This window comes from Lampetra planeri, chromosome 16 (genome assembly GCF_965212315.1).
Source record: "Lampetra planeri chromosome 16, kcLamPlan1.2.h2, whole genome shotgun sequence".
Taxonomy (NCBI): Eukaryota; Metazoa; Chordata; class Hyperoartia; order Petromyzontiformes; family Petromyzontidae; genus Lampetra; species Lampetra planeri.
This window is the reverse complement of record NC_136122.1, coordinates 12,597,789-12,886,146: the sequence shown is the minus strand read 5'-3', so window position 1 is coordinate 12,886,146 and position 288,358 is coordinate 12,597,789. Positions and strand designations below refer to the sequence as shown.

Below are 288,358 nucleotides of genomic sequence, written 5' to 3'. Positions count from 1 at the left end.
GTGTAGGGAGGAGTGGCGCAGTGGTTAGAGCACGCCGCGCTATCAGTCCGAACGTTTACAGTTCGATTCCCGGCCACGGCTTGCGGCAGTGTCACGAGCGATATAAAGCAGCAGCAGGAACAGCGGCAGCAGCGCTTGGGAAAACAAAGGCGGACGGGCGTGGTTTTGGCCGCCCCAATCGTTTGTTTGCCGTGCTGGCCTTAATAGGTGCTCGCTAACAGTACTCCACCCATCCCCCCCCCCCGGCCAATAGTCTGCCCAAGGCTATGCAGGGAGTTGTCTGCCTGTGTATATCCATGCATGGATATACCTCCGGTTAGCACGGTTGGCTACGTATGGTGCGAAAGAAGTTCCACCTGCTTACATAAGTGTGTGTGGACTTGCATGCGTATGTCTGAGCGCGCGCGCGAGAATATACCCTTGCATGGGTATGTGTCACTTGACCCCAAAGCCTGTTAAGTCTATAACGGGGGATCTTTGTCGTTACGTACGTGTGAGCGTTTGCGTGCGTGTATGTGAACGTCCGCGTGCATAACTGTGCGCTTTGGACCTCCATGTGCGTATGTACGTAGCGGTAGTGTAGCGGTTAGCGCTGCGCTGCGCTGCGAACCCGGCAACCCGAGTTCGATTCCCGCTCACGGTCAACACCAGTGGCGATTATCTGAACCAGTCCTGGGCCGCCCCTAGGTCGACTCAACCTCAAATGAGTACTGGTGTGGTGTAAAAAACATCGCCACTGGGGAGCCAAAGGCGGCCGGGCGTGGTGCTGGCCACACCCACCCCATTGTGTGTCGTGCCGGCCTTCATAGGTGCTACTCGATAACAGCACTTGCCCCAACAGGCTATACGGGAGATCTTTGTCTTTGTGTACACATCTCCAATACCCAGCCGCTATTTAGCGACAATGACATTTCATACGCGTAACTTCATACAATAACGATCAGCCGTCTTGCAAGGCGAGTGGTGCAGAGACAAAGAAAAACCGGGGGGGAAAAAATTACAGAAATAACAGGGGGTGAAGTGCACGTTTCTTTTTTCTCTCTATCTCCCAGCCTCTGTAGCTGAAAGTGCCCCCTTGTTGAGAAAGGTAATGCCGTAGAATGTCTGTCATAATTTTCTGAAGCACTCTTGAGAACGCACAGCCTATTTGCTGGCGTGTCCTAGCCCACGTACTGACTTCCCACCGCCGCATCTTGGTCGGACAAATCTGTTTTGTTAAATCATTGGATCACGCCCCCTTTCCATCTCCCCCGCCACCACCACCCCACTACCGTCTTCCCCATTCACCGCCACTTTCTCTCCTCACTCCTTGACCACCGACACTTCCATCCCCTCCATCCGCCGCCACCACCACCACCAACAACATCAGCCTCCTCCCCCCTCGGTAATCCACAGCCACCACCACTTTCCCAACTCCATGACCATTATCACCCCCGCGGTACTGCGAAACCCTGTCGGTTATCTTCGCACATTTTCGAATGATGTCTCTTCTCTCTATCTTGTGTGTGGGGGGGTGGTTTTGCGCCTGAAAGCGTGTAATTTTTTGCCAAGCCTCTCGCTGTCCGCGTGTGATGTCCCCTTTCATCAGAGCCACTCTCTGACTCTTCTCGGCTCTTCACGAGGCAGGCGCTGGGGCTGGATGGTGGCGCGTGACATCTCCTCCCTTCGCCGCGCGTCCCGTCCGTTTTCAGATCTTTACGTTGTGGGGGGAATAAATAAATGAGCGGATGAATGAATGAATGATTGAATTCACAAAGAGATATATCCTGCTTTGGTTTCCTTGGCGGGTACAGGGCTTTGTAGTGTACCGTCACGAAATGCAGACGGCCCTATGTTGACTATAACTCAAAGCATCATTTGATCTTTATACTTGTGCCATTATTTCTCGACGAAAAAAAATATATAAATCTGTCCCTATTATCATTACGCACGCAAATGCATGATGCGGTTAGGAATTAAGTGAAAAGTTGCGTGCGCCAACATCAAATGATTGCGATGATGAATTATGAATATGGAGGACAAAATCTCGGAGAAAGGAATAACAACACGCAAAAACGCAAAGGTGTATTCTTGCGATGTAAAGCTTTCGTGACTGCAGGGATTCATCTTCTTGGTTCTTTCGGTAAAGTCACGTAGAAGGGAAATAATAAAATAATAAAAAGAAAACATAATAAAATACATAATAAAATACAATAAAATACAATTGTATTTTACTATGTGTTTTATTTTTATTATTTTATTATTTCCCTTCTACGTGACTTTACCGAAAGAACCAAGAAGGTGTATTTTTTCGTTTCATATTGCGCGGGACGCAGCCGCTACCACTTCTCGCGTTCCGGCAGCTTTTTGTTGATGCAAACTCTCGTCGCAAAATGGGTGAATCTTAACGATGACAAAACATCGCTCAGGAGAAATAAACAGAGGCTCCTCTGTTGGACCGTCTCGGCGCGTTTGCTCAGTCTCTGCTACATTTACGTTTCACTCAAGGGTCAAGGTGCGTGGCGAGGAATCGGTTTCAGCAGCGGAGGTATAACAGAGCGAATGCCATCTTCACAGCCCACGTTTGTGCGTTGAACTTCTTTCGCACCGTACGTAGCCAACCGTGTTGATCGGAGGTGCCGGAGAAAGGACGAAAAAAGTGTCACGTCCCACTGGCCGCTTGGAGCTCGCACCGCCGCGATATGCGGAGAGTGCGCACGACACACTGCGCGACACACCGCGTGACACACCACGTGACACACCGCGCGACACACCACGTGACACACCGCGCGACTCACCGCATCATAGAAACATTTCACGGTAATCTTCTCGTCCGTTTTGCGCAATAACATCGCATGTCGTGGTTCACGTTGATAAAAAATATTATTTATGACATTTAATTTCCCGACACAATGTATGAAACAACTGGTACGTTGACGTTCGCAATAATAATTATAATGAAAGTAAAATATATTTATATAGCCACGACCCATTAGACGGTTGTTTGGTTCAACTCTTTCCGGACTAATGTGTAGCCCGCTGGATTTTGCGTCCTCCAAGTTACGGATCGCAGAGTCGCAGCAGCGGCCGCGGAGAGTGTCGCACGCGAGAGCTGCCGCTGGGGGGGGGAGGCTGAGGTGCCGCCAGCGCTTTTGAGCGGAGCGCGATTCGCACTCCAAGTGCATTCAATGCGCAACGACGCGTCGAACGATGTGTAAAATGCAAGAGCAAAGTTAAGGGGAAACTGACATCGCGATCATCGCCGTCTCGTAGATATGTTATATCGTATCTTACCGGTAAACTTATACTGCGGCAACGCTAGTTTAAAACAACAAATTAAGTTGACAGTCTAAGTAACACTTTTTACTCCTTTTAATTTTTCCGTGGCGCGATCATGGGTCTCTCTCTCCTCGTGTCTCTCTCTCCTCGTGTTTCTCTCTCCTCGTGTATCTCTCTCCTCGTGTATCTCTCTCCTCGTGTCTCTCTCTCCTCGGGTCTCTTTTTTTCCTCTTTTCAGTGGAAACAAGAAGATGCTCGGTGTATTCGGCACTTTGCTTCGTTCATCATTTAGTATTTTTTTTTTACATTTTTAAACTTAGCTTTATGTAAAACCCCACCTCTCGCTCACTCTCTCGCTCACTCTCTCGCTCTCTCTCGTTCTGCACGAAGCCCTTCTCGCAGTCCGACGGCCTCCGACTCTCTCTCTCCTCGTGTCTCTCTCTCTCTCCTCGTGGATCTCTCGGCTCGTGTCTCTCTCTCCCCGCCGGGCCAGGCCGTTCGTGAAACGCGCATCGACACCGCGGATCTCACTCTGCACACATTCGGTTGTTTTGAGGGTGAGACATTTTAATTGTTTCTGCAAAAATTGTGATTTATTTTTCTCCGTGAGGTTGTTTATTCGGAATAAAAAAAAGCCTGTTATCTGCGAGTCGGTGATTAATTAATGTTTTCCGTAACCCCTGATCTTTTTGATTTGATGTCAAAACACACGCTAAGCGTTTTATTTATCTCTCTCTCGCTCGCTCCCATGAATGCACTCATTTGTTTCGTTAGCTTTATTCATTTATTACCGTCCACGTGTATGTATTCATACTGTCATCGTACGAGAGTTTTCTGATAAATTAGCTCCTTCCTTAGCCACGCGTACCGCCGTGTTCACCAGGCCCGTGTTCACGTGGTCTAACGTACGGCTCTGACTGCTGTTGCTTGTCGGGAACGGTTAAGACGCTGTATGTACGTTGAACTTCTTTCGCACCGTACGTAGCCAATCAAATTTGTGGGGGAAGAACAACAAACTAAGCACAAAAAACAGTTCGAAGCCATTGAGTTTTGATGAGACACCGCGGTTCGGATCAAACCCTGCCCCCCACGCCCAACCTCGCTTCCTAGCTTGGTAATTGCTTCGCTTCGCTTGATAACGATGACACGGAATCATCGTCAGCGGTCGGTGCGGACAATAAATAAATAACGCTGCTAAATAAACCACACGAACAGTTAAAGGGAGAAGATCGCCCGGGGGTCGATGCGCCGCGAAGATGGAGCGATGAAATCGGCTTCGCGTGCCGGAGTCGAAGGCATCGTTTCATAGCGAGCGCGTCCGTGTGACAGATGGGGGGGGGGGGGTGGGCTTCATCCAGCAGTGGATAGTTCATGCCTGATAATGATGACAAACATTACGAGGTTTAATTATTTTAAATGACAAAAGAAAGCCTCGAGCTGCGCTCCAAAAACTATAGAGGCCACAGTCGGATCGCGTACAGATGATGCTGATGTCACCAAGCCCCACCCGTCACCTCCCGTCCAGCGGCACACGTGGTAACAGAGGCGCATTATTATTATTTTTTCAAAACTTGCTTCGTCACGGTATTACCCGTTTCTGTGCAAGCGATGGGAACGATGCTCGGTAGTAGAGTCATCGACGGCGGTAGGCTGGCTCACGTCGCCAAAGGCAGGAACAATAAGCGAGCAGGCAGCCTCTTGCAACCTGCTTGCTGTACTGCTTCTGTTCCGCGGTGGGGGGGGGGGGCTGGGGGAGGGCGACACTGACTCGGCAGAGCGCTCGGCGCCGCTCAGTCGACTGCCCCAGAGCTTCTTCTCTGTGCGCCAGTCATCAGTAAGGAAACACACCCAGAGCCGGCAATGGATGACTTTCCTCTGTAGAGCCTTGGGGGGGAGGGAGCGGGGAGGGAGCTGCTTGTGTCGCGGGCTAATGAGAGATGCAAGCAGCCCGACTCATTCCGAGCAAACTTTTTTGACAGCCGCACAGACAAATACGCATTTTATTATTTAGGCCACCAACTCCTGCGACACGCGCGCGCGCGCCCGTGTGTGTGTCTGTGTGTGGGTTTTGTTGGGTGGTGTGGTGGCGGAGGAAGGGAGGGAGGTGGTGGTGGTGCAATGCTCTGTGAAGATCTCCGCGCGAGCGTGCGTCTGTGTTTGCAAAGCGCATGTTTAACGTTGTCAATTTTCGTGCGATAAGAAGTGAGCCCTCCGCATTACCGCGTGAATAATGCACCGCTTTCAAATAGGAGCCTCTCACTAGCGCGCGCTCGCACGTGCATGCATGCATGTGTGGCGCACATTCGCGCTCACGCAAAGACCCACGGATGCCGTATTATTCCCTGAATACAAATCGCAGGCGCAGGTACTGTTAGCGAGCACCTATTAAGGCCAGTGCGGCGCACGAGGGGTGGATGTCGCGCTGTCCACCGCCCTTCGTCTCCGCGGTGCTGATGTCCCCCGCCGCACCAAAGTGCTCATCTCGGAGCTGAGTTTACACTCGTATTTTTTGGGGGGGGGGGGGGTATTGATGTATTCAAATACACAACCTGAACGATCGCTTGCGAGGGATCACCTCGTCCGCGAGGACTTCCGGGGGGTAGGAGACGTCGAAACGTCGCGGATGCAGGAGACAAATCGTTGGTGTTGAAATAAAATATTTTAAAATAGTTTTTATTTAAACACGCTTTAATGAAATGTGCCGTACTCGTAATGGCAGAACTCCACGACTCCAGGAAGTGGCCCCGCAGCTTGCGTTGGGGCCCGTGGTGACTTACAGGCAACGTGAGTTGAGCGTGGACAATTAGACCCGTAAAAAATATCGTTTAAAAATTATTATTTGTATTTTTTTATGATATAATATAGTATTGTCATCAGTATGACATACCTATACCAAGTTTGCAGTTTATACCACATTGGGAAGACGGTTGAAATAGAGTTACAAGATTTGAGGATACGACAACAGACAGCGTGAGTTAAATAAAAGCGTGTAAAATGTTAAAAGATACATATATTTTATGATAGAATATAGCCTTGTCATCAGTATGACATAAGTATACCAAGTTTGCAGTCGATAGCACATTGGGAAGTGGGTAAAAATTGAGTTACAAGATGTTTTTTAAGGATACGAAAACAGACGGAGTGAGTTAAACAAAAGCGTGTAATAAAAATAGAACGCGCTCACGGCGGAGCGGTGTCAACATACATTGGTGGCGAGTCTAAGAAAGGGAGAACGAGACGAAGAGAGAGAGAACGATACGGCCGGCGCCGTGCGCGTGAACATCGCTCCGCACAGGCTCGAGTTGACTTTGTTCGGCCAGGTGAGATCTCACGAGTCCAGGGTGGGTCTCGTTTTGCAAGAGCGTGACCGGATTGGGTCACCGAAGCGACAAAAAAATAACCGATAATGTATACGCAGAGGACACCAATGAACCAAATAGCGATCAGAGCAAAAACTACGTTACGGAATCAATCACCAACAGAGCACACACGCACGGTGAACTCATCAATAAGTGGTGCACATCTTCGGTTCATAGGCAATGTTCTGGAACAGTTCCAGGTGATGTGCAAGGGTGTTTAAAGTTAACCTAGGGGAGGCTACGAGTTGCCACTAATGCTGAACATGGCCAGAAACTCAAATTCAGGTTTCCAGGAGAAAAACAGAGTGCGTTGATCACTTGACCATCAATCACACACACACACACACAAAGACCAAGGTCCCCCGTGTAGCCTTTAACAGACTGTTAGGGAAATTACTGTCAGCGAGAACCTATGAAGGCCGGAGCCCTACACGAGACCGTGCCGGTGATCAAACACCTCGCCAGGTTCTCGTTGACGGCGGAGTCGATGCCGGGAAGTCCCCGAACCGGTTCAGATATTCGTCACTGGTGTTGGCCGTGAGCGGGAATCGAACTCTGGTGGCCGGGTTGGTAGCGCGCCCATTTCAAATGCACACACTTTGACAAAGACAAAGATCCCCCGTATATTCTCAACAGACTTTTGGGGGCAAGTGCCGTTAGTGAACACAAAGACAAAGATCCCCCGTATAGCCTTAACAGACTGTAGGGGCAAGTGCCGTTAGCGAGCACCTATGAAGGCCGGAACGGCACACGAGGGAGTGGGTGGCCAGCACCACGCCCGACCGCCTTTGTCTCCCCAGTGGCGATGTTTACACACCGCACCAGGTATTAATTTGAGGCTGAGTCGACCTAGGGGAGGCCCAGGACCGGTTCGGATAATCGTCACTGGTGTTGGCCGTGAGCAGGAATCGAACCCGGGTCGCCGGGTTCATAGCGCAGCGTAGCGCTAACCGCTACACCACCGCTCCCCACTGTGAGCACACAGACTGACAGAGACGCGCATGCATTGCGTACACGGAGAGGAGGGAGGGGGAGTCGTTGGGAGAGGGTGGTAGGCGCGATTAGACCTTGTCTGCGTGTTGACTCTGCTATACAGAGGTCGCCTTTGGTGAACGCAGCTGGGCGTCATTTCCAATGAACGCGTAACAGGTGAACGATAACCTCCGCTGGCTGGCACGCCCGTCCAGAGGACTGATGTGCCCAAACTGACAGCTCGCACCCAAAGACTCAATTAATTATCGGGGTTTAACGCTTCAGTTCCCGATTTCATTGTCTCGCCGTGCACATGTAAATGATAAACAATGATTGAGTCTGCAGAAACACTACGCATCTCGTGCAGTGAAGAGGTACACTCTTGCACTGAGCTTTCTGGATTACCATGAGATGTAGCGAAGAAAATCCGATTCGCATGGTTGGCTATGTACGGTGCAACATGAGTTCAACACACATACATAGGTGCTATATATATTTAGTTTTTTTTATTTTACCAGGTAAGGCCCCGCTGAGCCATATAGCTCGTTCTTCAGAAGCTACCTGGTTATCACAACTTATAGCTCAGCGAAGTGGCGTATTGTCACGTGGACATTTATAGCAGCCAAATACTCTCAACGCACGTTTCTAAATGTGGAGGGGAAAAGCCGGAGGATCCCGAGAAAATCCACGCGACCACGGGGAGAGAGACGCAAACTCCAAATATAAAGCAGCAGATGTCAGGGTCTGAATCGAACTCACGACCTCCTGTATACCAGGCGAGGTAGTTAACATCTCCTAGCCACCGTAATGATGATGAGAGAGAGACACACACATACTCCAAATATACAGCAGCAGGTGTCAGCGTCGGGATCGAACCCACGACCTCCTGTATACCAGGCGAGGTAGTTAACATCTCCTAGCCACCGTGATGATGATGAGAGAGAGACACACACATACTCCAAATATACAGCAGCAGGTGTCAGCGTCGGGATCGAACCCACGACCTCCTGTATACCAGGCGAGGTAGTTAACATCTAGCCACCGTGATGATGATGAGAGAGAGACACACACATACTCCAAATATACAGCAGCAGGTGTCAGCGTCGGGATCGAACCCACGACCTCCTGTATACCAGGCGAGGGAGTTAACATCTCCTAGCCACCGTGATGATGATGAGAGAGAGACACACACATACTCCAAATATACAGCAGCAGGTGTCAGCGTCGGGATCGAACCCACGACCTCCTGTATACCAGGCGAGGGAGTTAACATATCATAGCCACCGTGGTGTCCCTTGCACCGTGCGTGTGCGACTCTTATTTTTCCGATCCACCTGCACTGTGCCGGGTGGGACTGTGTGACCATACTTCACCACGCTGGTCAGTGCGGTATTGGTGAAAGCGTGGGTGCTTAGACGTGGAAGCATAGAAGTAGAGTAGAGTGTTGCTGCACTGCCATCTGCTGCACACGCCACGTGACCTCGCAACCCACAGCAACATCGGCGTGCAAAGTGGTCACCCATCCAATCGCTATCCAGGCTCGGACTTGCTTAGCCTCCGAGCTCTCACGTTCTGGGTGATTTGGCCACGAAACGTTGAGTGCAAGACTTTTCGCTCGACAGCCAGCCCCGTCCGTCACGTCCCCATTGTGTGCGGTCTAATGTGCTGGGCTGCCTGTGCAGGTGAGTTTCAGGCCCTACGAGTGATCATGAAGGTACGCGTCTCGCAGCTTAGCAGGAGGAGCAGGAGAGGGACAGCTTCACTTGGAGCTGGTGCCGGTTTCCTGCGACTGTTGGGGTGAAAGAAGCTGCGTTCACGTGCTGTGCTGGTGGCCAGTGTTTCGTGCGAATGGTTTGTTGTGCGCGAAGATGCGTGGGGGGCCGGTTGGAAGGATGCATATATTGTTTTGGAAGCAGAAACAAATTTAAAACCCCCGCAACGCGCCGAGCGGCTGTGAGTCTTCGTCATCGTCGTCGTCATCGTCATCGTCGTCATCATCATCGTCATCTCGCTACGTCACACCTCATCGTTGTCCTCATCAGGACAGTTCCACGTATTAGGCGACACTCGCCGTCAAAATGTCATCACCATTCGAACGATACGCACGGTCGCACGGGGCATAATTTTAGTTTCGCGGGCGACGACATCTGTGGTGTGTTTTTGTAAAACGTGGCTTGTTAATGGGATTATACGTCAATGGGTTTTGTTGTACGTTTGTTGAACTTCTTTTGCCCCGTACGTAGCGAACCGCGCTAATCGGAGGTGCGGGGAAGGACAACAAACTGAACACATGAAGCAGCTCTAAAGAAATTCGTTTGTCAACCTAGATGATGTGAAAGTGCGTAGCTCCAGTGGCTTCCTAAAGTCGGAAGGAAGAGAGCGTTCCAGACGGCCGCGGAAGCGCATCTGAAAGCGCCGCGCGATGCTGTGACCGCCGCCTTTGTTCGATGACAGCGAAAAGCCGCAGCTGCCGCTGGCGAGGATGACGACCGGATGAGTTGGCGTGATGATGGTTTAGAGCTTCTTGACGAGGGTTCGACGCGCGCATGAAGCTGAACGGCTCCGTCTCCCGCCGTGTGTCAGCCCCAGCGTGCGTGGAAGGTCACTTTTATCTCAGCGCTCTGGGGGTCTCGTGAGCGTGTCTTGATCAACGAGAAAGGTGGGCCACGTGGAGGAATTGTTTTTGTTACTATCATTATCTGAAAGCGAGTGCTGATCGGTAGAGGTAACTCTTCCCAATTTCACGATTAAACTAATGATCACAGCTTTTCTTTAAAAGTGTCCGACGTGTAAGTACAAGATTGTGGAACTGCTACTGCGTTGGGCTTCGTGGCAGTCCTGCAGAGCCCTCCGACGCGTAGTTGTTGTTGTTCGGTCACGATGTCCGACGTTTCGCCCCACGTGCCGGGAGCTTCTTGAGGACGCACCACTTAATCGGGAGTCCGGTGCAGTTTCCGACGAAAGCTCGCAGCGCGTGGCGGCGAAACGTCGGACATGATGTCTCGAACGACAGAAGAAGAATATGAGGAAGAGCTGTCTCGCAACTTGCCCGTCAGCAGCCAAAAGACGCGGCGGCGGCATCCCGAGAGGCGGCAGCGTGGGGCCCATTCCACCTCGTTAAAGGCGCGATCCCGTGCGACGCGAGCCCCAGGGGAGTGCTTCAATGATGCGTCGTCGCGTCCATCTCGTCATCTCGTCCGCGTCGTCGTCTCGTTCGCCTGCGCTGAGCGCGCCACAGCGCCCGGCTAATCAACGCGATCCGCTCCGATCTACGCGGTGATCACGGGGGGGCGGGGGCGTGCGTTTAGGTTCAGATGCCGCGTTAATTTCCAGTACATTTCATCAATGAATGCGCGCGGCTCTGAAAAGTTGTTTATTTATTTATAATTGATCGGGCGTATTTATTTATTGTATTTGTTGCATTGCCATGGCCTATGGAGTCTCCGCGTACATTTTAAACGGCCCATCGCTCGCTCGCCCGCTCGCGCGCTGAATCCATTCGCTCGATGTTCGGAGAGGATTCCGTGGTGGAGACGGAGATTCACTTCGCTTCTTCTACTAAACGGTGGTCATTTATCTGCGGCGCGTGGGGCTGCGGGCCAAATGGAGAATGCATTGTTTAATCTCCGGCTCTTTAAAAAAAACTCTTCCATAATCATCCAAATGTGCTTCGCTTGTGCAAGCAAGCAAGCAGCAAGAGCGGGGAGGGAAATAACAACACTTTGGAACTATGTGCAGACACAGCTTCTTAATGAGCTCCAGGTCAGCGGTTATTTACTCGTAAAATGAAGGAAGTAATGGGGGAGGGAGAGAAGGGAGAATTGGAAAAGGCAGAAGACGTGAATGCCGCTGTTTGTGAGGAGACGCATCGATGCTAGACATCGATGCTAGACAAAAAAAGCATTCCCATTGTGTTGCGGCGGTGACAAGAGAGGAGGCTGGGCACCCTCGGGGTTGTCTCTCTGTCGTTGTTGCGGCCCCAAACGCCACCACAGGTTTAACGACGCCTCGAGGTCAAGAGGTCATCGCGGCCGAAGGAGTTGATGCTGAGCGTGGGCCACGGTGGCTAGGGGGTGTTAACCACCTCGCCTGGTCTACAGAAGGCCGTGGGTTCGATCCCGACCCTGACGCGTGTCTTTCGCTCCCCGTGGTCGCGTGGGATTTTTTCTTCCATGTCCTTTGGTTTTCCTCCACGTGTAGAATCAACATCACGCGCTCAGAGTATTGCGTGTGGCCGCTGTACATTTCCACACGATGGTAGAAGCCACTTCGTTGAGCTATCATTTTCAGACCCTTCTGCAAAAGACCTACGTAGCTCACTGGGGCCTTACCTGGTAAAATAACAAAACATTACTCTAGGTTTGAAAACATTACTCCTTTCAGTTTAGTTTCATGCCGGAACCACGCCTCGCTACCACCGCTCCTGCCGATCTTCCGGATCGCTTCAGCTGTTGCGCCATTTGACGCACAGCGAGCTTTGTGATCTGCTCCGACAGTCTCCGGCCCTTGTGTTTTCACCTTGGGTCGCGGGGCTCGTGACACGTGCAGGTTGGTCGACGTCGCCCGTGCAGTGGCCGCCGCTGAAGGGCAACGACGACTTTTAGTTTTTTCAAACGGCTCGTTCGTTAGTTTCTGAGTCCGCTTGTCCTGTTGAGGGTCGCGGTGGCAGCAGCGTGTTGAGTAGTGGCGGTCCAGACCTCCCTTTCCCTGGCGACAGACTCCAGCTCTTCCTGGGGACATAGTCTCGTCGGCAGCGTGTCCTAGGCCGGCCCCGGGGTGTTCGCCCAAACGGTGAGAGACTCAAAGTGTGTTGAACACTAACGGGGCCATAGCAGAGATTCAGAGATGCATAGATATGTCAAGGTATTTCTGCCATTCGGGCAGAGTGATCGGTCGCTCACTAGAACATTGAGGCGGGATGGTCGTCTCTCGTTTACAGGCTTGAGCCAGTGGTGGACATTCCACATTCCTATGGCAGGGTCGAGTAACGCCATAGAGGAATCCAGTAACCTGCCACGTGGCTCCGTGAGCGGACCCACTCGCAGCTGACTTCACGTAGTTTGGGACAAAGCCATTGATTGAGGTTATTACGCACCAACTAGTGCAGACACACATCACATGCACACACAAACAAATTCAAAGATCCCCCGTATAGCCTGTAACAGACTGTTGGGTCAAGTGCTGCTAGCGAGCCCCTATGAAGTCCGGCACGGTACGCAAGGGGGTGGGTGGCCAGCACCACGCACGGTCGCCCTAGTAACGATCTTTACACACAGCATCAGGTACTAATTTGAGGCTGAGTCGAGCTAGGCGAGGCCCGGGACCGGTTCAGATAATCGTCACTGGTGTTGGCCGTGAGCGGGAATCGAACTCGGGTGGCCTGGGTCGTAGGGCAGCGCGCTAGCGCAACACAACCGCTCCCCGTATGTACGCACACACACATACACACACAAAGGGGCAGACACACAGAAACAAAACACAGCCTCACGTAGACACAAGCGCACGCCAGTCAATATTCACAGTGCCCGTCTCCTCTCGCTCTGTTAACAAACTCTCAAGTCATAACCAGCTCACGTCAGCCTCGATCAAGCCGAGTTTGTTTGACGAGTCAGAAAGCGGAGTGTGTCGCATGTGTTCTCATCACAGCCCTGTGTGTGTGTGTGATATATCTGTTGTTTTATTTCCATCATTATTACTTCTCTCGATAGGACAGAGGTGGTGCAGATGAGATTACATAAACCTCTGCACCCGTGGCACCGCACCACAGGAAGGGGAGTCGAGTCCTGGTACGCAAAAGGGTAGCAGTCGGGGGGGTGGAGGGGGGGGGGCATGGTTGGGGGGGGTAAGGGGGGGGGGTGCAAGCTGAGTGGGAACGGGCAGCTATGGGGACGCAAGTGCCAGAGACGGGCAAAGATGAGGACAGGACTCGAGATGAGCAGCAGGGAGAGAGGAAGAGCGCAGGGCAGGAAGAGGAGTAGGAAGAGGGGGAAATGATGTCGGGGATGGTGAGAGTGTGGTGAAGATGAGAGGGGAGGGAAGAGAGAAGGAAGGGGCGATCCGAAGTGAGCTGCACGGAGGAACAGCGTCTGTTTTCGCAGTGGGCGGGGGTTCATAGTGGGCGTGGTCACAAACAAGTCACGTGCTTCACGGGAGGCTTGACCTGATTTAGAGATAGTTGGTACAAAGGCAGTCGCTCACACCTTTATCCTTCCTGTATCCTTCAAACCCTTTGCCTCCGGAGGGTTTTATATTTCTCGTGTTCTCTGCGTGACGTTAATGCACCCGTTCGAGAGTTATGTGCTGTAAAGCGAGAGGTTCAGCGGGGTAGTGGCGGGGGTGGTGGTGGTGCGTGTTGTTGTTGTTCTTTGCTTCGGGAGCAGTAAATGGTAGCAGATGGTTGCTGCTTTTTTATTCTTCTCACAGCCGCCGTTCCCGCTGAGACCACCGCGGTAATTAAAGACAATGAAAGATGGACCGCGGGTGGATCGATAAATCAATGGTTGCATCGGGAAGTAGACCTCTCCCAAGAAGATGGCGATGGTGATGATCAGTTCCGCACCGCGCTCGCGCGCGCTGTACGCGTGGATGGCGAGCGAAGCGTCGTCCCGTGCGCATCGCTCCGTTTCAGGGGTTAAAACAGTCTCTGGAGGCCGGTCTCAAGTAAGCCAGAATTCTGGGAGAGCCGGAATAATTCATGCCGTATTCCGACCTATTCGAGTTGTCCATTCATGCGTATTGAAGTTGCGGCTTTTCGGGTTGGGCTACGTGGCGTTTGTTGTGGTGGTTGTTGTTGTTGTTGTTGTTCATTTATTCCGTCCAACTTTCGCCGCCGACGACTGCGGGGCAACTTCGGCAGTGGCATCGTTTGAACTCTCGGACAAGCCGCACTCGGATGGCAATCGTCGTGTGAAGAAAGCTCACGCCTTCATGCAATGACGACGCGCTAATGAGATTACTACGTTTCAATTCAGTGTGTGAGGTTATAATTCCGTGCGAATGCAAAGCGTGGCGGTAGCTTGCAGTGGATCGATCACGGCTGCCGATGAACTGTGTGCGGTTTAATTATTTGCAGTAATCAGAGCGGCTCTTACGCCAATTAGTGTGGCTTCAGAGATGTTTACTGTTTGTGTATAGTTTGGCGTTCAAAATATAAAATTAAATAGCCCAGCATTCGTCTCTCCAGATGATAATTCAAATTTTTTAAAACTTTTGCCAATAAACTGTTTGCCCTGGAGAGCCTCATTGAGCCTCAATTAGGACTCTTCTTCAGGAGGGAGGGCCCTGCTGCATTGGGGTGTTTTCGCCAAATTCAAGAAACGAGAGTTTGTCTTTGTGGTGTGGGAGAAAGGCAGAGAACCCCGCAGGAAAGCGACGTCGCGTACAAGGGCATCACACTCAGAGGGACAAGGCCATCGCTCTCCTGCCATCGAATCCCACAACACCTGGTGGCCTCTTCTCAGCCAGTCTCCCATCCATTTGCCGAACCAGGATCAACTCCTCTGCTTCCCTTCCGAGACCGGACGAGCTCTGCGACACGCGCTGGGTTTGCGCCCCGTGTATTTGTTGGTGTTGTTCGGCACGATGTCCGACGTTTCGCTGCACAGTGCCAGAAGAAGCAGCTTGCGCGTGGACGAAAATTCCCGCAGGTCACCGTGCTGACCAACAAGCGGTTGAATCTGAACACGCATCGGTGAGGGTGGGGGGGGAGGGGTGTGTGGGGGTTAGGGGGGAGGTGAGGATGAGGGGGAGGGGTGTGTGGGGGTTAGGGTGGAGGTGAGGGTGAGGGGGAGGGGTGTGTGGGGGTTAGGGTGGAGGTGAGGGTGGGGAGGTGTGTGGGGGTTAGGGTGGAGGTGAGAGTAGGGGCTGTGTTCTGCGAGGACATCAAACGCTGTGCACCCGCCCGAGGGGGCTGCTGTAGACACCGCGGGCACAAACAGCGGCAGCAGCGGCAGCAGCGGCGTTCACACTTTCAAGTTATCCTGCCCCCGTGACAAGTCCCTGTCTAATTTGCCGCTCCGTTCGAGGGCAGCTGCTCACGCTTTCTCCCTCCCAGCGGAGCGACGGGCGGATGATTTCGGGGGGGGGGCGGGGTGGATGGAGTACGTGGGGGGGGGGGGGAGAAGTAAAATAAACGCGGCGCGACACGCGGACGGTGCCGACCAGCGCCGTGTGGCATCGCCAGAACCTTCGGCCCCGACCAGCCCCCTGGGCCGCAGCCCGCAGGCTGATGAGCAGCCCCACCCCCCCCCCCCTCGTTGCCGGGGGGAGGGGGCGGGGGGGTAGCCGATGGCTCCGTAACCGTAGCCAGTCGCCACTTACGAGACCGGCCAAGGCGTCTACGGTGGAGCCGGCAAATGAGATGAGCCCCACTCCTCCCCCCGCCCGCTGACCCCACCAATGTTTGGCCTCTGGTTTGACTTGAAAGTTCGAGATCTCAGAGATGCCATCGAAAAAATGTACCGGGATAATACAAATGTCTTGTTACGGCGCAAATCAAGTCGGAGTCGTGTTGAAATGAGATTGAATGTCCTCGCTGGGTGAAGCCGAGCACAGGACGAATCTCTTACTCGCCGCTCTCGGGAGATCGAGCTCCTTGCTCCGGCATGAGAACACAACAAAAAAGAAAAAGAAAAAAAACGACGACTCGCTCGCTCGCTCGCCCGACCGCAGGAGCAGCACAAACAAATCAGTCTCCAGCAGCCGCGCAATTATCTATGCCTCGTAACAAGGAGCCATTTCCGCGAATTCGGGGCCCTTGTCGTTGCCTCCGCTTCACCTGGCCCGCGCTCGGCCGCTGAACTACGGACGCGGGGAAACTTGATTGAATTTCGGCACCGTCGTAGTTTTGCTGAAAGCGGAATGAAGAAGAGAGAGAGAAAGACGCACGTCGCGAAGAAGCGGGTTTAATGAAGCCGCGGGGAATATCGGGCGTCGCGACCCCTTCTGAATCGAAGCGCATGGCGACCCGCGCAATTGTCTCCTCGACAATTCCAAAAAACGTTTTTTGTCAGGGTCTCGCATTGTCCCCTCGCATCGATCTCCGGGGCGGAGAATCCGTAACCATTGCGCGACTCCGTAAATTAGACTCCGCTGCGCGATAATTCGAAGTATTTCTCCGCCTATTGTTCTGCCACCGCCAAACGCTGCGAGACGGGTATCGATCTCACGTCGAGGATGAACGTCGGGACGGCTGCCGATGGCCTCGCGCGCGCCCGCGGGACCGGGGAAGGTTTCACGCCCAATTGGAAAGGGCAGCACCCGCGCGTCCTGATCTCGAGGAGCAAAAATGACCTCTGGACTTCTGGCAAAGTAGCCGCGGCTACAATTCCCGCAAGTCTCAGTTGATGATCTCGGATGAGGTAGAGTAGAGGTCAAAGAGTTTTTTTTTTTTTGCAAAGGAGGACATCTGCTGCTGCTGCTGCTAACGCGACACAGAGGGCTCGGCTAATGACCCGCAAGCACAGAGCACAAGTGCTCGCTATGCCCAATTGCTCTCAGAGCGTGAATTATGGCCGTGCTGTGAACATCAACACTGGAAAGCGGTCAATGCACCTGAGGTGGGGGTTAGCGGTTGGATTAGGCCCAGCGGTGCAGTGCCGCGTGAACCCTGTCGCCTGAGTTCGATTCCAGGCTACGCCCATCCATGCACTCTCCTGCCTCTCATCTCACTCTACTCCCCTCCACGCACTCTCCTGCCTCTCATCTCACTCTACTCCCCTCCACGCACTCTCCTGTCTCTCATCTCACTCTACTCCCCTCCACGCACTCTCCTGCCTCTCATTTCACTCTACTCCCCTCCACGCACTCTCCTGTCTCTCATCTCACTCTACTCCCCTCCACGCACTTTCCTGCCTCTCATCTCACTTTACTCCCCTCCACGCACTCTCCTGCCTCTCCCCTCTCATCTCACTCTACTCCCCTCCACGCACTCTACTGCCTCTCCCCTCTCATCTCACTCTACTCCCCTCCACGCACTCTCCTGCCTCTCCCCTCTCATCTCACTCTACTCCCCTCCACGCACTCTACTGCCTCTCCCCTCTCATCTCACTCTACTCCCCTCCACGCACTCTCCTGCCTCTCCCCTCTCATCTCACTCTACTCCCCTCCACGCACTCTACTGCCTCTCCCCTCTCATCTCACTCTACTCCCCTCCACGCACTCTACTGCCTCTCCCCTCTCATCTCACTCTACTCCCCTCCACACACTCTCCTGCCTCTCCCCTCTCATCTCACTCTACTCCCCTCCACGCACTCTCCTGCCTCTCCCCTCTCATCTCACTCTACTCCCCTCCACGCACTCTCCTGCCTCTCCCCTCTCATCTCACTCTACTCCCCTCCACGCACTCTACTGCCTCTCCCCTCTCATCTCACTCTACTCCCCTCCACGCACTCTCCTGCCTCTCCCCTCTCATCTCACTCTACTCCCCTCCACGCACTCTACTGCCTCTCCCCTCTCATCTCACTCTACTCCCCTCCACGCACTCTACTGCCTCTCCCCTCTCATCTCACTCTACTCCCCTCCACACACTCTCCTGCCTCTCCCCTCTCATCTCACTCTACTCCCCTCCACGCACTCTCCTACCTCTCCCCTCTCATCTCACTCTACTCCCCTCCACGCACTCTCCTGCCTCTCCCCTCTCATCTCACTCTACTCCCCTCCACGCACTCTCCTACCTCTCCCCTCTCATCTCACTCTACTCCCCTCCACGCACTCTCCCATCTCTCATCTCACTCTACTCCCCTCCACGCACTCTCCTGCCTCTCCCCTCTCATCTCACTCTACTCCCCTCCACGCACGCTCCTACCTCTCCCCTCTCATCTCACTCTACTCCCCTCCACGCACTCTCATACCTCTCCCCTCTCATCTCACTCTACTCCCCTCCACGCACTCTCCTGCCTCTCATTTCACTCTACTCCCCTCCACGCACTCTCCTGTCTCTCATCTCACTCTACTCCCCTCCACGCACTTTCCTGCCTCTCATCTCACTTTACTCCCCTCCACGCACTCTCCTGCCTCTCCCCTCTCATCTCACTCTACTCCCCTCCACGCACTCTACTGCCTCTCCCCTCTCATCTCACTCTACTCCCCTCCACGCACTCTCCTGCCTCTCCCCTCTCATCTCACTCTACTCCCCTCCACGCACTCTACTGCCTCTCCCCTCTCATCTCACTCTACTCCCCTCCACGCACTCTCCTGCCTCTCCCCTCTCATCTCACTCTACTCCCCTCCACGCACTCTACTGCCTCTCCCCACTCATCTCACTCTACTCCCCTCCACGCACTCTACTGCCTCTCCCCTCTCATCTCACTCTACTCCCCTCCACACACTCTCCTGCCTCTCCCCTCTCATCTCACTCTACTCCCCTCCACGCACTCTCCTGCCTCTCCCCTCTCATCTCACTCTACTCCCCTCCACGCACTCTCCTGCCTCTCCCCTCTCATCTCACTCTACTCCCCTCCACGCACTCTACTGCCTCTCCCCTCTCATCTCACTCTACTCCCCTCCACGCACTCTCCTGCCTCTCCCCTCTCATCTCACTCTACTCCCCTCCACGCACTCTACTGCCTCTCCCCTCTCATCTCACTCTACTCCCCTCCACGCACTCTACTGCCTCTCCCCTCTCATCTCACTCTACTCCCCTCCACACACTCTCCTGCCTCTCCCCTCTCATCTCACTCTACTCCCCTCCACGCACTCTCCTACCTCTCTCATCTCACTCTACTCCCCTCCACGCACTCTCCTGCCTCTCCCCTCTCATATCACTCTACTCCCCTCCACGCACTCTCCTACCTCTCCCCTCTCATCTCACTCTACTCCCCTCCACGCACTCTCCCATCTCTCATCTCACTCTACTCCCCTCCACGCACTCTCCTGCCTCTCCCCTCTCATCTCACTCTACTCCCCTCCACGCACGCTCCTACCTCTCCCCTCTCATCTCACTCTACTCCCCTCCACGCACTCTCATACCTCTCCCCTCTCATCTCACTCTACTCCCCTCCACGCACTCTCATACCTCTCCCCACAGCAGCTTCTGGCTCGCCATCCAACAAAGACGGCCACTGCATCGCGCGCTTTCAGATGCGCTTCTGCGGCCGTCTGGAACGCTCTTACTTCCGATATTAGGAAGCCACTGGAGCTATGCAGTTTGAAACCATCTAGATTGATAACTAATTTCTATAGAACTGCGTTTTGTGTGGTTAGTTTGTTGTCCTTCGCCCGCACCTCCGATTAGCACGGTTGGTTACGTGCGGTGCAAAACAAGGTCAACACAAATTTCGATTTAAAGCTTTCGTGACTGCAGGGATTCATCTTCTTGGTTCTTTCGGTAAAGTCACGTAGAAGGGAAATAATAAAATAATAAAAATAAAACATTATAAAATACAATTCTCAATTCTGAGAATAAAATGCAATTCGCAATTCTGAGAATTGTATTTTATTATGTAAAATTTTTACTATTTTATAATTTCCCTTCTACGTGACTTTACCGAAAGAACCAAGAAAAAGGTCAAATCACTTGCGTTTGTGTCCAGATGCTGTATAAATCCACGTTGCATTGCTTCGCATCGCGTGTGGGTGTGCGCGTTTGAATGGAAATGGGGGAGTGGCGGCGCAGTGGTTAGCGCACGACGCTACAAAACCCGGCAACCCCAGTTAGATTCCCGCTCGCGGCCAAAATCGGGGACGATTATCTGAACTGGTCCTCCCCTATGTTGACTCAGCTTGTAATAAGTACCCAGTGCGGTTTGCGTAAACATCAGCACTGGGGAGACAAAGGCGGCCGGGCTTGGAGTTTGCCACCCACCCAATCGTGCGCCGTGTTTGGCCTTCATAGGTGCTGCTCGCTAACAACACTTGCCCCAATTGTGTATTGAGGCTATGGGGGGTTTCTTTGTCTTTGGTGAGTGCAAAGAAGTGCGGGCGTAATCATCCCAGCCTCTGGTGGGGCGACTGCATTTGCAAAATGGGGGTGGGCACAAGAAGTAAGTATTCTTAATAAATAAATAAACGTTGCGCTCTCTATATATAACGCGGTCCCGGTACCTTTGCAATTTAGAGTCGAATTATTCCTGCCGATTTTCTTTTTTGTAAAGGCAAGCGTTAAAGGTTAGGTGTCTCATTAAACGCGAGTTTTAAGCAAAACGCTATGCACACAGGCACGCACGGACACACACGCACACACACGGACAGACGCACACACGCACACCCCACCACCTACAGCGCCGCCCGTAATGCAGCCTGCATCCCCTGTGCCTCGTCAACCCCCCAACCCACCCCCCACCGCCCTCTTTAAACGCCTTAGACTGTTGGGGCGCAAGCGCTGTGTGTGGGCCATCCATTAGGGCCGGCCCGTCACACAACCGGGTGGGTGGCCAGCACCACGCCCGGCCGCCTTCGTCTCGCGAGTGGCGGTGTTTACTTCACCGCCCCAGGCACTCATCGGAGGCTGAGTCGATCTCGGGGGAGGCCCAAGACCGGTTCAGATAATCCCCACCGGTGTTAGCCGTGAGCGGGAATCGAACTCGGGTTCGCCGGGGGTTCGAAGAGCAGCGCGCTAACCGCTGCACCACCGCTCGCCACACTCGCACACACTGTCGCACGCGTGCGCTCCGACGTGCACACGGGTGCACGCGGGTGCACGCGCACACGCGGGTGCACGCGCACACACGGGTACACGCGCACACGCGGGTGCACGCGCACACGCACTCTAGCACTGTGCGTGGCGCGCACCGCTCTGTGATATTCGGTACATGAGGTCAGTGCTAGTTGACACGACCTGCTGCGCTCCCACTATGACTCGCAATGCCAGACAAATCCTTCATTAATTCTTTTTTTTCCAGGGGAATTTCGTTTTCTCGTCCGCGGCCCGGTGTCCAGGGGTTGTCCGCGTTATGTCGTTACGGGTTTCGCCCGGTAAACGATTCAAAGCGGGGATGGGGAGGACGTATTAGCCGATCGTTAAAGGGGGTTGATCTCTGTCAAATACGGCACGAAATAGTATTACAACTTTCTGCAGGAACATGCGTGCGCATCGCTTGCTTGTGAATAATTGTTTTGATAACTATCAGCAGTGAATTTCACCCGTGACCAAATCTCCATTAATAATGCGCATCTCTAGAGAAGGAGGAGGGTTGAGAGTCTGGTTGGTACTTTTATGGGTGACCACCACGACCACCGGTAGGGCTTGCCAGGTGTTGGGGCTTGCGAGAAGTGACCAGGAGATGACGGTGCTGAGTCTCTTCCCCTCGTCGACAGAAGCCGTGAAATGCCTCGGCGCACGACGCTTCAATTGTCCCTGCCGCTGATTCAGAGCGCTCGCTCCTCCCCAGAGTGGCAGTTGGCAAGAGAAGGTGGTGCCGTTGCGGAGTTTGTTTATAGATATTATAATTATTATTATTTCATAATATTGATAATAACTAGCATTTATAGTAATGTAACTAATTATCACTATGTAACACGATTTTTGTTCCTGGGTAGTAAGTGTTATTTTTTAATTGCTTATGCCTAAAAATTACAGAAAATGGCTATTATTCCCCACAAACTTTGCTTTTGTGACCAGAAATTTCCGTGAAGGAATGATACAAATGCACACCGCGTTTCCGCATTTAAAATATATATATTTCAAACTATCACTGTCCTGGTCACAAAAGCAAAATTTGTGGGCAATAATAGCCATTTTCTGTAATTTGAAGGCATCAGCAATTAGAAAATAACACTTACTACCCAGGAACAAAAAAACAGTTTTTGTTACACAGTTATTAATCATATTACTGTTTAGTTATTATATCCTTATTTATTAATCCAGGTAAGGACTCTCGGACTCAAATCTGTGTTTTTTTCCCGTGAATAGCTGAATTTAGATGTACAGCAGTGTTTGAGCGAGTGTGTGACTTGTGTTTACTCGAATGTAGATTGTGTGTGTGGACGTGGAGTGGAGTGGTGGTCGTGTCGTGGTTGGCGCTACGCTTCGCTACGAACCCGGCCACCCGAGTTCGATTCCCGCTCACGGCCCACACCAGTTATGATTATCTGGGGCTCCCCGAGGTGGTGTGTAAACACCCCCACTGGAGAGACAAAGGCGGCCGGGTGTGGTGCTGTCCACCCACCCCATCGTGTGCCGTTACGCCATTCATAGGGGCTGGCTAACAGCGCTTGCCTCAACAGTCTGTTGAGGCTATACGGGGGATCTGTGTCTTTGTTTGTGTGACTGAGCGAATGAGTGAAGACAGGTCAAGCTGCCACTATTAGCCTCCCTCCCGCCAGAATCAAATTTATAAAGAGCATCTCCACAGCAACCTACACATACGCGTGTGTACGTGGGTGTGAATGTGTGCGCGTGTGCGCGTGTGTACGTGTACGTGAGTGTATGTACGTGGGTGTGCGTGTGTGTACGTGGGTGTGAGTGTGTGTACGTGTGTGTAGGTGTGTACGTGTGTGAGTGTGTGTACGACGTGTGTGAGTGTGTGTACGTGTGTGTACGTGGATGTGAGTGTGTGTACGTGTGTGTGGGTGTGTGTACGTGTGTGTGGGTGTGTGTGCGTGTGTGTACGTGGGTGTACGTGGGTGTGAGTGTGTGTACGTGTGTAGGTGTGTACGTGTGTGAGTGTGTGTACGTGTGTGTACGTGGATGTGAGTGTGTGTACGTGGGTGTGGGTGTGTGTGCGTGTGTGTACGTGGGTGTACGTGGGTGTGAGTATGTGTACATGTGTGGGTGTGTGTGCGTGTATTGTACACGACCCGAGTTTGATTCCCGCTCACGGATATTTCAAGCGGTCTTGGGCCTCCCCTAGGTCGGCTCAGCCTTAAACACGAGTACCTGGTGCGTTGTTTAAACCAAAGCATCGGGTAGACTAAGAAAGTGGGACGTGGTGTTGGACAGCCTTCATAGGTGCTACTCGCTAACAGCACTTGCCCGAACATTCTGGTAAAGGCGATACGGGGAATCGCTGTGTGTGCATGTGTGTATGTATGTGTGTGTACGTGCGTGCGAGTGTATGTGCGTGTGTGTGTATGTAGGCCGTGTCAGTTCAGACGCAAGGCCACGTTTTCCACCGTGACCACCGCGCAAGATGATTATAATATTGCGCTTGCTAACCCAGGAAAGTCTCACTGAGTCTCAAGGCTCCTTTCCAGGAGAGTCCTGCGGGGCAATGTTTCTCCTGCCGTGTGTGATCCCAATTGAGTAATACGTTGCGGGTATTTTGGAATATTGTGGCCAAAACCAGTGAGATTGTGTGGAGTTTGTTATTGTTGTTGTTCTCCATCCATGGGAGGAAATCAGAGAAGCCAGGAGGAAGCCACACAAAAAGACGCCCGACTCGGGAATCGAACCCAGGCTGTTCTTGCTGCGAGGCAGACGTTGCACGACTGTGCCACCCTGCCGCTACCCAACCAAAACTTATTAAGTCAATGCTGACGCAGAGCCTTTCCCTTATTGCTTTGGCCGGCTTATGGCTCTTTAAATGCAATGCCCAAGCGCCGGGCACAGCGGGTCGCACGCCTCCGCCACATTCTGCCAGGCAGCAGCGACGCCGCCGGCGTGATCGTTGGTCATAGCGAGCGGGCACTCCTATAGAACGCGGCGTCAAAATCTTACGAGGCTGATCTTGGCTGCAAACGAAGGTTACTTGGAGGAAGGCAACGAACAACCAACGCTGCTCCACGTGCGACGAGCTGGCTGAAAATGCACGGCAACCTGCCGGCGGGTTCCTAAAGGAAAGTCGAATAACCTCGACTCTAAACGTCGATCGTTAATCATCATCGGCAGTAGTAGTAGCAGAATCAGCAGTCACCACGCTCAATCCACTTCTGGACGATGAAGGCCTCTCCCCAAGCCGCCACCACCACCACCATCGCCTCTCACGATGCTGCGATGTTACAATCCGCCCAGCAAGTGCGCATGATGTCACCATCGCTCCATTCTCTGGGACGCAGAATTCCATTCCCTGGCTGCCACGTGATTGTTTATCGTCGACGATGTGCGGCACGTGGTGTCCCGAACTCGCTTCCTTCCCTTTAACGATGTCATTCACCTCCTGCGTGCGTTCTCTAATCCACGTGCCCTCCGTCTCTCAAAGTAATTTCGATTCGTTGCCGCTCGTCATCGGCAACGATTATTCAGCGGTACCACAATGGAGAGAATCAAAATATTACGTCTCTTTACCATGCAAGGCATTCTATTCTACGTTTGGTGATTCCAACTGCCTGTCGGATAAATGTACGTGTGTTATAACCAGGATTCACCCCAGCAACAGTTGGACACTGATCGTGCTGTCTGCGGCTCAATTCTGTACCCGCACGCTCCTGAATTTCCCTGCCGGGCGCATTAAATTTGCTCGTAACGAAAAAAATAAAATCAACACTGCCGTAAAGGAAGAAGAGAAAAAAAAACTCACCATAATTCTTTCGCCATGGGTTGATATTAAAAATGCGAGCGGAATATCTTTTCATTCGACACATTTAGCACTTAATCGCTAAAAGATTTTAATGGAATGTCACTAGCAGTGCCAGGCTGAGGATGATACAATAAACGCTCAATGGAACGGTAAGGGCAAATTAGCCGCTGAGGTACAGCCAATTTTATGGCCGTCCCCATAATGACTTCACTTCCATGGCCGGTAATTACAATTGAGCTAGGTAAACGGAGGTGTTGGGCCAGAGACAGCCTGCTGGATCCTGCCTATGCCTCCTTGAAACCATATCGTGTGTGCGGTGACTGGCGCAGAGCTGGGATATCCAATTACTTAACGGAATCTATTCACGATCAAACAGATTATTTGGCGATGCTGCTGCTGCTGCTGCTAGTGGTGCTAGAACACAAACCGACAAACCCAACACGTTTGTCTCTAACAATGTGTGGCCTTAAAATAAAATGTGTGGCATTTCGAGCAATGGTCCTTCCCCATTATCGCGCAAAATACGTTGACTTTTCTTTTTTGTATATCCGAGATCGACATGAAGACAACATCACCAGTAGCGGAACAAGCCTAGGTTTCCACCCCCGTTGGTGGTCAATGCTACGCGTTGGGGCACCCCTCTGACGAGCACCACGAGATTTGTTTTCATCAACAGTGTCAAACAACGACGACTTGTGTGATGATGTGATTAGGCAGGAGGAGCTGTGATATGTAGTTAGAGACACCACTGATAATGTAGGTACTACGCCACTGATAGTGTAGTTACGATGCCACTGATGATGTAGTTACTACACCACTGATAATGTAGTTACTACGCCACTGATAATGTAGTTATTACGCCACTGATAATGTAGTTACTACACCACTGATAATGTAGTTACTACACCACTGATAATGTAGTTACTACACCACTGATAATGTAGTTACTACGCCACTGATAATGTAGTTACTACACCAGTGATAATGTAGTTACTACGCCACTGATAATGTAGTTACTACGCCACTGATAATGTAGTTACTACGCCACTGATAATGTAGTTACTACACCACTGATAATATAGTTACTACACCACTGATAATGTAGTTACTACGCCACTGATAATGTATAACAGTGCGGAGTGGCTCCCACTCCGTCTGCGAGGCGGATTTCTCCAGGTCCTCCGATTTTACTCCATCATGCCGACAACTCATTTCGGGTGAACAAAAACTCAGGTTTTCGTCGCCAGTATTATGAGCCAATATTTGTTTTTTGTTGAAATTTAGGCCACGTGATGGTAGTAGTGTTAATGCAGTCATGAACTCTCCACCATCCTGACAGACTGGTCGCGGTTACACGGATGTTGTTGTTATTCCTATTTGTGCGATGGTGCCGATGCATCGAAAGAGCTCCGAGTACATTTCAGCCGTGAAAATTCCTGACCCGCCGGTGATGTTTATTGGTCGGAGTTTCGCTCGATCCACCGACAAGTGCGCAACTGTTGTATCTTCGTAAAACTCCCCTCCGATTCTGCACTGTTGGCTACGTACGGTGCGAAGGAAGTTCAACGTACGTACAGACAACCTCGTCGAATTGGCGGAGGACGAACCACATGAATGTTGGCGTCAAACTCGCGCACATTTTTTGACCAAGCATCCGAATGCAGGAGCCTCCCGGAAAGTAGAAAATAAAGTTTTACTTGAGTAAATCAGGGGCATGATTAAACGCATAGTTACTTTGCTGAGCGAAGGCAATAGCGCCACAGGTGGAGACGCATAGCTCTCCAACATGGCACGATTCAAAACTGGACTATCCATGAAGTCACATTTGCATAATTATGGGATGGCAATGACTCCAACCTTCATCTTTGACTAATTTTGCCTTCTAACTCTACCATCGCGGCCTTGCCACGACGATGAACGAGTGTCTGTCCAGAGCTCTCGGCTCGCTGAAAGAGATATCACAGAAGCACGTCTGAGATCCCTTCAAGTGGCATCTTATCCACATGGTTAGGAGGTGCTGCTCCCTCCCGTATACCGATAATCGTCGCACGGCAATCACTTTGTCTATTCTAAAAGCCAAATTGAGTGCAAATTCCAGTTTAAAAGGATCGGGGGAAGGTGGGGAGTGTTGCGTGCGCGGGCATTGTTAAGATCATCAACCCACTGCACAAAAAAACTAACATGAATTACCAGCGGCTGAAACCCGGATTTGAACCGAGGATGTCAACAGTGTGGGCTGAGTAACCCGACTAGTGACCCACCTCACTCGTCCTCTTCCCATTCCTCACCACGACTTCTCACCAGGGCCGAATTACATCCATGTCTGTCTGAGTCGGGTAACCCAGAACGTATTTACCTTCCCGGCACACCACACCCAGTATACAAACTCGCTGTGGCCACCACTCGTCGTCAAGTGCCACCGTCTCGAGTCTGTCCAGCAAACATTTGATGTGGAAATGTTAAGCCGGGGCCTGGAACCACAACTTGCACCGCGGCCAGAATCCCACGCAAGTCAGATTTCCCATACATCTCACCCCAGTTTTACTTTTTGTTATTTCACCCCTCCTCGTCACGCTGTGTTGTTGATTGTGCCGCGCGTGCGGTGCCCGCGTGTGACATCCCCGTGCCAGGTGTTGACCAGAGAGTCACCGCTGCCAACTCGGCGGATTTCTCTCTCCGATGGCCCCACGTGGTGGTGCCCAATGGGCGGCTCAGCGCCCGCTTGAAAGGCTCGCTAAACTATGCAACTATTACCCTTCATTACTTTACCAGATAAGGCCCACTGAGCTATGTAGCTCTTTTTCAGAAGAGACCTGGCATACAAATGATAGCTCAACGAAGTGGCTTCTCGTCACGTGGAAATGTAGAGCAGGCACATTCTCTAACCGCGTGTTGTTCATTCTGAATGTGGAGGGAACAACACGAGGACCCGGAGAAAACCCCACGCGACCACGGGGAGAGAGACACGTGCAAACTCAAAACATACAGCAGGCGTCGGAGTCTGGCTCGAACCCACCACCACCTGTAGACCAGGCGAGGTAGTTAACATCTCGCCACCGTGTCTACAACGGAGGCAGCTCTTTACAGAAGAGGCAGAAGCTCCCCAAAACAAATCAACAAACGGCTCCTATCGTCTCGATCCACACGTTGGCTTCGTGTGTTCTGGGCTGATCGGCAAGAGTTTGAAGCTGTGTTAAAGGCACGTACACAGGGCTTCATGCAGCCCAGGCAATGTCTCCTCTGACCTCCTTGAGAACAATGTTCCTGCCCCGTGTCTTATATCCACTACACAGAGCCAGCGCCTTGTAGTTACTGGGAGAGCGATAGAGCGAGGGCGATCTTGTGAATGTCTTCGTGTGATTGTGTTCATGTCTGTGGCTGCGCTACGAACCCGGCGACCCGAGTTCGATTCCCGCTCATGGCCCGCATCGGTAACGAGTATCTAAACCGGTCCTGGGTGACCTCCCCTGGGTCAACTCAGCCTTAAATGAGTACCTGCTGCGGTGTGCGTATAAAACATCAGCACCGAGGAGACAAAGGCGGCCGGGGGCGTGGCACTGTCCACCTACCCACCACGTGGTGCACAATATAGACATTCATAGGTGCTCGCTAACATCACTCACACGAACAGCCTTTGAGGACGAAAGGGGCTGATCCTTTGTCGTTTGTATTCTTGCACGCGCTGCTATCGAGCACCGATCGTGAAGGTCAGCGCGGCGCATTTGCCCACAGCAGTCCGGTAACGTCTCTGAGCGAAATCTGTGTCCGTGTTGTGTCTGGCGTGTGACGGTGCAGTAGCAGCAGCAGTAGCAGCAGCTGCGAGCTCAGAGCGTCCACCGACACCTCGGGGAGCATCACTCGCCAGCGACATGACGTCCTCCTTCAAGCTGGACTTCTTGTCGGACGGGATGTCCGGCCACGGCTCGGCTGAGCCCCTCTTGTGAGTAGCCCCCCCCCAACACCATCGCCCCCCCCCCCCGTGCCCCCCCTCCCGTGCACCACCCCTCCCCCCGTGCCCCCCTCCGTGCCCCACCCTCCCCCCCCCGTGCCCCACGCCGCCGTCTCTGTCCACCCGGCATTGTAAATCAACAAAAAACAATTAATTGTATTTTTCCAGGTGAGGCCCACTGCGATATATAGCTCTCTTTTTTTCAAAAGCCAGCTGGCCACAAATGATTGCTCAACGAGGTCGAAGGCTTATCGTCATCACGTGGACATTTCCAGCAGCCACATACTCTAAACGCTTGATGCTGATTGTAGATGTGGAGGAAACACCCCGAAGAATCCAGCGAAAATTCTATGCGACCACCGAGACAGAGAGACAAATCCATGGGCGGCGTTAGTATCGGGATCGAAACCCCACGACCTCTTGCACACCAGGCGAGGCACTTAACATTTCGACACCGTGGCGTTCACCGCAGCGAGTTGATCAGGCCGGGATGCCGCGTGCGGTGGGGTAAAGCGTGGGCACTCCCTCCTGGTCCCCCAAGACGTCTGGCCGGCGTGGCAGCCGAGGCCAAATTACTCCGAAGAGTTTCCCCTTAACCTCCACCCCCACCCCTCCTAGTGGAGGCCTTTCCGCCAGCACAGGTGACAAGCGCAAGAGGCAATTGCAGGGCTGCGCCTTTGCCTCTCCCGATTTCGTTTTGACGAGAGTCGAGGGGGTGGGGGGGGTGAATGTTGGCTCTTTATTTGATGGCGAATGGTTTCGGGGGCTACCTCCCCAGCCCTTGACGTTGCCATGCCCTTGACCTCCCCTGACCCGACCCCCACCCATATCCCCGTTCATAGAGCCCTTTATAAAAAAACGAGGGGCCGTGGCTCGCTGTCGGCGAGGCTTTTGCGTGAGAAGCGACCTCGCGAGCATTTGTTTTGTTTTTCTCTCAATGCCGCGACCCGCGCGCTTTATTACTGCGATGAGAAATACGACGGCACGGAATGCCGCGGCGATGCCCTTAATGCGAGGCGGGCCCTGGTGAATGGCGCTCGCTTGAACAATAATAATGATCATCTTCATTATTATTAACATTTGTAAGGCGCGTTTTATCCGTGGATCCCACCAATGCGCCCCGTGTTAGGAAAGCAGGAAATAAACACAACCTTCCGGGTATGCGGCCAGAATTAGACGGGGGAGTGAAGGCCACGTTAAATGTGTGAGTATTCACGACAGGACTTGAATAGCTCGAACAACTCTGTCTTTCGAACAAAGGCAAAAACACATTGTCCTGCGGAGGGAGCTGGTAGGAACGTTGGGTTGCTAGGTCAATGGCCAGGGTCAACGGCGGCGTGGTGTATTCCGCAAATATGCCCGACTGTGAGGGCGGGCACAAGCCGGCGTGAGTAGGTTAAACGTTGAGTTTTATAAGGGCACCACGGGGTGACCAGCCCCAGCCCTCCCACCCCCCACCCAGCCCCTCCCCATCCAGCCCCTCCCCACCCTCCCCACCCAGCCCCTCCCCACCCCACCCTCCCCTCCCCACCCAGCCCCATCTTCCCTCCCCTCCCACCCAGCCCACCCTCCCCACCCTCCACTCCCCTCCCCACCCCACCCCACCCAGCCCCTCCCTCTCCACCCAGCCCCTCCCCATCCTCCCCACCCAGCCCCTCCCCACCCTCCCCTACCCCACCCAGCCCCTCCCTGCACGACGGACGGACGGACACAATAATCGCATGTGGGCTTGTGTATCCAGGAGGTTCCTACCAGGTCAATTTTCGCTCCACAGCTTGGGAGATGCGCAGTGGCCAAAGCCCCGTGACCGTCGGAGTCCTTAGAAGAAGCGCGGTCCGAAGTTCTTGGGGACACCTTTGGGAGTATAAATAAGTAATATTAAAAAAATAACTTTTTTTTTAAAACGGCCAACACCGGTGACGATTATCTGAACCGATCCCGGGCCTCCCCTAGGTCGACTCAGCCTCAAATGAGTATCTGGTGCGGTGTGTAAACATGCCACTAGGGAGACAAAGGCGGCCGGGCGTGGTGCTGGCCACCCACCCCTTCGTGTACCGTTCCGGCCTTCATAGGTGCTCGCTAACAGCACTTGCCCCTACAGTATGTAAAGGCTATACGGGGGATCTTTGTCTTTGTATCTGTGTGTGTGTGTCTGTGCACGCCACCATCCACCGCCTGTGCGTGACGAGCGGGACGCGCGTGGTTCATGGGGTGCGGGTTTTTTCGTCTTCCGCTTCGTTTTATTGGATTGGAGCGCGGCACTTGACAGATGTTGTAAACTTGTTTTGTTTACGAACAACAACAACAACAAAAGAGAGAGAGGGGAGCAGTAAACCCCCATTGGGTTGGGGGAAAGGGAAAAACGTCACCTTTCTGTTGGGCGCGTCGAGGTGTTTGTTTGTCCTCTTGTTTTGTTGGTTTTTAATTAGGTGTAATATTTAAAGAGCAGTCGCAACCTTTACTGGGGTTTAGTGCGGCTGTAGCATTGAGGGCGGAAGGCGGCATGGATCATCATTTGGGTTTTTGTGCGCGAGTGTGGGCGTGAGTTTGTGTGTGGGAGCGAGTGTGTGTGGGCGAGTGTGTGCGGGCGAGTGTGTGTGTGCGTGTGTATGCGTGTGTGTATGTATGTGTGGGCGTGAGTGTGCGTGCGAGTGTAGGGGAGCGGTAGTGTAGCAGTTAGCACGCTACGCTATGAAGCTGGCGGCCCAAGTTCGATTCCCGCTCACGGCCAACACCAATAACGATTATTAGAACCGGTCCTGGGCTTCCCTTAGGTCGACTCAGCCTCAAATTAGTACCTGGTGCGATGTGTACAAGGGAGACAAAGGCGGCCGAGCGTGGTGTTGGCCATCCACTCCCTCGTGTGCCGTGCCAACCTTCATAGGTGCTCGCAAACAGCACTTGCCCCAACAGTATGTTAAGGCTATACGGGGGATCTTTGTCTTGTGTGTGCGAGTGTGATGAGTGTGATGAGTGTGATGAGTGTGACTGCGTGCATGTGCGGGGATTTCCGTCAAACCCACAATGAATGACACGGCATGGGGTGGCCGTCATCCAGCAGTGAATTTGACAAACGGCTGCAAATTATCCCCGTGCCATCATCATTATCATCATGACAATACACAAAAACACGCGCGTGCAATTGCCCCCCCCCCCCCGCTTTCTCACAAGCACAAGCATCCCCCGGGTAATTTCCGCATCTCCTTTGAGAAGGTTGTGCCGGCGTGCGGAAGCGCTGACGTCTCTCAAATCGTACCACTTTGAAGCCGCGTCGAGCGACGTGAAACATCCCAGCCGAGTGCGCGTGCACCTCGAGAGGAAGATGCGTCACTGTGGTCGCGAGGCTCGCTCGCGGGATTTCGCCGACAGACGTAGAGCGCGGATTTAGAGAAGAGAACGCCGGCCGATTCCATCGCGTTGCCCGTTGTGTTCGGTGAAGCGAGTGGCTGGTTGCTTCGGGGGTTCGCTGGAGGGGCCGAGGGGGGGGGCAAGGACGCGACGCTGCGGGGGAGGATGACACCCCGATAGTTGAAAATATCAACGTAGCGGGCACCAAAAGTGCAGCCGTCGCCACCGAGCGAAAGTATCGCCTCGTTCCGGGGGAGGGTGCGGGTTGTCCCGGGGGCTCAACAATGCGAGAGGCATTATCCTGCTACGACGGCGGGGCTTTGCGCAGATTTGGTGGTGGTGGTGGTGGTGGGGGGTGCTGACTGATAACTCACCAGAGCGGCAGGAGTAATGAAGTCGAGCGACTCGCGCCGCCAGATGTTGGTGCTTGGAGAAGCAATTATCGCGCCGCTGTCACGGCGACAACCGCGGTGCTTTTTGCAGCCTTCTAACTTTTTTGTTTTGACTGAGCACGTGGGCCACAAAGGCCCAACACGTGAATCGGTCAGCAACAACATAAACATGATCAAAGTTGTTACATCGTCATCACGATCGTCACCATCGTCATCACGATCCGTGGGGCAGATATCCAGTGGGCGTCCACTTCACATTTCGGCAGAAAGTTGTTGCAGGTCAAGGGTCAACGCCGCGCGTTCCATCGCGAGTTGCTCGCCCGGCTGTGGACGTGTCGATGGTTCCGCACGCCACGAGGTCGCGATGGGACATCGGCCAGTGGAGAAGTTGCAGGGTTCATATTCTTGGTTCTTTCGGTAAAGTCACGTAGAAGGGAAATAATAAAATAATAATAATAAAACGTTATAAAATACAATTCTCACGACGTTTCGGCCACAACGCAAGCAGCCGTCCTCAGGTGAATTTACCCAAAGAACCAAGAAGATGAATCCCTGCAGTCACGACAGTTTTAAATCGAAATAAATTAATCTCATAAATCCACTAGAAATCAGGGCAATATGCGGCCTACATGTGGTAAGAGAACCATCGCACACGCACTAAAATATATCGAACAGCTTGACGACCGGTTGATCGAGAGGGAGCAGTCGTGGTACACAAATGCTCCCGGGTTCGTGAGCGCTGTGAGCGAGTGGCGCGTGCTGTGGGTGCCCTGGGAGTTGGCCCTCGCCAGCAAAGGCAGCTTTCTCCGACTTAGGCTCGTAGGAATGTTTTTATTTTTCGTGGAGGAATTAGCGAAACGCGCCGTCTGCCGTACAAAAACTGCCGCGGCCGTACTAAAAACTTAGCGTACGCAGTCAATAACTTTGTGTGTGTCCACAAGTGTGTATGGTAGTGTGGGGAGCGGTAGTGTAGCGGTTAGCGCGCTGCGCTACGAACCTGGCGACCCCGCTCACGGCCAGCATCAGTTACGATTATCTGAACCGGTCCCGGGCCTCCCCTAGGTCGGCTCAGCCTCAAATCAGTACCTGGCGCGATGTGTAAACATCGCCACTAGGGAGACAAAGGCGGCCGGGCGTGGTGTTGGCCCACCCACCCCCTCGTGTGCCGTGCCGGCCTTCATAGGTGCTCGCTAACAGCACTTGCCCCTACAGTCTGTTAAGGCTACACGGGGGATCTTTGTCTTGTGTGTGTGCGAGTGCTGTATCGGCTCTTAATATGCGCTCGCTATCAGCAGCTACCAGCACTTGCCCGAGCAGCCCACGTAGGCTGCATGGGGTAACCCGTGGTCTTTGTGCGTGACATCAGCTCGGGTACAACCTCACAAACACCCCCCACACGATAGGCATCTCGGCACGGTGGTAGCTACACCATCACCTCCTGATGCGACACGTCAGTCTCGATGTGCACTCAGTAACAGCACTTGCGGTCTGCGTGGACGTCTCTCTTGGGGTGTTGTTTCGTTTTGCATGTGCAGCGTTTCATCGCCGATGTGCACACTTGCACTACGATCCTGCCAAAACCTGGGCTCGATTCTCGGTGATTTGTATCCGAACCTCTGTTGGGCCTGCCTGTAGGTCCACTCGGCATGAATCGACCAAGGCGGCCGGGTCGCTGTGGCCAGTGGCCGCAACTCGGTGCACCGTGGCGACCCGCAGCTCTCGAGTCCTTGCCGTGTCATCTCCTTGCCGCGTCATCTCTGGCCGTGTCATCTCTGGCTGTGTCATCTACTGGCCGTGTCATCTCCTTGCCGCGTCATCTCTGGCCGTGTCATCTTTGGCTGTGTCATCTCTGGCCGTGTCATCTCTGGCTGTGTCATCTCTGGCCGTGTCATCTCATGCCGTGGCATCTACTTGCCGTGTCATCTACTTGCCGCGTCATCTCTGGCTGTGTCATCTCTGGCCGTGTCATCTCTGGCCGTGTCATCTACTTACCGTGTCATCTACTTGCCGTGTCATCTCTGGCTGTGTCATCTCTGGCCGTGTCATCTCTGGCCGTGTCATCTCTGGCCGTGTCATCTACTTGCCGTGTCATCTACTTGCCGTGTCATCTACTTGCCGTGTCATCTCTGGCTGTGTCATCTCTGGCTGTGTCATCTACTTGCCGTGTCATCTACTTGCCGTGTCATCTCTGGCCGTGTCATCTCTGGCCGTGTCATCTCTGGCCGTGTCATCTACTTGCCGTGTCATCTCTGGCCGTGTCATCTACTTGCCGTGTCATCTACTTGCCGTGTCATCTCTGGCCGTGTCATCTCTGGCTGTGTCATCTCTGGCCGTGTCATCTCTGGCCGTGTCATCTCTGGCCGTGTCATCTACTTGCCGTGTCATCTACTTGCCGCGTCATCTCTGGCTGTGTCATCTCTGGCTGTGTCATCTACTTGCCGTGTCATCTCTGGCCGTGTCATCTCTGGCCGTGTCATCTACTTGCCGTGTCATCTCTGGCCGTGTCATCTCTGGCCGTGTCATCTACTTGCCGTGTCATCTCTGGCCGTGTCATCTACTTGCCGTGTCATCTACTTGCCGTGTCATCTCTGGCCGTGTCATCTCTGGCTGTGTCATCTCTGGCCGTGTCATCTCTGGCCGTGTCATCTCTGGCCGTGTCATCTACTTGCCGTGTCATCTACTTGCCGCGTCATCTCTGGCTGTGTCATCTCTGGCTGTGTCATCTACTTGCCGTGTCATCTACTTGCCGTGTCATCTCTGGCCGTGTCATCTACTTGCCGTGTCATCTACTTGCCGTGTCATCTCTGGCCGTGTCATCTCTGGCTGTGTCATCTCTGGCCGTGTCATCTACTTGCCGCGTCATCTCTGGCTGTGTCATCTCTGGCTGTGTCATCTCTGGCTGTGTCATCTACTTGCCGCGTCATCTCTGGCTGTGTCTTTTGTCTTCGTGCGCGTAGTGGGAGGGGTGGGGAGGGGCGGGGCGGGGGGTAAGTGGGAGTGGACGCAGAACGACGCCTTCATCGTTTTATTAGCCGACATATCAGAGACGAACGACGCGATGTTTCATCATTTTTTTACAGCTCAATTTTGTTGTTGTTGTTGTTAGGGCCAAGTGGTGGTGGTGGCCGTGTAACGCGATGTGAGGGGGTTGGGTTGGCGACGGTCACGCGGCTCGCGCAATGAGTGCTGCCGGATGATCCACGACCGATCACCGCATCGCTCCCCATCTCTCCCTGTCCCCCGGGGACGATGAGGACCCTCCTGCTGCTGCTGTTGCTGCTCCTGCTGCTGCTGCTCCTGCTGCTGCTGCAGTGGAATCTGAGAATTGTTCGGAGTTGCGTTGGCTCGTAGCTTCATACGTTGGGCGCGTGGCTCGAGCGAGCGGAGTCTTAGCCCCGGTTGTAAAGCCTCTTCCAGCAGCTTGCAATCACCCCACACCAACCCCAACGCACCTCTCGAAGGCAGACTTGGCAAGGCGGGGGGGAGGGGGTTCAAGGTTGTGACGAGCAGAGCGAGTGGGAAAGATCACCACCACCACCCACACAATCGGTGAATCCGTGCAATTGAAGTCGCTTCGACGATTTGTGTGCAAACGTGAGAGAGGTCGCAAGGTCACCACTGGCAGGGCACGTGTCAGGCCGACGCGATGGGCGAACCTCGCAGTCTGCCACCGTCCCACATTCGGGAGCATTGGGGTTGGATGTGGCCGGAGGCAAATGCATTCGATGCAACCGGCCACTGCTCGGCATCTTCCCAACCACGATCACGTGCAGGTGGGCGTGTCTGTTTGGACTCCCCCCCCCTTCAGTGACGTACGAGCGTCGGGGCGTGGCCGCAAACGCCTCTCTTGGGTGCACTCTGCAAAACAGCGCCGCGTCGGCATCTTCGGTGTTATTTATTGGGTACACGGTGCAAACGTTCCCCGTGGGGGGGGTGATCGCGGTGGATAGCGCCGCTCGTGCTGTAGCGCGCTCGTTAACGGGAACTCTTTGCTCGGCGTGGCTTGCCGGCAGTCTGACGGCACGCCAAGGAGGAGGGGGGGTAGACTCGTAACAAAGTGCTCGCTCGCTCCCTTGGATCCCTTCCCAAAGACGCAGCCGCTCGTCCGAGCGGCCGTGGTTGTGCGCACGCTCGCAAATCTGCGTCGCGCGCGCACGCCTGTAGGAGGGAGGGAGGGAGCGGTCGGGTGGAGGACGTTCCGTGGTGCGATGCGTAAACGTGGCCGCTGGGGGAGACAAAGGCGGCCGCGCGTGGTGCTGGGGCCACCCACCCCCCCCCCTCGTGTGCCGTGGCCGGCCTTCATAGGTGCTCGCGAACAGCAGGTAGTCATTTGAGGCTGAGTCGACCTAGGGGGGAGGCCCATGACCGGTTCAGATAATCGTCACTGGTGTTGGCCGTGAGCGGGAATCGAACCCGGGTCGCCTGGTTCGTAGCGCAGCGTGGCGCTAACCACTGCACCACCGCTCCCCACAAATATATAGACAACAACAACAACAACAACCGCCATTCGCCACTAAGTGGCGGTGACGTCACCACGACGCTTGTGCCAGGCCATGTGCACCTTGAGGCCACGTGAAGTGTCGAACGCCCGCTGGCAGGAGGTCACGGGGCAGACCCAGGTGCCACGGGTCGACTGACCGAGATGACCGAGATGACTGGCTGATGCACCACCTGTGCCCCCTACTGTACCAACTTGCTGTGCTTTAGCCACCCGGCGCTCCGCTCGTTGTTGTGAGCGTTGCTCCTCCGCCCTCCGTTGTTGTTGGAGGGCGACTGCCTCCAACTGCCCAGTAGCGTCCTTCACGAGCCTCCTCCACTGAGGCCGATCTTGACACCGCTGGTACCAGTCATCGGCAAGTCCACTCAGCTCCACATCCTCCTGTACCACATCACTCCATCTCTTCTCTAGCCCGTGCCGCGGCCGTTTAGCCTTCTCGATCCGGCCGAACAAAAGCTGTTTAGGCATGCGGTGGCTGGGCATGCGGGCTACATGACCCAGCCAACGCAGCCTTGCCTGCCGGAGGAGCTCACTGATGGGACTTTGCCCAGATCTTTCAAGGACTTGTGAGCTCCTCACACAATCCAGCCTGGTTAAACCCAGGATGGATCGTAGGCAGGCCAGCCTAAATGTTTCCAACCGGCGAAGATGCTCCACTAGGGGGGTCCACGTTTCGCAAGCGTAGAGAAGGGAGGGAATGACCGTGGCCGAGAAGACCTGAAGCTTCGTGCGGAGCGACAGACCAGGTAGCTTCCACACAGCGTTAAGCAACCGATGAAAAGATATTGCCGCTCGACTGATTCGGAGTGAGACCTCTGACACACACAGAGACACACACACACAGAGACACACATAGACAAAGATACACACACAGACAACGGTTGCTGCACAAGAACACAAAATTCCACCATCCCTCCTACCGACCCCCCCCCCCCCCAAAAAAAACCACGGCAAACAAAAAGCAACAGCAGCAGTTGCAGGTGCAGCAGGAAAGAGCGAATACGCGCGCGAGTGCGGCTCCCTCGCACGCGCCAGCACAGCAGAGGGGGGGGGGGGTGCTCGGCAAACACAACGACAACAACAACAACAAGAAGAGAGAGAAAATAAATTCGAATTCGGTGAAGAAAAAAAACCTCGATATTCTAAGAGCCGCGAAGCACTCGGTGGTGAATCCGAGACGGCGCCGTGGTTCTTAGTGAATGACGCCACGAAGCCCGTCCAGGAAGAGCCACTCCGGCCGGCATGAGAGGCGCGGTTTGTCGACCCCTCCACCACACCGCCCTCTCCCCTCCACCGTGAGCCGCTACATCTCTCTCAGCCAGATGGGTGGGGTGGGTGGGCCAACTTTCATTTACGAAGCCCAAGCAATTTTAGAAACAACACACACACACAAAACACCCCACGTCTCCCCCCGCCCCCCATCTCTTCCTCCTCCACAGGGCTGGAAAACTGCTGACGATTTCATTGCACGACGGTGGTTTGAGGCTCGTCGAGCCAACTTAGGAAAGAACGAGAGCCGTTTCTAGATTTGAAGCTTTCGTGACTGCAAGGATTCAAACTCTTAGGTTTTTTTTCGTCACTGGAAAATATATATACAAGGTCAGGGTCTCTTGGGATTCCTCTTTACTTGATACAGCTATCGTGCTGTGACGGTTCCACCTGAAGACGGAAGCTGGTGTTGCCTCCGAAACGTCGTGATTTATTGTTTTATTTTTATTATGTCTCTTTTATAATTTATTTATTTACCTACGTAAATTTACCAAAAAACCTAAGAGTATGAGAGCCGTTTCCTTTTGCCTCTCAACTCGTCACCCGCCTCCTATCTGGGGTGTGTTGTTGTTGTCGTTGATGATGCGGCGAGAGACTGCAGGCCCCCTCCCCGCTAAGCTACGATCGAGGGACCTTTCATTTCTCTCTCCGAGATTTGTATCGCTTCGTGGAAGATTAAACACAAAATAGAGGTTTTACATGTTTGGAACTGACCAAACGCACGGGACTAACAGACGGATTGCTCCGACTCTCGGATTTGGTGTCCATGCTATCGGCAGTTCTGTTGACGCGTAGGGCCGTTTAGAGTAAAAGCTAAAAAATGTAATGAAAACAATTTATCAAGTTGGAGAGATTCAACGTGGACGTTGAGATCGTGCCATACACATTTAGATGACTCTGTCTCTCGGTGATTCATAGCAAGCGATGCCAAGAATGGCTGTTATTCATTTGTGTTGGTGATGTCCTCTCAGCCAACGCCAAATCGCCCTGGAATGCGCCCGAGCGGGCTTCAGCTATCAAGCGTAACAGGTGTTATAGGCTGTGGCGAGCAGCATCCACTATTGCACTTTACTTGTGTACTCCCACTGCTCATAACCTTTGACGAGGGCAAAGAATATGGACTTTAAAACAGGGACGAAAAAAAATTACAGCCCTTTGTCAATCCACTGCTGGATGAATGCCTCCCACGCCGTGTCACCACACTGATCAGTACTTGTTGAAGAGGAAAGGCAAAGACACCACTCGCCACTGATGTTGGCTGTCTCCAGGTTTATATTTCTTTAAAAATTCCGCGAGGGAGGTTTGTGGTGGTCCCTAAATGGCGAGCTTTTTGTGCGCTGCATTCAATAGATATGTAATAAACGACTGGACCACGATGTCTGTCCCAGTGTCCTTTATTATTCGGTTCGTGCTGTACACCCACACGGCTGTCTTTACTCTGTAGCTTCTCCACGGTGCTGACTCCAATGTCGGCCCGATCCCCAACAGCAGCTCCGCTGCTGTTTCTCTCACACAGCCCCCCTTGGCTGTACTCTCTGCTGCTCTTCTCCCTCCGCAGCTCTCACAGCTTCTTGCTCTCTCTCTCTCTGCAGCTCCTCCTGGCAGCCACACCGCTGCCTCTAACAAGCAGCCCCCTCTCTCTCTCTCTCCGCAGCTCCTCCTGGCAGCCACACCGCTGCCTCTAACACGCAGCCCTCCTGGCTGTCTCCTCCCCAGCTGCACACCACTCCGCAGCTTCCTCTTATCTTCGGGGTTGGCTCCCGATCGCCGTCGGCGCCCCCCCTCTCCACACTTGCCCGCGTGGCCTCACTCTTTTCCGCTCACACCCCGACTCCCTTCCCCTTCCGGTTTACCCGCTTAAAGCCCCGAACCTTACCCCCACGTCACATGACTCCACCCCCCGTGACGTCACCTCCGGAAGGTCGCTTACGCCCGCATTACACCACCCTCCCCCGTAGAAAAATCCCAGCCGACCTCGGCTGACCAATAGCAAATCGTAATGCGGCGAACCGAGCTTCCCCCCCTAAAGGACACTAAGCATATAATGTAACAACAAGAACAACAACAACGCAATGAACATCAACGATCGTACAAAAGCATGCAATAAATACAACTGTAAGAAAAAAATAACAAGACAGCAACAATCAACGAAACGTAAGCGATTTGGAACGTGTGCGGGTCGCCGGCCCGTCCCGGACGGTCGGCGGCCCACTCGCAGAACGGGAACGCGATGAAAGTCGAGGAATGACAGGGGGTAATCCCCCTGTCGCAGCTGGAAGTCCACCGACGTCCCGTGTCCCTAAAGAGTTAGTCTTGGGCTTGTCCTGTGACCGTGCCCGCAGCTGGGTCGGAAGGGCTGCAGGGCTCGAAGGTCCCGCAGACCTGGCAGGCGTCCTCCGAGCAGGGCCCCTCGTCCCCCGCAATGTCACGGCCGGCCTGTCTGTTTCGGAGGATCTTTAGCCGACTTGACCGGTGCCGAGGCCTCCTGCTGCGGCGGAGCCGGGAAGCGGGCCCAGCAGTCTCTGGCGTAGTGGCCCCTACGCCCGCAGCGGAAACATTCGGCCTCGTTGCGCCGAAGCGCAGGCCTCGCCTCCTGACGGCCCCGTTCTGGTAGCACCGCGCGCGGTCTCGGCCCGCCGCGTCCCGTCCATGGAGCGGAGGCGGCCGTCAGTTGTTGAGGGCCCCGGTCATCCGGAACATAGACGGCCTGCGCAGGGTTCCACCCCAGCGCCTCCTCTTCTTTGACGGGCTCCCCCGTCCACGCCGTCACTTGTTTCCAGCGACGGAGGTTGAATTGCGCATCGAGACACTTAGCAGCCATCCGGGAAGTTAGCTTCTCATGCCCACACACAGGCATGGGGATCCCTAGATCCCGAGACAGCTCCAACATTTTCCCTAATATGAGAGGCTCCAGCAGGTCCTGTGGCGTCTCAGGATAAGCTGCCATGGCCAGCTCCAGCACCGCACCCCTGAACGCCACGGGCGACTCCTCTGGTGCTCGTTGTCGTTGAGCGAATCGCCGATGCGCATCATCTGGTGGCTCATAAGCATCGGCCATTTCTTGAAAAACACCACATAAAGTTGCCTTCTTATCGGTCGCTATGGAACGGAAGAATCGGACAGATTCGTCGTCCAGGAGAGTCGGCAACACCTCCAAAGCCTCCGCATCGGTCCATCTTGCTGTGCGTACCGCCGCCAAGAAGCGGCAGGCGAACGCGCTCCAGTCCCCACCGACGGAAAATTCTTTAACTGTTGTAAGGTGGCGACTCCGACTCCTCTTCCCGCCGTCTTCCAATGGTGGTGGTTGTGATGGCAAATTCAAAATGGCGTCGGCCCGCGGCGTGGCCAAGATGGCGGTTTGGCGCCACGGAGCGCGCAAAATGGCGGCCTCTTGCCGCGTGGGCAATGGCGGCGGCAGGACAGGCAACGTGGCGGCCCGCGGAGCACCACTTGCATCATCCATCGTCCCTGGCGCGACGAGATGGCATAGATGCGCCAGGACGTCCTTAAGTGCCTCCAGTTGTACCGCCATCGCTTGCCATCGTTGATCCGCGTCTGATGATGTCGACGGACCCGCCACCGCGCCAACATCCTCCACTCCCGTTCCCGTGGTCTCCTCAGCCGGGCTCTCCTCCACCACCCCAACAGGATCCGCGGTTGGAGGGAGTTCGTCGTCGTCGGACGAAGAAGCCGATGCAGGCGCCGGATTAACTTTCTTCCTCACTTGTTTCGACATGCCGTTGCACTTCCGACACCAGTGTAATAAACGACTGGACCACGATGTCTGTCCCAGTGTCCTTTATTATTCGGTTCGTGCTGTACACCCACACGGCTGTCTTTACTCTGTAGCTTCTCCACGGTGCTGACTCCAATGTCGGCCCGATCCCCAACAGCAGCTCCGCTGCTGTTTCTCTCACACAGCCCCCCTTGGCTGTACTCTCTGCTGCTCTTCTCCCTCCGCAGCTCTCACAGCTTCTTGCTCTCTCTCTCTCTGCAGCTCCTCCTGGCAGCCACACCGCTGCCTCTAACAAGCAGCCCCCTCTCTCTCTCTCTCCGCAGCTCCTCCTGGCAGCCACACCGCTGCCTCTAACACGCAGCCCTCCTGGCTGTCTCCTCCCCAGCTGCACACCACTCCGCAGCTTCCTCTTATCTTCGGGGTTGGCTCCCGATCGCCGTCGGCGCCCCCCCTCTCCACACTTGCCCGCGTGGCCTCACTCTTTTCCGCTCACACCCCGACTCCCTTCCCCTTCCGGTTTACCCGCTTAAAGCCCCGAACCTTACCCCCACGTCACATGACTCCACCCCCCGTGACGTCACCTCCGGAAGGTCGCTTACGCCCGCATTACAGATATATGAAATTATTGAATGTATTTTCTGGTAGATATCAATGAAATAAAAAAAATTCGAAGTCTCGAGGAAGGCGGTACTGCGGGGGAATCGCCTCCACCCCCCTCCATCACCCCCCCCCTCCCACTCAGTCGCCCTCCGTGTGGACCTGCCACTTGCTGCCCCAGGTCACCGTGTTGATGGCTCACTGCGCTATCCACTATGCCACCCGCTGACCCCAGCAGTGCGTCGTCGATTAATACATCGGCGAGGCTGCTGCTGCTGCTGTTGCATTGGCAGTGGAACCAGCGGCAGCCCTGAACCGGTACCGGGCCCCAAACTTCACAAATCTCACACCGGTTATTATAATAATAATTAACTAATATCGCTTTCACTGAGCAAATGCAGAGAGATCGGTCCAAACTTTTTGGACGCTCAAACGATTTGCCGCGATCTCCTTCCCCGAGCCCTCCCTGCGGCAACTCATCACTGTCTTTTTTTTTTAACCAATAAAATGATCTCTCTGGGCCAATTTGCTACAAGGCAATATTTGTCTTAAGAATTATAATGAAGATGATGATGGTGGCGGTGGTGATGACGATGATGGTGAAAGAAATGGATTTCATTGATGCGTCAATTTACTTAACGAGTCTTTGCTGTCCAGACATTTGGGTAAGCCACTCTGCACACATCTGTCCGTCCAAACTTTCACTCTGTTAAAATTGGTTCTTTGATTTCGCTCAAATTTGATCTCTATTTACAAACCCTCGCTGTGACAACACACATCTGCTCTTTCCAGCTGATAAACAGCACAAGCCTTTGTCCAAATAATCCAGAAATCGCCCAGTCCCGTCAGAAATCGGAAGCTAAGGTGGGTTTGAGCCTAGATTTTGCGTGGCTGGGAGCGACCATCATGCATAACAGGCGCTCTCGGGTCCTTGAGGGGCTCTGTGGCTTGACGGCACCGCCCTGACCGGCGCGATGAAGTCCAAATGACCCCCACGACCCGCACGGCGTGGGCAGGCCCCTCGCCCGGAAATGGATTGGCATGAACCAGGTGCACCAAGAGAGTTCATCCCTCGGGGTCAATTTGCCGACAAGGCAATAACTTGACTTACGCGGGATGATCGTGGTGGCGATGTTGATCATGACGATGATGAATTAAAATAATTGGACTTCACTTTCTTTCGCGAGCCTCAGAGCCCGATTCTCTCAGTCAAAATCCCACCACGTCCCCGGATCAAGGCGGCTTTCTCCCCCACACCCATCTAACCCCACTTTACCAAACAGCCCACGAGTCCCCAGGGACGAATAGGCTCCGGGGTTAATTGCGGGAGCTGTTTGTAATATCTGTCCCGTGATTGCGCTGGTGCCTGATGACATTTTACGAGAATTTCTTGCGATCTGCGGTAAAACATCACCCCCAAGGAAACGCACTCACTCACACGGGCACACACGCACACACACGGTCACGCACACGGTCACGCACACACAAGCACACACAAGCACACACGCCCACACATACGGGCATACACACGCACGTACACATCACACGTATAGCCTTCACAGGAATGTTGGGGCAAGTTCTGTCACCTATGAAGGCCGGCACGGCACACGAGAGGGTGGGTGACCGGCACCACGCCCGGCCGCCTTTGTCTCCCTAGTGGCGATGTTTACACATCGTAATCAGGTACTCATCTGAGGCTAAGTCGACCTAGGGGAGGCCCATGACCGTTTCAGGTAATTATCCGCGGTGTTGATTGCCGCGAACGGGAATCGAACTCGGTTCGCCGGGTTCGTAGCGCAACGCGCTGATCGCTGCGCCACTGCTCCGCACACCGCACCCCCTACACAGCACGCGCACACAGAATCACACGCAGAATCACAGAATCACACACAGTATCACACACAGAATTACACAGAATCACACGCAGAATCACACGCAGAATCACACGCAGAATAACACGCAGAATCACACACAGAATCACACAAAATCACACACAGTATCACACGTAGAATCACACGCAGAATCACACACAGTATCACACGCAGAATCGCACGCAGAATCAGCGCGATTTCTTTGTTTCGGGAGTGGGTGGCGGCGGGCACGGGGTTGCTGCTCCGCTCATCCCTGTGGTGCCGTGACGCGGCATTGCCCCTCCTCCTCGTCCGCGGCCTGCGGACCGCGCGGCCAGGCGGAATGGTGGAGGAGCGTGCGGGCGCGTCACGGCGAATTCGGTTCGCGTGGACATTGATTCTTCACGGAGGTGGCGACGCGGGGACGACTCGACATCTGAGACGCGTTCGAGTCTGCTGCTGCTGCTGCTGCTGCTCTCTCTGTTTCTTTATTGGGTCGGGGCTGCGTCGACGAAGTCGTCTTGCTGTTGCTTGACGCGCGACTCACGAGCACGAGACACACGAAGGGCGGCGCTATCGCCTCTGGGTGTGCGAAGACGCGCCCTGACACGCGTAACGATGCCGCTTTTCCTAAGATGCCGACAACAAAAATTGCCATCTTTCATCCGCACCGAGAGAGCGATAGCCCGGTTTGTGTGCGTGTCAGAACACCGATTTATTCCATTAATAAGCCACGGTTTCGAAAATTGCAAATGTTGCCTTCCCTGGGCAATGTCCGGTCCAGCCGGGTTCGCATTCGCCTTCTCCACTCCCGAGTTGATCACCACAGATAACTTACCTTCACAAGAGCAAGAATTGATAACAATACGTGCCTACTTTTAACGCTGCTCACCGTCCCCAGCAACACATTCACCGGTGTGATGAGTTGAATATTTGTTTGACCCCGTGAAGTCGCCACATTTATGGGACCGCCACTTTTCCACCGTGGGTTAATACGGGACGGGACTAAGCAATCTCCCCCCTCCTCTACCCGCTCGCTCTACTCCCTGACTTAAGTCCTTCCACCCTCATCTTCGCCTTCCCCACAGACAAGTACAAAAATCCTCGCTCGCGATCCCCATTCGAATTGGGCAGTGAACCCAATCCCCTCCCCCCCCACCTGAACCCCCTCTCCTCTCAACCCAAGAGCACAGAGTTCTGGGTCTTACATCCGCAGAGTTTATCTTACCCGACTGTCCCTGCGTAGCGGTTCGTGCTCTGAACCGGGCTCTTAATGAAATACACCATTTTTTTTCAACTTCCATATAAATACAAACACAAAGGAATCGCCTCGCCACGTCGGCCGATACCGCACGGGCCCGGCTCGACAGGGCCCGGATCGGAATTTCCCCCAAACAAAGGCGGCATCATCTTCTTGGTTCTTTCGGTAAAGTCACGTAGAAGGGAAGTAATAAAATAATAAAAAATAAAACATAATAAAACAATTCTCACGACGTTTCGGCCACAACGCAAGTAGCCGTCCTCAGGTGAAAACCAGGTCTGTCGAGGCGACAGCGTCTGAAAGAACCAAGAAGATGAATCCCTGCAGTCACGAAAGCTTTAAATCGAAAGGCGGCATCGTCGTCGTCGTCGTCGGCTCAGTGGGACCCTGAGAGGCGACTTGGGGCGGACGTCACGCGGCCACTTAAGCGGCGCCTCCGCAACGGGGACCTCCTCCGCGACGAGCGGGCGGCTGTCGCGGGGAATTTGCGATAACGTCCAGCACGCGCGCGCGAGAGAGAGATAGAGGAGAGGAGGGTGGCGATATGGAAGAGAAAATCCAGTGACGTTGCGTTAAAAATGCCGAGTGGCTGTGGCGCGCGTGCGGTCTTAGTGGCTCGGCTCGAAGGGGAGCCGCGGAGGCGAGATGCGCATTTAACTGCAGTCACTTTAAGATGTTTTCTTGTTCATGTTTTTGTTTTGTTGCGGTTGCACCCCGAGTCAAGAGCCGCATGGCTCACAGGGTTATACCTAATAAATGAGACTGAAACTCGAACGGGGGACGGCTTCCGCTGTGATGTGTCGCGTCGAGAACTGAACAAACGGCTGTATAATGCTCGTGGAATAATCTAATGTGCATTGTGATTGCAACGGTCCCTCTCGCTAAATCTAAGTGTGTCTTCTTTCCAATCTCTTTGTGATCCTTCTCAGTCTCTCCGCACCCGATTCTTCTCTCACTCTCTCGTTTGTTCGCTCGGCTTGTTCGCGTTTCCCTCATCGCCAGCCCTACCGCACGTACACAGACAAAGATCCCCCGTATAGCCTTTAATAGACTTGTGGGGCAAGTGCTGTTTGCGAGCAACTCAGGAAGGCCGGCACGGCTGACGAGGGGGTGGGTGGCCAGCGACACGCCCCAATATCTTCGCCTTCCGAACGCTGATGTTGTATACACACTACACCAGGTACTCATTTGAGTTCGAGTCGACCTGGGGAAGCCCAGGACCGGTTAGGTAATTGTCACCGGTGTTGGCTGCGAGTGGGAATCTAACTCGGGTCGCCGGGTTCGTAGCGCAGCGCCCTAACCGTGGCGCCACCGCTCCCTACACTCCCTACACACACACCGACGTGCAAACACTGACTCGTCACCCCCCTCTCTTCTGAACTCACCTGCTCCTCTCCCTTTGCCCTCTCCTCTCTCCTCCTCCGCCGCTGCCGAGAGCAGCATGGGCCAGGACGGCGGGGGCAGCATGAACGGCTCGCTGGAACACGGCGGTCCGGCGGGGCAGCCCGACCTGGACGCCATCAAGATGTTCGTGGGGCAGATCCCGCGCTCGTGGAGCGAGAAGGAGCTCAGGGATTTGTTCGAGCAGTTCGGCCCGGTCTACGAGATCAACATCGTGCGGGACCGCACGCAGAAGCCTCCGCAGAGCCGCGGTGAGTGGTCGTGCGGGCGGGATTTGGTGAATTATCGGGCGAACGTGCAGACGTTGGGCCGACGTTGGGGCGACGTTGGACCGACGTTGAGTCGACGTTGGGTCGTCGTTGTGGCAACGATGGACCGACGTTGAGTCGACGTTGGGTCGACGTTGTGGCAACGATGGACCGACGTTGGGTCGACGTTGGGTCGACGTTGGGTCGACGTAAGCATTTTGACGGTGTACGCTCACAATAACAAGCGGTAGCATGGACCCAAAAAAAAAACGCATAAATAATAACCAGAGTAAATGTAACGACATCACGGCTTCACACAGTCATCGCTCAACGCGAGCAAGCTCAAGTAATGCACGGTTCAGTTATAATTTAATAAGGGTTAGCGGAGTGATTATTCGACGTGTGAACATGTCGCTGTCTGGGAGAATTCTCAGAGCTGGGGATTTAAGCGTGAATTGTGAACGCGCGGGACGTTGCTTCCCTCTCCCCCTCCCCGTTGAACAGTGAGCATCTCTCTGACTGATTACCAGAGGCGTAGACACCCGTGTGCTACTGCGGGCACACCTGCCTGTGTGGGTGTCCATCTGCCGCAGAGCGCGTGGGATTGGCGACTGCGTTGCAACATCGACAATGCGCACAGGATACACGGAAGACACTGGGACGTGGGGGGGGGGGGTAGCGCGGGCGGGTTAGCGCAACCGCGCTTTGAAACCGGCGACACGAGTTCGATTCCTGGCCGCGGCTAACATCTGTGTCGAGTGATATCTGAACTGTCAACTACCTCACCTGGTATACAGGAGGTCGTCGGTTCGACCAAGACCCGGACGCATGTATAATTGTAGTTTGCGTGTCTCTCTCTCTCCCCGTGGTCGTTTGGATTTTTCTCCGGGTCCTCCGGATTTTTCCTCCACATCCAGCAACATGCGTTTATAGTAGTTGGCTGTTATCAATTGCCACACGATAAGCCGCTTCATTATTTGTGGCCACGTCGGTTCTGAAGATAACAAGCCAGACGGCTCAGTTGGGGCCTTACCTGATAAAATACAAATTGATTCGAAAAGAGATTAAATTAATTTCCAACCGGCAATGAAGTACGGTCAAACGGCCTCTCGCGATCGGCAGGGTGTGGCGGAGGCATTTAATCCTGCAGTGGAGTGACAAAGGGGCTGGCAGGTGGAGCGCTGTCACCGTGGCGAGCGCATTGCACTCCGAACACCGGCCACGGCCGAGTTACATCACCAGCGACGTTTCGCATCGGCGGCGAGCGGCATCCAAACCGGCCCTGGGCTCGCCCCATTCCCCAAACCTTCACTGGACCACCTTAAGCGGGGAGGGAGGGGGGTCAAGTACGGTCACAAATCTCTCCACGAAGGACGCAGCATCGGGCAGCAGAGACGTGAGCGCTGTAAACGATTTGGGAATCGCGCATTCAGTGACCACGCGCACGGCGGGTTTGCTGGCCGCCACATCTCGGCCTGCCTCGGCGTTTGGCTCGTCGGGCCCTCGCGCGCAACTGGTGGGGGTTGAGTCGGGGTCGACCCATGTGGTCGCGTTGTCTTCAGCGCTTTTTTTTGGCCCAGTCCGTGTGAAGTTCAACGTCTCGATCCCCACTGCAGCTGCCTTTGTCTTCTGCCGAAGATCCGAGAGTGGGGGGGGGGCGGGGGAAGTCGCAGCTGGGGTTCGTCATCGCGTTTGCCTTGCGTGGTGGCGCAAATCCCAAATATTAAAATTGCTTTCGCGGATATCCCGCTGCAGTCGCGACCGCCGCCTTTATTGCATAGGCGGTGATTGCCGCGGGCCCATGGGGAGGCGAATCACGACATGCGATGTTGAGCCCCTCCTCCACTTTCGATGTATACACTCGCCGTGAGATGACGGAAGAGATATTGTCGTAGGCACGCTTGTTCAGAGATGCAGCGGTAGAAGAGAGACGCAGATGAGAAAATGTCTGTGGTGAGATGAGAGGTATGTCGACTCTAAAATTAAAACTCATTTATTTAGAACTAATTTTTGTGTTTAGTTTGTTGTCCTTCCCCCGCACCTCCGATTAGCACGGTTGTATACGTACGGTGCGAAAGAAGTCCAACATACATACTGGACATACAGGACAAACATGTAATGAGATGATAGAAGAGAGAGATACAGGCAAAGACGGAGATGAGAGCGATTCATTAGCGCTATTTTTCCTCGACCTTTTAATCGTTTGTAAGAATCTGAACTCGAGCTTGGCATTTGGTGCCTCCGTGTCCGTGTGGATTCCCCGTGGAATCCCCCCGCCCGCCCGCCCGCCCCACCTTGAACTCCACGGGGCTCCACGCCTCTTCCCACGCGCGCTTTCGTGTGACGCCCAGCCCATAGCCACCATCACCACCAGCCACCACCACCAGCAGCCACCACCACCAACAGCAGCCACCACCACCACCACTACTACCACCACCACCAGCCACCACCACCAGCCACCACCACCATCACCAGCCACCACCACCATCACCAGCCACCACCACCACCAGCCACCACCACCACCAGCAGCAGCCACCACCACCAGCCACCACCACCACCAGCCACCACCAGCCACCACCACCAGCCACCACCAGCCACCACCACCACCACCAGCCACCACCACCACCAGCAGCAGCCACCACCACCAGCCACCACCACCACCAGCCACCACCACCACCAGCCACCACCACCAGCCACCACCAGCCACCACCACCACCAGCAGCCACCACCACCACCAGCACCACCACCAGCCATCACCACCACCACCACCAGCAGCCACCACCTCCAGCAGCCACCACCACCACCACCACCAGCCACCACCAGCCACCACCACCAGCCACCACCACCAGCAGCCACCACCAGCAGCCACCACCACCAGCACCACCAGCCACCACCAGCCACCACCACCACTACCACCACCACCAGCACCACCAGCAGCAGCAGCAGCGCATTGCCACGGCGCCATCTCACGAGGGGGCCACAGTGATCCTCGGCGGGCCTCTCGGCCCATGAAATGAATGGCCCCCCGGTGATTGATCGCGAGATGAAATGTCGCGATGGCCAGCGGCGGCGGCGGTCTGCGCGCCGCCGCCGCCTTGGTTGGGTTTGTCGGTGGCTGGAGCGACGCGCGAGGATCGAGGCTTTCTGCTCGCGAATGAACTGATGGATCCCCCCCTCCCACACCCCTCCGCCGGGTCTAATGCAACCTGTCTGGCAAGATGACATGAGTGTGTGTGCGCACGGGGAGCGGTGGCGCATCGGTTAGCGAGCTGCGCTACGAACCCGACGACCCGAGTTCGATTCGCGCTCACGGCAAACACCGGTGACGATTATTTGAACCGGTCATGGGCCTCCCCTATGTCGACTCAGCCTCAAATGAGTACCTGGTGCGGTGTGTAAACATCATCCACTAGGGAGACAATGGCGGCCGAGCGTGGTGCTGGCCACCCAACCCCTCGTGTGCCGTGCCGGCCTTCATAGTTTCTCGCTAACAGCACTTGCCCCAACAGTCTGTTAAGGCTATACGGGGGGTCTTTGTATGTTGTGTGATAGCCGTAAATGGCGAGCGGTAGCGCACCGGTTAGGACAACGCTGCGCTACGAACCGGGAATCCCGAGTTCGATTCCCGCTCATGGTCACCGATACCGGTGACGATTATCTGAATCGGTTCAGGGCCTACCCTAGTTCGTCGACTCATCTTCAAATGAGTACCTGGTGCGGTGTGTAAACATCGGCACTGGCGAGACAAAGGCGGCCGAGCGTGGTGCTGGCCACCCATCCCTTCGCGCGCGTGTCGACCACCATTGGTGCCGCTCGCTAACAGCACTTGCCCCCAACATCCCGTGCAGTCTATACGGAGGGCCTTTGTCTTTTCTGTGCGCGCGCGTGTGCGTTCATCTACGTAAATTATCGGAATCATTCTCAACTCGACAGGCAGTGGCGGCAGCGGTGCAACGTAGAGTGGATGGCAGGCGGCTCGGTGCGGGAGGCAGGGAGGGAGGCGAAAGGGAATTGTATCAAAGTGCTGATTTCCTCTTGGGTGTAATTGCTTGTTCGGAGAGAGAAGCTCAAGCGGCGCTGGGGCCGTCTTTACAATTGCGGTCGCTTTCTCTCTCTCTCGGCGTTGGCGTGGAGATGCCTCTGCTGCCACGTCCCATGATTCATCACCGCCAGCAGCAGCAGCAGCAGCGGCAGTGGTAGCGGCTTCAGCCGTCTCTCCTCCTTTTCGCACAGAGGTCCCATTGCCGCCGTGCGGTGGGGGGGGGGGGGTCCGCGGTTGCTCTGCACGGCTCCCGCGTGCGCACTCAGCTCGTGGACGCGTCGAGTCCGCAGCGATGAGCGATGTTTGTTTGCTCCGCGTGCTGCGAGAGCTTCTTTCGGGGGGACCGACACGCGGCTCTCTTTCTCCCACGGGGTCGAGCCGTGACGGAGACAATCGTGGTGCCGCACGAGACGTCACGCGGCACGAACGAACCCAGCACGGGTTCCACGTCGTCACGAGGGGCGCTCGGCTGCTCGGGTATTCTCGCACCGTGAGCTTCTGCTCCGTACCTCGTCTGTAGTCGGGTCCGCTGTCCTTACGCAGAGGTCCGTAGACTTACATCGAGACCCATAGCGTCACATCGTCTTCGAACACAGACGTCCCTCACCATTGCTTAGGGGTCAGCTGTTCAGATTTCCTTTCTCCCATGAACTTCTACGCTGTACCTCTTCTCTCGTCGCGTACGTACGTAGAACTTCTTTCGCACCGTACATAGCCAACCGCGCTCATCGGAGGTGCAGGGGAAGGAAGAAAAAACTAAAACAACGTCCTCGTATCGCACCGCACCAAACACTCCCATCAACTAATTGTAGATTTAAAGTTTTTGTGACTGCAAGGGTCCATACTCTTTGGTTTTTTCGGTCAAAAATAAAATTAAAATAAATTAAATCACGACGTTTCGGAGGCAACACAAGATTCCGTCTTGCTGTGACGGTGCAACCTGAAGACGGATTTAATTTATTTTTATTTTTTACCTACGTGACTTTACCGAAAAAACCAAAGAGTCTTCTCCCATCCCCGCCCCCCCATCGAGCTCACTCCACCTCTATCCGTCATGCACCGGGGGCATCTCCACCCAGCCATTCTCACGACATCTTCTCCGTCTCTTCTCAGCACGTGCCCGAAACTATCTCCGTCTCGCATTCCCGGACCTTTCTCGCGTCTCTGATTGACCCCTTGTGGCTCTAACTTCTTCATTCCACCTCCGTTCCATGAGGGCTCAGCAGCAGCCCGAACGGGGTCACCCCTCACATGACGTGACACCCAATGGCAGTGCCGGGCACGGTGGGGTGAGTTCCAGTTTGCTCGTTTTCTGTGTACGGTGATCATCGCAATCAGAATCTTTATTTCGACTGGAGCAGTGGCGTGGTAACGACATTGTCAGCTCAGGGGCCGTCCATAAATGACGTCACGCGATTTTGGACGATTTTTTACCCCCCCCCCCGCCTCGTCACACGGCGTCACAAAAAGTCAGACCCCCCCCCTCAAATATGACGTTACAAAGCTCAGCCCCCCCCCTCCAAAAATAAAACATGCTTCAAATCGCTTTAAACTATTGTCATTGTAGTGCGTATTTAATGTGACGCTGCACTCTGATGTTGTCGGAGAAAACATTTTTTTAAAGTAAATTTAATTAAGTAGAACGTGTTGTCTATATTTATTTAAAGTTACGCATTTTGATGTGATGTCACATTTCTCAAACAGCCCCCTCCCTCGTCACACATCGTCACAAATGTCTGACCACCCCGCCCCCCCTAGGTGCGTGACGTCATTTATGGACGGCCCCTCAGGGGGTGCGCCAATTGGTCAGTTGGTGCCCCAATATTGAATTAGTCTCGCACGGCCGCTAAGTGTGAGAGCTTCAATGAAGTTAAAGTAAAGCGTGCAACGTAATTGAAAGCATTTTCATCAAAATAAATTTAAATGCGTTTTTGTTTTTTGTTACGCTTTAAAAAACAAATCTCGTGGTGGTTGTCAAGGGGGTCCCATCTCGTAGTTTTGGCCACGAGAGGGGGGTTAGGGGCAAGCACCCCCTGCCCCCACGCTCGTTACGCTACTGGACTGGATTAATCCGATGAGCAATGAAGCTCTTTTTCGACCTATATCCGGTCGTAATAACAACAAAGCCCTTTGTCCGTAACGACTCACCCAGCCTTAAGACTCCTTTACGGGAGGGTCCTGCTACTTTGGGGTATTTTTTGGTCCAAGTTATATTTAGCTTCGTGCGGGAGGAAAATAAAGTCCTGTACCTGGAGAAGCCCCATGCACGCGCACAAAGGGATAACGCACAGAGCTGTGCACAGATGGATTCAATAATCTATTTTTCGCCTGCAAGATGCCCCCCCCCCCCCACCTTACAACCCAAGACTGAAATCCATGGTATTGCCAGCATCCTAGCAACAATCTAAACAGGCTCCGTACTGCTTGGCTTTCGACATCATTCAGGCTATGGTCATGTGGCCTGGATGGATTTGAAATCTGATCATCTCTTTTTTTTGGATCGAGGGTTCTTTACTTAGTAGATTAAACCCCGTATTGAGAATCCTCACCTCGCATGATGCATGTTCTTTATTCAAGCATGTGAACGCACATTGAGATTAATTATCAGCTAACATCGACATCCTATATTTAAGCAATTGAAGAGCCCATTAAAATTGATTATATTTCGTGAAGAAAAATACGTACTTTACACGCACGTTGAGAGACCTATTTGCTCTCCTGTCATTTAAGTAATTTAACTACGTGGAGGCACATTGGTAGCAATTAACCCCTTATCATTTGTCCTTTATTTTTCCACGTAAGAGCTCCTTGAGTGTTATTATCTCCCGCAATTGGCCCCCTTCACTTACTAGGCTGAGAGCTCATTGACCGACGACTTTCGTTTTGCAACGCAGACCGTGCAAGGGTTGACATTAGCGATGTGCAGGGTGCTCGGGGTTTATGCCGTCTTAGAATTCCAGTTGCACCGCGGGGAACGTCCCGATGTGACATATCGCAACGTTTTGACGACACGTCCTGCCACAGGAGGGATACTCCATTTCAACTGGACCCAACGAGTGCCCAAAGTAGAAGCAGGAAACAGGTTGCACACAGAAGAAGACGCCCCGATGATGATGATGCAGGCAGTGATGAGAAGGACACTGGCACGGTTTTGGACACACATGTAGAAAGATGGACAACAACAGAAAAATGAAACGTGGTTTTTTTTTTCGGAAAAATGTAAGGAACCGGAGAGAGAGAGAAATACCTAACTGAGAATGGCTTACCGACGACAACACAAGAGATTGGTGCCAGAAAGATGTGGCCACGACTTGATGGTATTGGCACAAGGGAGAGGAAAGTTGAAACCAATTACGAAATGTGCAGTGGACACCTACTACAGGCCATTTGCCCATGGCCCGTGTTGATGATGATGAAACCACAAAGTGGTACTAATTTTATTGAACCCAGATGAATAACGGGCTGAGTCAACCCCCGTACCAGGCTATGAATTCGCGACTCTCCAATCGTGAGCCGCTCGCTCTACCGCTGAGCGAGCAGGCCAGCTAAACTAATTATGATTTCCATAATGCAGGTTTTATGGGTTAGATCGCATAAATATAAATGTGTCGTGAAACCCGCCACTACCCACCACAGCCAATTAGTAAGGTTTGTCAGGTAATACTAATTGGCTGTGTCGGATGATGTTGGATGATACTGTATTATGCATAATATTGGTCGCGAAAGCCTACGTGTTAAACCAACATTTTTATTATTACAATAATATGCCGAATTGCGTCTCTCGCTTTGACGTCGTTTCGCAAATACGTCGTCACGTGATGGAAACCGCCACCCGGTTTGCGTCGCCTCAAGCCCACAACTCAAATCGCTGATCGCATCCCCCGCTCCCTTCTCATTATCCGTCGTCTCTCAGTCCTCCACCACCACCACCACCTCCACCACCACCACCACCACCTCCACCACCTCCACCACCACCACCACCACCACTTACCACCACCACCACCTCCACCACCACCACCACCTCCACCACCACCACCTCCACCTCCACCACCTCCACCTCCACCACCACCACCTCCACCACCTCCACCTCCACACCACCTACACCACCACCTCCACCACCACCTCCACCACCCCCACCACTACCACCACCACCCCCACCACCACCACCCCCACCACCACCACCACCACCCCCACCACCACCTCCACCACCACCTCCACCACCACAACCACCACCACCACCTCCACCACCACCACCACCTCCACCACCACCACCACCTCCACCACCTCCACCACCACCACCACCTCCACCACCACCACCTCCACCACCACCTCCACCACCACCTCCACCACCACCTCCACCACCACCACCACCACCACCACCTCCACCTACCACTGTCGGTCGCTCTGATTAGCGTCGTTTCGATATTCGTCGTCGTCGCATCTTTCAAGAACGCATCCCCGACGCAAATCGAGGTGTACTATGATAAAAAAAATAAAAAAAATCATAATGAACAGGCATGAATAGCCAGAGCCCGGGGGTTCACACGCAGGCCTAGCTTATTTGTGTTCGTGCCCGTTTCATTTGAAGCGAAAGGGGCACTTAAGATAACATTGTGAACGATGGGAGTGGATTGCAGTGGTGGTGCGGGTCAGTGAGCTTCCCGCTGTGCGTCGTGGATTTTTTTTTTTACGTCGGGCACGTGGCAAGGAACGAGATGAATTACGGTGGAAATTGCGTTCGCCCGATTTTTACACCACCACCAACAACAACATCATCATCATCATCACCGACATCGTCATTTCGCAACGTGAATGCCGAAATGCGCCGTGGGATATTTGTGGCGGTTGTGGACAAAGCGGCTGAGATGGGAAGGGAATTGCGCACCGCGGCGTTCGGGCTACAATAATGTCACGTGCTGGATGCACACGCAGCGACACCACTCGCCTGACAAAGACAAAGGTCCCCTCCCCGCCGTATAGCCTTAACAGACTGATGGGTGAAGTGCTGGATACGGCGAGCACCTGTGAAGGACCGGCACGCCCGAACGCCTTTGTCTCCCCGGTGCTGATATTTAGACAGCAACACCAGGTACTCATTTAAGGCTGTGTCGATCTAGAGGAGGCCCAGGACCGGTTCAGATAATCGTCGCTAGCGTTGACCGTGAGCGGGAATAGAACTCTGGTCGACGGGTTTGTAGTGCAGCGCAGCTAACCACCGCGCCACCGCTCTTTGTGCCGACCTATAAACACAACAACAACAACAACAACCGCCATTCGCCACTAAGTGGCGGCGACGTCACCATGGCGCTCGTGCCAGGCTACGTGCACGTCAAGGAGGTCGTACACTCGCACTGCTGCGCTGCGCAAACACAGCGCCGTAGCTAGCGAGAGTGCCGGCGGTGTAACAGCACCGGGGGTCAAAGGTCGGAGGGTCCCGGCCCGGGGCGCAGGGCTACGAAGCGTTTGGGAGGGGGTGTGAGTGGACGAGGGGGCCGGGGGGGCCAGTGGGGGGGGGGGGGGGGGGGGGCAGAGGGGGGGGCATCTCATTCCCTGTGCCAGTGCCAAAGCCATCCACACACCACGCCGCTGCTGGCACAACGCGTGCAGCAACGCGAGCAGCCGCCGTCTGATAGCGCCGCTTGATTGTTGCTTGACACTGAGCATGCACACCACAAACAACAACAACAATAAACATTTACTCACCACCGTGAAGGAGCCCCTCCCCCCTCCACCCGTGTACACCACGTGTTCAATCCGCGCCGCCACCGCGTCCCATTAATGGACATCCACGCGGTTTTTATTTTTATATTTTTAAACGAAGAAAAAAAAACCCACTCCCAATTCGCCCGTTATGTTTTATTTAATTGGTAAATCGCATAAGACATCCGCGCTGGGGAAGAATAGAGAGCTGGTAAACTCATTACCGGCGAGGCGCTGCCGAGTAGCAGGCGATTCCTCCCGTGAGATCGCACAAGGTAAATGTCAGGGCTGCTCAAAGCGCTCTTGACACAGCGAGACGAGGCGAGCGAGCGAGCCGCTAATCCGGCCAGCAGCGTTCGCCATCGCCGCCGCCGCCATCGCCACCGCCAGTGATATTTGTACGTACACATACATCTAGAAAACACTAAAGTTTCGTCGTCTTATTATTTTGATTGTCGTTTAGCAATGGGGGGTGGGGGGGGGGTAGGAGCGGGCATGCAGGGTGGGCCTCGCACAAGAGAGGGCACCAGAACGGACCGTGTGGGATTTTTTTGTTGTTCGCTGAACACCCAGGTCAAGTGGCTCAGCGAGCGCCTCGCCATCGGGATGGTCCGCGGAGTTCAAGTCCGTGGTGGCGATGTGTTAACTCCATCGCCTGGTATACAGGATGGTGTGGGTTCGATCCCGACCCTGACGACAGTATATTTGGAGTTTGCGTGTCTCTCCGTGGTCGCGTGGATTTTTTTCTCCAGCTTCTCCGGGTTTTCCCTCCACACAGAAACATCCGTTCAGAGTATTTGGCTGCTATAATTGTTCACGTGATAAGCCACTTCACTGAGCTACTATTTGTGGCCAGGTCGCTTCTGACAACGCGCTATATAGCTCAGTGGGCTTCACCTGATAAAATAAAAAAAATTATATAGTTTGTAAAAAATTACAGTTTAAATCCGGTTTGCGGGATTGACTAAACTAATTTTCTCTGCGGGTTCGATAAAATGGATTACACTTTGTGAGAGAGGTAACTACCATTTGTCCTCTGGATATGCCTGTCCCCTGCCATAGGAATGACGAATTTCCACCGGTGGATGAGGTGCTGTGAACGGGCCTTCAGGGACGTCTTGGCGGTGCTGGTTGTAGCGGCAGCTGAATTGGCAAAATTATCATCATTATTGGGACACTGGTCTCCTAGCCAGTACCATTGCCAGCGTCACTGATATTCCCAGATATCAATATTTTTTTAGTTGTCTTTTTTAGAAATGTTCAGGAAAAAAAATCCCATCAACATCATGTGCAGCAATATGAGTGAAATCGTCATGAGCATAATCATCAGCAGAAGCAATAGTAGCGGCATCATGTGCAGCTGAGGAATCAGTCGTGTCGTATTCTCTGCAGCAGAAGTTAATTAAATCATCATCAGGCACAGCAGCTGCTGCAGTAGTCAGCAGTAGCAACAGCAGCAGCAGAAAAAAATCATCGCCGTCAAGACAGCGCGCACACGCGATGCACATTAAATCGGAGTGCATCCAATGACCAGTCTTACCCACCACCCTCCACCGATACGGTGTTTGTAGATAATAAGCCACCCTGTCAGACGCACACCACCATCATCAGCAACAGCAGTGACAGCACACGTGCAACGAAATCGTCGTCCGTTTAATTGACAGCCACATCGTAAGTGGCAGCAGTTGCATCGAATCGAACCATCGGCAGCATCGTCGTAATAATAATGGGTGGCTGTAGCATAATGCATCGTGACTGCATCAGCATCATCATGAGCAGCATAAGGAGCAGCTGGTGAATCGTCAGCATCAGCAGCAGCATCAGCAGCAGCATCGGCAGCAGCATCGGCAGCAGCATCGGCAGCAGCATCGGCAGCAGCATCAGCAGCAGCAGCATCAGCAGCAGCAGCAGCATCAGCAGCAGCATCAGCAGCAGCAGCATCAGCAGCAGCAGCAGCATCAGCAGCAGCAGCAGCATCAGCAGCAGCATCAGCAGCCATTCTAACCGCACTGGCGAATGAGGGCATTTCTCGTAACGATCAAAATAACGGCAGCGATGTGTAACCAATAACAAAAGCAAACTCAAAATAACAGCACGACTGGCCACTACGCACTTGCCACACGCGAACTTTCGCAGTGCACGCTCCTGCGAAGGCCCCAAAAAGAGTAGAAACACGTGACGAGAAGATGCGCCGTGCACCGTGGAAAGCATTAATACAAAATGGGAAATAAATGCATGAGACTGAAATCTAAGTAATTGTTTTTGTCTTCTCCTGGCAGTGCCTAATGAAGTGTCCCAGCATCTGCCCGACGGAGTAAAGGCCTGTGACATGTTTATTATTTATTTATTCACAATCCTTGTCAGCACTCCAATTTGCGTGGCCTAAATTGAAGTTATCTGGCTACACGGCTCGTAGAGATTGGCGCGATGGGGGGGCAGAGAGGGGGTGGAGGGAGGGAGGAGGGAGGAAGGGGGGGGGGGTGCTAGTGGAGAGGAGCAGAGAATCGCATCTTGGTTTTACCCACCGCGCTTTATCAATTGCGCTCTTTCCCATGCAGACGTGACCACGCGAACTGCACCGCATGTCCCGTATCAGGAGATTGCCAATAAGACCGCGTGATCACCGAGCCTCAGTTACCGTCTGGCTGGGAGCGTCGGCGCGATTTTGCCACCCGGAGAGTTTGCTCATGCCGCTGGCGTGTGAATTTGAGGCCGGTGACGGAGCGTGTCACCTTGTCGCTATCAATGCACGCGCTGAACTTCTTTCGCACCTTACATAGGCAAACGTGCTCATCGGACGTGCGGGAGAAGGACAGCAGAATCAACGCAAAGAGCAGTGCTCAAGAAATGAGTTTTCAATCTAGAAAAATGTGTAGCTCCAGTGGATTCCTAATAGCGAGTAAAATGCGTCGTGGCATCTTCACGTGTCATTGTATAGCAGCAGCAGCATCATCGTCGTCATCAGCAGCTATGGCGACTGCAGCAGAAACCATCAGCAGCAGCAGCACGGTCGTTGCCATCACTATTATCACCATCATCATCATCTTTATCAATAACATTATTAATAGCAATAACATAAATATCATACTACTCATCAGCAGCAGCATAAGGATCACAATTCCATCATCATCAGCGGTAGCAGAAGCATCATGTGGATGATCAGCAGCAGCAATTGGCATTACCAGCAGCAGGCTGAACATTGTAACGTGTTTTTCTTTTCAAATTGTTACTTTTGCTTGGCGAACTCAAACATATATTTTTCTCAAAAAACATATAATCATCTTCATCATCATCAGCCATTATCAAACCACTGCTGTATGCAGGTCTCCCCAATCCATCGCCACCTCTCGCGGACCTGTGATGGAATCTTGATTTGAAGCTTTCGTGACTGCAGGAATCCATACTCTTTGGTTCTTTCGGTAAAGTCACGTAGGTAGAAAAATAATAGATCACGACGTTTCGATCGCAACACAAGCAATCGTCATCAGTTGGGACAACCACAGCAAGAAAAAAACTGCTGAAGTAGGCGAGGAATGTTGACGACAGTCCCCTGCACAAGCGCTGACCCCATCGCTCCATCTTCGCGTTTTCCTCCTTTGGCTGCCACTCCACCGCTAGTCTCGACCACTCGACTCCATCCCTTCAAGCCCGCTTGTACTTTTCTCAACAGTCCATACGGTGTCGATAACGACGTCCATGTGTTCTCTTATCCAAACAATAAAAAAACAATGACAATTATTATTATTATAGGAGAGCCTCCAGGACCAATATTTTTTTAGGAGGTCCCTGCATTTGGATGTCTGGCCGATCCTATTCGTGAGTGTCTGGCTCTGTGTGGGGATGGGGGCCGGAGAACGCGGAGAAGACCCGGGACGTGGGGAACCCTCCCGGCCAGACGCGCTGCACTTCAAGCGCTGCAGAATCCGCCGCTCGGGAACGCGGCCACGCGGGCTAGCGCCGTCGCTCAACTCGTTGCAGGGGCTCGCGGTTCGACTTCTAGCGGCCGCCCTGATTAATACTGCGGTGTGCGACGAGCCCTAGACGTACGACGTGCCATCTGCTCCCTCGCTCATTAGCGAGTCTCAGAGCAGGCGGCGTTAAAGATTCCGTCACGTCGTTCGCAAGAGTCGGCCGTTTTGTTCTTGCGTCACGGTCCGCATTTGCCAAATTTACATCGCAGATCGCCCAATAGAGATTAAACAGTACGGTACACAATACAGTACACAGTCATCATCGCCCCCTCTTGCGAAAATCTGGCGGGACCCCTCCTGAAAAGTCATCGGACTCGGCGAGGCTTTCCCGTGTAAACAAGTGGAATACGAAGAGGCTACAACTATTTTTATTTTATTTTACCAGGCGAGGCCCACTTTTTTTTGTACCTACGTGACTTTACCGAAAAACAAACAAACCTAAGAGAATGAATCCTTGCAGTCACGAAAGCTTCAAATCTAGAATTACTCACGTCGCTCTTTTTCAGAAGCGACCCGGCTGCCACAAATGATAGCCCAACGAAGTGGCCTGGGGATGTATAGCGGTGGTTAAATGAAGACGACTACGGCTCAGCCACACGAGTTCCTCTCTCATTACAGATTCTCATAAGCAGGCTTTGTGCCATTGTCAAAGGGAGGCTTTGTACCATTCGCAAAGCAGCCTTGACAGCGGAGTTAAACATTCCCAGCTCTCAACGCTTCCCAACGTTGGGCCCAACTTTTCTCTATTCCCTCTACAAGTTTCCTCACTCTCGAGTTTCCACTCCTTCCTCGGGCGTTCTGCTGGGGTTAATTTTTTATTTTGGCACCGTGACCGCAAAGGCTCTTTTGAAAGAAAAAAAAACACAGTTAAGATGTCTTTATCCAATTCTTCTAAAATATCTTAAGGAAGAACCCCCCCCCACCACCACCCACCCCGCTCAATTCCGCACTGTCCCGCGAATGATCTCTCTCCCCGCGGCCGTACGCATTCGCCACCTTAAAGACGGCTTCATTAAGGCCGGTACTTAATGGTCGTCTTTCCATCTCCCCTCCACGTATTACTTTAAGTTATTCTAATCTATCTATTTTCCGGACTTAATAACTGTAAAGCCAACGTTGACGCTAGTTACGCGGCTCGCTGCCTTCTTACACACACACACGTGCCACGGGTCCGTCGCCATTACCACGTGGAAAATAATTGGGTCGTTAAAAATAGCAGGTGCGGTATTTCACTGGCACTGAGATGGTGGGGTAGGGAGATCTTCACGCTCGGGGCTGGCTGGAGAAGAAGAAAGCCCAGACGGGCTAAGAGACCACGGTCGCATTTCCTGTCACTGACACAATATACACGTTTTGAATCGGTGATTGTTAATTAATCCGCCGTTACCGTGTGGGTGGCGGTGGGGCAGCGGTTAGCGCATTCCCCTAGATCAAGAGTCGGCGACTTGCAGCTGGGAGCCGCATGCGGCTCTTCAAGGACCGCTTCGTGATGTTCTTTATTAAGGACCCCCCCCCCTCCCCCCACCGTCTCGTGTTCGCCACGAGCATCGCGGCTCGTGGGATATTGGAGTTCATCGCCGAATTCGAACAAAAAAATGTCTCTTCTCATTATTATTATTATCGGTCGCCGACGCCTGCGCTACGCACACGGAACACATGAGTGCGATACCGGCCAGCGTGGGGAGGTATGGTCAGTCAGTCCCGGTGAGCCACACACCGCACGGGGAAGGCCTTCGTCTAGCAGACCATTGACGAAGGGCTGGCTATTGTAGTACTCTTACTAAATGGACAACAACAACAATGTTTATCTCGCTGTGCATTATGTCAAAGAGAGGCCATTTGACTGAAACCTCTCAATTTTGTGACTGAATTTGCTCGTTTATGCCACGGCTGGCGGAAGGGCCTCCACGAGCTGGAGCTCGAGACAGCCCCATCTCAAGGGTATTTGGCCTACTCTTCCACGCTGTCTCGGTGTCTTTGAAGAGGTGGGAGTAGCCAGACTTTACCCCACCACGCTTAACCAGTCGATCGACTAACTGTGGTTATACCCGTTTAATGCCGCCGGGTGGACAGAGACGTGGGGTGGTGGTAATTCCACATTGCTATGGCGGGGGGGGTGGGGGCGAGTCTATCCATAGAACAACCACCGTTGACGTCTCCGCAAAGCGGTACCCATTTTATACCGACCCCAGAGGGACGATGATGGACTGAGTCATCCCCCAACCAGGAGTGGAACTCGCAACATTTTTATTGCGAGTCTATACATACTGTACTATATATATATCCCGTAGAGCAATATATAAAAAGCATTAACTACTGAGAGGCGTCGTGCTAATGTGTCGCATAGCGGTCCCATGTAACCGTGTTCGGAAATTGCTGTGTTTAATGTGCGTGCCGAATATTCCTCCGTTATTACCTCGCTGCATCTGGTGGGCACGACGAGATGGAGACCACAACTTTGGCACACATTCGCCTCGCTCGCTCTCTCTCTCTCTGCTCCCCGCCGTAACACCCCCCAATTCCCATTCACGGCCAATAAATCCCGAAGACAAAGATCCCGTCCCCGCCGCCGCCGTCCCCGCGAAGCCTGCGGTGTGGCAATTTGCTGTTCGCGAGCACCTATTAAGGTCGCCAGGGTGCACGAGGAGGGGTGAAGATGGGCGTGGTGTGGCCAGAACCGCTCCCGGCCGCCTTTGTCTCGCCGTCGCCGATGTTTTTGCGCATTGTGCCAGGAAATAGGTCCAGGACTGCTTCGTGTGATTTGTAAATCTACCGTGGGACGAGGACCTCCGATCGCCGTGTGGGTGGTGGCAGCTACTTCACCATACTTAGCCACGCAGAGCACTTCGCAGGGAGCACTCGGCACACGGCACAGTAGCCATTTAAGGTCGAGTCAACCTTTAGGGGCGATATAATTCGCCACTGATGTTAGCTGTGGGCAGGAATCGAACTCGGGTTACCGGCTTCGGAGGGCTGCTCCATGGTCCACTCCGCCACCAATTCATCAAAAAACGTATCAACGCATACACCATCGCCCCCCCCTCCCCCCTCCCTGCGTCGTTCTCTCTTCTCCCCTCCCCACCCTCTCGACTCACATCCGTCGCCCACCCGTGCACGATGCAATTGCGTCAAGAGAGGAATAAACACGCAGAGTGCACTAACGTGCGCGCTAAATGACGCGTATGATCACCCACAGTGGCTGGCCGACCGTGATTGACGTGAGAGTTCGTGCGTGTGGCCGCGTGTGTGTGTGATGTGTGTGTGTGTGCTGTGTGTGTGTGCTGTGTGTGTGCTGTGTGTGTGTGGATCTGTGACTGTGTGTGTGCTGTGTGTGTGTGGATCTGTGACTGTGTGTGGCTGTGTGTGTGTGTGCTGTGTGTGTGTATGCTGTGTGTGTGTGTGGATCTGTGACTGTGTGTGTGGCTGTGTGTGTTTGGATCTGTGACTGTGTGTGTGGCTGTGTGTGTGTGGATCTGTGACTGTGTGTGTGCTGTGTGTGTGTGTGGATCTGTGACTGTGTGTGTGGCTGTGTGTGTGTGGATCTGTGACTGTGTGTGTGGCTGTGTGTGTGTGGATCTGTGACTGTGTGTGTGGCTGTGTGACTGTGTGTGTGTGTCTGTGTGTGTGTGGATCTGTGACCGTGTGCATGTCCTGTGTGTGTAGATCTGTGACTGTGTGTGTGACTGTGTGACTGTGTGTGGATTTGTGACTGTGTATGTGCTGTGTGTATGTGGATCTGTGACTGTGTGTGTGGCTGTGTGTGTGTGGATCTGTGACTGTGTGTGTGGCTGTGTGACTGTGTGTGTGTGTCTGTGTGTGTGTGGATCTGTGACCGTGTGCATGTGCTGTGTGTGTGGATCTGTGACTGTGTGTGTGACTGTGTGACTGTGTGTGGATTTGTGACTGTGTATGTGCTGTGTGTGTGTGGATCTGTGACTGTGTGTGTGGCTGTGTGTGTGTGGATCTGTGACTGTGTGTGTGGCTGTGTGACTGTGTGTGTGTGTCTGTGTGTGTGTGGATCTGTGACCGTGTGCATGTGCTGTGTGTGTGGATCTGTGACTGTGTGTGTGACTGTGTGTGGATTTGTGATTGTGTATGTGCTGTGTGTGTGTGGACCTGTGACCGCGTGTGTGTGCTGTGTGTGTGGCTGTGTGACTGTGTGTGTCTGTGTGTGTGTGGATCTGTGACTGTGTGTGTGCTGTGTGTGTGTGGATCTGTGACTGTGTGTGGCTGTGTGTGTGTGTGCTGTGTGTGTGTATGCTGTGTGTGTGTGTGGATCTGTGACTGTGTGTGTGGCTGTGTGTGTTTGGATCTGTGACTGTGTGTGTGGCTGTGTATGTGTGGATCTGTGACTGTGTGTGTGCTGTGTGTGTGTGGATCTGTGACTGTGTGTGTGGCTGTGTGTGTGTGGATCTGTGACTGTGTGTGTGGCTGTGTGTGTGTGGATCTGTGACTGTGTGTGTGGCTGTGTGACTGTGTGTGTGTGGCTGTGTGACTGTGTGTGTGTGTCTGTGTGTGTGTGGATCTGTGACCGTGTGCATGTGCTGTGTGTGTGGATCTGTGACTGTGTGTGTGACTGTGTGACTGTGTGTGGATTTGTGACTGTGTATGTGCTGTGTGTATGTGGATCTGTGACTGTGTGTGTGGCTGTGTGTGTGTGGATCTGTGACTGTGTGTGTGGCTGTGTGACTGTGTGTGTGTGTCTGTGTGTGTGTGGATCTGTGACCGTGTGCATGTGCTGTGTGTGTGGATCTGTGACTGTGTGTGTGACTGTGTGACTGTGTGTGGATTTGTGACTGTGTATGTGCTGTGTGTGTGTGGATTTGTGACTGTGTATGTGCTGTGTGTGTGTGGATTTGTGACTGTGTATGTGCTGTGTGTGTGTGGACCTGTGACCGCGTGTGTGTGCTGTGTGTGTGGATCTGTGACTGTGTGTGTGGCTGTGTGTGTGTGGATCTGTGACTGTGTGTGTGACTGTGTGACTGTGTGTGGCTGTGTGACTGTGTGTGTGTGTCTGTGTGTGTGTGGATCTGTGACCGCGCGGCCTCAAATGAGTACCTGGTGCGATGTGTAAACATTGCCACGAGGGAGACAAAGGCGGCCGGGCGTGGTGCTGGCCACCCACCTCTACGTGTGCAATGCTGCCCTTTAAAGGTGCTCGCTTCCAGCACTTGCCCCCAAAAGTCTGTTAAGCCTATACGGGGGATCTTTGTGTTTGTGTGTGCGTGCAGGCTGCTGCTTTGTGACGTTCTACACGCGCAAGGCGGCTCTGGAAGCACAGAATGCGCTGCACAACATCAAGACCCTTCCCGGGGTGAGTGGATGATCGCCACGTGCGTTTCCTAAGCACCGTGCCACTGTATTTAGCACTTCTATTGCATTGGTGTTTCTCGTGTGTTCTGCTCAACTTGCGCTATGAATGAATGCGTCCTACAAGTGAATTCCAACAGCAGTTCGCCCAGCGTGAGCCTTGCCCCCGCGGGTCGACCCCATCGCTCCCGTTCACGACGATCAACAATTCGCGCGTGCGGTCCATCGCGCGCTAATTAGTGACGTCACTAAATTAATGACAACAATTATGACGTCATGCAATTGCCATGCTCGTTCAATTGCTTTTTACAAAATACTTTAACGCAATCGTGCTGATTACTTAAGACATATTTGGTCGTTAAAAACACATTTCATTAAGAAATACAACCGCTATAGTTGAGCGAATTGTACGATGCAATGATCGTGGATCTTATATCGCGTGATGGATTGTAGTATCGCCCTCGGAGGGATTATAGTACTGGTAGGAACCACCTGGTTCCACCAGCCCACAGGGGATTATTGTGTCCGTCCGTCCGTCGTGCATCCAAAAATGGGAGGGGTGGGGCTGGGTGGAGAGGGGAGGGTGGGGATGGGCTGGGTGGGGAGGGTGGGAAGGGGCTGGGTTGGGCTGGGTGGGAGGGGTGGGGCTGGGTGGGGAGGAGCTGGTCACCCCGTGGTGCCCTTATAAAACTCAACGTTTAACCTACTCACGCCGGCTTGTGCCCGCCCTCACACTCGGGCATATTTGCGGAATACACCACGCCGCCGTTGACCCTGGCCATTGACCGAGCAACCCAACGTTCCTACCAGCTCCCTCCGCAGGACAATGTGTTTAATTTGCACGGATGTTTGTGTGCGTGTGGAGCGGCGTAAGTGTTGATTGGTCAGCGCACTGCGCTACGAACCCGGCCACACGAGTTCAAGACCCCCTCGCGGATCACGTCGGCGACGATGTTAAACCGGTCCTGATTCAATTATTGAATGAATACCGAATACACAGTGCGATGGGAAAACGTCAGTATTGGGGAGACAAAGGCGGACGGGCGTGGTGCTAGCCACCCATTCCCTCGTGTGCCGTGTCTGCCCTTAATAGGTGCTCGCAGACGACAATTGCCCCAACAGTCTGTAAACGTCTCTACATGTACTATACATACTCTTTGGTTCTTTCGGTAAAGTCACGTGGGTATAAAAATAAAATAAATCACGACGTTTCGTGCTTTCCCACCTGATGACGAAACGTCGTGATTCATTTATCTTTTTCTACCTTCGTGACTTTACCGAAAGAACCAAAGAGTATGGATTCCTGCAGTCACGAAAGCGTCAAATCAAGATTGTACTCGATATGTCTTGCGTGTGCACGTGTGTGTGTATAGACTGCGTGTGCGTGTGCACGTGTGTGTGTGCACGCGTGTGTGTGCACGCGTGTGTGTGTGCACGTGTGTGTGTGTATAGACTGCGTGTGTGTGCCCGCACACACAAAGATCCCCCGTATAGCCTTAACAGACTGTAGGGGCAAGTGCTGTTAGCGAGCACCTATAAAGGCCAGAACGGCACACGAGGGGGTGGGCGGGCCAGCACCACGCCCGACCGCCTTTGTCTCCCCAGTGGCGATGTTTACTCACCGCAACCAGGTACACAATTCAGGCTGAGTCGACCTAGAGGAAGGCCCAGGACCGGTTCAGATAATCGAACCCGGATCGCCGGGTTCATAGCGCAGCGCGCTAACCGCTACACCACCGCTCCCCACACACACAGCTACACACGCACACACGCACACACACGCACACACGAACACGCACACACACACGCACACACACACGCACGAACACACACGCACACACACGCACGAACACACACACACACTCACACACACACGCACACACACACGCACACACACGCACACACACGCAGACACACTCACACACACGTGCACACACACACACGCACACACACGCACACACGCACACGCACACACACGCACACACACGCACACACGCACACACACACGCATACACACACACACACGCACACACGCACACACGCACACACACGCACACACACACGAACACACGCACACACACACACACACACGCACACACACACGCACACACACACACGCACACACACGCACACACACACACACACGCACACACACGCACACACACGCACACACGCACACACACACACGCACACACACGCACACACACGCACACACACACACGCACACACACACACACACGAACACACGCACACACACACACGCACACACACACACACGCACACACACACACACGCACACACACGCACACACACACACGCACACACACACACGCACACACACACGCACACGCACACACACGCGCACACACACGCACACACACACACACACGCACACACACACGCACACACACGCACACACGCACACACACGCGTGCTTCATTACTACAGGCAGGTCACACAGCTGCAGCCCCCAGCTCTGTAGAGCAGCGGACAGACCCAGTCACATCTGCTGCATGACACCAGTTCCCCAGACACCCGGAGCTGAGAGATACACACACACAGACAAAGGTTCCCCGTATAGCCTTGAACTGCAGCCAATTCCTATGAAGGCCGGCACAGCACACGAGGGGCTATGTTGGGAACACCACGCCCGGCCGCCTTTGTCTCTCCATTGCTGATGTTTCCACATCGCACTCGTGACTCATTCAGTACTCAGTGTTGTGCTGCTGCTGTGACACTCTGAGTTTACATTATGAGACCTCCTTTACCAGTGGCAAAATATAGTAATAGGTTTTTACCCTTTCAACTGGTACAAAAACTGACACCTTTATACAAGGGGTCATGTTTGGTCCACACCCGAGACAGCTTTTCTTAGAGCCTAGTCTCCATTGGTCCAACATTGGTCCAACACCAATGGAGACTAACTTCAAGGACAGTGCATATCATTATCATTATCAGAGTTGTTTATTTTTGTTTGCATGCTTGTGTTGTCTGCATGCTTGTGTTGTCTCTGAGTGTTGTGCTGCTGCTGAAACACTCTGAGTGTTGTGCTGCTGAAACACTCTGAGTGTTGTGTTGCTGAAACACTGAGTGTTGTGCTGCTGCTGTATCACTCTGAGTGTTGTGCTGCTGCTGAAACACTCTGAGTGTTGTGCTGCTGCAACACTCTGAGTGTTGTGCTGCTGCAACACTCTGAATGTTGTGCTGCTGCTGAAACACTCTGAGTGTTGTGCTGCTGCAACACTCTGAGTGTTGTGCTGCTGCTGAAACACTCTGAGTGTTGTGCTGCTGCAACACTCTGAGTGTTGTGCTGCTGCAACACTCTGAATGTTGTGCTGCTGCTGAAACACTCTGAGTGTTGTGTTGCTGCTGAAACACTCTGAGTGTTGTGCTGCTGCTGAAACACTCTGAGTGTTGTGCTGCTGCTGAAACACTCTGAGTGTTGTGCTGCTGCTGAAACACTCTGAGTGTTGTGCTGCTGCTGAAACACTCTGAGTGTTGTGCTGCTGCTGTATCACTCTGAGTGTTGTGCTGCTGCTGAAACACTCTGAGTGTTGTGCTGCTGCTGAAACACTCTGAGTGTTGTGCTGCTGCTGAAACACTCTGAGTGTTGTGCTGCTGCAACACTCTGAGTGTTGTGCTGCTGCTGAAACACTCTGAGTGTTGTGTTGCTGCTGAAACACTCTGAGTGTTGTGCTGCTGCTGCTGAAACACTCTGAGTGTTGTGCTGCTGCTGAAACACTCTGAGTGTTGTGCTGCTGCTGCTGAAACACTCTGAGTGTTGTGCTGCTGCTGAAACACTCTGAGTGTTGTGCTGCTGCTGCTGCTGCTGTCGCCACGTGGCGCTCTGCGCGTGTTACGTCGTGAATCTTCGCCACGGCGAGGGCGCTCGCTGATGGCATCTGTCGGCGGCTTCTCCCCGTGCCTCTTTAATTGCTCCAAGCCCTCCCAATCAATGAGGCAACTTTTTGCCTTCTTCTTTTCACCGCTACATTCTTTCATTATTTCCTTCACCCGCATGTCAGTACCGTCACGCATCCCAGACGCACGCTCTTCCCCCGACAGCTGCCCGATCTTTTATTTTTTCAACCTTCTTCGCTTTTCTCCGACAGACCAGGCAGCGTGCATCGTTTGGGGGGCCATGGAGGGGAGTAGAATATGGGGGGGCAGGGCGGGGGGTAAGGTGGTGGGGGGGCGCAGGAAAAGAGATGCAAAGCGAGGGAGCGAGAGCCGAGGGAGGTTTTCGGGGGGCGCTGGGGAGATAGAACCGTGGTGTCAGGCAGGGCGGGTGTGGGTCAGCATGCAGCCTTCATTACTGCGGAATAATAGCGTCGTCGTCGAGTATAAATTCCGATAATGAAGGGGTTGTAAGTGACATTTATCCCTTTGATATTTCTCCAGAGATTGGGTCATTACTATTGATGCTCGCCTTTTTTTACAGCCTTTGCCGACCACCCTCCCTGTATTTAAATGTAAATTGCCTCATGCGAGACGCCACAGCGAACTGAATTAATGACGGCTGAGAAAGGGGGTGGCTTTTTGTGGCACCGAGGCCCTCTTTTAAAATAGTTATCTCGCTCGCTCGCTCGTAGTTTCTTAGACTGCGCGGCGGATAGAATTTGTGCTTTGATCCTTTAACAACAACAACAAAATACACAATAACTCTTCGTCCTGAAGTCTCGCGCAATAGATATTTCATTTTTATATCTTTTTTTTTTTTTTGGGGGGGGGGGGGTTGTTGGTTGTGTTTACAAATTGATGCCCAGTAATGCGCGCCTTGGAGAATACATCACGGAACAGATAAACACTGCGGGACAGTGGTGGCCGCCCGGTGAATTTATCTCTGGGACATGGAAGTCTGTGGGGGGGGGGGGGGGATGGAGGTGGGGGTGGTGTAAGCAGTTCACAATCTATAGACTGGATAGGGGATTATGCAGGTGGGGGTGGTGTAAGCAGTTCACAATCTATAGACTGGATAGGCGACTATGCAGGTGGGGGTAGTGTAAGCAGTTCATGGGGGTGGAGGGGGCGGGTCACGAGTGGGGGGCTGCCCACCTGCTCCTCAAGGAAGTGTGTTTTCTCTATAGAGAATGTGTAATTACTTTATGGAGTGTGTGTTTTCTCTATAGAGTGTGTGTTTTCTCTATAGAGAGTGTATCTTCTCTATAGAGTGTATCTTCTCTATAGAGTGTGTGTTTTCTCTATAGAGAGTGTATCTTCTCTATAGAGTGTGTCTTCTCTATAGACTGTGTGTTTTCTCTATAGAGAGTGTGTAATTACTTTATGGAGTGTGTAACTCTGGGTTTTTGGGTTTTCGTCACGGACAAACAGCCACATCATTTAATTGCTGTTGGCCGAACATAGCCATTGCAGGACCAACAGTCAAAAAAAAACCTCTTTGGACTAAGCGCGACTTTCCTGGACAAACCAGTCATTACTAATGACCAGCCACTACTGTCTGTATAGCAGCATTGTCACAGAGGCTGGGCAGAGGAACGAGCAGGAGGAAGGGGCTGGCAGTGGTGACGGCTTCAATAGCGGTGCCGGCTTCGCACTCAAACTAAGGGCAACTAAGTCGCGTTGCCACCTTTTGTCAAACCCGGGGACACATCACTCAGCGAGCGTTCGGTCCGTCAGCACACCGCCGGATTGTGACCGCTCCCCACTGTGAACTCGATTTAAACTGCAATCAGCGCCCACCTTGATCTTACCCAGGCTAGTGGCATTTGGGCTATCTTCAATCCTCGAAAGTTCCTTACGAAATAAGTCTGCCGCTAAATATATTCTGGGTCGTTTAATCCCCCGGGTGAATTCACGGACCCTTAGAAGCTCCTCCACCCTGTCCATGCATAAAGACCCCCCCCCCCCCTCGCCCCCCACCACCACAAATGTGACAACCAAACTCAGTTTAAAATCCCTGAAATATCCTTGTGCCACTTTAAATCACCTTGGACCTCACATTTTCTTTCAAGTGTCCGTGCAATTGACCGCCTCCGCTTTTCGGACTTCAAGTTATAAATGTGCTCGTGTGCGTGATGCGTCACAATCCCAGCCTCGCTGTTGGTGTCTGGGTGTGCTGGTTGTGTTGGTTGTGTTGGTTGTGTTGGTTGTGTTGGTTGTGTTGGTTGTGCTGGTTGTGTTGGTTGTGTTGGTTGTGTTGGTAGTGTTGGTTGTGTTGGTTGTGTTGGTAGTGTTGGTTGTGCTGGTTGTGCTGGTTGTGTTGGTTGTGCTGGTTGTGTTGGTTGTGTTGGTTGTGTTGGTAGTGTTGGTTGTGTTGGTTGTGTTGGTAGTGTTGGTTGTGTTGGTAGTGTTGGTAGTGTTGGTTGTGCTGGTTGTGTTGGTTGTGTTGGTTGTGTTGGTTGTGCTGGTTGTGTTGGTTGTGCTGGTTGTGTTGGTTGTGTTGGTTGTGTTGGTAGTGTTGGTTGTGCTGGTTGTGCTGGTTGTGTTGGTTGTGTTGGTTGTGTTGGTTGTGTTGGTTGTGTTGGTTGTGCTGGTTGTGTTGGTTGTGTTGGTTGTGTTGGTTGTGTTGGTAGTGTTGGTTGTGCTGGTTGTGCTGGTTGTGTTGGTTGTGTTGGTTGTGTTGGTTGGGCTGGTCGTGTTGGTTGTGCTGGTCGTGTTGGTTGTGTTGGTTGTGTTGGTTGTGTTGGTTGTGTTGGTTGTGTTGGTTGGGCTGGTCGTGTTGGTTGTGCTGGTCGTGTTGGTCGTGTTGGTTGTGCTGGTTGTGTTGGTTGTGTTGGTTGTGTTGGTTGTGCTGGTCGTGTTGGTTGGGCTGGTTGTGTTGGTTGTGCTGGTCGTGTTGGTTGTGTTGGTAGTGTTGGTTGTGCTGGTTGTGCTGGTCGTGTTGGTTGGGCTGGTTGTGTTGGTTGTGTTGGTTGTGCTGGTCGTGTTGGTTGTGTTGGTTGTGTTGGTTGTGTTGGTTGTGCTGGTTGTGCTGGTCGTGTTGGTTGGGCTGGTTGTGTTGGTTGTGCTGGTCGTGTTGGTTGTGTTGGTAGTGTTGGTTGTGCTGGTTGTGCTGGTCGTGTTGGTTGGGCTGGTTGTGTTGGTTGTGTTGGTAGTGTTGGTTGTGCTGGTTGTGCTGGTCGTGTTGGTTGGGCTGGTTGTGTTGGTTGTGTTGGTTGTGCTGGTCGTGTTGGTTGTGTTGGTTGTGTTGGATGTGTTGGTTGTGTTGGTTGTGCTGGTCGTGTTGGTTGTGCTGGTCGTGTTGGTCGTGTTGGTTGTGCTGGTTGTGTTGGTTGTGTTGGTTGTGCTGGTCGTGTTGGTTGTGCTGGTCGTGTTGGTTGTGTTGGTTGTGTTGGTTGTGCTGGTCGTGTTGGTTGTGCTGGTTGTGTTGGTTGTGTTGGTTGTGTTGGTTGTGTTGGTTGTGCTGGTTGTGTTGGTTGTGTTGGTTGTGATGGTTGTGCTGGTCGTGTTGGTTGTGCTGGTCGTGTTGGTTGTGTTGGTTGTGTTGGTTGTGCTGGTCGTGTTGGTTGTGCTGGTCGTGTTGGTTGTGCTGGTCGTGTTGGTTGTGCTGGTCGTGTTGGTTGTGCTGGTCGTGTTGGTTGTGCTGGTTGTGTTGGTTGTGTTGGTTGTGCTGGTTGTGTTGGTTGTGTTGGTTGTGCTGGTTGTGTTGGTTGTGCTGGTTGTGTTGGTTGTGTTGGTTGTGCTGGTTGTGTTGGTTGTGTTGGTTGTGCTGGTCGTGTTGGTTGTGTTGGTTGTGCTGGTTGTGTAACCGTGATGCTTGTGCACGACTTTGCCGTCTGGAACTTCGCCGTGGTTCGGTCGTCGTTTGCGGATCGTTCCTCGTGCCCTGCACGTGCTGGGAGAAGGCTGTCGCGTGGCTCTGTGGCTCCGTGAGGCTCACGTCCACTCACTCTCTATATACATATCACGACGCTCTAACTGTTTGATGACAGTCACACGTGTAACAGCATTCGCGACGTGAACCGTGGATCGCTAAGCTCCTATTTGTTTTGCTGTGGTCACCGCAAAGCAACTGCGAATATCACAGTTGCACAAACGACGACGAGGTGTCTATGGCTCGAACCAGATCCGCTTCGACGATGAACACGTATCGCCCCCATTCGGTTTTAACCTGAGACCACAACAAACCGAAGCAAGGTAACGCTAAAAGATGCCAATTCCCAGACGCGTCCCCGGGTCAAACCGCGTGGAGGTGGCAACCCCCCATCGCTCACCCGACGATTTATGGCACAGGGGTGGGGAACGTCAGGCCCGCGTGCCGTATGAGGCCCACGAAATCATTTGGGGTCTGGCCCTGCCAAGGCAACCGCAGGCGGGACTCGAAATTCAATAAACCTAGGAGCAAACCTGGAAAAGCAGTTGCGAGTAGCAACAACATCATCAATACCAGCGAACATCACACGCCTCGCCAAAGAGAAGCAGTTCCAGACATCACATTAGGGGCGAGTTAATTAAAAGTTTGACCAAATTTTTCAGTGATAAATTTGTATAAAATTAATTTGTATAAATATCCAAATGGCCCTTGGCAGAAAAAAGGTTCCACACCCCGGGCTCATGGGGACGCGGCCCGTCGAAAGTTGCGCCACGGGCTCTTCGTGCTCCATCGCCGCCGTCTGGATCCGCGGCGTCTCGCTGGGCACGACGAGGCGACGTCGTTTCCGCGTCTCTGCGAGCTCGTGGGACCGCACGGTTGGGGTTTGTCTGCCGGACGTACCCGGGGTGGTGGGAGCAGGCCAGGCGTGGCGCGTTAATGGCGCGGTAACCGTCCGTGCGTCCTCATTCATTCGTTCGCTTCGCCGGGGGCGGTTTTTGTTTCTGCGGGTACGTGCGTGCGTGTGTGCAAGTGCGTGAATGTGTGTGTAAAGTGTGTGTGGGGGGGGAGCGGTTAGTGTCGCGGTTAGCGCGCTGCGTTACGAGCCCGGCCACCAGAAGTCGATTGCTGCTCACGGTCAACACAAGTGACGATTATCTGAAACGGTCATGGGCCTCCCCTAGGTCGACTCAGCCTCAAATGAACACCTCGTATGACGTGTAAACGTATCCAGTGGGGAGGCAAAGGCGGCTCTGCGGTAGTGCTGGCCACCCACCCTCTCGTGTACTTCACCGGCCCCTATCGCCTTAACAGGGGCAAGTGCTGTTAGCGAGCAGCACCTGTGAAGGCCGGCACGGCACACGAGGGCGTGGGTCGCCCGGCACCACGCCCGGCTACAAACCACTCCGATCCCTCCGCCTTCGCCCTGCGTGTCGCGTCTCTGCATTGCCGCCATCACCACCACCGCACGGCGCTTCTCTTGCGAAATCCTTGACAATCTTTTGTGGATTCTCACCAACGGCTCTGTGGGAGGCGCGCCGCACGCGGACTCTATCTCGTCTCCCTTCGCCGGCTCCCGTCAAGGCCTCCCACGGTCACACTCTGTGCATCCGGCTTCCACAGCAACATTGTTCCCCCCTCCCCCCCCGGCGCACGACTCACCACCACCACCATCAACATAATACTTGTCGGTTGTTCTTGTTGTTGTTGTTGTTGTTGGTATTTTTTACGTACACACACAAAACAAAATCTCCCCGCGTTTACGAGTGGGTGGAATTTGTCTCCCCGTCTGAATAAAGACGGAGTCGTTCGTGGAAATTCAAGATGGGACGCACCCAACACCTTGAAGTCATCTCGCGGTCTTGCCCCCGTCTTACTCCCCCATTCTCATCTCACTCCACTCCCCTACCCCTGCCACGCACTCCCGTCGGCTCCAGCAGCCGATGGCTTTCTCTCGTAGCCGCACGGCGACCTTCACTCGGTGGGAGGTCGCTCGCTCTGCCGCAGCTCCCTTACGACCGCCATCCATGCGGTCAGCTCCCTGTCCCCTGCCTGTGACGCCGTCTAAACCCGTATCGTACTGCAACGTCGACATTAGTATGGCAAGGACGAGCATTGGCTTAGGATCCCTATCGGCGTTTAATTGGATTGTGGTAATCGTCGTATCAAACGCGGGCGGGTGTGTTGGGTGAAGGGTTTTGAGTCGGGTCCCCGATGGGGATTTGAACTCGTAACTTTGTGATTGTGAATCGAGCGGTCCAAGCGCTTTCGCCGCGGTGCCGCACCACGGCAGTCAATAACAACCCGGCGTGGATTTATACAGCGGCGTCCAAATGTCACCGTGGCTCGTGACTGTACAGCAACAGCGGGCGCATGCATACAGTGGTATAGAGAGAGACGGGGGGCGGGGGTGGTGGCAAGGCGGTGACAGGCAGAGAGAGGTCTCGAGCCTGGACTTGGACGGGGACAGCAGGGAGCCGGCAGTACGGACGGCTGGGGAGAGGGGGGGCATTCCAGGTGATGGAGGCAGCAGATGGGGAATGAGCAACCTCCATCGCCTCCCCATAATTCCAGACTGTCAACGCGACGTGGGCCGCGATCCGATTTATAGAAACGACAAATAAGTTGTGCGACAATTGTTATTTAAAGCTTGTGGGGTTTTGTTGTTGTTGTTCATCATCTGGACCGCCCCCCCCCCCCCCCTTCCAACGAGTAGCGAGGGATTCTTGTTAGGTATTTGTGTCGTTCATTCTGTGCTCGCGCGAGCCCGAGGAGGTTTTGCGAGGTTGTCGTTGTCGCCTCCTCCTCCTCCAGCACCCCGACCGCGTCAGGCACCTGGGCCCCCTCCGTCGAGTGATATCATCCTGCGCCATCAGATCAACTTAACGATTTAGTCACGTCCCTGAAACGCGGCGGCAATTTGTGACAGGGTGAGGCGTCGCTCGCTGCGCGTGCTGCGCGCAGCGGCTCAGCGGAATCGCGGCGCGGATCGATAGACGCATTTCGTTTTTTTCGACGATTTCGCCATCCATTCTTTCCTATTCCTCCTCTCGCTCGCTCCCTCACCCCTCCACCCACGGCGTCTCTCTCCCCCTCTCTCGTTTATAGTCAGTAGAGTTTCCAGCTCTGATGTACAACGACAACTGGGAAATTTGCACGGGATGAAGGAGACTATCTCACAGTACCAAGTTTTATAATTTGTTTATATTTTGGGTTCGGCCACGCTATGATCCCGGGGTAAATTTGTGTCGTTAAAAATCCTTCACCGCCTCACGCGGCCACGAACAAATTACATTGTCACGTGATCTAAGCCGTTGTCCATTGAACGAAGACGGCGGTCACCGCATCATCATCGCGCGGCGCTCTCAGATGCGCTTCTGCGGCCGTCTGGAACGCTCTGCCTTCAGATGCTAGGAAGCCACCGGAGCCTTGCACTTTCAAATCTAGTTTAAAAACTCATTTATTTAGAAGTGTTTTTTTGGGTGTGTTAGTTTGTTGTCCTTCCCCCCGCACCTCCGATTAGCACGGCTGGCTACGTACGGTGCGAAAGAAGTTCAATGTACGTACATTAACGCGTCGGCTTACTGCTGATTCGGCTCGCACACGAGCCAGTCGAGGGACGATTTTCACAGCGCAAGTGTAGCGATTGGGCACGATGTCGTCTCGCTTGGAAGTGCGTCAAGCAGCGTCAGCACGAGATCCAGGAGGCCGCAGTAGAAATGCAGGGAGTCGGAATGAACACCGCGAGAGGGGACAGAGCCCCGTGTCTTCGCCTTGTCGCGAGTGGTTGATGATCATGCAACGGACAAAAAACCGCGACTTTTAATGTCACGGGGCGTAGGAAATGACGCCTCGGGCCGTATGTGACCTGTGGCAGTAGGGTCCCCCATCCCTGCACGGGAGCATCGTGGGAAGGTTCCCTGAAGAATCGGGTGACCACCTCTAAGACACGAAAGCGAGAGCTCCGTGGAAGTGATAAATCACGGGACTGTCGATGTCCCGGTGGAGACTTCCCAGGACATCAGGAGGAACGATCCTGGGAAAAAACCCAGGACAGGGGACAACTCGATCCTGTGGCCCTCCGACCCACGGGCCCCATTGCAGTTGCACCGCCTGCGCACTTGATCTCTACGCCACTCGTTTAGAACCGTTGTGTAGTGCCGGGTGAGACATCGCTGAGACTGCGCGTCGCTTGTGGTCCCGGTGAAGACTTCCCGGATTTACCCAGGACAGCGGCTGCTTCGATAAGATGCTGGCGAATCCGGGACGGGTGGCATCTCTTACAGTCCGCAGCCTACAAGGCGAAACAGCGGGGAATGTGCAATCAATGCCTCTTCCGGCTTCTCGATGTGCTGGGAAGAAGGGCCATTGCCCGTAACGTCGCCTGCTGTTTAGATCTTCTTTGCTGCTATTGGCGAATGTGTTGCAGGGATTTTTTTCCGTTGTTGTCACGTGTGCCCGTGTTCGCGAGTTCATGTCGTGTCTGTGCACGCCTTACCTTTTGTACGGAGCGAATCTATTGTTGTTGTCGGTCACTCGCGGTCCAGTGTCCCCTACCCTTCGTGCTGGAGTCGCCGTGAACAAGACGCTATTGTTGAAAGTGCGCGAAATGCCTCTGTGTTCGAGCGAGAACGTGCGTGTGACCTTCACGCAGCGAACGCACGCACGTACACACACCACGCACAAAGATCCTCCGTCTAGCCTTGCACACTGTTGGGGTAAGTGCTGTTAGCGAGCACCTATGAAGGCCGGCACGGCACTCGAGGGGGTGGGTGGCCAACACCGAATGGCGATGCTTACTACACACCTCACCAGCGACTCATTTGAGTCGAGGGGAGGCCCCGTACCGGTTCAAGAATTCGCCACTTTTTATTGTTCGTGAGCGAGAATCGAACTCGTTTCGCCGGGTTCGTAGGGCTTTGTGCCAACCGTTGCGCCACCGCTCCCCATACACGCACACACGCCCGCACCTGCGTCGCGCTCGTCACGTGTTACAGACGCAGCAGGCGACGCGTGCGTGCGTGGTGCGTGCGGAGTGTTTGTGGAGTGTCTGTGGAGTGTTTGTGGAGTGTTTGTGGAGTGTCTGTGGAGTGTCTGTGGAGTGTTTGTGGAGTGTCTGTGGAGTGTCTGTGGAGTGTTTGTGGAGTGTCTGTGGAGTGTCTGTGGAGTGTTTGTGGAGTGTTTGTGGAGTGTCTGTGGAGTGTTTGTGGAGTGTTTTTTGAGTGTCTGTGGGGTGTGTGCGGAGTGCGTGCGGAGTGCGTGCGCCATTCATCAACCCACAGTCGTTCACTGAATCTCAGCGAAATACGAGAGTCGCGAGTTGATTCAAGAGCTGATTATTTCGTCATAAACCACACCAGAAATAACCATCGGCACTTGCCAAATATCAACACGACCGTAAACGATCTCTCACTTCCCGAGGACCAGGGGACGCGTAATTCATTAACACCTGTAAATTATTAACGCCAGGGCAGGAGGAGGAGGAGAAGCAGAAGAAGAATCCACGTGTTTGTTTTTGTTTTGTTGGGGAAATGTTTGTGTGTGTGTGTGTTTACTGCGCCCTGAGATTCACACGCACGCGGCCAACACCTAACGCCGACGCGTGCTGGGTGGAGTGGGTGCAGTGGTGGAGGGGGAAGACCCACCAACATGTTTGCGGCGATAAGAAAATAAATAACGACCGATTGTCGCGCCGCGCCGAGTCGCCCATTGTGAAAACGAATGCCGCTTGTGCGCTGTCGAATTAAGAGTCCCCTCCGAACCGCCGTCTCTTGCAGATGCACCACCCCATTCAGATGAAGCCGGCCGACAGCGAAAAGTCAAGTGGTGAGTGCCGCTGCCGCTGCTGCTGCCGCTGCTTCCATTCACCGCAAACCTGCACCGTGCCTTTGTTTTTGTGCGCGGTTTTCTTTGGCCTACGGGCAGAACGCGTGGAGGGTTTTGGGGAGTGGTGGCACCCCACCCCTTTTGTTGCATCGCAAAGCAATCTCTGTCCACACTCGTCGAGACTGAGAGAGATATCAATTATAGTGACATTCATAGAAACACGTGGAAGTAGCCGACGTTCGGTTTCACAGGGACGGTTCGTGCATGTGGTTGTCACGTGAGCACCACATGCACCCGGCATTGATTGCTGTGTAATTAAATATACCTACACAGATTTACATCGAGATCCATTGATTAATGAGACCCCCGAACGCCTTCATAGATATTCATGAAATCGTAGAGATACCGTCAAAATAACCACCTCATTGCTTTCGCGGAAATGTATTCGTTGAAGTTGCCCATATTCACTTCCATAGAAATCTGTTGACAATACACACACACACATATATATAAACACTGAAGCAATACCCATAGCATTGGAATGTTATCTCTGTCGCCTAATACCTCTCTGGTGCCCGCGTTCGTGCAATCCCAATAAAGCGCTTGGCTGAGCGGGAGCTCGTCTCATTAGAAGGGCCTCGCTGACATTGAGTGCGGCGAACTCCGCTCCTAATGGACTCCTCGCGAAGTGAATGGGAGAGGTCGTTAAGACGCACGGAATTCGGCAACCAATCGCTACGCCCGTCATTAACAACGGCCCTTGCAATGTATATGTGAATGTACAAATAGGTCGACGTTGTAGGCAACGGCCCTTCTCCACAGAGAGAGAGACACACACACACGGTAGGGAGATTGGCTGACTTGTGCTAACCCTGTGGGGCAATGAGACAAATTGACATTTTTTTTTGTTACTAACGATCAGCTTGTAATTGACATATGAACAGTTTTCCCATTAGCAGGCGACGGGCGGCACACAAACAAATGCCCTGCTTGCAGATCGTTTATTTTCCACCCCCCCCCCCCCCCTTCTTCGACACACATCGACAGGTCCCTCCCTCCCTCCTTGTTTCCTTGTTTTTTCGATCAGAAGAAAAAAAAGATGCTCGGTTATTCGGCACTTTGCTTCATTCTTCATGTCGGTTTCTTTGGTTTTTTATTTTTTTGCTATGGCCTTTCTTTTTTTTACAACTCTCCCTCCATCCATCCTCACTCCTCCCTCCCTCCAATCTCTCCCTCCCTGCCTCCATCTCTCCCTCCCTGCCTGCACCCCTCCTCCTCCCTCTCTGCCTCCATCTCTCCCTTCTCCCTCCCTGCACCCCTCCTCTCTCCATATCTCCCTCCCTGCCTCCATCTCTCCCTCCCTCCCTGCACCCCTCCTCCTCCTCTTCCCTCCCTGCCTCCATCTCTCCCTCCCTCCCTGCCTGCATTCCTCCTCACTCCTCCCTCTCCCTAATGCGAGTGGTCTCAATGAAGGTTTTTGTTGGGCGCGATGCAATAATCTCGAGCCATAATTCACCCTTAATGCACTGCTGGTGTGAACGCACTGCAGTGGCCAGTGGTTTATGGTCCTCGGGGAAGTGCGTGTAACACCACTACCACAACGCCTGCACACGCCCACGACCAGACATCCTTGGTCCTTGGAAGCTAAGCAGGCGTTGAGCCTGGTTCAGTGCTGTACTTGGATTGGAGATCATCTGAGAACACTGGGCGTTCTCGGTTTGTGGATGAGCTGTGAGGTGGCCCGGTGAGATGGGAGTACGGACATCGATTGTTGAATCCATCTGTGCGGCTCTTGGGAGTGTTACTGTCTCCTATTCAGAGTGTTAAGAGAAGCTTGGGTTAGGACACGGTTGCCAGATGGCCGATGGTCCAGAATAATGATTGAGTGGCAGCTAAGGAGGAATTGCACACATCTGGGAGGTGCTGAGGTGGATTAGTACATCGCAGGATCGCGAGAGATGTTAACGGAGTGGAGAGACCTTCATCCAGCAGTGGATGTATCATAGCCGACGATGATTGATGATGACGACTGCGTGTGGGCTTCGTCATTAGCAGAGTAGGATGGACTAGCGTGAAGAGCCGTGAGCGGTGTGTGTGTGCGCGCGCGCGCGAGAGAAAGATGATCACAAAGTTTACAGTGGACACGGAGAGCAATGAGTGACCTTGGTAAAACTGTTTCCATCTAGCACGCTCCCACTGAAGTGTGATGCATGCGCTCCATTGGTGCTCCAAGGCTTTTATCTCTGCCTGGAAGAAGCCTTTTGTCTCGCGCCCCAAAACACCGCTAGTTCTGAGCACAATGTCGTCGTTGTTGTCACCGAAGAGGATTGCTTACGCTGCTGCAAGGGAACACATCTGTAAGTCCATGGCAGCTTGGTCTGACGAGGAGCGGGTTTTTTCATGCCTTCAATGCGCCACGGTGACTTGGAGATGTTAACTACCTCGCCTGGTATACAGGAGGTTGTGGGTTCCATCCCGACCCTGACGCCTGCTGCTGTATATTTGGAGTTTGCGGTGTTTTTCTTCCTCTCTCATCATCATCATCATCATCACGGTGGCTCGGAGATGTTAACTCCCTCGCCTGGTATACAGGAGGTTGTGGGTTCCATCCCGACCCTGACGCCTGCTGCTGTATATTTGGAGTATGTGTGTGTCTCTCTCTTATCATCATCACGGTGGCTATTAGATATTAACTCCCTCGCCTGGTATACAGGAGGTCGTGGGTTAAATTCAGACCCTGCTGCTTTATGTTTGTGCATGTCTCTCTCCCCGTGGTCGAGTGGATTTTTCTCCGGGTCCTCTGGTTTTTCCCTCCACATTTAGAGACATGCATTTAGAGTATTTGTCTGTGATAAATTTACACGTGATAAGCCACTTCGTTGAGCTATCATTTGTGGCCATTTCGCTTCTCAAAAAGATATATATATATAGCTCAGTGGGCCTTACCTGGTAAAGAAAAAAAACAAAATAAAACATTGTTTAGTTTTGAGTCTTAGCAACGCCTTTATTTGAGAGCAGGTAGGATCTCACTCAGACCGCAGACTGAACGAGTATATTTACAAATGCTTACATTGTAACGGCAAATAGGTTCATTTTCGCGACCAGTGTCACGATTCATCACTGAGCTCAGGAACGGATCACGCGTATATCAAATGTGTGTCGTAAAGCCTCCGCCACCTCGCAACTGCCAGGTGATGCTGGTTGTTTGTAACTACCAGCAAATGGTTAAATATGCGTGTGGATCGTTCTAACATACCGAAATAAATACGACATAAATACGAAATCAAGGCCTGATCGTCTCCTCCGATTGGTCATGCCCCTACCCAAAATAAAAAAAAATATCTATCCATCACCTTTGAAATAAATATTACGTTAATATTTAATGACCACAATTAATTGTTATTTCTACGATTTACGTGATAAATGTTACATTAAACGTGTCCTTATTTTGATATTTTCAATTACGTTAATCACGTCGCTCCAATAATAATTAAACTTGCAAATGAGCGTCAGCCGCCCTCGTCGATGGGGAACGACGCTGGCAGTAGCGGCGTCAGCGCCGCGTTTCATTTCTGTGCCTCTACCCGAGCCGAGCGGAGCCCTGGGACGGCGCGATGGGCAGACGGGACATTTTTTTCCGCGAAAGACTCCAGAAAACAAAACAGACCCAAAAAACACACACACACACACGCGAAATGTCAAACCGCGTGAAATGTGGGGACAATTGCTTCATTGTTTATAAAAGTTGGAAAAAAAAATCTATGTACCCCAATGACTTCCATTGACTTGCACATTCTATCTCTATATATGCTATTTTAGCTTCTATTTCAATGACACTCGCAACCACTAACACAACAGCAATCTTCAGCGTAGCCATGCGAGCACAGCAAATGGAAATGTCTACGCCGCTGCGTGTAAGCGGTCGGAGTGGAATGAAAAACCCTTTATTTAGATTTGAGGCTAAAGCGCCGATTGGAACGGAGGCGCTCTCTCGTTTGAAACCGGCGTGCCGAGTTAGATTCCCGGGCACGGCTGACATCAGTGGCGTGAGATTGATAAGAGCCGGTCCTCCTCGGACATCCAACGTCACCAAGCCCACGCTGCCCAGGGTGGTGAAGTATGGTCAAAACAAGCGCAGAAACTGACGTGGCTTGGAGAGGCCTTCATCCAGCAGTCATTTTATAAATGGGGCGGTGAAACTGATTGCTATATTCAAGCATGACGCGACTTTTCCCACCGTGTATTATCATTCGTTTTAAGTATAATGTAACGCAGCGGCGCTCTCGCAAAGCGGGCCACACACTTTTACGAAATTACGTTGAACGTTTTGTTTAACGCACGATGAAGACCTCAACTGCGGTGACTCACAATTCCCCATCGATGCGCGCCCGTTGCATTTCGTCTTTATTTAGCATCTCGGTATTTTTTTTCTTCTCTTAAATCCCGCAACGCCGCGCGATGATCGTCAGCCGCTCGGTTTATTTCGGGCAAGGCCCGTTGAGCCGAGCAGCTCCACATACCACGGTAGAGAGAGAAGGGGGGGGGGTATGGTTTATTTATTTATTATATATCTTCTTTTTTTATCTCGAAATATTGTTGTAAAAAAATGCGCCTGCTTCCCCGGGTGACCTCCTCCACCTCCTTCACCTTCACCACCACCACCACCTCCACCACCTCCTTCACCTTCACCTTCACCACCACCACCTCCTCCACCACCTCCTTCACCACCACCACCACCTCCTCCACCTCCTTCACCTTCACCACCACCACCACCACCTCCACCTCCTTCACCTTCACCACCACCACCTTCACCACCACCACCACCTCCTTCACCTTCACCACCACCACCACCTCCACCACCTCCACCACCTCCACCACCTTCACCACCTCCTCCTGCACCGCGACTGCTGTTTGGCATTCGGAGTTCCACCGGCGGTCGCTGTCGCCGGCGGCTTCCCTGTCGGGGCCGGCGGCGGCTGCGGGCGGGGGGAGAGAGGTGGCTGGGGCCTGGGGGGCCATCACGGGGCTGTGATGGCAGCCGTGGCTGCTCGCCTAATTTAAGTCGGGGGCACAACCTCATTCTCCAGGACGGTGAACACCGAACCTGGAATCCGCACCACCCCCCGCGTGGACGCGCGTGCCGCGCCACAGCGAGCGGCTACTGTGGAGCCCTTTTTCCTGCTTCTTGGTGGTGTTTTGGTGGTGGCGGTGGTGGTTGTGTTTCTAGTGGTATTGATGATGTTGATGGTGATGCTGGTGGTGATATTGATGATGGTGGTTGTGTTTTTGGTGGTGGTATTGATGATGTTGATGGTGATGCTGGTGGTGATATTGATGGTGGTGGTTGTGTTTTTGGTGGTGGTATTGATGATGTTGATGGTGATGCTGGTGGTGATATTGATGATGGTGGTTGTGTTTTTGGTGGTGGTATTGATGATGTTGATGGTGATGCTGGTGGTGATATTGATGGTGGTGGTTGTGTTTTTGGTGGTGGTATTGATGATGTTGATGGTGATGCTGGTGGTGATATTGATGGTGGTGGTTGTGTTTTTGGTGGTGGTATTGATGATGTTCATAGTGATGCTGGTGGTTGTGTTTTTGGTGGTGGTGTTTTTGATGTCGATGATGAGGTTTGCAGAGGTGAGTGGGGGGGCGGTGGTGCAGCGGTTGGCACATTACGAATCAGGCGAGTTCGAATCCCATTCACGGCTAACATCAGTGACAGCGACAGATCCAAGGGGGTGGTATTGTATTTGCATTTACCAGAGAACGTACATTGAATATGTTTTTTACTACTGTATATCTCTATTTAGAAAGCTTGATATTCCAGAACCACCTGTGCCTACTAAGGTCTACACATGATTATGGATATTAACGGTGACTCTGGTTCATTTTAATGTGCGCGGAATTACTCGGTGACTCCAATCTACCTTGAAAATTTCGACGTTTAGTCTCAATTGGCTCTCGCCCTGGTTTAAATAAAATTGATGAATGAACGAATGGTGATGAAAGGTGATAATGATATATAATAACCCTTGTAGAACGGTAGCACGATATAAAATACAACATAACAATTTAGCTCAAAATAATATCAGGTTTTTTATACTGTTACTGACCTCCCTGTCGTCTTTGCTTATTTATTACAATTTACAGCACCATTTTCAATCCACTGCTGGATGAAGGTAGCCCCATGCCGTGGCTGGGAACCGAAGCATAGCGCAGTGTGCTAACCTCGGCGCTACTGCTCCACAAATTAGCACGGTTGGCTACGTACGGCGCGAAAGAAGTTCAACATGCAGTGCGTACACACAAAGCAGGACCCTCGTGAAAATGAGCCTCTGGACTCGGCGAGGATTTTCTGGACACGCGAAATATTTTGTTTCTGCGCTCGCTATCAAATGTGTTGCGGGTGCTCACAGCTGCTGCATTTCTATTTGGATTGGCCACTACGGTTTTCATAGTTTAGCCAACTTCACCCACACTTTACTTGTATGTTTAACTGTCATGCGTTGCTCGGTCACTACGGCAAGCCTCCGTGCTCGCTGACGTTTCATCTGTCTTGTTTGACGTCCAACAGCTGTCCGCACGTGCAGTTCAGTTTCATGTATTAGGGATAACCCTGTGAGCCATGCGGCGCTTGACTCGGGCGCAACCGCAACAAAACAAAAACATAAACAAGAAACATCTTAAAGTGGCTACACGCAACAGAAAAATCCAGGAAAAAACTGCACGTGCAGCGTCCCACATCGAGACGGCCCCCTCGTAATGAGATGCCATCGATAAACTAGAAACTATTACACTTGTACAGTCGCCTCTTTGTCTCTACAAACACATGCCTGTCAACCGCAACTCGCTTTCATCTCCGTGAGAATCGCGGAAGAAGAAGCAGCAGCGGCAGCAGCGGCGGCGGCGGCGGCGTTGGAACACCGCGTGTTTTGATGCGCCTCTGTTGTCCCCCCCCATCGGCTTTCGCGATCAGCAAAGGCGGCACCATGAGGCCCCCTGTAGTCGAATCCATGCCACTGCACGGGAGTTGAGGCTGCGGGAGGGTTCCCCGTCTCAACACGAAGACAAAGACCCCCCCCCACCACCCCGTGTAGCCTTAACAGAGTGTTGGGGCAAGCGCTTTTTGCGAGCAGCGCCAATGAAGGCAGGCACGGTTTTCCCACCTGATGATGATTCCTTGTGTTGCAATTGAAACGTCGTGATTTGTTATATTTCTAACTACGTGACTTCACCGAAAGAACCAAAGAGTTCGTTCGGACTTCTTTCGCACCGCACGCGAAGTTGCCGGATGCCGCTTGCACCACGCACACAACAACAACAAAAACCAAAAACGATTCGTCATTTCCGAATCGCAGCGGTGTGTGTGACTCGTCCCAACGTCTGCGTCTCACAATACCCGAGGACTTGGCAGCCCACCGACAGTAAACAACAACAACAATTATGATCAATCAGCAATACCCGTCCCAGGATAGGAGGAGCCAGCTGCAATTGAAATCAAGTCCTTAATGAAGAAGGAAAGTTATTCCATCGAGGAGCTTAAATGTGTCACCTTAGAGCGGGGCAGGGCACAGATGGCTTTGTGGTATTCTTCATGGTTGGTTAACTGCACGCGTTCCCGTGAGAATATTCATGAATTCCTCAAACTTCAAAGATTGACCGACCAGCCGATGTTTCTATCGACCCTTTCGCCTCTCCGCCGCCGTTCTAGTTTCAGTGAAACTACATTCGCTCGTGTGCTGTCTTTTCCTGTGCGCACAGGAGCTGAAGAGACTTAACGAAAAAAAAGACGCTTCAGCAAGATTAAATATAGTCAATTATACGTTCGCATCATCGTCTTGTGTCAATAAAGTAAACTTTGTGACATGGTTAAATGACCATTCGCCTAGAGGCTCTAACAATCTTGTTAGGAATGATTAATTTATAATTTTATAAAAACAGCCACGGTGGTTCCACAGAGACGTGCAGAATTGAAATTCAGACTTTATTTGTTTTAGACCTCTGCCAATTTCATACATTACCTTTAGAGAACATTCCACTTTGCTTGTGATTTCAAGCAAAATACATGCTTTAAAGTGTTTTCGGTGCAACCAAATGCTGTGCTAATTGGAAGGTAATCTGTGGCACCGTGGGTTAGGGTCCAAACCTGGTGACATTAACTCTTTGGTCACTGGCCAGTCTTGAGTTGCAGCTGCAGTTAAATCCAAACTGGTTTGTCGCGTGAAGATGTGTATGTGTCCGTGGCTTGCTATTTGAAGCCATGGGAGTTGAAGCGGCCGGTTGACTCGAGTTGTCACATCACTGAGCAGGCAATTGCTGTGATCCTGGGTTGGAATCCGGGTATCATCCGCCCGTGACAAAAACCGGGTTCTCGAGTGCAGCGAGGTGATGGTTGTCGCCCAGTCGCGCCGCTACCAAACGATCTCTCGTCGCCGTCTTTGTTGGTTGAACACCCTCAACCAATTCTAGATTTGAAGCTTTCGTGACTGCAATGATTCATACTCTTAGGTTTTTTCGGTAAAGTCACGTAGGTAAAAAATAAAATTAAAATTAATAAAAGTAAAATAAAAATCACGACGTTTCGGAGGCAACACAGCTTCCGTCTTCAGGTGGAACCGTTACGGCACGATTGCTGCATCAAATATTACTTGATACAGCAATCGTGCTGTGACAATCGTGCTGTGTCAAGTATTACTTGATACAGCAATCGTGCTGTGACGGTTCCACCTGAAGACGGAAGCTTGTGTTGCCTCCGAAACGTCGTGATTTTTATTTTACTTTTATTAATTTAAATTTTTACCTACGTGACTTTACCGAAAAAAACCTAAGAGTATGAACCCTCAACCAAAGACACTTCGAGTATCGCGTAGGCCTGAATATCTCGCATATAGCAGATATGGGCACCCACATCAGGCAGGTCCGAGATGTTAACTACCGCAACGGGAATACAAGAGGTTGTGGGTTCGATCCCGACCCTGACGCCTGCTGCTGTATATTTGGAATTTGCGTGTCTCTCTCCCCGCGGTCTCGTGGATTTTTCTCCGGGTCCTTTGTTTGTTTTCCCCTCCACATTTAGAATGAACGTGTCACGCATTTAGACTATTTGGCTGCTGTGAATGTCCACATGTCGATACGCTGCTTCGTCGAGCTGTCATTTGTGATAGCCAGGTCGCTTCTGGAGAAAAAACGAGATACATAGCTCAGTGGGCCTTATCTAGTCAAATAAAAAAAACTAGTTTATAGTTGAGATACTCAGCGATCGATCGGCATTCCCTTCACCGTGGCCGCATCTGGGTTCCCCCCCCCCCCCCCGTCAAACGAACTAAACTCGACCCTTCGGCTGTCGCGCAGTGGAGGAGCGGAAACTCTTCATCGGCATGATCTCGAAGAAGTGCAGCGAGAACGACATCCGCGCCATGTTCTCCCCCTTCGGCCAGATGGAGGAGTGCCGCGTGCTGCGCGGGCCAGACGGACAGAGCAAAGGTGGGCTGACGTCATCATCGTCGTCACAGTCGTCATCATCGTCGTCACAGACGTCATCAGCCTCGTCACTGACGTCATCATCGTCGTCACCGACGTCATCATCATCGTCACTGACGTCATCATTGTCGTCACTGACGTCATCATCGTCGTCACAGTCGTCATCAGCCTCGTCACAGCCGTCGAATTCATCTTCGGCATCATCGAAAGTCGTTTTTTCTTTATTGTCGAAGTCGTCATCGTGGTCATCGTCGCAGCCGAGCTCGACGCAGAATCAAAGCCATGCAGTAGTCGCACAAATTGCCTCGATGCTTTTATTATTGTCGCTTTATTTTGTTGAAATTACCCGTTGTTGTTTTCATCTTCCTCCTCCCTCCAACTCGTCCCCGTCCAGGCTGCGCGTTCATCACTTATACGGCGCGTGCGATGGCACAGAACGCCATCAAGGGCATGCACCAGTCGCAGACCATGGAGGTGAGTGCGTCGGTGCGTCCTCACCACCCCTCCCACTCACTTCCCTCCCACCACGTGTGTGGTTAATGCAGACGTCATTCCTTGCAAAAAGGTTTCTGTTCGGTGTTTGAACATCTTAATACGACTGTTTTGTTGCCAGAAAGGGTAAAAACCGATTCTTATGCTGTGCACGGTCTTGTCTAGAACAATCCAGTATCTGTCACCTCGATGTAAGACATTTCTTTGGCAAAATAATTTTGTTGAACGCATCCCGTCAACCACACGGCCTTCTATGATTGCGGGGATTTGAGCAGAATTGGTTCAATGCACGCAGAGTCTCTGGACCGGTTTCGACACACTGTCTCACCAGCGAAGTTTGGTTATTTTGAATCAATGCTTCGTGAAACTGCCACGTGTTCAAGGCAAAGATCCCCTCCTCTATGTAACGTATGAGTCCTAGTGTTTCATCATCAGAGCGTGCTTGACGGACGTCACACGTGGTGGGAGAGTGGGGATGCATGTTTGTGACGTGGCATCTTGCAGATGCGGATACCTGATGCACAAATGGACTTGTGAAAAACTGTCCAGCGTGCGACTGGGGTCGTTCAGAACAGACCGTACGACGTATAACGACGCAATGCCCGATCCGCAAATACGAGGGCGACATCACAGCCATACATTCCGCTACTGCTCCTGCTAACGCGATTATCTGCCTTGACCACCTGCATGTGAAATTGTAGTTGTGGCTCTGCATCTACATCAGCTGTACAAAAGAAGAATAGGTCCGTTTGGTTCCTGTCTCGGTTTGGCAAAATGCCAATGGAAAACCACCCCGTACCGTGATGGCCCTGCGCTGGCTCGGCTCGGATGTGGCAGTGGAAAAAAAAGACATCGGTCTCACGTCACTCCCCCTCCCCCCGCCTCCCCAGGGCTGCGCGGCCCCACTCGTGGTGAAGTTTGCCGATACGCAGAAGGACAAGGAGCAGAAGAGGCTGCAGCAGCAGCTGGCGCACATGCAGCAGCTGGGCGCCGCAGCCGGGTGGGGCGGTCTGGCGGGGCTGTCCACCATCGGGCCGCACTACCTCGCTGTGAGTACTCACAACGCTCGCCCCCTGACCCCAACCCTCCGACCCTAATCTCACCCTAGCCCACCACGGCTGCACTCTCTCACACGCGGGCACACACACAGTGGGTGCACCGATAGGGGAAGCGTGCTTGACATTGGCCCCGGCGCGAGGAATGAAATGGGGCCTCTTCCCTCCGTGCAACATCACCGCCTCCACACTCCTCACATCTCCCGCGTGACGACGGCGCGTTTCACGCGATGTGGTTCCGAGGCGTCTTGCGCACCAATCGCACAAGACACCGCAGTCGCCCGACACCGCCGTCCGTCGGCACCGCAGTCACACGGCGCTGCAGAGCTTGACATCGCCACCCCTTGCGAGTTCTCGTGATCTGCCGCACCTCTCGGCAAATGCGTGCGTTGCCTAACGCTGGCACTGCCAGGGTCCCCAGCCAACTGCCAATGCTCGCCCCTCCCTCCCCCACCCCTTCCCTGCCTTCCCCCCCCCCCCATTTCATAGCTTGGCAGGCTTGACCTCTCTGCCTTGACCCCTCAGCCTTGACCCCTCTGCCTTGACCCCTCTGCCTTGACCCCTCCGCCTTGACCCCTTAGCCTTGACCCCTCTGCCTTGACCCCTCCACCTTGACCCCTCCGCCTTGATCCCTCTGCCTTGACCCCTCTGCCTTGACCCCTCAGCCTTGACCCCATCTGCCTTGACCCCTTAGCCTTGACCCCTCAGCCTTGACCCTTCCACCTTGACCCCTTAGCCTTGACCCATCCGCCTTGACCCCTTCAGCCTGTGGGTCTCGGTGCAGGTGCACCATCTGTACACTCCATAGGGTGCCACTGTGGCGAGATGTTAACTACCTCGCCTGGTATACAGGAGGTCGTGGGTTCCATCCCGACCCTGACGCCTGTTATATATTTAGTGTTTGCGTGTCTCTCTCCCCGTGGTTGCATGGATTTTACTCCGGGTCCTCCGGTTATTTCCCTTCCACATTTAGAATCAACGTGCGTTCAGAGTCGTCGGCTGCTAGAAATGTCCACGCCTACAAGCCACTTCGTTGAGATGCCGTTTGTGGCCAGGTCGCTTCTGAGAAAGATGTACATAGCTCAGTGGGCTTTGCCTAGTAAAATAAATAGCATTCGTAGATAGTAGCTATTCCACTGGGGCGTACACAACATGAATGGCGTGCACTCACTTCAGTGACAGCCGCTAAGTGTCATATGTATGTACGTATGTATGTAGAACTTCTTTTGCACCGTATGTCGCCAACCGTGCTGATCCGAGGTGCAGGCAAAGGACAACAAACTAAACACAAATAATGACGTGCTCCCACAACCTGTGCCGGGCTAGGTGCCAATTGCACCCAAGTAAAGAATCTGAATAACTTGTTGAAAGCTGATGTTGGTCAGCACCTGGGCCAGGCTAGGTGCCAAGCACATCAGCTATCAACAAGTGATTGGGTTGTTAAATTCGGAGGTTTGCGAAGGCGTGCGAGTGCACTTAACCAATTTCCATGAACTAGAGGTGAACATATTCTTGGTTCTTTGGGTAAAGTCACGTAGAAGGGAAATAATTAAATAATATAAACATATTGTTTTATGTTTCGGCTGCTATAACATATTGTTTTATGTTTATATTAGTTTATTATTTCCCTTCTACGTGACTTTACCGAAAGAACCAAGAATATGAATCCCTGCAGTCACGAAAGCTTTAAATCAAAATTTAGAGGTGAACACTTAAATCGCATTTCTAATTGAATTCGCTTAATTCATTAGTTTTCTCGCTTTTAATTCGATCCTGTTTTAGATGTGACCATTGAGTTTGATCTCTCGTGCTTTATTACGTTACGTTTTTATTTAATTTGCTTTGCTATTTAAAAAAAAACTAATGCGCTCGCGTTATTAATTGTTTTGCCTGTGCTTGTTAGAGCCAGATGTCCCTTATCACTTAAAACTTTTCATCCAAATGGGCTCCCCACCTTGTTATAAATAAATAAATAATATTATTATAGCTGCACTTTGAGGTGAAGTGAAGTGGATGAAGGCTCGCTGGCTGAGGTCATGCGACAGACGAGGGTTTTAAATGATAAAAAAAGAACACGGAGATCATTGGCAGGTACCACCGATTAACACGGCTGGCTACGTACGGTGCGAAAAGAGTTCATACATTTTGATTTAAAGCTTTCGTGACTGCAGGGATTCATATTCTTGGTTCTTTCGGTAAAGTCACGTAGAAGGGGAAAACAATCAAATAATAAAAATATAAAACAATAAAAAATAATTCAAATTTTCTTGCTGTGGATTTCACACCTGATGATGTTCGCTTGTGTTGCAGTCGAAACGTCGTGATAATTTTTTATTGTTTTCTTTTTTCATACATACTGAACTAAACTATTTTTATTTTACCAGGTCAGGCCCACTGAGCTGTATAGCTCTTTTTCAGAAGGGACCTGGCAACAAGTGCTAACTCAACGAAGTGGCTCATCATCGTGTGAAAGTGTATAGCAGCCAAATACTCTAAATAAACGCATGCTGATTCTAAATGTGGAGGGGCAAACCGGAGGACCCAGAGAAAAATCCACGAGACTACGGGGAGAACATGAAAACTCGAATTATCTAGCAGGCGTCAGGGTCGGGATCGAACCCACGACCTCCTGCATACCAGGCGAGGGAGTTAACATCTCGCCGGCCTGAACACTCACAGCTATCCTCCCGGCAGTCAGGCCAATGCAGCCAGCGATCACCCAGCAAATCGTAAAGGAGCGTTGTGCGGCAGAACGATCGTTGCGATCGCATCGCAGGACACGGCTCTTCACTGGCCTTGCTTCCGCAAACACCTTCTCCGCCATTCACTGCGCTAATAATGACACCCCACTGTTGATTAATTGTCAAATATCGCGACTATTTCATGACCATTGTGTATTTATTTCAAACATCATCCCACGAATGACTACAGAATCAAACAACTTACTTATACAAAGAAATCAACAAAGACTTATCATATTTTCCAAAATGTCAGTTTTTATTGGTAAGTGCGCGATCTGACCTAGAGCTGGATTTGTTTTCATCATGGAGCAGTTGGTCAGCCATCATTGCTCGTGAGAGACACTTATGGACCGACGGCTGAATTCCAATATAATATTTTTATGAAATTGTCACCGTATTTCTACCGATATTCATCGAACCACATTTGTTGTCCTCGTAATAATCGCCATGCAGGACCGCTATCGATGTGTCGAAAACATACGTATCGATCGCTAACTCTCGAAATAAAAGTAGGTGATCGGTCAACCCGCATCATCCAAGGTCGCCTTCCTGGGCACGCACCGTGAAAACAAACAACAACAACAACAACATCCTCGATCGCCATAAATTCCAGCCTCCATTCTCCGTCAGCCGCCGTGATCAATCGACGGTGCCGTGCCTCATCCTCGTCGCGACGAGACGAATCCCGGTGGAACACGCCGCGCGTCGTGCCCGCGTGCGTACGATGAACTTCTTTCGCATCGTGCGAAAGAACGGCAAGCCCTGCCGTGGCACCGTCCGTCATGTGGGGGGGGGGGGGGGGCGGTGAGGGGGTCTGTCGACACTTCATCACGAAACACAGAAACGGCGCGTTGCCCCCGCGCGCGTTCAGGAACTCGTTAACTCATTTTTATTTGACGTTTTCTGCATTCGCCGTCCACTCCGGAGAACTGCACCTCGTGTTTGATATGTAGGTTGTTGTTGTTGTTGATTCGGCTCTTTTTCACCTTGCGTATTTATTAGATTTTTTTTGTTGGGGGGGGGGGGGGCAGGGGGAGAAGAGGTTGCATGACAAAGTGGCGATAACACAAAAAAATTCCGGTGTAGAGTAAATCGATGGAACCGGTGAGAGATTGGTTATAACCCTGTCACTAACCTCTCAGCCGGAGGCAAAAGGGCGTCTCGACCCAGACTTATCTCCTTCCCCTGTCAGGCAGCCCGCGATGTTAGAGCGGGGAGATTTGCGTGGGCTTTGTTCACACACCCATGGGCGCTGTCAGGAATTATACATTTCTCTGGGAACTCAATTGCTCTGTGATTGAATGCCGGGCGCGTTGTTAGCTCGGGGAATGGGGGGGGGGAACAAAAATCTCTCCCGAAAGCCTCGAGTCGAGCGCTGTCCACAGCGGTGGAGGCAGCGGCGAGCCGTAAGCAACGCGAGCCAAAGCTTAGGGCCCCAAATAGCTCAGGGAACAGGAGCGGACCAAACACTGTTCCGAGCTTGAAGTCATATCCCGATTGCCGTGAACTTGAGGGAAAATACCTCGCCGTTCTAATAACACTCTTCAAATAATGCTGATTGGAAATAGTTTTTTGTAGTCGTGTGACACACCTGATAATGATAATATCGGTTTCGGGCCCCGAATAGACTGGCACCACCACTGGGTGTATGTAGGCACGTATTCCATATTTATTTATCATTTATTTGCCGAATAAAGCTTCGCTGAGTCTCAACACTCCTTCTCAAGAGGGTCCTGCTCAGTTTTGCAGTCTGGGGCAATGCGTTTGTCCAATTGAGAACAATGTGGGTAATTTTTGAAATCTGGTATACTTGGACCATGCAGCAGGCATACATACACACGCACACCTCACATATATACGTGTGAGGTGTACGTGTGTATTTCATTTGAGTGGAATGTGGCTATTTATTTCCCCGTGTGTTATATAATTTATATTCGTCTCATTATTTGTCCATGTCTCCTTTGATTTATCTGCTTATTTTGACTGCGGCTCTGTAACAGCGTGTATCCACAGGCCGGGTCAAAATCATCAACAAATAATCATCATGTTCCCTGCCTGTAAACCTAAATTAGATATCTGAAAATTAGCCACAACTAAATGACAACGAGAAATAAAAAAGCAACCCGTCAAAACTTCACTACATGTGTTTGTGTGGAGAGAAAAACAACCTACGTGTTTGTGTTTGCCAAAGGACCATGCTTTTGCAGTGACATCATCATTTGGCGACAACAAAGAAAATCTGAATCGAATGAAATTGCATTGGGTTCAGGTTGGCGGATGGTACAGGGGGTCAGATCACTCTGAGCCAGGGCCCTGCTGAGATCAAGTCTGGGTTTGGGCCAATGCAGAATAAACTGCGTTCCCGGGTGTCGTGAGTTTATGGCCTCGGCCCAGTCACCAAATTATTGCACGCATAAAGCATTTCACCATCCCATTAAAATTCAGCTTTTCCTTTAGTGTGGCCAAAATCCCACCTCTGAGAATGTTTTATTTTTATCCGCAATGCATGCGGGAAAGTGCAGCTGCAGTTGTGCGGTGGATCAGAGGCCGCTTGAAGGCACCTAAGAAGTGGTTCTGCAATGTCTCCTTCCATGCGCCGTTCTCTTACACAGGTTAATCTGCTGCTCTCTGAGAGTTACAAATTAGCACTCGTCATTAGACGTGACCGTGATAGCAGTTTTCAGAATAAATCATACGAAAACAGCACGTGCACTTGAGCCGTGGATTCTGCTGCATCACAGGAACCTGAGTGATGGCAACAGCAGCAGCTCGCGAGTGAGGCCTTCATCCGGGAGTGCAATGACCGTGTCTGACGATGATGACAACTGGAGTTACATCAGGGGGGGGGGGGGGGGCGTCAGCTTTAGATCAACGTAGGGCGCTCGCCATGGCTCCGGGGAAAGGGGGGGGGGGCTCGGGGCTCTGTTCAACATCAAAAGACAACAGCAGTATCGCTCCCTCCATCTCCTATCTGCGCCCTCACTCTTCAGGAGAGAATAAGAGGCGCCGCTGATAGCGACGGTCTTTTTGTGGGGGGCGCGCGGGCGCCCGTCGGATTAGAGATGTGTCGAGCTGCCCCTCGTGGCTGTGTGGGCCCCTTCATTTCTTGCAGCCCCCCCCCCCCCCCTACATCCCCACCCCCCCCCCCCACCGACACCCCCACGCGTGTACACGTGTCAGGATAAACGTCCTCTCAAAAGATTGAGCCCTTCCGCCCGGAGTCACGCGAGCTCCGCCGACGCGCGCTCGGGACGGGTGTGCGGATTCCGAGATCAATTGCGGGCCACGTTTTGCATCAGATTATTCCTCAGCTGGAAAACCGTAGCAGTGGGCAGTAGCGACGGGAGCGCTGCCCGTGCAAGCGGGGAGCGGTTCCTCGCTCCGGCTGGAGCCGGCGTGATAGCGCGCCGCTGACAGGCCACCACAACAGCGCGCACTCGTGCGCACGACAGACCATGAGTGACCTCTCTCCCTCGGGGGTTGCCACCTGTCCAGGTAGCGACCCAGAATCGTTCTCTAGTCTGTAAGTCTTCATGGAACTTGCAGTTCTTCCCCTCTACTTCTCGTATTCGCGAGATATTCTTCTTCCCTGTGATATGTCCTGGTGTTGTGAAACCTCAGAGGTGGCAACCCTGAGGTTCAGTGACTTCTCGATTTACGCTGCGAATGTTGATGCAGGCACGATGCCCCGAGTACAGGAGTGAGGAGGTTCAGGCCCACGGGGTCAGATACAACTTGAAACGGCGTTGCATGCAGCCCACGGCTACACGAGGCCGACCACTACGAAGCGATGTTCATCTGTCATTACAACCATCTTGGCAGCGTCAATCTGCTACTGGAGGGGAATGTCTTCATCCCGGCAACGAGACTGTGAAAGCGCCACGCTCGCTCACTTCTGCCAGGGCCTCTTTCAGCTCGATGGGCGCACTCGTTATTTTATTACATTTCATCATCACCACGCTCCAGGGGTAGATGGTCCGTAAGTGTCCACTGCACATTTCGTCATTTGTTACCACTTTCCAAGGTGCTCAAGTAGTGGCACACCCTGCTGGCACTCATCTCTTGCGATGTCGTCTCTGTTAGGTCTTCCTCTCTTTCCGGTTCCTTCCATGAATCCGAACAACACGCTTTGAATGTTCCTGTTGTTGTTGTCCAGCCTACGACATGTGCGTCCAAATAGTGGCAGTTCCCTTCTCATCACTACATTCGCTCATTTATAATCGCAATTATAAGAATTATAGTACATGACTATTTGGATTAAAAAAAACTAATGTGCGTGGTGTTAACATGCGGCCCCCTGCCAAAGGTGTTTCATTTTAAATGTCTTTCTCGGCCTTGAGTAAGGAGACGGGTTTGCCCATCCGCCGCTGCGCTGACTCCCGCAACATCCTAGCCCAAAAGTCGCCCGGGTTTTGGTTTTGGTGGAGCGTGTGTGGGGGGTGGACAGGGGACGCACACGGGGTGTGAGCGCGTGTGTGGTACGTGCGCAAAGACCATTCCCCCCCAGCCCTAACCTTGTCCACGTTCCCGTCCCTCCCCGTTCCCCGGCCCGTCCCCACGTGCGTACCTGTCGTACGTGTTTGTGCTTTGTGCGTGCGCGTGTGTGCGTGCGTGTGTGTGCGCGCGTGTCGTGGCGTAACACGTGCAGCTGTATTTGCAGCTCCTGCAGCAAGCCGTGGCGGCCGGCAGCCCTAGCACCCTGGCCGGCCTGCAGCAGATCGCCGGTGAGCTACTTGGGCCACGTCGATGCCAACCACACCGCACCGCCCTGCACGGATTGCGACGTCCCCAGCCCCCCAGTGGGACTCGTAACCGAACACGTCCGTGGATCGACGCGTATAATCCTTCTCAATTCTTTATCCCTCTCGTCGAAACGGAAGGGAAGTGGCGGAGGGGGGGGGGGTTATGGAATTATTTTCACGGCAAAGAGAATAGGGAATTAACATTAAGCTCGGAGTGAATCATATAAATGAGATATTTGGCCAATAAGCCGACGCTGGTGCTTGAGATATTTTTTCGGCGTGGTTCTGATAATACCCTGCTCTACACTGTGAACCCCACCCCCTCCCCCGACACCAACCCACACATGCCCCACTCGCTCCGCTCCCTGCATACGCGTGACACACACACATACCCACACGCACATCTCCATACACACCTGCACACGTGCCCACACGCACGTCGGCACCCGCAGGATTGAACGCGGTGCAGCTGCAGGGCCTGGCCACGCTGGCGGCGGCGGCCGCCGTGAGCCAGGGAGCCGGCGGGGTCGGCGGAGGGGCCAACGCCCTCAGCAGCCCCACGGGAGGACTCTCGGCCCTCTCGTCCACGGGTGAGACGAGAGCGTGACACGCACGCACGCGCAGACACAGGCACAGGCAGTACCAAGTCCGTGTAGCCTTAACAGACAGTTGGGGCAAGTGCTGTTAGCGAGCTTTTCTGAATGGCCAACAGACACGAAGGCATGCACACAACGCTCGCGTAACTGTGCGAACAAAGACCAAGATCCCCCGTGTAACCTTCAACAGATTGTTGGGACACGGATGCACACACACCTACATACGTGTGTACACACAAAGATAAAGATCCCCCGTATAGCCTTCGACATACTGTTGGGGCAAGTTAGCATGCACATATTAATGCCGGCATGGCACACGAGAGGGTGGGTGGCCAGCACCACGCCAGACCGCCTTTGTCTCCCCAGTGGCGATGTTTACACACCGCACCAGGTACTCATTTGAGGCTGAGTCGACCTAGGGGAGGCCCAGAACCGGTTCAGATAATCGTCACTGATTTTGGCCGTGAGCGGAAATCGAACCCGGGTCGCCAGGTTCGTAGCGCAGCACAATAACCGCTACACTACCGCTCCACACACACACACACACGTTGACACACACACACAAGCCACAACACACACGTACACACACAACGCACGCGTGGAGATGCTTGCTCGGGCAGTTGCGCACGGCCCACACGAGCCCAGCGTCATTTGCATTCTAATCAATGATTGACAGCAATCAGAACGGCTGTGACTCATTTGCATGCACACACGGGAGAGAGAGACGAGGGGGGTGGTGAGGGGGGTGGCTCCGTTTCTCATTTGGCATTTTTTTTTTAAGACAAAAAAAAGCCCACAAACAACAACAACAAACAACAACACAACAACAACAACTCTTCCTCACGATTACCTCAAATCCATTATTCTTTTGGTTATATGCACCCATTTATTTCCACCTCCCCCCGCCTCCTCCTCCATCCATCTTTGTTTAAACAGATTTAATTTTATTTCATTTCTATTTGTTGAGTTTTTTTCCCCTCTCCCTTTGTTAAAATTCATTTGGCTCAATTTCAGCATAGTAATTAATACGAGGAGTGACTTTAAGCCCGCCGTGATATTTACTCGGCTGAGTGGCGCAGTGGTTCGTAAGCCTGACTTGGGAGCCACAGGGTTGTGAGTTCAAATCCATCGTGGTGTGGTGGGGTGCACGGGGGGGTGGATAAAGCGAGTACCACTTTGTCGAACGTCAACAGTGGCCATCCTGTGGATGGACTGCCGATATCTCCACCGTGGGAATGTGGAATTACCTCAGCTGGTGCAGGCCTAGCGAAGCACGATGATTTCGACCATATTTTAAAAATGTGTTTTATAATTGGCATAAATTTTCCTTTCACCCAGGAAAAGCCTCACTGAGTCTCAACACTCCTTTTCAGGAGGTGGGCAGGGGGGTGTTTGGCAAATCCCATAACAATGAGCACATGCCATGTGAGAAGAGACCAGCAGGATACCTCGGAGAAATCCCAGGCGTACAAGTGAATAACACTCATAACTCCACACAGATACATTCAAGAATCCATTGCTGTACTGTCATCTCCTCGCCACATCACTGCCCAAGCCTACAATTCCCGGTATGCCTAGGCAATCTCCCCCATCCAAGTATTAACCAGACTCAATCGATGTTGCTTCTCCTTCGAGTTCTGCGAGAAAGTTGTAACGTTTTTCCCGCTTGGCACGTGCGAGCCAGCATGGTTGCCCACGCGGTACGGTGCGGTTTTCCACTGCCCGTTTGCCGTGCCGAGCCCGAGACCAAACAGCGGTACCGCCAGCCTTGCGAAACATCTCAGTCTGGCCTGGGTCGCAGTGGGGCCAGGGGTGGGGATGATCGCGTGTTCACTGAGCGTGGTGTTGTTAGTCGCTTCGCTGGACGACTTGACGTCACTGCGTCATCTGCACGAGATCCCAAATCGTTCACTGTGTGTCACATTACTGTTAGGCTACACACACAAAAAAACCTCAACACATTTGTCAACGCTGAAAGGAAAATATAGAATAGGCAGCGTTTCTGGCATAGCACCTTCTTCTGTACAGAAGGGCCCATTTCCCAAAACGTCACCTCTTATATATTTTTCCTTTTGAGGGCTCCCAATTAGTGTTGTTTAGTTTTTTAATAAGTATTGAAATCCATGCTCGCGCACGACTTTCCAACGCAGCAGCAGCATCACCGAATAATTTTTGTCGGACACGGCTGTACCCCCCCTGCCCCCACCCTCGCATCATCAACGCGCGTTACCACCCGCTCGCTCGTCACGACGATGAATGCGATGCCAGGGGCTCGGCTCGACACCCCGAGCCACGCCGGGTTGAGCTTGGCACGGCCCCGGCACGGCTCAGTCGCGCAGCGGGGAAAAGTGGCCGAGAGAAGGGAACGGCGTTGAGCTTGAGGTCCGTACGTTCCGGTTTCTGTTTAGGCGGCCACGGCGGAGGAGCGGGGGGCGCTGGGGCCAGTACCCTGGCCTCCCTGGGGGCCCTGCACAGCCTCGCTGGGGCCTCGGCCATCAGCCCGCTCACCGGTAGGCCCACGCGCCGTCGCTCACACCCAGGGCTGGAGCCAGGAGCCTTTGTCCCGGAGCGGAATAGAGCCCCTACACCCCCCACCCCTCACGCCTCCACCTGTCCTCCCCGTCACCCCCAAAGACAAAGACCCCTCCCCACCACCCAATATAACCTTAACCGAGTGCTGGGGCAAGTGCCACTAGCGAGCACCTATGAAGGCCAGTATGGCGCGCGAGGGGGTGGTGTGGCCAACACCACGCCGGGCCGCCTTTGTCTCCCTAACGGCTGATGATGCTTACACACCGCACTGGGTACTCTTTTGAGGCTGAGTCGGCCTAGGGGAGGCCCAGGACGGGTTCAGATCATCGTCTCCGCCAGACACACACAATCCCCAATGCTTGCTGCTTAATGTCCGATGTGGGGTGGAGGGGGGGGAATAAACATTGCAGGATGAAATTAAAGCAACACACGAACAAAAATCAGCAGCAGCGGTTAATAAAAGTGGCATTCTTCAGCTCTCCAGAGAGCTGTAGAGGACGAGCGTGAGAGCCTAACACCGTCGTGGCAGCGTTGTCTACGCTCGTCATGATTAAACAATAACGTGAACAACAACAGCAAGTCCCACTTCTGTTAATTAAATCAATTGTTTCTACTTTCTTACGGGGCCCCGCCTGCAATTTTGAGCTGTGAACAAATGAACCAATGCTGCTGAAATTATGCACTCCTACAAGGCCATGTGGCTGATGAGATGAGCGAGAAATACTTTATTTTATGTGACAGATATGTAAAGAAAGCCCTCTTGTCTCACGTATATGTATTGAAATAAACACTTGTTCCTTCATGAAAAAACAGAATACACAAACTAAAATCTTTCATGTTACCTCCAAAGTAATATCAACAAAATTCATATTCTTTGGGTCTTTCGGTAAAGCCACGTAGATATAAAAAAATAATAAAATATCACGACGTTTCGATCGCAACACGAGCAATCGTCTTCAGGTGAAAAAAGAGGGGAAAATCTGCCGAGGCAGGCTGTTTATCAAGGTTTAGAGATGGGTCGGGTGGTGGCGGGTTTAACGACACATTTATATTTACACGATCTAACACTATCTAACCCCCCCAAACAAACCTATATTATGGATGATATTGGTCGCGAAAGCCTTACTACGTGTTTAACAAAGAAAATGCACCAAAATGTTCCCAGCAGGCATTGCGGCGCTGAACGGCAGCCTTGGCGTCGGGGGCCTGGCCAATGGCTCGGGCAGCGGCGTGGACGCCCTGGCTCAGGCCTACTCGGGCATCCAGCAGTACGCAGCCGCCTCGCTCCCCAACCTGTACGCGCAGAGCCTCATACAGCAGCAGCAACAGCAGCAGCAGCAACAACAACAGCAGCAGCAGCAGCAACAACAGGGTGCGGCCGGCAGCCAGAAAGAAGGTATTTATTATCAGCCATGGGAATGTGGAATTTCCGCCACTGGGTTAGGGACAGCCAGCAGAGGTGACCGCAGCCGGTGTTGGTGACGTCGCGATGTTGTTTCCAGATCGAGTGACCTTCTGGGTATACCTCGTGGCAAGATGTATTCAAAGCGACTGGCAACAACCAGTGACCCTCACTGCAGCCAGAACTATGTAGGAGCTGGGAGCAATTCCCAGGCGTGTGTTAAAGATCCCCCGTCAACTTACTGTGCAAATTGTCTCGTGGTTTTTTTGATGGATTCAGTGAGTCTCTTGAGGAACATCTATCCACGCTGTGTTCGGCAACTTTCCGCTCTTTGCATGGCTAGCCAAAACTAACGCCGTGACCCCACGACTCATTTGAACAGGAAGACTCTCTGACTATGATGAGGGGCATTCTGCCTTGGGTGCCTCCCACACTTTTCTTCTAGCTCGTTGGGTTACGCAACCTTTTTGTCCTCCTCGTCGTCATAACAACAGAACGTCAATCTGTCACTCGTGCCTGACCATCACCAGTTGTCTGGTCCCCGCGGTTTGCGACTAAAATATGGATTTCATGTCCATTGATTAAACGGCTGCGTCGTTCGGGAGTAACACCCGGCGTGATTCAACCGCGACGCTGCGGGTGTGCGCACGTGGGCGCTTTCTTACGGCTTCAGGTCGAGAAAGTATTTCTCTAGCTGGCGCACCACAACCAGTGGAACTCTCGCTGTGGCTGTGGCTACTACGAGCCACACGCCACCTCTTGGCCTACCTACTCCAGTCTACCAGGTGCGAAATTAAGGGCCTGCGAGTTATGTAATGAATACAAAATAATGAGATGGGATGGTGGGTGGTGTGCGGTGAGCGGTGCAGAGAAGCGTAGACGCACGTACAGACGCATAACGCGGGCGACTTGAGTAGCGGGAAGATCGAACAGTGCACGCCTACCCCGCTCTCGCTCTGAAGTTTGCCGTGCAGGGAGCGGTGGGGAGTCGTAGGGTTGCGGTTAGCGCTACGCTGCGCTACGAACCTGGCGACCCGAGTTCGATTCCCGCTCACGGCCAACACCAGTAACGATTTATTTGAACGGGTCCTGGGCTTTCGCCTAGGTCGGCTCAGCCTCAAATGAGTACCTGGTGCGGTGTGTAGTAAACATCGCCACTGGGGAGACTGAGGCAGCCAGGCGTGGTGTTGGCCACCCACCCCCTCGTGTGCCGTACCGGCCTTCGTAGGTGCTCGCTAACAGCACTTGCCCCAACAGTCTGTCTCAGGCGAAATGGGGAATCTTCGCCTTGTGTGCCCGTGTGTCCATTATCTCTCAGGACCAGAGGGAGCCAATCTGTTCATATACCACCTGCCGCAAGAGTTCGGGGACCAGGACCTCATGCAGACCTTCATGCCGTTTGGGAACGTGATCTCGGCCAAAGTGTTCGTGGACAAGCAGACAAACCTCAGCAAGTGCTTCGGTGAGAGCTCGACACGGCACGCCCGGCTGCCACGCCTGCCAGAGGTCAAAGGGCCCAAATCGCGGTCGGAAAGGTCGGGCGTCGATCGCTCCCCGTTCAATAGAACACGCCGCGTGCTGCCGCGGAAGGTTCATGCCGCACACGTAGCGGTGCGCCGGTTTAGCTGGGTGAAACAGTCAATTTGCGTGCTCACAGTACATTAAAACTCCTATCTGTGACATCCGTCGATGGTGCCGTTTGTTGCTGGCCGCGTGACGTTCTGGGCCTTTGAGTTTGTGCTCGGCACAGCAGCGATTCAGAACGACAATGCAACTGATTTTGCTGCGTGGGAATGAATTTTTTTGTGTGATGAATGCAAATTATATGGCCGTGTTATGTTCAGGTCAATGGGGTGGACAAGAGTATACAAATGAGCTGGATATATATTATTTTAATAACATAAACGGGATGGTAAGTTTGAGACAAAAAAAATCTTGGCTTATTGCACGGCTTATGAGAAGATGTGTTGGAAAATTGTTACCTGTGAAAGATTGTAATATTACATTAATCTGCTTGGTATATTTATTTGAATGTGGTACAGCGATGTAATATTCATATAAATGTTGTAAGGCTTATGAGAAGATCGTGTGGAAAATGGCTCAGTGCTGTGCTGCTAACATTTGAGTGTGGTATTGGCTTTTGTAAGACGCCTCGGGAGAATTTTTAAGATGAAAGACGCCATGAATACACCTTGTACTTATGAGTAGTGAACAAAGAGAAAGATACCCCGTATAGCCTTAACATCATTCTTGGGGCAAGTGCTGTTTGTGAGCAGCACCTATGAAGGGCTGGTATGGCACACGAGAGGGGGTGGGTTGCCAGCACCACGCCCGGCCGCCTTTGTCTCCCCAGTGGCAACGTTTACACTTCGTACCATGTCCTAGTTTGAGGCTGTGCCGACCTAGGGGAGGCCCAGGACCTGTTCAGATATTCGTCACTACCGCTCCCCGTGGGCGGATTGTGACGTCCTAGAATCCAGATTCCATTCCACGCTTTACCTTTCAGCCACTGCCGAGGAAGCAGCTAAGACGCCAATGCGAGGAATTGCACAAACTTACGACAGACTGAAAGTTCACGATAATAATAATAATAAAAAGGGGCAATGTTCACAAATCCATGCCTGAGAGACCCGGAGCTCAGGACTGGCAGGGCAATAAATGCGTGCTTTATGATGATCATTACGCTCTGAGGGGCCCTCCCCGACAAAATTAATGTCACGGGCTTCACGGACGAAATTAATTGCTCTTGGTCGTAGAAATGCTTCTCGTTAAACACCGCCGTCGCGCTGCGTGGCCGAGCGCTTTCTGCTCGAAGGGGGCGCGGGGCAGGCGCCTCGCCGTAACGCAGCCACGGGGGTCACGGGACACCCCGCTAGGAAAAACGACGAGTGGGCCCCGTCAACCGTTTGATTCGACGCCTTAAGGACGAGCTCACGAGCAGATGCGGTGAATGCGAAATACAGAAAAGAGGCCCCGGCCAGATGTTAATGGAATTACGCGTAATTATGGGTGAAGATTTATTTCGTAAGTTTTTTTGGAGCTGTAAAAAGGAAAGCGCCCCCCCCCCCCCCCCCGTATTAAACGTGGGATCGTCGGTTGATTGTAAATTCTTCCCCGTGCCGAGTGCAGCAGGTGGTTACATCTCAGTGGGGCCTCTTGTAATAAAAGTGGAATCCAGTAGAGAAATAACTTTGTTTATTTTAATGTAATTTAGAATAGCTTACCCTTAATTAATGCACTTCTATGATTGTATTTCTCACTTCTCTCCCGCTCTCTCGCTCTGTCTCTCTCGCTCTCCCACTGTCAGCCCGTTTGTATCTCTCTGAAGCAGCGTGCGCGGCTGTCCACACGCTTCAATTTATGGGCGGTTTATTATAATCCTTTTTGTTTCGTTTTTTATTTCTTTTAATGAAAGAAAATCACAGAGGAGAAAAAATATGCAGAGGTGGAAAGATATTTCAATGTTGACGATGGCGATGGTCACAAAGACGATGGTGGTGAGAGTGACGATGATGATCGTGGTGATAATGATTATGATTATACTCTTTGATTTTAAATACCCCCATTGTTAAGTGGTGGACACTCGAGGCTAGAGTCGCAATAGCTCGATCGTACTAATACGTTATGGTGTTAAAATGTGGGCCGCTCTGAGACAGAAGCTGATTTTAATGGAAATATAAGATGTATTACTCACCTAGGAAAGCCACAGAATCTAAAGACTCTTTTTCAGAAGGGTCCTGCGTTAGGTTTTTATTTTTTCAAGACGTGTTCAGCCAATTAATAATGAATGATTGTCATACAAGTGGGAGGGAACTGGGAGCCCCCGGAGAAAACCCACACGTGTGTGGAGTCGACACTCTATACTCTTAGGTTGTTTCGGTAAAGTCACGTGGGAAAAAATGGATAAAATGAATAAATAATAAAATGATATAAATTGTAATAGAAATAAAATAATAATTATTATTTATATCACTTCATTATTTATTTGTATTCTTTATTTTTACCTACGTGACTTTACCAAAAAACCTAAGCTTCAAATCTCGAATCAACACTCTATCCCCGTCCAGACGGAAACAGATGGGGATTATTCCACTTGCTGTACTGCCTTCAGAAGAGCCAGGGTATGCATCTCGAGTATGCATCAATGACCGTCGTTTTTTGAACACCCCACCCTCTTTGTCTCTCTTCTCTCGGCCCTCCTCCAGGTTTCGTGAGCTACGATAACCCCGTGTCGGCTCAGGCTGCCATCCAGGCCATGAACGGCTTCCAGATCGGCATGAAGCGACTCAAGGTGCAGCTGAAACGCAACAAGAACGACAGCAAGCCCTACTGACGAGGGGGGGTGGGAGGGAGCCGGGTGGCCCAGGAAGGGGGACGGGGCGTGGGGGGTGGGTCTTGGGGAGGGGGTGCCTACCCAGGGAGCACCGTGTTTCAGGCACGGCTCCTGAGGCTTTGTGGGTTTGGTGTAATCCAGGTTGGGGACCTGGGTTTCGACGGTGGACCAGGTTTGTAAATGCATATCCGGGACCAAAACACACGACCTTTTTTTTCCAGGCGGGGCTGGGGTATGGGAGGGGTGCGAACGCGGCTGAGGAGGAGGTTGCCGAGTGAGGGGTGGCGGGGGCGAGGGGGTGGACGGATGAGCGGTTGGCGACGATGTCGCGAGTGGCAGGCGAGGCGGGCCTGTGGTCGTTGAGGACGGGGGGGGGAGGAGCCATCTCGTTTGGGGAGAGGAGTTTTTTCTCCGCGCCATCAGAGTCCGCTCGCCGATCGGTGAGAGTGTCCGTAAAAGTGTCGGCGCATTTCCATGGGCGCTCGTTTTTCGATCTGACCACTCTCCCCGGACTCTCCGCGGACTCCTCTTTCTCCGCAGACTCTGTCCCCCACCACCGCTCTTCTGAAGCTGATGGATGCCACACAGCCACACGCGCCACCCCGAGCCTGACACCCGCCGCCATCTGCCCGATCCATCCATCCGTCCGTACTTCCTCCCCCAACTTGTACCCTCAACCACTGCACTCTCAGCCACTGCACTCAGGGGGTGAGACGGGGGATGGGAGAGTGTCGGTTTGTGTTTGGGCATGTACAGCTCTTTAACCTCATCCATCACTGCCAAATTTTTCATTAACTGTTTTCTTTTTTTGTTTTTCGAATTTATTTTTCATTTTGTAGCATTTCAAATATATATTGCAGTATATATACGACATATATACTGTGAATATGAATACATAGATAATGTATAATATATACTGTATATAGCTATATAGTATACAGTATATTTACAACAGATACAGTACTGTATATAAAGATGCACCTGGTGCATACGATGCAAAATTCATGGAACGGTGTCATTTAACTTGCCGAGGTAAAACGTCAGCTGGTCAGTATGCGTGAACATTGGCGTAAGGTAGTGGGGTCGCTCAAAAGTTACTCAAAAGATGCTGTGGTAAATTTTTGAAAACCCTGACCACAGCAACTGTGGATTAGGGACACGTAGAAGTCAAACTGATTGGTTATTTTAGGTCACATGTTTTATAAATAACTAAATAAACATCCACGCACGTGGCACGAGTATGGAATTAATCACAAGCATGGAAAACGGCCTGAAAGTTAGGGATGCCATAACTTGATGAAAGGATTAAGTTGAACCCTAGGAGGCAAATTTAAACGTACGTAATCACAGACGTTCCCCCCCAAAGGGTCAGACGGTGGCGCCGCGCTCGAGGTCTATTGCAGGGCCATCGGTGGACATCCACTCACGATCACTCGAGGCTCCTCGACACCTGGGGGACGTTTCCCGACTAGGAACTAAACCACGACCGATCGATCACCGCCGTTATGACGTTCGCAGTGGTACAAAGGCCTCTCGCTGTTTACACATTTTTGCATTCGTACCATAAAAAGAAACACGCGCGGTTTTGACGTTACGTTTACATTCACGTACCGGTGCACGTGCACAACAGGGGGAAGGATGGGGGGTGTGGGGGGGCAGCGGCTTTGACACACTAGAGGATTGTGCCCGACGGAAACAACTTTGTGACGCGAGACGCGAATGTGAAATCCACCGTGCTTGGCCCGGGCGGTGCAAAACTGTGCCACCGCGCCGCAGAGATGCAGTTGCGCTGGGCTTCCGTGGGGAAGGGGGGGGGGGAAGAGACCGAATGCTTCCATACTTCCTCGGAGGGCAGGCGATTATGGAATGTCTCTCTCTCTCTCACACACACACGCTATCGTTCTCTCTTGAGAGAACGTGCCGTTATCGTTCAGCAACCCCGCGGCGCTTGGCCCGCGTGCGTGCGTGCGTGCGTTATCCGTGCCGCTCCCTGCCGATGCTCTGTGCCGCTGACCGCCGCGCAAAATTTCATCGTCGTTGTTCAGCCGCTGTCGCCCGCCCCGCCGCTCATCCACCACGCGACCCCGCGGCAGCTGCGCTAGCACATCCACAGCACTCTTCCCTTCGGCGGCGGTGGCGGCGGCGTCCCCACTTGTCAACCGATTTCTTTGGTTCGTTTTGTACACACACAGACGCACGCGAGCGCGCGCGTGCGCACACGTTATAAATATATATAAAGCGTAAGAAGCAGGGTTTTAAGTGGTATTGGACACAAGCAGACATGTGAAGACAATCTGTCATCTGCTTACAAAGAAACAAACAACAAAACCAAGACCAAGATGAAGAAATCAACAAAAAATAGAAAACCACCGCCACCACCGACGTGAAACGCGCACTTCTCACCAGATGTAAAAAAATAAATAATAGAGGGTTCAAACAAAGAACAACAAACAGAAACAGGGAGACCAACAAATTCGACGAGGTTGTGTGTGAGTTTGAAGGCTTTAGTTTCCCTGCTCAGCAACCGTTTTGTTGCACGCTTCAAGTCCCAATGTTTACACGTGCTTCACTCGGCAACTTTATTTTGCCTTTTGCCAAACGATGCTCCCAGAAGAGAGAGTTGAATCGTCAGGTGACAGAGGCTCAAAGTTACTGTTATATCGCGACGGGGTGGGGCTTGAGCATTTTTACGTAAACTCGTCAATAACTTATAAAATGCAGGCGAGAGAGGGGGGACGGAGAGAGAGATAGAGCGAGAGAGAGAGCGTATTGTACTTAAAGGTGATGCGTACACACAACTTGAAGGTTTTTAGGAGAATGTTATTTAAAATAATGATAATTTAAAAAAAATAATTTTATCAAAATATAACACGAAATTATGCTACCAATTGAATCTGTCTGGTAGAGGCCATTGCTCTGTATATTTTATTGACAGTATTTCTATTTTTATACGGGTTTTTTATGAAGTCATATGGCTCAGATGATAATTTATTTCCTAACTTATTTGGCACTTGAGAAATAAAGTTTTTAAGACAGGTCGGTAGTACATGTTCTCGTAGTTTTGTTCAAGTGCTCAAGGTGTTTTCACACTTGTTCTGAGGTTGTCTGGGATCAAGTTTTGTCTAAGACAAGCTGCTACATTTGAACTGTTTAAAAGTGCGTTTTACATCACACCACTTGCATTTTTATTATTCGTTTGCCAAGATGCCATTAACTAATGTTTTTTTGTTATTGTTGTTGTGTGTGTGTGTGACCGTTTTGCACGTCACCGCATCGTCTCTTTGGCTCGTTACATCTTATAACCGCGTTGGGTATTTTTTTTGTTTGTTACAAAAATTATATATTTCTCTTTTCTCTGTAGCGCACCATCAGCTTGCACGTGGTTTTAAAGGCACGGGGGCCCCATGTGTGGGGGTGAAGCCACTCCCGAAAGCTGGTTCAGTTTTGGCCGATCCACCGAAAGTGAGGGGTTGGTCATCCTTTAATGTCTCCGCGCCCCGGTGGTCGGGTTTCTTTGTTGTGCGTTCCGTGATTCCTCATTTCGGGAACAGTTTTTTTTTAAGTATATATATCGCGGTGCGTGCACTCAACCGTGAAAACCCCCAGTTCCACAGCGTCAAACTTTTTTTTTTCCCCCGAGAAGGAACGGAGCATGTTCTTAGGAGATTATTTGGATCGTGCACCGTGTGTCATTGACCTATTTGCGTTGTGTCCAAGCCAAAATGCTGGAAAGAAAAAAGCAAAACAAATGCAAGACTAGAATTTATGCGCTTTGTGCTTCGTCGAGATTTTGTCTAAAACGCTGGAGATTTTAAACGTTTTTTGTGTGTTAACGTCTCCGATGTATATTCCACATAGATTAAAGGAAGAGTAAGTTGGAGAAAAAAAAAGTCGACGAAAAAACAACAAAAAATATTTCACCTTCAACTTTTCGCCGTTACTTTTGCGGCCATACAAAAGTACGCATTGGAGCACGTGGTTTGTGGCACGGCAGAATTGTGTCAAGTGGCGTCTTGTTGTTTGAGATTCACGAAAGGGCCTCCTCGCCCGGGTCACCCCTCGCCCGCCCCACGATGTTTAGACTGCCTCCAGCTTCGTTTGTGGCGCTACCCCCCCCCTCCTCTCCCTGAACAACAGCGACGGAGATTCAAGAGACAAGAAGCTTCGCCAGTCAGGGATGCCTGAAAAAGGGTATTTTTATACTTAAAAAGAAATAAATATAATTTAAAAAACATATATGACGACAAAACACGAATGAATGATTAGACAACAGATGGATATAAATTAAAGGTGTGTAAATTAAATAAAAAGTCAGCGAATGAAGAACGCTAAATTTAACGTACAAAAATTTATCTTGGAAGAGCTGTTTTTTTGTACACTAGCCAGGCTGTTATCTTGCTATACTTTGTGTGTTGTTGTTGTAACTGTCGTCTTTGCCGTTGTTGGTGTTTTTTTGGAGCTCGTTGCAAAAGCAATATGAATTGTTACCGCGGTGAGAATTGAAGATGCAGGTTATACATTCCTCCCCAGAGGTGATTATGGGGCAGGCTCTCACAAAGGCCACCGCTCTCCAATCACCTCTCGTTTGAACACACATCTCGACGTGTATTGCGTTTTGTCTGAAGGCAGGAGATCTACTGTGTGGTCACAAAGTCCCTCTGCAGCATGCACCCTACGGCAAAGGTGGGGCCTCTGGCGCATTCTGCCCTTGCAATTTGGCAATTATTGGAATACGGGAAATGCAGCGGACGGTGGATTGAGAGAGGATTCGATGTGATCTGGCCACCTCGAAGCCCAGACCTGACAACGACAAGGGGAATACCTGACAGATTGACAAATATTGAGGATGTTGAAACAGCTGTCCGGAATTTGCTTGTGCAGTTTCACAGCCATCCGCTTGGGAAGATCTGTGGTGGAGAACTGGGGCACGAATCCAGCCTGCGTGCTGAGCATGGAGGGCAGCAAACGTATCTGTTCGAGTCGAGGACATCGTCTTTTTTTCCATGCAAAGGAACTTTGTGTCCACTCTGTATATGTCCACAAACATGCATACATATATATAGGATTTGTATTTTGTAAAGAAAATGACCGCGTCTTGCTTATGTTGTGAAACCGTGTGAATTTGAGCGTAGGCGACGTGCAACTTTAAAGGAAAAAAACTTTTAATATGAAAATTTGTGCAACATCTTTAGATGCCAGTTCGTTAAAACGTCCTCGTTTGTGGGACATCTGTAGCTCTCTTAGATGAAGCTGTCGCGTCTTGTCACATTTATTTTCGGCCAATAATAGTTTTGACAATCCACTTTTGATGTTTTCTGTACAAAACATTTTAAAAACGTGTTTTTTCATGCACAACTCTTTCTTAAACGAAGTGTAATAATTTGTGTATTTTTCATTAATATGTGTGTGTGTGCATGTCCTGTAGAACATTTTGCCATGGTTGGGTCTATTTATTGTCCGAGTCCTGTACGCATCTTAACAGTGCCAAATGACTTAGTTGTGGTTCAGACATCGGTTGATGATTTATTCTTTATTCATTTTTAACGGGGGGAGGGGGAACGCAAAGCCATTCTCTTGCAGAGATTTGTGTTGTTGCTGTTGTTGTCGTCGTTAACATTGTGCATGAGAACATTTCGGATCATAATTTTTCAAAGAAAACATCGTCCATTGGTTGGCTTACGAATCACGTGCATTTGCTATCGGCATTTAAATCGTAATTTTATTTTATTTTCAAAATGAACAAAATGACTAAAAACCAAATACGTTTTTTTGCTTGCTTGCCAACTCAATGTTGCTGAACTCAATTTTCCTGCCGCCTACCTTGCGAGATTGAAGGTCCTGACTTTGAAATGAAAGGCCATGTGGTCGTTCAGTGAATTAATAACGTAATGTTGTCAAAAACATAGCTTTTTTTCTTTTAATCGCCATGCCCTTCCATGAGTAAACCGATTAAACCTTGCAGACAAAGCAAGGTACCGGCTCCCTCTCCACAGCTCTCGTTCTTGCAGCCCAATAAAGGTTTCTGATTTGACATTTTAATTATTGATTCACTGTAAAACTCCCATCCTCCGTGCCGTGCTGTGTGGGCTGGATGATAGATAATATGTCCACGGAAACAACGCAACCATGTTTTAATACACTGCTCTAAAAGTTAATAGAAATAACGAACTCCCTTTCAGGCAGTGGCCTTCATCGTGACAGAAAGTACATCGCCTAATTTTTTTTTTATAAGGACAGTGTTATTGACGAACGTTGTTGTTTTTTTACATGTGTTTGCGTACCACTGCTAATGCAGCATCGCGGTTTTCGATGTGCGAGGGAGATCGTCGCTATGTACAGGAGGATGGAGATTGTCGCAGCGGGGAGAGCAGAATAGCCCAGCAGACATGAACGCATCGACTCTACTTCCAGCTGTAATCCTCCCAGTTACCGTTTCGCGTCGACAAAAAACCCTCATACATGGACACGGCAACATCCCACCCTCGATCGGTGGACAGACAGCGATGTCACCTTTCCGTTCACGCTTAACACGTCATCATACGGTGGATGGAGAGTAGAGAGGAGGCATGCCGAACCTTGTGCAAATTTCAGTTGAAGTATAATCGTCGTCGTCATCAACTCTTAATATTTATACCGCCACCTCCCGTGCCGTACGTCTCGAGGCGCTTCGTGGCAGGGGACCCCCGTTGGCAGCTGTCCCTGTGAGGCGCTAGGTAAACGCAGCACCAGCCAGCAAGGGGGTGTTAGTCTGCCAGTAGGGGGCGATGCTGCAATTTGGCTTCCCAGCTAAGATGCTCTGCGAACAATTGATCAGATACCGACGCTTGCTCTGTGCGTTCAGATTCCTTGCGCAGTAATATAAATCCGCATCGCGGTGCAAGCTGTGGTTGCCCGTGTCGTACAGCCAACCACGTGCAACTGGGACCGTGTGTCTTGAGTACAATTTGAAAAAATGTGGATGCAGGGACAACGTGGCATGGGGCTCGAATTCGGCACCTGCAGCTCCAGAGGTGCGTCATCCACCACGCACTGTGCCATCGATGAGTTGACGTGGACAAAAAAAATCGGTCTTTTTCCCCATATCATATTACGTCATTTTTGTTGCAATCATAAAAGTATTGATTTGCTCCCGAACCGAGTGTACATAGTAATGGTAGAACAAATGAATAATAGGCCTTAATAATATACTTTCTTAAAAATGTTGATGGGACCTGCCAAGCAGAGAAGCTCGACGTCAAATAAATGTTGTAGGTGAATCGGACATCCAAGGACCTTTTGCCATCGTTATTTGTTAGTTAATCTGCCAAAATGTATTTAGGAAGCTAAGCGCTAACATTTCAGTCGATTGACCTTTTTCGGTTTTCTGAACAAGGCCAGTCACCCCGAAGGTCGCTTTCTTTTTTTCTCTAAATCTATGTGGCAGTTTGACTACGAAACGACACGAGACATAACGCACCCAAAGCCACCGCAGTTAAAACTTTAAAATCAAGACTCTGCGGCTGGCTCCTGTGATATTCACCTTTCCGTAGAATAACTTGCATTGACCTCCCACCCGAGGTTCTGTAATTGGCGGAATTGGTCTCAAGTTGCCAAATGTAAAATGCGGTGCTGGCCCTGCATGGAAATCTGCTGTTATTTTGCGTAACGCTCCATCTTAAGTTAATACACACTTTTCGCGTGCTTCTACTATTATTCATCTGATATGTCCTATTTAATTCAGGGATAATCAATGTTCGTTTGGGATTGAGAAGCCCATAGCAGCCACGAACACAATCTCTTTGACTTGACTCACATTACAGTGAGCTGTTATGCGAAAGTGGCACTGCAGCCAAATACCTGTAATTGAGAAACGTTTCAGAGTCACATTGTCTGCAACTTCTTTGTAAGTCTGGGTTTCTCGGTGAAATTAATCTCACCCAGCTAAAATCGCATTGGCTCCACCGTTGGTAAAACGTGCGTTACGTGATTAATTTCAACATGCTCACAACTATTCTTTGATTACGATGAACATTTATATTCTACCACTTGAACCCACCAAAAATCAGTTGGCTTGTACTACAGGGAGCAGAGCTGAACAGTGGGAAATGCTGGTTGAATACCAGACTAGCAGGGTTATGGTGTCGGGTTCTCACTCCTTACCACTGTGTGGATCGACATTAATTAAGGCTACATTCTACGGAAATAATCCCTTCTTGAGCTAAAGTCACACCTCTAATGCCATTTTGGTGACACACTCTGGTTAACAAAAGGCGTGGATATGTGTAAGGCAAGCTGTGTGTCGGATTGACTGTTTTGTTTGATTTTATTTGTTGTTATAAAAGACCTGGTACCAACTTCGACGATTAACAAAAAAAACACACACACGGGACATTGCGAACCCAGTGTGGAATTCATAAACGCGAGTGTCGTGCACGCTTCGCTCAGACTCCTCTCGTAACAGCAGTCGTGTGCGTACGTTACTTTACTTTCAAGATGATATACATGTACATAACTGTATTGTTGAACAAAAAAAATACTGTAACCTCTTGCCGTATCTCCGTTTACAGATTCCATGCAAAAATAATTATACGGTGACATGCTTCCATGCATAACTCGTTCTTTATAAGTACTTATTCGGTGTCAAAGGTCGTTCACTTATCGCATGCTTGTAAGTCTCGTATTTTAATTGGGCTTCTGGAATATATTCACCACACATCACCTGGCCGTAGAGTTAGAGGGGGTAGGAGTGTAGGGCTAGAGGGGGTGGGCAGGCAAATGGGTCCTGCTTTACGCATTTTTATGATTTGTTCGGGAATGGCGAGTGTTGGCGCACCGTTCAAAAACACAGTTGGTCCGAGGCCCCGCGCGCTTCATAAAGAGGGGGCGGTCTGTCCCTCTGACGCTGGAGGTTCCTTGCCCTCTGGCGACACTTAACGCCCATTCGGACTTGAGTACAAACAAATGAGGGGGTGGGCTTGGGTTTAAACAAAAAAATGAAAAAAATATTTTTTAGGAGAAGAGAAAAAATTTAGCACAGCGCGTGTCGTTTTTGTGTTTCCGTTTGTGTGTTAAGACTCGTCGTGTATGGTGTATCTGTAGTATGTGCTGTGTTGTCAGTCCTAAAGCACAAGGCTCTGATCTGCAGCCTGTCATTGCCAATCATGAACGATGGGCAGGGCCGGCTTTCACTGAAGCTGTGTCGGAGCTGGTGGGAGTCCACGTTTTGCATCATCGCCTAATTATGTCTCATTACCGGGACTTTCTCAGATCACTTGTAACGCGATAATTTAATGGGATTTTAAAACAAATAAACGGGCGTTAGTTGAAAAAAGAAAATGAAAAACGGAACAATATACTTTTTTTTCTCTCTGATACAATATCGGTTCATGAAACTGCAGCGTCCGAAGTTCGTATCTTGGAATACAAACGGAACGAACAGTTTGTGGAAAGCTCACGTGTATCACTTACAACAGCCAATCAAAGTGTTATATCTGTGCGGTCTCTGGCCATCCTCTCTCGTAGTGCAGTCTCCGGTTTGTGTAGTTTATTACGCGTATATTTGTAACAGTTAGCAGTGTTTTCTATATTTGACTATTTACCATCTTGATTGTTTTTTGGTGTTCGTTAGTTGACGACTGGTTTAATCAAACACACAAAAAAAGAGTTATACATAAGTGTTTTTTGGTGTTCTTGTGTGTTTGTTCTGTTATAAATTAATAAAGCAAAACACTCTGCCTTTGACATGCTGTGCCCTGGAGTAATGCCTTGCACTTAATGTGTCTACACTCGAACTTGCAATACATACAGCAAACCACCAGTATTACAATGCACTCTCTTTCACCCCTATAAACACCCCTCCATCTCCACCACAGGCCTTGTGCCCTAGTTTTCATTTCTTTGTTTAATGTTCTATGACTTTCCAGGGCTGGTTGATTTTCGTGTTCAAAGTATTAGTCCTGCCTCACAGCATTCAATATTTTGTCCATATTTGTTAAAGGACAGATGCACACCCATGTCTGTGGTCTCGTCATTTATCTTTGATTGTTTTGAAACAAGACAAGAATGACCCACATGCTACAGAGATGCCAGTGCGGGGAAGAAGGATGCGGTGGATGACATGAAAGAAGAGGCGCAGAATATAAAAGCTCATGGAGCGAGCAGCTGAGACCGGGCAACAATGGGACTTCAGGCTTAGAAGAAGAATAATTACTCAGATGGAGAGGAGTCATGAGGATCCTGCACTTTCCCATGGCGTGCCACTCTTAAGTGTGGGTGGTCCTCGTAAGGATTGTACAGTGTGCTCTCAGTTCAGGTGTGCGCGGCTCAATCATGTAAATCACAATGAAATATTAACCAAGAATTCTACCCGAAATGTCACCGATTTTCTATATTTTCTCTTTTTATGGCAGTAATTTTGACGAATATGTTACCCTTTCCTTCCTTGATCATTGGAATCAGCCAGTGAATTGGTTATCATCAGGAGAAGCCTTGATCTACCACTGCTGCGTGCCCCCCCCCACCGCATCCCAACTCGATGAGTTCTGCAATGTAACAATCCATCTAACTTCTACGCAGAAGCTGATCCCATAGCTCCATCTCCACGCTTGGACGTCCTCTTGGGCGTGTTTCCTCCATTGGCTGCCACTGCGGAATATGTGCAAATAAGTATGGAGAGAGGGAATTACTCTGAGAGGCAGAAAATGTGTCAAGGTAAAAAAATAATACATCACATAACAAACTCGCTGCTAAGTCAACCCGTTAAAGTAGTGTCAATTTTGTGAGGCCATTCAATTGTACAAATAAATGTGCACACAGTGACACAAATTAACGCGTGAACTTACACCCACGCACACAGATCTCCCGTATAGCCTTAACAGACTGTTGGGGCAAGTGCTGTTAGCGAGCACCTATGAAAGCTGGCACGGCACATGAGGAGATGGGGGGGGGCAGCATCACACCTGGCTGCCTTTATCACCCCAGTGGCGATGTTTACAAATCAAACTATATAGTCATTTGAGGTTGAGTCGACCTTACGCAGGCCCAGAACTGGTTTAGATAATCGTCACTGGTGTTCTCCATGGGCAGAAATCAAATTCGGGTCAGTGGGTTCATAGTGTAACGTGCTAACCACTGCACTACCGCTCCCCACACACACGTTCTTATGCACACGTGGTAATTGCATTAGTACAGAACGTACACACATGGCACCACTCGTTAATATTGTTTTAGTATCTAAACACGACCGTATCGCAAGACGTTCAGAAACAATATTAAAAAAACTGCACATACTGAAATTCCCCCAAAAAAAATCTCATTTGTACGTTCATAAAAACATATTTTCATTGCTAATCTTTCCCAAAGGCTGGGCACTGCTGTCACTAAAGGGTATAACAATTAGCAGTACATTGCTTCCCTTAAAAATACAAGTCATGCAGTATGCAACATGATTTTAATTGGACAGGAACGGTGCACTTAAAGCAGACAATTGTGTTGTATGTTCGGTCGGGGGTACAAAGCGTGCGAGGCGTTATGGGGGAGGGGGGCAGCAGTGGGGGGCGTGTGGTGGGATGGGAACAAGCCATATGCAGTACCCCCTTTATAACCTTTACACCACCCGCCTCCACCGTGCCCTCGACATTTGCCCCGCACAGATATTTGTTCCTGCATTTCCAAAATCGTTCAATGCAACTGCATTGGTAGTAAAACATAATAATAATAATTATTATTATACGAGTGCAGTCTTTTGCCAAAAAATATTTCGTGTAGCTGCAGTACACCAGCAAATATGAATGTATACAGGCTGGAAACATTAAATAATACGGTACTGTATACACAAAAGGTGTATCGCCATCTCACCATGGCAGATTGTATTGTCTACCACTGGTACAGGGCTGTTAACATCAACACATTCCTGTGGAGGGAGCTGGTAGGAACGTTGGGTTGCTCGGTCAATGGCCAGGGTCAACGGCGGCGTGGTGTATTCCGCAAATATGCCCGACTGTGAGGGCGGGCACAAGCCGGCGTGAGTAGGTTAAACGTTGAGTTTAATAAGTGCACCACGGGGTGACCAGCCCCTCCCCATCCAGCCCCACCCCTCCCACCCCCTACCCAGCCCTACCCTCCCCACCCAGCCCATTTCCTCCACCCCCCAGCCCCTCCCCACCCAGCCCCTCCCCTCTCCATCCAGCCCCACCCCTCCCATTTTTGGATGCACCACGGACGGACGGACACAATAATCCCCTGTGGGCTGGTGTAACCAGGAGGTTCCTACCAGTAAAACATCCACGTAGCTGACTATCTTGATTCACATTTGCTCTTCAAGATGGTAATGGCCCAGCGGTATCGCTGGAAACGAGTGGTTCAAATATGCAAAGGTAACAACAATATACCTGCCAACTGCTTATTTGAAATGGCTCACGGCAATAATATCGCCCCTTACTAGCAGACGAAATCCCACTGTAAAGCTGGCGCTAAGTCACCTGGTGCTGCATAGGGACAGCTGCCACCGGGGGGGGCCTTTGACTTGTTTGAGATGAGGCGTTGAGTCGCTTTCCATTGCTGAGATATTTAAGGTCCATATAAATGCCAAGATTATTATTATATAGTCGAGTCAATGCTTATCGCTAGATTAATATAAAGAATATATTTTGGATTTTCGGCCCGCCAAAATTAGACTAGATTTTTTTTTATGTAATGCGGGGAAGCGACATTGGTGATCTATGTTGTATAAACTTAAGCCTACAAAATGTGGCATCTTGTGGTTTTGAAAAGTGCAATGTGTCTTGTTTATAATTTCCAATCCCCTAACAACTCCCAGCGAAGCTTTCACAATCGACTGGCTTGTTTACTGCCCAGTCCACCTGACCAGAGGCAAACATCTAAATGATCGGAATCACCTGAGGTCGTATAACTTCAGTGGCTCCAAATTATTTCTGTGGCCAATAACAGTGAAGTATGTGAAATGAGGATGCTATCAAATCAATCACTCATATTCGCCGGTTGAATAAAACCACACTTTTTATTTGACCAGGTAAGGGCCCACTTTTTCAGAAGCGGCCTGGCCACACATAAGGCCACACATCATAGCTTAGCGAAGTGGCTTTCACATCATCGTGTGGAATTTTATCGCAGCCACATACTCTAAACGCGTAATATTGATTCTAAATGTGGAGGGAAAACCCGAAGGACCCGGAGAAAAATCCACACGACCACGGGGGCAGAGAGAGAGACACACACAAACTCCAAATATACAGCAGCAGGCGTCAGGTTTGGGATCGAACCCAAGATCTCCTGCGTACCAGGCGAGGCTCCTGCGGTGTTACAACTTTCTGCTGTGGCCCATGATCTAATAATTAATTAATCGGGGGGGGGTCCATGGGTAGTTGTCATGGCAACGAATCCCGGGTTCCTGGAGTCGGAGGGTCTATCGGTTGCTTGGTTACGGGAAACTGGGTTCGTGGGGACCCGGGTCTCCGGTGCCATGGCAATGAGGAGGTGGCCACAGGGAACCGGATCCGGCCTCGCCCCTCGGCCTAGCGGCGTTTCGCGGCCACAGCGGTAGCCAGAGAGACAGAAAGCCGCGTTTTATTTTCATTTTAACTGAGGAGTAACAATCGGGCGGCTTCTGAGCGACAAAGCGCACGTCGGAGTCGTCCTCGTCGGCCGGGAAAACCGATGACCGCGCGACGGCCCCGGGACACCGGTCTGGCCTAGCGCGGCTACCGGCCGGGACGTGGCGCCCAGTCGTCCAAGTGGCCAGGCGACGCCGGTCCCCTTCAGGCTGCACGCAGGCGTAGGCCGCAGCGAATTGCAGGTGACTTGTGGCTTTTAACTTCTAGGTAATTAAGTGTTAGAGTATACCTTAATGTGTAGATCGTAACTGAAGTTGTAGATAAGAATTTGAAGGGTTAAGGTCATTCTTAGGATGACCACTGAGGGCTAGTTGGGATGTACTTTGTCCAATTCATCGTACTTGCCGTCATCATCAGCATGATTCGTTAAATACATAGCCGTGCTCGGCATAGGGACTCAGCAATTAGACATTTTACAGCGTCACATTGTTACCGCATTTCAAAAGTCTGTCGTCGATATCGCGTGAAACTTAAAAGTCGTCATTATTCACGCGTCCGTACCTAACCCCCCCCACCCCCCACATCGTTCCGCCTATCTGTTATCGACTCGACAATTACTTTTTTCCGTGCTTTATTGCGGACAAGAGTAGTACAGTCATTCGTTCGGGGTGGCACATAAACCCCATTATCCGCGCTTATCCACATGTAAGAAGATCCACATGTAAGAAGATCAGATCATATATTCTAATATACGGATGCAGGATATGGTGGGGACTTTTGCCCCGTAGATAGCTGTCAATTTGCATTGGTGGCTACCAGCAAATGCATTGTTATTCACGTTTAAATCGTGCTTTGTTGTGCGCATAACATGAATAATGTTAGCGAATAGCGCTCAATATTCGTGTAAATATGAGTTTTAGTTTGTAATATTCTTTTTCACCATCTGATGGCTCGTGAAGTACTTGAGAAGCAACCACTGGTTTCGCCGTGTACTGGATATCTATGGGAGGCTTTGCATGTAAGAAAGGCGCCGTATTTTAAACTGGTGACCCGAGTTCAAATCTTGGCTACAACTAATATCAGCGGAGAGGGTTGTTTGAAATGCGATTGGGCACTCTCCCCCATCACCTACCCCCACTTTCACCGTGAGTGGATTGACAAAGGGCTGTATTTTTTTTCATGACGACCCAGGGTCCCATTACCCAGTTGTGGATGCCATTTGTACTATTTTTTGACCCCCCACAACTCAAGACTAGATGGTCTTTAGCCGCCACTTTCATAGAAATCCCACTCGTGATTTTTCCATCTCCCAAAGATGGATTGACAAAAATGGCTGTATAGTGGCTACCCTCATTTTTTTAGATGATTATATGGGGATTCGGGGGCGAGTAGGACATTTTCTATTTACAGACGGACATTCAAACATCCACTCTGCTGGGGTATATACAGCACAGATATGTTGTTTTATTTTGCATCTTTTATATAGGTTTGTTGAACTTTCACACCGTACGTCGCCAACCGTGCTAATCGGAGGTGCGCGTGATGGACAAACTAAACACAAAATATTATTGCGTGCAATCATACCTACCTTTTCATATTGAATCCTTGCAGTCACGAAAGCTTCAAATCTAGAATTCAAATCTAGAATACCTACCATTATATTATTATATTTACTGTGGTGATGCACGTACATGGTTGGGGGATAGAACGAAATTATTGAAATACACTTACACAATTAAAGTGAATGCAGAGAGTATAGTTTACATAGCGCTATGCTTCTTTAGAATGTAGTCGGTGCGAACTTCACAGGCTTTTTTCGTAACATACGCTGAGTTTGAATGTTAAGTATGCTCATTAGGACTTTCCAAAGTCTTTCAATTAAGTAATTAAAACCGCATGAGCCGCACTGTGTTTGTAGGGCATTAATGCTATTCTACACTGCAATGCTTTAAAAGCGCGTAATCGACCACGATGTAGGATTGCATTAATCCCGTCATGGTCGAAGAATGTTCATTACAGTAATTGGTGTTTGAATTTTTAACAATATTAATAAACACAATTGCTCGTAAAATTAACTGCATTTGTAGACAAGCGGTAATTATAAAACTCAAAACTGTGTATGAGTGATAAAAATTACATTTAGTGGACGCATACTAATATGCACAGTGGCATGATAGGTTTTAAAATGTCATAACTTGCAAACGGCTAAACGATTAAATGTCGTTTTACTTGATTTTTACGGTATGTGTATATTGCTTTTGGCGTATAAATCCGTTTATTTCACTGGCTCTGCATTTAAGGCATTTTGAGCCTCAGAATATATATTTTTTTCTCCCCAACGAACCGAAAAGATCGTGCTGTCGAGGAGCCCAAGCGGGGCCCGCGCACGGCGCAGCGTTCGAGGATGGTGGTGACGGACGTGGTGGGTGGCGCAGGGCCCAGCCAGGCGGTGCGCGACGTGGTCTTCGTGGTGGAGGGCACCGCCAACCTGGGGCCCTACTTCGAGAGCCTCAAGAAGTCGTATCTCCTTCCCTCCATCGAGTAAGTGGGTGGTTTCCCCATCGCACAACGCTGCCCCCCCCCCCCTCTTTCTCTCGTCTTCTCCGATGTCTTTGCTCGAGGCACTCTTTGCCGGAAATACCCAATAAACACACAGACACGCAAGCATAAAAAAATTGTAAGTATCGTTTTTTAAACAATGAAAACTGCTAAATGCCCACGGTGATGCATTTGTGGAATTCTCTTAGTTGTTTTTTTTCTACTTTTATGTGTATGCTGCTGAAACTGAATTTTTGACATGAAAAAAACCTTTGTGCTTAGCAAAAACTTTAATATATACAGTGTAACATTTTACAATGTGGAGTTATAGTGGAAAAAAAAAAACATAAAGCCAAGCATAAAGCAGTTTAGTTTTCCTTGAGCTATTATTGAGCATTTTAATGAAGGTTTGGTTGCAGTGTATTTCCTTTCATTTAAACTTTCATCTTTTACCATTGATTTACTGCTGAAGGTTCTTCAATGGCGGACCACCTGCGGAGACCGACTTTGGGGGAGATGTAAGTGTTTACGGTTTTTTTCTTTTACTTTTAAGACAATTCATTAACTTTTCATTATACTTTGAAAAGCAACATTAGCGTTTGTCCACATAAGCCGTTACACCACAGATGGTGTGTGCGCTGTTCTCAAAGCAGAGTCGATGTAATGCCGACATTAAATCAGCCTTGCAAGTTCTCCTTCTTTTCACGACCTTCGATAATTATCATCATGTGTTTTAAAACCCTGATTGAAAACATTAAAAAATAAACGAGATTACCGTATAAATTTCCCGCACATGTTGACTGCTTTTGTGCTTATCCATCCTTGTGCGATCGAGCGCACAACAACAAACATGATTAAATCAGGTGTGTATTACAGGTAATTTAATTATGAATGGTATTACACAGTGTTCACAGCTGTATTGAGCACGCTCAGTGTGAATGCTCGGAGATGCAAGTCGACGGAGGTTTTTTTTAACACTACTTGGACAGTGAAAATGAAAACCCACCATGGTGCTACTTTCATCTGAACAGGGAAGGCTGCCTGCTGTGTTGTTTAGCCTTGTCTGGGGGGTGCAGAGACAACTTCTGCCAAGTTGCATTTGTCTCATTGAACTGAGCCCTTGACACTCATGGGCACACAGTGCACGCACCTACGCAACCTTCCAATCCTTTAATATAATCGATGTAGATAAACCATTGAATAGTTTCCTTTTTTTTCCAACATTATAAAACCGTTGACATACAGAAATCGTGTGCTTGTTTAACATTGGCCATTACTCATGCTGATTAGGTAGTACCCTGGAATCTTGATTTAGTATGAATGGCAGTACATTGTAAGTGAAAATTGTGTATAATGGAGTAATTACAATGTCGCTTCATACCAGATCTACTTTTCTAGGTTTATCCTTTCACGTGACAAGTGCTCTTTAGAAAAATCGATAACTAATCGTTTTTGTTAGGTTTTTACAGCCTTATTTTTGTTATTTCATGTTTACCTTTTCAAAAAATGTGTGAAAATAGTGTGTTCTTGACGTTATATAATTAGATGAAGAAATGTCCTCCGCAAATCTTGCACTGCGTTGCATCACCCTGTATGTGTGATATCACATAACTTCTTCTGAGATCTCTTCAATTTGACCTTTTTTTCCACACTAGGGTGCTGGACTTTCACATCCACACAGCGACAGAGATTTTCAGCGCATGACATTTGAAGATTTTTTTTTAGTCTCACAGCTGGAGTTCTGCCAAATTAAGTGAAAAAGCATATTTAATATAATGGCCTTTTATTCATAGATACTGATAATAAAAACTAGAACAAAATATTAAAAGATATGCAAATAAGCATAGAGACCATATCCATTGCTTTTAATCCATGACTTTGCTTCGTGATAATCATATGCAGATATGATATTGGTTGTGCTTTCGCACATAGCAGGGGTAGACCTTGAGAAGGTTGTCAACGCCTGCCTGGCTGAGAGACAAAAAAGGGGGAATGTGTGGATCTCACAAAATGCTAATTACGAACATCGTATTGACTTTCGAAAAATAGCTGGGCCCTGAGCAGGACACACCGGATGGAAGAGACGATGGCCAAATTAGGAGGCTCATTACAGAATGGCAGCCGAAAGAGAAAATACACAGGGGAAGTTCACCAATGAGATGTGAGAAATGAGGGACGGTGACATGAGAAGGCCTTCATTCATTTCATCCAGCATGGAATAGATTAGAGTTGATGTCTTTTTTGTGCAGTCATTTGTGACCAGGCTAAGGCCATCATCTCAATTTGTGAACCCAGTTTAATCATCGGGTGGCTAAATTTCGATTTAAAGCTTTCGTGACTGCAGGGATTCATATTCTTGGTTCTTTCGGTAAAGTCAAGTAGAAGGGAAATAATAAAAGAAAACAAATAAAACATTATTTTATTATTTCCCTTCTATGTGACTTTACCGAAAGAATAAAGAACATTGGGTGGCTGCCTGAAATTGAACCCAGGATCTCATTGATGCAATGTCAGTGCTCTGACCCATGAGCCACCTTGTTTATGGTGTCATTTTTAAAACCCGTTTTTTTGTTTGTTCGCCATGTTCCGCAGTACGGGGGCACGCAGTACTGCCTGGTGGTGTTCAATGCCGTGGACTGTGCCCCCGACACCTACGTGCAGTGCTTCGCTCCCACCAGCAGCGCCTTCGAGTTCGTCACATGGCTTGATGGGATCAAGTACGTGTGTTTCCACCACCCTAAACTTTTATCTCACGCCCCGGGTCTCACAACGGCTGTCTGTGTTCTGTCATCACTGTCTTGCCTTAAAGGAAAATGCAGCTCAAAAAAAAAGTAGCTCTTGCAGATATGTACATAGGCTGTGTGTTCTGGGCTGTTTGACATCCGTTTGAAGCTTTAGTTGTGACAATAAAGGATTCTAATTCACAGGAGCACTCCAGTGATATCACTGTAGTGTCACTCCTGTACTTACAAAAAATAGCAAAACCTTAGAGTTGTCATTGATCCAGAGCTCTTGTCTCTTTGCACATCTCACCTTTTCAGGACTTCATACATCTATCTGCGCAACATCTGCCACATGCGCTATTTCGTTACCGCAAGTGACGCTGATTCGCTCATCCATGTCTTCAGATCATCCCGATTCAACGATTGCAACTCTCTCCTTTACGGCCTTCCCAACTCCCAGATTTCAAAATTTTAGATGACCCAACATACCGCTGCAAGACGCTTCACCCGTATACTAGGCCACATCACCCCAAATCTTCATTGCCTCCACTGGCTCCAAATCCAATCCCGAATCAATGTCAAGGTCGCACTCACCATCTTCAAGAACCTCCATGGACTTTCTCCGACCTACCTCTCATTTCACTATTTTATTCCACCCACACACACATTGTGCTCCAGAAACCAAGATTTTCTATCAAAAACCTTCTTTGCTCAGTGGGAGATCACTCATTTTCTGCTGCCCCAGTAGTCTGGAGCTCCCTTCCCCCTGCCATCTGTGCCATCAAATCTCTGTTTAAGCATAAAAGTCGAGGCTGAAGACCCTCCTTTGTTCCTCTGCTCATTTATTTTGTATAGCATCTTAAGATGTAGTTGAATTTACAGGCTATATAAATCCACATTTTATTTCATGAACAATTCAACATCACTGGAGTGTTACAACGAGCGCGCATGGACAGATCACACAACACTAGGACTCTTAATTTTTTTTTTCTCATGAGCGGGGCTTCTAAACAATTGACAAGACACGCATGCTAGGTACAAATCTACAAAATAAGAGCAATTTTATGGATTGTGTCTTCGTTTAAAGCTGGTCTCATTGTCAGTGGGAAGGCATCTGGCTGTCTAAACTATGGTAATAAGATTTCCACAATTTTAACACGTTTGAGTTGGTGGTCTACAACAATGCTGTTTTCCCATCTAGAAATAATGTATGTATGCCTATTCCTGCCATTGTAATCCCTCTGGTATTGTTGCCGTGTGCCGTCTTCTGCTCCATCGGCAGCAATTCACTGGTCACATGACGTGCAACTCCCCCCCGGAGTGTTTTCATAACACGAGAGTATAATTGTGATGTTAATGATCTTTCTCCCAGTGTATATATATGTGAATTCTGTTTGGCCCAACGGTGCATGTGTTCCTGTCAGGTTCATGGGCGGAGGTGGTGAAAGCTGTAGTCTTATTGCCGAGGGGCTCAGCACGGCACTGCAGCTCTTCGATGACCTCAAGAAGATGCGGGAGCAGATGTACGGTTTCGCAAAATAGTGTGTCGCAGTGAGCACCCGTACGCCTAAAAAAACTAAACCACTCGACACGTTCATCATTGAGACTGCCTTGAAAGGACAAATATGCCATTGGCGACGTTTTGAGCAGTGGGGACCCTCTTCATAACACATTAAGAGCACATCATACGTTAAAAAATATCTTCCATATAGCTAGATAACCTCATCAGCAAGCAAAGCGAGTAATCACCTCTTCAGGTATGGAGCCCAGTGTCCATGAGACCCGGGATGATGACTTCGGTAACAAAACAGGTGTTAAGATGTTAAAACACCAAACTGAAACCTTTTACAAGGAATCATGTCTGCATTAACCACAATACTTGTGGTCAGAATGCAAACAAACAAAAAACATACTCTGATAATATATGCATTGTCTTTGAGACTGATTGGTCCACACCAGAGACAACTTTCTTTGGAGCCTAGTCTCAAAAGGTGTTAGCCCAGAGGACGCCAAAAGGCTCTTGCAGGACCTTATACAAAACATATAATATCTTATTGCATAAAGGGATCAATATTTCATCTTCCGTGAGCAAATTCTTATTACATTATTGCTCATGCCTGTCCTCTAGAGCCGACCACTGGAATAGTGCGGAGTATTTGAGGGCTGCATCCTAGGGTCAAGGCCAGTGTGGCTGAAAGTGGGGTGGTGTGGTCAGCACACCGCTCAACCTCTTTTGTCTCCCCACTGGTGGTTTTCACACACTGCATCTGGTGCCAATTAAAGCAGTCAACCAAGGGGAGACCCAGGACAGGTTTAGATACCACTTGTGTCATTGATGTTAGCAATGGTCAGCAATCAAAGTCAAGTCATCAGGATTGTAGTGCAGTGCACAAACCACCGCCACCTCGCCTAACACACAAATATTATTGCAGTCGGGCTGAAATATAGTGGAAAGTAGGTACAAATGTTTATATAGATAATAAATGTAGATGTCATCATCTACATTTTTCTCTATCCAAGTGTTACACATGTTCACTCTTTTGTTGAAAAGTTGTATTTTTCAAGGGAGATCTGGCTTCAGTGTAAGAACAGCAGAAAATATAACAAAAGCGTAACATCGATCTACAGATTAAGGAAATTGAGAGTGCAATTATGTAGGTGAAGCATAACGTCAGGTATTTTACCACCAGGGTTCTGGCAATAGTTGGCACCTTGTTCTTGTTCACTGCCATTGTCCTGTGATTGGTCGATTGTTGAGGAGTACGTGCGCGTGTTTTTGTGTTGGCGATGAGCAGCGGGCCGACGCACAAGGTGTGCATCCTCGTGTGCAACTCTCCGCCCTACCAGCTGCCGGCTGTGGAGAGCATTGCGTACTCCGGGCTCACAGTCGACCAGCTTGCCACCATGATTGGGGAGGTATGCCTACACCTGCACCCCCACTTGTACACACAAAGTCTTCTCACAGACTACAGGTGGTGTTAGATGAGCGCCTATGGCCGGTACCACATCCGGCTGCTTTTGTTTCTCTCTAACTTTGATGTTTCCGCACTGTACCAGTTACTTGGTTAAGTTTTAAGGAAATTATTAAAGGTCAAGTCGATATCAGGGGGAGGCCCAGGAGAGGTTCAGATACCACTTGCCACCAATGTGCATTGAAGCGGACTACAGATGTTTGGGATCGTAGTGCATTGTGCAAACCACTGTGCACACAATGCATACACAATAACAGCGATCCCCCGTGTGGACTTTTTAGGCAAGTGCTGTTGGTGAGGACCTATTTTGAACTGAATGGCACAAAGAGGGAGTGCTGTGTGTTCAGCACCGCGCCTGGCTTCCACTGTCTCTGCAAATCCTAATGATGACGTCCGACACTTGGTATTTATATCAGGCTGCGTTATCAAAGCGGTGGGCCAGGACAGGTTCAGGCACCATTTTCCACAGATGTTACATGTGGCAGCCGTCTAATCTAGGAAGCCAGCTAGGTGCATTCATCACTACCCTATTGCTCCCCACTTATACACATACACTATAAAATATTATTTAGAATTATATGTCATCAAGACACTTCAGCAACATTGGGCATATTTATGTTTTAGGGGAATTCAGTAGCAAGCTGCAGTAATAAGGCAGGCTTTAAGCCTGAACTTGAACAGGGGCTGGAACTGGACTGCACAGTTGGGGGTGGGGGGAAGATAATTCCAGACCATGGGGAAAGCAAAGGAGAATGAGTGACCTCTCATTGATAGAAATTTATTTTCGGATTTGAAATAAAGCCGTGGCTGCTGGAGTGGAGAGTGCATGCAGAGGAGTCGAGTGAAATGAGAGGGGAGAGATCGAGTCTACGGAGGATCTTGAAGACGGCAGGTGCAATCTTGAAATTCATCTGGGATTGAGTTGGAGATAGTGGTGGGACTTGGGTGTTGGGGTGAGGTGATCTTGTTTGTGGGTGCAGGTGGGGAGTTTGGCAGTAAAATTTCGAGATGAGGGATGTAGCGAGGCAGAAGGCGAGGGATATATAATACACAGAAGCCAGTCAGAAAAATTAAATCACAAGCTGCCCAAGTTCCATGACGATGTGCAGGCTTTTTTTTTTACATGCGGTGTTTTGCACGTTGTTTTGATAGAGGGGAGTGCACTTCTCGGTGATCGCCCCACGGAAGGTGCCGGCGCTGCAGTTCCTCTTCGACAAGGGAGGGCCGCTGGTGCCCGAGGCGGCTCTCAAGGCCTACCACCAGGATCTGCGGCACATGATTTTGGTCCGCGGTCTCGTGCTGCCAGGTTAGCATGGCATGTTGGGAGAATGAGCTCAGTGCGTTTGGATGGGGGGGGGGGGGGGGGAATATGGCTCAGTGGTAGGCATGCAGCGCTTCGTTGATTCATCGATCGTCGAATTGCGTGTGCAAGAATATGTTCGTTTTGATTCATATATGTTGCGCCACTAAATTTATCATGATGTTGAAAACATTTAGGTTGATTTCTTATTTATTCAATTGTAATGAGTAATTGACTTGTGAATTGTTACATGGCCTACTCGGTAAGCCCAAATACGTGAAAGAATGATTTTTGGTTTGAAGTGAAATTGTTTTGGCTCAAAATGTTTCAAATAAATTGAACACCCAACTTGATATAGGGTTATAGTTTATATAATGATCTGAGAATTGTATCTAATAAACGTAGTTAAATTCACTGGTTTATTTATTTTTATATGAAAAGGGCTCTTGTAATAAACATAATGTCAGTACATTCTCTGAAGGTTAACCGGCACACATCGTTGAATGGTGTGAAGACATCCTAATTGTATCTAATTGTTAGTGTCAAAATTGTCACATTCAAGGTGGCAATATCCTTGGTGTTATTGTGATTTATAAATAATTTGCTGGCGCTCGTACAACTTTTTTTATGACCTTGTAAGAACCAAATTAAAACCAGGATTCTATTTTTAAGCAAGTACAGCAAACTTGACTGACATAATTCCAGAATGTGTCAATGGAACAGTACAGAAAATCTGAAAAAAATGGGGGGAAATGCATTTTTGAGTTTTCTATCAAAATAATAAATATTAATAAGTAAATACTTTTAATGAACGCAACCTATGGTACCCTTTTGGCAGTATCCAAGATGATGAAAAAATAAGAATAGGTACCATTCTCTGGTCTAACACTGGCGAGACAAGGGCATAAAGAAAGCAGTCTGGTGTAGGCTAATCAGTTTTAAAGACAATGCATATTTATTTTCAGATCATGTCTGTTTGCATATTTTGCCACAAGTATGTGTGGTTAATGTAGACTTGATGCCTTGCAAAAGATATAAATTTCGTTTTTGAACATCTTAACACCAGTTTTATTGCCAGAAAGGGTTAAACCGATTCTTACTTTTTACTGACTTTAAATGTTGAATTACGGGTCAAGCATGCATTCGTAAAGGTCAAAATAATGCCTGTTATAGAAGGTTGATACCCGGCTGACTAAAGGCCATGTAGGTGCACTGTTGTCCTTGCGCGAGTGGCATCATGACGCCAACTTATGAAGCACATGAAAACCGGAGCCACGGTGATTGCCATGCCCTTGTCGGCTTGCCACGCGATTGTGCGTTCATGTCACTTGTCCGTGTGTGTCGGTAGAACGCGAATCGATGCACCAGCTGCCGGCGGTGATGCCGGGGAGCGCCTTGTCTGCCGGCGTTGGGAGCGTCTCTGGTCCCTCCAGCTTGGCCCGAGCCACGCAGCCTGGCGGGGCCCAGGCCGGCCCCACTGCCGGACCCGGGAATCTCCCACAGGGTGACTCATACTGCAGCGCTGCTCTAGGGACTTGGGGGTTGAATATAGCGTGGGATGGAATTCGAGCTTAAATTGTTGGATGGTCGTTGAAAGAATATTATCGTCATAATAATTCACAGCCCTTTGTCAATCCACTGATGGATGAAGGGGGGGGGGAACCCCTTACGCCTTGTCCATCTTGGTGATTGTCTGACCATACTTCGCGTTGGTAAATACGCACTGATAAAGGTAGACATAGAGGGACATTTCTACAGATGGATAAACACATTGAGAGACAGACACATAGATGGGCAGCAGGAACATACATTTAGAACCGTGACTGACACATGGACAGAAATAAGAATAGGTGGACCAAAAAAGTCGGTAGTGAACTTAAAGGCAGGTAGTACTTATTAATTATATGCCGGGAGATAGGTAAATACACATATGGGTAGACAGACAAGCAGGGGAGAGATGAACAGACACTCGCATGTATTCAGACAGACAGGGTTGAAAGAATGAGATTAAATTAAAGTCAGGGCCGCAAGTTAAAGTAGGTTTTATATTCCTATGTTGGCTGATAGCATTTTGGTTTGTTCGTGTTGCTGGAGAGTTGGTTGATATTACAGAATGATGGCGACTGCACTGGCCGAGATATTGATGTCAGCATGTTCCAATTTTATTTCACAGGCAGCCCTGGTAAAGTGTGGCCTCGGCAGCCGCCTCCATCTGCAGCAGGTAACTCCCAACGCTTCCCCTGAGATGCTTGTAAATCAATTTACATCAGAAATACTGAATATTAAGGGGGGTGGGAGTTGGGAAATTTGGAGGGGAAGAATGAAATAGGAAAATATCAATTAAATTAAGACAGAATCAGAATGTGTATTTATACTGGAAGAATCTGATGAGCTAGAAAGCTTTTTTCACAGATGTCCAGTAGGGACAACGCTTGGCAATGACACCATGACGAAGCGGTGCCTGCACACAAAAAAAAACATTTGCACAACTGCCACCGAAACCCAAATAACCAGTGGACTCCAAGGAGAAAGTCCAGTAACAAGGCAGAATTAAGGCGCCTTCGCAGTCCAATCTCCGCTGCCCATCACTCAGACCTTCGCTTTGTCACCAAGGCCCCCGAACCGGCTCGCAGACTCGCCCCGAGAGAGTTTCCACAGCACCGCCTCTCAAAAAACAGGTCCCAGGAAAGTTACTGCACCGCCGTACAGCTCCTCAAACAGGCCATCGGAGAGTCTCTACGCTGCCGTTTGTACACAACGTTAAAACATAATTGTACAGCGGCTTACAGCTTGAGAACATCCTGTATGAAGTGGCGGTGTGCACCATTTATTTATGCATTTATTTATGGTGTGTTGTTCACGCTCTCTCGGCTGTCTTGTTCCTGTTATTGACACTATATTCCATTTGACATTGTTTAAACATATCCTGTACGTGTTGTATATTTTAAAATATCATATACACGTCATTATGTGTTTGCTATGTGTCACTTGACACCCTTGGGCACCTTTGCAAACAAGACATTTCTGTCTCAAGGGGTTATCCGAGTAAAATGTGCTTCGTTAAAACTAAATTGTCTCAAACATAGGCCCCACGGAGAGTACCGGCGTTACCCATGGTGTCTCAGTGGAAGACCCCAGAAAATTCCCAAAGCCCCAGGATCTTGGGCACGTCCAAGGGAGGATCTTCCCACTGTCACTTTGCCTCTTAGGCTGGGCTCAGGAGAGTGTTCACGTCAACATCACAATGCGTAAATTCAAGCAAATCCCAGGAGAGAGCCCAGGCAGGTGGTGGCGATAAGAGAAGGGAAATTTGGGTGGGGGGGGCAGTAACAAGGAAAGGCCCGGGGATAGAGGAACAGGCTAAATGCAAGGGAAAACATTTACACAAAATGAATGTAAACAAAACTGGATGAGATCACCATCATGCTTAAGGGTAATAGGGGTAAATGTAAAGCAAGGCAACAGTTCATTGTATCTGCACGTTGCACCCTGGCCAATTGAAAATGGGTGGACGGGAGTATTGCAGAGTTAAGTGCACTAAACACGGCAGCCATCGTCATTGATGTACGGGCGCACTGCGGCTTTGCACTGCTAACTCGTGGCATTGCCACGAGATAACTTTCACGGTTTGTCATTCTACTAGTGAATTAGTATTCTCACCTCGATAATCAACCTGCTCGACTCTCCATGATGTTGGGCATTGCTTTAAAATTGTTAAACAGTCCCCTCCGTTACAATTACAAATTTTGTCTGTTCATCTTGGTCTCTGTCTACCTCTGTTCACCTCTGTTCCTTTTTTAATTAACTTTACCAAATGTCAACAGTTTCTCTCGGTATTCTCCATCACATTGAGCTATGCGTCCAAAATGCTTTTGTTGCTGTCTTTCCGTCATTGTGTACAGATCAGCTTTTGCACAATTCTCTTATTGTACACTCTCATTGGTTCGTCTTGCTGTCCACGGGTTACGAAATAAGTCGTCTCCAATTCAATAGCAACCCTGGCTCTTAATCCCACACTGAAATGGTGGCTGCGACTGTGTGACGGACAGGAGTTGGAGGACTGCAGACTCAGGGTTCGCAGCAGCAGCAGCAGAACAAGATGGCCATACAGCAGCAAATGGGTGTACAGCAGCAGGGCCCAGGACAGCAACCCCAGCCGGGGCACCCCATGTACCCCATCCCATCGCAGGTGGGCACTGGCAAGCGGCATGCCGCACCAACGCATTGACACGCTTCGTTCTTTACCGTGCTCCTGCTGCTGCTACCGTGGGCTGTGACTCATCGCTCGTGGGACGATGGCGCGTCCACATTTTCGTACTTCAGACGGGAGTGCCGGTCCTCACTGGCGCTCATTCGGCCGCTGCGGAGGCCATAAAGATGGCTGCCATGCAAAAGGGCTACCCTTCTCCAGCAAACCCAGGTACTCGTCATCGTGATGCCTTTCCCCAATTTCATCCCAGATGTGCCTTTGCTGTTTTTTCACCACGAGATGAAATGCTCATTTCAATCTTTCACACCTATGAAAATCTCAGGACACGTTCAGCTATAGCTTGCCACTGGGTTGATCAGTATGGTCCGCTAACCAACCACTGCAACCCACACATGCGCTCTGACACAAACACAAGCTCCATTATTAGAGTCGAGTTATTTTGTAGACACACTGTTTTATTTATTTCAGTCCACTGCCTCATATTTGCATCCCATTGTTAGATTACTGCTCAAACAAGTGTTGTTCGTCATGCTGAGAGTACAGATCACAGCGTGAGGGCTATCAATAGTGCCTTGAACAATGCAGGAATTGTTACACGCAGTTGCATAAAGGCAGAACATGAGTTAGGTCTTGCTGTGTAATGGCTGTAACTCCCGCGTGTTGTCAGTGGGTGGTGCCAAAGCATAACGCATTCTGCTTCTCTGCGAAACTTAACTTTGAGCCCTCCCCTGCTTTTGTGAGTTTATGCATATTTTAGTTACTTTTGAAGGTTATTTCTCTGTTACTATCTACACTCATGGCTAATCGTTCATATGCCTATTCAATACTGGTAATCATGAAACATTCTTAAAATTAAATGAAAGTCTCCAACTGGACTCTACTAATGAAGAAGCTTCCTTGCCTGAAATGTTACCTGATACATTTTTTCTTCTTTCGGGCAGTGTAATTTCAATGGTGTCGAGTTTTTTGTCGTGGCGATGAATGTGCGATTTCATCTGTGTGACATTTATGTATGTGCGTATGTTGGCCAACTGTGCGCGCTAATCGGAGTTGCCATGTGCTACATGCAGGCATGGGCCCTGGACCCCAGGTGCCATCAGCCGTGGCTGGCCCCGGTGGCCTCGTGCCGACCTTCCCTCCGGGCCAGGGCATGAATCAGTCTGCATCTGCTGGGGGTTCCCAAGGCGGGCAGGGGGTACCCTCCTCCATGCCGCCATCCAAACTCCCCCCCAACGCGTCTCAGGGTGGAGCGCCCATGTCCCAGGTACACGCAGAGGAGCCCATGGTTTATTTCCCTCATTTTGGGGGTTTGTTTTCACGCTTTTCCAGCTAAGGTTTAAAGCGTTACCGTATTAGCTCCGTCCGCCTCAGGATGGGGCCTCGATTCCTGTCTTAAAAATAATCCAATATGAATTTAATTTTACTTAAATTATGTTACTGTTGGGGACTTATCCTTGGCCACATTAATATCAAAGGGTTACCCAAAATGTGGCAATTAAGAAATCGGCATTAAACAGATAAGTGCTACAGCTAAGGCGGTAAGGTCACGCGCCATAAGCAATTTCACATCCCCATAACATCATTAAATCATCTCATTGTGTGGCTTGAAATAAAATGTTACTGCTAATTAAATACTTGCGATAACAAACGCATGTTTGAAAGAATTTACAAAATCCATACATGTGCATTATTTTTTATCCCTTGTCAATTTATGAATATATGACGCAATTATGTTCAGGAGCGTCAATGGTGCAATAATAAAATGCCTTTGCAAATCTTGTGCCTTGCACAAAATGTATGATCTATGTTCATATTTAAATTTACATTCTGCAGTGACTTCCAAATTTGTTTAAGGAGTTCATTTTTTGTGTCTGATGGCACTGATGGGTAGGTATGCATACAATAGACTGGCAGAGTAATCTCTCTTGTCTGTAAAATTGCATGAAGAGATTATTAATCACATTTATTCCAGGACCATGTACACACCACAATAACAACAACACATGTATTAATTAGATCTTGGAGTGACAGCCTGTCTCATTGACTTGGCTCCAGAGAGCAAGGTGCGATCGCACAAGTCCTCTTACGTTCAGATATTCCGCACAGAGATAGTTTTTTTACAGTGCTGTTGTGAGCTTGTTTATCACGCATTACGCAGCTTTGTGACTCGGGACTCGGGGTCTAGCATGTCGGCAAACGGCTTGGCAGCTGACGTGCGACATTCAAATTTTCCGTTTCTCTGCTGCAGTCTTGAAGTGATCTCTCATCACTGGCCCCTGATAAAGAAAATGCCATCGCGCGGCTCAGCAGACACATTACACGAGCATGCCTGCTCGCCTAACTGGATGAATGCTGATATGTCACTTTCCACCGCTATACATCAGGCCAATAATAAATGTCACCTGCAAGGCTCCTTTAATACCCACCACAGTCTGGAATGCGTAATGTTGCTGGTCGAACCACGCTTGCACGAATAGCATCCTGAATCCCTGCTTAATCTGCGTGGGTTAAAAAAATATTGAATACACCAAATTAATCAAAATGATAATAAATCAAATAGTTGTTTTTTGATATATATATATTCTCTTTTTAATTAGCTGGTGCACATGTGAGTATCCAATTCGCAATGCTGCCCAAGTACAATAATGAAAAAGTGTCGAATCAAGTCCCGAAACCACAAAGATGGGAGTCGAGGCAAGAAGGCTTGTTTGGCCCATACCTTTCTTAGCGCAGAATCCACACCAGCAGTGGAGCCTTTTTGCTCCTATTTCGTGGTCGCTTTGTTCGAATCATAAACGTGTAGTTCGCACTGAAGCTTTGTTCACCTGCTTTCTGAATTTATGCAAATATTGTCTTGAAATTGCCAGACTCTCCCCAGCCATTGGCGATCCTACTGTGTAAACACAAGAAATCGGATTCTTTCCCAAACAAGATATGGCAGAAACTCACACGTAACACCAATTATATGTTTTTTTCACAACACCTTGTGTGCGTTTTGTAATTGTCTACGGCTCGGGTGTTTTTAAGTTGGAATCTCTCGCTTCGATTCCCCCGGGGCAACCCCTCGCGCTCACTCTTGCCTTGGTCCGCCCGCCCTCCCCGCTGTGGCCGTCACAGGCCGGTGTCACAAACGTCCCCACTGTGGGGATCGCGGTGGCAAAACAGCCGCAGGGACCACAGCAAAACCCCACGCAGCAGCTGCAGCAGGGGCTCGGCATGCAGGCGTCGCAGCAGACGGGAGGAGCTGGGGGACAGCAGCAGCAGCAGCAGCCGCAGATCACCGTGAGTTGCTGTGCCGCTCCTCTGGGGGCTATTTCTGCAACGCAATCTCAACTTCTTCCCGTCTTTTTTGTACATTGTGTGACAATGCACACACGTATCGTCAATCCACTTCGTATGTTTACAACACACAGGCAGATATATGCCCGAAAGCTTTAGTGACCTTGGGCAAATGTTGCTGGTGACCACCCATTAAGGTCAGCGCAACAAACGAGCAGGTGGTATGCACAGCGCCACGGCTAGCCACCTGTGCCTCCCCAGTGCTAACACACACACACCGCACCAGGTCGTCGTTTAAGGTTAAATATATACCACATGCCACTGCACATGCCCTTATCAGTGTGTGTGCGTATATATATATGTGTACATGTACTTGAGATTTGGTTCCAATTTTCTGATTAATCAAAACATTCTAAAATCAGGCCGATGTGCGAAAATGTATGTTTGTTTAGGTTTTATCCTACAACCAGAAGTAGTGTAATATGGCATCCCAAAAAAAACACTGACATTTCAATTAAACCCTAAATTGGCATTTTCAGATCTGAAAGTCATCCCTGATAAATCAATATAATCATACATTGCACAATTCACATGTTGGAGGAAGGTCTTGTGTAAGTCTGGCAGGGCATTTTTTTTTTAGTTTTTCCATCACATTTGCCAGATGGAGCTCCCCGATTGGCTTACATGCACAGCCCTTTTGTAAGTCCACTGCTTTATGAGCCCCTCCCCATGCTGTGCAGGTCACGGGGGTTATTTGATCATAATTCACACTGGTGGGTGGAGGATCGATTCAGGCATGGAGAATAGACATAAACATTCCAGTGAATAAATTAATTTTGCTGCCCTGCCCTCTGCTGACCACCACGCAGCCCCACAGGAGCCTGACGTGCATTGTTTATCACCCAGCGATGTACTATGCAGGCTCAATCCTGCTTAGCTTCTGAGATATGATGAGAGTTTGCGGCCGCATTCTTGGTGATATGCTCAACACATTCCTGCGGAGGGAGCTGGTAGGAACGTTGGGTTGCTCGGTCAATGGCCAGGGTCAACCACGGCGTGTTGTATTCCGCAAATATGGCCGACTGAGGGCGGGCACAAGCCGGCGTGAGTAGGTTAAACGTTGAGTTTTATAAGGGCACCACGGGGTGACCAGCCCCTCCCCACCCAACCCCACCCTCCCCACCCAGCCATTCCCCACCCTCCCCACCCAGCCCCTCCCCACCATCCCCACCCAGCCCCTCCCCACCCAGCCCCTCCCTCCCCACCCAGCCCCTCCCTGCACGATGGACACAATAATCCCCTGTGGGCTGGTGTAACCAGGAGGTTCCTACCAGTATAAGCAGGCTCAAGTAACCTTCCGCCAATACGTGAATCACACCGGACAGGAAACAATAAAAAGTCAAAAGGGTTGCACTTAAACAATCAAAGGAGACTCTTTATCTCCTGTTTTCAACCCTGTGCCAGTTGTAGAAGTTACATTTTGTCGTGGGAAGGAAAATTAAATTCGAACGACCCAATGTTTACCACTTTCTGGCAAGTGCAGACCCTGCTTCTATCTGCATCATCATCAGGGAACACACCTTGCAGTGCTTGCATGATCAGGTCCAGAGTGTCGGAACGGGAAGTGGGGAATAAGGCCCTGTGAGTGCTTATACTTTAAAGTTCCATGGTCGTCACTCTGTCTTGTCTGTCTATCTACCAGTCCATCCATCTGTCCGTACTTTTGTCAAAATGTCCCGTTGTCCGTTAAATCGTTCCGTCTTTGTTTTTTTGCAGCTGCCCGGAGCTCAGCCCATGCCTAGTGGGGTCCCTGGTGCAGCAAACAAGGTGCCCGTGTGGTCAGGATCTCTCGAGTGGCAGGAGGTGGGTGTTTTTTGCTTCAATCATCAACTGTTAAAAAGGCAGTGAATAAGGCTGGAAACGATCCTTGCCCATGTATAGCCTTACGAGGTTGTTTTCTACAAAATGTGCTATTCCTGCATATGTATGTATGTGTTATGTGTGTGTGTGTACCTTGAGGGAGCGGTGGCGCAGTGATTAGCGCGCTCTGTCATGAACCCAGCGACCCGGGTTTAATTCTCGCTCACGGTCAACACCAGTGACGATTTTATGAACTGGTCCTGGGCCTCTCCTAGGTTGACTCAGCCTCAAATGGGTACCTGGTGCAGTTTGTAAAAATATCGCCACTGGGGAGACAGGCGGTCGGGCGTGGTGCTGGCCACCCACCCCCTCGTGTTCCGTGCCAGCCTTCATAGGTGCTCATGGAACAGTACTCGCTCCTACAGTCTGCTTAAGGCTCTGCAGGGGGAGGGAGGTCTTTGTTCTTGTGCCTTGTGTATGTATGTGTGCTTGTTTTTGTGCATATGTTTAATGGAGAACAGTCGTCCAGTGGTTGGACGACTGTTCTCTTCCGGTGAGCTCGGTTCCCAGCCGTGGCTAACATCATGAGTGGCGAGTGACATCAGAACTGGTGCTGGGCCACCCTTAGGTTGGCTCAGCCTTAAATGAGGACTCGCCACGATCTGTAAACACAAGCAGTATGAGACAAAGACCCTGGCGGTAGCCATACCACCCCCTTGAGCACTACACCAGCCTTAATAGGTATTCGCTAACAGCATTTGCTCGAACAGCCTTTTAAGTATAAGCAGGGTATGTTTATTTTTGTTGTGTGTATACACATGTACTGTATAGTGTAGCATACTGCAAATAACCTGCAATGCATTATGCATGGATTTGGAGTTGTACGTTCCAGTCATCTTTGTTAATTGTGGATTCGTAACCACCATCTACACCATGATCACTACCGCCACCACTACGATCATTGCCATCACGTCTGTAAACCACGGGCTGTCCTTTTTCAGCCCTTGGTTGTTTTCTTTAATGCCCTCACATTAAGGGAGCAGCACACACAAAAAAAAAACCTTCCCTTCGGAACAGGCCCGTCGGAGGTCGCAGCAGTCGCTGTCAGTCGCACATCATTGCCGAGCCCACGGTTATCATTTTCATCATCATTACTATTCTCCAACACAGCCGCCAAGTGAGATGTCGTGTTCTGGGAAATCAGATGAGGCCATCTGTCCCCGAGCCAAGATGCTCGCTGCCTGCAAACGCACAAGCTCTAAGCCAGCCATGGGAATATTACACCCGTATTTACGCTGTCAGGGTCGCCCCGAGTATTGGATGCTTTGAATTTTTATCTCGCCGGATTAAGGCTGGTGGCTGATATGAGTATTTTACTGTTGATATTGAAGTGTGGGGAAAAAAATGATGCCGAGAACAAATTTCAATATTTCATACGTGTGATTGAAAGATGGCGATGAAGAGTAATTGGAGAAAATTTAGGCAGTGATGGTTTTATGTAAATTTTAGCACATGCATAATTGACAGACTGACAACAATTAATCCTTATTCCAATCTTTAGTGTTTTACTTAAATTTCATAATTCGTTTGATTTACCATTTAAATGCTGTATATCTACACTAGGTACGCTTAAGATATTGCATTGAAACTTTGCAGATTAAGTTTTGACGGAAGGTTAATTAGGTAAATGACTTGTTTATTTTGTGTTCATTAAGGCTTGTCTTTCAACAATAAAGCAGTTTTAGCATTCACCACAGAATACTCATGGCTCTGCTTAGCACTATATTTGAAATAATATGTATTCCACATACAGCACCGCCGTTGACTGAATGTGGCTTATGTATTGTGTTCCAGAAAAGTAAATTTTTCATTGTTTCCATCAGAAACCAAAGCCTGCTTCCTTGGACCCGAATACCAAGTTGACCCGGTCTCTCGCTTGCCACGTGTTCATCAGCCAGGGCGAGTCTTTGTACGTAATGACGACTGTCTTGCGCTGACACACTCACTTGTTCCAGTTTTTCAAAAACCACTTAACTGAGCAGCATTCGCCAAGGCATTCTCCTTATACGATCACTACTAATTGCTGTCCATACAACCTTTACAATCGACCAATGAGTGCTCGATGTGGTTTTCTCTCAAGCTTGCAGTGACATTTTATTTGCATTTGGAATAGCGCTTTTGAAAAACAGATGGCTCTCCGTTGGCTTCCAGACACAAAGCTTTGAATCATTTTGAGATGGGCTCTCTATTCACTATTATGATGGATAATTGTTGTCCTTTTATTTAATATATTCCTGTTGATGTTATGTTTATGTAGATATTGATATCTATCACCTCTTTTAATCAGATTCCGCCGGTTAAATTATTTTAACGTGTGCTGATGCTGCACTTTACGGTGATATGCTTACCAATGGTAAGGTGATACAATTATCACTGGGCGGAGTGGTGGCAGGGTGGTTCAAATGTGAGTTTCAAGGCTCACATCAGTGGTGAGTAAATGTCTGAACCAGTCCAAAGTACGCTCTCTTCACCACAAACCATTGCGGCTTAGTGTAGTCAAGCAATAACCATGATCATGATAGCGCGGGGGAGGCTTTCGTCTAGCAGTGCATTGACAAAGGGCTGTAGGTTTTACTTGAATATGTCAGTCATTGTCACCAATGATGGCGGTTCATAATTGATTGTTTGGGTTTGGCCACTTCATAATCTGACCAAATAGTTATTTTGTATCAAGAAGACCCTTCACCACCTGACACGGACAAGCAAATTAAATTGTCAATGTTCAAGCATTTAACACGTGAAATATTATCCATTCATCTCACCGGTAAGTTAAAGAACAATTCTCGCAATTAATAATTGCCATTTTCTCACATTTGAGAATGTTTCTTTAACTAAAACCCTACAAGTAATGATCAAGGTACCTCTTGTCATTGCAGCAACTGGAAGGAGACTAACAATGGGTTTTTCCTTGCTTGTTATTTAATTAGCTCGATGTTACTTTCTCTCCGATTTCATCATCCTGCGTGTGTGGGTGTATTGTGTTCCTCCAACAGGAAAACGGACCAGTGGCCTCCAAATCTCATCATGCAGCTCATTCCACAACAGCTGTTGGTGAGCACCTCTGTAACTATGGAATTCAGTTTTTGTTTACACTGTGACCTTTCAACAGAGTGCAAGCAAGCATTCTTTTGTGCGTTCATCCTCGCGCAGAATTGTTTCCATTTTCTCATAGCGGTGAAAGAGAAGTATCATTCCTTCATAACTTAGCCCATGAATTTATTTAGCTTTTCTTTTTCATTTGTATGTTATCCACCTGTCCAACACACTCGCCCCGCTCTCACCATCTCCTCCGCACAGCGGTATTGTTGTACAATGCATTGTCGTGTTGCTAAATCACAGCGAGTGTGTTTCTAATTTTAAAGGTCATGTTTTAATTTTACATGGAAACAAAAAAAAAATAAGTTATACATTTTCATTGCAACTCGTTTGATCCGTCCGGTCAAATCTTATCACCTTGCAGTAGTCTCGAACGTCGAGCCCAGTCTCAGTCCCAAGAGATGCTCGTGTAAAATATAAAAGAACATGTATCCACTCCATTCCCTTTGACCAGTCTGCCTCCCTGTCTTCAATCGCAAAGTTCAACAACCTCTGATGCATGCCGAGGCTGTGAGAGCAACACAGAGAGCATTGTGACAACTGTGTGATACAGCTATATAGAGGGACGAACGCTCTTTTTAAGTTAATGAACAGATGATTTCTGAAAGCACGACTCGGTGGTGGCAATTGTAGCTTTTATTTTACATAGTCTTGGTGACACATACACAATAACTGTAAGGCATCTTAAAGCTAAATTGCTTTTCAAAATAAATCCATTGTGTATTGGTGGCAGTTTGTTAACTTGCCTGTGATGGATGAGCGGTGAGTATTCAGTGCTCAGAGCTAATCAGTAAGCAGCTTCACGGTAGAAATGCATGCAGTACATTGACTTAATTGAATACAAATGTGTCAATATGCCCAACCACATGATTGGCCTCTTAGCTAGCCCATGCTTCATTACTTATTGCTACAGTTCATCGCTTCGACAGAACTCTCTCATTCCGAGTGGCATATGTGCAAAGCGAGCACGTCATTTTATTAGCACTGCTAAATTCCTGTGTTGGCTGGGATTTTGGATTGAGAGGATACAGCATTTAGCAGCAGTGGGGTTACAATTGAAGTTCTTTTGTTGAAAGACAGCGGGCAACTGCTGGGTGGTGACCTGGTCCCTATGGCATGAGTACTTGGGCATAGGCAAGTGATGCAGCCTTCTCACCTAATGTCAAAAAAAGTGTTTTTTTGTTGGCGTTAAAAAAATGAACTGGTGACATTGCAATGTGCTAGAGGCCTTGACTACATAGAGGGCCATGCCCTCTGTACTCGAAGCTATGTTGCCTAAAATAGGGGGACACACACAGGTGTCAACTCTTTTCTCAGTTGTTCTGATAACAGCCCTCATGCGAGTTCAACTCTTTTGTTACAATTTGATGGCTGAGTTTCTGGCTGTGTGTGTGTGTGAGCTTGTGCTGTAGCGGTTAGCGCGCTGCGCTACGAACCTGGCGACCCGGTTTCCATTCCCGCTTACGGCCAACACCAGTGACGATTATCTGAAACGGTCCTGGGCCTCCCCTAGGTCGATTAAGCCTCAAATGAGTACCTGGTGCGATGTGTAAACATTGTCACGAGGGAGACAAAGGTGGCCGGGTGTGGTGTTGGCCACCCACCCCCGCGTATGCCGTGCCGGCCTTTATAGGTGCTCGCGATCAGCACTTGCCTCAACAGTCTGTTACAGGCTATACGGGGGATCTTTGTCTTTTTCACTTGTGGAGCGGTAGTGTCGCCATTTAGCGGACTGCGCTATGGACCCGGCAACCCGAGGTCGATTCCCGCTCACGGCCAACGCCATTGACGATTATCTGAACTGGTCCTGGGCCTCCCCTAGGTCGACTCAGCCCCAAATGAGTACCTGGTGCGGTGTGTAAAACATGACCACTAGGGAGACAAAGGTGGTCGGGCGTGGTGCTGGCCACCCATAAATGCTCGCGATCAGCACTTGCCCCAACAGTCTGTTAAAGGCTATACAGAGGATCTTTGACTTTTTACAACTCTATTAATGTACATATGAGTTGTGGTAGTATAATTCGCACACAGTTCTTTGCTATGCACAATCCCAGTGGAAAATGCACTTCGCATAACCTTTTCTTAGATTACCCCAGCTTAATTAATGAGTACCCGATACAATATCAGCATCAACACGGGGGAGACAAAGGTGGCTGGTGTTAGTGCTGGCCACTGCAGTGCCTTGTGTCACGCTATGCTGCATAAGTGTTTGCTAACAGCACCTACTTCAACGATTGAAAAGACTGAACTATGGATCTCTCCCCTTGTTCGTGTGTTCAAGCGTGTGTGTGCACATTATTTTTTTTTGTGTAGCACTTGGTGTAGGACACATGGTGCAATGACAAATAAAATGTCCATTTGCGTCGGTTCTGCTGTGCTTTTGCTGCAGTTGCTTTCATTTGGATGCTAGTCTGCCCCTGCCATGGAGACGGCATGATAAGCGAATCATAGGTCAAGGGTTTAATTGTTCTTTATATTTGCACGTGTGAGTGTGTATTTTGAACTTTTTTCGCACCGTACGTAGCCAACTGCCAATCAGAGGTGCGGGGGAAGGACCAGTTCTAAAGAAATGAGTTAGATGCAAAAGTGCCTAGCTCCAGAGACTTCGTAATATCGGAAGGAAGAGTGTTCCAGATGGTCACACCTCTGATTAGCATGATTGGCTACATACATACAGCGCGAAAGAAGTTCAACATACATACCAGCGCATCTGGAACAGTATATGCTTATGTGTACCACACTACAAACCCGGCGACTGATGTCCTCTGTGCGTACGTGCATGTGCGCGCGTGTCTCTCTGCGTGTTCCCATACGCGCAGTCCAGCCTGGGCCCGCTGTTTAAGAACTCGCGCATGGTGCAGTTTCAGTTCAGCAATTCGGACGTGGAGTCCCTCAAGGCGCTCTACCGCATCATGGCCACGGGATTCGTGAGTAGCACACGGTTCCTTCGACGTGACGGCTCACTTGGAACAAAAAATCTAAAACGCCACCGTGGACAATTACCCACTTTAGTGTCAATTGCCACATTTACACGTGCGGGGGGGGGGGGGGGGGAATCACTTCCTGTGTTAGCGAAACGCTTTCGAGATGGAGGAAAAAAAATCTGCACATGTAAATTTACATGCAGCTGACGTCGAGGCTTGGGACGGTGGCGGTTGTTTTTTTTCTGTTTAGAGCGTGCAGGAGCTGGTTATGCTGTGAGTCTGATGAGGTATTTTTAGCGGTTTGTGGATGCTACCGGCTGTGTAATGGGCTTTTTCTTGGAGTAAAAACAGAGGGTTATAGATTGCGTGATTGTTTAAAATGCAAGCTACAATGAATATTGGGCAAATATAAAAAAGCACAAATGAAAGCATCCCACCCGAGGAACAAAAGATGCTGATAATCCTTCAGAAAGTCTGTCCTGATTATGAATTTGATAGGCTCAGCCTAACCGCTTATGAATGCTTTGGATAAAAAAAAATCCCTGTAATCATAATTGGTATTTTTATTTAATTGGATGTTAATCGGCTGAGAGTGTGAACAGAAGCATGTCCTATCTGCCACGGCAGTGAGCACATGCTGTAGTTTTCCAAAGCATCTCTCTTTACTGTAGACTGGACATCAAAGAGCCTGTGGCATCATTTGTAAGAGTAGAGCATTGTGAACATATTTAACGATTTTTGTTAAATAACCTCTATTGAGATTGTAATTTAAATCCGTTATTCATAACAAAACGCGGTACAACCTGAACGCACATCGGAGAACCGGACAGCACAACCACAAGAAAACCTACGCGTAGGACATAGACTCTCGTTATCAGTCGCTCTGCAACATCCGGGCGTGCGCAAAGACCCAGAATCTTGTCGCTCCATTCTAACGCCCCTCCCGGTGCGCCGTGCCGCGTTCCACCCTGGCAGGCGGGCTGCGTGCACTTCCCGAACAGTGCACCGTGCGAGGTGCGCGTGCTCATGCTGCTCTACTCGTCGCGCAAGAAAATGTTCATGGGCCTCATCCCCAACGACCAGAGCGGCTTCGTCAACGGCATCCGCATGGTCATCACCAACCACAAGAAGGCACAGCAACAGCGAAGCGTACGTCCACCACCACCCCGGCCCGCCCCCCCACCCCCGTATCCCCGCGACCCCCTTTTCCTTGCCTTCCAATCATTGCGATCATTGGGCTGCTGTCACAGGCTGGGTTGAGAGGGACAGAAGGAGAGTAGTGGAAGGGAAGATGCATTCATCTAAACGACACGGTGGGGAAGGGAGGGGGAGGCATCCTTATACTTGAGAGAGGAGGTCATTTCTGTAAGCACAGAGGGTGCACCTTTTTGCCAAGTAAGTGGGGCACATGGCTGATCAGGCTTGCCGGGGCTTAGGCTAAGCGAGGACAGCTTTTATGCTGCGTGTAACCGCTGATTTAGGTCGGTTCCAAAATGACAACCAAATCTGATTTTAATGGATGTTCCCTCCAGGGGCATTGTTTGCCATAGTTTCCCTGACATGTGAGCTGCAATTGGCGAGTAGTGTCAGTTTGAATCACCGTGTTGCAGCCTCAGGCAATTCATGTAATTCGTAAAAAAATTGCTCCATTTTTGTTCAGTTACGTTAAGAATGCCCCATAGCTCCACGCGCGGCCATAGAGGCTAAGCGGCTGCTCACACCGCGCTTGTGCGGGATGACGTCGCAGGGCCTCGTTTTTGCCGACGTCGTAGCTCTCTGGCCGTTGTCGTCATCTTGCAGCTGTCGTGCGCGTTGGAGCTGTCGCCAGGGCGACCGGTAGCGGGGGCCTTCCCAGGGAGGCGGGGTGGGCACTGATATCGGGGCAGCTGCAGTCCTGCTTAAGCAGACGGCGGCGATTGAGGGGATGCCTTGTTCGCCGATTGCGGCACGGCTCGTCTTCGGCGTTCATTCCACGCAAACGGACATCCGGCCGTTTGAAAGCCGAGGATTTCGGTGATGCACATAGTTTGGCTAATTCATTACAGTGGCTGCTGTGTGTGGAAGTTCTGCTTGTTTTTATCCTCCTCTCTATTCAAAACGTAGAAAAGATGGGGAGTTCCCTTTTCTTTGGGCAGTCTAGGAGTTCCTTGGATTGAGCAACAAGCACTGCTGTGCTGCAAGCAGGGAGAAGAGTAGTGGCCCTTAGCAGTTGGGACCCTTGGCATGAAACAGGTGGTGCTTTAGATCTGAGGAGTGTGGGCCCTAAGGCTAATCAGTTGGGTGTTTTATCGTACAAGGAGTGCTTTTTTGCAAAGCAAAGAAAAAAGGAGTTGCCTCTCATCTGTTGGCATGGCTTTATTTTTTAAAATAATAATATAATCTAAAACTAGCTCATCTGGTTAAGCTCTTTCAACCCACTGGCTCAGTTTATTTATAACTGCGTTCATTCATGTCGTGAAAAAATGTCGACAAAACACGTTGCTCAAACGGTGCACCAACACAAAGATCCGGGGTCTGTGGGTCAGTCGGTCGGATGGACGGTTGGCGATCCATATCGCACTTCTGTTTAAAACGTTGGGTTGGATTGGGCTGGAATTGTCACGGGAACTGCACGTTGTGAATCTCCGGGTGGGCTCCTTTTCTCTCTCTGCTCGTGGATTCTGGTCTGTGCCGAGCGACGTGTGTGATATGATGGTGCTGTGGTCTCGGCGGTGCTGTGTTGAGTGCAGGCAGATATCAAAAGGAGATGGACCCACAGCTCTGTTGGTATTCCCAGATGGTCACAGTTGTATTTTTTTTTGTTTCTGCGTGTGGAAATAATAAAACGTTATTAGAAACCGGAGTGACGTGCAAAAATGGGTAGCGCAGCATACGCAGAGGGATCACTACTGGCCCAAAATGCTATAATTTTATTGCACGTATTAAAAAAATTGTATGTATTTAATAATCAATTTGCCGTATTTCTAATGGTGGAATTGTAAACCTGTAATTCCACTGTCAGGTTATTTCAAGTTAATTTTGATGTTGTGCACAAAATTAAAGAGGGAGCCTGAGCTAATGTGCTTTGTTCCCGTAAATGGGAATCTTTAAATTGGAATAAAATGTTAATTGCAGTTCACTTTGGATGTTGGGCTGAAACAATATGAGCAAATTAGCATTGCGGGAATATTATGGGGCCTGAAACAAGAGTCAACATGCTGTGCTCGTGTGCGTGTCTGCGTGCAAATGTGTATAACATTACACTTGCTTTAGAGTGTAGTATTACTACTAATGTCTGTTTAACACGTAGGCTTTCGCGGCCAATATTATCCATAATAGAGGTTTTATTGGGTTAGCTCGCGTCAATATAAGTGTGTCGTTTAACCCTCCACCACCCGACACAGCCAATTAGCAAGGTTTTTCATATAAACACACTGGTGTGCTGCACTTGTAACGAATTGGAATGTTCTGTTTACATGACAAGCCTTACTAATTGGCTGTGTCGGGTGGTGGAGGGTTTAACGACATATTTATATTTCCGCGATCTAACCCAGAAATACCTCTGATGGAAACTCTTGTCTGTTTACACACAGTTCAGCCATCCTCAGTTGTCTTCTTACATAGATTATGCCCTTATACTGGTAGGAACCACCTGGTTCCACCAGCCCACAGGGGATTATAGTGTCCGTCCGTCGTGCATCCAAAAATGGGAGGGGTGGGGCTGGGTGGAGAGGGGAGGGTGGGGAGTGGCTGGGTGGGGAGGGGTAGGGTGGGGAGGTGTAGGGTGGGGAGGTGTAGGGTGGGGAGGTGTAGGGTGGGGAGGGGAGGGTGGGGAGGGGAGGGTGGGGAGGGGAGGGTGGGGAGGGGCTGGGTGGGGAGGGTGGGGCTGGGTGGAGGGTGGGAGGGGTGGGGCTGGGTGGGGAGGGAGGGAGGGAGGGGCTGGTCACCCCCTGGTGCCCTTATAAAACTCAACGTTTAACCTACTCACGCCGGCTTGTGCCCGCCCTCACAGTCGGGAATATTTGCGGAATACACCACGCCGCCGTTGACCCTGGCCATTGACCGAGTAACCCAACGTTCCTACCAGCTCCCTCCGCAGAAATGTGTTAATTGTGTGATATGTTATGCTTTTATCAATATACCTGTCTCTGTATTTGATATATGTTTTACTTTTGTACATTCGTATTTACATTTATTATATATGTGGATATATAGCCTGCTTATCATTGCATGTATGTACAGTATAAGCATGCAAGATATTTTTTTACACATTTGTGCTGAGAAATACATCCCACAAATAATCAAAGTAATTTCCTTTTCACACTTGAGTTCATAGCATTTAATTTCAACTCATCATACATTTGTAGAAGAGCATTCTGTCATGCCAAATACTCATTTATAAAATTGGCCATATTTTAACACCATCCTGAATGAGTCTTGAGACTCCATGAGGCTGTCATGGGTAAGGAAGTCATTATTAATGCCTTTCAACTAATATTGAAGGCGTTTATACGTTACCTCTGGCCATCTGTCTGTAAGCTGCAATATAGAACTGTGTTGCTATTTGGGACTGTTGAAAACCTGCCAAATCCATCAAAGGGTTAGCTCAAGACTTAGAGACACAAATTCGAGCATGATCTGGAATTTTGCAGCTGAGCGTCCGTAGGATTCTGTACTACCGTGTGAAATACATCCAAACACAAACGCACATTGGAATGCATCACGTAAACCCTTGCAATATGCGTTTTTTTTTCTCACCCAAAACTTGTTAATATTTTAACTGTAACTGACCTGGCGCATTGAGTTATCCTTTTTTTTTTTATTATCGGCAGCAAGGTCCCCCGTCGTTCTAAAACCCCAGTGGCCGTGTGTTGCTCTCTTCGTCAGCAGCAGCAGCAGCAGATGGGTGGCGGTCCGGGGGGCCCCCAGCAGCCAGGACAGGGGGGCGCTCAGCAGCAGGGTGCGGGGCCACAGCCTGGGGCTTCGGGACAGCCCCCCACAGGCGTTCCAAATTCTGCGGGGTTCCCCAGCCAGCCTGGAGGGCCAACCGGACAGCCCACTGCCCAGCAGGTATGGCCGGTGTGCATAAATACATGCCCACTACCACAGTCCCCTTTGAACTCTTTGCTTTGTATTCTAAAACCTTGCGCGTGTTTGTTTTGTATGCAGGCCTTGTTTTGTTGAAGCACCGGATGCCTGTTTTGTTTATTGTCACGCGATGAACCACTGTGTAACTGTGTGCATTGTATCGGATGCACGAATGCAGCAGTAACCATACGAAGAAAGTCTTAACGATTGTTTTTGATGTTTGGGTCTTTGAGGTTGGGACATCTTCGGTCGGTTCTTTCTTGGCACCACTCGATGCCAATGGGATGTGTTCCGTAAGCGGTTTTCGCCACGCAGTTGACATGGATCAGAAAGAGAGAACCGGATGTGTTTGCCAAAAATACACTTGTCATGCAGTATTTGGGCCCCTCTTGGCTTGTAAAAATAAAAACAATAATAGGAAACTAGCCAGGAGCCCGAAGCAACAAGGCAGCTTGTGACAGCAGAAGGGAATCCACTAATGGACTTTGTATTGCTCATTGAAAATCACGTGTGCTGTTTGTTTAGCACTGATGAGCTCTATGTAGCTGGAGCAGATTAAAATTTGCTTTCTTTTGTGAAAGACGAGGCTTTTGTATCCACAATTAGGGTCTGGCAAGTAAGTGCATAAAAGCCCCTGGAAGGCAAGCAGCCACATTTTGAATAGAGCATCTTAATGCAGTTGTTCTCCAAACGTATGTACGAGTGCAGACCTTGAAAGGGGCACGCACGGGGGCGCACGTGAATAAAGGGAACATCCTGATCACGGACGGTACTTTTCTCTTCACGTTGCTGAGTATCGAGTGCTTGTGTGTGATGGGATTCAGTCCTCTTTCATTTTCGTTTGCGCTTTACGCACGTCGTCCGACATTGCCGTGTGATGCAGGTGCCACGGCAAGCCCTTGGAGCACCGGGGGAGTCCTTGCATCATCACTGTCTGACTTGTCTTCCCCCACGGCGCTTGCTTGCACAGGAAAATCCGTGCCCGTGGGCTGCATTTAATGGTCTTGTACCGCGTCCCTTGTTCATGCAGATAGCGCCTTATCAGGACCCACGGCACCTTCACGGCGGACATATCCGAGTGTGGCGCACGACCGAGTCGGCGCCTCCTTGCCTCCTTAATGCAGCGCGTGTTCTTTCAGGCATCTGCAGCCACCGTTTAACTCCCGCTGTTGGCCGGACGCAGTTTAACGAGACGTTGCCGGCGTTTCCCTCTCCTCGGTCGTTTGGATTCGCGTTCGTTCCCTCAGGTGCAGTCTTCCGGCTGCCCAATTGTCATAACCTCCTTGCCACACACTTCCCGACACTGCTTCTGTGTTCGGCGTGGCTCCTGCCCGTGCCTTTGTCATTTTTTTTTTTACTTTCTTAAAATTTCAAAGGTTGCGTTTTTCGTTGGCGGCGCAGTCTGGCACGAGCCATTAACGCGAGCTCTGTTGCGGGACGCGTTGCGGTGCCACGTCGTACAGTCATGTCAACAATAATTCCTCGCCTGCCTCCTTCTCAGCGGCAGAGCTCATTGCGTCTTTTAACCGAACACCTGGTGCCCTATCCCCCTCCTCCACCTGTGTTCTCGCAGCTACCAGGTGCAGGAATGGCGAACCCTCCGGCAGTAGTGAACTTGGAGGAACAAAGGCAGCAAAACCTGGTGTGTTTTGTACGCTTCCTTCCTTTTAGTCTGAGACTGACCCTCACTCAGGCCCTCCCCCTCCTCCCTCTGACGTTAGCATTCGTAATACCATTTAGTATCATAATGGCATGGTACTGTTTTGCCCATCTGTGACTTGGGATTTTTGATGATGACTTTCTGCAATGTTTACAGGTGATCATTTACCATTTTGTTTAGTGCTTGCTCCTTTTTTGTTGTTTTGTTCGAGGGCCTCTACCGTCTCATTTGTTTTCCGCGTGCACTTGACGTTCTCATTCCCCGACTGTGCGTCCCTTTGTTTGCGTGCCTAGCGTCACATCCAGGCCCTGCAGCAGACGCTGGAGGCAGCGCAGAAGAAAGAGCAGGCCCTGAAAGTGCAGCAGTTGCAGATGCAGCAGGTGGGGAGTTACCTCCGCTCGGGAAGCCCCTCCGTCCACTCGGAATCGTTTAAGGATCTGGGCTGACCCTCGAGCTCTCGAAGCCAGTGGGTTTTACATAGGAAGTGTGTGCCCTGGTTTGGTGCCAAATCTGCACCGTGCCCTTATTCCAGCAGAGGATGGATAAAGTGATGATGGTGATGGCCATTAAAAGGAAGATAAAGACCCGGCGATAGGTATAAAAATATAGAGGCGGGGCAACGATTAGCAAACTGCGCGATGAATCCTGCCGACCTGAGTTAGATTCCCGACCACCGTTAAATATCAGTGGCGGGTGTCATCTGAACCGATGCCACGTGCCTCCTCTTCGGCAATCTTCACTGGCGAGTGTGGTGACGTTACGGTCAGACAACGCCCCACGACCGACACAGCCTTCGTCAAGCAGTAGATCGACAAAGGAGCTGTACATCGGCTTCCCATTTTTAGTGCTTCGCCAGGTTTGGTGGAGGTAGGCATTGGGAGAAAAGAAAAATAATCAATCGGGTTGCAATTAAATTGACACAGATTGCCGTTTGAATCATAGCAATGTGTGGTAATGGCTCCCACTGAATGGGTCGGATGAAGGGTTAACATTTGAAATTAGCAGGAGCGCAGATGCTACATTTGGCTGTTTAGCCTGGTCCCAATTAAACTTGAAGTCAAAATGCAACGGCTGTCTCCCAAATGGACTTATTTTCAGATACTGTAATTTAAATGGGACAACTTGCATAAATATGCTAGGGGATTACTTTTGGCTATAATCTCATCCCTGATAGGACCGATAATATGTGCTCACTCGGTGAAAAGGAAATTATGAGCGTGTACACGTGGGTATGTAAACATAATATGCAGATTTTACGTGTAGACGCAAGCATGCACATATACACAGACACCTGTATAATGTCAAACTTATATGTTTTTGATTATTCGTAAAAAAAATTATTGCAGAAAGTGGATTATATAATGCATTTGAAAAAAAAACACATTTTCACAAATCATTCATGATGTGTTACTGTCATACATCCTGAAATTGATCACAGTGCAAAATTAAGTGGCAGGGACCTCATCCTGACAAGCAAAACGTGTAACTTTCCTTGGGAATTGTGAGATTGAAATGTCTGAATCATTTATTGCGTATGTTTTGTAGCAAAGGGAGGGGAAAAATATCACAAGACCTATTCTTAATAGTCATTAATCTTTGTTTTGCACAATCTTTTGTTTTATTCCCCGTATTTAATATAAATATGTGAGCATCCCCTTTTTAGAATTTGCATATATAAATCTACTCCCCCTCCTCTAAACAAACAACCCATAAAACTAATGTCGCCCACAGCTGTGGGCGCTTCCGCGGATTATGTTTCCCCATACCGATCACCTGTCTCGGTCACTAACCACTGTGGTGACATCGCGTGGTGGTGAGCGCGGGTGGGCTCGCCGCCAGTTGCTTGTGTTCTTGAAAGTGTCCGGGCAACACCAGCTGTGTCGCCGCAATGACGCGCGTGTTTGTCCGTATGCCGGGGTAGCAGCACATGAAGCAGCAGCAGCAGCAGCTGCAGCTGCGTCCTCAGCAGCCGGCTCAGGGGCAGGGCCAGGGCGCGCCGAACCCTGCCCAAGCAGGGGGCATGCCCCCTCGGCCGCCCAACCCCACGGCGAACCCGCAGCTACGCAGCCTACTTCTCAACCAACAGCAGCAGCAGCAGCAGGTGACTGACCGATTCATCGGCACGTGTGTGAAAGCAGTCAGGCTTATACGATCATAAGCCTGGCTTCCACACAAAGGGACGACTCGTGTATGGAAGTGACCCATGGCTGCCTCGTGATTTAGCCATTTGTATTTGGTCAATTAATCAGCATAGGAATTAGGTGTGGTCCACTTGGTCAAAAATACCGAGGACTGCAAGTAGGACCTGCGCTCGTGCAATAATCCGAAGTGGTTGCCCTTTGTATGTACGCCATTGGCAGCCTTAACAATCGGTGGTCATTAAGTCTTCCCTTTGAGTTGATAATGCATGGCCGTTTCACGTAAAGGACAAGCGCCGATTGAAATAGGTCAGACTTAAATTGCAGCCTTAAATCAATTGCCATTTTTTCGCACTGATCGCATCCAACGCTGACAAACGTGCGGGCTGGCCCGATGGGAGAGGGAGCCCCGTTCCTACGAGAGGTCGGATGGCCGAGTAATCGTCGCTAAAATGCCAAGCCCACACATCTGTGTCGACGACAGTAGGGCGTCATTTTTATGCCAGATATTCCCGTGTTGAAGTTATCCTCCTGCACCCTCCCCCCAAACATCACCTCCCTTGCTGCCCCCCCCCCCCAGCAGTTTTCTGTCTGGTGCATTATACCACGTGCTGTGTGCTCACCTTAGATAACTTTGCTTGTCGGTGCATGTTCCATTCATTAAGCGGAGACTTGTACACGCCTGCCTGTAAGATAGCTCGGCATATTGGCGTGCGCTCTATTCAGCCACGTGCACACACACCACATGCCTGCCTAAGATAACTGGGCATCGGTAATGTACGTTCCATTGGGGGGACAGAGATGTACACTTTGTGGTCGCTTTCCTTTTTCGGTTGGCCGCAGCCTCTTGGCCCATTCCCCGTCGGCCTTGTGTTATATTTCTAGTCACTGTGTGCACTAAAGAGATTGCAGGTGACTTGATGTAAATAAATCTGCAGCCAGAGCTAGCTCGATCGTTTTACTTGGGGTCACGATGCACAAGCCCATTTTGCCGTCTTGGCGTGTGACATATTTTCTGTAGGTAAAATCAGGGCAGAGTTACTTTGTTGATCTTAAAGCGATGGATGGAGTTTTGTTTAAGCTCATGGCAGATTACGGATTTGAGGCCTAACTTTCCCACTTTTTGGCAGGTGCATTGCCCAAAGGCACATTCCTTGCATGCTCAATATTTTTAATTCCCATTGTCTTGTGTTTGAAGGTGCAGTGTAAAAGTATTGCCTTGGAAGCTGCGTGTAAAGACTCTCTGGAGAGAATATCCATTACTTATTGGCAATGGGGTATTTGTTGGTTGAAAAAACTAGATGGAACAGAACATGAAATGCTATAAGTTTGTTTTGGTTTGATGACACAGCAGTCCAGAGTAGCAATACTGCTCATACTTATCCCCACAGCAGTTCTCTTCACTGGGGTTATTGGGCTTGTCATTCAACACTCATAATTGGTACAGAGTTCATGTGGATGATCAATATCGCTGTGCTTTGCAAGCAGACTTGTAATGCCACATCGACTGTGCCTTTAGACTTCTTAGCCATACAAAAAAAATCGCAACGGTTTACTTCCCGCACTCATTGCATGACAGGACTAAAGTGCATTTTTGTGGCATGATCTACTTATTAATGTAATTGTTTGCCGGTCACCCAGCAACCAACATCACCGTGCCTGTTTCTTCTGCCCTCCTGTCTTCCAAGCAACCGCAGCAGTCTCAGCAGCCTGGCCTGATGCCCATGCAACAGCAGCAAGGCCCGCAGATGATGTCCCACCAGGCCCTGGGGCAGCAGCTCACGCACCAGCCTCCGGGCCAGCAGTGGGGAGGACAAATGGCCCAGAGGCTCCCCATGCCCGGTGAGGATGGACACAGGCGCTGTGTCGTCTCGACCCGGAAGCACGTTTTTGGGGGGGAAATTAAGCTACAGGCACCTAGGGTAGGCGGAGGGGTGGAATGAAGTGCGCGCACGGGGCTGACCAAATGAAAACCTGCCAAGAGCGATCGCCTCTCGTGATCTAACATCGAGCGCGCGGGCTGTATCGGATAAAGCGGCGCGCGTGAAAAATTTGCTCACTTCCCGCAGGGCTCAACGTAATTGTTTACGTGCTAAAAATAGCACGCTCGGTGCAGGGCCGCTCCGTGGAGGTGTACTGGAACCCACAGATGACATTAGCAGGGAAAAAAAGTAATGATCAATCTCCCGTTACAGCTGGGGCTGCAGAGCGGTGACCACAGATGGTTCATCCATTGCCGATTTTGCCGAGACAGGTGGCCCCCGAGGATGGTTGGTGTGTATGGGGTTGAGCAATGTTCCTCTTGAAGGTTCACCTGCTACCGCGTAGATGTTCACGGTTGCGCCGCAGATCTCTCCACAGTGTTTTCAGGTTGTACTGTGTGGATGTTGTGCCGAACAACGCGAACACGCGTCTGAGAGCCCAAGATCCAAAAGCCGTTTGGCCCAGGTGACCCTCCTATACGTTTAGGTAGTATGAACCGAGGGAGGTTTTTATTTATTTTATTTTTTTATGTTATTTAACTACACTGCACCAAGACAGCCCAACCATGATAAAGCAAGCCCTACCCTCGCAAGATTCAGACTTGCTGCCTCACACTTTTCTCTCGCTAGCGGCAACTTGCAGGTGGACGGTCATGTCCCACAAGGCGTGGAGTGTGCAGTATTTTCTTGGCGCTGATGTTGGGCCCGGGGTATAATGCGCGCGACAATCCCTCCTCCGCTGTGTAATTTGAACGCCACCGACCACTGTTCTTTGGTGCCTAACCGTGCCAGCTGACTTTACCCTCCTGACTACGCCTCCCTTCTCCTGACTGGTTAGCAATGCGTGCAGTTGAAAATCTCTTTCATGAATGCGCACACACAAAGAAAAGCCACTTGGGAAATTCCGTGAACCAAAAACCCATAGAAATGTATTGTATTTTTTTGTACTTCAGCAAATCGTGCAGTGCATTACAGCAGCACGGGCACAGAGGAATAGTTCAATGCTTACACAAAGAAACGATTGGTACACATTAATGATCAAGGCGTGGTGCTTATGTTTCCTTTTGAGAGTGGAGCAGTGGCAGGTAACACGAGTCGTCAGATACGCAATATAACTGGGATGTCGAACGCTTGTCTGCCCAGGGCAGTGTGGTGTATCACATAATCAAGACCTCGACACCTGCGTTTATGACAGTCATGTTGCACAAAATCTCTGCGTACTTGCAAGCAAAATGGGAATAGTTATTTGATTAATTGTTCAAATTATTTCGTCTGTAAAAAAACGACATGGTAATCCGGATTATTTTTTCACATTTGGGTCTGGAGTTATTTTTGTAATTGTATTTTAACGTCACCATTTCCTCCGAGGTATATTGGTGCTTGGTGGAAATGATGCGTGCTAATTCCATTTAGCATCCAAGAAATAGTGGTGCAAAATTTGCTCAAAGCCAACATTAAACACTAAAAATGTTAATTTACACATTACCGTCGAGAAGTTTGACACAAATTGCGTATGAGGTACTCTTGCATTGGATTATAATGTGTGTAATAGTATGTATTCTCCAAAAGCACATCATCTTTAAATGCGGATTCAAGAGTGTAAACTTTAATACACAATGGGCCCTCCTAGCAATCTGAACACGTTAGTGTGTGCTCCTGGATCAGTACTAGTCCACAGATTTACACATGCACACATTCATGCTGTAGAGTTTCCCTTTAGCCTGTACATTTTTTTGTATGTATATCTGCCAGATGAATTTAACTGGCAAGGACAATATTTCCTTGATTGAACGCCTAAGTATTGAACAAAAGTTTATTTTTTATAGAAACTTTGGCCCTGATCTTAACTTCTCAAAATGTTGGTTCATGAATGAAAACGCCATTTTCTGACTTAATAGCATTTGCCAGGCGTGCCTGTATCCATTTAATTTGGAGGCAAGGATTTGTTTATAACATAAGTAATCTCCCAGCACCTGTGGGCTCCAATGGGACCAGTAGATGGCAGTACAGCAAATACATTCAAGAACCCATCTGTCCTGACCTCCTTTGAGTATTTTTTTTATTTGTACGCATATATTTACTCTGGATTCTTACCACATGCAAAACACTAATTGAAATATAATTGGCCAAATAATCCCTGTGCCAGGACCCTCTTGAAAAAGGTTCTTGAGCCACAGTGAGTTTTCTCTGTACGTGTATATATGAAATAACATTACTACGTAGGTTTTCAGTTGTGCTGTACAGCTTTCTGATGTCTTCGGGTTGTACCACGTGTTGTCCGGCATGATGTCCGATATATCCGAAGAAGCTGCCAGCACGTGGAGTATAAACGTCGGATATCATGCTGAACATCACGTGGTACAGCCTGTGAACACATTAGAGAGGCATGACATCATGATTACTTTTTTATTTACATTTAACTGGGTTGTACTCGTCGGCAGTGGAGATCGCAAAAAGTGAACTTGCTGATAAAACGCTGATGTCGATTTTCTTGTTTGTGGTTTTGCAGGTCAAATGATGATGAACCCAGGAGCCCGAGGACCAGTGCCCCCTTCCCAGCAGCCCATGTCCCAGCTGGGAATGCAGCAAGGTCCAGGGACGAGCATCATGTCCGAGGATGACATCATCATGGACCTCATGTGACGATGCGGGCAGACTTTGACGGCCAGCGCGTTGTCATCGGAGGAGTTGAGCTACAGGGCCCGTCTTATGTCGCTGTAAACGTAACCCACGAGAGACGCCGTGGGGAGCAGCAAGTCCCTCCCGTATGTGGGGAGCAATAAGTCTGCTCCATTGCACGAGCACACCATAGCAACCGCTCACGAATCGCGTAATTCAACAAACCGAGCTCCAAAATACGATGTGCAGGTTGCTTGACCATGTGTTTGTAACATCACGAATTGTTGCTGGGAAACCAGTTGCCACTTAGGGGTCTGAGTATTTATTTTATGTGCTAGCAAGTGACTGCATTTGTTATTTCCAGTCTTATCCACGTTTCTAGTATTGTTTTGTACACTTGAAATGTCTGCGAACAGGACCAGGCATATTTAGTGATGGATTTGCATAAAAAGAGCTCCTGGGTTGCCGCACAGTTTCTCAAGGGCAGCTGTAGCGGAGTGATAGCGTGGAACTTTGTGTGCAAACATTAAGAAGAGCACCCTTACTTGTAGCCATCGTGGCTTTCTACCGCAAGCTGTGGTGCACGGTAAGTGCATTGGAGAATCATCCCTAATTGTCGCTTTCACAAGCGCACAAAGAGCAGCCTTTTGCTTCATCCCTCATGCCCACCCCCCGCCCAGTCTCCCGCCATCAAAGCCATTTTGTAAATAATTATGACATTTTTCATGATGTCATCATTTTATGTTGGATCCTTGAAAGCGGTTTTCGCTTAACCACCTCCGCTTTGCACGGAATGTGCACTTTGTGTGCTCTGAGCAGTGGCCGGAAACCACGAGTGACCCATTCCTTGAATAAGCAATTTTCAGGCTGCACACGATCACACGACAATTCATGCAAGGACACAAGTTTTCCTGTTAACCTCACAAATCGAGTCGAGCGTTTTTTAGCGAGCACCTATTGCAACGAGCAACACCGCAAGTGTGTGTGTTTTTTGTTAGCGTTAACACTTGCTCTGACCTTTATTTCCTCAGCACAATTTTCAACACACCAGGTCGGGGGTGGTCATTTTAGACTTGAGTGAACATGTGGACGAGGCCTTACACCAGGGTATGGTTACCAGTAGCCACTCATGTGCATGGCCGCCGGGAGATGAACTGAGATGTCAGTTGGAAGGGTATTGTACCAAGGAGCGTATGACCACTGACTGTGTTACATTTGGCTCTTCCCACACTCCTGCGCACTTTCACCCATTCCCACTCGCACGCATTGATCTGGGACTTGAGCGTATTTGTGTTTGTAAATTTATATCACTAAAGACTTGTGCAGAGGGCACGGCTCACGGTGATCTATTTGTGTTTTTCCAATTGACGGCAAAAGTTTCTGGCTGTTGAATTTTCTTTGCAGATCATGGTGCAAGCAGCACGCTTCAGAACGAGGGGTTAAGCAAATATTTGTCATGAAACATTCATCACGTACTGGAATTTACCTTCTGCCCTGTATTGATCATTGGGACGTCGTTGAATTTCTCTTTAAATATTAAACATTGCAAATGCCATCGCATCTGTGTCCACTGCTTGTCGTGGCCAAGACCAAACGATCATAGTGCTCCTGTTCTCCTTTGAAACTAAATTGGCACAATGTGCTCAACCACTTAGTGTGTACGTACAATAAATGTATTAATCATCCACAAAGGCTTTACTCGCTGTGCCAATGGGCAATGCGCCTTCGTTCTTGTGGCTGGTACATGTAAAGCCCTTTGTGTCAATCCACCGTTGGATGAGGGCCTTCCCACACCTTTCGGGTGGTCGTGGGGTTATTTGACCACTCTGCACTACACTGGTCAGTGTGGGTTGGTGAAGGCAGGGAGTGGAAACGTAAGAACACAAGTACAGCAGATACATATATTTTATTGTACTGCCAACCACGCAGCCCCATGGCAACTTGTTTGTGCGTGGTGGCCACCCATCCAAGCACTATGAAGGCTCAACCCTGCTGATGATGTTGGGTGAATTCTGGGTGATTTTGTTATGGGTTCTACTGCATCTTAAACGCTGACAATTAAGGGTTGCATGTGGATTATAATTTGTCTTGGCACATCGCTGTGATGATGGTGTTTCTGTACACTTGTACGTTCTACAATGTGAAACCGGTCCAGTGTAAAATAATATGCCGCCTGAGAGAAATAGCGCAACCAATAATCGGATGAAGTTCGCTTGCTGTATTATACATCGCTGTATACACATTGGGATGGGGATGGAGGGAGATCACCAAAAAGAATCAATATTTTTGTAAGTGAAAATGATGACATGCGCTGCCTTGGATATGCCTGTGTGTTAAAGAAAACAGTATAGTATTTCAGCATACTGTATGACATGGGCAGTGCACGCGCCAGCCTATTGTGCCACTCTTGTTACGTTCTCTGCAGTACCCCACTTTTTTTGAAGGCTAAATAGTCATAATTAGTGTTGGATAATTTACTTCAAATGTTCCATTATTTATTTTGAATTGTGCTTTTCACGGTAGAATAACTTGCAGGAACATGAATGTTGCTGATCAACTCCCTCGCCAGTATGAAAGACGAAGTCTGTAGTTGCTTGACAATGGGTTCGCACTCGTGCTGCTCGTGTGTGATGGTGGATGCTGGCCGTCCCCAGCAAAATACATTTTCCACGATAAAAACCGACAACTCGTTAAAAGCCTAATGAGTCGATATAGTTCTGGGTTTAAATATTGATCACGATCTAAACCTCGAGAACATGTCTTGGAATTTTCACGGTGTTCTACGGTCCAGCCGTTAGTGCTCCTTGGTCATTTAAAGTGTGGCGTGTTTAATAGAAAGCTATTGAAGGTGCCATTATACGACCAGCCAATTCAATAGTTTTGAATTCTGACTTAAGCTTGTGGAGATGCGTGCTCGCTGAACTTTTAAAGCAACAGTCTTTGTAATAAAGCAACGTTAGACACCCCTTTGCCTGCTCCGAGTAATAAGCCTTGCAACCTGCATGTTAACATTTTCTATACACGCTACTAACGACTTGCGATATGCCTATCTCGATAAGTTATTTGCTAACATTTATCACACTTTGGTTTGAATCACTCTGTACACTTGTGACATTCCGAATACATACAAAAATATATGCCGTGATGAAAAGTCTTGTCTCTTCAATGGCAACTCGTCAGGTGGAGCTCGGATAAAAAAATATAATTGCAGCCTTGGGTATTATTTTACAGACCTTGAAATTATCTCAATGTCGCGACGTAATCTGAAATTGATAAGTAGAAAAAACGAATTGTTAACATTTCAAATATCCAATTGATATCGTATGTCATTAAATAGCACACCTATTCATTGGAGGTCCAATTGTTTATTGTTTGCCTGTCAATCTGGCATTTAAATCGGTAAACGATATCCACCATTAGTCCATTGTGCTCGGTGCCTTGGCAGTTCAACTGAATCAACATCTGATTGAAAGTTTCGTTTGCACATCCAGTCAAGTTAATCATTTGGGAACAATTCGACAATGACTTTACTATCCGTGAAAAATGTTCCGTTTGTGTGAGTTTACACTTTCAACGATCACCGCTGTAGCTGGGAGGCTCCAGTCGATGGCATCCAAAAGTCAACACCCGTTCACCTTTTTTCAAATGTGTTCAATACCCAACACACGTTTCGCACATGTCCACGGAGCGGCACTACAAACTCTGCCAGGACTGCACCTGCATTTATTCTATTTTCACTCGCATTTTTCACCTGTAGGTTGTCTATTTGGTTATCTGTGATCTTGCGCGGTAGGTTGTGAAAACGTCAACGGTGTAGACGGCTATTTGAGCAGGAACCTGTAGTATTACACTACCCGTCTTTGTTTGTCGGGCGTGGTGCTGGCCACTCACCCCCTCGTGTGATACAATACCCCTCTCACAGACCTTGCCCCAAAAATATGTTAAGGCTTTATAGCAGGGAGGTCTTTGTTCATGGGGGGAGCGGTGGTGCAGTGATTAGCGCGCTGCGAACCCGGCCACCCGAGTTCGATTCTCGCTCACCAGTGAGACAATAATCTGAATCGTTCCTGGGCCTCCCCTAGGTCGACTCAGCCCCACATGAGTACCTGGCGCGATGCTTAAACATCACCACTCGTTAGACAAAGGCGGCCGGGCGTGGTTCTGGCCACCCACCCCCTCGTGTGCCGGGCCGGCCTTCATAGGTGCTCGCGAACTGCACTTACCACCAGTCTAATGCTATACGTGTGATATGTGTTCTTGCGATATGATCTTAAAGATGTTTTTTGCTAACAAGTGCGCCTTTATAGGTGGGAGCACAGGGAAAGGAAGGCATTGTGGCCACGTGGATGTTGTGAAAATCCACATAGCATGTGATCCGACAGATGAGAAATGTTCTATCCGCTCGACACTGGAGTGGGAGGCTGGGTATGGCGGTGACATGCAGAACCCCCTGCCGTAATAATCATTCATTTCCATAATGAGACGGAGACTGGCTGCACAGACGCACGAGGGATGTTGCTTCCGTAATGCGCATGATGCCGCTTAAACTAATCAAAGAAATAGACATTCTGACAAACGCGAATCTCTTTAGTAGTTGTGCATAATGCACTTTGCCACTGCACAAATCCTCTTTCTGACTGCGCAATCGTCTCGGGCGTGGTGGCTGGCAGGCATTGCTGAATGGTTGTTCGACTGCCTTTCATTCTGCTTCTCTTTCGAACTTTGTTCTGCGAGCTCTCGTCTTGCATCGGTGTGTATCTCTATATAGTGTGTGCCTGGTGCGTGTGTGTTTTCCTGTCCTTCTCACCGCATATCTCAGGAGTCTATCTCTGTGTATTTGCCTTTCAGTTTCCGTCACCACTCCTTTGGGTGTGTTTGTGCGTGCGTGTTGGTGGTGTTGTTTCTGCCTCTGTCGATTTCACATTCTCTGTGGTCTCCGTCAATCCTCACGTGTGTGTGTGTGTGCATCTGGGTAAGCCAGTGTACAAGTGCCCTGTGTGTTCTGTAAAAGCCGGTGTGCACGCGTATGCCATAGTGTGTGTATATATACCTGAACGTTTAAGGTCGCTTTATACATTATTATACAGCATACGTACTTGCATGTGTGTACGTGTCTCTGCGTACACGTGTGTGTGAGTACGCCTGTGTGTGATAAGGCTATAGGGGGATCTTTGTTTTTGCACGTGTGCGTATATGTATGTATAGTACACGTACGTGTACTCGTATAAATTGCACGTGTATGAATGTGAATGCACACAAAGACACCCCCCCCCCCCACATCTTGCCCTTTCACAAACTGTTAGTGAGCACCTATGAAGGCCGAAACGGCACACGGGCGTGGTGGCCAGCAACACGCCCGGCCGCCTTTGTCTCCCCCAGTGGCCATGTTTACGACACACCGCACCAGGTACTGTACTCATTTGAGGCTGAGTCGACCTAGGGGAGGGCCAGGACCGGTTCAGATAATCGTCACCGGTGCTGGTGACCGTGCTCGAGAATCGAACTCGACCCGCTGGCATCGTCACGCAGCGCTCACCACCACACCACCGCTCCCCACGTGCGCGCGCACATTCACGCGCACGTGTTCACACTCACGCGCACGTGTTCACACTCTCGCGCACGTGTTCACACTCACGCGCACACTGACGCGCACGTGCGCGCGCACACTCACGCGCACTCACACTCACGCGCACATGCGCGCGCACACTCACGCGCACTCACACTCACGCGCACTCACACTCACGTGCGCGCGCACACTCACACTCACGCGCACGTGTTCACACAGTTGTGATGCGTGTCGCGTCCCGCCTCCCATTGGGCACGCACACACAGAGAGAGAGAGAGGCGAGGAAGGGGACCTCCTCCCTCATCCTTCCTCCTCCCCTCGCCGCCGCGATCTCATTCGGCAGCCCTGGCAAGCAGCAGGTGATGCAGCAGCAGCAGCTTCGCCTGCCTGCCGGCGTCCGCCAGTGTTGACCGGTCGCTGGACCTACTGCTGCTGCTTCTACTGCAAGGGCAATAATAGCCAGGGCATCGGGCAATCATAGAAAAGCATTGGTGTGGGGCTGGCCGCAGTGCAAGTAGGAAAATGCTGATTTGTTATTCGACGTTCGCGTAAATTATTTTTGGGGGGGGGTTAGGATTGATCAGATCTCTTATTTTGTTAGCCAGCGTTTATTTTGTTTATTATCGTCGCCGTCAATAGTGTAGTTGTTGTGTTGGAGCTATGCCAAGTTGTTTGCGTCTTATCTTGAGAGGCAGCCGCAGCTGAAATCGCGATGTAAGATCGCAAGGACACAACACACGCGGGGCGTTTACCCACCGACAGCGTCGTCTTAATTTATTATCATCGCCAATTATACATGGTGCGTTAAGTTTACCGGATAGAAGTAAAGAAGATGGTCTTCCTTCCTATCAAGAAGATACGCAAAAAGGCCAAGACGTTGGCAGCGATCGCCGTGCTGACGCTGGGAGTGTGGGCCACTTACCTCGGCACTCGAGCGGGTTCCCGCCCGCACACAGGTAGGCCTCGCGGCTGGGACTAGCGAGCCTGGCCGGGCTAGGGTGCGCCTCGCCCGGCAGAGCTCCCCGCGGTGGTAAGGGTCGGGATGGGGTGTTGATAATAATGTGTGTGGGGGGGGGGGAGCGCTGGTGTAGCGACACTAACACCATTGACGATTATCTGGTTCCGGGCCTCCCCTAGGTCGACTCAGCCTCATGAGTACCTGGTGCGGTGTATAGTATACTGTTTGTGTAGAGTATATCCGTATACAGTACATGTGTAAACATCGCCACTGGGGAGACAAAGGCGGCCGGGCGTGTGCCGTGCGGTTCTTAATAGGTGCTCGCTAACAGCGCTGGCCCCGACGGCCTGTTTGGGCTCTGTGTGTAGAAGGACGTGTGATGTGTGGGTTAATACAATGTAGACATTTCTGTGTGTGGAGTGCAGCTACACATGTACAGATGTACACGCGTGTGTGGGTAGTACATGAACACGTGTATAAAGGACGTATCTTCTTGATGTGTGGTTATGACATGTGCATGTGTGTGGAAGGACACACACGCAGGTTCTACATACGTGTGTAGTCCAGGTATATGCTTCGATGCATAGGTAACGCAGGTCCTAAGTGTACAGAATGTGTTGCACATGCACACCTGTGTGTATGTACGCACACTTATTTGCATAGTATGTATGTTGAACTTATTTCGAACCGTACATAACCAACCACGTGTTAGCATTACACGAACTGTAGCGTGCAATCCTCTAAAACAAAACACGCATTCGTCTTATCCCACGCCCTCACGACCGCAGCAGCATTCCAGTTCACCAATTCTCACGCATCACACCGGCGCGATTCGGTCGGTACTTTTAATACCAACCAACACGAAATCCTCACGCCTCCAAACCACATCCATCCTCCTCCCCATGGCTCTCACGCCTCCACAAAATCAACCTCACGCTGGACCAGTTGCCAATCTCAGGCATTGCCCCACCACGGTACAGCATTGGCAGTGTTGTTTTTAATATGTATAACAGTCCCGAGATGCAACGGAGTAATTAGATGAAATTGATTCCCAATCAACGAGCTTGCAATCAAAATACTATCCGGAGCCACATCACAGTCATCATCTGTACAGAACATTAATCGTGTTCATCAATGACACTGTGGCCTTAAATGGAAATATATATATTCGGCAACGTTTCAGACAATGACCCTTCTTCATAGCACACCTTCCATAGAGGGTAAGTAAAATTAACATAGCAACTGGTAAAGCTGTAACCTGTGGGTGGGGGGAGTAAGCAGTGGTTTGCCCTTGAATAGATGGGTTCCTGTAAAACTAACGTGGATTTTCCATCGCTGGCTTCTGGATTGTGCATGATAGCTGCGTTGCTATGTGGCTACGTGTTTAATGTTCAAAATATGGTGGATATATGGTACAACTACTGTAACTGGCAGTGGGAGGAGACATTGCGCTACTTGGTTTACTGATGATCGGGCGTCATGTATTCGTAAGTGATTAGTGTGAGGCTTGAAATGCTATGTTGAACTTAAGGCTGATCCTATTTTCAGAGTGAACTGGTAAACCTTCCAGCATTATTTTTGGGGACCCAAGTTCAAACATTTAGTTAATCATATATATTTGCAGATGTAAGCATGAACTGTAGTTTATCGTGCCAAACTTCAGATTTATTAGCCCTTCTAGAACATCATTAGAAAAATGGTTCAACCACTACACTTAAATTAAAGTATATGTGTTAGATGTACATATACTATACCTGCAAGCAAATATGGTCACACAACCCCACCAACCAACATGGAGTGGAGAGGCCTTGGCCCAGCAGTGGATTGACAAATGTCTGAAAATCAATCATACAGCTTTAATATAGATGCATGAAGCTAATAATATACACTCATTTTGACTTTATATAGTACACTGCTGCATATGCAGAACATTCAGTAACATCACACGATGCCACAGATGTCACAAGATCGTTCTGATTGCTTACTGGTACAAAGTGCTGCTGCTTAGCTGTACAAAGGGATCTCCGAGCCAAATTTCCATAAGGCAATACTATAACGACCCATTATGCCCGACATAATTAACGTCACAAATTCGTTCGTACTCAAATTAGAGCAGGGTAGAGCTCTTCTGTTGTTACTCAAATTCTACATTTCTCCGGATGGGAGCATTCTGTCCAAGGGCAGCAGCTACCAGCGATCACAAGGTAAAACTCGTGTTACATACCCCACAGGTAAAGTGGGGCTGAGTTGACCACGACTGGGGTTTGAACTCAAAATCGAATTATTTGAATCCTTTTTCACTTCTCACTGAGCCATATACCGGTCAGCATCATCAGCAAAGCGGCAATGATTTGTCTTTTACGAGATAGAGTCCTCCCCACACCATCTCCAGACCTCGAGGTCTCGTGAAGAGACAATCCATATCATTCTTGCACATATGGTTGAGTGTTTGTCTCTTGGCTGCTGTTCCATCTCCGGTCTCTTTCATTGGCAATCATCTCTTCTATTGATGTGTCCTGTCCATGCCCACTTGTTGAAGTGTCACTTAGATCATCGCACCAATCTACTATCACTTGCCATGTTGGACATCCTGAGGGTTGTGCATGAGAATGAAATCAGTTTTATCTACAATTTATCCACGAGGGATATTCTTTGTCCTTTTTTAAAATTCTTTTTTTTTTTAAACACATGCTCGCTGTTTTCATATCCCCACTGGCTGCAAACTGTAACGGATGTTCTCCTCTTGTTCATCTTTCCAATGCCAAATTTACCAATCATCCTCTCATCTCTCGTATCGCTTTCCCCCACATTTAAATTGAAGTCTTCCATGATGATGCTATTGCCTGTTTTGCTCTCATTCAGAAGTTGGAAAATGCCTTCTTACGTTTTTGTCAAATTCTACTTCTCGTGATTAAACACATTGTGTTGGTGATGCCGCATTTGCGGTGGTGCACAAAGCACAAGTGACAGCAAACTCAACAAATCAATAACACTGGTCTATGGGAACCTCATTTGCCAGTAAAAATATGATAATTGGTTCTTTACCCTTCTATCTGGCAACAAAACTGACACCTTTTTACAAGGAGTCATGTTTTTTGCCAGATAGAAGGGTAAAGAACCAATTATCAATAACACTGGTGTTAAAAAAATATATATAACAGGTGACAATTTGGGCAATGGCCCATCTGAGTTAGGGCCATCTCCCGAAACGTCACCGATTAATCTACTTTTTCTTTTAAGGCCACAATGTTATCGACTAATTAGAGTTTTTTTACATCTTTTCAGCTTGTTCTGGGGCATATACTCTCATCTTTAATCGTATATTGGTTGGAGAGCCTTAACTTGAGCTGGGAAACTATTTGTGAAGTACTCTTGAATTTTCAAACTCCAATTCCCCGAGTGACTAAAAATCCACGTGTCTGAAATTACTGTCAACTCGCCTATGATAGGCTTGCCACTATTTAATGGTTTTATTTAAAATTTCGTCTTATCTGCACCTCACAGAATCCCAAATATGTTCCAATGTATTTTTCAAATTTCTGTCGCCGGTTTGATAAGGTTTCATTAATTAGAGAGTCAGCATATTTGTGCGTAGCAAAGGGTCAAATCCAGAAGGCACTTTTTTAATAGCAAGTGATTTTGTCCCCCAGCTTTCTCAGATAATGCCATGGCTATTGTTTCTTTGGGGGGGGGGGGGGATGTTGGCGTGAAATTAATTGGGCTGGCCTCATGCCAATGAAGCTTGAACTATTGACAACATGGGCGGTGACGGGGCCCTAACGTTAGCAGTTCGAATCCACCGACCGCCCCCTGATTATCACTGCAGGTGCATTAACCGTAAAAACAAAACTATAGACGCTTCATCGTAGACGATCAAGATCCCATAACGTTGTTCGCAAAGGGCGGGCCACTGTGATGCCTGGCGCCGTGGTTCAAATTTGAAAAATGAGCCGCAAATTACTCAATTGGGATTATACGTGGCAATTATTGACCCCGACTGCAACACCTTTGTAGCAGGACCCCCCTAAAAATGTGTCGCAATACTCAACCAGGCTCTGCTGGGCAATCGAGATTAATAATTATAATAATAATGCAAGGTCAGCGTATATATTACCGAATAATTATATTGTGAACGTCGTGCGTGTTTGTGTTATTCATCGCTGTTAGACGTGCCATGTAAAGCCATTTTAATGATTTATTGCCGCTCAGTACGTTTCCTATACGTGACATTTTATCAGGGTGGGTACACCTGTGCAACTCCCAAACTCTGGTTTCTCCCGTGGATAAATAATGAGAAACGATAAGACGGCTATGCCAAGATACCAAGTCTAAGTCCTATTAAGTATTAAACCATTCCGGTAATTTATATTTCAGAGTGCAGTATATTATCAGGTTTCTCAGTTTTTTTATAACATTTCTGACTTCAGATGAGAACTTCGCACACACACCCCCAGACCATGTGGGCTCTTATCCTTCAGGTGCGTATATATATGTCGGCCTGTGTCACTCACGTACAAATCATGTGACACATCTATTGCTTGGTAGACATTGGTGACATGACTGCAAGGGATGAGAGTTGGTGTCGGGATTAAATGTCTGGTTTGCAAATAACTGCTCTTGAAGTTACAGCATTCCTTCTACGCCATCCTCCCCCTATGCACCACCGCAGAGTAAAGATGACTCGATGAATTGTCATATTTCGGGTCCGAAAATCTATTCAAGCATCGCTTATTTTTGTCTTTTGTTTACCCTCCTATTAGTGTTGTTTGTTTTTGTTTATAAATTGTGCCGCCTCGTGTGTGCACACGTGTTCACCTCATTAGCTCAAATGGAACTTTAGAAGATGAATTGAACAACATTCGCTGATGATGATGAAAATAATGATAAAATCCGTTTGGGATTATTAAGCAGTGATGTTCTGAATTCACGTTTTGGGCTATCGGAGTAAACATATATGTACAAATGAGTCTGAAAAGCGTGAGAACCAAAATAAAAGACTGGCTTATAGTTTGCACACATTGAGAAAATTTTTCACATGCACAATCCATGCGCTTTGAAAAAAGGCCATTGCCCAAGATGTCACCTGCTATATATTTTTCCTTTTTAAAGCCACACAGTTTTCTAGACAAACATGTAAAATGTTTCACTCTGATGCTATTCGATGCACGGCTGCGCTCATAATTTAAACTAAAACCTAACAGTGCACTGTTTGTACCTGGAACACATTTTTTCAACACCAGATGTCTGTTTAGTTTCACCGTTTAAACCTTTTTTTTATTTCTCCAAAATTCCACTTCGAGTTAACAAAAAATATCCTCGTCCGAAAAATGAAACTCCACACCCATCGAGTAAATTTAAACAAAAAACTGTACTTTATTTATCTTAGTACAGTGCTGCCCCCAGGGTCTTGTTTTGATAAAAATGAAGGCGCTTTCTATGAAGTAGGCAATGTCCGTTGTTGTAGTGGCACTATAGGAAGTGCTGTTAGCGCTCCATGCTTCCTGTCGGAGGACTTTCATGCACTGAGCAGGCATGTCACACGCCCACCCATATTTTGGTGCATATACAACACTTGCAACGTAAAAGGTTGTTAAGATAGTTATTTTCAAAGAAGAATATACACGCCAACAGAAACGTGTTGTAATGTTCCTTCGACGATTATTTTATCCTTCGACCGACGCTCCCGCCGTTTAGTTTGTTTGTCGCGATTCAGGTTGACAAATTCGATCCAAGAATACTTGTACTTTATTTTCACGTTGTAGCAGCACCTGGCAGCTGGAGGGGTAAATGAATTCATGTACGTCTTCGGACATGATCAGTCCGCTGATGGATGAAGGCCTCCATAGTCGTCGCCAATCTTTCGCGGTACTGCGATGTAGCCATCCATCCGCCGCCTGCACACAAGCTGATTTCATCGCTCCTTCTCCACGGTGGACGTTTTATCGGACATGACACGTAATTTAGGAATCTAAAAACATCTCTTCCTTCACACGTCATTTAATGCACGTATCACACGCTTAACGATCAATCCTCATCTATGTATCGATGCATCATTACACCGCTCGTCTTAAACAACCGCCCACTGTCATTATGGTTACCAAAAAAACTGTAATTATATAATATAAACCACTTTTACAGTACCGACTTCGATTCCTGGCCAGGGCTAAACATCCGTGGCGAGTGATATCTGAATCAGTCCTGGGCCTGCCACCTTCACCAGCGTGGCAAAGTATGTAAAAATAATTTATGGTAAAAAAATGTACGTAATTTTTCATGGAAAAAAACCCCACAATCAACCCATGGTGAGGCCTTCATCCGGCAGTGGATTAACAGTGGCTGTAAATTACTTACATTTTTGTGTGTGTACAATACGTCTCGTAAGAGCGGCAGTGGAAGCGCGCATGGCGGATGTGCGAGGCGGTCGCCTGACGCGCCGTGGGATGAGCGTGTCACCCACCCGGCGTTCGTTCTGGCAGTGAGTCTGCGGACGGAATCTGCACCTTTCCGCATCGCAGCGAGTCTTCAGGTTTACACACACGGCCCAATTTTTTTCTGTTTGGTGTGCAAGGGAAAAGAAAATCGCGTGCAGGCTCGTCGGCACAAAAGGATCGTTTGTGGCCTCGCAAGCAGACCGCGGAGTTCGCGTGTGTGTGTGTGCACGCACTCCACTGGGCTGCCGAGATGTGGCACCACTCCAATGTACCGTACAAATATAAGAGCTGCAAAATCACATTGACCGTTTTGCTAATTATTTCTATTATCATTGCTTCTTGTTTATTTTTGAATAAAACGTAATTAAAGTTCCCAATACCACTAATCTAAGGTCATATTAAATAGCAGTTGCCTATTAAATTAGTGCCGTGCAGAAAATATTTTCCCGCAGGAACTGACTGCACAGCCATAATATGACGATATAATTTTTGGAGGCCAATTAATGACTTATGTGTTTGACAGTTGTGTGCATTTTAAGGGTTATATAGGTGTTCAAATGTGCAAATGTGAGAAGGCCTATGGGCAGGTTTATGTTGGGTGAATTGCAAGTTAAATAAATCAAATAACTCAATGTTTCTTTTTGCGCTGGAAAATACGGGAAAGTGCGAAAACAATACCACAAAAACATAGTTAAAGAGCAATTGGAAACTGGCGTGGCGATCATCGTGGTGTCGTGAAACTTAATCATCGTATCATTTTGTAGAGAAAGATATCACCTTCTTGGTTCTTTCGGTAAAGTCACGTAGAAGGGAAATAATAAAATAATAAAAATAAAACATAATAAAATAATTCTCACGACGTTTCGGCCACAACGCAAGCAGCCGTCCTCAGGTGAAGAACAGGTCTGTCGGAAAGACAGCGTCTGAATGTCTTTCTGACAGACCTGTTCTTCACCTGAGGACGGCTGCTTGCGTTGTGGCCGAAACGTCATGAGAATTATTTTATTATGTTTTATTTTATTATTTCCCTTCTACGTGACTTTACCGAAAGAACCAAGAAGATGAATCCCTGCAGTCACGAAAGCTTTAAATCGAAAGATATCACGGCAAGCCCTCGGTGCACTGATGCATACTTGTGAGTTATCGACGCAGAAAATGTGAGAATGCATATATTGACTTGCACTTGGCCAGACTGTGTACAGCCCCATGAGTCAATCCACTTCTTGATCAGGGCCTCCCCCCCACACCTGTGGGTAGTAGGGGGTTATTTGACCATACTTCACGCTGGTGAATGAGGGGAGTACAGAAGTACAGTAGAACAACGGACTATTCCTGCACTGGCTCACCAAGTCGCGACGCATCCCTGTGACCCTGTGACGAGCTATTTGTTCACAGCTTCCCACCCATCCTGAGCACTATCCAGGTTCCTACCTCTCTTAACTTCCGAGATCTGACGAGATTGGGCGCATCCCAGGAGACCTGGTCGTGAGGCCTGCTATGAAGCTGCACGGTAGCGGTAAGAGCTCGGAATTCACACGCCTGGTTCAAACGTTACATTAGCCCCACGGCTAGACACAGCGCCATTGTGTGGAAGTCTCACTCGAGACGCACCGGGAGCCTCGTTGTCAGGCACTTGTAAGTGGGGAGGTGTGCTCTCCCGCCGATGTGGGTTTCAGGGATTGACTTGTGTCACGCGGCGCAAGACTGGCCAACAGTTGCCAACGGTCGGTTTAAAACGGTACCGGTTGACAAAGCGATTGTTCACGAGGTTCACTTGGGCAACGAATGGATGGCGGTTTCCCAAGGTCGCATGTTCAATGGGATCAATTGCAAACACCGTTTGCCCCCCCCCATTCCCGAAATGCCTACGTGCATGACTGAATGTTGGGTATGCACGAAGGATTATTGTTTAAATAGTGTGCGTAATTTACTGAGCCATACAGGCACGCGGATAATGATTGGCTCGGAGATTCAGATATAAATAAATGTTTGATATATTCATGTGCTATATGTTTTTGCATAATAATTTAGCACACCACGCCTGCATCTCATCATTTAATAAATATCTGCCGGTTCGGAAGCAATTGGTTTTTTTCCCTCAAAGTCTCTCACGCGTACATGTTATGTTTGTGTAGTCTTGTACAACAATTTCGCCAAATATTTGGAAATGTCTGTTGAATGGACATTAAATATATAATCCTAGGACAGCCAAAATAATGAAATAAAGATGTGGATGAGCATGGTTTGGGGCGCTTTCAGTAACCAGAACATGATAATGACAAACAACACACCGGTTGTGTCTGAAGAATGCATTTTTATCATCGGCGTGTTCTACATGTGATGACAGATTAATAAAAAAAACATGGACATTGATGAATAAAATGTAAGAAAAGCTGAAAAACGTGCAAAGGCGCATGGAGAGAGAGAGAGAGATGCATCCTTACAATTACTCTGGTAGACAGACGGAGGAACACGTGGATTATAGGACATGCCCCAGACAGGGAGCATGCCGTTGACTGTAAGTGGCGCTTGAGCAGGACACGTTTCTCGAAGGGATGATGGCCGGTTGTCAGAACGAGCAACGGAGTGGCAGCCCAAGGAGGGAATGCCGTCAGAGGGGTTTACTTTAACACGTGGTCGGCTTTCGCGACCAATATAATCCATAATAGAGTTTTTTTTTGGTTAGATCGCGTAAATATATAAATGTGTCGTTAAAACTCGCCACCACCCGACACAGCCAACTAGTAAGGGTTGTTACGTAAACAGATCATGGCCAATTTGTCACGAGTACAGCACACCGGTGTGTTGGAGAGCAAAGCCACAACGTTTACAATCTGAGTACGACGTTTCGCCAGTAATTACAACTAGCTTCATCAGGCGACAGCCAGAGAAAAATCCACCCGACCACGGTGAGAGAGAGACATGCAAACTCCAAATATACAGCAGGTGTCAGGGTCGGGATTGAACCCACGACCTCCTGTATACCAGGCGAGGTAGATAACATCGCATAGCTACCGTGGCGCCCCAAATGGAATGATCATGGCTGATGATGATGATGATTGGGAACTTAGTTGGCCAGGTACTGCATCGGCGTTCACACCAGAGAACCTTGCGTTCCCACATCAGACAATACCATTACACCAGAGCCCCTGGGCGGAGTGTCTCAACCCGTGGCGCACGCCGAGCTCTGTGGCCGACTCCATCAGAACCAAGATTTTTTTTTTTTCCTCCAGCCCAATGCTAATGGGGGGCAGTGCTCGGGTGGGCATTGGGCGTGGGAGGAAGGGGATGAAGCAGGAATTATTCACCGAGTCCTGTGGCTGATAGAGGAGCACGTCAAGGTGGAGCCGACCTTGTGTCATCATCGTTGTCTCACCATCGGCTCCGATTCTCTGAGGTCGTGGCTTCGAGTTCGCATCATGATGCAGCGGCGAGATGTTAACTCCCTTGCCTGGTATGCAGGAGGTCGTGGGTTCAATCCCGACCTCGACACCTGCTGTATATTTGGAGTTTGCATGTCTCTCTCTCCCCGTGGTCGAGTGGATTTTTCTCTGGGTCCTACGGTTTTTTCCCTCCACATTTATAAACGCGCGTTTAGAGTATTTGGCTGCTATACATTTTCACTTGATAAGCCACTTTGCTGAGCTATCACTTGTGGCCAGGTCATTTCCCAAAAAAAAACGATATAGCTCAGTGGACCTTACCTGGTTAAAATAAAAAATTGTTTAGCTTCCTTTTAAATTAGTCTAACCGTCTCGCCGATGCAAAAATCCACCCAGCCCCTGCACACACCAGCTGATTTCACTGCTCCATCTCCAACGGCGGTAATTTTAACGTGCGTGTTCCTGCTTTGGCTGCCCACTGCTTTTTTGTTAGCCTCGTTGCACGAGGTGGAGGGTATCGGGGAGGCGAGCATTGCAGGAGTGGATAAACCTACCACGTGGCTTTCATAGAATGGGTGTACGGAACCCCCGTTTTTGTGGGTTGTTCCTGGACCAGTAACTAGGCCAGCAGACTAGTCCCAGGCTAGTTCTCGTGCGATCGAGACATCCCGTCTTATCCCGTCTTACGAGTGATATCTGGCAAATTTTTTTGACTTGCGAATTTTTCTGGCGTGACCTTTTAGGGTGTTTTTGTTGTCCTGGTGTCTTTGGGAAGCAACCGGCCAAAGTGCGATGCCGCGTTGATTGCCATTTTAGGCGCCGTCACATCTTGCATCGCTTGCCAGCGCCCCCAAATGCACTGTACGTCGACTGGTATGCAATTTGGAATTGGCGAACATCCCAATGCACGAGGACTGCTCTGAAAACGAGGGGACCCGGTGAGACTTTCTTGAACATAAAAAAGGGCATCGTTATTATATGTCACACAATTGAATTATTATACAAAAAAATCTAATAGTGCTAATCAAAAATAATTAAGCACCACGAGAGGGGAAATTGGCCTACTCTTCCACACTGGCCAGATTTCTTGGAGTGCCCACACTGGAGCCCTCCGCTACGCGACCTCCCGAACGATCAGATACACTTGTGGCCTTCCCCATAGCTCGGTGGGCCTTAACTGGCAAAAGAAAAATAGCTGATAGTTGATTTACATTGTCGTGCGGATCGAGGCGGAGCCCGTGGACTCATCAAACTTGCAGCGTCCCTTCGTCTTCCGCGGTAAGGCGACTTCTGGACTGCGGGTCCAGCGCACTGGGCGAGAACGCCATGGCAGCGTCCCCCTGCACCTTGAGGGTAGTGCTCGACACACCTGGACACGTACAACACACATTGCAATTGGCTTGAAGGGTCCCTGGGTTCGGGTTAATTTTTTGCGTTTTAACTCCATTGTGAATCACCGCGGCAGAGAGGCCACTTGTGAAACCGCAGATGGCTTTGGTGCTGCTTTGCCAAAGATATGACATTGCTCGCATATTTGTGTTCTCTTCACACAAAAGCACGCCTGATTGGATTGTGGCGCTTTGGCATGGCTGATAGCTACCACAATTATACGCATCTTTAGACTGCCGACACGCGAATTATTTCAGCGGTTGAACTTAATATAAATATACAAACAAGACAAAGACTCCCTGGATAGCCTTAACATACCTTTGGGGCAAGTGCACCTATGAAGGCCAGCACGGCACACGAGGGAGTGTGGGTGGCCAGCACCCCGCCCGGCCGCCTTTGTCTCGCAAGTGACGATGTTTAAACATCGCACCAGGTACTCATTTGAGGCCGAGTCGACCTAGGGGAGGCCCAGGACCGGTTCAGATAGTCATCACTAGTGATGACGACCCGAGTTCGATTCCCAACCATTGCAAACATGAGTGGCGAGCGACATCCGAACCGGTCCTGGACACCTACTCAACTTCACCAGCCCCCACTGACCAACGTGAAGTGCGGTTTGCAATCGCCGAGACCGATGCGGCGTTGGGAGGCCTTCACCCAGCAGTGGGTGGGAGGAGGGGCTGGAAACGTTAATTAATACAGACGCTCCGAGCGGCGATGTCAAAGCTGCGGTCCACAGTTTTTATTGCGGCTTCGAGGCAGGCCACAGCACAGTAATTCAATTTGCCCAAGCAGAGATTCTCATGGAACATGGCACATTTGTTGGAGGTCAGCGGCTCAGATGCGTTGGGATACGAGCATGGCCAGAGGTGCTATTGCCTGTCCTTTGCACCTCTGCGCAAGCCTAAAAAAAGACGTCGCCGTGCCTGGATTGGCACCGCATGTGTTGTGGGAGTCTCGTGTGTGAGCTCTGGCCGTGATGTTGTGACACCGCGTGCTGCCTTTGCGTTCACCCGTACATTTCTGCTCGGATACGTGATTATATATTTTAAGTGCTTAAGACTGTGCATGATCGAACCCTCGAGTGATTCCGAATACGATTCCCTTGAGCGATTTCTCGTCATCCTCTGAGCCCACACTTATGTTTTCTGGCTCGCAGAACGTGGGTGGTGGGTTCGTGTAGCGGTAGCTGTTGCTTCCTCCGAGCGCAGCTCTACACACACACACGCAAGCAAGTTTGTTCTTGACCTAACGAGATACGACGGAAGAGTGATGGTGCCTCGTCCATTATTCCCACAGTAATTTGCGCGCGAGTGTCGTTCGCACTTTTTGTGCCGTTGAGTTTTCGTTTTGCGTTTAGTTTTTGTATCCTTCCCCCGCGCCACCGATTAGCAGCACGGTTGGCTACGTACGGTTCTAAAGAAGTTTTAGCATGCACAAGTATGTTTCTGCGAACGCTGAGGAACCCGCCACTCTGCACGACATGCTGTCGCGTTTCTTTTGCAGCTCACGCGCTCGCACCGTGCCAGAATGTTAAATGCGGGCTCGTGAATTACCGCGCTTCGACGGAAGGTGTTGCAGTCGGGAGAAATTAAATGCCTTGCCGCTGCTGAAATGATTGCCCGTCCCCAAGTCGCGCGCGCGCATTTTGTCCGTGTCACCGCGTGTGTACATATTCGGAATGCATGCACACGAGCATATCCTGTACACGCCTGCAAATGGACATGCAGTGCGTGTGTCAAGTGTCTGGAACGATTCACCCCCTTCCCGCCTCCCCCACCTCTCAATTTTACGAAACGCCATTGACGAATTGGCACAATTCAGGATCGCGATGCAATTAAAACGATTCCTGTGTTTTCGTTTTTTTTTCACAAGCACAAAGGTATTTTTGCTGTTGTTGCAAAGATAAAAAAGCATAATAATTGTAGGTTCATTAGTAAGCACAACACTCGCACATGCAAGGGTGAGGGCGGCGCACACTTTTTAGTTTGGTGGGTGTTGTTGGCTGAGTGAATGCGCAAACACGCGGGTGAGTGTGGCATGCGACTTAACATTCGACCGTGCTGATTGGAGGTGTGGTGCGTGCATCGTAACGCGCGCACGTGTGTGTGTGTGAATCAACATGTTTATCAATTTGTAACGGGCTGTGCGTAATTGGCTCTCATGATTGTCGGCAGCCACTTAGACCGCTGCCTTTCACTGTAAAAAAAAATAGGATTGATTGTGGAATCGGATCGCGACCCTGAATTTCTATAATTCATAGAATCGCTGGGGTGGGGGGAGATGGGGGTACGTGGGATGAATCATTACGCTTCTGCGGCGCACAGTCAGCAAATCATTTTAATACATCTATGTAGGTTTTTTCGCAGTTGTGCGGGACAGCTAATCAAATGCGTTTTCGGGTTGCACTGCGTGTTGGATGGGATGATGTCCAACGTTTTTCTCCAAGTGCTGGGAGCTTCAAAACCCGAATCGTTTCTGAATACTTCCTGAAGACGTTCCCAGCACGTGGAGCAAACTTGTCGAACCATCTCGCGAGCTCCGGTCATCCTCGCAGCAGTGGCTTTTGGCCGACCATCGAACAAAGACGGTGGTCACCGCATCATCATGTTCTTTGAGACGCGCTTCTGCGGCCGTCTGGAACGCTCTTCCTTCCGATATCGGGAAGCCACTGGAGTTGTGCACTTTTAAATATAGATTGAAAACTCATTTATTTAGAGTTACTTTTTTGTGTTTAGTTTGTTGTCCTTCCCCTTAGTCGCATATTCACTTTAAGATGTTTTCTTGTTCATGTTTTTTTGTTTGTTGCGGTTGCTCCCGATTCAAGACCCGAATGGCTCACAGGGCTATACCTAATACATGAACTTGAACTTGCACCTACGATTTAGCACGGTTGGCTACGTCCGGTGCGAAAGACGTTCAACGTACATACGAGAAACACGCGGTAAGACCTGAAAAGGCATCGGAGAGCTGTACGGCACAACGACAAAAAGATAATTTTGTGTTTTTATGTTATGGAGACCAAGCCCCTGACTCTCACCGCATCATTGGTGTAAGACTGCACCACCAAGAAAGGGGTTGTGGGGGGTTTTTGATGGCACGTGGCTGAACGTCTCGCTTGTGGACGCCACAAATCCGCTTGCATAGTTTTCTGCAGTCAGCATAGCACTTACAATAATTTGCAGCTACATCGGTGACCTTACCTTATAAAAAATAACTTGTGGCTGGGAAAGGGTCTTTTATCCTTCGATTAGCATGGTTTGGCAACGTACAGTGCGAAAGAAGGTCAACATACATACGTATATTTACGCTGAAATGCTGGGCCGATTCCTTTGTAAGTTGCCCGTTATGAGATACGGCAACCCCCGTATTGTTGTTGGTACCTCGGCTATAAACAGTGAATAATAATGTAATACTTTACTGTTTGCGCCATTCTTATAGCCCCAAAGCTATCACGAAGGCACTATGGAGACCCACCTGTGAAACTGCAGGGAGTTTCTCAGGTGGGAGCGATGTTCCTCTGTGTGTACAGTACTTTTTGAACTTGGCAAATTTGGATTATGACGCCCGAGGGGGGGGGGGCACGAAGGCCGACCCTATTTTTTAATGACATCATCGGGGGATCTCTAACATCCATTGTTGGTTAATAGACCCACAACAATAATCAGGGCTGCCTGCCGGATACAAGCTGTAAGCACCCCGCAGCAAGCTGCAAACGCCATAATGCCGAGGCGTATCACCTCCCCATTGTGGTGATAAAGTCCAGGCAAGGGGCTTGAAGAATGGGCGAATTTTTTTTGCACTTTATATATATCTGTTGTCAAATGTGGTTGAGAAAAAAAAATACTTTTCACAAACTGCGGTGTTTTTCTTCTAATCCGTTTTGGCAAATCGAGTGAAATTTGGCTCCTTTTGTCCACAGTTGTGGGTGCTCTTTATTCCTCCACCCGCCTCAAAACAAATGTTTTCCAAACCTGAACCCAGGGCCTGATTGCCAACCGTGTAAGTATTCATTATCATCACGAGTCACTAACCACTGTTGGAATGAAGCGCTCCCAAAGCTGTCGCCATCTCTTGCCGTTTCTCGATGCCAATGGTTCGTCTCGCTTGTTTGGGTCGGCAACCAACATAACAAGAAGGGGCATTTTTTTTCTTTAGAATTCGGTACAAAACTCGATATCTCAAGAGCCCTCAACGCGTCGGAACACATACGTGTACATTAAGTCACGAAGCAGCCTGTAAAGAGCTCTTTGGTTTTTTCGGTAAAGTCACGTAGGTAAAAAATAAAAGAAAAATAAATTAAATCACGACGTTTTGGAGGCAACACAAGCTTCCGTCTTCAGGTGGAACCGTCACAGCAAAATTACCGTATCACTTGAAACGTCGTGATTTAATTTATTTCTATTTAATTTTTCACCTACGTGACTTTACCGAAAAAAACAAAGAGTGTGGATACTCTTAGTTTTTTCGTTAAAGTCACAGGTAAAAAATAAAATTAAAATTAATAAAAATAAAATTATAATATTTTATTTGTATTAATTTGAAAATAAAAAAATAATATTTCATTTTTATTAATTTTAATTTCATTTTTACCTACGTGACTTTACCCGAAAAAACTAAGAGTATGAATCCTTGCAGTCACGAAAACTTCAAATCTATAATTGAGTCTCCTGCTCTTCCGGAGCCACCGGGTTTACCGAGCCCTGGTCGAGCTCGTGCACACGAAGCCGATCTCACGGCTCCATCTCCGCCGTGCTTGTCCTCTCGTAGGTGCGTTCTCTTTTTTTTTTTCAAGACACAGGTCGCTTTATTTAAACCTCCAGCACAAGCTCGTGCGAAACAATAACAACAATAAACAGGACGGTTACATTAACGGCGACAATCGCCACGTGTCGGGCAATGCCCCCACAGTCACTCCTTTAAGTAGGTCACGTGCATCGTGGGCTCACATCACTGGCATCATCGTCGTCGTCGTCATCATCGTTATAACGATCATCGGCGAAATCGACATTCTGCCGGGGGGGGAGGGGTGGTCGACAAACCATAAATACCAACCGATTTTTTTTTGGGCGGTGGTAAGTCCACAGCACTTGTCCCGTGGATAGTAGTCTGAACGCCGGCGTATATAGGAATGTGGAATTGTCACACGCGGACCAGGGCTTCCAATGAGGGCGAGCGACGCCCTTGCGTGTGAGCGGGGAGGCCGCGTGTTCTCTTCATGTGGGCTGCCGCCCTCTGGCCGCGTTCTCGACCATCACCTCTCTGCCGCACGAAGAATCGTCGCCGATCAGAATCGACGCGTTGTTTCGTCTCGTTTTTAGTTGCTGTCTCTTCGGAACTGCCACTTGCGTGTCTAGTCCTGTCCACTGCTTTCACGTGAACATGATTAGGATGCACCCGAAATAATCGATTGTCACACGCATGATGTCGTGCATGCATCGCGGATGTAAAGAGTCTTATCTGAATAATTGAATTGTTGCATGAAGCCTTCCCGGCCCGAGTAATTTACCCTCCAATGTTGACACAATGTGACTGAAATGTGTGCATTTAACCATGTGTGCATTACTGTATCTGTGGAGGACTCCACTTTACCCACATAGTGTCAAGATTGGAGTTGAAATTTATTTTCATGGGCTAAAGGGCTAAAAGCGCCCCTGGATGTATGAATAACTACGAGTAACGTTCATGAATACTGCACGGCCTTCACTACCAACTTATTGTGTATGCATAAACGAGACGCCTGACATTTTTACTTTGAATTACTGCGCGAAATAAAGTTGTGCCACAGCTGCACAAAAACTTGGTCTTGCAAACTCGAGAATGTTCCTCAATGGGAATCATTATTTCAAAGAATAATTTTTATTTTATATCCCAGGTGAGAGAAATTCAACTTAGGCACTGTAGTTTTAATGGTGCGAATTGCCGAAACACGCCCCCCTCGTGAGCCCCGAGGGTCACATGACCACCCGCGTCAGTTTTGTTGCATCAAATTTATATGCCCCACGTAGCCCCACGTAATTCTTTTTTTTTATGCGTAATAACGCTCGACCCATCCATCTACCGGTGCAGATAGAGTATCACTCGCACGCCGATGTTAGCCATGATTGGGAATCAAACTGAGGTGTGTCTTCAGAGTGTGTGCGGTGGCTCTAACCGCTGTGCCACTACTCCACTCACAACAGTGTTACTCAGTTTATCTGGGAGTGCTCGTGACATTTGACGAGTGTTTACCCATCGAACAGAGCGCTTTCTTGCCCGTGTGTCTTTCATGGCTTTCAAGGAGCATCAAGCATGGAAAACAGCACCAAAATATGCCTCGGATTTAGCTCGAGGGCCAGCCTGTGGCTGCAGATTTTGGCTCATTGGTGAGGCTGCCACTGTTTAACGGGCTTACGTTAGCAGCTTACCGCAACACTGGAGACCTGCGTGATGGGCTTTGGCAAACGGGACGAGCTCGCTGTGATCTGTCCGCTGCTGGATGCGGTATCACAGCCTCGCAGTGCAACTAACTATCTATCTGGCGCGCTGCACACGAGTTGATTCCATTGCTCCGTCTCATGCAGCCTCGTCTCTTTCGCTGGAGCGCCGTCGTAACCCACCAATTCCTTCCAGCGGCGTGCGTCTGTCCCCAAGCTGCTTATTTTTTTGTAAATTACTTTTAATTACCCTACCACGGGGGGTTGGGGGGCGGCCGTTGTACAACTTCCGCAACAGGTGAAGTGGTGCATAGCGGGATAGGCGGCTCGGACAGACAGCCAATGCGGACGTGTAGGACCGTGGCGTTCTGTGGCACGTGCGTCAGATCCCTTTTCTTTGGGGAAGTCAGTCTCATCTCAAGTTCAGTGAAGTCAACTCAGGATCTCTGGAGTGGCATTCACGAGGGGGCCCCAAAGCTGGTCGAATTCCCCTTCCCTATTCCTCAGTTTCAGACTCGGGTGTTTCTAAAGCTGCTCGGGCGAAGAGGGAGTTATGTCAGAGGGTGAATGAGGGCGCCCCATGCCTGCTTGTCTTTCTTAATCAATGTGGCAGCATCTCTCACTCAGCACGTGTTTGATGAATCGTATATATTTTGCTCTTCCTGTCGCATTGACTTCTAGATAAAGCGTGTAATATAGGAGGCTGGCGTTTCTCTTCTCAGCTCTGAAGACGGATCAGTTGGCCAAACATGAGCCTGAAAAAATGTTTCGCCTTTGTAAATTCAAAGGTCATTTTCCCGTGCTGGGTGATTATCGGAACGAAGTTTGCTCAGTTTGACTGTTCAGTGACAGCTGGTAAAACATTCTCTTTATAATAATCATAGCCAGGTGAAGGAACCCCGTTGAGTTACATTATCTGTTCTTAAAGGTACACCTGTATTTAAACATATCCGCTCAAAAACAACATCGACGAGAATTGGCATCCTGCAGTTAACAGCGCACCGAGAAAATTGGCTTTTTTTATTGTTTAGTTTTCTTGTACTCCCGTTATAAATGTGTTGGCCAGGTGTATTGGTGTTAATTATTAACGCAAAGGACAACAACAACAAAAATCCCTCCCATCGTTTGTGTTGAGCTCCACTTGGGTCCACCTCAGCCCATTCTACATCAAACGCTGCTCGCAGATTCCCCCCCACCCCAAACGGCTTTAATAGGCGCTCGCTAACAGCACACGCGTGAACGGTGATCCTTCTCCCTGCAAAAAAAGACAGATCGCCCCTATAGCCTCAACAGGCTGTTGGGGCAAGTGCTTTTAGCGAGCACCTGCGAAGGCCGGCACAGCACACGAGGGGGTGAGTGGCCAGCACCACGCCCGGCCACCTTTGTCTCCCCCAGTGGCGATGTTTACACGCCGCACTAGGTACTCGACCTAGGGTAGGCCCATGACCGGTTCAGCTAATCGTCACTGGCCGTGAGCGGGAATCGAACTCGGGTTGCCGGGTTCATTGCGCAGCGTACTGACCACTGCACTACCATTCCCCACTGCGTGCACACGCATTGAAGATCTCTCTGTGGCTTTGACAGACAGTTGGTTCAAATGCAAAGTCGTTGAACCGCCCTGTAGCCCAATACACCATTGGAGCAAATGATGTGAGCGAGCACCTATTAAAGCCCGCACGGTGAAGGCCCGATCTCCTTTATCTCAGGACTGGTTCGGGATATCACTCGCGACTGATGTTGATCAAGGCCAGGAATCGAATTTTGGTTGACTGGTTCAAAGCGGCATGCGTGCTAATCCCCCCATACCACTGCCCGCGACGTGCAGATGGCCACGTGTTCGATCGCCACGCAGGATCTGTTTTGAAATGGCTGGTTTGGGGTCGGCATGATAACTTATGAAGATGATTCGAATAAAAAATGTCTGTGTTTAGCTTGTGTTTATATAACCCGCACGGGTTATCTAAACCGACCGCCTTTGTCTCCCCAGTGCAGCTGAGATGACCCGTGCGAGTTTAAATGTGCACATTTAAACTCTCGGACAATCTTCCACAATGATTTATCGTACGTGATCATGTTAAGGGCACTAAAACCACATAATATTTTTCGTCACGTTGCGCAATTTGTTGGCAACTAATGCGACGTATATTAATTTTTTAAAGCCAGATTTTAAGTTGAGCTGGCTGAAAGGTACAGCAGTCACATGAGCGGACGCAAGAGAGGAGAGATGCCAACCGCAGATGTTGGGCAGAGAGTGGCTCATGTGCAGGCGCTATACGTGCGGCTTGCTTCACAGGAATGTACAAGATGGTAATGGCTTTGGCTCAGGGCTTTCATCCAGAAGTGGGTAGATCAAGTCCGGTGATGATGGCGGCGGCGGAAATCGTCGCTTTGTTAAATGGTTCACGCAAAAAAAAAACTGCTCTATTAAAGTCACTGTTGTTTTGAACCGAATTTTTATGTTATTACCGAATAGCAGAGGCAGTTTTAATTAATTGCACGGGCATTCCACACTTCGCTTTGTCTGAAATGCATTGCATTCGTATGCATATGAGCTGCCACGATCGATACAAATTGAAGATAACGTACATTCTTGTGTGAGCCGGGACTAGTCTGACCGGTTTGCCCCCCACCCCACAACGAATCTGAAGTTACAGCAGTCGGGCCAAAACATGGTGTTCACGACTCGAGTACTCTTGTGCCAAAGTGGTTACACATTCCTGCAGAGCCAGAGAGAGTGGCTGGCTTGGGTGGCTTTGTGTGGCCGTGGGGGTTGGTATCACAAGCTCGGTTCCACAAGACTGAAGAGTAGGGGTGTGTGGGGGGGGGTCTTTGAGCATAGCGTTGTGCATTCAAATCTTGTGGCGGTCACATGACATGCATGCATGTGTAGTGGCGTTAGCGCAGGGTTTGAAAACAGCAGTTGCATTCATATACAAGATTGCAAACAGTGAGGTCTGCTCTGGATATGCAGGTGCAGGCGGGTGGCCTGGAAGACAGTAGACACAGAGACGCCAGCAATTAAGGAAAGAGGCAGTGATTGGCTGGCTGCAAATGCAAACGCGGGGTAGGCGCCAAAGAGGCAAGAGGGAGAGGCGATAAGGGGGAGAACGAACACGTGCAAGAGACACCGGCTTAATGAGGGCCATTTGAGGGCACTTAATGAGGAGGGGGATATCAGGGGAACGTGTGAAGCAACGGGGTTGAGTTGGTTGAAGATGAAGCAGTGAACAGTATTCAAGACAAGTCCAGGACCTCGCCCTCCACACCTCGTCCTCCCCAGCGGTGTTGGCTGATCCCCCGCTGCGGGGCACGGGCGAGGTTGGAGGTGCAGGAGTTAACAGGCTAGCGAAGGAGAGGCTCGCGGAGGCTAGCGGGGTGAGAAGTTAGCAGAGTATACAGAGAGAGAGTCCGTGACAGGCTCTGAGAGCGGGGAGTAACAAGCTAGCGGAGCTAGAGAGAGTAAGCTCTAAGTAGCAGGCTAGCAGAGGAAGAGTTTGCGACAGGAGTGCGTGGTGTTGAACGTGAGAAGCATCCGTGTGGGATTCTGCGAATAAAGTGACACAGCGGAAAAGACGAAGTTGTCTGCGTGAATAAACACCACTACACATGCATGATGAGAGCCTTTGCCTGCATGCTGTTTGTGAGCGGAGGACCTTTGGGCGTTAGTAAAATGTAATTGTCTGGGGCCTTTTTGCACTGCCCTGTTGTGATGGGTTTTCCTCAAAATTAAAAAAGTAACATTTTAATTATTGGTGCCTGCAGGCAAGTGTTCGTGGGGGTCCATATAACGTAGAGATGTCAGCCCGTGTCACGTGTGGGCCCCTAGAGAGATGTTTGACAGCAGTGTACAATGGTGACCGTCCTGGACTGGCGAGTCCCAATGAGGACACACCTCCTGTGATAGACCCCGGCGACAAGGAATATCCCCTAGCTTTCATGCTCCGCGAAGCTTCTGGGGGCCACAACCCCAAAACCGCATTGGCAGACGCGGATACTCGAAGCACGAATGGAAAGGTTAAACACTCTCCGTTGTGCGACTGTGGGTCACCACCCACAATAAAACCGTGTGGAACAAACAAACCACTCTGCGCCAGACTCACTTGCACGAATGACGCATCGGAGCAGTTCACCACTCCGCTATGCTTGCTGCAGTTATCTGCCTCAACCACCGCAATGTAACAACACGGTTGCATCAACCATCAAGGAAATTGCGATCATCCTCCCAGCGCCGGCTTTTGGCTAACGATCGAACAAAGACGGTCACCGCATCACATGCTTTTAGATGCGCTTCTGTGGCTGCCTGGAACCCTCTTCCAATATTCGGCAGCCACCGGAGCTCTGCACATTTAAATCAAAATTGAAAACTCATTTCTTTAGAACTGCTTTTTATGTTTTAGTTCGTTGTCTTTCCTCCGCACCTCCGATAAGCACGCTTGGGTACATACGGCACGAAAGAAGTTGAATATACACACGTCCATACGTCGCTCTACATCAACGTCAGTCATACGGAAGAACAAGAAGGTGGCCTATTGGAATGGTCGTGTTACCTTTTGAGCAGGTGGCCTAAAGCAATAACACGGCCACACGTTCAGCTTTCTGAGCTGGTGGCGTGAGTAAGGGCTGAGAGCGTTGTACGTGCGGCGGTGCTGTTTGTGAGCGCACAGAGTTGCTGAATCTACGAAGCGGTAGGAGGTCTCACCGGACCTGACGGTGAGACTCTGCTTGCCACCTTGTCCCCCAGTTGAACCAATATCATCCTCTTTTTTTCTGAGATAGCTGTCCTTGGGAAATGTGCAAGCATATCCAGATAAAAACTGAAGGGGAAGAAAAAGGTATTTTGATGTCCTAGGAAGACATCGATTTCCCCTGACATTAGAAGTCCCGGTTTGGGTGATAATTATGCACCACTCAAGACATTGCATCTCAATGTAGTTCTCCCCCCTTCTGGTCTTGCGAGATAAATTATTGTTTTCGTGATATGTCCCTACTTGATAATTGGTTTTTTTACCCTTTTATCTGGCAACAAAACTGACACCTTTTTTACAAGGAGTCATGTTTGCATTGACCACAATACCTGCAGTCATAATGCAAAAAAAAACATAACTGATAATTTATGCACTGTCCTTGAAGTTGATTGGTCCACACCCGAGACAGCTTTCCTTAGAGCCTAGTCTCACGTGGTGATGGACCAGATGACGTCAAAACGCGTCATCAACTTCAAGGACAGTGCATAAATTATCAGAGTCATGTTTTTTGTTTGCATTATGACTGCAGGTATTGTGGTCTATGCAAACATGACTCCTTGTAAAAAAAAGTGTCAGTTTTGTTGCCAGATAAAAGGGTAAAAAAACAACTATCATAATTTTTCTTCTGGCAAATGAGGTTCCAATGATGTCCCTACTTGTTTTTGTACCAAGCCTAGGTGAGTACCGTCACCTCGAGCCAGTCGTCGTTGCGATAAGAGCCTTGAGTGGATAGTCGAACACGCGAGCATACGCGAGCACGCACGCACTCACTGGCAGGAAAAATCCCTTGGGGGTGAAATGATGTGGTGGGATGATACATGCGCCTCTCCGAGTTTACATATCAACGATCTAAAATGGTCGCGCGCGCGTCGGGATTTCTCGCTCGTTATATTTGCACCGCACGTCCATAGAATTGGGATTCCATCATCACACAGCCCTCACCAGGGGGGGGGGGGCGTGGGGCATTGCCCGTCTTGCCGCTCCTCGCTTTCCTCCCGAGTCGTCGCGCCCCGAGATGTATTCAAGATTGGAAATTTAAATTTAAAAAAATATCGTCGTGTTAGCATCACTTGACATCGCAAAGGAATAAATCCGTCTTGTGTATTTCTTCTTACTCTATTCGTATTATGTATCCAGACACAAGACGTCTTGACCTTTGTGCGAACGACGTAGTCCCGCCATTCATTTGGCTCGCTGGAGTAAAATCAAAGCTCTTCATTAGGGGACCGGCAGCAGGAGGAGCAGCAGGCAGCCGCGCGCTCGCGTCTTCTGTTCCGAGTAGCGTCGTCGGCTGTTCCGAGTAGCGTCGTGATGCACGGCGGGCCGGGCAGTGTCCACGAGAGTGCGGACGGTCCGCTCGGAGAACAAACGCGCGGCTCGCGCACAAAGGGGGGCCACCTCCCGCCGCATTGCGCCGGTCCCATTGACTCGCACGGCTTGCGGAGGCAAAACGTTTGCCGGCTTCTCGCATTGAACTGCCCATCCCCACCGCCCACTTTATTATGATTAATACAGTACTACTCGTGACGAGTTTTTGCACGTGGTCACCGCGTTTCATTTCACACGTGCGAAACACCTCAACGCAGTCGTCGATAACGCTACCTTAAAAGGATTAAAATATACTCTTTGGTTCTTTCGGTAAAGTCACGTAGGTTGAAAAAATAATAGATCACGACGTTTCGATCGCCACACAAGCAATCGTCCTCAGGTTGGATAGAGAAAAAAAAACACGGGTGTGTTTTTTATTATTACCATTAGAGTATTTCACCCGGAAAGTCCCTTGAGATAGAAAATCTCGTTTGCAAGGCTGTCCAGGCTGTCGGTTGACACACGAGGCAGCGAGGCCACGTAATGACACGTGTACACGCAACCGTAAATCTACGATTTGTATGGTTTGCGAACTAATATATCACAGACGACGTTTTGGGCAATGGACCTTGTTCAGAGATATTCGAGAACCTCGCCAGGCTAAGAGACCATGCCGTATCATCATCACGCGGCCGATACTGAAACACATTCCTCAAGAGGGAGCTGGTCGGAACGTTGGGTTGCTCGGTCAATGGCCAGGGTCAACGGCGACGTGGTGTATTCCACAAATATGGCTGACTGTGAGGGCGGGCACAAGCCGGCGTGAGTAGGTTAAACGTTGAGTTTTATAAGGGCACCACGGGGTGACCAGCCCCTCCCCACCCAGCCCCACCCCACCCAGCCCCACCCCTCCCATTTTTGGATGCACGACGGACGGACACAATAATCCCCTGTGGGCTGGTGTAACCAAGAGGTTCCTACCAGTATAAGCCTCTTAACTGTGGTGGCAGAATAGAAGGTGATAAATATTGACCCGAAATATTGCCTTACATAATTTCTCCTTTTAAGGCTACAGTGTAAATGATAGATGTGTTGAGTTTTCATCATTATTTGTGATTGTGCACCACTGCCGACGCAGCATCGCCAATTAATTGTTTTACGTCTCACGTGAGCCCCAGTGCGCGTGTGTTCTCCTCTTGTGAAGGTGATGCGAGGTTCAAGCATATCTTATTAGGTGGTGGGGCAGCGGGTCCACACGCTGTTTGTGCTCTCTAACTCTTCATTAAACATTCATTTGCTCGCTGTAAAGCACAGTTAATATTGCATTGAGCCTTATTAAAAGGGGCCCAACTCAAACACCATTGTTAGCCTGGGGACTTAAACGCGCATTTGTTCACGTGAAAACACAACAAACGTCCACGCCGCGTGCGCTCTCGCGCGTTTGTGTCAGCTCTTTGATTTTTTTTTATTGAGCGGAAATTAATTTCCGCCAAACAATCATTAACGCTCTTGTGCCGCACGTATGACTTTTGCAGTATTATTTCCAGACGCAGGTAAAGGGATTTATTTTTTGCTGTCCTTTTGTGTTGAGCTCCGCTTACTCACTCCCAGAGCGTTCGAGGAGTGGGGGGGGGGGTGGCAGAAATAAAAACATTAGTGATAAGGTATTCGAGCCGCAGGAGAGGGCAACGTTTCCGCTCCCTGGCATTCTTCATCGGGCGCTTTCGCATTTTTCACCGCGCGAGGATGAGCGCTGCGTGCGCGTCGAGGCGCACGCAGCGCTCCTGTGCTGCGTCGTGCCCAGCATCCGTGACGCCGGCGGCCACGGCGCGCAGCTCCCGTCCACAATTAATTGGTGTCCCGACGAGCGGCGAGCCGACCCGGCCTCAAGTGAATTACCGCCTGCCGGCGTGCCCGCGGGCTCGCCGTAATGGTTTTCCGCCGACGCGAATTGGCCGAGCAGCTCCGTCCCGCAGACTCGGCTAAGGGAGAGGGAGTCGCGCCGTGGGACGAGAGGGCTGTCCGTCGTGGAGATGGAACGATGAAATCGGCTCGCGTGGATTGCTCATGGCAGTGGATTGCTCATGGCGGGTGATGAACAACGCAACTCGCCTGGACACAGGCTGTGCCAGACCTGGTCTTAAGCACCTCCGCGCGTTTGTATAAATGCACGCACGTTGAAACAGGACAAGTTATTGGTAAGTAATTGGATGGCTTCGACATTACAAAGGGCTGAGCGCTTATGTAAATTGGCGTGGATTGCTCCCTGCTCACTGAGATAATATCGTAATTAGCGCGGACAACCGCAACAAGAACACCAGCGCACGATTACAGATGCAGTCACGATGTAATTGGCAATATTCATTCCGCTGAGCAATTGGTGCTAACTGCGCGGGCGTGATGCACACTCATTCGTGAGGATCGCCCTGAGAATTGCCGCACATCGCCGACACGCTGACGAGGCCGCAGAGGCGAGCTGTTGGTGAACCGGGAAATAAAAGAGGGCTCTCCCCGTCTCCGCTTGGGGTTGGAGGCCACTGCTTTGGGGAGGGGGGGGGGTCAGAGGTTACGGGCATGGGCTGGGGGCCAGTGGAAATAGCGAGAAGGGGTTTGTTGCTGTTGTGCTTTCCAACTGCAGCTGAAAGCGTGAATTCACGAGCCCTTGGCCGTTGGTCTGTAATAAAGGGGGCGCAATATTTCTCAAGTCGAGTCGATCCAACATGAAACCGAAAATTTGCATCGAGTTGTGTTTTTGCGTTGGGGTCTTGCCCGAGTTCGAAACCGGCCAAAATCATCAGAACGGTTGCTCAAAACTTGCAGGCACAAACCAGAAAAAGAAGGGCGATTTGTAAATATGCAACAAAAAAAGTGTTTCCCCTGACAGCTATCTGTCGTCTTGTCGTGCTGCTGATTAAATACATGCGAGAACAAACGCGCCGCGGAAGGCATTGCAAATCCATGCCCATGCATAATTTTCCCCCCCTTGTGTTTTGCAAGTGGAGACCACCCACTCGTGAAGGACTGCGCTTTGTCCCTGCAGGCATTGTCTTCGTGTCTGCGTAACAGCGCCAGTTATTGAACAACAACAGCAGCAGGCATCACAATCAAGCACTGGAGGCCGGTTTCGACTGGCTCGGCTTGCGAGCGTACGAGCAGGGAGGCAACTGCCCACTGGAGCAACTTTCATCATCATCCTGAGCTGTCCAGCCATGATCTGTCCACTGCTGGATGAGTACCCCCCACCCTCCCCCCCCAAGTCACCGCCATCACTCAGTCTTGCGATGCAAAAATTCACCCAGGTCCTGCACATGAGAACTGATTCATCACTCCATCTCCTGGGTGGATGGCGCATCGTGTGTGCTCACCCTTGGGCTGCCACTCTTTGAAATTGGGTCCATCTTTTAAAAACACGCTGCATTATCAACCCTGCCAGTGTCGTGTTATTGTCCAAGCCCGCTTATTTTTCTCAAGAGTCGGTGTGATGACGTCGTTAACTTACGCGCGTGTCTCCAATCCTGCCTGTCGATGTAATTCCGAGCGCGAACGACTTTCTCCACTGGAACATTTGCCACTGACGCTGTTGGCTACAACAAAACCATTGGGTAGGCTGCAGGCGATTTTGCTCTGCAGAATGCTGGCAGGCCGTGCAATCGGATTGTGAAATACATCCGAGAACAAACGGACGATTAGGCGGACAAACTGTGCGTGCTGCGATTCACGCCGTTGCAATTGGGCACATTGTCTCGTTCCATTCTCGTGATTAAAAGCAAGAGTCTATTCTTTATTTCTTACATTGTGGTGAATGTAGTGTGGCCTCCGGTGGCATTTACTATTCACCCCCAATCGCTGATGCCACGAAAGAACCGTCCGGGATTGATTCGATACCTCGGGGAAAATAAAAAACGTCGCGACGTCTTGCGGCTGGTTCCGACCACCTCGGCCTACAGGAGTGGGAAAAATCACAGGAAGCGCTGGAATGCGATCGCAGAAACACCGGCCATGAACGCAATCCACTGCACGTCACCTGGAAATGAGCTCTCGGCTCACGAATCTGCATGGAGACATCAGTGGATGCACGCGCAGCAAATACACACACTGCTCCTGCGACCGATACGGATCACTGCGTGGTGGTGGTGGTGACGGCGGCTAATCACGTGGCCTGTAATCCAACACTGCAGGCGAGGGTCGCTGGGTCACACAATTAGGCGCCACGGTGGCAACATGTTAACTACCTCGCCTGGTAAGCAGGAGGTCGTGGGTTAGATCCCGAACCTGGCTCCTCTATATTTGGAGTTTGTGTGTTTCTCTCCCCGTGGTCACGTGGATTATTCTCTCTGAGGCCTCCACAGTTTTTCCCCTCCACATTTAAAATCCACGTGCATTTAGTGTTTGGCTGCTATACATTTCCACGTGTTAAGCCACTTCATTGGGCTTTATCATTTGTGGCCAGATCGCTTCTGAGAAAGAGTTTAATATAGCTCACTAGCTTGTTTGCCTGTCCAAGGACGAGTGTTATTGTAGTAAATCTGAAATATTCAATAGAAAAATTGTTCAGCTCATGATTATTAAATTATTAATGAGGGGGGGGGGGGGGTTGCCCCACGTGGAGTGACGTCACCCGCTAATGGTTATCGTGGAGGGGTGCGGCATGTGGAGTGACGTCACCCGCTCATGGTTATTGTGGAGGGGTGCAGCATGTGGAGTGACGTCACCCCCTCATGATTATTGTGGAGGGGTGCAGCATGTGGAGTGACGTCACCCGCTCATGGTTCTTGTGGAGGGGTGCAGCATGTGGAGTGACGTCACCCGCTCATGGTTCTTGTGGAGGGGTGCAGCATGTGGAGTGACGTCACCCGCTCATGGTTCTTGTGGAGGGGTGCGGCATGTGGAGTGACGTCCCCGCTCATGGTTCTTGTGGAGGGGTGCAGCATGTGGAGTGACGTCACCCGCTCATGGTTCTTGTGGAGGGGTGCAGCATGTGGAGTGACGTCACCCGCTCATGGTTCTTGTGGAGGGGTGCAGCATGTGGAGTGACGTCACCCGCTCATGGTTCTTGTGGAGGGGTGCAGCATGTGGAGTGACGTCACCCGCTCATGGTTCTTGTGGAGGGGTGCAGCATGTGGAGTGACGTCACCCGCTCATGGTTCTTGTGGAGGGGTGCAGCATGTGGAGTGACGTCACCCGCTCATGGTTCTTGTGGAGGGGTGCAGCATGTGGAGTGACGTCACCCGCTCATGGTTCTTGTGGAGGGGTGCGGCATGTGGAGTGACGTCACCCGCTCATGGTTCTTGTGGAGGGGTGCAGCATGTGGAGTGACGTCACCAGCTCATGATTATTAATGAGGGGAGGGATGCGGCATGTGGAGTGCACGACCTTCTTGTGTGTTCGTGTAAATTTCCACGCGGGAATGAATATTAATAAAGGGGGGGGGCTCTTTTGCATTGACGTCCCGCACGGATGTAGCACTGCTGCGTAGATTATTTTTTTACCGTCACTTTTTGTAAACAAACGTAATATTTGAAGCAACTTTGCGTAATAAATTATTAAATTCAGCTCGACCTGAGTTCGTGTAAAAATCCACCCACTCATTAATATTAATAAGGGGGGGGGGCTCATGTGGAGTGACGTCACGCGGGGGGGGTGGGCCTCATGTGAAGTGACGTCACGCGCTGGACACATTCTTGGCTCATTTTAATCGTAATTTGAATAACTTTTTCAATAAAGAAACGACAAATTCAAAGCGAATTTGCGTAAAAATATTTATTTCCGCTCGACCTTCTGCGGGAGTGTAAAAATCCACCCGCTCATGATTGTTAATGACGGGGGGGGGGCTCTTTTGCAGTAACGTAACATACGGATGTATCAGTGTGCTGCGTATATTAACTTTCTACCTCCTTTGCCAGTACCAAAATATAATAATAGGGTTTCCCCCCTTTTTTTGGCAACAAAACTGAAACTTTTTTCTACAATAAATCATGTGTGCAATTAACCACAGTGCCTGTGGTCAAAATGCAAACAAAAAACACACTGATAATATATGCATTGTCCCATTGGAACTGCTGGATTTTATTTTTTCTGCCTGAGCACGACCGCTTGTGTTGCGATCGAAACGTGATTTATATTATTTTATACCTACATGACTTTACCAAAAGAACCATAGAGTATGGATTCCTGCAGTCCCGAAAGCTTCAAATCAGGGTTATCTTCATATATATAAAAGGCAAAGTTGTGATTATGTGTCTTTTCAAAATGTTTAGCGTACTTCCCGACATGCAACAAACTTGAAATTTGCCATGTGGATACTTTCCAGGCTGTCCACCATGCAAAAAATATAAAAATGCACTTTTGTGTTTTTTTTGGGCGGGGGAGCTCAATAATGCATTTATTTTTTGCACGGCAAGTGAGCTGTGACGTCACATCTGTCACGTGACCCACGCACGTGGAAGCGTAACGCATTGTAGTGTAGTGGGTAGCGCTACGCTGCGCTACGAACCCGGCGACCCGAGTTCGATTCCCGCTCACGGCCACCACCCGTGACGATTATTTAAACCATATTTTAACCGGTCCTGGGCCTCCCCTAGGTCGACTCAGCCTCCAACGAGTAACTGGTCTGCTGTGTGAACATCGCTACTGGGGGGACAAAGGCGGCCGGGCGTGGTGCTGGCCACCCACCCGTCCCCTCGTGTGCCGTGCTGGCCTTCATAGGTGCTCGCTAACAGCACTTGCCCCCTAGAGTCTCACAGGCTACACGGGGGATCTTTGTCTTTATCTTGTGTGTGTGGGGGGGCAGCGACTGCGTAGCGATTCGCGCGCTGCACTACGAACCCGGCGACCCGAGTTCGATTCCCGCTCACGGCCACCACCGGTGACGATTATTTGAACCGGTCCTGGGCTTCCCCTAGATCGACTCAGCCTCAAACGAGTAATTGGTGTGGTGTGTGAACATCGCCACTGGGGAGACAAAGGCGGCCGGGCGTGGTGAATCCAAGTCCCGGGCGAAGCCGGGTAGTAAAGCTAGTACCTCATAAATGAAACTTAAAAACTGAAAACCAAATCACCCCAAATGCTCCCAGTCTTGTCAGGGCTTGGAAGCTAAGCGGATTTGAGCCTGGTTAGTACTTGGATGGGAGACTTCCTAAGAATAGCAAGTGGGCTGTGAGATAAGCCACGGGCAGGTATTAGAGTAGCAGATGCTTAAATCTATCTGTGCGGATCTTTGAGTGTCACTCCTTCTCGTATGTGTTTCATCACTGGCAGTGACCAAACAGTCCAATGGAGAACTATTCTGAAGAAGTCTCGAGACTGGGAGGCTATTCTGTGAATATCATTGGCATTACGTTTTTTTCATCATTAATTATAACTGTATTTAACGTGCACATTATTCGGAGCCAAAAACTCACAAGGTGTACGCGAATGGAACTGATGATAGTTACTGCATTGGAAACACTCTAAGCACCTGTTATGTCATTGCAATTTTGTTTTACTTTTACTCGGCAAAAACAATCCAGATATGGCATAACGCTCCGTATGGAAAACATTTCAGTCAGACACAACACCTCATTGCTGTTGTGAGCGTACGTTGCCCCGAACATGAGCTTGTTTGTGCAGTCCGTAGTTAGCGGATCGTGACGTCTCGTGGCAGGCGTATTTGTTGGCTAGGCTTGCACACTAACCTTGACTCAAAACATCGCAACGCACGAGGCTGCCAGCTCTTCCTCGCCAATGCTTTTCTGACGATAATGAAGATGATGATACCGGATTAATGTTCATGTAACTTCATTTTGAATTGTGCAATGATCGGCCTAAAAATTGTGCAACTTACGCTGCAGGTAACGTATTGCTTAACAGAATCAGAATATTTTTTTCTACCGGAGGACTCCGATGAGCTGTAAACATTATTTTTCACAGATGAACAATGCAGACGTCCAGAATAAACGCCTCATTCGAGAGTTAAACATCTCACCTCCCTGGTGTTGACATTCCTCCTTGAAGACACTGGTGATGTCACCATCGACCGCATCAGAGCATCTTCAGCAGACCGATACGCAAACATCTCCTTCATAACTCGAACATGCATTTTGACTACAAGTATTGTGGTTAATGCAGACACGAATCCTTGTAAAAAGGTTTCAGTTTTGTTGCCAGAAAAAATGGGAAAAACCCTATTAAATAATTATATTTTGGTACTGGCAAAGGAGGTCTAATGATGACACAGCCACATGTTAAGCATTTGTTTTTTTTTCCAAAAATTGGTAATGCCCTTTTTTTTCATCTTGACACTACCAAAAAGGGTTCCGTAAATTAGTCACGGTGTGGCCACGCAACCCAAACTTTGGACCACGGAGGAAACCACTGCGGTCTTGCCCCTCCTTCAATGGAGGAGGACAGTACAACTACACCAACTCTTTCTGAAGCCCTCCCGTGGCTAGCAGACCTCGACATTGGCATATAGCTCATTAACGTTTTTCCATGCCTAACAATAGAATTACTTCACGTTGATTTATCCTTGTGGCAAGAAGTTCAATTTCTCACGCAACCGACACGGCATGGGGAGGCCTTCGTCCAGCAGTGGAGTGATAAAGGGTTGAAACTCTTATTTGTAATATAACTTCGGTTCATTCATTGTGATATTTGCATTGCAGACTTCCCTCGCGAATAACGAGGGAATACTGTGCGTCTTAACACCAGCGTTCTGAAGAAGAGCATGTCGCAGTCCCTCCCGCATGTAAACGGTCATTCATTGGCCAATAACACCTTTATATATAGAGGACTACAGAGCTTGGGAGGGGGATTTGTTGCTGGCTCACCGCCTGGCTGCTGCCTTGTCTTTGGTTCTTCCCCGAGTCGTTCCCTCTGTCCGTGAGTGAGCAGCGAATAACAGTGCGTGCGACGTCGCGTTACAAGTTAAAATGTGTCATTATTCATGAATGCTGCAGTAGCAAGTGTTGACGCACAATAGCGGCCACATCTTGGGCTGGGCCTGGTGGCTCGGTGGTCAAGAGCGCTGAGCTGGCGTCGCCGATATTTTGAGTTCGAATTGAGGTTTCAACCGCCTGTAATTAAGCCGGGTTTTCAAGTGGAGTGAGTTGATGGTGTCAGCAAGTGGCTCTACAAACAACCCATCGCAACCCAAAATGTAGTTTTGTGCTTCATTTGGCTAAATTCTAGGCGTGAGAATTGAAATATCCATTTTAAGTGCCGTACGTTCCCTTCGCAGCGTGCACGCGCGCGCGTTTGTAAACATTGGCGAGAAAGACCTGGCAGCCTCGTGCGTTGCGATGTTTTGAGTCAAGGTTAGTGTGCAAACATAGCCAACAATCACACCTGCCACGAGACGTCACGATCCGCTAACTACGGACTGCACAAACAAGGAATGAAACGATCACATGAAGGATTCGTTTGGAAAGAGTCTGGTGTGAGGCCTCTTCTGCAGGCTGCTCTGCGACATGAGGCCTTTAGCGCAATTGCAATAAGATGTTGGGAGTGGAGGGGGCTGTGAATAAGACACATTTTAAGCAACCCTACCGCAGAAAAAACATTGTCGTGTTTAAAAAGACATATCGGTCGAAATCCCACCGAATCCTGGTATCGGTCGACGAGCATCTCTATCCCTGACAAACTTTTTGTTTCAAGACCCATCTCGCGGAATTAATTCTTTATCTTTTTCGTAGCCGGGGCGGCACGGTGAATGAGATGTATTCATCAGGGTGGAGATATCGAGCGCAAATACGTTCCCAAATAAAAATAAATTGGCTGGCCTGCGCCGCGCGCCCGTCAAGGTTGGCGGGAATGGGCTGCGATAGGCCCTTGGCTTCATCGCTACTCGCGCAGCTTACCAAAATAAAATTGCACCAGAATTGCGGTTTTCATAGCGAAGGCTACTTTGTAATGTGTTGCCGTTGCTCCTTAAGCTTGTGATTTATCTCTAAGCCTGCCCACAGTTGCGCGCGCACACACACAGACACCCACACACAGACACCCACACACACCCACACACACAGACACGCACACACGCACGCCCGGCCGTCCACGTGAGATGCTCTGCTTCCCTAAATCGGGCCGTCCTCAAAGGCTGCCTATCCGCGACATCTCGGCCACGGTCTCGGAGATTGTCTCGTGTGCAGGTTTGCGCCGAGTCTGGATTCGCGCTGCCGTTGTATAGCGGTCGGCGTTGCTGCACTTGCAGTGGCAGAGGTCGCCGGTTCGATCTCTCCGGCGGTTGGAAAGATGGGGTGGGGAGCAGGTGCCTGAAATGGCCCCGCATTTGTCCTTCCCAGCAGTCTAAATGGGCTGCACCAGTTAATCATCTCGGCAGGTCCGCGTGTGGCGGGGTAAAGTGTGGGTACTCCCACCCCTTAAAAGATGACTGAACTACTTGAAAAAACTTTTCTTTTTTATTTAACCAGCTCAGGCCCACTGAGCTATGTAGATCTTTTTCAGAAGCCACCTGGCTGTCACAAATGATAGCTCAACGAAGTAGTGACTTGCCATGTGGAAATGTATAACAACCGATTACTCCAAACTCGTGATGTTGATTCTAAATGTGGAGTGGAAAATCCGGAGCACCCGGAGAAAAATCCACGTGACCACAGGGTGGAGAGACACGCAAATTGCAAATATACAGGCGTAGGGGCCGGGATCGAAACCATGGCCTTCTGCATACCAGGCGAGGTAGTTAACATCTCGCCATCGTGGCGCCTGTGATGAAGTGTGAACGAGTCTGCCAAAATAGCCACTTGAGGCTCTCGCGAGTAGAGGGCCCTTCCTCCAGCAGTGGCATGTTCAAGCAATTGCAGGACTGCGCCTTTACCCTCTTTAGAATTCATATTGAATTCAGTTTGTAGCAAGTGCTCTTTGAAGTGTGTGTACGCTTTGGTGCGATGTACATCGCTCGAACGGAGTAAGCTCGCGAGCGAGCAGGTAATTAGAAATGTAGGGCCTGACTTTACCGCTCGTTCGCTTGCGATGTAAGATTAATTAAATACGAGCCCACCGCACACCGCACAAATAATTGGCGCGAGTGTCTAACTAAATTAAACGAAACAGAAACGAACCCCACCGCCCCCCCCCTTCCCCCACACGTGAATGCGCGAATCATCCTGTTGTTGTTTTTTTCATCACCGCTTCCGTGGTTGGCATTCATTTCATTTGAAATTCTAAATTAAATTTTAGCTATCGTTTACATGTTCACGGCGGGGCACGTGAGGTGGCCGCCCGGCGTGTGTCGGGGTTGGCGATGATTAGCGCGGGGGCTAATTGCCGTCGAGCGTCAGCGTCGAGCGCGACGAGGAAGAGCGCGAGTGGCTCGGAGCCACTGGCCCCCCCCACCCATGCGTGACCGCCCCCCCCCCCCGGGGCCCGTCACAGCTGACAGGGCCCCACGCGGCGCTTTTGTTCCCACTGGACCCTGGCAAGCCTCCCGACAGCTCGAGTTGACAAATTGGGATTTTTTTTTAATGTACGGGAATTTTTTACCCCCAAAAATTTTTTTTTTCTTCAACTACGGTGCTTATCGTAGTCGCTGTGACGTCGTGAGATGAGAAGCGCCCATTCGAAATTCTTGCAGGGCAGTGCATCGGTCAGAATCATTATTTAGACTGGAGGAGGAATACGGTGAGCTTTTTGAAGCTTTCTCACAGATGTCCGCTATGGGCGGATCGGCGGGTTGGAGGACATCCCACAGAAGCAAATATCGTAGAAAATCTACTGAGAATCCCTTTGCGTCAACTGTTTTTAATCCACACGCTTGGGACTCTGTATTTCTCTATTTCCCCGCATGGTCTGCTGTAGAAAATCTTCTGTTGTAAGGTAGTCAAATTCCAGAAATGGGATTTTTGACTAATTAAGATAAAAGTAATTGCAATATTGCAAAGTATTTTGTCCAATCATTTGTTATTGAGCTTAAACCCTGAACTCACTACAATTGCGAAACTGAATTAACCACGGGTGGCTGAAACCTGGATTTGAACCCAGGATCTCTGTGGTACGAGCTCACCACCGAGCCACCCAGGCCACCTCCATCTCATCTCCCTTCCCATTCATAACCCATTCCCTAGATATCACTCGGGATTCATTTCAGTTAATGTTTTCCTACTGTGGGTGTCATACATTCTCGTGACTCTTGCCAATGTGAATATCGAATTTCCACCACTGGCTCACGACCACCACTGAATGTCGAGCGCCGCCGTTCCACATTCATTCCAGGGTGGATTCTCGCGGCGCGTTGGACGGGAGACATCGCGCAAACGTTGCTCTCGATCGCTCGTTCGGTCGGGGCGCATCAAAGGAGACCGGTAATGAATCCGGTGCGCGATTTGGCGGCGCCCCCCGGAAACCCGGGGGGGGGGGGGATCCTTTCGGCACCGCTAAGAATTCGCGCTACGATCGCACGTCGTAATTGTGTCCGGGTGCAGCGTGTTGCCTCCGTGGGCCGGTCGTGTTTCCCGCGCAGCGGAATGCCCCCGCGTGCCGCTGCTGCGCTTGGCCGCCGTGATTGCTCGGACGACGACGCGCGAGGCCGTCTGGAACGCTCACCAAAAAATAAAATTGTCTCCTGGCAACTGAGCTGCCACGTAGCTTTGTGACCCACACCGCAAAAAGGTGTTGATGGTGCTCCTACACCACCATCACCATTAGCAGCAGCAGCAGCAACCATGGTCTATCAACTGCTGGATGAAGCCCTCGCCAAGCCGTCACCGTATCCCACGGACCTGGAGGAATCCGATGAGCTATACAGCTCTTCTTCACAGATGTCCAAATCAGGATTGTGTAGCTCCTGCAGATGAGCTGATTTCATCACTCAACCATTCATCAAATTTAAGTTGATGATAATAGGAGTGCCATTGATTGATCCAGGTAGACTGTTTTGCTGCAGGAGGATCATGCATTGCAATCTTTAGCCAAACGCTATTCTCTAAACTGTAAAATACCTAGGAAGCAATTGTTGTGGAAAGCTTCGATTTAAAGCTTTCTTGACTGCAGGGATTCATCTTCTTGGTTCTTTCAGTAAAGTCACGTAGAAGGGAAATAATAAAATAATACAAATAAAACATTGTAAAATACAATTCTCACGACGTTTCGGCCACAACGCAAGCAGCCGTCCTCAGGTGAAGAACAGGGCTGTCGGAAAGACAGCGTCTTCATCTGAGGACGGCTGCTTGCGTTGTGGCTGAAACGTCATGAGAATTGTATTATTTTATTACTTCCCTGCTACGTGACTTTACCGAAAGAACCAAGGAGTTGTGGAAAGCTGTTTATCTACCGGACGGACAACGCAACTATAAAACACAGCAGAATATCTACCCCGGTCAGTTATTGAATGAATCGATCAATCCAAGATTTGTAATGCGCCACCATGTTCAGTCAAAGGTTGAGAAGAAGCACCGATGGCACAGGGACGAATGAAGCTAAACAAGAAGAGAAAATCAGTATTTTTCTTTAGTCCGCTCTATAAAAGCACCGATTTGCCACGGCTGAGCGGACTTCATGTCGGGAAGGCTGATGCAGACCACGGGGGCCTGCAGAAGAACATCTCCATTCTGGAGGTCCATAGCAGGGGAGCGTAGAGGAAGGCCTCGACGAGATCAAAATGATGATAAAGAGAGGCAGACGACAACAAGTTGGAAGTGCTTTTAGGGCAGCTGAAATTGATAATAAAAAGTTCAATGTACCAACGCGCTAAAAGAGGCAAAGGTTTTTTTAATGAGGCCACGCTCCCTTGCTTTGATATGAGGATCACAAACGTGGACATTGACAAAACCAAAATGGATGCAAATTAGCGTGGAGAGATGATGCACGCTTGGAGTTGCATTGAGAGGCGGAGAGATGTCGTGCGTGGACTCGAGCACGTATGCGGGTTAGAGAGATCGTCACTTTGACTGGGAAGATAAAGCGCACGTCCGCTTGGGCAGGACGCGTCATCACTCCAAGCGTTGATGACCAGCAGTCAAGACCAAAGACGGAGTGGCAGCCAAAGCAAGGAACGCGTCCAGGATTGAAATTGCCTCATTGTTCACATGCACTCGGTCAGTGGTGGTCAACCCAGACTATAGTCTGCAGGCCACATGAGTGGCCCTCCTTCACCTCAGTGGGCCTCAAGCTTGACGTCGCGCTCGTGCGCTAGTCGTGACCCCCCCATGCATCAGCCTAGACATGCCGAGACTGAGCCTAGACATGCCGAGATGGGCCTACACACGCCGAGACGAGGCCACTACGAGAAGGGGGGGAGTGAGGCTCCGCGGGACGCCTGCGGGGCCACTGGTTGCCCACCGCTGACTCGGTGGATTGCGGGAGTGTGTGAGAGAGAGGTGTGTGTGTGTGTGAGAGAGAGGTGTGTGTGTGTGTGAGAGAGAGGTGTGTGTGTGTGTGAGAGAGAGGTGTGTGTGAGAGAGAGGTGTGTGTGAGAGAGAGGTGTGTGTGTGTGTGAGAGAGAGGTGTGTGTGAGAGAGAGGTGTGTGTATGTGTGAGAGAGAGGTGTGTGTATGTGAGAGAGAGGTGTGTTTGAGAGAGAGGTGTGTGTGAGAGAGAGGTGTGTGTGTGTGTGTGTGAGAGAGAGGTGTGTGTGAGAGAGAGAGGTGTGTGTGAGAGAGAGGTGTGTGTGAGAGAGAGGTGTGTGTGAGAGAGAGGTGTGTGTGAGAGAGAGGTGTGTGTGTGTGTGTGTGTGTGAGAGAGAGGTGTGTGTGAGAGAGAGGTGTGTGTGAGAGAGAGGTGTGTGTGTGTGTGTGTGAGAGAGAGGTGTGTGTGAGAGAGAGGTGTGTGTGAGAGAGAGGTGTGTGTGAGAGAGAGGTGTGTGTGAGAGAGAGGTGTGTGTGAGAGAGAGGTGTGTGTGAGAGAGAGGTGTGTGTGAGAGAGAGGTGTGTGTGTGTGTGTGAGAGAGAGGTGTGTGTGAGAGAGAGGTGTGTGTGTGTGAGAGAGAGGTGTGTGTGAGAGAGAGGTGTGTGTGAGAGAGAGGTGTGTGTGAGAGAGAGGTGTGTGTGTGAGAGAGAGGTGTGTGTGAGAGAGAGGTGTGTGTGTGTGAGAGAGATGTGTGTGTGTGTGTGTGTGAGAGAGAGGTGTGTGTGAGAGAGAGAGAGGTGTGTGTGAGAGAGATGTGTGTGTGTGTGTGAGAGAGAGGTGTGTGTGAGAGAGAGGTGTGTGTGAGAGAGAGGTGTGTGTGTGTGTGTGAGAGAGAGGTGTGTGTGTGTGTGAGAGAGAGGTGTGTGTGTGTGAGAGAGAGGTGTGTGTGAGAGAGAGGTGTGTGTGAGAGAGAGGTGTGTGTGAGAGAGAGGTGTGTGTGTGTGTGAGAGAGAGGTGTGTGTGAGAGAGAGGTGTGTGTGTGTGTGAGAGAGAGGTGTGTGTGAGAGAGAGGTGTGTGTGAGAGAGAGGTGTGTGTGTGTGTGAGAGAGAGGTGTGTGTGTGAGAGAGATGTGTGTGTGTGAGAGAGAGGTGTGTGTGTGTGTGAGAGAGAGAGGTGTGTGTGTGTGTGAGAGAGAGGTGTGTGTGAGAGAGAGGTGTGTGTGAGAGAGAGGTGTGTGTGTGTGTGTGTGTGAGAGAGAGGTGTGTGTGTGTGTGAGAGAGAGGTGTGTGTGTGTGTGTGTGAGAGAGAGGTGTGTGTGTGTGTGAGAGAGAGAGGTGTGTGTGTGTGTGAGAGAGAGGTGTGTGTGAGAGAGAGGTGTGTGTGAGAGAGAGGTGTGTGTGTGTGTGTGTGTGAGAGAGAGGTGTGTGTGTGTGTGAGAGAGAGGTGTGTGTGTGTGTGAGAGAGAGGTGTGTGTGAGAGAGATGGCGACAGCCTCCAACGGTAGGGAGAGGGGGTGCAATGTGTAACTCAGCCTGGTATTGTGCGATGTGTTATGCTAGTATTGAATTGTTTATGCTGACAGAAGGTAAAAAAAAAGTAATGTGATAACAGGTGCTTAATTATATTCAAAGCAGCACTATCATCAGTGTAATTAACTTACTATGTAATAATTAGTGCATTTATTGTTTCAAAATATATATATTAACTTAAAGAGATTATGCCAATAAATGTTCACCGAGTTTCAGAGTGCTTCAAATGGGTCATGCGTTTTGGGTGTTTATTCAAGATTTGACGCTTTCGTGACTGCAAGGATTCATATTCTTAGGTTTTTTCGGTAAAGTCACGTAGGTAAAAAATTATAATTAATAAAAGTAAAATAAAAATAACATAAAAATCACGACGTTTCGGAGGCAACACAAGCTTCCGTCTTCAGGTGGAACCGTGGAACCGTCAATTTTATTAATTTTAATTTTTTACCTACGTGACTTTACCGAAAAAACCTAAGAATATGTTTATTCAAGTCCAAGAGTAGTGAGAGTTTGGCCTTCGTATGGGAGGAGGAAACTGGAGAGCCCGGAGACACTCAGCACTGTCATCCCCTGGCCACTGATGGCAGCCCCACGCCTGCAACACCTGGCAAGCCCTGGTGGTGACCCATCCAAGTACTGAGCAGGTTGGGTTCATTTTTAGCTTTTGAGATCTCACGAGATGGAGCTCCGTCTATGGTGATTTTGATATGAGCAGAGGATATTAGCACGTGTGTTAACATCGAGCTCACTGTAAATATATGTAAATATACAGACGAGTGCGCAAGGTGCTTGCGTTTCAACTTTGGCTACAACTGAAGATGTCTTTGAATGGCAGGTTAGTGCCATTTAATCTGCCATTCCCATTGCTGGGAATAATGAGCTCTATCTTGTATTCATGGGCTGCACTGGGGCGTACAATTACAAAAACTCCGATAATGAATGGGTCTTTTGTTCTTTACTTGTGTTGGGGTGCGTGTGTGTGAATATTTGTTATATCTTTGTATCGTCTCAGTCGTTCGTTAGCACCAGTCTCTGCATGACAAAGGTCAACGTGAAGGTCAACGTGAAGGTCACCGCGTTGATGTGGCCAAGTGGCTCCTGAGTCAGAGCACTGAGCAGTCTCCGGCCCGTGGGCCTGGCAAGAGATCGGTACCACGGCAAGGTGACGGAACTTTAGCAGAGCACCGATTCATTTGCATGGCCAGTGAGCGTGAACAATTGGTTGGAGATTGCAGAAATGTAAATGTGTCGTGGACCCCCCTCTACCCAACACAGCCAATTGGTAATGGTTTTTAATTGGCACAAAACTTGCCAATTAGTGAGTACTTCAGCACACCGGTGTGTTGGAGAGTAAACTTGCACAACATTTACAATTTGTATACCCACACTTACAAACAGTAATTTACCAATTGTAAATGTGGGTCTACTCTGAAGAAAAACACACGTCGGTGACCCGTACGGCACAACCACGAAAACCTCCACAATATAAACTTGGTTTTGACGACCATGCGACAATCACCTCTCAAGCAGAGTGCATTGTAAAGTTGATTAAAGGTCACCTAAAGGAGATCTCCGAAGCAGTTCTGTGATATCAACTTCTGCGGGCCATTCTCTGTCACGAGGGTGGATGCCCTGCTCCACGAGCAGTCCCAAGAGGACACTTCACCCAGTGACACAAAAACCAAAACACTGTGGCGGCGGTGGCGGTCGCAACGTTTTAGAAGGTTAATACAAACCCCCCTGAGCTGTCGTTTCTTCCTACGGAACGCCCGACACCCCCGACAGGTCCCGACGGACGAGGCGGGCGGCCGGAGGGCGACGCGAAGAACACCGGCTCCCGGTGGGGGGGGGCCGGGGCCGGCGATGTCGAGGACCCCCCCATCTACGGGGAGGTGCGCGGGGAGCTGTCCAAGGGGGGCCCAGAGGAGGCTTGGATGAGGGGGGTGGCGGCGCCGGAGGAGTGGGACTACGAGGAGGATGCGTGGAGACAGGTGGGTGGGGGCGGAGCGGGGGGTGCTGCTGTAGTTCTGGAGGGGGCTGCAGTGGCTATGCAGTGCGTCGAGTAGCTGCCATGATTTATGGATCTTTTGCAGCGGCGCGTAATGGCTGGGTTTGCCTAGTAGGAGGTGCGACCATGTGACTGTGCGACTTTGCGACTGTGGTACTGCGTGACCGTTTGACCGTGTCGACCGTGCCGACCGTGTGGGCGTGTGACCTTTGGTACTTCGTGACCGTGTGAATGCGGTACCGCGCGGAGCGCCGCGTGAGTGCGTCCACACGGGCGCTGCCCTTTGGTAGCGAGACATTCGCCTTCCACTTTTGGGAACTTATGTGGACCCTTGGGTGCGAGCGTGAGCGGACTGTGCCCCACTCTGGGCCGCTGACTCAGTTTGGATTTCGTCGCACGCTGCTTTTGTATTTTCTTTTTATTTCTTCATCGGCATCATCATTGTGAGCCGTGATATATCCACAGCTGAATGAGGGTCGTCTCCATCCCTCGGTGTCCCGCGATGTTGCTATCCATCTCCCTTCATGCTCGTGAACCGATATCATCATCATCATCATCGTTCCATCTGGACGGCGGTCGTCCTTCCACGTGCGGTTCTCTCCCTCCGCCGTGGCTCCGTTAGTCTCGACCACCACCACCACCACCGCCGAATAATTGTCACGATACAGGGCTGCGATGCGATTTCAGAATTGATTCTTTACTTTGGTTGTCACCACTCTTGTTCATGGGCCATCATCCCCCCCCTCGCCATCGTGTGCCCTGCCCCATCCAACTTACTTTTCTTTACAGTCAGTATAATATCTCTGAATTGCCCTCTGTTCTTTGACCCATGTTTCTCCTATTTCTGTCTCTCGGGGTAATAATATTTTACAAGAGCGCATATTTATCTGAAACGCCGCCAGAGTGCATTTTCTGACTATAATGTTGCACGTGACCATGCCCCCGTGTGTGTGTGTCTGCATGTGTGTTTTTATTCAGTATTTAAGGTGCGGCATATGCTCCCAGTGAGCCTTAACAGCGAAAAAAATGGTATTTAAAAACCTGCTGTTTAACTGACGGCCATGTATAATTCATTCTATTCGCACCACGGTGTCATTTTTTTGTTTTAAATGCGTCATATGTATGCATATGTTTTCTTGCCCCCGGGGGGAAACAAGTTAGATTGAAAATAATTTTTGCGGAGAGCGAGAGAGCGTCACACGAAAACCCCCCCTCGGAAATTGTATAAAATTATCACGAGGCTAACGACTTGGGATGTCTGAAAAGCAGTGCGCGGTTTTAAAGACCACGCGCCCGGCCACGCGGCGCCGCGGTTGGAGCCGCCACCGCCTCGCCCTACGGCGCGCGCTCGCAAAGTGGCCGGGAATTCAAATGACACCATAATGAGCGAGCCTCCTAATTGCTTTTCCTGCGGCCGCTTTGCAAGCTGTGGCCAGCCGCGCGTGAACCAAATCGGGGTTATCCAAATCGGTGCTCCCGGAGGATCGCGTTGCCCCTCGCATTTTGTTGGTGACCTGAACACCCAGAGGCATTTTCAACAGCTTCTGATTGAAGTGTTAGTAGAGAACTGGGCGGGGGGCTGGAGGCTGGGGGGAGGGAGGCTGAGGGGGCGGGTGGGGGTGCTGACTCGTGCGAGACGCAGAAATACGAGGTGGTAGAAGTAGGAGAAAATATTGTACTTGGAAGGGGACATGATGATGCAGGCAGTGATGAGAAGGGACCTGACACTATTTGGACACCACGTGTAGTCGGACGGACACCACGTGTAGTCGGACGGACAACGACAGGAACGTTTGAAGTGTGTTATTCTAAAAAATTCGAAGGAACCGGAAAGAAGAGGGGAATTTCTATCGGAGAACGGCTTGACGGACGCCATCAGAGATTGGTGTCAGAAGGATGCCGCACGACTTGAGCACATTGACACAAGACAGAGGGAAGTGGAGACAATTTCTCTGTTCTTTCGTTAAAGTCACGTAGAAGGGAAATAATAAATAATAAAAATAAAACATAATAAAATAATTCTCACGACGTTTCGGCCACAACGCAAGAAGCAGCCGTCCTCAGGTGTCTTTCCAACAGACCTGTTCTTCATCTGAGGACGGCTACTTGTGTTGTGGCCGAAACGTCGTGAGAACTATTTTATTATGTTTTATTTTTATTATTTTATTATTTCCCTTCTACGTGACTTTACCGAAAGAACCAAGAAGATGAATCCCTGCAATCACGAAAGCTTTAAATCGAAATTTAAGTGGAGACAAATTGCAAAATGTGCGGTGGACACTTACGGGGGGCTCTCTGCCCCCGGAGCGTGACGATGACGATGGTGAATGGGGGACAGCCATGGCGGAGTGACCTCCCGCAAGCGTTTGGAATCGGAGCGAGAGGGAATTCACGACGATGCGGACGCAATAGCGATCATTGGCTAATGGCTGTGGCTGTGAAAGTGATGATGACGATGATGCTGCTTTTGTTGTTGTTGCTGCTGGGCTTGGGTTGTGATGGGGCACCGTGCACGGTAGGTACGATTCACGTCCCACAACCCGGCGATTCGATTCATTTTTGACGATTCGATTCATTTTTGACGATTCGATGGTCGGGATTGGATTCGAGAATCAACAATTTATTTTGTTTCGTTTGCATGTGGGGTGTTTTTGCAATATTTGTTATGCCTCCTTAGCCTGGATCATAAACGAGAACATGATTTGCATACATCATGAATAAATTAAATTTCCCCCCCCCGCCCCCCCACACAGAAGTGAAAGCAGGCGATTGTATTTAAATCGATGCATAATTACATGCCTCGCTGTGAAGCAGTGGCAGTGGTGGCACGCCTTTGGGTTTGGAGACAACCAGACTTTTTGACAAATGAATAAATATCAGGTTTCATGTTTTTTAAGCAAACCGAGCAAGTGCCAGGAATATATTTTCGGTCACGAGCTCACGCGTCTTTCCCAATCAGATTTTACATAAATCATTTTTCTTTTTAAATGGCATATTGCGCCTCTGCGGAACATATGGGAAACAAATATTACCTTTTGATGGCCATATGTGTCGAATGTTCCGTTTTATGTTCGGGGACTTTTATCGTGAAGGGTTGGGAGGACGTGGGGGGGGGGGGAATCCTTACGCCGCATTATTCGAAGTCACGTAATGAAATAAACAACGCTATTAATTGCAGAATTAAAGGTAATAAACGTATGCATAAATAAAGCCCAAAACTAATGACGTGTAAATAATGCAACAAAAGCCTCAATTGGCACTCGCCCACTGCTGGAGCGTCCACGGCACAGGGCGGCGTCGCGTTTTTGTGTCGGAACTTCTGCCGAGAAGGTCGACCGCAATGCCAAGGAACCCCCGATTCCTTTTTGGGGGGGGTTGCTCCTCTGTTTTCGGTGAAACGCACCAAATGTGATGCTCTCGCCGCTGCCAGATTCCCTGTGCCCCAACCCCCGCCCCCTCCCCCTGTTCAAGTTTTCAGGCTCTCAAGACCTCCCGCTTTTTCCGTCCGCCTGTTGTCCGAGGGTCTCTGGTCTTGTGAAGTGTCATCACGCCCGTGCCTTTATCGCACGCCGTCGTCTCTTCTCTCACTCCACGCCCCGCAGCGTTTCACTTCCACCCTGTTTGCTACTTCTGGAAAAAATAATTTCTGAAAATCCGCCCCCCACCACCCCATCATGATGTTCCCCCCCCCCTCCACCGTCTCCTCCCCTGTACCACTTCCCATTTGTGTCTTGAAATGGTTGCATTTCTAAAGGTTTCATTATCATCATCCTGATCAGCTTAAATAACACACACATAATGTAGCCGGCATTGGCCAAACATCCCAATGCTGAAAGATTCCCTGCAAATGACTGCGATTGTGATCGCACGCAGCCGAAACAACGTCCCCTACTCGGGAAAACTTTGCAGAACCCCCCTGAAAACGAGTCTTGAGACTCCGCGAGGCCTTTCTGGGTAAAAAGCGTGATAACAATAATAGTCTCTATCTACTGCCATTAAACTGGTTTTTTTACCAGGTAATGCCCACTGAACTATACAGCTCTCTCCGAAGCAGCCTGGCCACAAATGATCGCTCAATGAGAAGTGGCTTTTGTGTAAATTTATAGCAGCCAAATACTCTAAATGCGTGATGTTGATTCTAAATATGGAGGGAGAAATGGAAGGTTCCGGAGAAAAATCCACAACCACGGGGATAGAGAAACATGCAAACTCCATTATATACAGGCGTCAGGGTTGGGATCGAACCCACGACCTCCTGTTTCCCAGTCGAGGTAGTTAACATCTCACCACCGTGGTGCCCTACTGCTGGATGAAGGCCTCCCCGATCCGTCGCCATCTCTCCACAGATTTGCGATGCGGCGATCCATCTTGGCACACCTTGCACATGGGCAGAGAAAGTGTCACGGAATCGCAAAGTCTCGTCGTCGCGTTACACAGCGGCAACGTTGTCAAACTCACCGTTGCCCGTGTGCCGTTGAATTTGCTGCTGCTGCTGCTGCTGCAGCGGCAGATTAAGAAAAAAAAACGAGACGTAAGAAAAAAATACAAACAATCGCAGGCGCGCTCGCGAACGGGAAATATTTGCAATGCGAGTTTAAGAGGGGACCCCCCCCCCCCTCTCTGCAAACAGCTCCCGCCGGCACGGGCAGCCCTTTTTCTTAGCACCGTTCCCTGGTGTATAAATGAGCTATTCTCTTTAACCTTTTGTGTTGTAAATGGAGTGCCAGCAACTCGCATTGTAACCTTTCTGCAAGGCACAACTTTTTTTTTAATGGAATAAAACATTGAAATGCCAGAGAGTAAACAGTTTAATTCCGCCGGAATTAAAAATGCTGCGCAAACGCTTTCGAGAGGATTAATTGTGCATGAGGAGGAGTGATCTGGAATTTGAGCCGGCGCCTATTCCGCCTGTAAAGCTGCGCCTATCGAAAAGTTTGAAGAGAGCAGAGCACACACGCACGCACTCGCTAAATTCCTTATCTTCGTTCTATGGAGTAAGCCCGCACATCGCCGGAACCTACTACATAATTTAAAATAATAATTAACGTTGAATAATCTTATCGTATTTACATTACTTGGAAATGTGAATGCTAATCCTTCCCGTTGCGTGGGCGGCCGTGGTTGTGCTTGCTGTGTGGCTCTCCCGACCTGTTTTGTTTTCGGGTCGTGCCACTCGTCGTTGTTCGGCACGATGTCCGACGTTTCTCTCCACGTGCTTGGAACTTCTTCAGGAACCGAGGAAAATTTGATTCGGTTCCTCAAGACTCTCCCGAAAGAATACGCGGTGCAATTGGAGTGGTGGCGCAGTGGTTAGCGCGCACCGCGGTACGAACCCGGTGACCAGAGTTCCATTCTAGGCCACTCGCACTGACCAGCATGGTTAAGTATGTTCAAGTTAACCACCTTCTCTGACAGTGCGGAGAGGCCTACATCCAGCACCTCCGATTAGCACGGTTGGCTACGCACGGTGTGAAAGAAGTGCAACGTGCACACGTACATACAAAGGTGTTTTATTTTCTCGTGTTACACTTGGGAAATTGCTTTTTCGCTGAACTTATTGAAACCCAAGTCTCCCTTAAGAAAGAGACTCCAGGCTCTGTGGGCTCTCACCTGGTTATAAAGGTCATCTGGATTCAACCATGTCCTCTAATTAGGCATGTAGCAATGGCTCCCACCATCCCCGCCCCCAGCAATACAATAAATTGTTTCGGTTCAGGCCCTCATTCAATTCACTTTTGTTTGTCCGACTTTCCCTGCCTTGTTTGTACCATGCCCTCATTGCGCGGCGTCTCGGTGGAGTTTCCTTCGCTCCATTAGCCCAAATGTATCGTTAGCGTTTAATTTGCACGCGATTTGCGTAAATTGTAATTAGTGGATTCTGACGCGCGCGATCTGATGCGAGCGTATTACGGTCGTGCGAATACATTGCTGGCCGACGCATCACTCCGCTGTTGCTTGCCTGCGTCCCAAGCACGGGTTTCTTTAAAGTGTCCCCGCGTCCCCGTGTCCGTGTGGTTCCCCACCTCCACCCCCCGTGCTTCTGGTAGATACACGGCGTTCCACCGGATGAGGGGGTCAATGAGGACGATGATGGGGGCCCTGGGGAGCCTCCGGGCGTTGGTGGGGGACCCGGTCGGGGACTGGGTGGCGCTCCGCCCCCCCAAACCTCGTGGGAGCCCCAGGTGGGTGCAGGCAATTTCGCCAAGTTTATTTTTTACGAGACTTTTTTTTTGTCGCGTCACCGTCAGGGTAAAACGGTCGGGACAAATGAGGTCGACAGATGGCAGGAGACGAGAGAAGATCGAGTGCAGAGGAGACAGAGGGAAGAGCAGAGTGGGGCAGTACAAGCGAGAGGCACAGCGCAGATGCGGCAGTACAAACGAGAGACAACAAAACGAGAGGCGGTTCGATAAGATGGACGGTGCAAACGAGTCGGCTGCAAACAAGACGAGACAGAAGAAATAAGACTGGGAAGTGTCAATCGTGCTGATCAAACAAGGACCGTCGAGGCAGTCTGGACCAAGGAGTCGAAATGATAGCTGGAATCGAGGCAAGGTGGAATCCTTTGTCGAATCCAATCGTGACCCTGAATTTGGACAATTTAGCGATTCGCGTGGCTGGGCGGCGTCCGTTGCGTTACGTCTGCCCAGCGACGGCACCGGCGCAAAGCTCGCCGTCGCTCGCTCGGAGTTTGATAAGTAACGAGAAGCATTACCACATCATGAAAGTAAGGCGTGTTACGTGTGTACGTGTTTAAGGGCACTGCGTGCGGGGAGGAAACCGGAGTGGCCGGAGGAAACTCACAAATCCAAACTGAAAACATTCAGTCATCGACACGAACACGTTAGCAACCTACTTGCCGCCGTACATTTAGTTTTGTTTGCAACGAAGAAAGAGCCATCGCCCAAAACGTGTCCCCTATTATATATTTTTATCACGTTGAGGCGGCAGAGTGTGTCCGGTTTGCCGTCAGTCCTGCTGCACCACTGTGCCGCCGCGGGCAGAGGGGTGGACCTCGCGCGCCCGTGGTCGTGACCTCTCACCCGGCTGCCACGGGGTCGCGGGCAATCGCTGCTACGCCCGCTGGCCAATTCCCGTAGTGCGGTTTCGCCGTGAGTGAGGCAGGAGGCAGGGTCTAGGTTGGCTGTGCCCGCGGCGTGCCGTCGCGCAGTAAGGAACAGGAGAGAGTGGGGGTGGAGCCGGCGCTGCTGAGATCCTGGTTTAAAATCCGAGGTTCAACCGCCCATAATTAAATCGCTGTCTCAAGTGGAGCGAGCGAGTGGATGGTCTCAGCCCAGTCACCAAATACTACATGAAATAATATGATTGTTAAAAAAATAGTTCGATTTCCACGTCACACAAGCATTGCTCTGGAGCACGGGGTTGTGGAAAGTGCTCCCGTCAGGATAAATAATGTAGCTTGAAGGGAAGTAGTTCTGTGATGTCACACTCCACGGGTCTCGCGATTCACTGCTGTGCGAGAGTTTCGAACAGATACTTTGTCTCCTGACATGACGCTGATAGTACAAGTGAAATAAAATTGGGTAAAAACAGAGACGCACATTACATATCCGCAGGCCACACGCCCAGGAAAAGGCAGCCGCGGTTTTCTTTTCTTTTTTCTCTCCATTTCATGGGTCGGCGGTAAAGCATCCACAAATGACTTGTAAAAAAAAAAGTTTGGCGGCGGCGGCGTTGGCGGTGGCGACGGCGGCAACGGAGCCAGGACTTGGGGGACGCTTCCCCGCGCGTGATTCATCGTCCAGAAACTTGGGGAAGTGCGCGGCCGTTACGGTTCAGGCGCTTGCCGAGAAATACGACCGCAATGGCGGTCGCTCGCCGCCGTTAAATACCCAGCGAACTCCTCGGGGCTTCACATGGGCGTTAACCATTGCGCAGGCGCTGGACTGCAGTGACTGCCAACTATTAATAACTCTCGTATGGAGAGAGAGAGTGTGTGTTTGTATGATATAGTACCGAAAGTCGATCTACCCTTGTAAATATTGACATTTGACAAAGATAGAAGAAGGACCAAAATAATGAATCAATTACATGGAATGACTCGCAAACAGATTGACTCCCGGAGGGGGTCGGTGGGGGTCTCGGCTGCCATTGCTGACTTACCAAACTTCCGTGACGTGGTGGATGAAAACGGCCTTCCTCAAACTGTGAATGAATCTCAAAGTGACGAGAGAGAGTGAGAGAGACCGCTGAGGTGGCCCCACGTGAATGACTTTGCAGTGGGACACGGAGATGCGCCGAGACGGAGGTGTGCCCTCTCGAGCGGAATCACAACGTGGGTGACGCCGTGACAGCCCGGTTTGCCTGGGGGCGGTGGGGGGGGGGGGCTAACGCCGTGTCGGTCGGGGGCTCCGAGCCGGCACCGGCGATAACACTGGTCAACACACTTTTTCTGGCATAAGGTATTCCAACGGTGTTGAGGTCATTTTGGGGTGCGGATTCCAAATCTGGCATCAGTTTTTGTCTATCACATTTTTGAGATATCAAATATTGCATTTTCAATAAAAACTGCAGAAGAAAAGTATGAAATAAATGTGGATATCTACATAAAATTATATGATAAACACACTATCCTAAAAATACAGCACCATATTTTAACACTAAAGCAGTCACTGACTCGCAACAACTTGCAATCATAAGTGACATAGTTAATTTCGAGTAAGATCAATGAAAATGGGGTATGCCGATAGCATAAAAATGATGTGATAGAGCAAATCTGAGATCAGATTTGGAATCAGCACCCTGCAATTAGTCTAAAACAGCTGCAAAAGTCCAGGCCAGAAGAAAATGTTTTTTTTTTGTCCGAGGTGGCCGCCCCCGCGACTGCTCCGGGGTTCCCAGTGGAGCGGATTGAAGGCCTCGGCCTGGTCGGCGAGGACCGAAGGGGCAAGGAAAATCGCTACGAAGAATCTTTTGTCTTTCGGTTTGGCTGAATCCATCCGTGCGGATGATGAACGTGGGAGAACCGGGGCTGAGACGGGAGAGGCAGGCCTGGAGAGAGATGATGATGATGATGACGCTACGCCCGTCACATCGGGTGTTTGCGGTCCTGCCGCTGTGCCGCGGCTCTGGAGAGTTTCCAGGTTGTCGCCGCGTGTTGTCCGGCTCGATGTCCGAAGTTTCGCTGCAGCCCGGTCAGCCAGCACACGAAGTGAATCGTCAGACATTGTACCGGACAACACGCGGCAACGACTCCGAAACCACATCGGATGGATAGCGGCTCGAAGAGGGAACCAGAATTTGCAGGGCTCTCGAGTGGACGTGGAGACGACCCCAGAAAGGAATGAGTGGAGAACATGGATCAGCAAGGTAGACTTCACAGAAATGTTTCATAATTGTCCATGATTAATTGAATGTTTAAATTTTTTTTTTTTATAATCGATAAAAATGGCAGACGCCAGGCATCCGACTTCCAAGACGGCGGCGCACACGCCCAGCGTGATGTTGTGGCCATCGGCAGTGATGACGACGATAACCTCATCAATACAGTGGTCCTGCCATGCGAACGTGGAATTTGCATCCACTGATTCAAATGCCGCCGTACCAACAACGAAGAAAGCCACCACCCAGAATTTACCATCACTGGAAAGCCTGTTTTGTTTTTTTGCAGATACGCGCCCACGCATATTTCACCGCGGCACATGCACTCCAGCAAATATGCGCGCGCTTCTGTACGGTCCGTGTGTGTGTGTGAAATTCCGGAGAAGGTTCCACCCTCATTACATTAAAGCCCCCTCTGTAAGCGAGGGGAAGGGTGAGTGCCTGCTGGGAAGAAGGAGAATAAATAGTTGTTGTGCCGCAGTTTGAAGCACAGAGTGAGTGTGGGGGGTGGGGGGGTGGTGGCGTAAGGGGGGCGAGGGTAACGAGTGGCAAACTCGGGGGCAGCAATGAAACGCTAAGCGCAACAAACACTTCACGACATCGCGATGACGTCGCAGCCACGCGTTAGCACTTTACGTGCCGTTTTTTTTCACGCGAGAGGCTGCTGTGTGCAAGCGCACAGCATGGCACGACTGGCAGCGCAGAGCAGGGATGTATAATTTATGCCGAATGTATTCTGAGTGATCTCCGAGCACATGTTGTGTGCACGACCACGAGGGGCTAATGGGCCTGCGAGATCTTCAAAGCCAGTTTCGTCGTCGTGTTTGACTGCAGGAATGAGGCGTCGTTCTGTTTAATTTCCATGTAAACGTTTCGTGAACCACCCCGCTGATTTTGTTCCGACAACGGAGGTTGCACTTTTGTAATGATGCCCACGGTTACGCCGTGTGGTCCAGGAGCTCGTCCATTTCTCAGTAGAGTCGGAGTCATTAAAAGTCAGAATAGTGACTTTCTGCTGAAATCCATAATCGGGGCATTGCTTGTCTGCTGTTTACAGCCCTGAGCCAGGAGCGGAAATTCCACATTCCCATGGCAGGAGCGAGTCTAAACCAGATGGGCAACCACTTGACTTTCCCAAAAAATGGTCGTCACTTTATCTACCCCGATTGGATGATGGGCTGAGGCAACCCCCAACCAGGATTTGAACTCGCAGCAGTCTGATTGCAAGCCCATCGCTATGCCACTGAGATGCCTGGCCGGATAAAGGAAGAGTTTGCTTCAATAATTTATACGCTAAGAGTAATGGCCCAAAACACTGCCACTGTTTTCCATGTATGTATGTATGTATGTTGAACTTCTTTCACACCGTACGTCGCCAAACATGCTAATCGGAGGTGCAGGGAAGGACAACAAGATGCAGTTGTTCAAAATGTTAACCAGCATGTGATATCGGGGTGTGAGTCATGGTATACACCCTTACAGTAAAATGAATCTGCACACGCAACAAAAACTATTTATGTCGGCAGACCAACATATATTGTGCAGAGAATATGACACCCAAAATACAGCAGTTGTGTAACACACGATTCGTAACTAAAGATCGTGGCTTCAGAAGTAACATAACGCTCGGTTCGCTAAGTTTTTTATTTTACAGAATATTTTAGCCCCCTCCCCCCTTTGCGTCGACTGTTGTTGTTGTTACCGCCTTGTGCCAGACACAATGTGTTAGCGCGCATGCGGTCGTTTTGAACGTTGGCACACACTCCACGGTGTGACCTCGAGGGTTTAAAAAAAAAACATTTGCCTGCGAACTCCGGCCGCCCGAGCGCCAGGCTGTCCACACGAGCGTCATTTCATACGGCAGCGCCGCCCGCGAAGGAGAATGTCTCTTGTGAAATTCCGTCGCCTGCGTGCGTTTACTCGAACGCAGCTCGTTGCCCAGGATAACTTGTTTGCTGTAAGCAGAGTGCTGTTTGTTCATAGCTGGAAAAAGTGAAAGCCAATAAAGATATTGCTATGTATTTGTACATTCATGAGCAATCGGGCTTAGACTGATAGTTTTGTTTGGTGCCCACGGTAATCATTCATTCATTTGTGTGCCAACCGTGCTACTTGGTGCCACTTGACCGAGCTGACATGTTGGCTGTGCCGTGCCTCCCTCCCTACCACCACCCCTTCCCTTGCGTGGGTGCAGTTCAAAGGTCGTGCCAACCTGCACGTTTTCGAAGATTGGTGTGGCTCGTCCGTGGGACAGCTTAGGAAGAACATCCACTTCCCCATTTTCCCGCACGTAAGTCGGTGTGTGGGGCGGCTGGCCGGTGTCGCCAGCACCAGGCGCAACAAGCAGGGGGAACACGGGAAACCCAAACAGAATTATCTCTGCGTTGCTGCTGCTGTTGTATTATACATCCCCACAGATAGCGAGGTGTTTGACATGGTGTGGATGACACACGGATTGTGTTTCCGCATCAGCCAATCGAACAGATACTGCACATTTTTCATTTATTGAATAAATGAATAGGCCGTGTTCTGATTATTTACGTATATATTTATAGTCAATCGTGCAAAGTCCATCTCAAGATTGCCGGACACTTCGTAACGCACACAGTTTTAAGCACGGAGGCGCAGCAAAACACAGACAATCAGGAAAGCGGACAAAACCCGTGCTATCAACAGTTACCCAAGCTCTCTGTGGTCCTATATTGGGACCTTTGTCCAACTCCATGAGGAAACCGGAGTACCTGGAAAAAAGCCACATCTGCAAGGATGGTAACACTCAATGTCCGTAAAAAATGGAAATTCATCTACTTGCTGTACTGCCATCATAACTTGACAAGCGAGGAGATGGCGACCTCTACCCCTTCTTTCGCACCGTACGTAGACAAACGTAATCGTAGGTGGAGAGAAAAACCGGAGGACCCGGAGAAAAATCCACGCGACCACGAGGAGAGAGACACACACAAACTACAAATATACAGCAGGCGTCAGGGTCGGGATCGAACCCACGAACTCCTTCATCATACCAGGCGAGGGAGTCAACATCTCAATAGATTCAAAAATCAATTGAAATCAAGAAAAAAAACGTGGGTTTTACTTGGTGCGGAATTTAGCGCCTCCAGTGCCTGCGGGGGTCACGTGACAAACCATTGCATAAGATACACATATGAACAGAAAATCATCCATATTTGCTTGACGAGTGCATGGTACAACTTGTAAATAAATTTTTCATCGACAAATCTAGAAACCACATGACCACCGTTCATTGCGCTGCTCGCAAGCGAGGTGGTGAGACCGGTATACCTGGAGAGTTGGATTGCATAATAACCTCAAATACGAGATACAAGCATCGCGTCTGCTGGATTTTTTGACATTCCTCATCAACACCGGTGTAGCTGTCAACTGCATCAGAACATGGTCAGCAGGCTGATGCGCAGTTGTGGCCACGCAACGCAAACTCTAGACCACGGCGTAAACCCACGGTCGTCTGCGCCCCTTCAACGAAGGAGGAATAGCAATACTACACCGACTCTCTCCTGAAGCCCTCTCGTGGCAAGCAGACCTTGACATTGGAATTCAGCTCCTGAACATCTTGCCATCAAAGGCAAGGATAAAATTGCTCGCACACTACCTCGCCCAGCCAGTTGTGTCTACAGACAATTTTAGCTCCGTTGCCTCCGGCCAATTCTGTGGGATACCGGCAATTAAACTTCGCGTAGAGCATAAGTCGCCTTGATTTATACGACGTATACTGCCTTCTGGCAATTTCATCCGAGGAAGTCTTGTCAGCCCATCATATAGGACGTAGCGTTTAAAAGTGATGGCTTTTTAAGTTGTCACCATTCCGGCTCATTACCCCGTGCCGCCACGGTAAACGTTGAGCTCGCCGAGCTTATGCCCGCTCGGGATGGACTGATGCGTCTATCCATCGATCAGTATCGATTATCGAGCTCGTGATGCACGCCTGGGGATCACGCGCGTATGCAATCCGTTGTCGTAGATCCATGTGTACGTTTCGCAATCGCGCGTATGTATTACCTCCACCCCTTAGTGAGGAATACATGCGTGGGTCAGAGAGCGCACGCGAGGTATCGACGGCGTATTGACGGTTTAGGGAAAAGTAAGTGCTCTTGGGCGGGGCGCGTCGATGGAAAGGGGGGGGGCGATGGCCGGTGGTTGAGACTGACGGGCGGGGAGTGGAGGAGAGGGGGGGCACGCGCCCGAGAGGACGTCCCAAGCGGAGGGTGGTGCGGCGATTGATATTGTCTGGAGCGCGGGGGAGCCGAGATGAATCGTTGCGTCATGAAACAATGAGAGACAGCGATTGCTTTGGTGGGGAGGGCGGGGACTCATCTAGCAGTGGATCGATGATAGCCGACGATGGTGATGATGTTTTTGGTTGTAACCAGTCGGCATGACCCTCACCCCGACACCCACAGGAGGTGCTATCACCTCCCACAGTGGAACAACAATGAATTAAAAACATAATTTCTTACATTTTATCGGGAGTCGTGACAATTCATCAATTTGCCAGCGGGGTGAATAGTTCACTCCCAAGTGTCGGATGACATTAATTGCTTACTTACCTCTCAAACTGTTTCAGCTTAATTCAGCAATGGGTTCTTTAATGGGTTGCTCTTTCATGGCCATGTCTCTATCTTTAGACACTTAATATCCTCCTTTTCCCCCAGTTCATTATGTCAAATTTATCAGTGAGCACACACAAAAAAAATCTCCCCCCTTTTATATTTATTGCACCCAATCTTTTTTCATTTAATTTTTTCATTTTTGCTTTATTTTTCTGCGTGTTATTTTTTATGTTTTTTGTCTTAGTTTTGTGGGGGGAGGGTGGTCATGAATCGTAATGTTCCACTTACCTAGCAGTCTTATTACCTTGCAGTCGCACCTCGCTGTCACACATAGCAGTCACTGCTCAGCAGCTTTTGACACTTCAGTGAAAATATAGCAGGTTTGAAAACTATGCGTGCAGGATATTTATATATTTATTGCAAAGTGGTAATTTAAAGAGAGAAAAAAGTTAACTTTTCGGTTGACATGCCATCATTCCTTCTAATATCCACCACGGACACTGGGAGCATCCAGAGGAATGGGTAATGCGATTACGGAGCGCGAGGCCTTTATTGATTCCTCTTCGTATAAGCTAGAAACACAACGATTTCCCACACTGGCGATTCGATACATTGTCATGCTTAGGGGGTGACAATTCCATTCACCGTTCATCTCGATTTGGCCATCTCATTTTTATCATTTTCCGGTTTGTCCTCTCTCGTTTGTAATGTTTTCTTCTCTCCGTTAGCCCAAGTCGCACACGTCGGCATATCCCTCGCAATGAATTCGCTCAGATCCGAAAATAACAACCGGTTCTAAACGCGCACTATTCGACGCACATATTTACCACGCGGTAATCCATCAACATGATCGATCTGCGCGTCGTTAGCATACCCCTGCAAAGGGCCCCCCCACCAGCCGTTTTGAGTGACGGTTTGCCGAAAAGAACGCAGCCGGTGCCTCTGCCACACAGATCAAGAACTCCGATTGGCCGTCGCTCGTTCGCCGGCTCCCCCATCACTCGGCGCACTCAAATTAATGGCCGACCATGCTGGACATCTGCTTAGCTGCTCTGTTACCGCTTCACAAAAAATTCCTTTTCAGTTCGACCGATGCGCTCCCATTTAGCCCCGTAGCGATAGCTGGATCCACCACCTCTATAAATCCGTCGGTAGAATAAACGGAATTTTTTTGCAATTATTAGTAATAATGTAACCTTAAATACTAACGGTTCTGAATACCCTCCGCTGTGGAAGGCGCGGTCGGGAATGTCTGCGGTGCCGGTGCCGTGAGTCCATCTCGCAGTTTCAAGAACCCGCGCGGTAGACCTGGGCACAAATCCAGGTTTCAGCCGCCCACGATCGAAACTGGGCTCTTGGGCGTGGGCGGGGGAGTCGTTTCAGCCCTTTCACCGATGTCCTGCACAAAAATAATGCGTAAACATTAAATAGGGTTCCGAACATTCGGCTAAATTCTAGCTCTTAAGAATAAAAAAGAAATATTGCTTTGACTGTCGGTGCATTGAGAAATACCCTCAGTGGAAGAGTGGGTGGGAGAGTGCTTTGCCCCTACTTCTGTGGACTAGAGGCCACTTAAAGGGCTCTCTTACCACCAAGGGCTACAACTGCTCTGCGAAAGATCTTCGTGGACGCTTCATCTCACGACGAGATGGCAAATGCCACTTTTCGGGATAAAATATGGAAAAGTACAATAATTTTTATTTTATTTATTGAAGGAAATTGCACGGTATTCGCATCTGGTTCGGCCATACTGGGCCCTCCCTTCCTTCCCCAGCCACCGAGGCCACGGAGCGGCGGTGGCGGGCACGCAATTATTTCAGCCGCCGAAATTGAAACAAATCTCCACTCTGTTTCGGCACTTCCCCTCTCGCAAGCGGCGCTTAAGGAACGGCGAGAGGCCACATCAATTTAAACGCGCCTTCCCTCCGCCCCCCCCGGCTCGTGAACAAATGTAATTTCCTGTCGTACAAATTGCCGAGAAATATCGCCCCGCCTGGCCCCCACCCCCCCCACCCCACAACACGCTTGCGGGGATGCGTCGTGCGCTATTTCCTCCACGCGCGAAACCGAGCGGGCCCCATAAAACACCCGCGCGCGGGTCAGCCGCTTACCAGCACCGCGCACACACCTAGCCGGGCAGAAAATTGTGGCCCAATTAGCAGCTGGGGATGCGCGCCGTCCTATTATCGTTTTCGCGTTGCGCCAGTGTGGAACGCGGCGCGGAGGTGGATGTTCCGTGTCGTGCCGGTTAACGGCCGCGGCTGGAAATTGCACCGGTCGGTGCGTCACGGCTCGTGCCAATGTTCTCGCTAAATTACAAGAGGCGTTAATAACAACAAAGGAGCAGCCTTTACCCGTTCAAAATTGGCAACGCAGGTTCGTTGTTGAATGGTGGGGTCTGTTCATTAAAATGTAAATGTGATCTTTTTTTTCATGTGTTTACAAGTTCGACTTGGGCACACTTGTACATGTCACAGTCATTTTGCAATCGGCAGCTCTTGCGTTAAATAAAAGTGTTTGTATGTTGATTTTTTCCAGCGTGTCCTGTGCCCACCCTGTCAATCCATTCAATCTTGGGCCAATAAAATATAAACTAGTTGGTGGTAAATAAGCAGCGATCATGGATTTCTTAGACCATTGCACACTCAGGTTAAAGACGTCATTCAAACTGTTAAGACAAGTAAGCGGGCTTGGACAGAGTGGCGACATAAATCTTTTACATCATTCGAGTGCTCTCTGTACATCAGCTGGCCAACTTTGTCTCCCCGGTGCTTACATTTACGCGGACATACGAACACTGCACCAAGCTGTCATTTGAATGACGAGTCGATTTGTCAGCGCACGGATTGATCATGAACGCCGAATTAAATAAATTGAGATTCTACTTTTTTTTTTTGCTTTGTACAAGCTGTGTCTTGTCGTGCTGTGCTTTTGCAGAGTCGAACGTTTGTAAGCAAGCTCGCGCTGACGCCAAAGTGGAAGAACTACGGCCTCAGAATATTTGGCTACCTGCACCCGTCCACCGACGGTACGTGTTTTTATTTTATTTTTTACCGCCCAGTGCATCCCCGTGGTGCGCCGTCCCGCTGCCAAGATCGCGTGCACTTGCTGCTTCGGTAAAGATTTTTTCCAAATGCACTGGCCGAGAGTCGTGCGTGTTAATCTAACGAGAAGTACGGGAGGCAACTCCTCGTCATCTCCCATTCGTGGCCTCGCGCCGTCTGTACCCATAAATGCACGAGCGTCAGTGTGGTCCAGTGGGTGTGCACGTGTACCACCACCACTGTCGTCATCACGACCGTCGTCATCATCACGTTCAGCCACAACCTTCCTGCTGGGTGAAAGCGTCTCAAAGCTATCGTCGTTTCTCACGCTCCAAACGATGCAATAATCCACCCCGCACCTGCGCACGAGCCGATTTAATAGCTCCGTCTCATCGGAGGACGACCACACGGACGCTTTCCATCCCTTGGCTGGCGCTCCATCATAATGCTTGTGCATTGATCGTCATCTCTGGTGGCGTGTCCTGCCCAAACCCACTTAACTTTTCTTACCAGTAAAAATGTTGCGTTTTACCTGCGTGTGTTCTCTCATCTGCATCTTCCTCTCTCTGTCTCGATTTGTAAATCCGGGCAAGCATCTGTGCACCTTTCGTTTTTTTGGTTTGCTTCAATTCCCTTGCTAACTTCCCTGTTGGTGATTCATATACCGCAGTGGTTATTGCGCACTGATTAAAAACCTTCTGCATATTTACGCGGCTGTGTAATATTTAACTTGTACACAGAGGTCATTCGTATTATTGCCACCGCGATAAAGCATGGGAAATCCCTTAGGCCATTTTCAGAGTCCATAATCCCCCCTGTTCTCGACATCTTGTCAGTGGTTTGGCCTTTTCTGTGTTAAATGTTTGCATTAAAACCGACGGGGGGAGGCTCTTGCCTCGTAACGTTAACTATTGTTCTCGCCTCCATGTGCTTTTTTTTAGATCAAATATGTCTGAACAAGTAATTTATTCATAAACCACAATCCGTTTACACGCCGCCTTTTTGCCCAGGTAGGCAAATTCTGGACCCGTCTCGACTTTCCAGCATCATTCGTCAAGTGATGAGGCACAGAAAGTTGAAACCGGTCTGCACTTTGCCTGCCTAAGCAACTGCTGTCGAATAATATTGGTCCTGGAGACCCCCCCCCCCCCCCCATCGGCCGATGAAGCCGTGCAATATTTTATTTTTCACACGATGAACCCAGTCACCCCCCCCCCCACCGTCTTTTTATCCGTCGTCTTTTATTTATTCTCCACAACGCACCGCAGCGTCGCGCACGCTTAGTGTCGGATGTGCATCGAGCAGCTCGTCGCGCTGACCCTTGCAGAGCACGAGGGCTCTGAGTCTGGAAAACCATCTCGCCTTGTGCCGCCCCCACCCCCTCCCCACAAATTGTGCCGTTGCGTTTACACCTTCCCGGCAAGGCATAGGGAAGGAAGTCTTGGGTTTGATCCAAACCCTGACGCCTGTGAATTTGGAGTTTGCGTGTCTCTCTCTCTCTCTCCCCGTAGTTGCGTGGATTTCTCTCTGGGTCCTCCGGTTTTTCCCTGCACATTTAGAATCAACAACACACGTTTAGAGTATTTGGCTGCTGTAAATTTCCACGTTATAAGCCACTTCCTTGAGCTATCATTTGTGGCCAGGTAGCTTCTGAAAAAGAGCTATATAGCTCAGTGGGCCTTACCTGGTCAAATAAAAATAGTTTTAGTTCATAGTTTAAGGTTAGCGTGGCGCTTGCATTTGCTGTCATGTCGGAAAAGGCAGTGCAGTCGGGGGGAGGTGGGGCAACAGAAAAACAAAGAATAAAAATCATGCGCGCGCATGGATTCTGTGACGCTCTCCAACGCGCACCTATACTCGGAATTATTTCACGGTGATGGTAACGACGCGTTTGAAGGAGCACAACGAGGCATCGTCTCCCGACGACGCGTGAAGTGCGACACGGCCCCGTCGTGCGGTTTCACACCGTCACGTCTGATGATGGCATCACCCCCTTGGCCGCCGAAGGATAACCCTTTTTTAGCGCTGGTTTTTACCACCAAATTTTGGACAACGCCGTTTTTTTCTTGGGTTAAGTCCCTCCATAGCAATGCGGCCTCCAGGAGACAAACGGACAAGGGCGAACGCATTCACACGTTGACGCATTCAACCCCGGTTCGAAAGTTTGCGAACGAGTTTTGGCGAAGAGCTGGTTAACATCTCGGGCATTGCACGTGCGCAGACACGGTGTCGGGATAATGTAGTGGCGCACACGCGCGTACACACGCGCACGCTCGCACTGACACATAGTGTTGTAATCTAAGGAGGCACTGCAGTTGATTTTTAAATGGGTGTTTGAGTTTCATGCATTTTTCATGTAGAGATACATTTCACCGCACGCTTAGCGGCATTTTAATGACTATGCCTCTGGTTTATTTGTGTCGGCTGTTGTTGGAGGGAAAAAAAAAATCAAGTAATGGCCGCGTTACATCTCTCTTTCCCATTCATTATCGTTATCAACGTAAAATAGCCCCGAGGGAAGGTGCGGGATTTTTGGAAGTCAACAGGGTGTTTACGAAGTTGCTCCCTTATAAATCGAACCTCCGCGAGGATGCCAATGTTCGTGTTCATTCAAACTTGTTAACTGCAAGGAAGGGCGTATGGTGGCGGCGACCGGATACGGTCGCTCGTTGGGAAGTGGTTGAATACGAACGCTGTCCCGACGCTCTCAGCGCTCGCTCGCTCGCATCTCCCGATTTGTGTTTTGGCGACGCTGCTCGGCAAATTACGATGCACGCGCGCGCTGGTGCGCATGCATCACGCGGACAAACCTATTGCGTTGCCAGCAGCACAGCGTGAGCGGAGGCTGCGCTCAGAATCCATTCCCCCGTGGTGAGGAGTCCGCTGCGGGTATTCCACACTGTAACATTCGAAGTCTGTGCCCATTGTCTCCTCTGGAGGTCAACTGGTGCTGACTTTGGACACGTGTGTGTGTGTGTCTGTGTCTCTGCGCATGTGTTGTGTTCGTGTGCTAGCTGTGTGTTTGCATGCGTGTCCGTGTTGTAATTGTGTGTGTTTTCTGTTTGCGTGTGTGTGGGTGTATTTTTGCGTGCCAATTTGTGTGGTTGCATGTGTGCTCGTATATGCATGTGTGTTTGTTCGCGTTTGCATGTGTGTGTTTGTATGTCTGCATGTGTTTGCATGTGTTTTTGTACGTACGTTTTTTTATGTGTGTTTATATGCGTGTGTGTGTGTATATGTGTTCGTGCGTGTGTCCGGGATGTGTGTTTGCGTGTGTGCGCGTGTGCAGGTGAGTTTCTTTTCACGATCGCATCCGACGACAACTCCGAGTTTTGGCTCAGCCCCGATGAAAAACCTGCCAACCTGGCGCTGATGGCGTACGTGGGCAAGGTGCGCTATTTACAGCTCTTCTCCGCGTTGTTTTACTTTGTTTACAACACGATGCCGCATCCGCCACCACACGGCCCCACTGCGTCTTCGCGCGCAGTCCAAACACGTGTTTTAAACGTGCAACTGTGGCCCGCTCCATGTATTTTTGTGGGCCGAGCGAGTGCGAGTGGACATTGGGAGCTGTGGCACGGTGCTTAACGCACTGCGACGGGTAACCCAGCCCACTCGAGTTGGTGGCATGGTGGGTTTGCAAGAGGACAAGTGGGCGAGGGCATGAGTGGGCAAGTGAGTAGTGGGTGCTTGGTTGTAATGATGGATCGGTTGGCGATGACTGGGTATGTGGCTCTGATGGTGGGTTGGTTGATGAGTGGGTTGGTGAGTGAATAAGTGGGTGGTTATAGTGATGCGGTGGGTGGTGAGCAGGCAGGTGAGTGATGGGTTTGTGTATGAGTGTAATGATGGGTTGGTTGATGAGTGGGTTGGTGAGTGAATAAGTGGGTGGTTATAGTGATGCGGTGGGTGGTGAGCAGGCAGGTGAGTGATGGGTTTGTGTATGAGTGTAATGATGGGTTGGTTGATGAGTGGGTTGGTGAGTGAATAAGTGGGTGGTTATAGTGATGCGGTGGGTGGTGAGCAGGCAGGTGAGTGATGGGTTTGTGTATGAGTGTAATGATGGGTTGGTTGATGAGTGGGAAGGCGAGTGATTGGGTAGATGTGTGACTGTGGTCCCCATTCTCATCTGGCCATGCAGAACTGAGTGCAGGTGCCGCCCGAAGCCTCCTCTCGGTCCGCTCCGTTCAAACCTCTTCACACGCTCACCACACAAAACTGAGTTTTAATTCTATAAACTGTTTTTCTTTACCAGGTAAGGCCCACTGAGCTATACATCTCTTTTTTCCGAAGCGACTTGGCCACAAATGATCGCTCAACGAGAAGTGGCTTATCATGTGGATATTTACAGCAGCCAAATACTCTAAATGCATGTCGATTCTAAATGTGGAGGGAAAAGCCGGAGAAAAATCCACGCGAGCACGGGGAGAGAGAGGCGCACATTCCAGATGTGCAGGCGTCATGGTCGGGATTGAACCCACGACCTCCGGCATATCGGGCGAGGTAGTCAACATTTTGCCAGAACCTTGGCCACCCATTAAAGGTCATCCATGAAAAGGCAAAATCGTCGCAACGATCTTTGGAGAGCTCTTGGTGCAGCGCGACCGCTCCATTAGGGCTGCCCTCGACTTTATTTGCCAGGACACCGTGTGATCCTTTGGGAGGGGGTTGGGGGAGCGGAGGGATGCGACCCGCGGCGTGGGCGGTTAATTTGCGTGCGGGGCTCACTCCCATCGGCAAAGGGAAAAGTGTCGCCCGGCGCCACCGCGCTCGCTCCCTCTCTCTTCCTCCTCCTGCTCTCATTGTACCCAGCGTCCCTGCACTGCAGCAACTCGTTTGTTGACGTGGGAGTAATGGGGGGAAGGGAGGGAGGAGGCCTGTTGCCATGGAGACCTGCATCTGTTTTACAGTCGCTTTGTGTCTCTAGCCTTCAGGAGTTTCCAGTCGACTTGTAAAAAAAATCAAAACTGAAAGCGAAAATCCTTTCGCGGGGGGGGGGGGTGTTGCAGGGGTGTGGGCACGTGGCAGGAGAGAGGGGAGGATGCTGCTTGCTCCGCTGTCGCGCTCTCTTCAGGAAACCACAACACTCCCTTTGCATGGAGAAGCGACGGTGGTGGAATCCCCGAGTGAACAATGCACGCGCGATTCCGACAGCCGGATCGGTTCACACGCACGTGGCGCGGGGGCCCCGTTTGTCGACGAGGACTTCCCGCGCGCTACGGGTCGGGTCGTGGGGGTGGTTTGACCGTACTTCACCACGCCGGTCCATGCGGCTTGGCTTGGTGAGGACAGAGATTATAGACGAGGGAGCATAGAAGTGCAGTGCAAACATTGATTCGTCTGCACTGCCTTCTCTGCTGGCCATAACATAACCCAGCCCCGCGACCACATGTGACGAGCTGACCTGCGTGGCGGTCGCCCATCCAGGCACTAAGCAGGCTCGGCCTGCTTTGGGCGTCGGCGATGTCGCAATGTGCGGCCAGCTGGCCCAGCCATAGAGCGATGGGGACGGTCCTCCGGTTAAAATCCTGTTTGGGGACTTTTCTTCTTCGTCGTCGTCATCATCTCTGCACAGGCCACCGCTTCTGGGCTTGGCATTGCCAAATTTTGAGGAGCAGTGACATTGTCGTGCTACAGGGCCTCTCAGGAGTTGGTATCACGTGGTTTGCCTTTCCTGACGAGCACATTGGTCGGTTGTGTAGAAGCCCCCCCCCCCCTCCACGATTTCATGAGAGAGTTGCATCCGCTGAGAGCCACTCTCAGCCTGTTTAGGCCATGTGAGCCATTTGGAATTGGAGCCAGATGCGAGCTCCTTCACTGGGGATTGACTCAGCCCATCATCCCCCTCTCTGGGGTTCGTAAAATAGATACCAGTTTTGTGGGACACTCAGCAGTGGTTGTCCTCTCTCCAACACACCGGTGTGCTGTACCAGTAACGAATTGGCACGTTCTGTTTACGTGACAAACCTTACTAATTGGCATTGACGGGTGGTGGCGGGTTTAACGACACATTTATATTTTCGCGATCCAACCCAAAAACACACTTTTGAAGGGGTTGTCCTATTTGTAAACTTTTCCCCACCAAAGAAACTAAGATTTTCTAGCACGAGGCTAGGGGGCTGTATACATCGGCTGGGCACGTGATGCCTAAGTGGGGGGAAATCGCCGACTTTTTTTTCTTTCACTTTGAATTTCATAATTGCAGACGCTTAAATAACACTCAGAAAGGGTGGCTATGCAGTCCCCAAGTGGTCACGTGACCAATTTCCCCCATGACCTTTCTCCCCCCCCCCCCCCACCAGCGACACCGTATAATCTCGACTTGAACGAGCGAGCCGCTTGCACGCTTCCTGCCGTGCGCGTTTGGCTCCCCATTATTCCCCGTCTAGGCCCGGGAGCGCGAGGGGTCGCCCATTTCATTGCGCGAGAGGCAATTTGAGAAACCCCCCCCCCCCGCCGCCTTTTTGTGAGGCCCTTTTGAGTCAACGGGGGGGAGGGGGGGAGTGGTGGGGGGGTGGGAAGTGGCGGGTGGTGACTTTAATCTATGGGCCGTGCTGGAGAGGCCCCGCGTGTACATCGCGACGTAGCGCAGGCCTGAGCTGGCGAGCGACCCGATTGAGTTGCGTGCGGGGTGGGGGGGACGTGGCGCAAAGGGGGGGGGGGTGCAGCGAGCCTCGTTTGCAACATCTTGCAGCCCCCCCTAAAATCAAAAACGGCAGCCATCTCTCCCATCTGTTTTGACGCCTGAATCTCTCGCCCATCGGCCCCGTCGTATTTTTATCTGGCTACAGTTCACGAATGCCTCCCCTGCCTCCCCCCCCATTCAGACCGTAAATCCGCACCGTCAAAGATTATTGGCCAGGTTTAGACTTGTTTTATGGCCAGAGTGTATGTCGGCCCGCATGCCAGCATAGTACCGTCCGCTGATGATATCACGCGTATAGATCGTGTGGCCGCACTTGACATCGTGATCGTCGTCTTTAATCTCAGGTCCGTAAGATGTAGAAAGCCCAACAGTGGCCGTGCTATGCAGAGACAGATCCCTGCCAGAGGAATGTGGAATTTACACCATTTGCTCAGGAGTTGAGCCCGAGCCCCCCTGCCGTGCTACAGTCAAAGGGACGCTTTCACATTTATGTTGACTTACAGCACAGGGAGGACCTTGTACTTTTATTTTATTTTTTAAATGCCAAAAAAATATCCACATACTAAGCTATTAAGTAACCCTTCAATGACGCCTTTGTAAAAGTGTGGGGTGTTTTTGCTGCGCAAAGTAATTCGGAACGAGGGCTCCTTCATATTAACTGAAAGCCCACATAGCTAGAAAGGTTTAACGGGCTCTTTACCCTCGGTGATTTTTTTTGTCAATGCCCTTGACAAGTATTATGAAGGACAATCATACAAATAAAACTTGCGAGCCATTGTTTTGATAAATGCATCCACGCTATGATTCGTTCGAAGGTTAAAACATAATCTATGCCTTGAGTTTGCTTGCTGGCTGCTGGCTGGGCTCCTCTGCGCACCCCACGCGGTGATGAGATGTGATCTTCCTCGCTGAGTATACAGGAGATCGGGGTTCGATCCCGACCCCGACACCTGTATATGTGGAGTTTGCGTGTCTCTCTCCACCGTGGTCGCATGGATTTTTTCTCCAGGTCCTCCGGTTTTGCGCTCCGCATTTAGAAACATGTGCTTAGAGTGTTTCGATTGTTTTCGCTGCTATACATTTCCAAATGATGGGCCACTTTGTTGGGATATAATTTGTGGCCAGGTTGCTTTTGAAAAAAATGTTAAAACCTCAGTGGGCTTTGCCTGGTAGGATGGGGATGATTTAGTGTTGTATTTGTTTGGGTGATTTGTTTACCTTTCTTGTACTTGGGATTCCTATTCCTATCGTGTTTTTCTATTGTTTGTTGTAACGTTTTTACCCCGTGCCCCAACTGGACATCTGCGAAAAAGAGCTCATCGGATTCCTCCTTCAGTATAAATACATATTCTGATTCTGAGTAACTCCGTTGTTAGTAGCTGCGGGGCCGTTTGCCACCGAAGCTAGCTGGGCAACTGGCTAAATATGAATTGTATTTTTTTTCGTGTAAGAGAAACAAACGTTGAATTCAAACGGCGGAAGAAGTTTGGAAGACGTCATCGTAGATCGCGTCGCTGAAGAGGTGGCGGTAACAAATACAGAAGACTGACCACGGGGAATTTAATATTGCTCTAACTTTTCAATTTGTGCACCTAGTCGTTTAATTATTTTGACAGAATATTCCATACATCCTAGAGAATGTGAAATCAATCTTCACAATAGATATTATCTTGGCATTTTATTGTGAAATAAAAAAGCAGATTACTCTTAGTGCTCTGAGTACAGGAGGACTGAGAAGAGTGGAAATGACAGCCGACTCTTTTTTTCCATTTCAATGGGATCTCTTCTCGTTTCAATAAATTGAAACAATTACCACAATTTGTAAATCTTCTGTTAGATAAAGGCCTCCCCGCTCTGCATCAGTCGTATGGGTTGTTTGACCATACTTCACCACGTTGGTCTGTGCGGGTCGGTGGAACGAGGAGGGGGGGTGGTGCTCAGAACCGACTGCTTCAGATGCCACTGACGTTAGACGTGGGCCGCCGTGGGTTGGTTGGTTCTCAACCCGTCGTGCCAGCCACTCCTCCGTAAACACTACGCCAGGGCAAGAGCCTGGCGTATGTTCGTGTGAAATTGGCCCGGTTAAGTAATTACTATCGTAAACTTTTCTGTCGCTAAGTGGAATATCATAGAAATTTATGTAATGGCCAGCTGGCTCTCTTCCGTGAATTATTATTTTTTCTTCATCCCTCACGCAGGTTAGCCAGTCGATGTCGATTTATTTGTTTCACTTTCCACCTTGGTGAGAAAACCAAATCATTCGTAGCGGAGCAATGTTGGGATCCCCGGAGCAGCTTGCCGCGTTATTGCAACGTCGAGTGCCCTCCCATGTATATTTCGCAAGCGTTCAATTCCAGATGTCAGCACGCGCGCTGTGACTGCGTGCACTGGTGGCGGCGTTGCCTGTTATAGCAAACGAGGATTGTTCTTCATTAAAGGTGTAAAAATAATAATCTTAGAGCGAAGGGAAGCGTTGAGATGGGGAGACGATGGTGCGATGGCGGTGGGGGTGGTGGCGTGAACGTGGAGTGATGTAGCTTTTATTTTTGGATGAGCTTGTTAAACATGACGATGAACGGTTGTGTGTTTCCGTACCGTTTCAGTCGGGCAAAGAGTGGACGGCCCCGGGAGAGTACACCAAGTTCAGGACCCAAGCATCGAGCCCCGTCAGGTGAAGCGATTCTTATTCGCGGCACGCACGCACGGACGGGTGGACGGTGTCGGGGTTGTGGGGTGGGTGGGGGGCAGTGGTGGTGGGTGGCGGCTCTCAAAAAACGATGGATAAAATAAACATCACCCCGCCACCGAAGCCGCCCACACCCGCTTGCCCTTGGCTTGCCCGTCAGGGCTCCTCTGCAAACATCCCAGTGAGCATTGAGATAAACTTATTACACACACACGCGCCCGTTGCTATTTGTGTGCTCTCTCCCATGTGTGCTCTTTCTCTCTCTTAATACAGATAAAGCCGGTCGTGTTTCGGAGCTCTCGCGCGCCCCGTGGTTTGGGGGAGACGGTGGTGTGACTTCCGAAAGGCGACCGTTCATTTTGTTTTTACGCCTTGGCTCTATCTAGGCGGGCAGCTGGCTGCTCGTGGTCTTAGAGGTTTTTCACCGCTGACTTGTGTTCGTAAAGAGCATCTGTCAGCCTTTGCTTTAAAGGATAATGTGCCTCCTGATATTCAGAACCCTGTATGGGCCCGATTTGCCCTCACTTAAAATAAACTATTTTAACTTTACCAGGTAAGGCCTACTGAGCTTTATTGCTCCTTTTCAGAAGCGACCTGGCCACAGCTCAACAAAGTGGCTTATCACGTAGAAATATATCGCAGCCAAATGCTCTTAAAGGCATGTTTCTAAATGTGGAGAGAAAAACCGGAGGACCCAAAGAAAAATCCACGTGACCACGAGGAGAGAGACATGCAGACTCAAAATATACAGCAGGCGTCAGGGTCAGGATCGAACCCATGACCTCCTGCATACCAGGCGAGGTTGATAACATCTCGCCACTGTGGCACATAGGCCTCTTTATTTTTTGTAAGGGTTCCAGCATCAGGATATTTTGGCAGTGACATTGAGGAGCGTACGGCTTCACGTGCCAGGAAACCAGAGTGTGTCCCTGAGAAAACCCACCACGGCACAGGAGAGAGGGAGGATGACGCTCGGCACACAACCGTCTCTTGGTCACACCTCCGTTCCCCCACGTACATCAGCTGGCAAACTGCGGCTCGCACCATCCAAGCACTGAGCAGGCTCAAGCGGCGTTGAGCAGCTTAGCTTCCGAGATCTGACAAAACGGTAACTTTTGAGGTGGCTTGCTCGTGGGCTGCCGGCGTTGATCTTCTGATCGGTCCTGGCGAGCGGAAATCGCTTTGTTCGCCGCAGTAGCCCCGAGTGCAACGGGTTGCGTGTAATTTGCATAAAATCGGAAGTGATTGATTGCCACGGGCTGAATTCCCACTTGTGCGTCGTGAGAGACATCAATTAAAATCGGGACATGGCTGGCATACCTCGAGTTTGCCGTTTCAGTCACGAGGGCAGGTCAGTTTGCGGCCGGACAAACCATGACCTCTGACCCGGACTAATCAAGATTTCCACTCTGTCATGAACTCGGTTGTCGTCTTTGTCTTTTGTTATTACAATGAGACAGAGTTATTTTTGTGAGTATTCTTTGATGCCAGCCATCTGCCGATTATAATGATTCCTCAATAGAGAGAGGGGTGTTTTTTAGTCTGCCTAATTTAAATAAGGATCACACACGCGCAACTCTTGCAGTCAGACATTTTGTTGTTGTGTTTTTTTTTTGTTTGGGCCCAAGCACTTTTATCTCCACACACACACGCGCGCACCCACGTAAACATTTGTTTACTCCCATCCCACTTATTTCATGATGATGAGGAAAGTAAGTTAACCGGCGGCAAATGCTGTTTGTGGTCGGAAACTTGAGTTATTTATTCAGAGCGCTTTGTCAAGGCACTGCTTGACAAAGGCCTTCCCCACGTCTTCGTCTTTCTTGAGGGGGTGAGGGCGGGGGGTGGGCGGTTGTTTGGCAGTGCGGGTTAGCCGAAGGGGTTGGTGGCCCAGGACGGGTTTGGATAATAACACGCCACTGATGTTGCCCGTGGCAGGGTTATCGAACGAGGGTCGCCGGGTTTGTAGCGCCGTACGGCAACAACTGCACCACCGCTTCACCGTTGACGTGAGTTTTTAATCATCTCCGTGGTAGTGAAGGATATCGTGGAAATTGTATTATAATAACGTGCAAATGAAGACGTGCTCTCTGGGGCACTGGCAGCGTCGCATCGGTGGGTTTTTTCCCCGTCTCTTCTGGAGCCCCACTGCTCTGCAAACACCACGGGTTAAACACTTTCCCTTCTTGGCAGCACAGCCACTGAATGAATAATGAATGAATTGCCGAAAACCCCTTTTTTATTGCTTGTGGGGGGAAGCGGAGGGATTCTCTCTCTCGTGCAATGAAGATTCTGGGATCCTTGTGCTTTGAGATTCATGACGTCCTTCCTGCCGAGCGTGCCGTCTCGCCGCCGCCGCCCGCGACACACAACAAAGGGGGGCCCGCACAGCAGTCGAGCCGCGTCCTTAGAGGCTCGATTTCACTCGACCTCTTTGAACGACGAGGTGGCCCGGTGGCCCCCCCGGGGAGCCAACGTCGCCGGGTCAGAGCACCGAGCCGCCCGGCACCGCTGAGATCCTCGGTTTGGATCCCGGGTTCTGGTTTTGGCCGCCGGTCATTAACACGGGGGGCGGGGGAAGGGGGGTGTCAAGTCGCTCGTGTCGATGGGAGTCAACACCGTCACCGATCCATCCCATCCATCAGTGTCATCTCCCGGGTTCAGAGGCCAACGGTCGACGTGTGGCGGCCCTTTCTCTCGGTGCAAGCACTCGTGATATTCCACCGTGACGAGATGGGTCCACTCCCCCCCCCCCTGGCCCCCCCCCCATTCCCGCACCCCCACTACCCATGCACGTCCATCTTTGTCTTCTGTCTTCAGTTGTCCCAAGGGGGAGGGGCGGCACCACATGACCACAGTGCCTGTCGCCTTCCTCTGGCTACATCCGGCATCCTTCTCCGCAACTCCATCTGTCACCGACATATAATAAACAAACAAAAAAACACCCCACCTTGTTAATTGTTTTCACGTAATTTGGCTCATTCGAACATTGATAAGTATATCACTTGGTTTGATTGACATGCGACAAGCACGCGTTGAAGGACAAGAATTAAAGGGTTGCCCGTCGCGAGACGTGGTAGAGTGAGGAGTTCCAAGGTCGTATTCCAGGAGCTTTCTCTGACACCGCGTGGTGCACCGCTTGCTGCGAGAGGTTCCAGGATAGGAATCGTGACGTGATACCGTGAGCACGATTTAAATATAATCTAAGGGGTGAAAAAATTCTAAAATCTTAAAAAAAAATTTTTTACAAATCCTCTCGAAAGATGTTGAAAAATTATATCGTTAACAGTTTTTGATTTTGATTTTTCCGTGGTAAGTCAATCGATGTACTGTACTGTCGTCTGCTCGGCACGTCTACGCCACCAACGCTTCTTGAATTGAAGGGAATTTCAGGCGTGGAAGAATTAAAATGGTGTTTCTGTGCTGCGAGACATTTTGTACACGATGGGCACAATATAATTCCAAGTATTTGCTCACTGTTTACATTTGGCGTTTGGCACTTAGCGTCTCTTGTGTTAGCATGACTGCGTTAACGCACCCCGAGTGCACTCAGGGGAATTACGTCACGACAATAACAATAATAAGTGTATTCGTGCGATTATTCACCCGGGAAACGCTCAGCACTCCTTCACAGGAGGGCTATGCATTAGCGGCGGGATATTCTCGTCAATAGGCACCAGGTGGGTTATTGCACCGCGTGATCGTGAAACGTGGCAGCGGGCGTGCAGAGGAACGTCATCCAGCAGTGGATTGGTCGTGACTGATGATCCCGATTCTCATGATTCTTTTAGCCTGGAATTGCGTGGGCAGGTCAGGGGGTGGCGTTCAGGTCGGAAGTGGGGCCTGGGTCGGCCTAGTAGAATCGCAATGGATTGTACGGCTCATGGATATGTGATACGTTTCAATGGCTATATTGTTTGTGACTGGCTGGAAATGGCATGGATACTAGTCTGCTTATACATTTCAGTGGCGATTCGGATCTATAGAGCTTGGCTGGTATCGATCAGATATTCCAATAATACGTTGGTATTAGGATCAACCACCAGGACAACCAAAGCTACTCCTGAGGCCTCACAGATTACCGCTCGGACTACCAGGACTACCGAGACTAGAACTTAGACCACCTGGACTACCCTTGAATACCTCTGGGACCATTGGGACGACCACTAAGGCCATCCAGACTACCACTGGGAGGGACCTCACTGACTAATGCCACAATGACGAGATGTTAAATACCTCGCCTGGTACACAGGAGGTCGTGGGTTCAGTCCCGACCCTGGCGCCTGCTGTATATTTGGAGTTTGCGTGTTCTCCCCTTGGTCATGTGTTTTTTTTCTCCAGGTCCTCCGGCTTTTCACTCCACATTGAGAAACACGCGTTTAGAGCACTTGGCTGCTATAAATTTCCACGCGACAAGCCACTTCGTTGAGCTATCACTTGTGGTCCAGGTTGCTTCTGAAAAAAGAGCTGTATAGCTTAGTGGGCCTTACCTGGTAAAATACAAATAGTTTAGTTTTCGACTACTCCGCAGTTGACTTGGACCGTGGGAATGAGGCATCAGTGGTGTTGGAGCCAGAGTTGGGTTGTTGCAGCGTCGTTTTAATTGGCCGGGGCTAAATTGGTGGAATGTGAGCCGCACAACCCCGATGCCCATCTCCCAGTGGTTCATCACAAGCATCACGGCGCAGCTTTTTTGAGCTGGAAAAGTTCCTCTGAATCTTCATTTGAATTCAAATAACACGTGCGCGTGGGTAGTGTCGGGTCACTCCCTTGTCCATTATGTAACCAGATGAGATAAGAGCCCGTTTATATTCGTGTATATATATACATAACGGGACCTCTCCTGTTGAAAAAGTTAAGTTTCTTTAAATATACAGAAATCGGTCATTTCATATCTTCTGTGTATAACCAGGTAAGCGACTACTGTGCAATGGTGAAACTTTGAAAAGGAGATATTATTAATGTCAACAATACTCAGTTGTGAAATGTAATCCGTCACTCCCTGTAACGTTTATTGTACGGCGTTTTCTTCTGCCACCAAACTCAACACATTCGTCAGCAGCACTGCCTTTAAGATGGAAATAAATGGAATCGGCGATGGTTCAGGCGGACGGACCTTTTTCATAATCCCTTCGCTACAAAGAGGGGCCAGCGGCCCATGACGTCTAACATGTATCCCCCCGTGTTGGGGCACTATGATTGACGAATGTGTTGACCTTTTCGTCTGTCAACCCGGGCATCACGGTGCGGGCACGCAGCTCGCCACCGTAAGCTTGCGAGTTCAAATCATAGTCAGGGGGTCGACTCAACCCCTGTCCTCCTCTTCCCTTTATGCCTCAAATCCCCCCCCCCCCTTCTCGTTAAAGCCTCCACACCATTTGAAGCGGCGTTTTGAGTTTCTCAGAGGCCGGAGCGTGCGGTGTAGCGCGATCAAACCCACGACCCGCTGGCCGGTGGCGGTGAGGCCGTTGTTCAGCCGTGGTTTGACAAAAGGAGCTGCCTGTGTGCCTACAATGCACCTTTTGTTCAATAAGAGACGTGACGAGTAGGCTGATAATGACACGTGGCATGCCCGATGTGCCTGAGGAAGACAGCTTTCAGTAATTGCATATTGCCACATGTGACACGCGGATCAGAAACGTGGGCACTGGCAACAGTGAATGGCGACAAAAGCCGAAATGCGTTTCCGAGCTGCGTGGAGATACCGCCACGCTCAGAGTTGAGCCGAAAGGCAAAAAGCGGAGGACGTCGTGTTGACTTGTCGAGGAAAGTGGAGCGGCGTGCTTGGGAAGGATGCGTCGTCGCCCAGAAGTGGGGGACGACGGTGACGGCCAGGGGGAGGTGACAGTGCCCGACAGGACACAAACAGCGGGGACAGCGCCGTGAGACGTTGCTACTTCTGCTGCCTCCATGCGCAGGTCTGACACGGGCTCTGTGCGCCTGTGTGTGGCGTTGCGGAAAACTCTGGGAGGATGTCGGCAACCCTTGCACGTCTTTCGTCAAGCAGTGGATAGGCGCTGGCTAATGATGTCGACGATGAGACGTACAGTACGATATATCTGTAGTTAGTGGTGCGTGTGTGCGTGCGTGCGTGTACGCAATATTTTTTTTGCTCGCAGCTTCCTGCCTTGCAATTGGATGAACTGTTGCATTTGAAATGAACAGGGTATCTGAATGTGGCCGCATCTTACGACACTGTGCAGCTACGTCCGCTCATCCCCATTCGGGAGCTCTGCTCTGCGCAGGCCCCGTCTCCCAACCCACCGCTTCAGTCCCTTGCCTTTTGTTTTCCGAAATCCATTTCGCAAACTGCAGGTGTGGCGCCGGTTGGAAGATCCATCCGCCTTTCTTCCCCCGCAGAAGAGATGATGAATCTCAATTGCCTCTCGCCAATCTTAAATAAAGGAACATTGGATGTAATTTAATTTGCTTCCCGTGCTTTCAAAGTCCCGTAACGCGTCCTGATGATCTGTAATAAACACGAAGGGATTGCGATGGAATGAATTGGTTCCTACAGTCGTCAGCGTAATTATAAATAATAACATGCTGAGTCGGACAAATCTGAGCTTCAAAAATAACGATGGAACAGATTGGCTAAAGACACATACGCATTCTATTGATGCAGTAAGTGGGTGCTTATAACCTCTGGTGTTCCTTAGCCAGCAATGGAAATTCCATATTCCTCTCGTGGATATCTCTATAGGGCAAGCACTTTGGGCTTTAACCATGTGGTAGGCAACTCGTCAACCCAGAGAGATGATGGGCTGAGTCGGACCCTGACCAGGATTTGAACTTTGGTAGAGGTTAGTCTCGCCACAGGACCATCACCGAACTCTCCCCTCTCGTCTCACTCTCCTCCCCTCCACGTGATTCTCCCGCATTCGCCTAGCTCTACTCGCCTACCCACCCTGACCACGAGCTATCATCGCTTCCAGCAAAGTGTCCTTTCAATGACTACTTACTTTTCTGATCAGTCAATAAGACTTATTTGCCGAACGTGTGTTCTCGGTCTCGTCGGAACTCCCAGCATGCTCTTCTTAATACCTCCTTTTCAACTTTTCAGCTTTATCTTAATTGTCTTTGTCAAAAGTCCGTATTTCTGATCCACCTGTCAGAGCAGGCAATTATTTTTTTATTTTTTCGGAACATTGCTACGTTCATTTTTATCAAGTTCGATTTCTTAAAGCTACTGGATATTAGCCGCTCGTAGATAAATCCAAATTTGACATTCTTGGATTGCGGCAGAGGCAAGACAGCGGCAGGCACTGCGGTCGTGTCGCTGCGAGGCTCACAGGGAGCATTGTTGCCGCCCTCTCCACCTCGGGGAAAACCTGAAGGCAGAAGGGAAAGATGAAGACAAAAATGGACGCGAGAGGGGGGGGGGATGACATTTATGAGTGGATCCATCCCAACACACGGGGACTTTCACGAGCGCTTGTCCCGAGAGGAAGGGCCGCCACACGTTGACCCTCGGCCTCCGAACGCGGGAGCTGACACTGATCGATGGGGGATGGATCAGTGACGGTGCCGACTCCCATCGACTCGCGCCACTTGACACCCCCCGCCCCCCTCCCGGTTTAATGACGTGCCGCCGAAACCGAACCCGGGATCCGAACCCAGGATCTCAGCGGTGCCGGGCGACTCGTCGCTCTGACCCGGCGGCGTTGGCTCCTCGGGGGCCACTGGGCCACCTCGTCGTATTAAGAGGTCGAGTGAAATCGAGCCTCTAAGAACGATGTGAAACGTCCGATGGCGTTGTGTCGATGCGCGAGGATGTCCGACGCTGTCGCCCGCTGACGCTCGCGTTTTGTCTCGGCAGGCTCTCCGCCTCCTCGCGCTACTACTTCGAGGTGCTGCACAAGCAGAACGACCGCGGCACCGACCACGTGGAGGTGGCGGTGAGGATTCGCACGTCAGCAAGCAACCGGGGGGCCGTCAGCGCAGAGCTAACACTCGTGACCCCCACAGCAAGAAGGGACCTGGGTTTGATTGCTGAACCAGGCGCTGACATTGGAACAACTGCGGGATCCTGGGGTAGAAAATGACGCAACAGCGGCATTGGCCTTGATGGCCTCTTGACCTTGAATGGGTACTGCATTCACTGTATGGGCAAGTCGCCAACCTACTTGCTTTACTGCCAGCCCCAATGGATCCGATAAAGCCAACCTAATCGATGGATTGTTCACGGGTAAGGGAGGGAACCAACGCCCACCGCTGCCAACATCAAAGAGCTCAATGACGAAGCGGCCATCGCAACCCAACGAGTGTAAAAATCAAAATTAAAGCTTAACCCCCCCCCCCCTTTCCGAGCTGGGCCCAGCTTTCCTCACCAGCCCGGCGGTGGCGGGGGGGGGGGGGTTGGCGTCTGAGCCCTGTCGCGTTAGCCGCCCCCGCTAACAGGATTCGCTACGAATTAAAAAGCGCACGCCGCCTTTCAAATTCACTGCCCCGGAAAATTACGCCACGTTGCGGTATTGATCCGGTCTTTAATTTCTTGCCCCAGCCGCCCACACCCCCCCCGCCCCCCGCCCCAACACTCTCCATCCACCCCTGCCACCGTGAAAACAAAGAAAACTCTTCAAGCAAACGCTGTGTGATGGTGAAACGAAACGGCTGCCCGCCGAGCCCAAGCACGTCGCTTTGACTAAAGCTCTGCCCGCGTCTTTGCCGTTTGCAGTGGCGACTCAACGTGCCCAGCTCCACGTTCGCCATCATCGACGCGAGACACCTCTCCCTGTACACCGGTAGGCACCGCCTCCTTAGATTTCCCCCCCCGCCCACCCCCCGTGCCCCATCACAGCCGCCACCACAGTTCCATTTGTTTTTATCGTCTCATCGGTGTGGTCCCTCGTTTCTCGCATCTCGCATCTCATTTGCACGGCTCTCTTCGCCGCGTCAGCCTCGATGCGACGCATATCGCTTGCGTTCGAATTGCAAATAGGTGCGGCCTTTGTGTCAATCAACTGCTAGATGAAAGCCTCTCCACTGCTAGATTCAGGTCGTGGAGGATGTTTGACCAGACTTGACCGTGCTGGTCAGTGCGTCTTGGCGTAGGGGAGGCTGTGACATGAGCTGGTTCAGTTGTCGCTCGCCCACTGATGTTGTCTTTTGGCCAGGAATCGAAGTCAGGTTTTTCCACGTTCATCGCACAGTGCGCTAACCACTGAGCCACCGCTCCACCCATAATGTTTTACTCATCGACGACTTATCGCCCGCATTTAGACGTGCGTGTCGTGAGGGTAAGAATGAACGTGCATCGATGAATCAATGTGAAATTAAATGCCTACTCATTCGTGACTAAAACTACACTTGAGATACGAGGGGGGCGGGGGAAAGAGACGAGTTAACTTTAGTCATTGTCTCTGATTAAATATAGCTAACCGCACATCTCGGGCTGATATGATGACTTCCACGAGGTTCATAAGTGTAAAATGTAATTTAAATTAAGCCTTACTTCATCTGTCTGGCTGTAAAATATATAAATGTATTTGTGTTTTTATCCCCTTGAGCAGCATGGCTGCGTGCGCCTCATTCTGTCAGCGTCTCTGCGTGTCGCTTCCATCTCCGATCCGTTCCGCAAACACCCCACCCCCCAGTGTCACGTTTCCTTCGTTGCAACAAAACCAGGTGACCTTCGGTTCCGGTCGTATTTACCTGTTTCTCATCGTCACCCCCATCGTCAGCCACGCTCTCTCCGCTGCTGGGTGAAGGGCCGCTTGCTCCCGTCGCCAGCCTTGTCAATGCGGATGTCGCTGCTGCTGCTGTTGCTATTACCCTGGCCGTTCTCATTGTGCCCCCCCCCCCCCTCCGTTTTCCTCGAAGACGACTCGTCGTTCAAGATGAACGAGGTGGAGTACATCCCGCAGTCTCCCGCCAGCCACGTGGGCGGTCTGGAGAAGGCGTCGCTGCCGAGCCACTCGGCCGAGATGCTGCACCCCGACGCTCGCGACTCGCTCTACCTCAGTACGACCCCTGACCCTCTTCGCTCCCCAGACCCACCGCTCCCCCGATCCACCGCTCCCCCGATCCACCGCTCCCCCGATCCACCGCTCCCCCCCGACCCTCCGCTCCCCCGACCCTCCACTCCCCCGACCCTCCGCTGCCCAGACCCACCGCTCCCCCGACCCTCCGCTCCCCCGACCCTCCGCTCCCCCGACCCTCCGCTCCCCTGACCCTCCGCTCCCCCGACCCTCCGCTCCCCCGACCCTCTGCTCCCCCGACCCTCCGCTCCCCCGACCCTCCGCTCCCCCGACCCTCCGCTCCCCCGACCCTCCGCTCCCCCGACCCTCCGCTCCCCCGACCCTCCGCTCCCCCGACCCTCCGCTCCCCCGACCCTCCGCTCCCCCGACCCTCCGCTCCCCCGACCCTCCGCTCTCCAGACCCTCCGCTCCCCCGACCCTCCTCTCCCCCGACCCTCCGCTCCCCCGACCCTCCGCTCCCCCGACCCTCCTCTCCCCCGACCCTCCTCTCCCCCGACCCTCTGCTCCCCCGACCCTCCGCTCCCCCGACCCTCCTCTCCCTCGACCCTCCTCTCCCCCGACCCTCCGCTCCCCCGACCCTCCGCTCCCCCGACCCTCCTCTCCCCCGACCCTCCTCTCCCCCGACTCTCCTCTCCCCCGACCCTCCTCTCCCCCGACCCTCCTCTCCCCCGACCCTCCTCTCCCCCGACCCTCCGCTCCCCCGACCCTCCGCTCCCCCGACCCTCCGCTCTCCAGACCCTCCGCTCCCCCCCGACCCTCCGCTCCCCCGACCCTCCGCTCCCCCGACCCTCCGCTCCCCCGACCCTCCGCTCCCCCGACCCTCCGCTCCCCCCCGACCCTCCGCTCCCCCGACCCTCCGCTCCCCCCCGACCCTCCGCTCCCCCGACCCTCCGCTCCCCCCCGACCCTCCGCTCCCCCGACCCTCCGCTCCCCCGACCCTCCGCTCCCCCCCGACCCTCCGCTCCCCCCCGACCCTCCGCTCCCCCGACCCTCCGCTCCCCCCCGACCCACCGCTCCCCCGACCCTCCGCTCCCCCGACCCTCCGCTCCCCCGACCCTCCGCTCTCCAGACCCTCCGCTCCCCCGACCCTCCGCTCCCCCGACCCTCCGCTCCCCCGACCCTCCGCTCCCCCCCGACCCTCCGCTCCCCCGACCCTCCGCTCCCCCCCGACCCTCCGCTCCCCCGACCCTTCGCTCCCCCCCGACCCTCCGCTCCCCCGACCCTCCGCTCCCCCGACCCTCCGCTCCCCCGACCCTCCGCTCCCCCCCGACCCTCCGCTCCCCCCCGACCCTCCGCTCCCCCGACCCTCCGCTCCCCCCCGACCCACCGCTCCCCCGACCCTCCGCTCCCCCGACCCTCCGCTCCCCCGACCCTCCGCTCTCCAGACCCTCCGCTCCCCCGACCCTCCGCTCCCCCGACCCTCCGCTCTCCAGACCCTCCGCTCCCCCGACCCACCGCTCCCCCGACCCTCCGCTCCCCCGACCCTCCGCTCTCCAGATCCTCCGCTCTCCAGACCCTCCGCTCCCCCGATCCACCGCTCCCCCGACCCACCGCTCCCCCGATCCACCGCTCCCCCGAACCTTTCAAGCTGGCGCGTGCATGGGTGCCCTTTGGTTATTAAATCGGAATCGGAATATTTATTTATACTGGAGGAGTCCGAAAAGCTCTTTTTCACAGATGTCCAGTCGAGGCGGGTCAGAACGTTACAGCAATAAACAATACAGGAACACTGCAAGAGTGCAATGTATAGCCAAGCTAAACAAATCACTGAAAAAAATATACAAATGAAACTCAACAATTTTTTTTATCTTACCAGGTGAAGGCCCCGTGAGCTATTATCTTATTTTCTTCGGGAGCGACTTGGCCACAAACGATAGTTCAGCAAAGTGGCTTATCATGTTTGTTAGCCTATTGATGCGGTAACACCTCCTGCTTGACATAAGCGGTTACATTGCAGTGGCATTTATTCTCATCTGCAATCGGCCAGAATCGCCGTTTTGACCAGCCGGTTTTGGCAATGCTTAGCCTAAGTTTAGTTCATGTAGATTTGCAGTGAAATCATGATAGGATCCCACTCCATTACAGGAATCTGCCATAGCAGAATCCCCGTTAGAATCCCATGGAAAGTGAATGGAGATTTTATTTTTTTACATCGCAAAAGGAGAATCGCTACTCTTGCAGGAATCGCTCTGGATGGAATCTTACGACACCAATAGAATCCCTATTGGAATCGTGCGAGGTAGAATCCTAGGACTTGGATACGACTCCCAGAGCGAACCACCCAGCTGTAAACCAGGAACACGCGCACATACGTCAATGTTCAGCTGCGGTTCCTCCGAGAGGCTCCGGCGCGCGATTCTGCCCGGCTTGACGTTTCATTTTGCCAATCTGCCGCTGCGATGCAGCTCCACTGGTGGAAGCGACGGTGCTGAAGGGGATCCTGCCGGACTGCGAGTACCGCCCCTCGTACCTCCTGCACGGCTACGACCTCGACCGCTACCAAGGCCTGCAGTTCGTGAGTACCGCCCCCCCCCTCTCCGATTGACAACCACCCCCCACCCTCAGCCCACACCCTGTGCCACCTCTTCAGTGCAGATTCAGTCCGTTCTCCTGTCACGCGGCGGTTGTTGCGTTCCCGAAGATTGCCGCGTTATGGAAACATCCCTATTGTAATAAACAATTTATGGTAAAGCAAAAACTCGCGATAACACGTCGGATGTGTACGCAGGCCGAACAAAGACTGAGGCGCGTGGGTAGCATTTAGAAGCATCCAGCAGCATCCCAATGTCCTGTGTGATGCTACGCCGAGGCAGCCGTTCGACCGCTTATTCCTACTCGCGCGACGTAGTTTCATTCACTCCATCGTGTTACATCCAATTCACATCCGTGTTATAAAAAGTGTGTTCCCTAATGCATTCACCACATTATATCCAATTCACATCATGAAAACAATAGACGTTATAGGAGAACAGGCTGTACCTGTCGCCAGCCGGGTATCTGCTTGTACTGGGTTATGCCCTCATTTTGGGAACCGGTCATACCCACAATGGCGGAGCCAGGATTTTCAGGAAGGGGGGGGGCAACCCCTCTAGCAATGAGAAATGAGAGAGGAGTTGTAGTAAGGACTTGTCCCTTTGCTTTTTATTCGACGCGTGTGCGGTGATGGCGCAGCCATCGATCGAGGGTCGAATTCGAACCGTGTTGTGTGATCGGCATCGCGCTCGCTGAAGGTGAATGCCTTCAGGGAAGTCGTGTGCTGTACACGCAACTGCGCACAATTCTGAGTCACTTATAACTGCTTTGCCATTACTTATTGCCAATTATATCATCTCATAGAGTCCCTGGCACATAATAATAATAATATGCTACACAGTGGCAGTGGGGGTCACAAAATGCCGATTTATTACTAATAAACCCCAATGATTCGATCGAAATTAGGGATTTCGATCGAATCATTTGGGGGGCACGTACCACCCCACCCCCCCCCCCCCCCCATTGGCTCCGTCAATGCTTACCCAATTGGGGATCACACACGGCCGCAATTATTGCCCCCCCCCCCCTACTGCCAAGCTAATGCTCGTCTGCAGGCCAGGCGTTGTGTCACCTTGTGCCACACAGAGACAGCTACCACTGGGAGTGCCCTTTCAAATGTGCTGAGATGAGATGTGAATCGCTCTGAGATGCCCCGGGAGTATATGTGGCCGTTGCATCAAAATAAAATCGTCATCATTGTAATATAGCCTATAATTTTAAATTATCTTGCTCAGGGTGCATTGCTAAAGTAATTTCAAACTAAATGACTTGTATCTTCTTGGTTCTTTCGGTGAATGAATCCCTGCAGTCACGAAAGCTTTAAATCGAAATTTAAATGACTTGTAGTTTACATATTTGGAGTTGTTGGGCGTACATTGTAAATTCAGATTTATGCCAAGTGCACTGAGACACATTTACGACTTGGTGTGGAAAGATTGATTCATCCTCTTTTCTGACAACCTGGTAGAATGCGTCGTTCTGGTTGGTTTGGTCATGGCCTGCGGTGTCTGGGCCTCCCTGGAAAACGACGGAGCCCTTAGTGTGTGTACGTTGAACTTCAGACAAAAAAGCGCGTGGATCAGTGAGCTCCTACCTAGCCTCCCGTGTGGACAGGCCTTGGCTGTGAGCGGTGCGGTAACCGCAGTGTGGCCAGCCAGGCTTTGTGACGGCACGCGTAACTTTGTTATCGAGTATGTCGTGGGGATTTCTGCTCTTCGTGTCTAATCCGGACTATGAGTCGGGAGCGTTGGTGAAGCCCCGACGACCTGCTTGGCACGGTCGGTGCCGACTGCAGCATTTTGGGCATCCCGAGTTTTTTTTGCTGTGACCGGGGTGAGAACTTAAGAGACGAGGATGAGCCTCGTTTGTAAGGTGTGACCTGGGTTTACTAAAATTCCGAAAGAAAAAATATATTTAAAGTACAGCAATGGAAATCGGAGCAAAAAGAAACCGTGTTATGATGTGAGAAATCGAAAATATTGTACAAACATAAATCATTGTTACGTAATACATTTCCTGTTGTGCAAGTTGGCTTGGGCAGATTATATTCTGATTGATCTTAGCACAAATACAAAAAAAACACAACACAATTTGTCAATAACACTGTACAAAATGCGAAGTTTCGGAAAATGGCTCTTCCTCAAAGTGGATAATGCCTACGCAGAATCCGCAAATTTTATTCGTTTAATAGTACAATTACAATGAAATTACAGAAGCATGAAACTTACATAGGGGGGGGTGGACCATTGTTATGAATGCGTCTAGCGACTGCCTGCTGTATTTAGCTACTCGTTGGTTCACCCTGCCATAGGGTGACCATTGTTGCTAGTGCGCCGAGCTCCTGACTATTGTGTCCAGCTGCTCCTCGGTTGACCCTGCCAACCAGGTGGCACAGAGATGCTGGTAAGTGGCGGAGCGGGCTAAGTGGAAGTCACTGACCTGGCGGCGGCAGCAGCAGCAGCAGCACACTGACAGCTGAGAAGGGAGCTTGCTCGGGCAATTACCACTAGCGACTCTTTTGAGGTTGCTATCGGAGAGGGAGGACGCTGCTTGGCACCGCCCAGGTTGTTTGCTCCCACGGTTGACGACTGACCTGCGACCGCGTGTGTGCGCGCGCCCCTGCTGCTCAGGCGAGCGGTGGTGTCGAGGTTAGCGCTACGCTGCGCCAACACCGGTGACTGTTATCCGAACCGGTCCTGGGCCTCCCCTAGGTCGACTCGGCCTTCAATGATTACCCGGCGCCGGTGTCTAGTAAACATCGCCACAGGGGTGACAAAGGCGGCCGGGCGTGGCGCTGGCCACCCGTGCCGGCCTTGATAGGTGCTCGCTAACAGCCCTTGCACCGGCAGTCTGTTAAGGCTGTACGGGGTTGGGGGGGTCTTTGTCTTTGCTCCGCAGGTGTACCTCTCCTACATCTACCCCAACGACTACACCCGGCTGACCCACATGGAGACGGAAAACAAGTGCTTCTACCGGGAGAACGCCTATTACCTCGAGAGGTACTTGCGTCAAAACCCTCTCCTTGGCGGGTTTTTTTTTACCCTTTTGTTCGTGTTGCCAGTTTAGCTTTCTTTCTGCCATTAATTTCAATTTTTTTTTACTCTCGCTACCACTCGTGTAATAAAAATACGGCCCATTCGCCGACCGCCAAAATTGATTTTTTTTTTTCCGCAACGATTGGGGGCTTGTGCCTTGGCTCCGAGCGCGCGGCGCCAACCTCGTCGTATTTTTGGATCTCGAGGAGAAAGCGGCGATGCGACCGTGGGGGTTCTTGATATTTTAAAAAAAGCCTGCCGCGGCAGAAAAGTCGGCTCATCGAGCACGCGACCCCCGCGTTCAACGCTGGGGCGCCGGGCCTCCGCGCTTTAATGAAGAAACTCGTCTTCGCTTGTCAAAAGACGTCGAAGAACTTTTCTTGCTGCGTTGTCGTCATTGCCGTGCGTTCTGCAGATCCGGCTGGCTGGTTGTGCACGTGCTCTTGCACGCGCACAAGTTCACGATCTCCTCAAACTTTTCGGCAGCATTACATTTATTGCTGTCATTTTTCCATGGTTTTATGCTGATGTCGCTACCGGTGGTCGTGATACGGATTGAGGAGTTTACAACGCTCCACGGTAATGGACATTACAGAGCTACCTCTTTCAGTGACCTCTGCTCCATTCAGTAGAGGTCAGCAGTTTCCCACCCACTGCCACTGCTCATTGCGCTAAAGTCAGACGAACACAACAATTCTCAGAGGTGGAATTTAGCCAAATATTGTGCAGGACCAAATTAAACGGGGTGATTTTTTTGAGCAGTCATTGGTGGCCTTGCTGAGACCATTGGCTCACTCAACTCGAGAAGTCTGCTTAATCGCAGGCTGCTGCCTGGTATCGAGCCCAGGATCTTGGCGGTGCCAGCTTGGCTCCCTGACATCTGAGTCGCCATGGCCAACCACCTCAGCAGGTGATCCGTACGGTTTGTCCCGGCCCGATTCGGTGTTGCTGGGCTCACGGTCGGGCCAGTGGTCACAGTGCCTGGCTCTGTGTGCGCGCTGGACCGTTTGCTTCCCCGTCTTTTTCCCTCGACTGTAATTCCACTCGTACTTTCGGCGTCGTATCGCAAGGCGATCGCTTATCATTTTGGAACTCTCCTGGGCGAGCAATGCAGCATCCCGTGTCAGAGAACAGCCCCCGAAGCCTGGTTCTCCCACGTTCATCATCCGCACGGCTGGATTCAGCCAAACCGAAAGACAAGATTCTTCGTAACGATTTTCCTTCCCCCTTCGGTCCTCGCCGACCAGGCCGAGGCCATCAATCCGCTCCACTGGGAACCCCGGAGCAATCGCGGGGGCGGCCACCTCGGATTCAAACCAAAGAATCTCGCCGGTGCCGGCTCGGCGCCCCCGACCAACACGGCGTTAGCCCCCCCCCCCCCAGCCACTGGGCTGTCTCGGTGTCACCCACGTTGTGATTCCGCTCGAGAGGGCACACCCCTCCCCTCTTTCGTTGGGCTCCTGCGATTGTCGCGGTTTGTTTTTTTGCTCCCCCAAGTGACCAGTTCTTCATCAACTTCTAACACTCTTTGTTCTTTGCTCGGACACCGAGCCTCACACGTTCCCTGTGAAGATTGGCTCCTGGCTATCTACGCCATTCTTTCTCTACTCAATTACAACCGAATCATGTTATCAGCAGCCGCAGCCGCAGCAGCAGCCGCAGCCATGATCTCTCCACTGCTCCGTGAAGGCCTTCCCTGTCGCCATCTCTCACGGCCTCGCAGCAATCCGTTTAGCGGCTGCACAACGGGGCCAACTTTTATCGCTCCATCTCCGCGCCGGACGTCCCTCACGAGCGCATTTCTTTGAGTCTAATGGAAGTGGTTTTGGCCATTAATCGTAGACCTGGCTCGGCTTCGAGGATGTGAAAAGGTGTGCTCCTTTACCAACACTGTAAACCGCAGGGCAAATATGTGAATAGCTTAGGAACAAACACAGCTCTTCTTCTCAATGCTGCTTTTACATTTGAACTGTCAACCTTGTTTACTTTTGGTTTGAATAACTCGTTCATCAGGACCGCTCGCGCGAGCGGATAGCTGTGATCTAGTTGTACCGGGCGGTCGTACCCAATTGTGTTCTCATCGGTATGCTGTTTGACGACTAAATCGTATGATCCAGGCGCGCACCCGCCGACCCCCATTGAACCAGATTGACAAATGCCGGTTCGTAGTACACCGCATGGGGATCTTATAAAAACCGTCAAGAAACGTGGCCACGATTCGAATGTCTCTTCTTCACCGCCTCATTTGTATCGCGTTCGCCATCGTGTTCTCGTTTGTGTGTGGTCGTGTTGGCGGCAAAATGATCATCGGGCCCCCCCCCCCCGCCCCCCAGCTTGCTTATGTTTACAATCATAGTCTCGGGTTTTCAACTCGACATTTGTAGTTGTTGTTACACACATTAGTGTATCCTTTTTTATGGAGGAGGCCACTGTTAAATTAGTAAACGGGGCAGGTGGGTTCATTTGGCGGGCAGATCGATACGTGGGGAGACAGCTGTTGTCAGTCAGCAGTCAAGCAGGGATCGGTGGGCAAGTCGGCGGGGTCGCAGGGTGGACGTGCGATCAGGCAGCAAATGGGTTAAACGGTCTCCAAATGAGAATTCAAGTCACACCTTTGAATCAACAGCAATCATTTTGTTTCAAATCAGACACGGACCGATCTATGCGTCGGTTTATATACGTGTGCAGGTATTTATTTATTTATTATACGTGTGTTGTTTCTTTATTATATTTAGGATTGCTTTTTTTTTGCTACCTCGAATCCTGAGCACCCAGCTGTAAAATTGTTGAAACAAACATCAATTTTAATTTATTGGAAAATGTCAACGCTTTGAAGTAAAAAATATATATATATATATATAAATCGATTTCCTTTGGCCACGTGCTCTGCGTGTGGTTTAGCTGCATGGGCCCGTGGTTACACGGACGTGTCACGATTTGTGGGGGGGGCGGGGGGGGGGGTGGCAGCGTGGAGACAGACGTCTTCATTTTATAAACGTCTTCATTTTTTCTTTCTCTAACCCCACGGGTACGACGGCGACGGGAGATGCGCGCGTCGCGATATTTAATGAAGCGCGTTGGGACGCCTTCGCATAACGGCCCTCGATTATTATTTTAGATGTGCTGCCGCTGTGGCGTAGCGGGTCGGCGCGCTGGACTTGCCCATCCAGAGGTCGCCGGTCGGGTTCGATCCCCTCGTCTTGGCAATTGAATCGGCGGCGCCGTGTAAATGGGTGTAAATGGGTGCACGCCACGGATCGTCGATGGGTTGATCGCGTGTGTGGTTTGTGTGATGCGTGGCTACCCCCACCTGTGTTCCGAGACATCTGGCCAGCGCTGGAAGAGTAGGCAAAACACCCTTTGAGAGCTCCCTCTCGAGTCCTGCTTGGTTTGCGAGAGCTGACGAGATCGGGCACATTGAAGGTGATTTTGGCCAAATGACAAATCAAAGTACGTGTTTATATTGTTTCTGCAGTGTATGAGCATTTATACAATACTGTACATTTACAGGCAGAACGTTGGTTAACCTTGTTCTATGGATAAACCGGCCTCTGGCATAGCAATGTGGACTTTCTTCTGCAGCCTTTGGAATGCTTTTGGTCATGAAGACCTTCCCCGATGCCTGTTGGAGCACGGGGAACGACGACGATGATGACGATGATGCGCGACTGTTTCCATATTTAATGCTCGGCGTGAATTCTGCTCGAGACCTGCGAGTTACATCCTGTGTAGTTGTTCTCAATTTAAGGGCCCGGTTCATCCAAGTCGAGCGTGGAACGCGCTTAATAAGCCGTAAAGAATATTTTCCCCTGCCGGCCTCCCTAAAGAAAACAAAAGAGGACGACTTACTCTGCGCCACGTTTGAGAGCTTCTTTAGGAGTCGGAAGCCTGGGCACTTTCCCGTTTTCCCAGCAGTAACGCACGGATCGGAGTCGTGACTGCATTGCAAAGAGCGCCAACTCAAGATTCCTAACACAGACCACATCAGGAGTGGGGGAAATCTACAGCTGGGCTGGGTGGTTCTGAGTTCAAATCAATGAGCCATCGTCGACTGAGATCCTGGGTTCAAATCCGGGTTCCTGTCACCCAAGATTAAACCTTGGTTTCAAGTGCAACGAGTTGGTGGTCTCAGCCCTGTCACCGATGAGGGCAAAAGAAAAGTCAAGGACGTTAAATGTTGTTTGCGCTGTGATAAAGGTGCATATCCTAGTATGTGGTTGAAATAAGTCGGAAGGAGCTCAGATGTAGTTCTGTCGTATTCGATTCTGTGGGACGTTCTATAACAAACGGGGCTCTGCTCTGCAAGAGGTCAGAATAGCCGTTCAAGTCTCACGTGACACCGATAGCAAAATCAGAACATCATTGTTCGTTTCTCAATCCGCTTGCCCTGGTGAGGGTCGCGGTGGCAGCATGTTGAGTAGGGCAGTCCCCAGACCTCTCTTTCCCTGGCGACAAACTCAAACTCTTCCTGGGGAATTCCCAGGCGTTCCCAGGCCAGCCGAGCGACATAGTCCTGCCAGCGTGTCCTGGGCCCGCCCTGGGGTCTTCGCCCATAACAACATTGTGAAAAATAAAAAAATAAATGAAAACAGCCACAGATGACTGATAAGCTCAACTCCAATGCTGCTACTCTTGCACACAATGAGAAGCAAATTAAGACCTGGACGAACCTTTACTTTTTCCCAATGCAACCGAGCTGAGCCGGGCCTGTACCAAGCTAGTCCTGCATAGCTCAGGAGCCAATACCATGTATTTTCTACTGCAGAACCGGAGCCGTGCCAGTGAAGTCACACACGTCGCATATTCAAGTGTACTGACGGAAGCAACGGTTAATAGCGAAAATCAATTAACGCCACCCCTTGCCCTGCTTGGCCTCGAGTTAGATGAAGGGTCGGCAGCCTGCAGCTCCGGAGCCGCGTGCGACTCTTCCAGGACTGCTTTGTGACCTCATTTATTAAGGACGCACCGTCTCGTACTCCGAGTGCATTTCCTCTCTTGAAATATCGAGGTTTTTTTCACCGAATTCTAAAACAAATGGTTGCTCTTCTCGTTAGTATATATTGGCTTGCCGACTCCTGAGCTAGATTCAGAAGCCTTGTGAGCCTTGCGAGTTTCACGGATTCGTTGAGGCTCGACTCGGCAAATAGCCAGTGAGAAGACGACCCGAACCGCCGGGGCCCACCCACGCACCGTCATGGCCTGGGTGTGCCGGTGGGAAAGGGCGGTGTTGGACACGTTCAGCATGGACACTTGCATCGGAGCTGGATTTTGAACAGGAGACGGTCAATGTCAACATCACGGAAGGACTGGAAGCAGCGGGCAGCGTGCCCCATCTGGCTGTCTGACCTCCGGCATGTTAATTCGTCCTCGTGCTTGTAATCCGATGTGGAACTCCGAGGGCAAGATGCTCCATTACTTACTCGTCGGACGATGCTCATCTGTGTTGTTGATCCGGAGCCAGGAGTTGAAACTGCATGTTCCCTCCAGAAAGAGCCCCGCTCACTCGCTCGCTCCGTAGTGAACACGAAGGCAGCCGGCGTTAACTAGCCGTGCAGCCGTGCAACGACCCACCCCTCCCAGCGACACGATGAATCGTCACGATTTGGGACCGCGGTTAAATTCAACAATAGCTTTTATTTTTCCGTCTCGTTATTTTTAACCCTCTTGTTAATGTTTGTTTCTCGGTTTTGGTTCATTGTTGTGCCCGTTTTATATTTTTCACTGCTTTGTTCCAAGCGTAACATCGATTTGCATAAACCCTAAGTAATTGATGCTTACGCGCACACAGTCCGATGCGTGTGATCGTGAGTGTAAGAATTGCTTTGAATTGATGCGCTGTTGCACACCTATTGCCTTCCTTGCAGTACAACCGGTGGTGGTGGTAATGGTGCACCGAGTCAACGTCGACCCCGAATTGAACTCACAATCTGGCACTCGTGGTGTGCCCGGCATTCGAGTGAATAAGCGCTCCGAGCGTGTCTGTAGGCAGGAATATGTGCCCGGTCCTGATCGCTTTAAACGCAGGCGTTTGGCCTTGTCAGTGCCGATGCGAATTCAAATGTCAACACACGGGGAGAGCAGCAGACACCCGGGCCGCACGTGTGAGAGTGTCAGGTTTTTGGTTGCGTTGAGGATGGAGTGCTGCCCTCTCCAGGCCAAACGGAGCACAGTCCCCCCCCCGCCCCTAGGAGCCGCTGTGGAATGAATCGTTGAAGAATGCTGCATTGGCGGCGGGGGTGCAAAAACACAATTAACAGCAAACGTGAACGCACTCGTCGACAACGATGCCTTAAAATAATATATTTTATACGTAATATATATAATATTAACGTTTCAGGCATTGACCCTTCCGTGCCCTGTGAGCCATTGCCTGAAGGGCCATTGCCTGAAACGTCACCGATTTTCTTTTGAAGGCAGTGTTGTTGACAAGTTTGGTTGAGTTTTTTTAGTCAGGAATTCAAAATGTGCTACACACCAACTGAGGAATAATCGCTTTCCAAAATGTGTCCCACCTGGTTAAACATATCAATAACTCGACCTGGATGGGCATTACAGCGACCAGCTCCCGTCAGCGGTTCACCCTCGGCAAAAAAAAACTGCGTGCGGTATAAACGCAAGCGAATGCCTTCCGCGTTAGTTGGGACAGCCTTGAAACCGCACGCAACAAAAAGAGAGCTGTCCGAGTAAGAAGCTGGCGCTGCCACCCGCGCAGGTTTGGCTTCTACCGATACATGAAGATGGACGCGCCAGAGCCGCGGCCGGGACTCGCAGCTCAGCAGCCGCAGAGAAGGGACGGAGAAAACAACGGCAGCCTCTGGGAGGACCGGGGCTCAGACGGTGAGGCCCACGCGTGCCGTGCTCGCCCCCCCCCCCAACCCCTGCCTCCCCCCGGGGTATTTCTCACGAGCCACTCTGCGTCTTGGTCAGCTCTCGCCTCTGATCGGGAAATTAAAATGAGCGATGTTTCCCCACCCCCGGTGTTCAGCCCCACGAACTATGTTGAAGGCTGTTCGATCAATCCTCTTAGCTCCGAGAAGCGTTCTCAATTTAATGTCGGGACTGCTTCTTCTTCCGTATGGTCTCCGCGCAGTCCCTCCAAGCAGATCCAATACGGTGGCGAGATGTTCACTACCTCGCCTGGTATACAGGAGCTCGTGGGTTTGATCCCCCCCACCTTAACGATGCCTGCTGTGTATTTTGAGTTTGCATTTTCTCCCCGTGCTCGCATGGATTTTAATCCTGGTCTTCCAGTTTGTCCCTCCACATTTAGAATCAACATGCGTTCAGAGTATTTGGCTGCTATAAATTTCCACGTGATAATAAGCCACTTCGTTGAGCTATCATTTGTGGCCAGATTCGCTTCTGATGGAGAGCCGTATAGCTCAGCGGGGCTTACCCGATAAAATATTTTTTTATCGTTTAGTTTTAGTTTATGATCGTCTTTCTCTCGCTTCTTGACCCCTGTCACCCTCAGCGCTGGACCCCAGGGACCAGTTCTACGATGACGACGGCGGCGGTGGCATTGGCGGTGGCGTTGGCATTGGCGGTGGCATTCACCCCGACGGTCTGCCCGACCGCGCCGCGAACGAAAACAACGAGGAGGAGGTGGACGAGGAGGAGTACGACGACGAGGAAGAGCAGGAGGAGGAGCCACAGCAGCCGGAGCTGGCCCCGCCGGACCGCGTGCGCCGCCACGCGCCTCAGCACGGCGCGGTGGACACGGAGAACGACGAGCGCGAGCCGGATCGACGGCACCGGCGAGAACGCGGACGAGACAACGGGCGGGAACGCGGGCGAGAGAACGGGCGGGAGGGCGGGCGAGAGAGCGGAAGGGAACACGAGCCCACTGCGGGCCGGCCTGCCGCGGGGGGCGATCAACACCAGGCGGAGCAGCAGCACGCGCTCCCTCCTCACAACCGCGCCTTCCCCGTGCAGTGGTTTGTCGCCAATCACGATGCCGGCGCCGTGCTGGGGGAGCCGGCCGCCGGGCCCCGTGCCGGCGTCACGGGCGGCAAACGCAGGAAGCACAAGAGGAGGAGGAGGCCCGAGCGGCCGGAAGTCCGGGAGGCGGGCGGCCGGGTGGAAGCGGCGGGGGCGGCCGCGGCGGCGGCGTGGCCGGCCGCGGACGAGGGGCGCGCCGGGCCGCGGCGCAGGGACTACGGCGACGATTTTGACGACTACGCGTTCCAACGCCGGCGGAAGCTCTTCGGGCTGGACGGCAACCCGAGCCCCGCGGTGCCACGGGGAGCGGTGGAGGATGGGGGGGGCGGCGATGGGTTCGCTGCACCCGCAGCTGCCGAGGTCGGAGAGCCGCGGCGTCGGTTCGACGACGCCGCAGCCGCCGCTCGGCCTCGCGGCAAATCGCGAGATTTTCGGGAAGCGGTTCGCGGCGCGGGGAATGAATCCGGCGAAGCCGCGGCCGCCCTTCGCGCCTACAAGGTGGCACACAACGCAAAGAGGAGGCGTAAGAACGTGAGGAACCAGAGGGACGCGAGGGAAGATGGTCACGGTTTGGCCGCCGCAGCCCAAGGAGGGGACGGTGTGGTGGTGAAGGACGTTGCTGACGGCGAAGTGGCAATCGGTAATAAGAAGCGTCAACCTTCTAAACGGCGCGGTCTCGGCCCGCAAGGAGGGGCGAACGACGTGGATCCAAAGCAGAAGGTGGCGGTGGACCTCCCCCTCGTCAATGCCGGGGGAGTCGGCAAGAACGCTTCCCGCGAAATACCCACGGGGGCCTCTGTCGCCACCAGAAGCGGCGTCGTGGCGGGGCGCGACCGAGACGCAAGGGCAGCAGTGGAGAAGGTCGGCGAGGCGCCGGAGAAGAACGGCACGCGACCGCCGCAGAGCGCCAACACCACCGACGGCGCCGTCAAACCCGCCGCCTCCCAGGCCCCCGCATCGGCGAGATCCACCACGCCCCCCACGCACGCTGCCGACGAGGAGCCACGCAGGAACGAGGCCAGCTCGCGGAGGATGGCTAAACGGAAGCGGGATCGCAACGGCGACCGCAGGTCGGAGGTCATCTTCGCCAACCACGCGGGCCGCGGCCAGGAACGTGGGGGCGGTCCAGGTGACAAGGCGGCAGCCGCACCGGGAAACAACAACAACAACAACAACGACAACAACCGCGGCTCGCGGGTCGAGAAAAACGGGTACGAAGCCTCCCCAGGCAACCGTGGGGTCCAGCGCGGGACGACCGAGTCGCAGAGGGGCTACCCACGCGGCGACCGGGGCCGGGGCGGCGCCGAGTCGCTGGCGGCGGTCGGGGACGACGGAGACGCCGCCGCCGGCAGGAACGAGGGGCCGTGGAACTCGCTGTCCTCCTTTGACCCGAACGACGATGGCGGCGACGACGCGCGGGCCGGCGCCGGAGCGGTCGAGGACGACGGCGGGAGGGCCGACGACCTCGGCCGCGGGATCAGGGACGGGCGCAGGCGGCGGGGGCGCGCAGGAGGGCGGGGGGGCCGCGGCGGGGGGCGCAGCAAGTGGAGCTGGGCCGTGGAGGAGGAAGAGGAGGCGGACTGGAAGCGCACCTTCAGCATCGGCGAGACCGACTTCCAGTTCCTGCGCTCCGACTGGATCGACCTGCGCTGCAACGTGTCCGGCAACCTGCGGCTGCGAGAGGAGGAGGCCCAGGCTGTGGCGAACGTCATGATGGAGAACCTGGGCCGGGTGCATCCCGAGTGAGTGCGCGCGTGTTCACAAAGACAAAGATCCCCGGCCCCCGTGTAGCCGTTAAAGACTGTTGCGGCAGGTGCGGTTTGCGAGCACCTACGAAGGCCGGCACGGCACACAAGGGGGTGGGTGGCCAGCACCATGCCCGACCACCTTTGTCTCCCCAGTAGCGATGTTTACACCACGCCAGGTACTCATTTGAGGATGAGTCGGCCTAGGGGGAGGCCCGGGACCGGTTCAGGTCATCGTCACTGGTGTTGGCCGTGAGCAGAATTCGAACTCGGGTCGCTCAGTTCATTGAAAACCGCGTTCAACTGTGACACTTCCGCTCCCCGCACACACGCACGCTTGAGATGAACATTACTCTCATGGGTAGAGTGAGTGGGAAAGTCGCTTGAAAGGGATCTCAGAGCTCGCCCTATGACATCCCCTTCCAATGGGGCGTTCCGCTGCACTAACCTGCGAGAGGTGTTAAGGGCCACCTGGCCTCGCGACATGACGCCGTTACCACACTCGGCTTAGCCGATTCGGTGCCCCGACCTCGGAGCCGGTTCGGCCACCGTAAAGAATGTACAACATCCCGGGTGAATTGGTGATTCTTCACGGGATTTACCTGCACCCCATCCCACTCCCCCCCCCCGCCGTGCAGCCTGTACGAGCTGCGCCGCGTGGTCAACGCGGAGAAGCGCCGCGACCGCGTCAAGGGCAACCGCTACCTCCTGGAGCTGGAGCTGCTGCACCGTCCGTCGGGGCGGCTGGCGCGCCTCTCCCACTACGTCTTCGCCCCGCTGCCGGCGCGCACCTCGGGCCAGGTCGCCGACGGCGGCGGCGTCGGTGGCGCCGCCAATGCGCCGCCGCTCTCGCTGTGCCTGCCGCGGGGCTTCGCGTGGAAGCCGGACGTGATGGTCTACTTCGTCGTGCCCGGTGAGGGACGCGCCGGGGGTGCCAGCGCGCTGCGCGAAACGCGGCTTGGTTTTCTCAACTACCGCCGGGCAAGTCGATGGATTGATACTCGGAACCGCGGTGGGAAAAACCCGTGGTGGGCGAGGGATTGCTGCATGCGTCTACAGAAGATGATGATTGTGAGATCCTCTAGGACAGGGGTCGGCAACCTACGGCTCCGGAGCCGCATGCGGCTCTTTACGGGCTGCTTCTTGACGATATGTACGTATGTACAGTATGTACTCAGATGCATTGCGGCTCTTGAAATACTGAATTTTTTACCGAATTGGAAAGAAATGGCTCTTCTTGTTATTTTGGTTGCCGACCCCTGCTCTAGGACCTCTCCAACCTGCTGTTGAGCAGTGGGCACATCAGGTGGCAGCATTCGTCTTTGATGGGAGCAAAAACCGAAGTAGCTTATGTAGCTCCTCTCTCTTTCTCTCCACGAGGGGTGTGGCCTCCTCCTCCACCTCGTCCGTTGCCGTGAAGTCTCTCCAGTGACTGCACACACACACACACAAAACCCCTCATCACGTTCCGTTCGGGCGAACACCTAATTTGGCTAAATTCCAACACTAAGAATCAAAGGAAATATCAGTTACAATCTCACGCGATGAACATTACTCTCAGGGACGGCGTGTTGGAAAGTGCTTTGTTGACTAGAGGTCACATTGAGGGGGCCTCGGAGCTAGTTCTGTGATCTCTGCTTCTGGGGGCTATTTTCGAACATTAAAGTTTGCAATTAGTTGCAAACGTTTTATTGTCTCACGGACGTAACCCTTACAGAAGAATCGTGGACATCGTGGAAAAAGGCAAAGGAAGTAAGAGCGAGCTGACAACCCAGTCCCCACGGATGAAGTTTTCGCTCCTGCTTTGTGGGGGGTTTGTCCGTACACAGAAACGTGCACGTGGGAGGGAACACACAAACGGAGGGAGGCATGGGTTCGGGGCACGCACTCTTCACGCTCGCATTCTAACTCGCACACATCCTTCATGCTGGCACGAAGCTGAATGTAATTTTGTTATTTATTAAGCTAGTTCACACAGATGTTGACTGCAATGCCGCGCTGTGCTTGACCTGCCCGTCGCGTGCGCGTCCGTGCTGTGCAGTGAAGAACCAGGGCCGCTGGGTGCAGCAGTTCATCTGGGACATGGAGGCGCTGCACCGCGCCACGGGCGACCAGCGCTTCGGCGTCGTCATCGCCGACTACTCCAGCGAGGACATGGACGTGGAGAAAGCCCTGCAGCGCAGCTCCCTCCCCCGGTGGGCATTCTCACTTCCTCATCATCCTCCTCATTCTGCTAGCCATACTCATCCTAACTCCCTCCATTCTCATTCACGTCCTCCTCATCCTTATCATCCTCCTCCACGTGCATCCTTTTCCCGCACCTCCGATTAGCACAGTTTGCTACGTACGGTGCGAAAGAAGTTCAACATACAAACATCCTCCACCACCCCCCCCCCCACATCCTCATCATCCTCCTCCAAGTGCTCCTTCACCATCCTTCTCCACGTCCTCATTCTTCTCATCATCCTCTTTCTCCTCTTCCCTCGCCACCATCTCCTCCTCCCTCTTGCTCCTTCCCCATCATCCTCCTCCTCTGCTCCTCAGCCACTCACCGCTGCTCGAAGAGTCATGGATGGACCTAATGTTCCCTTCAGTTCAGGGGACATTAGGAAAGCGTTCTTGCCGAAGTGTCACTCTGTCCATCCATGGTCACCATTCCCTGACTCGGCATGACTCCTACGGCAAAATGGTCAGGAAATGGGAGTCCTGTGGTGGAATGTTGAATCTATCTGTATGGAGTTTTGAGCGTCACCACCTCCCCTGCATAGGTTTTCTCCAGTTTACTTCCACGTGCAAAACGGTCAAGAAAATCGGTCGAATAAAATCCCGATTTGTGACCCTTGAGACTCAATGAGGCTTTTCAGAATACAGGGCTGAGCGGTATGTTACAGTACTTGGAATGATACAGTAATGCGGCGGCGTACACTCGGTCATTTTACTCGGCATCTCGCTGGGTGTGCTTAGTAGTACATCGTATCTCGACAAACTTTATCGTTACATTATTTGCGTGCAGATTGTTTTTTGCTTAACACGGTATTTTTTGGGAACGCATCTACCACTGCCGCGTCGTTAAATGAGGACCTGCTGTACTATCCTTCCCCCCGCACCTCCATTTAGCACGGTTGGCTATGTACGGTGCGAAAGACGTTCAGCATACATGCAACATACATACTCTCTTTCCCGTTGTCACCCCTGCTCCCGTGCCCCAGGTATCACTACGTGAAGCTGCAAGGGAACTTTGAGCGATCGGCCGGCCTGCAAGCCGGGGTCGACGTCATCAAGGTAGACACGCGTTGCCGTGAGCACCTGACATCGCCTCCGGGCGAGGTGGCCTGGGTTTGAGTCCAGGTTCCACCCACCCGTGGTTAGACCCGGGTTCCCAACTGCAGTGAGTTGATGATCTCAGCCCGGTTTTTGCTAATTGCTCAAAACAAACAAAAATGCTGCCAAATTTGTTTCTGCACTCAATTTGCCCAAATTCCAAAGCTGAGATCATCAATATCGCTTTTACTGTCACGTGACAAAAATTGCTCCCGTATGCAGAGCAGGCGAGAAAGTGCATCCCACCACCGTGTGTAGACCAGACGTCATGTAAGCGAGCTCAGGAGTGGGTCTGCGGTGTCCACTTCAAGTGGGCCCGTTCTCGAACACGGGGGGCTGCATGCACTGCCGTGCGGGAGCTCCGCGTGGACGGCCCGTCTCGCTCGCGACGCGATCCCGATAGCGTCGTCGGAACAAATTGGCGAAACGTGACAGTGACCACAGTGCCATTGGTGCAGAGCGCGAACCAATCGCTTGCTCAGGTAGGAGCAAGCAGGTCACGAACTTCCCCGGCCGATGAATTCCTCCGAATCCACGGGTTCCCTACATGTACCTCACCCGGTCGGCAAAATAAAACCGGCGACTTCTGTGCGTCACGGTAACGCGTGCGGCGCTCGCCCCCGGGGACGTTTGGAGACGTTGGGAGACGTTGGGGAGACGTTGGGGAGATGTTGGGGAGACGTTAGAGACCCTCCCCCCCACCGCCCTACCCCCGTGGCACTTTCACAAAAGCCGGTTTGCGCGCGCGCCGTCATCGCGGTCGGATTCCAAGCCGCAATTAAATATAGACAAAGCAAACGCCCTGTGTGTGGGTAACACAGCGAGCGTGCCTGGCTGGAGGCACCTGTAAACTCAGCGCCGTAATCGCATCAGTGCAGTGCAGATAGCCGCTGTCTAAGTGGCGGTGGGCATATTGTTGGTGATAGAGCCTGACTGGCTGCGTTGTGTGTGTGTGTGTGCGTACGTGCTTCTGCCCGTCTGTGCACTGTGCGTGTGTGTCATTGATGGATGTTCGTGCGTCTGTGTGCGACATGCGAAGGCTGCATTCCATCAGCTACACTCGTGCAATGTGTACGGGCGGAACGATTACCGCTCCTCCCGATGCCCATAATAAAGAAAAATCGAGAGTTCAAAAAGAGGTGAAAGTGGAAAAATATCAAAATAAACCCCACATGGGCGAGGTTTGGTTGCGCTTGTTCCAGACTGTGGCGGTGCAAGTACGTTCCGAATCCTCCAGGCTTGTCTTCACCTTCAATTTGAAGGTTGCTTGGCAACCGTGGGCGGCACATCTGCTTGGCACGTGTGTACGTGCGGCGTCGTTAAACGTTTTTGTAGAACTGAAGATAGAGAGGAACGGGAAAGGTGTGCTGGGAGGCGGGAGCGGAGGTTGTTTTAAATTACTTCAGCAGTTTTTTTTTCTTTCAGTTGCCGCAATTTATTGTATTGCTTTGGTGGGATGGAGAAGGAGTTCCTGTGACCCCGATGCGAGCACCTCATCGCGCCACGCCCGAGAAATTCCCCAGGCCCCGACGGCCGCCGGCTTCTCGCGGCCCTCAGCGGCGAGCCTCTCGGGTTTCTCCGAATTGTTCCTCCTTGAGTCGGTCGCGCCAGACGCAATCCGCGATGCGATTTAAAACCTAAAAACTAAACTTTTAGCGTAATAGATCACGATGTTTCGATCGCCTGAAGACGATCGCGTGTGTTGCGATCGAAACGTCGTGATCTTTTATTTCTATTTACGTGACTTGACCGAAAGGCCCAAAGAGGATGAATTCCTGCAGTCACGAAAGCTTTAAATCAAGATTCAGACTTTTAGCATCGTTTAAGACTTTAGCGACTAAACTAAACTGTTTTATTCATCAGGTAAAGCCCATTGAGCTATTCGCTCTTTTTCAGAAGCGACCTGGTTATCACAAAAGATAGCTCAACGAAGTGGTCGCTTATCACGTGGAAGTCTGTAGCAGCAGCCATATACTCTAAACGCGTGAAGTTGCTTCTAAATGTGGAGGGGAAAAAACTGGAGGACCCGGAGAAAAATTCACGCGACCACGGAGAGAGAGAGAGACACACAAACTCCAAATATACAGCAGGCGTCAAGGGTCAGTATCGCATACACGACCTCCTGTATACCAGGCGAGGTGGCTAACATCTCGCCACCGCAGCGCATAAAACCGTCTGACTACCGAACGGCAGCACGAGCGACAGAGGGCAGCAACACAGCACACTCCATTCTTCAGTCGCGTGAAACGAAAGGTTATTCAATTAGCAAGCGGACGGAGGAGGACAGGGGACTGTGGGGGGAGGAGCACGTTTTTTGAATTCGTGCAGTGAGGTCGAGTGGATTTACATGGATTTGAGTCGAAGGTTTAGAGGCAGTAAATCCAGTTTCTGTGGAATTCGATTGGGTGGTGGGGAATGTGGCTGACCGTTCGGTCTCTTCTGTGGCTTTCTACCCATGTTGTTGTCCATCAGATTTGCAATCAGCTTGTTTGAGTGTTATCCCCTCCGATGCGTGGGTGTTCCTCGAGTGTTGGGGAAACGTCACTCTTGGCAAAAACACTCTGGTGTCAACTGGGCCAAGATAATGACGACGATGATGACGACGACGACGACAACGACGATAACAACGATGTGGCTGTGCCGGCAGACGTAAGGCTAGACCCCCCACAACGTTCCGTGGTGACCGCATTAATCGCAGCGCCGCTCCTGACGTCAGCGGTGAAATCGGTGGCGGTGGGCGGCGGCGGCACAGCCGCACGCCATAATAGCGGCAGCCGGTGATCCTACCCCGGCAGGCCCGCGTAATGCGCCGATCCCCGTAATTACCGCGACTTAGCCGTGGTTGAGGTTAAGTTCTGGGACCGCGCCCCTCAACTCTTCCGTGTGGCAGCTTTAGCCGGGCGTGGCAGCGCATGCCCAGAAGTTGGCGGATTTGCCTAGAAACGATTGTGTCCCATTGAGGTGGGGGGGGGGGCGAGCCCTTGGTCGTTTGGTGGGAATGCTCGACGTCCGGGAATACCGGGTGGTGTCGGCGTGGGGAATGCAAGGAGATGGCGGTGCAATCAATGGGCTCGCGAAACCGCCTGTGCGAGGCGTTGAGCGTTGCCCACCCGTACGTGTCGGTTTTGTACTCGGGTTTTGTCCCACTTGAAGCCAAACGCTTATTAATAGCATTGGCCAAACACCCCGAGGCAGTACGCTCAGAAAAAAGCAGCATTGAGACTTATTGAGGCTTTCCTGGATAAAGGAATAATTATCTCGGCATGAAATATTTATGATAGCTTAGTTGGCGGCACATCCCTCCGACGTGTTTTCGAGTTTGGACCCGCGTGTTGTTTCGGCACGATGTCCGACGTTTCGCTCCACGTGCTGAATGCTTCTTCAGGAATTGGATGCACCAGCAGCAGTAGGCAAACGCTATTTACAGGGACTCTTCTACTTACGAACGAGTTAGGTTCCAGAGGTCTGTTCGTAAGTCGATTTGTTCGTAAATCCAACTTTTTACTCCTGTCGATTCCAAACACGTACGGCATGTACACTTAACACGGGGAATGGCTTTGTATAATCTCCTGTAGATGTAAATGCCACTGGTTCTGCATGTTCTGCAGATGTAGTTGCCACCACCACTGTCTATTGCGCGGCGGTTGAACTTACGACTCTCGGTCTGGACAGGCAACTGGACATACAGACAGGTTTGTTCGTATCTCTGAAAGTTCGTAATTCGAATGTTCGTAAGTAGAGGAGTCCCTGTACTCGAGCACATGCGACGAAACCTCGAGCGTCGGGCCGAAGAGCACGCGCTAAAATCCGAAAACACCGCGCTGAGCTGCGCACGGCGCGATACGCAATAAAGCCGTGCCATTGCCTCTGTAATGGCACAGTTATGTTAATTTGGCTGAACGTTGCTTAAACTGGCCGACACATCGCGCGAATTAGACTATGATGTAATTTTGGCGCAGGGGCTTACGGCCTGTGAGGCAGCGCATTTTAGATATTTACTGAAATGCACTGCACATGGGCTCTTGGTTGAAAATAAGGGAGATTTTGACCCATGTAGGTAATCCTATAATTGTTATTACTATTAATTTTTTTTCTTCCAGTCTCACCGCCCGTTAGCAGCGCGCCAAAATAATTTTGCGCCGGCTGTGAACGCCGAATTAAAATAAAATTGCTCGTCGCAATTATCATGGGATTATCCCTTAATGTGCCAATGATGACATTGCCATTAGGGTAATGGGCCGCTTGTTTCATCTCTGTGTGTGCGCGTGCGTGCACCGAGCACTGAGGAGCTCTAGGAGCAGCCATCGCCCACTCTTCCCTCCTCACCGAGCCACCGTCATCGCCGTCATCGCCAGTGAAACACCCTTCTCTGCGTGTAATCCATCGCTAGCGGCTTACATCAGGTTAATGAATTTATCTGCGATTACCGTGGAGCAAGTTACGACCCGGAGAGTCGCGTGCGTCGCCGCGGCCTGGTGACAGGCTCGTGTCGGCCATCTTGAGGTGCTGCCACCCCGCCGTGTCACCCCGAGAGGCCTGGTCGCCAAGGGCTCGTGCCGGTTTCTCAGCTGTTGTGGAGTTGAAGCGTTTGTGTTTCGAAGGGAATGAACGTTGTTATTGTGCAGCTTCTTGAGATGCGAACACAGTTATGCACATTGTCACTCCACATTTATGACTTTGTCGTGTTTTGCATATCCTAAAAAAACATTATTTTTGTAATAAACTTATAGTAGAGTTGAGCGTGGATAGTAGCACAGGTTGCTCAAGTTTTGCAGGGATATCTGGTGGGCAGCAGAAGACAGCACAGCAACATCAGTTGTTCTACTTATATTTTTCCAAACACACACACACCACTCGTTAATTGGAGTGGCCAAACTTCCCAATACACCACTCTCCTGAAACTCAATGAATTGCACATCGAGTCTTGAGTCTTGAGACTCGATGTGCATCTCCTTGATGAACCCACACTCGAAGGTCTGCTGCGTGCCGATAATAATCTTCAGGTCTTCATGAATCCATTACTGTACAAATGCCGTATCGGTCACGGGGATCGTTTCACCCCGTCCATATTTTATATCGATCCCCACGTGATGTTGATATTCCTGGCAGTATCTACTCGCATGTACGAGGATGCGTTGACTGTGGCTTGCGTGGTGCGTGCGTGTGTGCGTGTGTGTGTGCATGCGTGTGTGCGTGTCTGCATGTCGCTTGCAGGACCCGCACAGCATCACCTTCCTGTGCGACCTCCACCTGAGCTTCCCGCACGACATCGTGGACAACATCCGCAAGCACTGCGTCGAGGGCCACATGGCGTACGCGCCCATTGTCATGCGCCTGGCGTGCGGGAAGTCTGCGCGCGAGCCCGACGGTGAGAGAGCCGGGCAAAGCGAGGGGGGCTTGGCACACGTGCAAGCGAGGGGGGGCACGTGAGAGGCAGACGCCTTACGACTGGCAGAGGTGGCGTGCGCACAAGCGAACGAGCTAGCGGGCGCGCGAGTGCGTGATCAAGAGGATGGGCCAGAACTGAGCTGGTCGGTTGGTAGGCTTGCAAGTGAGCTGGCTGGTTGGCAAGCAAGCGAACGGGTTAGTTTATGGACAAGTGAGAAACCTTGCGAGTGGGTGAACATGTGAGCATGCTGGAAGTAGGTCAACAGTCCAGTGGATGAATGCGTGAGTATTCAGCGGGCTGGTGGGAGCAAGAGTGAGCGAGCAAATGGGCGACCAAGGAAACGGGCAGCTAGGCAACGGAGTTCGGCGATCGGGGCGGGCTGTCGGTCCATCAAGCGAGTGAGCTGACTCGGATGATAGGCAGGTGAGCGAGTGAGCGAGCGGCCAATCACGAGCGTGGCGCAAGGGGCAATCAAAACACTCTTTGAGAACAAAACGCGAGGCGGGGGGTGGGGGCGGACTGACGCCATCTCATGCCGCTCTTCCACATCTCTGGCCCGCCCGCACCCACTGCCTTGCTGCCAAACCGCGGCCGCAGCTCCCGATCCGGGCGTAGATGCAGAGCGTAGAGCTGGGTTGGGGAGAGCGTGGAGCTCGCTGGGGCAGAGCGCGGAGCTCAGTTTGCGTCTGGGGCCGAGCCTAGTGTGTGCTCTCGTTAATCGTCGTCGAGACCGGAGCGATTGCTGTGCGATTGCTCATCCGATCGATGAGGCAATAGCACACCGAGAGCTCAAAGCGGTGACACGCTCAAGGCGTGGTAACGACGCGTCGATTAGTCACATTGTAATTTCAGCTTACATCACTGTTGTCTATTTAACTGTGACCCCAGGTCATTTTTGGAGCTTGGCGGGACTGCGGGTTGGTGGTTGGGGGGGTGGCATGAATGGTTACGTGCTCATTTAGCGTGGTGATTTTAGAGCGGTGAAGTGTTTTAGCCGGTGGAACGGTGGTGCAGTGTGGTTAGCACACTGCATTATGAACAACAGTGGGCATGAGTGTAAATCACAGCCACGGCCAGTGGCGAGTGATATCCGAGCCATTCCTGTGCGTCCTCCGCCTCCTTTCACCGACCTCGTGCTGACCAGCTTTGGCGAAGTACAGCCATAGTGGACTGACAAAGAAACAGAACCAACAGCACCGCTGTCATCTTACAGTCTTAATTCCAAACGTGGTTGAAACGAGGATTGACGCGTGTACGCATGGATTCTGTTTAACACCTCTTTCTACCGATGCACCTCTCTGAACCTTCACCCCACTTCCCTCTACGCCCCCCCCCCCCGCTGTGTCCATGGCTCTTGCCTGACCCCCCCCCACCATCCCCCCTCACCTCCCCCGACCGTAATGCCGAACAGGCTACTGGGAGGTCAACGGCTTTGGGCTCTTTGGGATCTACAAGTCGGACTTCGATGGAATCGGGGGGATGAACACGCAGGAATTCCGCGACCACTGGGGCGGCGAGGACTGGGAGCTGCTGGACAGGTGCGGACGTTACCCCTCGCATGGCGATTAAATACGCGCACGAGTACGCACGCTCGCATAGACGCACGTACGCACGGGAACGGTAAGTAGCCACGCACGTTCATGGCACAGGAGCTCTGATGTCCTTTTGGCCGGACTGCTCCACTCCGAAGAGAGGAGCTTCAAGTAGGGGACCCAAGTCGTTTCGTGGGCGGTGCTTATCTCTCATCTTCACGGCCTTCCCGAGCCGGTGTTGTGTGAAATTCCACATTTCTACGGTTGAAAGCGAGTCGTCCACTGACGTCCACCGACCGGGAATTTTGAAACTCGCGACCTTGCCGCTCGCTCCGACCGCTATGCATGAAACTATTCGACCCGCGAGCGGTGCAGGGGTCAAGATGAGGTTGGTAGAAATATTTTGCCGTCAATTGTTGTGTACATTCTAGATTTGAAGTTTTCGTGACTGCAGGGATCCATACACCTTTGTTTATTTCGGTAAAGTTACGTAGGTAGAAAATAAAATAAATTTAAAATGAAAACAACTAAATTAAATCACGACGTTTTGGAAGCAACACAAGCATCTGTCATCAGGTGTGAACGCTCCAGCAAAATTACTGTAGCGTGTACAGCGTATGCTAATCGAACGGCGTCGATTCCCCGCTCGGAGCAGTTTGACGCATGTACCATAAGCGTAAGATTGTTTTAATTGAGCAGGCAGGTTAATTGAGGAACGCCCATGAGATTATTTTCTGCTTGGAGGAGTTAATTAATTAATTACTGGAGGCGCTCACACTTTTATTTTTCTATCCAGGAAGAGATTTGCGGCGTGCAAGGACACGGGCCACCTGCGTGACTCACTCCCTTTTTACCAACCGCAGTTTTGTTATTATTTTCTTTGTGATCTCCATCATCATCCCAATCATCATCGTGAGTAACCACACCCTTGCGAGCCTCAATGAACAATGAGACGGCTTTTATCCATCGCCGAGCCTGCCAGTCAGTAAGTCGCCCTGCCTCTTGTGTGTGTGTGTGTGTCATTAACACTCTATGGACGTTCACAAAAGGCCGATTGCATTGTCACACGTCCGCTGTGAAAATGGGGGGGGGGCCAGGGGGGGTCACTTTCTCCGCTGGGTGTATCACAATACATCGGCTCGTTGATGGAATTCGATTCGTGCTATCGTTGACTCAAGCATCCTGTCGCTCGTCTGTGAATCGGACTTTTATCTCTTACGCAAATAGTGTACGAGTTAAACGCCAGTCTACGCTTAGGGCCTGAGGAGCGAATCGCCCAGAATTCGCTTCGACCTCATCACATTGCAGAAGCTAAGCAGGGTTGAACCCGGACAGTGCTTGAATGGTTGAATACCATGCAGGCTACTGTGGGTGTGTAACCCACGTGGGGAGCGGTAGTGCAGTGGCTAGAGCCCTGCACCATGAACCCGGCAACCCAGGTTCGATTGCTGCTCACAGTAAATACGAGTGACGATTATCCAAGCCAGTCCTGGACGTGATGCTGGCCACCCCCACCCCCTCGTGTGCCGTGTCGGCCTTCGTAGGTGCTACTCACTAACAGCACTTGCTCAGACAGTCTGGTTCAGGCTGTGCGGCGGGGGATCTTTGTCTTCATCTCGTAACCCACATGTGGCTGTCTGGCGCGCGATGCTGCAGGGTACTCCAGGCCGGTCTGGAGGTGGAGCGCCTGCACCTGAGGAACTTCTACCACTACTTCCACTCGCGGCACGGCATGTGGAACCAGATGAAGGGCGCGCAGGACCGGGAGTGATGACCCGGTGTGACCCACGGTTACCCGGCATGACCCGGCGACTCTGAACCAACCTCTTTGCTCCGTTTCCACGACTCGGCATGCCACTTTCCTCCATCGTTTACGAGCCTGCGGTTGGGAGTTTTATTTTGTTACTTTTGCTTTTGGTGTTTCGTTTTTTTTTATATCGTCCGCAGTTGGGTCGTGGGCGAGGGACCCCGGGAAGGGTGGCGTGGGGCAGAGAGGAGACGGTCCTGAAAGACCTGAAAAAAAACACGCACGCAAGGGGCAAAAGGAAAAATGTTTTAGATCCTACGTTTGGGCATTTCAAGGAATGCCAGCAAGCGGAGAGGGCTGACTTCTACGAATGATTTCTTGTGAACGACTATTGCAAAAAGGTATGAAGATGGATGGGGGCGGCTCTTCGTCAACTGCAGAGCGACATTCGAGCATCGTTTGCGGTTTGTTGCCATCGCGCGCCGTAAAATAATGGGCGTGCGCCGAGCGAAGGGTAAACACTCCTTACTTTTACTGCCTTCGCTGCTGATAGCGAAAACCTGGAACGGATTGATGAACAACCGCACTGCGCAGCACAGCACCAAAGGCAGTGCCGAGGGAGACGTCGTCAGCCGCGGAACCTGAACGGAATCAAAGAAATCTCGCCCGGATATATTTCTGGGCGAGCGTTTTAAGAGCGAAAGAAGCGAACTGAAACGTGGAAGGCGAGGGCTGCCGAGCTCGTGAGCGTGGCAGCCTGACTCTTGGCACGTCCACTTTGTTGACATTTATTCAAACAAAATTGTAACGATATCGCTTTGTTTTCCTTTAACCTATTGCCGTTTGGGGTGTCGTTCGGACGTGTCCCGTTTACCCATATTTTCTTATTGGCCACATTGGCACCGTTTCATTTTTCTGCAAGCTCTTCCCCGATTTTACGTCACTGTGGATTTGCATTCACCATTTGTTCCCCGGTTGTGCGTTTTTGTTTTCGCGTAAAGGGTTGTCGGCGGAGGTCCCGTCCTCCGCTTTGGGGCGACACACGACAAGCCGTCCGTCCGATGTAGCTCTATCAAGGCCGCCCATCGACGGCCAGCAGAGACGTGTGCCCCCGTCGTGTGCGAATGTGACTTTTTGTGACGCTAAGGATTCACCTCCCCCCCCCCCCCCCCCAAACAGTCTGAAGTAGAGAGAAATTCGAAAAATGCGATGAATTGCTCGCACATTACTGAATTGGGAAAAGTCACGAAGCAACATCCGCCCCTACCTAGTGGCAGACCAATGCCCCGCTTGCGACGTTTACTTTGGCCGCACGGGGACAGCAGCCACAGGGTGAGTCCCGAAATGCACTGCATGGGAGGCAACGGTATGAATATTAAGTTGTAATGACCATGATGAAGAACCCAGAGAAACGAGAGGTCAGGGGACATGACCAGTTCAAAGGGCACGGCTTAATATGGCGCCGCTTGCGGTGATGCCAACGCTTGGCCAGCCAGCGTTTGGTGGAGTCCCCGACTCGCGTTTCGCTTTGCCGTCCGTGACTATCGCACAATGCTCGTAATGATTGGCACACGGCAACTTGAACACTGAGCACACACAGGCACACGCATGGCGAGAGCAGTCCTTCGAGCTCGTGTGTAGGGAATGCAGGGAGCGAGACTTGGGCGGTTGTCGGCCAAGCGGGTAGGTGACGAGCCTGGAGTGGTTATATGTTGATGGTGCGCATGCGAAGTTAACTACCTCGCCTGGTGTGTAGGAGGTCGTGGGTTCGATCCTGACCCTGATGCCTGTATATTTGGAGTTTGCGCGTCTAATCTCCCCGTGGTGGCGTACATTTTTCTCCCGGTTTTTCCCTCCACATTTAAAATCAACGCGCATTTGGCTTCTATAATTTTCTGCGTGATATGCCACAGTCGTTGTGCCATCATTTGTGATAGCCAGGTCCCTACTGAATAACAGCTATATAGCTCTGTGGGGCTTTACCTGGTCAAATAAAACGTAGGATAGGTTTTCCCTATTTTTCTGGCAACACAACAGGTGTTGAGATGTTAAAACACCAAACTGAAGCCTTTTACAAAATAAAACGTAGTTTCTAGTTTTTAAAGTCCGTGGCCCATGTTCCAAAGAAGGAGCACTAACAACTCCATTGCGGAATGACCACGGACTCATGTATCACCGCTCGTGACTCTCTATTATAGATCGAGGGCATTGGAAATTCATAGCCAGGGAGCCTTGGATTTGGCAAAGGCTCCGCAGTCCGTTGTGTGAATGTCATCGCTCGTTCCCTAAGGTGGTGCAGGAGCTGCTTTGCCTCTATTCATTTGCGTAATAAGCGACGGTTAAAAATATACTTTTTTTTGGGCGGGGGCTGAAATTATCTTTGAAAGGAGTTAATCATTTCAGATTTTTTTGGGTAAAAAAAAACCGAACGTCCAAAAATTAGAGGGCACAGAGAACGTGGTCACGGGGTAACCGCGCGCCTCGGCCTACCACGCGCTCGCCTCGTAGAGATCCGGCGAACCTCGTTGTTGGACAATAATCGTCCAAACAAATTAAAGTATATTTCCTTAGTGATAAAAAATATATATTTAAAAAAATATATAAGTAATTTACGAAAATTTACGTCCAAAAAACAAAGAGAGAGCCCCACGTTTGCCACTCGCAGGGCCACGTGGTACAGACTGAAGCGTCCAAGGGCGCACGTGTTGAAGAGCCGAGTCCGTGTGCGGTGTGGCTCTTCAAGTGCCGCGCGCTCCGAGACTCCGCGAGTCCGGCTTGAAAAGCTTTCGGCCGTGTAGGCTGTTGGCTGTGGGCAGCGAGCGAACGCGAGAGCCGGGTAACTCGTCTGAGGTGGCGAATGAGAGTGGGTGGGGGCGCTGAGCCCCCTTGAGCCCCGTGAGTCCCGCTACACGTGTTCACGGTGTTCGCTTGGACCAACGTCTCGGCGGAGAGCCCCCAACGCTGGCGCCGCCCGGGTTCACAGCCGTCGATGCCATTTCGCTTTCGTTGAACGGAGAGGAATTTTTTTTTATATACGTATACTGTACAGACGTTTCTACGCGTTATATAACGATGCATCAATGCCAGGGCGTCATCTCTTATAGGTCACCGAGGGTTTTTGTAAAATGTGGTCGCGCTGCGTTTTTACCTGTTGGTTTCTGGTTTTTTCTTTGCACACTTGACGGCATTTTATTTAAAAGTTATTTAACGTGCTTTTCTGCCCGTTTAAAAATTAACTACTGAACTCGCTGGATTTCTGTCGAGGAAATCCTTTACATTTTTAACTTATATCTTGAGTCGTTATCATTGCAAACACTGGATCTTTAAGGTATATTTTATCGATATTTTAGTTTTGCTATTACGTAATCACGTCTTGTTCCCCCCCATTCCGATTCCCGCCCGCTTTGGTCCTACTGCGCTCCGTGTCAGTCGCCACAATCGTCCCGATGTTTGTTTGCCCCCCCCCCACGGCCCGCTGCTCGAAGACGTCCACACGGCCCGGGTTTGGCGTTCGGATCGCGTAACGAGAAGCGGCTCATCGGCCAAAGCAGTGCGATGGGAAATCTCCATTCCGCTGATTGACATCGCCACCACTGCTGCACCAGGCAAGGCTCTTTGAGCCGTGACCCTGTGTGCATGTTGACCTTCTACCCCCTGTGTGCATGTTGACCTTCTACCCCCTGTGTGCATGTTGACCTTCTACCGCACACCGTGCGTAGCCCGACAGTGTGGGAGGAAGGTAACGGCGGCATCGCACCCTCTCCGTCGGCGGACAACGGCGATCTGTGTTTTTTCGCGCGACCTGGTTGCACGCAATTGAATCGCTCATTTGCGGGATGTGTCTCCGTTGCCGGTTGCGAGCGGTTGGTGCAACCCGAGTTGCTAAGAGGAGAGGCAAGACTCTGGGGCAACGGTGTCGGTCTGCTCGGCGATTGGTGGCGACGCGGCTTCGCCACGTGCACAACACGATCGTCATGGTCGAACGCTTGGGAGGAGGCTTTCGCAACCAATATTAGCCATGGTGGAGTCTTTTTTTAGGGCAGAGCGCGTAAATATAAATGTGTCGTTAAACCCGTAACCACCCGACACAGCCAATTAGTAAGGTTTGTCACGTGAACAGAACACCTACAGCATTTACTATTCGAGTGGGTTTATTCTTCAACGCACCGGTGTGCTGAACTAGTAACGAATTGGCATGTTTTGTTTACGTGACGGGTTTAACAACAACATTTATATTTACGCGATCCAACCCTAAAAACTTCTGATGGACGATCGTTTGCAATGTCAACTGGGGGGGGAGGGGCGTACCAGAAAAGGGGCGTGGTCTGTGCTGTAGAGGGCGTGGCCAAACACGCCTCTCTTGCTCAACGACTCGCTGGGACGTGCAACAAAGCCACTTTTAAAACGTGGGGGCTTTCACCACCGAATATAATGTATCCGTGGGTTTGGAACATAGTCGTTTGCAAGGGCAAGGCGATCGGGTTTCGGCGATTCGGAAGAGCGATTGTGGACCGCGTGGCCGATGGCTCGGGCCGTTGAGACGCTGTATTTCTAAGCGGCGGGAAAACTGAAAGTGGAAAACATTGCTTCTGAAATGTCAACGTACTGTCACGCTCTAGGAAGATGATTACAGCAATAGGTTAATTTTAACTTATTACAAAAAGAGAGTTTTATTTATATGTATCGTAATGCTGTCAACTGCTGGATTATTTAGCCATGTGGCCCCACGTCACATGGTCAGCTGGTGAAATATGTTTTGCGATCCCGAGATATTGTCACGAGCATTTACGTCGCGAGTGCTGCCTCTGTAAAAATGTTGAAAGTAATGGTTCAGGTTTTATTTGTTTTTTTATATCTATCTCTAAACAACCCGACAAAGTGAAGCAAAAACCTCCTCTTGAAAAACAAAGTGACCGCACTGCGTGTGGAGCGCCACGAGAGCGCTTTGGCGACGCAATATCTGCGTCTTCACTCTTGCTTCGCTCTGCACCTAACCCGTTACACTCGTCTATATTGTGTTCATAATGGAGGTTTTTTTGGGTTGGATGGTGTGAATATCAATGTATCGTTGACCGTATTTTATGTTTTTCATATTCAACTCGGGTGTCGTGTATATTTTTGACCGTTTTCTCTCCCGAATTTACTTGAACATGTTTTTTTATTTCCCCCCTCGTGGTTCCCAATAACCGGTGCGCGCGCGTGTGTGTGTGATTTCATTCGCCGCAGCCTAGCTGCCAATGTCTTGGGGACTCTTTTATTTTGCACGTCCCGTAATCACGGCGGCTTTTGAGGAGGGGTCGACGGAACGGCCCGGGGTTTGAGTCGTTCAACGAGCGCCGCTCCCCACCTCCAGTGGAACGAGCTGGTGCCCGTAGGAAGGCAGGACAGCAAGTCGGTTTGATGAGCCGTCTGCTGTGTGGAGATTCGAGCATTCTCCCCTCCTCATCTCTTAAGCTTTCTCCGGTTTATCCCGGTTGCCTCGACGTGAAAAGATGTACCCGATTAGCAATTTGACATTCAGCTGAAGCGAATTAGTTGGTGATGCGGCATTGGCAGGAGCGCACGAACGGCAAAAGCAAACTCAACACATTTGTCAACAGCAATAACATTGCCTTTCAGAGGAAAAAAAGTATGTTATAATAGACGACGTTTCTGTGCAACGGCCCTTCACAGCACCTGGAAGAGGCCAGAGAGGCAGAGGTCAAACTTTTCAGACGTTTATTTCCGAAGTAAAGCCCATTGAGTTATGAAAGCTCTGTTTAAAAGGCCACACGGCTGGCAGTTGATGACAGCAGTAGCAGCAAAACGTTAAAGTGTCTCCATGTGTTGTGAAGGTGGACCATTGCCCGAAACGTCATCTATTTATTTTCATTTTTTATTGCAAGGCGACAGTGTTATTGACGAATGTGTTGAGTTTAAATATGAAGCAGGACCTTGCTGATAACAAGCCTCGAAGACTTGACGGAGCACTGCTGCGCCAAGGAAATAATAATCACGATAACAATAATGGGTGAAACACTTGTGGGGTGCAATGTAGGAAACCTAACAGGTTGCCATAGAGCTTCTGGGGCTGTGGTGGGCAGCAGAAGGCAGTGCTGCAGTGGAATCCACTGTTGTACTGTACTTTGAGCGCTTCACGTCTATGCTCCCCACCTTCACGTGGTGCGGTTTGGTAAAAAAAAAATCCCCCCCCCCAACGACCCCATATATATGCATGTTGAACTTACTTCGCACCCTATGTAGCCAGCCGTGCTAATTGGAGGTGCGGGGGAAGGACAACAAACTAAACACAAAAAGCTGTTCTAAAGAAATGAATTTTCAATCTAGATGACGATTTAAAAGTGCATAGCTCCAGTGGCTTCCTGATATCGGGAAGGAAGAGCGTTCCAGACGGCCGCAGAAGCGCGTCTGAAAGCGTCACGCGATGCGGCAGTAGCCGTCTTTGTTCGGTGGCACGAGAAGGCCCTCGTCGGGGCGTGAGTTGACAACAAATGGCCGTACAAGCGTCGGCTCCGGTCATGAGGACGGGGTTCCACGCCCCACGTGGGTTCCACGCCCCACGTGGAACCCAAAACAGACGCGAAGGCGAACGAACACCACGCGTCGAGATCCGTCCAGGCGGTGGGGTGACCTCTCCCGTCCTCCCGACTCAAACCTTTCCCCTCTGGCCAGACCCCCGGGACGCAATTATAAATTAATCTTGCAAGCGGCGTTGTTAGGTGTTAATTCCAAATCATTGAAATGGCCAGGATTGCGGTTAATTTACTAGTTACGCAGTCACATTTGTAAGTGATCTCTGGTGTGTCCGTGGCTTTCTTTTTTCTGGCCCCGAACTCCTGCACTTTCCCTGGAGTCGTCATCATGATGGTTCACACTGGGAGGGGGGAAACATTGTGTGTACACTCCTCATCGGTGGCGGTCAGTGCATAACACTCGGATGCTTGTGTGCGTAATATATTTTACAGTTTATATTCTTATTTTGTCCCCGGATGTGAACGGGCTGTTTTAGGTGATCGCACTCCTAAAATTGGAGTTCCTCTTGCCCTCGGTGTGTCTGTGATACCCTGCGGTGGGTGGGTGTCCGTGATATTCTGGTCGTGTTGGGAGGTGTCAGATAGGACGGTTCCATGGTGTCCTGGATATCATCGTCGCGTCTCAGATATTTTTGGTGTGTAGGATGTTCTTGATGTATGGGGATATCTTCGTGAGCGTTCGAGTGTTTGAATGTTATGGGTCAATCGTCACGGGTGTCTTTAATGTTCTGTTTGAATGGCACTCTGGTTGTCGATGATGTTATGGGTGACCTGGCTTTGTCTGGCCCTGGGTTTATTGGATGTTCGGCGCATCCCCTGGGTGGCTACGCGTGAGATGACTCTGGCCTGTGGTGAATATTGACACCGGTGAACCCCCTGTGCAGCCTTCTTGTGCTGCTATGAAGAACATCTGCTGCAATGATGAAGGATTATTTTTTTTAAAATATCCCGGTAAACGTAACGAAGCAGAATTTGCCTTCACGTTTTTATGGACTTATCTTAAATATGGATATTCATAATTATATAAAGACCTATTCATGATGTTACAATTGGAGTAACAAAAAAAATATTCAAGTGTCCATTGAGGCAAGGTTTCTTAACATCGCTCGTGTCACCTTCTTTCATGTGCCACCTTTCCAGGCCTGCCAATCTCCCGTGAACAAATAATTGGGTGCACGTGAGAACGCGGCGTTTGAGATGCCCCCTTTTTTGAAAAGAAAATTTTCACCGTCCTCAAAAAACATCGGCTCGTTTCCTCGTCCGCTGAGAACCACCTCGTCGTTTCTTTTTTTGTGACCGCGGCGGTAGATGCCGATGATCCAGCGCTTGCAAAGGCAAGGGTTGGCGGATCACGTCGGTCTGGTGACGCTGCCAGACCGCGTCTTGGGATGCGACGTGGCGGTACGGCAAAGTGGGTTTGTTCACCCGTCCCCTTGTGTGCGGACTTGTTGAGCGTTACCGCCACCCCGCTTGCGTGGCAAGAAGCCACCTCCGGCTACTCCGGAGACAGCCTCTAGCACGCAACGTACTCAATAAAGCAAATGGAAACCAGTACTGATGTAGCAGGACCCCCCCCCCCCCCCGGGAGACACGGTTAGGCTTTCCTAGATAAATAAATGGCATTATAATTACCATTACATATTTTATGGGTTTGTTGCAGTTGAGTGGACATGGGGATCTCGGTGCAGTTGAGTTCTGGGTATCCTCGATGTTGCAGGTGTCTGGTTCTGGGTATCCATAGTTGTGTGTGTGGTTCTGGGTGTCCTGTTCTGTGTGTGTGGTTCTGGGTACCCTCTGTTCGGTGTGTCTGGTTCTGGGTATCCTCTGTTCTGTGTGTGTGGCTCTGGGTATCCACTGTTCTGTGTGTCTGGTTCTGGGTATCCTCTGTTCTGTGTGTGTGGTGCTGGGTGTCCTGTTCTGTGTGTGTGGTTCTGGGTATCATCTATTCTGTGTGTGTGGTTCTGGGTACCCTCTGTTCTGTGTGTCTGGTTCTGGGTACCCTCTGTTCTGTGTGTGTGGTTCTGGGTGTCCTGTTCTGTGTGTGTGGTTCTGGGTATCCTCTGCTCTGTGTGTGTGGTTCTGGGTATCTTCTGTTCTGTGTGTGTGGTTCTGGGTATCCTCTGTTCTGTGTGTGTGGTTCTGGGTATCATCTGTTCTGTGTGTGTGGTTCTGGGTATCATCTGTTCTGTGTGTGTGGTTCTGGGTATCATCTGCTCTGTGTGTGTGGTTCTGGGTATCATCTGCTCTGTGTGTGTGGTTCTGGGTATCATCTGTTCTGTGTGTGTGGTTCTTGGTATCATCTGTTCTGTGTGTGTGGTTCTGGGTATCATCTGCTCTGTGTGTGTGGTTCTGGGTATCATCTGTTCTGTGTGTGTGGTTCTGGGTATCCTCTGTTCTGTGTGTGTGGTTCTGGGTATCCTCTGTTCTGTGTGTGTAGTTCTGGGAATCCTCTGTATTGGGTATCCGCTGTTTGGGGTCTGGTTCTGCATATCGTGGATGTTCTGGGTGGTCTGGTTGAGTGCCTTTCAGGGTGGGATCGCTGCTTTGTTGGAAGTTTGTAGACAAGGGCCCGGGCTGTCCGTTTTTCCTGATTTCTGTGAAATTACATATTTACTGTATTATGATGGTTATTAATACTACTTTGGGAGTTTTGTTTCTTCTGGGGTTTTTTTGTTAAATAAAGTTAGTTTAGCATAACAACGGGGTGGTACGTGTCCTTTTTTCTTGCTGTCTTGATTGAATCACCAAGTCTGCTCTCGTTTGCCCAGTTGCTTTCCCAATTGTGATGTCAGCAATATGTCACGGGACAGATGTCTGTTCGGATCTCGAGCATGCTCTGCTCGATTTTTAGGACGGTCCACAGAAACCAAGGTTAAAGTGAACCAAGAAGATCTCTCCTATCCACACACTGGGCACACTTGCCCGAGTGCACTGCTGCAGATACACATGTGAATAACACTGGTCAACAAAAAAAAACATTTTCTGGCCTGGACGTTTGCAGCTGTTTAAGACTAATTTCAGGGTGCCGATTCCAAATCTGATCTCAGATTTTCTCTATCACATCTCATGTCTATGCTATCGGCATACCCCATTTTCATTGACCCTGGCGATTCGGGTTCCATTCACGCTCACGGCCAGCACCAGTGACGATTATCTGAACCGGTCCTGGGCCTCCACTAGGTCGACTCAACCTGAAATTAGTACCCTGTGCGGTGTGTAAACATCGCCACTGAGGAGACAAAGGCGGTCGGGCGTGGTGATGGCCACCCACCCCCTCGTGTACCGTTCCGGCCTTCATAGGTGCTCGCTAACAGCACTTGCCCCTACAGTCTGTTAAGGCTACACGGGGGATCTTTGTCTTTGTGTGCACGCGTAGACGTTCGCTGCGCTCCGCGGAACCCGGCCACCCGAATTCGATTCCGTCACTGGTGGTGACCGTGAGCGGATTATCAGGACCGGTCCTGGGCCTCCCCGAGGTAGACTCGGCCTCAAATGAGTAGCTGGTGCGATGTGTAAGCATCCTCACTGGGGAAATGAGGGCGGCCAGTCGTGGTGCTGACTACCCATCCCTTCATAGGTGCTCGTTAACAGCACTTGCCCCACCAGTCTGTGAAGGCTGTGAGGATATCTTTGTATTGGTGGCTTTAACCGCACAAATACCTAGACATGAATTGCACCAAAAAAGTAACAGACAAGGTTATATTTAACCTTCAATAATTAAATTACTATCACCCCCATCCGCCTGTGGGCCTTTGTGAAACGAGTTCGTTTTCTCAGCACCGTCTCAGGCCATTTTGCGTGAGCTCATCGGCAGAAAAAATGTGACGGGTGGGGGGTGAAATAGTGCCACAAAGCAAATTAATTTGATGCTTATTGTGAATTCCTTCATGCGTGGCATTGATGAAATTGTGAATGCGAACAAAAGTTCGTGAAATCTTGGAAATGACCGGAGGAGGGGAGAATGGTGGGCGACACGGCGAGACTTTATTCGTGACCTTGCCTGCGCTGTTTTTTCTGTAGTGGTGATGATGGTGGTGGTGATGATGATGGATTTTTGTTCGTCATTTCCAGATGTTATTATTATTCGTTTCAGGCACGCGGCGCCGGCAAAGGTTCGGCGGCCCATCACCGTTTCAGCTCCAGGAACCAGGGCGGCTCGCCCCGGGCCGCTGCTGAACCCATCGGGCGGACACCACCAAACCGCAGCTGTGCCCTGTAAGACAAATGTGGAGGAGGGTTCACGCGATCGCTTGAGGTCAGACGAAGTTGGGGGGGGGGGAGAGACGACGGCGATGGCGCGAGGAAATTCCGAAGTCGGGGCAGCGCGATGGGAAGAAGCGGAACGGGAAGTGTTGTGCCCTGCCGTGTGGTGAGTGGGTGGGTGAGTGAGTTGTTGTGAACTGCAGTGTTTGTGAGAGTGTGGGTGAGTGATTGTGGGGAGTGGTTAGCGCTACGCTGCGCTACAAACCCCGCTTACGGCCAACACCAATGACGATTATCTGAACCGGTCCTGGGTATCCCCTAGGTCGACTCAGCCTCAAATGAGTACCTGGTGTGTAAACATCGATACTAGGGAAACAAAGGCGGCCGGGCGTGGTATTGGCCATCCACCTGGGTGGGAAGGGTGGGGCTGGGTGGGGGGTGGGAGGGGTGGGGCTGGGTGGGGAGGGAGGGAGGGGCTGGTCACCCCGTGGTGCCCTTATAAAACTCAACGTTTAACCTACTCACGCCGGCTTGTGCCCGCCCTCACAGTCGGGCATATTTGCGGAATACACCACGCCGCCGTTGACCCTGGCCATTGACCGAGCAACCCAACGTTCCTAGCAGCTCCCTCCGCAGGAATGTGTTTTTACCAGGTAAAGGTCCACGGAGCTACGTAACTCTTTTCAGAAGCGACCTGGCTGTCACAAATGATAGCTCAACGAAGTGGCTTGTCACGTGTAAATTCATAGCAGCAGCCAAATAGTCTAATAGCGTGGTGATGTTGATTCTAAATGCGGAGGGGGGAAAGCCGGAAGACCCGGAGAAAAATCCACGCGACCACAGGGAGAGAGACACCGCAAACTCCAAATATACAGCAGCAGGCGTCAGGGTCGGGATTGAACCCACGACCTCCTCCGTACCAGGCGAGGTAGTTAACATCTCCTAGCCACCATGATGATGGTGAGAGAGGGAGGCACGCAAACTCCAAATATACAGCAGGCGTCAGGGTCGGGATCGACCCCACGACCCCCTGTACACCAGGCGAGGGAGTTAACATCTCGACACCGCGGCCCCCATTCCAACGCCGGCCCTTCCTTGGCTGACCCCCCCGCCCCCCAAGCTAAGGACCGAATGCAGGAAAGGCCAAATAGGCCTTCCACTGCGACTCTCAATCACAGTCGCGTCGTGCCTCGTGGGGGTGGCGCTGTGAATTCCCGGCGTGACGGACACGGGCGTGGCTGCTACGTGAGTGGTGGCGGTGGTGGTGGGGATGGTTGTGGGGGTGGGGATGGTGGTGTTGGGGGTGGTGGTGAGAGTGGAGGGGGTGGTGGAGGGGGTGGCGCTGTGAATTACCGGCGTGATGGACACGGGCGTGGCTGCTGCGTGAACGGTGGCGGTGGACGTGGAGGAGGTGGTGGGGGTGGTGGTTTGGGTGGGGATGGTGGTGTTGGGGGTGGTGGTGGGAGTGGCGGTGGGAGTGATGGTGGTGGGGGTGTCGGGGATGGTGGTGTTGGGAGTGATGGTGGGAGTGGAGGGGGTGGTGGAGGGGTGGTGGTGGGAGTGGTGGTGGGGGTGTCGGGGATGGTGGTGTTGGGAGTGATGGTGGGAGTGGAGGGGGTGGTGGCGGGGTGGTGGTGGGAGTGGTGGTGGTGGGGGTGTCGGGGATGGTGGTGTTGGGGGTGGTGGTGGGAGTGGAGAGGGTGGTGGAGGGGTGGTGGTGGGAGTGGAGGGGGTGGTGGAGGGGTGGTGGGGGTGGTGGTGGGAGTGGAGGGGGTGGTGGAGGGGTGGTGGTGGGAGTGGTGGTGGGGGTGTCGGGGATGGTGGTGTTGGGAGTGATGGTGGGAGTGGAGGGGGTGGTGGAGGGGTGGTGGTGGGAGTGGTGGTGGTGGGAGTGGAGGGGGTGGTGGAGGGGTGGTGGGGGTGGTGGTGGGAGTGGAGGGGGTGGTGGAGGGGTGGTGGGGGTGGTGGTGGGAGTGGAGGGGGTGGTGGAGGGTGTGATTCCTCGATCCAACACCCCCGGGTTTGCGTCCCTGTCTCGCACACTGATCCCGCTGTGTGTGTCTGCGTGTCTGTCTCTCGTCTTCGAGGTGATGTCCGTATTCTCAGGAACGTAAGGCGCCGCGGGACGTAAAACGCCCCCGCAAATGTGTGTGCCCAGATGTCCATAATGTAGTACAAGACTAAGATCTCCCTTATAGCCTTAGCAGATTGTTGGGGCAAGTGTTGTTTGTTCGCGAGCGCATATGAAGGTCGGTCCGGCACACAAGGGAGTGGGTGGGTGGCCAGCTCCACGCCCTGCTGCCGTTCGTCTTCCTCGTGTTGATGTTTACAGACCATACCAGGTACACATTTGAGGCCGAGTCGAACTAGGGAAGGCCCAGGACTGGTTCTAACAATCGTCACCACCAGTGGTGGTGGCCGTGAGCGTGATTCGAACTCGGCTCGCCGGATTCGTAGTGCTCACCTTTCGCCAATAAAGTTACACAAATATGGTCACACACAGCTGCCGGATTGTGTACGTACACGTATGTATGTTGAACCCTTTCGAGAACCGCACGTAGCCAACCGTGCGAATCGTAGGTGCCAGGGGAAGGGCAATAAACTAAACATACAAAGCCGCACCCTCCAACTTTTTAGTTTAAAAAATACAGGGGTGGAGGGATGTGCATCTACAAATCCGAACTTTCCGCCGCCAACACGTGACCTTCAAATCGATCAACTGCAATGCACCCACTGTCACTCCTGGGTGGACAAAGACGGAGGGGTGGGGGAGGGAGGGAGGGAGATGATTCACCTGCCTGGGGGCTTCAACCGTCGCCTGCCATGAGAGATCGAGCCCGCGAGCCTCCACGGTGCGAGACCAACTGTGGCACATGGAGTCAGTGGCACATGGAGGCGGGGAAAAGCCCCCCGCCCCCCCTCCCTATTAGAATAGTCATCAGGATGGTGTAAACTGCATCCCCGGCCAAACTGTCTGATGAGAGATTTGAAGCTTTCCTGACTGCAAGGATTCATATTCTTAGGTTTTTTCGGTCAAGTTTTTTTTATTTAACTTTTATTAAAAAAAAATTACCTACGTAACTTTACCAAAACAACCTAAGAATATGTCTGATGAGAGTTCAATGTTTACCCGAGCAGGATATCGAAGGGTATCCTGCCCGGATCTTGTCGGGAAACCAGCATCGGATTCACAGCGGTAAAGTTGCCAAGCCGCCGGGGGCATTGAGGAACGGGCAGAAATGAAAATGAATTGATACAGCAATCGTGCTGTGACGGTTCCACCTGAAGACGGAAGCTTGTGTTGCCTCCGAAACGTCGTGATTTTTTTAAATTTTACTTTTATTAATTTTAATTTTTTACCTACGTGACTTTACCGAAAAAACGTAAGAATACGAATCCTTGCAGTCACGAAAGCTTCAAATCTAGAATGAAATGAAAGTGTCACTTTTTAAATCCTTTATATTATGTTAACTTGCTTGCTTGCTTGCGTGCTTGCTTGCTTGCTTACGGCCGTGCAAATCTTTCGGTCGTTTTTTTAACCCACTTCCCGTGATCCAATCGAGCTGACATTTTCCACACAGACTCGTTGTGCGTGACAATTAATGCTCGTGAAAATTTTTTTCCAAAATTTTACACTTTTTAGGACAAAAATATTATATTTAATTACCAATTGCTTAATGGTGCCATGCAATCATCTGACCCATAGGTGGCAGCCATCTCAAGCCAGAGGACGAGAGGACTCTAGCCGCCACGCATATAAAGGATTTATAGTGAAAAACTTTGTTTTTACGGGTTATACTTGTTTTGTGTATAGGAGCTGAGGGTCCGAACTGGAGTCCCAGATTAAAAGCGATCCCCCCCTCACCTCCACCCGCAGGAAGTCTTCACGGCCATTCATGCGCTCCCGTTGACGTCTGAATTCACTGATTTTCTTTATTTTTAAACCGAACTGAACATACGCTCGTCACTTCGGAAGTGCTACATGTACTAGCAGCAGCAGCATCCTCATATATATACCGTACACGAGTGTGCGTGTGTGTGTAAACAATGTCAACAATGTTGTTTCGAGGTGTCGTGGTGTGTTGAAGAAGTGGCCGCGGGCACTGCACGCGCGCCACAGGACAAAAATTGTCGCCATTTCGGCCAAAAACTAAGATGGATGATAGTTATTAAAAAAAAAACCTACTAGAGTGAAGCGAGAATTAGTGTTTCGCAAGAGAAAGCCCGTGGAGGTTTCTCAATGAGTTCACGTGTGGAGATAGAGAGTAAAAATAATTCGGAAAAATCCGCGTTTCACTGCGTCGCATCTCAAAATACCCCTCGCGAATGTCGCCGCTGCGGCAACGTCGGATAATCACAAAGAGTGCAGAATGCCACATCTGCAACAACAACAACAACAAACTATTTCAATTTTTCTATTTCGGGGTCATCATTCAGAAGCGGCAAACCACTGAAGGCAAAAGAGCCCAAGGGTTTCCGTACCGCGGCGGTGGCGCGCTGTTGACAGCAGCTGAGGTGCTGGGTGGGTTTCTGCATCGCAGCATCATGAAAGGTGGCGGCTTAGAGAGGCCTTCATCGGGCAGTGGATGGACCGTGGTTGATGATGATGCTGATGGTAAATGTACGAATACGCTTTCGATTATTTGAAATTGCCACTTTTTACGGGTAATCGATATTCGTTGGCTCACGATGCGGCTCGAGTCAGCGCAGCAAGGGCCTAAGGCAAGTGAAAGTGCGTCTGGGTGATTTAAGCCTGTCACGGGGTTTAGAGTGAGAGCGGTGTGTGTGTGTGGGGGGGTTTATTTATGCCCGTTTTGTGGTTGTCTCTGGCAGTTAACGAGCTCAGATTGACGCAGATGCAGTTGGTCTTCTCCCTCCAGGGGGTGATCGCGGGTCAGGTATTTTTTAAATCCGTATTTCACGAGATGACAGCTGGGGGTTTCTCTTGGAAGTTTGACGAATAACTCAACTAAAGTCACAAGGCCGCACAACAAGTTTGGTAACTTAATATTTTCCAAAAACGGATTTTTGTCGTAACTATTGCCTGTTTCAAGTTCTGTAATTCATAAATGATGTTTTTTTCAGTAACGTCGTTATTATTATTGTCCTTGTGCTTGTTTACCCAGGAAAGTGTCACTGCGCCTCAATATTCTGTTTTTAGGAGGGTCTTGACACGTTTTCGCAGTCGATGCGATGTGGCTGCTGCTGTGTAATCACAATTGAGTAATTTACAGGTAAAGTTTTGAGGATTGAGATGTTTATGGCCAATTCCACAATTTTTTTATTTATGTTTTTATATATGAGAGGAAATTGGGAAACCCATGCAGGACAAGGGCAGAACACACACACACATTCCATACAGAAAGGTGTCCGATTGTGGGATTGAACCCATGTGCTTCTTGCCGTGTGAGGCACAAGTGTCACCATTATGCCACCCGGCTGCCCAACTACTTCACATCTCTCGCAGTCTCCAATTGGGATGGAATTTTTGAGGCTTTTTTATTTTCACGTAAAACTCATTCACTGCGCCATAAATGCACTGGTGGGTTTTTTTATCATCATTTTCTGATCGGCATCTTTTGCTTTCATCGTTTACAGACCATCAAGGTCACTCTTGCAAATGAGGCTCTCCGGGTCTCTTGAATTTCCCTCCTGGTGAAACAAATGAACTAGAATCAGAGGCGTATATGATTTCCAAACTGTAATTAATTTCACGAAATGTAAAGTACATATAGACTTGTTTTGGTGCCCATTCTATTGACATCATCCCAATTGTTGGCGAGGTCCACACCCCTCTGAATCAGAATATGTATTCATACTGGAGGAATCCGATTAGCTATAAAGCTCTTTTTCACAGATGTCCAGTCGTGGCGGGTCATAACGTTACAACAACAAACGGTGCAAAAACACTATACGAGTGCAAAGTACAAATTAAACTAAATAATGTTTTTATCTCACCAGGTTGAAGCCCACCGAGCTATTAGCTTATTTTTCAGAAGCGACCTGGCCGATAATGATAGCTCAACAAAGTGGCTTATTTTAACGTGGACATTATTTTATGGCAGGCAAATACTCTTAAGCGCCTGTTGATTCTAACCGTGGAGGGAAACCCGGAGCAACTGGATAAAAAAACACGACCAAGGGGAGAGAGACACCACAAACTGCAGCGCAACCACTATCACGCCTGGGTCGATAAAGACAGGAATGGGGAGCAGCATCCACACTTTTCCCGTGTCTGCTTGAGCTGCCATGGCCGAGAAAACGAAAACGGTCATCCCCAGCCACGGGGGGAAAGGGCAGACAGACAACCAGACTGGGACAGAAATTAAAACAATACTATAATGAGGTGTTGTTCTTTGATCATATGGTTGTTTTAAGACGGGTGGGGCCCGCGCAATAATGATGAATGTTCGCGTGGATTTAATTCCGCGAGTTGTTTTTGTTTGATAGAGATGACCCCGGGGGAGAAGTGACGTTTCGACTTAAAACTTTCGTGACTGCAGGAATTCATATTCTATGGTTCTTTCGGTAAAGTCACGTAGATTGTTTTCTATCTACGTGACTTTCCCGAAATAACCACAAA

General features: G+C 50.6%; 3 protein-coding genes across 16 annotated transcripts; all 3 read left to right on the top strand.

Moving 5' to 3' along the window:
• The first annotated feature begins 47,322 nt into the window (after positions 1 to 47,322).
• Positions 47,323 to 107,527, top strand: LOC144723081 (CUGBP Elav-like family member 1). 7 transcript variants are annotated; one of them, XM_078601653.1, is made up of 14 exons: positions 47,334 to 47,534; positions 66,476 to 66,558; positions 80,103 to 80,151; positions 82,541 to 82,543; positions 89,506 to 89,637; positions 90,029 to 90,108; positions 91,017 to 91,175; positions 98,583 to 98,646; positions 99,117 to 99,254; positions 101,411 to 101,434; positions 101,687 to 101,770; positions 102,961 to 103,188; positions 104,513 to 104,656; positions 107,400 to 107,527. In XM_078601653.1, exons 1-14 carry the CDS (start codon positions 47,348 to 47,350, stop codon positions 107,525 to 107,527), a joined length of 1,503 nt encoding a protein of 500 aa, XP_078457779.1. In that variant the 5' UTR covers positions 47,334 to 47,347. The 7 variants fall into 7 exon arrangements, with proteins under 7 accessions (XP_078457776.1, XP_078457779.1, XP_078457777.1 ...); XM_078601651.1 differs by having other exon boundaries at positions 98,571 to 98,646; XM_078601650.1 differs by lacking the exons at positions 82,541 to 82,543; positions 101,411 to 101,434 and adding an exon at positions 100,760 to 100,828 and having other exon boundaries at positions 47,323 to 47,534; positions 98,571 to 98,646; positions 101,669 to 101,770; positions 102,958 to 103,188.
• A 13,462-nt stretch (positions 107,528 to 120,989) lies between these two features.
• MED25 (mediator complex subunit 25) lies at positions 120,990 to 162,471 on the top strand. 8 transcript variants are annotated; one of them, XM_078601643.1, is made up of 24 exons: positions 120,990 to 121,319; positions 123,429 to 123,618; positions 124,088 to 124,133; positions 126,208 to 126,332; positions 127,763 to 127,861; positions 129,134 to 129,254; positions 130,463 to 130,616; positions 131,959 to 132,114; positions 132,784 to 132,831; positions 134,660 to 134,799; positions 134,934 to 135,030; positions 135,891 to 136,084; positions 137,938 to 138,102; positions 139,876 to 139,962; positions 141,843 to 141,928; positions 143,013 to 143,070; positions 145,935 to 146,042; positions 147,015 to 147,188; positions 150,909 to 151,088; positions 152,680 to 152,748; positions 153,060 to 153,146; positions 154,688 to 154,867; positions 156,593 to 156,746; positions 159,396 to 162,471. In XM_078601643.1, the coding sequence occupies exons 2-24, from the start codon at positions 123,482 to 123,484 to the stop codon at positions 159,527 to 159,529; spliced, it is 2,799 nt and encodes a 932-aa protein (XP_078457769.1). In that variant the 5' UTR covers positions 120,990 to 121,319; positions 123,429 to 123,481; the 3' UTR covers positions 159,530 to 162,471. The 8 variants fall into 8 exon arrangements, with proteins under 8 accessions (XP_078457769.1, XP_078457770.1, XP_078457773.1 ...); XM_078601644.1 differs by having other exon boundaries at positions 150,906 to 151,088; positions 154,691 to 154,867; XM_078601647.1 differs by having other exon boundaries at positions 150,906 to 151,088; positions 156,605 to 156,746.
• Positions 162,472 to 165,355: 2,884 nt separating this feature from the next.
• LOC144722973 (N-acetyl-beta-glucosaminyl-glycoprotein 4-beta-N-acetylgalactosaminyltransferase 1-like) lies at positions 165,356 to 272,623 on the top strand. The gene is made up of 20 exons (XM_078601441.1): positions 165,356 to 166,027; positions 207,291 to 207,496; positions 213,561 to 213,695; positions 219,050 to 219,145; positions 224,379 to 224,469; positions 227,775 to 227,875; positions 233,735 to 233,802; positions 241,637 to 241,715; positions 242,495 to 242,561; positions 243,640 to 243,780; positions 246,203 to 246,312; positions 249,228 to 249,328; positions 256,077 to 256,201; positions 256,839 to 259,047; positions 259,689 to 259,963; positions 261,092 to 261,245; positions 262,260 to 262,332; positions 267,586 to 267,739; positions 269,172 to 269,298; positions 270,949 to 272,623. The coding sequence occupies exons 1-20, from the start codon at positions 165,904 to 165,906 to the stop codon at positions 271,061 to 271,063; spliced, it is 4,551 nt and encodes a 1,516-aa protein (XP_078457567.1). The 5' UTR covers positions 165,356 to 165,903; the 3' UTR covers positions 271,064 to 272,623.
• The last annotated feature ends 15,735 nt before the right edge of the window (positions 272,624 to 288,358 follow it).

What these genes read in the sequence shown, in the direction of transcription:
- LOC144723081 (XM_078601650.1), top strand. Translation starts at nt 47,324, where the DNA reads ATGGGCCAGGACGGCGGGGGCAGCATGAACGGCTCGCTGGAACACGGC. An exon ending in GCCAGACGGACAGAGCAAAG is followed by an intron (nt 89,638 to 90,028) that starts GTGGGCTGACGT and finishes GTCCCCGTCCAG; the next exon opens with GCTGCGCGTTCATCACTTAT. An exon ending in GCCCAAGCCTACAATTCCCG is followed by an intron (nt 100,829 to 101,668) that starts GTATGCCTAGGC and finishes GTTTCTGTTTAG; the next exon opens with GCGGCCACGGCGGAGGAGCG.
- MED25 (XM_078601642.1), top strand. Translation starts at nt 123,482, where the DNA reads ATGGTGGTGACGGACGTGGTGGGTGGCGCAGGGCCCAGCCAGGCGGTG. An exon ending in AAGAAGATGCGGGAGCAGAT is followed by an intron (nt 127,862 to 129,133) that starts GTACGGTTTCGC and finishes GGCGATGAGCAG; the next exon opens with CGGGCCGACGCACAAGGTGT. An exon ending in GACAGCCCACTGCCCAGCAG is followed by an intron (nt 151,089 to 152,679) that starts GTATGGCCGGTG and finishes GTGTTCTCGCAG; the next exon opens with CTACCAGGTGCAGGAATGGC.
- LOC144722973 (XM_078601441.1), top strand. Translation starts at nt 165,904, where the DNA reads ATGGTCTTCCTTCCTATCAAGAAGATACGCAAAAAGGCCAAGACGTTG. An exon ending in CCTGCACCCGTCCACCGACG is followed by an intron (nt 224,470 to 227,774) that starts GTACGTGTTTTT and finishes GCGCGTGTGCAG; the next exon opens with GTGAGTTTCTTTTCACGATC. An exon ending in GACTGGGAGCTGCTGGACAG is followed by an intron (nt 269,299 to 270,948) that starts GTGCGGACGTTA and finishes GCGATGCTGCAG; the next exon opens with GGTACTCCAGGCCGGTCTGG.